At 40.9% G+C, this 288,358-nt stretch overlaps 3 protein-coding genes and 1 long non-coding RNA gene across 21 annotated transcripts; 2 read left to right on the top strand and 2 right to left on the bottom strand.

Moving 5' to 3' along the window:
* Positions 1 to 23,161: 23,161 nt before the first annotated feature.
* Positions 23,162 to 46,962, bottom strand: GDAP2 (ganglioside induced differentiation associated protein 2). 2 transcript variants are annotated; one of them, XM_064410353.1, is made up of 14 exons: positions 46,820 to 46,962; positions 45,074 to 45,320; positions 43,355 to 43,494; positions 39,303 to 39,456; positions 37,697 to 37,785; positions 35,708 to 35,784; positions 34,522 to 34,681; positions 32,850 to 33,000; positions 31,884 to 31,960; positions 31,161 to 31,237; positions 30,453 to 30,592; positions 29,790 to 29,844; positions 24,887 to 25,030; positions 23,162 to 23,952 (listed from the first exon to the last, which is right to left on the bottom strand). In XM_064410353.1, exons 2-14 carry the CDS (start codon positions 45,247 to 45,249, stop codon positions 23,905 to 23,907), a joined length of 1,488 nt encoding a protein of 495 aa, XP_064266423.1. In that variant the 5' UTR covers positions 45,250 to 45,320; positions 46,820 to 46,962; the 3' UTR covers positions 23,162 to 23,904. The 2 variants fall into 2 exon arrangements, with proteins under 2 accessions (XP_064266423.1, XP_064266424.1); XM_064410354.1 differs by lacking the exon at positions 46,820 to 46,962 and adding an exon at positions 46,038 to 46,394.
* WDR3 (WD repeat domain 3) lies at positions 46,962 to 67,195 on the top strand. The gene is made up of 26 exons (XM_064410352.1): positions 46,962 to 47,252; positions 48,583 to 48,792; positions 49,205 to 49,323; positions 50,241 to 50,319; positions 51,287 to 51,382; positions 52,494 to 52,607; positions 53,547 to 53,648; positions 53,768 to 53,865; positions 54,737 to 54,832; positions 55,175 to 55,405; positions 56,150 to 56,243; positions 56,579 to 56,680; positions 57,351 to 57,436; positions 57,852 to 57,987; positions 58,668 to 58,724; positions 59,385 to 59,485; positions 59,624 to 59,735; positions 59,850 to 59,984; positions 61,287 to 61,337; positions 61,560 to 61,625; positions 62,419 to 62,511; positions 63,066 to 63,113; positions 64,526 to 64,569; positions 65,050 to 65,178; positions 65,654 to 65,747; positions 66,375 to 67,195. The coding sequence occupies exons 1-26, from the start codon at positions 47,082 to 47,084 to the stop codon at positions 66,528 to 66,530; spliced, it is 2,820 nt and encodes a 939-aa protein (XP_064266422.1). The 5' UTR covers positions 46,962 to 47,081; the 3' UTR covers positions 66,531 to 67,195.
* Positions 67,196 to 69,569: 2,374 nt separating this feature from the next.
* SPAG17 (sperm associated antigen 17) lies at positions 69,570 to 158,838 on the bottom strand. 9 transcript variants are annotated; one of them, XM_064410344.1, is made up of 47 exons: positions 158,600 to 158,838; positions 149,761 to 149,901; positions 148,922 to 148,981; positions 137,497 to 137,628; positions 133,570 to 133,744; positions 131,257 to 131,451; positions 128,713 to 128,894; positions 125,676 to 125,831; positions 125,002 to 125,083; positions 123,946 to 124,061; positions 122,852 to 122,989; positions 122,649 to 122,768; positions 121,046 to 121,196; positions 119,140 to 119,370; positions 117,117 to 117,205; positions 116,342 to 116,458; positions 114,642 to 114,796; positions 110,005 to 110,084; positions 108,280 to 108,362; positions 106,744 to 106,980; positions 105,378 to 105,489; positions 104,716 to 104,841; positions 102,628 to 102,741; positions 100,089 to 100,306; positions 97,346 to 97,466; positions 95,209 to 95,537; positions 92,845 to 92,983; positions 91,388 to 91,581; positions 90,949 to 91,093; positions 89,654 to 89,808; positions 89,064 to 89,240; positions 88,142 to 88,263; positions 87,837 to 87,967; positions 86,132 to 86,259; positions 85,572 to 85,751; positions 83,851 to 83,964; positions 82,390 to 82,435; positions 80,683 to 80,779; positions 80,185 to 80,232; positions 78,770 to 78,872; positions 78,045 to 78,141; positions 77,075 to 77,173; positions 76,794 to 76,945; positions 76,168 to 76,334; positions 74,937 to 74,997; positions 72,379 to 73,779; positions 69,570 to 69,712 (listed from the first exon to the last, which is right to left on the bottom strand). In XM_064410344.1, the coding sequence occupies exons 1-46, from the start codon at positions 158,729 to 158,731 to the stop codon at positions 73,465 to 73,467; spliced, it is 6,462 nt and encodes a 2,153-aa protein (XP_064266414.1). In that variant the 5' UTR covers positions 158,732 to 158,838; the 3' UTR covers positions 69,570 to 69,712; positions 72,379 to 73,464. The 9 variants fall into 9 exon arrangements, with proteins under 9 accessions (XP_064266414.1, XP_064266412.1, XP_064266415.1 ...); XM_064410342.1 differs by having other exon boundaries at positions 123,946 to 124,064; positions 158,600 to 158,837; XM_064410345.1 differs by having other exon boundaries at positions 83,857 to 83,964; positions 123,946 to 124,064; positions 158,600 to 158,836.
* On the top strand, positions 158,411 to 233,216 carry LOC135294719 (uncharacterized). 9 transcript variants are annotated; one of them, XR_010356790.1, is made up of 8 exons: positions 175,612 to 175,883; positions 175,971 to 176,039; positions 176,554 to 176,683; positions 211,896 to 211,978; positions 212,090 to 212,249; positions 221,955 to 222,073; positions 222,285 to 222,433; positions 228,380 to 233,216. It is a non-coding gene; the product is annotated as an uncharacterized LOC135294719 (long non-coding RNA). The 9 variants fall into 9 exon arrangements; XR_010356789.1 differs by lacking the exons at positions 175,612 to 175,883; positions 175,971 to 176,039; positions 176,554 to 176,683 and adding exons at positions 201,631 to 201,707; positions 206,805 to 206,900; positions 207,952 to 208,078; XR_010356792.1 differs by lacking the exons at positions 175,612 to 175,883; positions 175,971 to 176,039 and adding an exon at positions 158,411 to 158,536.
* Positions 233,217 to 288,358: the final 55,142 nt, after the last annotated feature.

The raw sequence follows: 288,358 nt of genomic DNA on the forward strand, positions 1-288,358 counted from the left end.
GCTAGAGCCTGCCAGTCTGTTCTGTGGCACACTCCATTTTATATGCTACTGCAAACTTCAACTCAAGACCCAAGGGGGTGAGAAACAAAGTCAGCAATTGTTCTTCAGGTTATTTACGAGTTGAAAGCCTTTGCTTTCATGCTGTCCTAAACACTGATGCTGCTATTAACCAATGGTCAGTGGGAGTTGAGCAGGTCAAAGCTAAGTACAAGCTAGGGCTGTGTGGTAGTCCTGCTGCTCCTGATCCAGAATAAAGAATAAATGCTCTTAAAAAGTGTGCTTGTTTCTAATCCCCTCCAGAGCTCAGACAAACTCCAGCATCAGTTACGTATCTCTCACCCTGGAGAAATTCCAGTCTCCAGGACTTTGTAACACGTGCAGTGGAAAGGTCTGTGGAATTTAGAGGCGATGTGATCCCATGGAAGCAATAGTGAACCTTGTGTAGTCCCTTTTTGAGATTAAATTGCTTCCCTATGAACTTAAATAGAGAACTAATAATGCAGCTGGGCAGCACAAACCATCTGCTGTCACCTAAAACTCTCTTACCTTAACTCCTGTTTGTCACACCATGAAAGCTTTGGAGTTATTTTGGGTACCACCCTTATGTTTCTGGAAAACCAAACTCAGCTTTGCAGGGTTAGATAGTGAAACAACAAAGTAGCTGTGCTTAGGCAAGTGCTGCCAGAATACTCTGTATGTTCCATATAGAGCTTATATAATGGTAAACATTCAGAGGTACTAAAGAAAGATGATTTTGCTCTATTGCAGTTGTATTGTTAGTGAAAATAAGTATCCTGTTCTGGTGTATCTGCTAGAACTCTGCATCATGCTGTGCAAGATGAGCTCAGTCTTGTCATGGGCTGTGAGGCATTAGACACATGGTAATCTACATTATTGTCATTATTCTGTTATTATTTTCTCCTTCCTTCTGTGATGGAATACTTAATATTTTTGAAATCAAAGTATTCAAGGTGCCCTTACAGAGACAGAGTAGTTGGTCCTATGAAAGAGAAAAAAAAATCTGTGCATTCCTGCTTATTTAACATTGCATATTACATGTTTGTATATTTAGTTCATCAATACATTAAATGCCTGCAGTTGCTATTTTCAGCAGTAAATTTTTTATGTATCCAGCACATACCACTTGAATATTGGCATAAAACATGGCAGTTGTGTTTTGCTGCAGTAGCAGAGCTATAATCTGTTCTGCTTCATCTCAACGAGTTCCATATCCTATAGGCAAGACTGCCCAGCCAAGGGACTATTTAGCCTGCCAAACCTTAGTGATTTTCCTCCTAGGAAAGGGTTGAGTCATCATGCTGGAAAAAAAGCAAGTCTTGGCAAAAAGTGTGTGCAAAGCAGCTGCTGTAGCCTAAGCTGGTAGTTTGTATATAGGATTAAGGAATCCTATACATTTGCTGGTGTTAGCCCTTTGACCCTTGGCTAAGTGGTTTAATTAACCAGCAGGAATGAGTTGTATAGGCTAGGCAAAATGCTGGGCTGTTTCTGTCACTGGTAAGTAGAGTAGAGGACAATCCATACCACCCCACTGCTTGGGGAATGGAGTAGTGCAAACTCTGGGAGAAGCCTGGCCAAGACAGAGGACTGGCTGGTCTAGTCTGTGCCAATAACCTTTTGTCACTGAGAAACCTCTGTAGAAACTCCTGCATTCTTCAGGAGACTCCCAAGGCTTGATTGCACCTCAAGCAAAGGGAAAATTGTCGTCCCTTGCAAGAGAAGTGTTGAAGTATGAGAATTCTAATTTAGTCACTGCCTCCATGCAGCAAGGCAAATCTGAGAGTGCCAGATATGTGGAATGTGAATTACACCCACAGACTGGTCCCTTTGTGGGTGCCCTTCCTGCTTCAGAAGTGACTGTCCACCTGCAGCAATTCCCTTCCCCACCCCCTCTCTATTGCTTATCTGAGAAACTTACTCTGAAAGCTATATCTGAATGTTCCTCCCTGAAAGCTAGTGCCCTGAGCTGGCCCTAAAGATAGTGGCAATGCATCATGTACTGGGAGAACCTGTTCTACTCTTTGATTGTGGTCATTACTGAGAATTTCAATTGCATTTTCACTCTGGGCTTTGGACTTCATCTTCAGCCTGTGGATTGCTGCATCCTTATCAACAAGGCTGAGAAGTCCCAGACAGTCTCCTGCTATCCACTAACCTCTTCAGTTCTTGGATGAACTGCAGAAAATGGGCACTTGAAGCTTCATGTTGTACACATTTGGTACAGAAGCTGGAAATGTTTTCTTCTGCAACTTCCTTGTTCCTGTTTCTCGTGACCCAGCACCAGCTGTTAGCCCAGTGTTCTAGATGCTCCCAAAAAATGATGCTCAGATTTTGAGCATCAAGCTCTTGATGTTTGTATCCACAAACTCTGCCTGCCATTGTTACCATGGCATGCCAAGTGCTTGTGCAGAGTCAGTTATCCACAGTGATTTCAAATTCCATCTGCTGCTTTCTGAGGCAGCCTCTACCATCTGCTAGCAACAACATCTGTGCTCCTGGTTTCCAGATGTGGTATTTTGCACTTGGAGGTATTAGAAAAGCATTTTGTCTGAATTCTGTGGGCAAATCCACAGATGGATGTCTATCCACAAGGTGGATGGACAGAGTAACTCATCTTTGTTGTTTTTCTACCATGCTGTCTTCAATGTTGCATAGTTCTCACAGTTTTGCATTGTTCTTGCATACTGAAGAGTATGTGACGTGGTTGTGGGCACTTTGAAACCTGCAGGTGGTTTAAAACCAGTGTCAGCACAAAGTCCACAGAGCTACTGGACGCAGGTTATTTTGGGAGTTTTTATTTGCTCTGCAAATACAGAGCAGAGACAGCAAAGAAACCTTATATTCTGTCCGTGCTTAACAGCAGCTCCTCAGTCCTTTCCTCTGCACCCCCACATTTAAACTCTGCAGTTAAAATGTCCTTGGGGCTTACTGTCTAATTACTGATTTTACTTACTGTTAAAAAGGAATAGATGAGTAGTCAAAGGGTCTTTGGTTTGGTACAACTGAAGTGAGGAGCTCCATGTTTCTGGTCTTGCCATCACATCTGTAACTCATCACAGTCATCTGCCTGTCTTGCTGCTTGTGTGGGGCTCCCCAAATGTTGCACACCCCTGACTAATTGCCAGGAGTGATGTAAATCTCTAGACGCCCAGGAGTTCCCTTCCACTTTGTCCTCCTGGGATGCTTTTCTTAAGGCTGGGACAAAGTAAGTTATTTTGGGGATGAGAGCCTGCCATAGGCACAGTCCAAATTCCCTGTGACAGCAATGGGAGTTTGTGCAGTGCTGTGGGGGATTTGCTGACAGCCTGGCAGACCTGAGTGGCATGGGCTCCTGTGTTACAGCTGTCCTGCTGCCCAGCTGCACTGCACTGTGTTTCCTCAGCCCTGTTTGATTACTGGGAGCAAAATGTGCAGATGGAGCTCAGCCTCCGGCATCAAATTCATGGAGTTACTCCAGAGAAATGCTGCTCACAGGAAAAAATACCCCCCAGCATCTGTTTTGGAGCAGAGGAAAATTTGAATGTGGAGTAATATTCCAGCTAAAGATTGCATGCCTCAAATTGGTGGTTAGCCTCCCTCCTCGCAGCACTTCTCTGGTAGAAGGAGGATTCCTGTTTATGAGCATTTCCCAGACCATGGGCCCTGAAGAGAGGAAAAAGCACATTTTGGTCACAGATGGACCTGCCAGCAGGGCCAGGAGTGGATATTTTGGAAGCCCTGCTTGTTGATGGAGTGGGAAGGGAAAGGGAGGCTGGATGGTATTGGGGCATTTCAGAAATCAAATAGAAGGCTTCAGGTTTTTAAAAAACCCACACAGATGACCCAGGAAACTGTCAGGGAGGTGTTTCATCTTCTTGCAAGCAGGTCTGACTTCAAAGTGCAGCAGCATGCCAGCAGCACTTGCAGTGGGGCTGTGTTCTGCCCATGCTTAGGATGCTCTACAAGTACAATTTGTAACTTTTTGCAACAGTCAATTGCAATATAAACTGTGGTAAATGTGCTCTAGTCTTATGAGTGCTACACGTGGCTCTCCTCAGTACTTATGGTGTGAACTCTGGCCTTTAGAAGCCAGATTTTTGTTGACTAGTTAAAATAAATAAAAGATTTCTATATGGGTATAATTGCAACTACTGTTATGAGTTTCAGTTGACCAGGACTTGAATTTTTGTTTTAAGTACTTGGTGAGAACATCTAGTTTAAAAAAAAAAAAAAAAAGAAGGAAATTTCTTTCATGAATAAGAGTTAATTTAGTAGCAATGTGATACATAACAATATGTCTTGCTCTAAAACTGCTTGTGAAGTTATGACTTTTAATTCCAAAACAGCAGCTTTTACTTTGAAGGTGCTTGCTGCCTGATTGCTGGTTTTACTTACTGCAAATAAGGAGTAGATGAATACTGTAAGGGTTTCTAGTTCACCTCAGGGATCATTTGACTGATTTGCAGTATTATAATACCAGATCATCATCAGAGAATTTATGTCCAGTACAGCCAAAAGATCCAGATCCCAGACCTCATGGAAAAGTACTGTTGCAGTGCACTATAGTGGTCTAGACATGAATAAGAGAGAAACTGCAGAAAAAAACAATTTAAAACTGTTTTGGTTTTGGTTTTTTGTTTGTTTGTTTTTGGTTTTGTTGTTGTTTTTTTTTTTTTTGATGATGACCGTTCTTCAGGCAGTTGTGGCTATGCTTGAGAGACTGCAAGTCATGCTTCATTTGTGAGAGGGACCATCTCAGAGGAGGAGGTTAATTTCAATACATATTACATTGTAATACATGACAAATAGGCTGCAGTGTCATGGCACTGGCCCGTGGCACTACTTGAAACAGTCTGACAGCCTAAGTGGCTGAATTTTACATCCATTGAAATGACACTGCTTTAAAGAATTGTATCAGAGGACTGAGAAACTGCAGAACAGTGTTTAAGGCTCTGCAGAAGAGTGGCCAGAGCTGTCTGAAAGGCGGTGGTGCCCACTCTGCCCCTTGAGGAGAGGATTTCTGTGCATGGGTCATTTTAGAGGGGGCCTGGGGTGCTGCTGAGCATTGAGCAGCAGCACAGGGCCCTTCAGTGCCCTGCCACAGTCACTGCATAGTGATGTGAAGTAAGTGTCCATTAAACCTTACCTCCAAATGACGTGAATTAAGTGGCAAGTTAAACCTTGCTCCCAAATTTCATCAGGCTCCATAGAAACCTAACATACTTTTTTAATTTTTCCAGTGGTTTAATTTCCTTTTTATTTCCGCAGCAATGGATTCTTGAGAATCCAGACATGCCAGAGTGCTGGCAGTTTACCTAGACTTTAACCAAATCTTTATTCTCACAGTATTGAGCGAGCAGAGAACACAAGCACTGAGTAAACAAGGTGTAACTGCTCTATAAATGTTGTAAACAAATATTTAAAGAGTGGGTTTTAATGTATAGAGGGCCCTAATTACTTTGGGAGTTTTTCTGGGTTTTGTTTTGCTATACACTTATTATATCTTTAAAGAGCTAAAATCCTACTTTCATTAATAGTTGCCATTTTCATTTTTCTTCAGGTAGGTGCTGGTTGTATTCTGGCTCCCAGATATCACCTGGAGATTCCTGTCACAGGTGATAAGAACAGCAAAATGTAGGTATGACTGTTGTTCAGGCTAATGTTTTACTTCCTACACTCCAAAGTGAAGATAATTTAAAAAAAATCTCATGAAATATTGCACAGACTCTAAACAATATTTTCCTTTCACAAAAGAGTATTTATATAAATTCTTCTCTTTAAAAAGATGCATTGAAGCGAGCCAAGGGGTTTATTTTGGCTGAGGGTTCCTGACATACAGCCACCCAAAATAAGCTGCTTATGGCATTTCACAGAGTGCTGTGTCCTGTGCCCAGGGTTGTTGTGAGTTGAGGCAGCCCCTGGTGTCTGTGCCTGGCTGCAAAATCTGTCTGGGGCTTTTCTGTTCCTTGCCACTTTGGTTTTGGGTTATCTGGGACCTGAGCTCAGCCTCTGGTTAACCTTTGCAGCATTGCTTCTTGCCCCAAACTGCTAGAAATATGACAAAATTCCAGGAATTTTCCTTCAAGCCCAGTGGAGACATGTCACCGTTTCTGGTGGCTCTGTGATAACAGCGTGGGTCTGTTCTTGCAGGCTGCTCGAGCCTTCTCTGCTCCGTGTCGAGCTGAGTGTCAGCGACTCCTTCAGCCAAAGTCTGCAGGGCTCGGGGTGGAGGCATCTCCTGCAGGGTTAAAGAGCCTTTGTGTCTTCTGTCTTGCACTCTCACGTGAAGCTGAGTGACCCAGCTTTTGTTTTTTCCGTGCCTGAGTGCGGCAGGAAGCGCTGCTGCCACGGCAGGAGCAGAGGCTCAGGGAAAAAGCTGACTCGGAGCCCAGGGCTTTATCACAGAATAATTCATGTCTTTAGAGCTCATCCAGTCCATGCTCTTGGCCATTTTTCTCCAGTTATATTTGGTTAGGTAAAGTTACTGTCAGCCCCATGAACTTCAGGGACTCTCTCATTTCCAAATGGAAATGGCTCCAAACCATTTAGGAGCCAGAATTAGAAAACCAGTTAGTACTGAGTCTGTGCTGGTGATCACACACCTGAGACTGGTTCAGCCAGGAGACATTCAGGGGTCTGGAAGCTGGTTTTGGAGTACCTAAATGAGAACCTTTAGGATATGAAACAGAGTATTCCTGCCAGTGGTTTGGTGTATTGTGATGTGTCTCTAAAAGCCTAATATCTCAACAGGAGAAAATTCTGAGGAAGATGGATAAGAAAAGAAGTTTGTGGAGAAAAAAAGGTAAAGTTTTCAAATGGGAAGAGTTCTTTATGAGGACTATATTAGATAGCCAAAGAGCTGTGTATGCAAGAGAGATGACAGCCTCAGCTAAAAGTCCTTGAAATGAGCTCAATGAGACTGGAAGATGATGATACTCCCTGGGCTGGTAGGGGGTGGAAAAAGACATGCATTAAACTCATTTTCCAATGTCAAATTCCAGTTCAGATTTTTAGGTTGGGGGATTTTTTTTTGTTTGTTTGCTATTTTGGTGGTTTTATTGTTTTTTTTTTGTTTTGTTTTTTTTTGGGGGGGGGCGGTTTGGTGATTTTTTTTTGTTTTGTTTGTTTGTTTTGGTTTTGGGGTTTTTTGTTTGGTTTGGTTTTGGTGTTTTGTTTTGGTTTGGGTTTTTTTTTTGTTTTGTTTTGGGGTTTTTTTGGGGTTTTTTTTTCCCCTTCTTGTTGTCTGGTTAGGTTTCTCCCCGTCAGCCAGCTTTCCCGAGCAGCAGACCCGTCCCAGCGTCCCGGGGGTGCCCCGCGGAGCGCTCAGCACCGCGGACAGCGCCCGGCTCCCGGCGGGGCCAGCCCGGCTCCCCCGGGACACGGCCGGGCCCCGAGGGCGGCTCTGGGAGGGCCGTGCCTCTGTGCGTGTGTGTAGGACGTCTGGGGGTTACGCACATCCTTTAATTAGAGAGGGTTAATTAGCTCTTTTAAGAGCTCTCTCATTTGGTGGAGAAATTTCCAAAAAAATGAGGCGGAGACGCTGCGGGCGTGGTTAACCAGCAGGGAGATGGGGAGGGATGGTCCATGCGATCCCGGTCTGAATGGAAGCCTCTAGAGGGAGAGCCTGTTTTCCAGGAGCTGTTCCCACCAGCCTTTCTGAAGACAGCCTCTCTCTTCAGCTCCAGGTGAAGCCTCATGTCCAGTCTTCTCAGGGCTTTTCTTGTACCTGTCACCTGTCCAAATACCGTGCATCCAACTATTCAAAGATCCTTGTGCCTTCCTAACAATTCAGGATATTCCATGATGCTCACAGCTATGGCACATGCGTAGCATTTCCATAGCCAAAAATGGTCAATACCAATTTATTTAATTCTTTCAGTCTGAAAATCTCATAAGGACCAATTAATTTGCCTTTCAGAATGAGAGGAGAAAGTATTTTAACCCCAGTTTTATTTCACAGAGACCTGAAAAGAGAAGGAAAGAGAAGAAAATGGAAATCATCACACAGGAAAGTCCCTTTTTTTTGGATCTTGCAATTCTGTATCCATTCAGGCTCACCTCTACACTTCCCATGAAGAGGTTTTTCTTGCTGCCTGGGTTCACAAGGCTCTTTTTGCTTCTTCCTCAAAAAGAACACAGACAAGCAGTCTCCAGGCAAATCCTCTTTAGTAGACAGCTGCAGAGAAGAGATAACTCAGGCCTAGGACTATAATAGAACAAATGTGAGAAGAGCCTTCCCACCTCAGATCCCACCTTACACGCAGTGGATGCTGATCAAAGCCCATGAGGGACTTGTTTCCAGCCAGCTGAGACCCCTGGGAAGGCAGAGCTTACCTGGATGTTGGTTTTGAACAGCAGATTCCCCCTTCTTCTTCTTCTGTGTTACAGTGTGAGCTCCCCACCTTGTTTCAGACTGTTTGCTCTGGGGCCCGAGACCACGTTATGAATCTTGCAGCACTGTTAGGGCAGCATTTTCACTTGTAGCTTCTAAGCCCCTTGAAATGTGGAAGAAATGAAATGGCTAGGCCGTGCTGTATGGGTTTCTCTGGAGATGTTTGCATGGAAGAGCACGATACCAGTGTGTGAAAGAAAATATCAGGAGGAGAGTGTGTAACTAAGGACAGGGAGGTCATGACTGGATCAGCCTGACCGGGGAAATGTCATTGGAAGAAAGGAGCAGGAATCCACAGATGACTTTTCTTGGTGTGCCTGTGAAAGCTGTGACTGGGGCATGTGCCCTGCTGTGCTGGTGCCCCCAGTCACAGAGGACTCAGCTGCCTCCTTCCAGTGCAGCCCCTCTGGCTGGGGAGAAGGGTGAAGAGTTTTGGGGGTTGGCTTGAAAGCCTGAGTTGTTTTGAGTGGTCTTTGACTCCCAGGAGAATGAAAGGTCCCTTCAACAGTGGAAAAAGATGGCGAGGAAAAGCTGGGATGAGATTGAAGGGAAGAGGGGCCATGCTGTGGAACAGTGTAACCCAGACTGGCAGCTCTCCTAGAGTGGAAGAATCATTATCATCACCCTCAGGAATAAAAAGGTGCTGCTCATGGTGGGCAACTGGGAGATCAGCACCCCCTCCACCCAGGATGGCCTGGGCCTTATTAACCATCCTTTATTCTCCCTCCTCTCCCACAGATCCCAGCCCTCACAGCCCCTGCTTGCTCCCCTCTCCACTTGCCTCCTGCTAGCCTTCCTTTCCCATCCCTCTGCCAGGGCTGCAGCTGTGCTGGTTTCATCCCCATCCTCTCCCTCTTTAAAGGCAGACCCCCACGTCCATGGCAGCTGTCCTGGCTTTTCCAGAGGACAAGGACCATCTCTGGGCACCTCTAGCCATGGGGGCTCAAATTCCAGGCCTCCACCCAGCCTGGGCTTTCAGCAGCTCCTCTCTGGTTTCCTGTGTTCTCTGGGATGCTGGTGGTGCAGAAGGCCTTGGGACAGCATTCCCAAACTGCCCAGGTGTCCCTGTGGTGGAGGAGGGAGCCCCAGCCGGCTGTGAGTGCTCCTTGGCAGCCGGAGGGTGGCACATTGTGTACACAAGAGTGTGTGAACGCAGTCAAACTTCACAAACAAGGATAAGAACAGAGCTAGGACGTAATCAGTGCTCAAATATAGCAACTCAAGGTCTCCTGGGAGTGACACAAGTGAAACAGCGAGGCAGAACAGGTGTCACAGCCCCTGTGGCTTTCACTTCCCCTTACCTTGGCTTCTCAGCAGTGAAGCTGGTGCTGGCCCCAGGGCCAAATTTAGACTTCAGGCAGAAGAACAGCCTGTCACAGGCAGCCTTGTTGCTATGCAGGGCAGGAGTTTTACTGTGCCCTGTATGGCAGTGTGTCCAGAGCCATGCAAGTCCCTCACCTCTGGTAGGGCCCCACCTCCTCCCCATGTCCCTTGCTGCTGCTACAAAACCAGCCAAACATGATCCCAGCTGGCAGCTTGGAGCAGCCTTGTATCTGGCTCAGGAACCAGGAGCTGGGGGGCTGTAGCCCTCTTCTTGGCCTCTCTGACGGGTCTGAGCTTCCACGTGGTGCAAAGATTGGGTTGGTGAGGCATGACATGGGCCGGGGTGGCCCCAGTCTCTCTCAGTCCCTGGTGGATGTTATGGGAAGGTTGCCACTGCCCAGCAGTGTGTGTTTCTTCACCTCCCCCTGGGGAGAAAACCTGCACTATGGCAGAGTGAAGCAGAGAAATACATCCCCTCCCTGGTGGGGTTTGGCTTTCTGAGCTAACAGGGGGTTATGCTTGGCTTTCCCACTGATAAATTGTTGCTTCTCTGCTGGAAGAGATGGGCTCATGCTCCTGGGCTGTCCCAGACATGGCTCTGCATGAGGGGAGCATGTGTAACTCTGTAGGCTTGGGATGAGTAACTTCTGTGTCAGACATGGCCTGAGAAAATGGAGAGGAAAAACCCAGGGCTAGGCTTAGAGCTCTCTTAGGGCTGGATCTAGGCAGAAGCTGGCTTGTGCTCAAGTAGGGACCACCAGAACATCAGCAGTCCCAGGAGAAGACCCTTTCTCTTGGAGACATTTCACATGTTTTTTTTCCCTCTGTCCCAACAGCAGCATGGGTGGCAGGTTCTGTGCCCATTGTGGCCATCCTGTTGCCCTGGAGGAGAGGTCAGGTTTCCTGGGGAGTTAGAGCCACAAGAGGAAACGTTTGGAAACAGGAGCCTCCTGGTCCCAGTAAAGCCAGGACACCTGGGGGCTGTTGGCATCCTGTGAAGCACATCCCTCTCCTGGCACCCATCATCTGGGCTGGCTGCTGTTGACCCCGGGGGGAGAGGCAGCAGGGCTTGTGGCTGGGAACAGCTGCTCTCTCAAAAGCCTTTTCTGACCCAAAACAGCAACTTTGTGAAAGGACACCGCGGCTAAAATGGGATGAGGGTGGAGGGCCAGGTGCAGCACTGGGACATTTCACGGTGTCCCAGCTGCTGACAATGATAATAAAAGGACAGAGAAGCCTGCTGCATCCCCCTGCCCATGCACTTGGACTTCCAGCCAAGTGCCTAAAGTAGGTTCTTCCTGAGTGAGTGGGCCCTGTGGATACCTCCTTTTTGCAAGATGCTTCCTTCTCTTCTTCCCTCATGCCAGTAGACAGCATGGTAACTGAAGCTTCCTCTCTGCACCTGAGAAAAGGAATTTCCCCCCTTGCTTTCCTGCATTCCTACACCCCACAGAAACTCTCCTGCCCTGCTTTTGTGCTCTGAGCTGAGCACAGTAGGTAGGGGTAGGTGGGTGGGGGCCATGGCCAGCACAGAGCCCACAGCAGAGGACTCTGCTCCACCTCCATCCATCCCTGTAAGTGTGGTGACCTGCAGGGTTTGACACAGACAAATTGATCCACACCCAGGCAGCCTGGCTGAGCTGGGTGAGGGTCTCTGAGCAGAGGTGTTGTATGATGCCTTCAAACCCCCCAGCTCTTGGGGAAGCTGGGGGGTGACTTGCAAGCCAAACGCCACACACCAACAAAATCCTGTATGCGCTGTCATTTCCCTGGCTCAGCCCAGGGATGGACCAGGATCCCAACACCAGCTGAGCACCTGCCCCTGGGGTGGTGTCCTGCAATGAGGTCTGTGGCTCTTGCAGCACCTGCTCCATGCATGGCTCTTCAGGGCTGCTTCCCAGCCCCAAGTTCAGTCCTACAAGTGCCAAGTGCCACCCACAGCATGAGCTGCTTGTGCTCATCCCCATCCCATCCTGGGGGGCCTGGGGCTGCTGGGTGTCAGGGTGGGAATGTTCCCATCCACCCTGGAGGAGCAATGTGTATGTGAACCAGCTTAGGAGGGTTCTGAGCTGTTTATAGTGGATCTCGTAACCAATCCTAAAAGTCAGTGTGTGGTCCCCAGAGGTGCTTGTGCCTTTGGGAATGTGGAATAGCCCAATGTGTGGTCCTACCAAAAGGTCCCTGTGATGCCAGGAAGGTTTTACTCCCATGTCTGAATGTCAGAGCACAAGGGATGGAATTAATCACTTGTTCCTTGGCCAATACCCGTGTTTTGCAGCAGGAAAGGACTCTTTGAAGGGAAGAGCTTTTAATGGAGTTTGGCAGCTGTGGATGGCAGACGTGGTGCATCTGATGGAGTTCACGGTGCTGGCTGAGCCTCTTGGCTGCTTTGTCCCATCTTGGGTGCCAGTACCCCAGTGTTCCTGGCTGGACCAACACTTGGGACCCCAGGAGCTGCCTCACAGCTTTGCAGGGGAGCCAGCACTGGTGCTGAGGAGCAGCTCAATTGCTCTCTGCGAGATGTGCAGTGCAAAATTCCTGAGAGCCAGCGATCCCTGTGAGGCAGCAGCATGCTGGAGACATGACAGCGAGGTCAGACTAAACATCAGCTCTGTGCCAGGTTGTTGACATCTTGTCCTGGAGTAAAAGATCCTGAAAAGGCCTTGAGGATGCAGTGAGGTGAGGCTCCATGCCAGGATGGGATCCTTGCCCCAGCCACAGCCCTTCTAGAGAGGCCCTGGGTAGGAGCTTCCAGCCACTTGCAGTGCTCTCTATCCTGATGTTCATCCCCTGGCTTGTGGGACTTGGGCATTTATCCCAGAAAGGGGAAAAAATCCCTCAGGTTCTGCTGCAGCTCCAGAGTCACATCATGTTTCGGGGTGCTGCAGAAGCTGTGTCCCAAGGAGGCAGTGATGGCACTAACCCCTCTCCTGGGCTGGCATCCCTGCCTGCCCTTCTCGGGATGAGCACCTGGCCCTGCCGGCGCCGTCGGGCATCGCTCCTGTGGCAGAGCCTGCTGGGGCAGGTGCTGCTGGCCCAGACATTCAGGACCATCGATTAAAGTGAGCCAGAAATAATAAAGATGAGCTGCTGTTTGCTGTTCCCAGGCAGGAAGGGGTTGGTCCCCCTGAGAGCATGGGAGACTCTGTGGTGTTGGAGAGAAACTGGGCACGGTGCTTTCACTGAAGTGTCCCTCCAGCCACGCCCCTTGCCAGCCTCAACCCAATGGTGAGCCTCATCTTTGGGCTCACTAATCCCAGTCACTGCCCTGGAAACCTGGTCAAATATTCCTGTCCATTTCTACCCCTTTGCCTGGTTTCCATGGCAGAACTTCTTCCCTTTTAGACAGCAGGCAGGACTCTCTGGTCTTCACTCCTTCTTAAATACAGCACAGGAACCAAAAAGTCCATATGGCCTGGCACTAGCAAGGAAGGTTCTAATATCTCTTTTAATAATCTTTAAGCTAAATACCACAATGCAGAATGGATAGAAAGAAAAAAAATACCTACAAGCCTATATCCATACCCTGTGTCTGCAGATTACCTTAGAAAAGACTGTTTAAACAAACCCCAAACCTCCAAAACTCCATGTGAGGTTATTTTTGGGTTTTTTTAGTCACTTTTTGGCTGACTCAGCTGGCCATTCTGTTGAGTTTGTGAGATGAAGGCACTTGCTCTGCAGCAGGCGTTCCAGGCTGCAGTCAGCGGGTTTATGAATTTTCTAAATGTGTCTTTGCTTATCCTTTATTTTTGCCTTTGGAGATTAGCCACGTAGGGGTTTAAGCCCTATAGTTCTACAGTTCTGTAAGCTGCTGGGCAAACTTTTGGAAGTCTCAGCACAAATTGCTGGCATAAATTAGCCCATTTCATTCTGTCTCCAACTTGAAAACATTTTTTCTCTTGGAAAAGTGGCATTAAACCTGAAAAGAGAGTTGAAGTTCTAGCCCATCATGTGAGACGAAAGAGGATGGAGAGTTGCTGTGTTTGGGGGATGGTTTTGTTTGTTTGTTTCTTTAAAAGGAGACACAAATACCTGCAACTTTGGCAGACTTTAGATTCTTTAAAAAAAAATTAATTATATTTAGGAAATTAGATCTTGATTGTTCTCTTTTTCCTGGAAGACTTTTGACACAATTCAAGCAAGGAGAAAATACAAGAACAACCAAGAGGCTCAAAGATATTTTAGTCAAGCAAACAATTCAAAACATCTATGCGTTATGTTGGTTCCTTTTAGCAGCTGTTTGTCTCCAGATGTCTGGCAAGTGGTCACAAGAAGCACTTTATGTGAAAATTCAAAGAGTGGTCACTGCTTCAGCCAGCAATGGACAAAGTTTCCATCCCTGTTTATCTTTACCTGACCATCTTCCTGCAGGAAACAGTGAGTGAGAGTGAGAGTGAGATAGGAGACCTTGGGGTAAGCAGATTATGCAAGAAGAATTCAATTCAGGATTAAACAACAAGTATATATTTAAAAATCTCTGTTGAAAAAAAAAATCCCAAACCCAAGCCCCTTTTCTTCTACTGTGTGTGTGTGGGGGGGGTTATATTACCAGAAAGCAAAAGATCTACAACACCTGAAGCTCAGCAGAGCCACAAATTGCTTGTGACCTTTTGGAAATCACACGAGATTGTCACCCCTTGACTCTGTCTGTGCTAGCAATATTGCAAAGGGCTGACTCTCTCCACAGGAAGAGCCCTCTTTGGAAAACCTTGTGCTGGTTGGATCACTGGCTTTGCCCAGCTGAGGAGCTTTTGCAAAACATGGAGCTTTAGTCGTTAAAACTTTGTGGGAAAGAGACAGCTGCATTGCTGCTCTTGGTCTTGGAAAAAAGAGGCAATTGCAATTGCAGGTATTTGCATTTGTGTGCAGCTGGACTCAGGGCTGCCCCTATATTTGTATTTATAAATTTGTTTTCCAGAATGAAAAGTTAATTACTCCTTATCTGGCTTGGAAGGTAGTAAGAGTAGGATGCATGGAAATTAAAGGGATGTGACCCTTCAAAAAATTGTCTGCCAGCAGGAAAGCAAATGCTAAAGGAAAAATAAGGTTTTAAAAAGGGAAACATTTAAAATTAAAAAGAAAAAAAAAAGGAAAAGGAAATCCCCATTAGTAACACAGTTTGAGCCATCAAATTATATCCTCAAAGTTTATTCTTTGGTTGAAGACAACCCTGTTCTTTCTGTCTCTTTTTCTGGGCTGCACAAGATGCCCAGGACCTGTGATGTGCCTGGCCACACTGTCTGTCTGTCCTGGGGCAATCGGTTCATGTCCTGCATGAACCAGGACTGAGCCCAGGTTAAAAAACAACAGCTTTTTTGGCCTTGAGAAGCAGAGCATCTCATTCCCCTGACCCTCTCCTGCATCTTGCCAAAGGGACTGAGAGACTTTTGTGGGCTGTTCAGGCTCCCTGTTGCATTGCCTGATCCTTGGCAGAGCAGCTCCAACACTGTCCCCACCCTCCCTGCCGGTCCTCCCCATGTGAGGCTACTTGACTGTGCATATGAAAATAACTTGTGTGTCCCAGTTTATTATTTCTCCTGAGCAGATGAGAGGGTTGGAGGCCGATCAGAGCAGAGGAGTCTCCTGGTGAGTTCATTCTTCAAAAGCTCGTGATGGCTGCTTCTCGTTAGGGCTTGCTCTAGTGCCAGGAGAAAAGAATAATTCTCTCTGGATTCATGAGCACGTCCCTTTACTGCTGTCCTGGAGTGGCTGCAGCTGCTCTGCTCTTGGGATTTTTCAGACACAGCAAACTCTGTGCTGTTTAGACTGCAGGGATGCTGGCAGCTGGAGATGGAGGGCTGGGGGCAGTGGAGCTCCCAGCTGTGCAGAGCAGCCAGGGCCATGGCACTGCCCTCCCCAGCAGCGCCGAGGTGCAGGCACACGCTGCAGTCACGCATGCTGTGGTGCATCAAAGAGCAACTGGAGCATCCAGGGGGCTCCTAAATGGCTTTGCTCTTCCTCATCCCAAAACCCTCAGCTGAAAGCCCCTCAAGAGGTGTCTGGAGTCAGCATGTTTGATTCGACATTGATGGTTTAAAACTGCAGTGAGCTGTGCTGTGGGGTGGGGGCACAGAGGAACTGCTCATCCTTGCTGGATGCTCCAGGGCTGTGGTGAATTCCCTCATGGCATGGCAAGGCCAGCCTAAGGAAGCAGCCCTGCATCAGAAAACCTTGCTGATGGCTGCAGTGTATTTTCAGAGGTGTAAGGGCTATTTCTAGTTGTATGACTTGCTGCCACTCTGAATCAATAAAATAACTTACATCCACCAGCAAACAGTGACAGGCCTTTCCAAACCAGGTGCTGAAAAGGTGTTGCATTTTGAGCCCCTTGGAAAAGGGCCACTGGAAGATGGGGCAGGAGGGAGCAATGGGTTTTGCAGGGGGGCAGCCCCAACATCTATTTTTAGTAACTCACTTTGAGGTCATTGCTGGTAGTGAATGATTTCTGTGCTGTGCTGTGCAATGACTGTGTAACCAGTTTTGCTGGCTAATGGTAGCAGCGATGATCACAGTGCACAGAGTGAGGCATTTAAATGTGATGCAGCAGAACAGAATTTGCCTAACTGCATCAGTGACTCGAAAAACGTCTAAAAGGGCATCTTTATTTATGGCCACTCCATCTGCAAAAACTCCACCTGCTCCAGCACTTACTTTGTGCCTCAGTATGCTCTGATGGGCAAAGCACCCCTGGGCTCTGCTGTCCTGAGCTGGCACATCAGCAGGTCCCACTGATGGCTGCTACTGCACCAGCCAGGCTGCAGAACACTTCTGCATCTCCTTCTTCATGGTGCCAGTTCTTGGGGCTTAACATTTTATTATTATTATTTTCTAAATTCTTGGACCAGCCCCTCAAAAATGTTTTGGTGTATGGCTGTAACAGAGTACAGTTCAAAGAGATGCTCAAGTGCAAACAAAGGCACCACAACAGGACATGGAGCATTTCCCTTCAACGTAACTACTTCACTGGGATCTGCCAAAAGAAGCTATCCTAGCATTACCATAAAATATGTTTGCATTTTTCAGATGCTCTTGTCTGGTCTCATAAAGAGCAGCTCTTCTGCTTCATGCTCTCTCTTTGATGGCTCTGGCCTTAGAAAAATTCTTGTTCAATGTTATCATTCAAACCATGGTGTTGACCTCTGCTCAGTACCCTCTTACTAAGTTCAAATTTCCTACTGACAGTGTGTGCAAGCTCCTGCATGTGTTTTCATAACAAATCAGAGAGGCTCACGTTACTGAAATGTACTGTTCAGCACCTCTGGAAGAACCCTCTGAAGTCCCCTGGGACCAGAAGAGGGGAATTGCTCCTGGCCTGCAATGTAGATCACTGTCAGGGAGAGTTTCAGCTGTGCCCAGAAGTTTTCTCTCAGTTTTCCCCTCGCTGGCGAGGGATGGATCCAAGGGTTGGATGGGCTGGATTGATGAGGCTTTGCCTACTGACAGTGACAGGTTCCAGTGAGCTCAGGATCTGCTCTTTCTTTCTCCACTCTTCTGTGCTCAGGTGAGCACTGGCCAGGCTGGGTCATCGACTCTCTTTTGGGATCTCCCATTACTAGCACACCTCTGGGGCCTTGCAGCTGCTGGAGGAGGTGGCCCAAAATCTTTTAGGAACTCCTGAATCCACATAGGCTGTATACTCCTCTGAGGGCAGTTGCATTATGCCTCACTCGTTATTGCTACTGCAGAGAACAGGTTCCAAGCGCTGTGGATCCACCTGCCCCAAAATGCACACTTTGCACCCCATGAAGAGGGTGCCAGTGCATCAATGAGACAGAGAACCAGCAGAGATAATGAACCCCAGCCAGGCCTTTCCCTTGCTACCACTATTAATTCAATCAAGGGACCATTTTTCACCTTCCCTGTTCTTGTGGAGATGTTCATTAGTGTTTAGTCTTCAATATGCAAAGCCACCTTTGAAATGTCCTGTCTGGGCAGACAGGGTAACATCTTTTTGCAAATAAGTAAACCTCTTCAGATGATGTTAAAAAAGCTTTTAAAGCCAAACCATTAGCAATGGCTAAGTGTGTCCAATTTGTGATGGCAGCCAGATGCTGTTATTAAACCTTTAAACCACAGGAGTTATGAGCTCCTTGCTGCACAAATGTTCTGGTGAGAATGCGAATCAGAGTTTGCAAACATCTCTTTCACTGAAGCAAGCACACTAAACTGATGGAAGACACTGGGCTTGTTCTGTGGGGAGAACACCTACCCCCAGGGCAGCACACTCACATACCAGTATTTCTGTCTGCTCCTGTGCAGCATTGCAGGTGCACACATTGTAGGTGTCAGCTTGTTACGAGTGTCAGCTAGAACCCAAACCTACAAACAAGACTCATTGTGAATGCTCCTGTTGATAAAGCAGCTCTACAGCCACATTGGAAACTTGATCAGCATCCCTTTCTTCAAGCAGAAGGCCAGATTACAGCCCAGTTGCACTGAGCACACAGTATCCATGTGCCAGGCCAGGACAGCAGCTTGGACAGCAGCTCAGGTTTGTGGCAATCATGAAGACCCTCTCACCCAAAGCATTCCTCAGTCATAGGCCAGAATCCTCTTTCCTGGAGGTACCAGGTATGAGGGAGGTTTTTGGGAAAAGATGGACAACACAGGACTCCTATTTCTCTGTGACAGGCCACACAGTTTGTCCCAGCAGAGGTGCTGAGTACACCACTCCAGAGCTTCATTGAAACGCTAACAATTAAACAATTTTTCTTATCAACTACTTAAAAATTGTTTTTGCTTTCTGAAAAAAACAACATGCAACAAGAACAAATCATCATGCTGAGCCTTTCCTCTGTTTTCCGTTCATGTCAGTTCTCAGTGAGTTACAGGACCTTCCCAGTGGACTGAGATTAAGCCCACCACGTTTGCCCACAGCTTCCTTAGTGGAGGGATCTGAAACTCACATGTGCAGGCAGCAAATGAGCTGTGGGTACCAGGCAGAGACGTGTGAGGACCACACTGACTGACAGAGTGCAGAGCTGGTTCTAGTCCAGGAACAGTCTATCCTGAGCATTTCTGCAGGAGCTGGCTCAGGGTACTCCTGCCATTACTGGCTACCTGGATACAAAGCCAGATCCTGCTCCCAAAACCAGTCCCACTCGGAAGCATCGGTATTAGAGGACACTGACCTGTTTTTGACACCTTCCAAAGACACAAGGGTAGGAATTTAACAATTTTCCTTGCTACCCTCCTCAAAAATTGGAGAGGAATAAACTGTGGTAGATGGGAGGAATGAAGAGGCTCTGGTACCTACATCTTCCCTGGAGCAAGGACTCCTCATAACATCTTGGTGAAAGTGTTGAGCACGCAGTAACATTTTGAGTTTTGCTGCTCTTGTGCTAACCACACTGTAATGGCAAGCAGTCCTGCCACATCTGGATGAGGAATCTGGTTTTCAAGGGAAGCACAGCTGAGAAAGGCTTCAAACAGGATCCGATGGACCGATTAAAAACAGATGCTGTGCTGGCAGACAGGCTGCTGTGGATCATCTGATACAATCCCCTTCCCCTCGTTTCTGTACATAATGTCCTTCCAAGCAAAGCCACCTCCTCCATAGCTATGTCTAAATTGCATTAGGAATCTTGGCATTTTTTCAGTTACACATATTGAGAATGGTTTTGCCATTTAAAATATTTTAGGAGGATTGTAGAATCAAGCAGTAGACTGCTTATCAGAAATCCACCTGGTACTCAAAGAGGCAGAGGCCATGCTGCAGAGGGCTCAGGGCTGCAGCATTTTAATCCCTGCAGTCCTTAACCTTTACACAGCACTGTCCCCCCTTCTCCTGGAGGAGGGAGCTTTATCAGCTCTGGAACCAGAGAGGTTCAGAGCTCCCCACCACCTCACACACTGCTTTCATTTTAAGCATATGAGCAAGCAAGGCTCTGTATTGCAATACTGAGGCATGAACCATCTTTGTCTCATTTCACTTTGGAAGGAAACAGCACCTTGCGGCAGATTTGCTTGCCTCTACATGCTCCAGTATATCCACTGTGGCTCAGGGCTGCTTTAGCTCACACACATCCTCACCCTGCACAGAGACTGGACACTGCACATTGCTAGTCTCTGTACTCAGTTGTTCATCCCTCTAATTTGGGGACTATTGCTTTCCAGGGGAGACTGAAGATAATCCAGTAGGCCAGTTGCTGTAGGAGTGCTGGCTATATATTGGTGTTAGTCCTCCCTGGCACTGCAGGATCACAAATTGAATTGTTCCAGGTAGTTTTCTTCTTTCCCTTTTCCCCAAATACAGCTGAAACAATTCCCTTACTCTCCCAAGACTGTACTTGCTAACAGAAGTCACTGGGATCAGTCCCTATTTAGCCAGAATCAACAGAGTCAGGAATTCCTATATTACACTTAGAGGTGCAAACAAGTTTCAGACCAGGACTAGCTGGTTGCTCGATCGCAAATGTAACAGGAGATTCATCCCAGAGAGGCCAAGGAAAGGGGATAACTCCTTTTGCTCTTGTTTTTCAGCTTTGACAGGGGAGAAGGGCTGGTATCAGCTTGCTGAATAGCAGAACCATCTAAATTGATTTCACATGGAGTGTCTGCTCTCAGCAGCAGGATGCTAATCCTGTGCAGCCCCTGCAGCCACAGGAGTGCTCAGGGACAGACTGGGGAGAGGGCCTTGTTCACTGCAAAGCTGAGCCAACACAGGCAGCTGCAGTAGGAAAAATGGGTTCAGGCAACCACTGGGGAAGAGATGTCCCCAAAACTCAGCAGCTCTGTTTTCATCCTCAGATTTTGTCAGCAGGAGAGCACAGGAAAAAAAGAACAGTTGAGGTTGAAGTGTATATGGCAAACAAGGCACAAGAACAGGTTGTCCAGAGAACCTGTGGATGCCCCATCCCTGGAACTGTTCAAGGCCAGGTTGGATGGGGCTTTGAGCAACTTGTCTGGTGAAAGGTGTCCTTGCCCATGGCAGGGGAGATGGAACTAGATGACCTTTTAGGTCCCTTCCAACCCAAACCATTCTGTGACTTGTAAATTCACCCTGGCTCAAAGGCCTGTAGACATTCTGACTTCACCCACAACTTCTTGCCACTTCCCAACAGCATCCAGCTGAGAAATCAGCACAACACTCAACAAGAGCAGCAGCCACCAGGTAATTTATCAGCCACTGCCTTGGCAATTGCTACAAACTCAGCCTGGGCAAATGAGAACAGGTAAGGCCAGACACTGAGTCACCTGTGCACGGTCAGACTTAGGACATCTAATGGCAGTGCCACGAGAGAACAGGGGATCTGTCACAACAGGGTGGCCAAGCATGAGCACCACAGCTCAGTTCTACTGACAACAGTGCTGCCACTCTACCACTGTGACACCCTGGGCCATGCTTAGGGGAATAATGACCCCCATAATTACATCAGTACACTCCTCTAAGGAGACTCCCCTTTTTGAGCCTGCAGATGGTGTAAGGTGGCTTTAAGCAAGACAATAAATCCTTCATCAGGACTTTGAATGCTGCAGTGGGTAGGGATGATAAAATGCAGTTGTGACATGCACAGACTGCCTCCCTGGCCACCTTCCAGAGGAAAGCATTGTGTCCACCCTTAACTAGGGCAGGCCAGTGTTTATCACTGCCTAAAACAAATGCAGCTCAGCTGGTTTAATGCAGTTTTTTGCATCTTAGAATTAAGCAATGAAACATTTTAGTAGCAGTGAGTATCCTGAGCATTTCAATGATTTTGGTTTCTTCACTGTCACATTATTTTTTCAAATATCTCCATTAAAAACATAAAACTGGTAAATTGTCACAACTCCAGACTCACTGGAAAATGCAGGATCTTTGCAGTACAGTGCAGGTCTGTCTTGCCACAGTGATTTGCAAGACTTGGGTAAAAAAAAAAGACTTAAAGCAAGGTCTTTCAAGGGAAAAATATACACAATAAGATGCACAGTGCCAAAATCTCCTTTCTGCTCTGCAAGTGCTCTGGAGGCACATTCACACTTCACTGAGCCAAATAATTTCTGAAAATGACTGCACGTTTGGAAAACGTGCAGACTTGAGTCCTAACAAGAACTGTTTAGGTTTTATGACTCTGAGCCATCTGTGAGCTAAAGGGACAGAAACCATCTAAAAACTGTCAAGCTGAGAGTTTGGTTTCCACAATAAGCTCTGAATCACCTTTAATCTGCCCATTAAGTGCACGCTGGCAGTTCTGCAGCAGCCCCACTGGAAATGCCACGGGTGTGAAAAACAGCAGATGGTTAACGGGGGTGGAAAGCTACACAAATCGTTAGAGAAGCATGGAAAATTCAGTGCTGGCTATAAAAGTCACCAGGCAAGGGCAGCTGTGAACAGCCAGGTGAAAAGAGGCGGGAGGGACACGTGGTAGCTCTGTACAAACTGCTGCTGTTTCCTTCTCAAAGGGCACCAGAAAAGTGCTGAATCAATCACATGTGAACAGACCATAAGGTGCAGTGCTCCCCAGTATTAGCACTAAGGGAGTTTTCCATTGTGCTGGAGTTTCCAGATTTTAGCAGCACCTTGGATGTGATTATGGAATCACTTAAGGACCCTGAGGGACACTTAGAAAGCAAACCCACTTGCTTTTTGTACATGTTGTATATACATGACTGTTACAGCCCAGGCAAGTGATTACTGTAATCTGTGACTGACATGGCAATAGATATCCCAATATGCTGAGGATATGTGCAGAATAAACACAACACCAAGCCAGGAGGCAAAGGTAGGAAAGAAAGAGAACTCAGTAAGCCTGTCTTAGACCACACTCCAAACTCTCTGACTGCAAACAGAAATCATGACATGCAATTAGATGACCAAGAGAGATGTTTTTTCCCTGCTTATCCCACCAGCTTACATTATGTTTAAATAAAACAGGGGTATAATTTCCAACCAGCTCAACAGGCATGAATAGCCACCTTCTAGGATATCTCACAATGACTTCTGCTAATGCTTAAATAAGGTAGTTATTGCAGAAGTGGAAAATAAGAAAAACTGAATTTTGGTAAAGAGAGAGTAGCAGATACGAGTTGGGGCAGGAAAGCAGCTAGAATCAAATAATGAAAATCATACCATCATTTTCAGTAGTGTTGTGACATTCTTCCTACCAAGGATTTAATTCTTTTGCACTTGGGCCTGCCATCCCTGTTATATTTTACAAGGGAGCCTTCTCCCTCCTCTTTCAGCTTTCCACGGGCAGCCCTGAAACACTTCTCACCTCCAGCTCCTCAAGTAAACTGTGGCTAAGCTCTCTTGCATATATCATGTCTGTCAAAAACCAATGAGTGTCAGTGCAACAGGAAATCAGAGGGACACTGATACCTCCAAGAAACAATCTCTGCCACCAGAGGCTGGGGTTGGAGCCACCATTTCCCCCTCCCCTCCATGCACAGTTTAGGCAGATGGCATCCACTTATACAAACATACCTGGCCACAGCAAAGGAGAACATAAATGAGTACAGTCAGAGACAAGAAACCACAAATGCTTTTCAGTTTTATTCTTACTGGGAGGGTTGTGGCATCCTGACACGGTCCTTCACATCATCCAATGAAAACTGACAGGGACTTTTTCAAGGCTCCTAGCAGTTTATGGGACTAAATCCTGGAGTAATGTTGGCTTGGCTGTAGTGCTCTCTGTCAGCCTGCAGACATGGCATTCCCAATTCCAGATAGTTTTGCTGGGTCAAGACTAAAGTAATCAGTACTAACAGAAAGGGAAAGTAATCAGATGTGAAACACAGACCATATGATGAGTGATGTGTCAGGCTGGTACTACACAATACTTGTACAGACCAGTCAGAAATGGGTATTACAAACAGAGCTGGAAAATAGTAATAGTTAAAAATATGATCAAGTGCCTTTGATGGATTTCCCAGAAAAGAGAAAGTCTCTTCAGAAAAATAATGTAACAGCTTCAAAAAATAACAATAATAGCAGCAATAACAACAAAATGAACAAACAAACAAACAAACGCATCTAGTAATCTTCAAATCAGCTTTTCCATTGGATAAATATATTTGAAATAGTTGTACAGTTCACAGTGGCATAAAGTTCTCTGATTGCTTGAGTGCTTGAAAATATCTCATCAGTAAAAAAATACCAGAGCTGGGGGAGGAAAACCCTCTCTCTGAATTCTGTACATGGGTAAATGCACAGGTTTTGGCAGGCATCAGGTCATTGGATCCATGGGAAACTGGCAGCATCACAGGACTGCAGATCACAAGTCAGGGGATGGAGGATAAGAGGAATAGTAAGGCCCATTTTCCTGCAATAGAGAAAACAGAATAAGCAGTTGAACTGAAGTCTTCTTCAATACACCTTGGTGCAGTGACAGTGCTGCAGAGGCAGAAATAATTAGGTATTATGTTTTGTTTGCCATGGGTACAGTGAGTGCCACAACTCACCCAGGAGAGGACTGTGCTGGTAAACAGGCAAACACAGGCCTTGGTTTTGCCTGTGTTTTAAGCATAAGCAGAAAGTGCAAGTTAAACTTTTGCCATTAAGTCAAAGCAATGACATCAGGAAGCCACAGATGTTGGCACAGCCAGTGACTCAGACAAAGCTACTAATGCAGACACACAGCTCTGGCTACTACTTTGGAATTACATCACATAGTCTTTGGAAGAATTTTGCCAATGCAAGCCATATTCATGCTACTATTTGGTTAGAGACCTGAGGTCCAGAAGGGAAGAGCAAGAAGATCCTATACAAAGGCAGGGCACCTTTCTACTGTTCCATTTTTCCCTGCTGTTTTGCGGGGTTTTTTCTTCCTTTTCCTTCATGCTTGTTAGTATGTGGGGCAGGGAAGATGAAACACAGCTACTATTTCTTTTTTTCCAGTCAGTATAAGGTATTCAGCAGCTAACACAAATTTTATCTTGTCCACAGGTTGTTAGTGTGTTATGTTACAGTTCTTGGCTGAAGAAGGGTAGGTTTCCTTTTATGCACATAGGAGACTGCTCTAATGGGAAAGGAGCCCTCATTTAGCCAAGTCCTCTACTTGGGCTGATGTAGACAAAATATTCAGAGAATCATTACTCACAGAACAACACGAACTCTCCAGGAACCTTCCCTCTTCCTTCTCCCCATTCTTAAGGTGTGGAAGTCAGTGCCCTTAAAGCACTTGCAGAGCAGAATGGGAGCAGCACAAGAACTGCTCTTAGGGCAGAGACTCATGGTGGCCACAGGCAGTCACTTACCCTGGCGTCGTACTCGAGGACGAAAGGGGGAAGATCAATCTGTTCTGGGGGTATGGCTGTGAACAACTGCTGAAGGCTTTCCACATAGTGGATTTTGTCCTTTAGCCCTGAGACTGTAAAGGTTGTGAAAAACCATGCTGAGACCTGAAAATAAAACCCCACAAAAGCCAATTAACAAGGTGCTGCTTCAAAACCTTCAAGTGCAATGTAATACTCCACAGTGAAACAGGCTCAGGTTGAACTTGAAGAACTAAAATCATAACACAACAAGGTCAGGAAATATGCACCACCAACTGCTACCAAGCAGTGGCTTGAGAGCTTCAAGCTGGTGTTTTCTGACTCTACACTCACTCCTCCCCAAATGCCAGCTTAAGGAGCCTTTCTACAGTCCAAGAGTGACAGCTATTCTGCTATTTGTCCTCAAAACCCCATCAGTATAGTGGCATGTTTTCACTCCAAGTTTAGCCAGTTCAGAAAATAACCTATTTGACTCTGTCAGAAGCATTTTCAACCCTTTACATTCAGGTTTTCACTTGGAAGAAAGGCCAATTAGAGGGAGATAAAGGGAGACTTTTGGCTTTTCAAAGATTGTACTGAAATCTCCCTCCTGCTTTGGGTTGTTTGAGTGAGCTTTTGTTTTACAACCTTTTTAATCAAAGCCTTATTAACTTAACCCTATAAGAATAAGCCTATCAACTTATTCTACAAGATTTTACTTTAAATATTCACATCAAACCTCTGTCTGTTGTGGGTAAAAACAGGATATGGAATTTTTGGTTTTGAAGACCAGTAAGACAGTAATCTAATCCTGCTTAGATTGACTGCACAAGCTTTACCTTTTCAATGCACCTTCTCCAAAATTAAGTACTGTATTACTTATTTCTTTTCTATTCTTTTCCTGGAAGACTGAAGAAAAGAAAAAACCTGTTGTACAGGTCACAAGTGCTCATAGTAAGGATCAATCACATGGTCCTGAGCAACCAGCTCTTGCTGACTTCTTTAGCCAGAGGTCAAAGCAGATGACCTCCAGAGTCCTTTAGAGCCTTGACCATTCTGTCATTCTGTTTGATAATTTTGCTTTGACTCCAGGAAGTTAACAAAAAAGAAGCAACACTGCAATAAAAGCCTTGAGGAAAGCAAGAGTTTAAAATAAACTCTAAGATTAAGTCAATAAAAACGATCTGTCTGAATACAACATTAAAGAGAAAGTCAATTCCTAAAAACTGTCCCGGAATAACTGTGCTGCCTCCTCAGAACAGCTTATTTTAATGAGAAAGGAACAGTGAAAAAGAGAAAAGGAGGTAAAGAACATGACAGAACATTTGAAATAAATCTGTTATTTTGAGGGCATAATAAATTAGAGATTTCAGTTAACAGAAAGCAGGGAGACAGATTTTATTGGCATCCATTTTTTATTATATTGTTCTAACAAGATCTCTTATGAGTGACACTGAGGGACAGTTTAATGAGTGAAAATACCTTCTCAATCTTGCACCAAAGTAGCATGGATTTCAAGGTGTGTTATGAATGACACTCATTAAACATAATTGCTATGGATGTTTAATGTATAAAATCCTAATAGGGGATATTTCTGCAGCCATCACAAAAACTGCTGTTGGGAAAAGTGTTTTTTCTTTTTCCCCTCCTTCCTCTCACTATACAAGCCACTGCAGCTTGGCATTACCCAGGAGCACAGAGAGTAGGGAGGAGGGCAGCAATATTTCTGGAGAATTTTTCTATTACCCTTATTCTTGATAATCACAGGTTATAGAAACAGTAATACAAGAGCAGCTCTATTTTCTTCTTGATAATATGTCATGGAACTTTAAATTAAATTAAACTGTTAATGCATTGAAAGTAGATGAAGTTATACCAGAGCAGCCAAAGAAAGTTAAAAATCTAGACATCTGCTGAAGTTGCCCTTCATTTTTCTTGTCCTGATATTCTGAATCTAAATAAATGGCTGTCAAAATCACTCTGCCAAGCTATAAACCCACAGTTAGATGTATGCAATGTCTCCAACAAAAAAAATAGCAACACAGATTAGCTGTGTCTCTAATATCATAATTTGGGCATACCTCAAAGAGAAATTTACTAAAATCTGGGAAATTTTATTACAATTGGAAGGATCTTGTGTAGAAAAAAAACCTAAGTGATTTGCAACAACCTTTCCACTGGCATCTGATCTCAAGAAACTGTTTTTAGAACCATTACAGAAAAACAAACCAAAAATTGTTCATGATAAATACAAAGAGTATGAATATCTAATTTGAGTCTTTCAGTATATTTCAGCTGTGAAACATTCTTGACTCACAGCCAATTAATGAAAACAGAATTACTCTGGGTGAGACTGTTTCAGATCCAGCCATTTATAGTTCAGAATACAAGCTCTGAAAAAGTTTGTTTGGAGAGCTCACAGAAGAGGAGAGCTGAGAGGATTCACATAAAAATGCCTGCAAAAGCCCTTTATTTATCTATCAGCAGCTTTATCAAAACCAAGCAGGAGGAACTTTGCATGCATGAGTACACAGGAACTTGTGATGGCACTTCATGGGTACCTTTATCTGAGACTGGCAGTGAAGTGCAAGAGCAAGAGCCACTCCAACCTCCAAAACTGTTGACATCTATACTGTGATTTCATAACAAACACAGCTCCATTTCACAGATCACAAGAACACTCAAAGCATGGGGAAAGGCAGGAGCACTGTATAAAAACTCTGCAGAGTGGCTCACCCTCCTTCATTTACTCTGCACTTTAGGTTACCTGCTGAACCTTTCCCCACTGCACACCAAACTCCATGTATTCTAGACAGGCAATTACCCTCAGAACCACATAGTTTACAACAGTTTCATACCTAGAAACTGAACAAAGAATCATTGTTGGCACCATAAAGTACATGGAGAACTGTGCTGGTTTTCTGGGAACATAGCATTTTCCAAAAGACATGATGAAAAGCCTTTTGATCTCTTTTAGCCCATAAATCAGCAGAAGTGACTCTAACAGATGGCAGCCATCCACTGTGCCAGGATTCAACCCTGCTGTGAAAGGGACAATTTATAGCAGACATTTAAGATCTGTGCACGAGGGTGATGTGTTTGGGAAGTAACAAGAATGTACAGACCTTCCTCCTGAATCTGAGGCATGGGGTATTTCCTACTACTTCTAGGGAAGGAAGGAAGTGAGTGATCCAAATAGGAAGATGAATGTGCCAAACATTTTGAAGAAATGTGAAGAAATTCGAAGCTTTTGAGCTAGCAATCTTCCATGGGGACAAGAGAAAGAACCAAAAAAAGGAGAGGAGAGAAAAATCATTCCCTCTTAGCAGCCATCTTCTTCACCATGCTTTCTGCTGCATATTCCCCATCATGTTTCATAAGCTGAGAGTCCGTGCAACAGTCAGAAGCAATCCTGCTTGCCTTCCAGTTATAGAAAAGATTGGCAGAAAGACATGGATACACATTTTCTTTTGCCTCCAGCTGTGCTGCCAGAATAAGATACAAACCAATACTATTTCCAGCAAGTTAGAGAACTCTGTGTCTCTCACCCTCCCTGCTTCCCACCAACCATCTGCTTCGCCTACAGATCTGTTGAGTCCCTCTGCAGTTTCCAAAGGGACAGACAAGATGGCAACAGACACCATGAGGATGAGTTGTCATCCTCCAACAAGAAAAATATTTTCAACGAAATAGAAATGTATGGGAAGAGAGAAGGGGGGTGAAATGCTGCTAAGAATCTAAAACACTAGTACTTCATAGCTTCAGCTTTTCCACTCAACTTTGTGACCTTAGTAATGTTCTATGCCAGGTCCTACATTTTTATGAGCATCAGAGCTGGAAGCTCTAATTCTAGGACACAGACCTTTGATCTGTATCCTGTGTGAGTAACTAATAACCTAACAGAAACTGGAACCTACACTGCTGGGAAGCCTCACTCTTATCTCCATAAAAACAAGGAAGCTCCAAGTCTCATAGTGTCCCAGCTGTGCACAGGCAAATAAAGGATACTTTGGAAATCTAGTAGTCAAAGAAATTCTTGCTGAACATGTGCAAACAGATGTGTTTTTCCAGGCATATAATTTTCTCAAATTTGATTAATGTCAGCAAAAAGCAGAATAAACACAGAGGTTAATCTGATGTGAACATGGAGGATCAGATTTCTGTCTTAATTGGACAAACAAAAATTCTAGGAAGGGCTACTGCTGCCACTTAGTTAATCTGAAGTGCTCATACTGCTGCAGTAGGAGTAGTGGATGTGAGGTCCAGAAAGGAATCAGCTCCATCTTCTGTTGTCCCACACAGATCCCAGCCAAGGGTAATAACTTAGTGCATGACAAGTTCAGGTTTTTTGTCTCCTGATGGATCAACAGGATTTTTTCTGCACTCCATCAAAAGCATTCTTCCCATCTTTCTTTGCTGCTCTCCACTCTAACCCTGACTAATCTCACTGCTGCCCGAGACACCTCTCTACCCATCCCAGGGCAGCTCTGAAGTGACACACAGGACGCATGTGATACCTCTTGTGGTGAAAGGTGAAACATTCAGGAGATGAACCACACAAAAAAGAATTCCCTGAGTCTTTGGTCATGGTACGTGACCCTGCCAGCAGGAAAAATGGCAAGATGTTTCCCTTTGAAAGAAATGTGATTCAAAGCTTCCACCTCTCTCTTGTAAGAGCCCAGGGCACAGACAGCATGCACAGCATTGGGGTTCAGCTTATCAAAAAAGGCTGGAAGATTGCAGCTAGATCAAAGATGGGATGAATGTCAAGTTCTGACAGTGGATCCAGAAGATACTGCCTCATTTTGGGAATGTTCTATACATCTCCACATTCTTCGTGCTAGAGGCTTATGTGCTACTGCACCAATATTGAAGATACACTCTTCTTTTGGAAGATTTACCTTACCTTTGAACGAAATGTTGGGTGGACAAAATACAATGCCTTCAAGTTCCTCTTGTACCTGGTTTAGAGAAAGAAAAAAAATATTTAAAAGTGAATTCTAACTAAAGTCATATACACAAAGTAACTGTCAAAAGAGACCATTTTTCTTAAGTGCTTGTGATGTAATTTTATAAAGTTAGGCCTAATGTAAGGGCAGATACCAAAGAGTAAACATAAAGGGAAAAGAAAATTTTTTTAAAAAGCAGAATGGTTATTTTTCAGTTAAAGACATCACAGCCTTCAGTCTTTTAAGTAGGAAGTGAAAGAAAATTAAGGACAAATTATGACTGCCACTGTTACCCAAACCTCTCCTCTCAGAACCAGCAACACACTTTAACAAAGCCAGGCTCCAAAAGCTCCAGCTCTGGATTGTGACAGACAAAACAACCAGAGTGCCCCCCTAAGAGCTCCAGAGGGAGACTGCGGAGGACAGAATTTCTGGTTAAAAAGATGGACTTGAGAAGGAAAGAAAACACCTCTTCCTTCTTCTTGCCTTTGTTAGTTATTTAGGTCTTTGTCCCAGCCAAACTCTCTCAGAAATAAATGGGAAATCAGATACAGGGAATAACAAATATTTGCATAGCACAGAGGAAGACTGGAACATGTTCTTTTCCTATTGACACTCACTTGGCATCAACAACATCATAAAGTTTCTTCAGGAAGTTAGAGTCTAGTTGATTGTAATCATTTGTGAGGGTATGGAAGTACACCAGGACATATTCCTTCACTGCAATATGATCCATGACATGGATGAAATACAGAAGAGCCTGAGGCATAAAGAAACAAAATTTATATTTGCAAAGAACTCTTTCACAGTTGCATTACATCTTCATATACTTCCCTTATTTCATCTAAAAATCAGGAATTGTGAGGCTGGATGGCATTGCATTTCAGCTACAAAAGCAAGGCCAACATTCCAAGACTTCAACATGACTGTAATAATTTGGAAGTCTTTTGTCTATCTGACCTCAGAGATGGAGATACATTCTTGCTGTTTCCCTGAAAAAAAACTACATTTAACTCATTATGTTTCACTCCTCACATCTTGGCAGATACAGAAGCATGGTAACTCTCCTTCTTCTTGAGAAGAAAAAGGAGTCCACATGAGCCCTATTTTTCCCAAAAATAGCCCCATGGAAAAAGTGTCAGCCCAATGCACACATAGCTCTGTAAGGGTATACGTTTTCATCTGCCTATAAAAATACTTTCTAGTTAACATCTTAAGTCCTACAAATGATGTTTCTAGTATTAAAACTGAATTACCCTTACAATCAGACTTTTCCATCCAAAACATTCATATGTAACCTCCACAACTCTAGTTTTACAGAGCCTTACCTTTTCCATGTCTATCAATGTTACTGGGATATTCCTTCCAACCACCACCATCACAGTGCGGCCACAGTTATCTACACCTACAAAAGAAAGAAAGATGTCTCAACTTCTCTCAGCCATGCCAGGTTTTGTAGCTGGGCACTTTCAAACCAGGGAGAAAGAGCCTCAGCTCAGAACTTTTGCAATGCATCTGGTTTCCAACAAAGGAAATATGCTTAGTTACTGCTCTCACTATACCAGTACCTACTCTGATCAAAAAACCCATGCATCAGAGAAACTTAAGGACTGCAATTTTATGTTGCCTGTGTACTCCACATTTGCCTAAATATCAAATAATAACACAGTTTTTATTTAAAAAACCCCTTCACTTGCAATTCTATCACCAAAGCAAAATTCTTCCTAGAAACCAGGCTCTGAACTCCAGTGCACAGATTCCCAGAGCATACCTCATGGACCTCCTGCAGCTCACAGAGCCTTGTCTAAGGCAAACAAAAGAACAGAAATTTGCAGCTACTGAGCAGAAGGTGTCACACAACCTTGGTATTTACACAAAGATAGAGGTAAACTCTGGATTCTCATGAGGCCTAAGAGATCAGCCAAAGTGCAGGACAGATTCTCTCCAGAAACACAGCTATACTTTCAGCATGACCTATTGTATAGGCAAGTCCAAAGAAAATATTTTTACTTTAAGACAACATAGATCAGTCATCAGTACACCAAACTTACCTGTCTGGTACAAAGCTTTAAGAGAAGCAATGTCAGAGAGGTCTTCAGCTCTTGCCTGACACAGCCAGCGATTATAACTAGAAAGTCAAAAACATCTGGTCAGATCTAATCCCCCTTTGGATTAGCAGTATAAGCCTGAAGAGGTACATGGGAAGGGAAGGACAAAACAAGCTTTTTCTGATTGAGCCCTCTCTGATGTTTCTATTTTCTGACCTCTGGAGCAACTATCAAGTTTTTTGAAGAAAGAAATGTTAAAAAAAAAGTGTCTTAGTTACATACCTATCGATTTTCACTGGGCAACTAATACATATTAATATATATCAATTAGTAACTGTAGAGGCATTGTATTTGGGCTGAAAAGATCTCACAGGTTTTTCTATTTAAATATATCAGTATTTAAAAGACATAAAAAAGGAAAATTTCATTTAAAAGCCTAGATGTTGAACACAACCATGCAGTAACCAGCTTCATGATTAACCTTGTGCCTCATCTGACAAAACAAGCCAACATCGAGCCTTGAGAGGTGTCCAGCATGGAATGACCTTCTAGAGAAGTGATCAAGCACATTAGGGCAGGGAGGGGGAGAAAGCCTGAGCCTTCTTTAATTTATCAAATGGAAGAAAAATGTTTTTCTATCTGTGCAGAGCCTCAGGAACAAGTGGGCAGTATCAAAAGCACCACTACTAAAAGTGGTGACAAAATAGTGACATCTTGTGGCAAACAGGTAAGGCAGCTGGCTGGATGCATTGGGTGTGCTAAAGGGTTTATCACAAGCTTCTCTTTTTCTCCTCCTATCTCGTCCCTTCTCCCCTCAGGCGAAAGAGGCTACTACATCAATCCAGGGTGACACCAGGCTTTACCTGTATTTGCTTGCTGGAAGATGTGGCTTTGCAGAAAACAAAACCATCATTCATAAGGGTTGGTCCTAACTAACACAAATATTCACATGAACAAGCAAATTCTCACTTCCTCTGGTGCTGTTTCTGCAGTGCTGCCTCTGACAACTGTCCCTGAAGGATGAGGCGCCTCTGTTTATCAACGTCCCCCTCCATGCGGGCAAAAGCATGGGACCCAATGAAGGACAAATCTGCCTCCAGACCCTCTTCATCTGAAGCATCTGCAGTGGAAACAAAGATGGTATCAAATGTTTGGGCTGTGTACAGGACAGCAATGCTGCTGATGAGTTGGTACATGTCCCAGTGAAACAACATAGTCACTGTGCTACAGACTGACACAAAGCCCCTGAGGCACCATGATGTGGCTCTGATACCTCACCAGTACCATGGCAGATCACAGCGTGTGACTGAGAACCACTACCTTAAAGTGTTGGCTTAGAGCCTTAAAGCCTGGAAACTAACTGGGAAGTCCTAGTCATCAGTGCATTACAAAGGGTTTACTCTCCCAAAAAACAAGTTCTGGAGAGGGTGACTTCAGCTTTACAGTCATCCCACTTGAGCTTTACAGTCATCCTACTTCTCAGAAAGGGAAAAACTAGCATGCAGAGGCACAGGTGCTGCAGCTTTATTCAATTTAGAAGTTGTACTGTAGAAAAGGCCCATTTCTTGCATCACTGACACTTCCTGAACAAATGCTGTAGTGATCTGAGTGTAGCTATTTTTATAGTATTATTTACAACATGGCTGGGTGATGAAATAGAAGAGCACAGGCTCACTTCCTGGTGACAATACCAGAATGCTCCACTGAATTGATGTCACCCAGGCATGTTGCTAAGACTTCTAGCACTGTCTCTCTGGGCAATCTGGACAGAAACAGAGTTTCTCCTTTCAGCATGACATGCTATAGCAGCATTGGAACAAGACTGCAGGACTCCACTATACAAATTCACTCTTATCTACGCAAATCCAGCAATTTCACAAATTATTAGCTTGTGGTTGGATACCTCACACTGATCAGCCACAGCAGCAAATATCAAATATTCAGCCTTATCCCAACTGGCTATGCAAAAGCAGAAAATTGAAATTAATTCCCAGTTATCTGCTTTGGATGGCTTAAGGCTGTAAAACTTGCACATCACTGCTTAACAAGTACGGCAGAATGTGTCTGCTCTGTCAGTTAATACAGTAAATTGTTTTGCTATATGTATTTCACCTCCACCAACAGACTTTCACTGAACTTTGATGACCACCTCCAAACACAGATCTCTGGGTTCCTCTAGTTATTTTATATATTTTAGGGAGTTTCTGCTAGTTTTCCTTGCCCATTTACTAGTTGGATGCACTGTATCAATACAATCATATCATTTGAGACAACATTTGCTAATACATAAATAACACTTTGCTAATACACAAGACAGACCACTATCCATAATACCTTTTTCAGTTAGGAGCTGCACAAGATTCTGCAAGAACGCCTTAAAAATCCTAATCACTTTGGGAAAAAAAATTTACAAAAGGAACGAACTACCCACCTCTTCTACCAAGAAAGGAAAAGACAGAACAGCTCTACTGCAGCTACTGCTGGGGAACACAAGAAGCCAATGAGGCAGCTTGAGAACTGGAATCACTGTGACCCGACTTAGGTGAATTGAGGTAGGAAAACATTTCTCTCCTTCCTTTTCTGTTTTTCCCACTGACTTTCCCAGAGAGACGCTTATTCCGAAGTCCAGTTCCAAACTCACCATCTGGAACACCTGGCTTTTCAGTAATCCTGATCTGCCGCTCCGGTACCACCGGCTCCCCTTCCGCATTGCCAATATCTGCAGGGAGGTAAGGCAAGGACTGGACCTCTTCTTCCAAGGATCTCGGAAAGTACAGAGGCAGCAACTTCTGGTAAGTGGCCTACAAATAAGAAAAATGTGTGAAGGATCTATCACACATCCATGCTCTTCCCTTAAACAGCATCTGCCCTGTAGCAGAGAACTTGTCAGCAGTTTGGAGGCAAAGTACTGCCTCCCTCAATGGTTAATTTGAGCTGTGAGCTGGGAATACTTGATAAAGTAACCTTGATAAAGGTTAACTTTTTGGGTTTTTTGCCACACGACTTTGAGAGGATTTTGCTAAAACCTGCACAAACTCAGGTAGTTTGCAGATACTTTAGCTTTGTAATGAAGTTAAAACACACACGGACAACAGATTTGAGCAAATGTTGTTTATGTTAAAATATAACACTATACAGATCACCTTTAGTGATCTGCCTGGGAAAAAAGAAAAGGCACCAGCCAAACAAGAATGGAAAATAGTGAAAATCTCTACAGAATGTATTACTTCATGGGGTCTCTCCAACTGATTAGCAGTTTTATGACCCCCAACAAATTAGTTATTTTCCTTATCCATATGCCGTAGAACCTGAACACAGCGTGGGTGTTCTGCACAGGAACAAGTTTGATGTACAAGGAAAGTCAATATTCAGACTGCCTGCATCTCTCAGAACACAGATCATTAAATGTCAAGTTTGCTATTCCAACAAGTCAGCAAGCAGTGTTTCAGATCTTTGTAGGTGATCTGCAGGGATGCTGACATGGCCTTCTTCAAGCACATCTTTGTGTAAGGAGGAAATTTTGTGTGAGGAATTTCCTTTCTGGCTAACACATCACATCCAGCACAACTGCATGCTATCACCTCCCCTACTGCTCCCTGTCCACAGCTCAGCAACACAGAAGCCAGAAGCAGAAAGATTCTCAAGTGTCCATAGTGACTGCTAAGAACATGAACAGTTCTGGAAAAGAGGCTAGCTACAAAAGATGAAGAAGGATGCTGCAAGACCAAAAGTCTATGTGATCTGAAGAGGAAATCAAAATTCAGTTTTACTGCTGCAGAGAAGATCAATCATGCCCAGGAATTTTGGTGGAATGAATGCCAAGATACCTCTTCAAGCTCAGAGACAGCAAACACCACCTTCTCCAGAGTCTCTCCATGAACCTCCAGAAACCTCCTAACGGTGCCTGCAAGGAAGCAGATTAAATGTAGTTAGCAAAACAGAAGGAGAAATCTACACACACAGCTACAAGTGAAGAACTCAGAGTGCAGAAGAGAGATACATCTCTCCTCATACTAAATAGCTCCACAGGCTGTAGGCAAGTGTGGATTCAGTGGTGGTTTAACACACCAAACGGGTGGCTGGGCATATTGGAAGTTGCATCTCCACTCTCTCCTAATGCTGACTTTAGAGAGAGACACAAATAGAGAATAAATCTCTCTAATTTTAGCTTACTAGGATTCCTTAGACTGTGAAATGTGATTCAATGGCCCTGGAAAAATCAAGCCAAATGCTTCCTTTAGAGAGTCCTGTGCAAACCGCTAAAACCAGACATTCTTAAAACAAGCCACAGTGCTTGAAGTTATCAGCAAAGCAATATAAGCAAGCTACAGCAGAAGCTGCTTCAAGGCAGGCTCAGCAACACAAAATCTCCAGGGTAAGCTGTGCCAAAATATATAAAATTTCTATTTGTAAATTATGAGAGAAAGTGTCCAAACAAATTCATTGGTATGGAAATATTTTATCAAGTATCACACAGACCTACAGAGACAACAGAAGACAGCAATAAAAGAAGCTATCTACAGAGAATACTTTTTTGGGAGTTCAAGAAACAGCAGAGAAGAAAAAAGGAACTATTTTCAAACACTTCCTCTGTACTACTGTACACAAATTCCTGTGTAATCGTCTTGACCTGTGACATTACTCTACACAACAAATGCAGTTGTGCAGTTTCACAGCAAACACTTCTGAATGTATGTGAACATGTGAAAAAGCCAAAGGAGATGGGGGAAAATAGCAACCAGTATATACAAGACTATATAATATTCTTGTTTGACTGTTTTTCTGTACTTTATTTTCAGCCTAGAATGTTTTCTGATTTGTTTTCAGTGATCTTCATTTTTTCTTTAATATAGTTTCCTCTCGAGTGCAAGGAAATTGGAAAAGTTTTAGCAATGCTTCTTAGTAAGAATTTCCATAAAACAAATAACAAGCATAAGAATCATTTCCCTTTGTTTGTTCTGAACTGGCATCATTTGATGGTTCTTATTCTGGGACACAGTGAACAGCTGATTTCTTTTCACCATTTCCATGCCACTCATGAGTTTACAGACATTTATCACACTCCCCTAAAGACAGGAATATTCCAGTCTGAAAAAGTCTTGAGCTCATTTCACTATTTCTTGCCTTTTTCTATTCTTGTTGACCTCCCCAACTTCTCTGTCTACTATATTATTTTCAAATGTGTAGCTTTAAAGGGTGAACAAAGCACTGACTGATTGCAAAACATTCTTAATTTTGTTGTGTCTTACTCAGCTTGCTGTTTTGAGCTCCTCCCAGGTGCTGTTTTCATGGAAGCATTATCATCTCAGTGTTTTGCTGCCTATAATCAGCCCATCATTTTGCATGTGAAGGCAGAAGCCTGTAGGAGTGGGTCAGTGGGGGAAGGATATCACTTGACATTTGGATGTGCTGATGACACCAAAACAGCAGATAAAATTCACTGTTGCTCTAATCTGCCTACAAGTATTCAACAGTAAGGTCTCATCTTGGCTCTTCTGAACCAACTTTTATTACCAACAAACTCTCTCACCTCATGTTTAGCATATTTTCCAGGTTATAAATTAATACACTGAAAAATGCAAGTTCCAGAACAGATTCACATGGATCTTTACTGATGAGATCCCAGGAGTCTTTACTGAGAGAAAGGATAATTTGTTTTTGTCTTCCATTTTCTGATCAACCATGGAATGCCTTGCCTTTTTACAGGCTCTAATGAACCACAGGCCCCTAGAAAAGGTTTCCCCATTTCAAGAGCAATCTGTCAGAGGTAAGTGACCTGCTGCCATCCAGTTTATGCTCTTTTCCAAGACACTTACGCAGTGCTATGTGGGTTGCATCCTCCAAGGGGTAGCATCTTTTCAGAGTATTAATGACACAAAATCCTACGGAGCACATTGCCTGTTCCCTGGAATCCAGAAAAAGAGAAACAAATGAATAGACAGCCAGGTGCAAACAGAAGTCTGTCAGGGCAGTAGGGAGCACCATTAATTTCTTTCCTGGCTCTAAGCAGCAGTAATCCTCTTTCAGGTCTTTGCAGGAGGATTCTTTCCTGGCAAGATGCACACACCCTCATTAAGCAGAGAAGGAGAGAACCATTAATTATTCCCCACTGCATTAATTATTCCCCATCTGGTTCTTGTTTTCAGATTTCTTCTTCTACCTCAGCTATGTTGTTCCTACAGTTTCTCATATCCTGAATGAAGTTCTTCCCTCAAACTCCCTGCAATTCTTGCTCAAAATACTTTTGTTCCTGTTTAGGACTGACAGTAAGGAGGAGGGAAAAAGAAGGTGCTCTTCAATACATACACACTGCCATTTCTTCACCTGACCAATGACTTTGTTTTGTTAGAGGTCTGGACACAGGCCAAGGTGGCTTACTCCATCTTAGGTATGATTAGACAACCATCAGAATGGAGTGACACACACTTTAAGACCAGTAAGATGCTTCCAGCACGGAGCCACATTTTCAGAAGAGTAAAGCAGAGCTGTTGCCAACAGTAATCAAAAGAGTTTGAGCAAGCTCAGAGATGGCAGACAATTTCACAAATATCAAAAGTTACTCTAGAAAACAGATTGACTGAAAAGACATTCAGCGTGCAGAAGTATAAGAATTTTAAAATGGCTTTTAACATGCTTCAATCCAGGCCTGAATTTGCTTGTAACTTCTGAGGCAGAACAAAACTGGCAAATGCTAAAAATCATAGCTGTAATCTTGAGTTTGAAACAGTTACTATTGCACTGTAACACAAAGTCCAATCTTGGAAGAATTGATCTTTCCAACCCTAAAAAAGTGTTAGGTATGCTCTCTGACATTGCTCTTGCTCGGGTGTATTTTGTGACTGCTACCACTACAACAGCTGTCACAGGAGAAGGACAGAACAGAGAAAAATAGGAAGAAATACCCCAGTTAGTTAAGAGGAAGTAGAAAATACCACAGACAGAAGGAGAAAAAACTACAAACCTAGCTGCTGCAACTGTAGATTTAGAAGTAACCTTATAGCCTGACTCAGAATTTTAGCTGTCTGTTGTACAAGAGCAGAGAAGCCAAACACGAAGTCAGATCTGCCTGTGGGTGTGTCCCCATGGCTGCAGACACACAGAGTTGTTGCTGGAACAAGCTGCAGCACAGAACCCAAAGCAATTATTAATGTTTCTCCTTTGAAGAACTGAATGCTGCACAGCTCTAGCTTCTAGCTCTAGTTTCAGGACTTGAACCAGCCCAGATCTCTCTGTGCATTTTCCCTACACCACAGCAGAGACAACCAAAGGCACGAAGCACACCGCGAAGCCGCTGCTGTTTTCACGTCCTTAACCAGACCCAGCACACACGAGAAGACGCTCTCAGAGGTGAGATCTTTGTGCAGAGCTGTTTCCAGGACAGCAGTGCCCAGGTGGCAGCCTGTGTGGGAGTGCTGTGCTTACCTGGCGAGCTGCAGGACGTTGCGGTAGCAGCTGTACAGGGAGCTCTCGGCCGCCGTGCGGTACCGGCTCTTGTACTTGGGGCCCACCGTGTGAATGATGAAACGCGCGGCCAGGTTAAATCCTTTCGTCAGCTTGGCCTCGCCCGTCCTGCAGCCTGCCAGAAACAAAACATCAGGGTAAGTGCACATGTCATGGTAACAAAGGCAGAAGTATTCAAGCCCTTGTCTTCCTCCAGTCAGACAACTCCACTTCATACATACGAGTCGAGTTGGGGTTCTAGAAATCAAATATGAAGGATAGCATCCAAACTCATACCAGCTGCTTAGCACCTCGTCAGGCTGAGGAGGTGAGAACTGTGCTTGTTCCTCTTAATTTTAAAACCATGCGTATAAGGACTAACTAGATATTGCTAGAAATTGTGTTTTAATTGCAGTGTTTACTACACTAAATACAGAGCAAAGTAAAAATGATTTAGCAATGTGCAGAGGACAGATGCACAAGTATACCATACAGCTAGCAATAAAAAGTCCTTCTGAATTTAACCACTTGGTTTGGGGAGACCGATTTTTGGATAAAATGAGTACAAGTAATCAAACAAACCAGTCATTGGCAAAACTATTAAAACTGCATAGATAATACACTTGTTTGATTTATGCTCTCAGAATGAGGTAGCTTGCTTTGTTTTGCACATTTCTTCATGTCTACAAGGCAGACATATAATCCTCATGCAGCTTAAACTCTCTGGACAGACTACTTGTCTAGTCTCAAGGAAAGGAAGTTCAAGCAATCCATTTAATTGTTCCATTCACAGCACCCTCCAGTTACATACTCCAGGAACAGATTCTGTGTTTGAAGTCTGGTTTTCCTTCAGCACACAGAAGAAAAGTCTGCTAAACTTCCCCTTCTTCACCTAAATCTAGTCCACTCCAGGTCTGGACAGCTGAAGAAGTACTTCTAGTCTCTCTCTTTCCCTACCCTCAAAGACAAAGTCTCTCTCTTTCCCTACCCTCAAAGTATTTTCCAAACTCCTTCCTTTTGCTTGTGCCACTGCACTTCATCTTTCTGATCTGACTGAAAACCAGTATTTTCATTGGATTAGCTTTCAACCTGATTGTCTTACAGGTTGCTGGTGGCCACAACAGGGAATGAGACAGGAAGAAGCAGCTGCAGCCAGTGCTCAGGCAGCAGTGCTGCAGCAGCTTGGCTTAAGCTGCCCACTGAACAGGGATGTTCATCTCTCCCACTCCACTCTTTCCTCATAGTGCTCAGGCAAACTAGCAGCATGCATGAAAGCATATTTTATGGGAAGAGACACTCCAGGCTGAGAATCTTCCTTACCCAAAACCTCAAGTGTATCTTTTTAATGGCAACCACACACTGCCTTGAAGCCAGCATCTTGTAGTGTTTTTGATCCAACAAATCACATCATTAGCTTCTACAGACCTCCACCATGCTTCTTCTGGGTTAATCATAAGGAAGAAAACACCATACTAAAACTAAGCATACTCTTCTGAATTCCTGCACAGCCTCTAAGACAGCTCAAGAGACTAATTAAATAAGCACAATATGGAAAAAGGAAAGACAAACCCAAAACAATGTATCAGATATCAAGTTACTTTTCTTCCTCTGCAGTCCCCACGCCCCACAACCAGTGAGGAGCAAGCAAAGGCCTGTAAGAAAAACTTGTGAAAAAAAGAATGAAGCTAATTTGATTGAGGTATAGTTGTGAATTCAGTAGGGAAACCAATAAATTCAGGGAAGCAGAAGTAGCATTGGTAATCTTTAACTATACTCAGATCACACTTCATACTGCCCAAGGCATTCTGTTTGGAGATGTCTATACAACTTATAAAACTAAAATGAGCAGTAGCTATTACTCTTATTTTAACATACAAAGTGAGGGGAGCTGCACAAGTCAAGGTCTGTGGCAAAACTGGGAACAAAGTCAAGATCCTATTTTTTATCTGGTAAGATTTCAGCTATTAGAATAGCTTTTCTCCAAGTTCAAAATGTAAAGTCTGAATGATCTACATCATCTGTGTGGCACAGAAAAAGCATCAACAGAGCTGTAAGACTTCTGCCACAAAGTCTTTATTAGACTGCAACATGTATTTGTTGATAAGCAAGCTTCTATCAATAGCACTTCATCTGCAAGCCTGCCCCTGGCTGTAGTATTTCTGTGTGGATCAAAACTGATGCTGCTCCCAGGAATATACACGTTAGTTGAGCCTTAAAGAAGGCACAGGCCTTTGAAGAGTCAGTGTGTCACATGCTTTCAGATCAAGATTTTTCTTGGAATCTATGAACTGTGAATATATACCAAGCAGCAGGAATAAAGCAGGAGAGACCTCACTGAAAATGCATTTTACAGCTTTAGAACACAGACCATGCATTTGCCCTTTTCCAGCACATTCTCCAATGAAAAAATGTCAAGGCTAAGTGGAAAGAGGGCAAAAAGGAAGCAGTGGTAACAAATGAATCCTAAACTGATTTTTAACTAAGCTCTCCTCCACTTCTGCTACTGTGACAAACATACTCTGGGTGCTTAAATGCCAAATCTGTAACCCAGCCTCTCTTTCCTCCCCCACACAACATGTCAGTAGGGTGTCACAGAAGAACTAATTTCCATAAAGCTCTTGGCACAAGATTAAAAGAGAAGTGTCTTCATAGGGAGTTGTGAGCCTGCAGAATGCATTACAGGGAGAAGACATAGTGTTTTCACTGTGGTAGAAGATGCAAAACTACGCATAACTCAGCAGGGTAAAAGGGAATTTAAGAAGCTGAGCACAACAGCTCCCTACAGAGCTGACAGATCTCAGGCTTTAGGACTCCTTGAAATGCAGTTCCCTTCTTCCCACCTCTCAGTCCACACAAGAAACACAAGTGTATTTTAGATGAGTTCTGGTGTATAATGTGGGATCCTAACTATTCTAGAGCACCCATGGTATTTTAATTTCAACCCACAGCCCACACTGAATTTTTGCTCTGTTAAAAAATGGCTACTCTTCCTCCTGTTTAATTTCTAAGTTACTCAAAAAAGCAAGCTGAATCAGCAAAGGATGGTTTTATAGAAACAGGACTTCTATTCAATTGCAATTTAAGCTACTGAGAGTTTATATTAGAAATATGGCTCTTCTATATCCATTTTGTATGGATATATGTAAGGAGACCAAGCTGTTATCCAGAGTGAGCAGTACTACATAGAGACCTCAAAATTCAGTTCAGTACTGTAGTTCCTAGAGATGTGAATTTTTATCTGTAAACCATATTAGACTTCTGTATGACCTTGGATAACTATAAACTCTTGTTTATCACACACAAAATAAAGAAACTCTTATTCCTAGTGCCTGTTAGATGAAAAAAAAAAAGGCTGAGTATTCATCTCCCTTTATCAGCAATAAACTCTGTTAATAAAGACTCTAGGCAAACCTCATCCATTTCTTGAATAGCCTTCCATTAGGGCTGCTCTTATAGCTTTCCAATAAAGTCATTTGTTGTACACAAGAGACAAATGAACCAACCAACTTAAGAAGTCACAAAGACTTTATTTAGTCAATGCAGTGTTTTATCAATCTATCTATTATCATATCTTTCTGAAAGACTGTGTGTATATTAATATCCTGAAAGAGGATACACAATTATGTGCCTGACATAATCCACTTAATTTCTTCAATGGTGAATTTCAGTTTCTGTCTTTCATAATGTATACACACTGAACAGGATAAAATCTCAAGATGTGCAAGACTGGTCCCTTGAGCAAAAGCACTGATAAGCTAACTGCTCAAAGTGGCTTCAGATAGCAATGGGAATTACTGTATCACAAAGAAAGGGCTCTCCAACTCAAGTATCTGCCACAGACTTTCAATTATCTGTAATGTGAGCAGCAAAAAGAGACTAGACTGGCAGGTGTTTCCCCCATTTTTTTCATGTTAATATCAGCTGTTGGGGCCTGGGGGAAGCTCTACCTTTTTCATTTGTGCCCCAATCCTGACGCTTTATACTGTGCAAGGACAGGAGATTTCAATAAGGTAAAAATGTCTCTGGCCTCTTACCTTTGAGCTTCTGGAGCTCATCCTTCAGGTCAGGCCCAGCATGCATGAATATACTTTCAGACACCGGGTTCTTATCCGTGAGAGTCTCATTGCTGGTGTTGACGATGGCCGTGCAGTTCAGTAACGCGACATCTCCTTTCCTGAGGAAACAGTTTATTGCAGCCTGAACAACTGAGCAGGATATTCTCAAATCAGTGCTGACAAGCAAGGAAACGCCATGTTACAGGAAAAGCATTAACAGGACTCCAGTGCCCACACAGCGTAGCGTACCCTGACGTGCTCACCAAGCCAAATCATCTTTTGCCTCTCCCTGATGAAGACTGACTGCATGCAAAACTCAGCCCCTAAAAAGTCCCAGCCTCAGCAGTAACTTGGGATGTTTGTAGAAAAGGCAGTGTTGTAGCTGTATGTAGGGCAGCTCAGGCAGCAAACACGCAAAGCAGCTTGTTAAATTGATGGAAGGTAACACTTCCAAAAACCCACATATTTTCTCTTGGGGATAAGAGGACAGTCCTTGTGTTAGATTATTTTCAAAACTTAAACAATTTTTTCAATGTACTTCTTTATTTTATTATATTATTTATTTTATTAGATTATCCAGGGCACCTTACAGCTGCTGTTCCTCAGACCACTGTGGGTCTAGACTGATGCTGCAGCTGGACAAGTTTTCTTCTCTTTTGCTCCCAAAATGTGAACTCTCAAGTTGATCATGTTCATTCTGCTGTCCAAAGATCAGACATGCAGAAGATAAACAAGTCACAGATGCATAAGAGACAATGGAGTAGCAGAACTTTGACCTGCTTTTTGTCACAGCAGCAGCCATCGGGGATTTTGGGATCAAAGAGCATAGGAAGGGAAATAAAGATTCCCACGCACAGGGAGCAACTAAACCAGCAGTTGAAATTGCACACATTTGCCCAAGCCATAAGAAATGTTTAACCTTTTACTCCCCTCTTTCTTTACTCTCTGTTTTACTCCTTGCTTTCTTTATTTAATAGAGTTCAGGAAATCCATGAACAGTCCCATTTCTTGCATATATTAACCAGAAAGAGGTTCAAGCTGATCCCTAAATCTGCATGCCTAAGAAATCCTTCTCCCTTCACACTGATTAAGAGTTATTAATCTAAAGAGCAGCCTCAAGTATCTCATCTAAAGAGCAGCCTCAAGTATCTGAGTTACAGGAAAGAAAAACTGGTGGAGTAAGTACAGCACACTATACTTTATCAATAGATTTTGGAAGAAAGTCATGGAGACAAAACGCAGAATGGAGGAAGGAGGGGCAGGAAGAACCAAAAGCAAGCCACAAGAATCACAGAAAATAAAGAAATACTGCTTTAGAATAGAAACGTGAAAGCAGAATAACACCAGCAAATACAGAAAAAAGTGAATTGACAACAAACATATTTTTTTAAAAAGAAAAATCTCATATCCAAGTGCCCAACTAGGTTTTGATACTAAGCATACAGTATCACAGTAGGAAGTACAGCTCCAGTCTGCTGCATTGACTGCCTATGAGCACAAACTATGGTGGAGCAAAATACCAGACTTTCAAAGTTACAGTGAACAAAAAGATTATGCTATTCCCAGATCTGTAATGTTTGATTCAAGAAAAGAGGATTTAGAAGTTTTATTCTACAGCAGTGATCATTACATGAAGATATGGATCCTGCCATAAATGGAGAAGTGACGACTGACACACGAGAGCCACATCGAACTTACCACAAGATTATTTTTTCATTGATATCTTTCCTGTATGGAAAAGGTGATCTAACATCAACTTGAGCTTTTTCAACAGGACTTTGGTGACAATCCAGCTGCTTGGCCTCATAGGCATCACTCCAGCCTGGCAGACTATCAACATCCACAAACTGGGAAGGAGCACCCAAGGGATCCATGGAATGGAAACAGCACCTCCCTTCCTCTGCTAACTTGTCACACTCCAATTTTCACTGGAGTCTTCCAGGTGCTTTAAAGAAAAAAAAAAAATCAAACCAGGTCACCAGCTGCTCACTAAAAGCAATTGAGAGACCATAGAGACCTTTCACAAGATTGCAAGCAGTAACAGCTAGCAGACAACAGAAAAACAGATTTCCCACTCAAACACTCCCTCTTTTGTTACCTGTATGCAATAATAAGGCCATGCAGATACTCACAGTGAGATAAACCTCTTAAAACAATTCAAGGTGAAAACACCTTCTCAACTAAACTGATCCAGCTGACTCATGACCTTGCATTTTGGAAATTGCAGGAACAAATTTCCAAGTGCAGAGAGGAACTAAGTCTTTCTGAAAAGTGTTATTTCTTTATCTAGACTAAAAGAAAATTTGTAGCAGGGAATGTATAATCTATCCTTTCAGATACTGGTAAATACTTATTTAAAAAAGGAAAAAGAGCCTTCCAAACCACAATGCCCCTAACGCCCAACAAAATCTCTCCCTCTCCCCAAATAATACAGCCCGTGCAGTTCAGCGAATTCTGAACTGCTGCACACAAGGCTTGCTGTCACATAGCTCTTACAGCCACGCACTCAGGCACAAAACCCCTTCACGCAAATCAGTTTTGGATGAAAAGGTAAAGCTGTAAATTTGAACGCTGGCCCAGCGAATTTTAAGACTGAACTCTGCCACCTGACTGATTTTGAGACGACACTGTCAGATGAAGGCGCAGACGTGCCAGTACTCACTTTTCAGCTGCCGGCAGGTAACGCTTCGGCTCCTACATTTCCATAGTGACTACTGAACTGCACTAGTGAATCAAACTAGCGCAAACATACCCACGTAAGTCACTTCAGTTTGCCACATACACACCCACTACTTAACTCCTTTTACAGGTTCATAATTGATAATAATTTAAAAACGATCGCACCCACAAGGAGTAATTGTGAAACGCGACTTACTAAGTGCATTCATCAGCCTGGGGAAAACAACACAACAAAACAAAACAACCGAGTATCTAAGCTCACACTGAGGGGTAATAAAGGCTGACACTAGGACAAAGATACCAGTAAGAGCATCTAAGTATAATTTTCGCTGGGAGAAAAGACAATGAGAGAGAAGGGGAAGGTAAGCGCGGATACGCTGGCTCCAGCCAGGAGCTCATCTACAACAGCATCTTCCCCCTGCCGAGCAGCCAAAGCCAGGCTAAGGCAGCAGGAGGCAGGGGAGCGGGGCGCAGCCCTCGGGGCTGTCTCCCCGCGATCGCTGCCGGGCCCTGCCGGGGCGGAGGCGGCCCCGAGCGACTGCCGGGCTCGGAACGGGGCACAGAGCGCTGCGAGCGGGGCCGAGGCCCCAGTGCCGCACCGGGAGGAGAACCTGCCTCTCCCGCCTCTCCCGCCCCACGGCTCGCAGCCGGGATTCCGGCACGGCGCTCCGCCCGGCACCCAGCGGCCCCCGCCCGGCTCCCGCCGCGCCCGCGCAGCGCAGGCCGGGCTGCGCCCTGCCCTGCCCAGCACCGCGGCGCACTCACGGGCACAGCCGCAGAGCCGCCGCCAGCCCCGCCCGGACAGACGGTCCCGGTCGGCGCCGGTCTGGCGACATCACCCAGGGCAGCCCCGCGTCCGCCGCGCTTCCGCTTCCCTTCCCGGGCGGGGCCGCGGGGCCGACCCGCTCTGACGCACTTCCAGCGCGGCGGGCCCAAGCCACACGCGCCGCGGCTCCCCCGCGCCATCCTTCCTTCCTTCCCCGCTCCATCCATCCTTCCTTCCCTCCCCGCGTTCCTGGCCGCCGCCATGGGCCTGACGCGGCAGTACCTGCGCTACGAGCCCGCCGCGCTCTTCGGGCTGGTGGCCAGCGCCAGGGCCGGCGTGGCCTTCGTGGCCCTGCGCGGCGAGCGGGGCCGCTACGTGGCCGTGCCGGCTTGCGAGCACGTGTTCGTGTGGGACACCCGGAAAGGAGAGAAGGTGGGAGCCGGGGTGCGGTGCTGGGGCAGCGTGAGCGGCTTTTAGTTCGCCTGAAGCGAAACGATTTGTGTTTCTGTGCGACTTTGTTACTGTGTTTGTGTTTGGGGGGAAGCGAGACCTCCGCAGCATCCCCGCCTCTTGGGAAGGGTGAGCACAGCGTGAGTTAGTGAGTTATGGAGTGGCTCTGCAGCTCTCGCTGCCTCCTGGCCCAAAGTACTGTGTCTTCCAGTTCTCCAAGCTGGTCACTGGACTAAAAGGGTTCTACATCGTGTAGTGCAAAATATCCTGCGGTGTTGGATGCTTACAAGAAGGTCTTGCTAGTTATAAGTTATTTCTGTTCAAGGAAGTTTTAAGGGTTGCATTTGTTGAAATCCACCAGGCAGCACCAGCACACATACAACAGAGGAGGCTGTGGATGATTTGGATAATGGATGTCTGGAATGCAGCAATTCTCACATTTTGTTTTCTTTTGGTAGTAACTTGTAGCCATCAGTTGTTACGGGGAGTGGCAGTCCTGCTGCTCTGCTCTTACTGTGAGAGTAATTTAGCTCGACTTGGTCTTAAAATGAATCTCACTGTGCATCCATGTGAGATTTGCCTCAGGACCTCAGTTGTGGAAGAGTGATTGCTGTCACAGTAACTGGAAAGCTGCTCCCAGTTTAGCTGTTTGTGTGAATGTTCTTGAACAATCAGGGATGACACACAGTTTGTGTTTTGGCTGTGGAGCTGGGCATCCATGTAAAAGTTGTATCCCAGAGGGGAGTTGTGACCTGTAACTTTAAGGACTTTGCCACACACTGACTCCTGTGAGATTCAGAAATCACTGTAAGTGCTGCTGTCCACTACAGACTGAAATCTGGTTTTGTTCACAGCCTCTGGAGTGCTGACTGCTGTATGTTGTTCTGGAGATGTTTTCATCATTCTCAAGTTCTTGTGCAGTCTGTGGAAGAGCCGCTCTGTCCTGTACCTGAGAAAGGCCAGACAAGAGAGGATGGAGTCAGGAAGAAACTTTCCAACTTTTACTCTAAAACAATGTTTCTTGCTCTCTGGTTCATAATATCTGGGGGCAGAAATTTCAGGTTCTGAGTTCCGGGGCTTGTTCTGCACTGGTTTCCTGAAAAAGTGCTTCCCTTCTAGCTGCTGTTTGCCTTTGAAAATGGGGTTAACAATACTGTATTTGGTACAGGAAGTTGAAAAATGAATTTATAAGTGGCAGAAGTGCTCACTTGGAAGTTCAGGAGAAGAATAGACTATATTCTCTCTGCTAAGTATCTGACTCTGACATGTCATTTATCAACATTATACCTGTTTTGTCTCCTAAAAATTGCAGGTTCTTATCCTTAAGGGTCTCAAGCAGCAAGTGAGTTGCCTCTGCCCCTCTCCAGATGGCTTGCACCTGGCTGTTGGCTATGAAGATGGAGCAATCCGTGTCTTCAACCTCCTGAGTGGAGAATCAAGTATCACTTTCAATGGGCACAGGGCTGCAGTTACAGCCCTGCAGTACGACCACCTGGGTGGCAGGCTGGTGTCTGGCTCCAAGGTGAGGCTTTGACATCTGGGGCATGGCCCTTTCACAGAGATGCCCCGTGGGGAAGGCTGACCTGCGCTGAAATGTTCAGCATTTTGAGTGTGGCCTCTGCAGAGGATGGCAGTGAGAGGAGCTGGGGAGCCCAGGGCTGGGGGAGCAGCAGGGGTTGCAGGCAGGAGTAGGGCACTGGTAGAGCTGTTAAAGTGAAGAATCCTGTGAGATGAGGGATAGCAAAAGTGTCTCAGGCTGGGATGGTGGTACATTTATCAGTCTGGCTGCACCTCTGGGGAAGCAATGTCCCTTTCAATAATTGTCCTTGTGATTCAGAGTGAGAAAGTGTGCTCTCAGGTAATCCTTTCAGTCTCATGGCAGAAGTTCTGCAGAGACAAGGACCAGTCCCACGGAGACACTCTCTCTGTTCCAGGATACAGAAGTCATTGTGTGGGATGTCATCAACGAGAGTGGCCTGTACCGGCTGAGGGGACACAAGGATGTCATCACTCAAGTCCTCTTCTTGAAGGAGAAGAACTTGTTGGTCACTTGGTGAGCCAGACTAAGAGAAATTGTTGATCAGAAAAGCAGGCATGGTTGTACATGCAATTTAGCCATCCTGTGTGCTACAGCCATTTGTATTTTTCTTCTTGTCTTGTGACATCTCAGATCCACCAGCATCTTTGAATATAATTTTGTGACATCCACGTATTTTTTAAGTCTGGTGCCTGAATCCAAGTCTTAGAGCAACTGATATGACCATACTGAAAAAAGTGTTTGGAAAAGGGTTTAAATTGTTGGTAAATCCCAAATTGTTGTAACAAAGAATAGTGATAACATATTTATTATGTATGTAACAATGTTTGGGTTTTTTTGTTCATCTTGAAGAATTAAGTGGACTTACGTTCTGTTTGTGTAATTCACACAGCAGTGGGACAGAAAAATTGCTTTCTTGTAAGCTGCAAATACACAAATTAATTAAAAGATGATAGGGGTTTTTTTAGCTGATTTTAAGTTATTCAACTAAAAGAGCTGCAAGTTGACTGAATCCCTTTGATAATAATTGGTTGACAGCAACAGTCACAAATTTTTTACTTTTTAATATGCCATTTGTTAGCTTAATAGAAGAGTGCATGCAATCAGCTCAGTTTAAAATTAAAACAACTTTCTTTTGCCTTTTTTTCAGATGGAAAAAGTACTATTTTTTTAGTTTGGTAGATGATACCCATTTCTTAGTGCAATTTCAAATATTTGGGGGTCAGCTTCAATGACTTGACAGATACCTTTTTGCAGCATTGCTGTGCCTTTTTTGTATGGCTTGTAAAATTCAGTGTTTGAGCACTGAATTTTACAGCCATGCTCTGTGATGCATTCTGACATGTTTGAGATTTTTTTGTATTTCTACTACTTAGAAAAATGGTAAGCTCTGCACTCATTCCTTAAGTCTGAGTTTTCCTTCTTTGTTGCAGTGCCAAAGACACACTGGTGAAATGGTGGGATCTGGACACCCAGCACTGCTTCAAAACTCTGGTTGGACACCGAGCTGAGGTAAAAAGAGGATGAGTGGAAGTGTTGGGCTGGAGAGACTTGGGATGCCAGGGCTCACTCTGGGCTTTCCTTGCTTTCAGGAGTTATAAGCTGGCACCATCATACATTTTACTTCCATTAGGCTTGTTAATAGGTAATAATCAATAAAGTCAAACTAATAATTAATAACAATAGATTTTATTTTGTGACTGAGATACGGTCTCTGATTGCCACAATCAAAGGGACAGCACCAAGCCCGGGATCAATGCTGGGTCCGAACTTTGTGGCACCGGATCCCCTCTGTTCAGGATCCCCTCTGTTCATGAAGCTGTCCTGGTCCAGGCTGTCCTGGTCTGGGCAGTTTTTATACAGTTTATTCAGTCTGGGGCAGTCTCTCCTTTTCTTTTCATGGTTTCACATATTCATGTAGTTTTCTTTCTCTGCCTTGGGCTGGACAAAACAGTTTCTGGTAAGCGATGAATGGTGATGTTGAGTTGGGAACCTGGCAGTGGGATGCTGGCTATCTCAATGGTAGATATGGGTATTTCTTGGACTGTTCTTGGGGAAGAGCCCATGTCTGCAGGAGCCACTTCCTTTGGATTGTTAATTGGATCTTTCTCTCCGCTGCCATCTGTGGTTTTGCAGTTTTGTGAGGCAATCTACCTGGCTCTGGCATGTGGGTTTAAAACTTCTAAGAATATTTCTTACAGGCATCTTACAAGCATAACTTATTTCTTGTATATTTCTCGTATATTTCACATAAGCATGAATTATTCCAAATAATGTATTTCAGGCTTTATAAGTGAGCAAATGAGAAACTTCCAAACATTCCAAGAGCTGTCATCACATGCATTGGGTGACAATTCCCATGTCCCCAGAGGAGGTCCCAGCTAGATCCATTATCTATTTGATTGCTGTTTAAGTAGGTCATTTAAAGATGTTGTGCATTTTTATGATAGTTAAGTCCTCACATGGTGCCTCTGGACAGGTCTGGGGCATGGCTTTGCTGTCCAAAGAGAAGCGTCTGATCACTGGGAGCGCTGACAGTGAGCTGAGGGTGTGGGATCTCACGTACATCCAGGAGGTAAGACATTCCCCCTGTAACCCCTCAGCCCCCCTGCTCAGCTGCTTGTCTTTGAACTGAGGAACTGGAACATGTTCATATCTGATGGATGTTCTGGGAAACAGCCAAAGCAATGTCTTTGCTATCTGACTGGTCCACAAGCTGCTCATGGGATGGGCTTTGCTGTTTCCTGTTTTGCGCTTTCAGGTGAAGCTGTGAGCACTTCCAGAATGAGATTTCCACAGTGTGTCAGATCTTCCTGCCTTCTGATTTACTGTCTTGGTTTTGAAAGACAAGTGTCTGCTAAGGAAGGCAGGAGCCTCTCCTGAAAAGGAAAATGTAAACCTCCTCCCTCTGAATTGCTGTACATTTTTAATTAAGGGTCTTTTAGGCAGAAATATGGGAGCAGGAATAACAGCTCTTTATTAGGGAAGAAAATAAAAAATGAACAATGCAGTAAACTAATACAACACTGACAGAGTCAGAATATGACTTGACACCCTGTTGGTCAGGTGCTGGTAGCAGTCCAATTGGAATTGTGGCTGCAGTCCTCCTGGAGTGTCATGTGTGGTTCTGTTGGAACAGGGATCCTGTAGAAAAGTGTAGTCTTCCTCTGAAGATCTAGTGGAAGAGGCAGCTGTTCTGGGAAATGAGTGGAGAAGCTGTGCTGGTGTTCCAGATTCTCAAGATTATATCTGGGTAGGAATGCTTGGCTCTTCCCTCTGAGTGGAGCATCTCCCAGTGGGATGCTATAGTCCTTATCAGTCATGCAGTGACATTCAATAGCCTGTTATCAGCAGATGTCTCCCTGGAGGAAGGAGTGGCTGTGGAAGAGACAAAGAAAACTGCACACTTAACAGAAGACAACTGCCATACAGATGGCAAAGAGAATACAATGTGCTTGGCAGTCCAGGACCCTTACAGCTTTGGAAGACAGCCTTGTGGGTGGATGATAGTCATGGGAGCACATGGAGTGCTTGGTGCCTGCAGGAATTCTGTAGGACACAACTGATTAGCATACACTAGTATCTCCAGGGAAATGAAGTGTGAGCCAGAAAGCACAATACTATAGCTCTTCAAGTTTAAGGTACTCCTTTTGGTTTGTTTTTTTTTTTTTTTTTCCTGTGAGCAGGTAAAAGATCCTGATGAACCAGAATCCAAGAAAAGCAAAAGGCCATCTTCACCTGGAGCAAAAGAAAACACTGAAGAGGATGAGACCTTAGAGTTGGATGAGCATCCTGAGGAAGTAAGATCAGTTTTCCAGTGCTGTCTCTGAGCTGGTGTATCTAACCCCATTTGCATGGTTTATATCCTGAGTGTCATATTTAGCCTGTTTGGGAAAATTGTGATAATTCTTGTCTTGCTCCATAACAACTTCCTCAGCAGCAGTTGCTGCCTCATCTACCTGCAAAACATCAGCAGAAGTATGTGTGCCAAAATACCCACAGATTTATTCTCCACTGACAGTTTTTCTTTCCTTTCTGTTTGAGAAGGGCTAGCAAATGTATAAATTTAAACAGTGCTAATAAAGCTCTTTCATCAAACAGCACAGAAATAAAATAATTCCCTGCTGGTTTGCAGCTGCTGAGTTCAGTACGGATGCTCAGCTTTGCAGAAACTGAGAGGTTAAAATTGCACTGTAATGAAACATGTTTTGCAGAAAGCTATTCCCACTTGTGTTGGTGCTGGAGACTTTATTGAATCTGTCTTTCTGGTGGAACTTTCTGGAGTACTGCTCAGATCTCAGGCCACTTGTAGTTGTGGTAGATACCCGACTGTTAATTAATTTTCCAGCTTCCTCTCCAGGAGATTTCTCTCCCTTCAATGCCCTGTGTAAGAGTCTCTGTTCTCAGCTTCTCTGCCTCTTTTGACTGAGCTCTGCTGCCTCTTTAGCATAAAATATCAGCTCTGTCTGTTAAATGGCTATGGTTTGTCAATAAAATTAAGTTATTCTTCCACTGAGACTGCCAAGGATTATTTGCAACTGAAATGCAACAAAATACCAGGAGATAAGCTTGTAGCTCACACAGATGCTTGTTTTGTCCCTTTATTATCCTTACTAGCTGTTCTGCCAGGACCCTTTAGGTTCATTTCCCCCTCTCCTTGACTTTTCTTGTCAGCAGATTTCTTGAGTTTGCTTGAGAAGATCATTTGACCTTTCAAGTTTGTTCCTCTTTCCCTGTAGCGCATTGTTAAGTGCAGCAAGGTTGGATCCATCTTGCGGGAAGGGAGAGACAGAGTGGTGACTCTTGGCACAGACAGGATGGGCAAGTTTTTGGCCTGCCATGTGAGTAATGGGGGACTCTGCTACTGAGCTGTAGAGGAGGCTGGTACAGAGCTTGGGTGCTTTCTGTAAGGGTCAGCCAGGGCTTTGCAAACCTTTGAATTTGTTTGCTCTGATTCTAGGGAACAGATGCTGTTCTGGAAGTGTTCTCTGTCCTTTCTGAAGAGGAAATCCAAAAGAAGTTGGAAAAAAAAATGAAGAAAGCAAGGAAAAAAGCCAAGTAAGTGCCTCTGCCTGTGTCCAGAAGGCTCTAGAAAAACTCTTCAGTAGCATTACACAGTGGTCGAACTCCCAAGTTTCTGGCCATTTTCTTTGTGTTAGCTGTAACATTTTGAGGTTGATCTTTCTGTGCATCCTTGTGCTTGTCTGAGCAGCCCTGCTCCAGAGACTAAGGAAATACCTTACTTTCTGGGTCTTCCCTCTGAAAAAAGAAAGCTTAAGTGTGCAAAGAAATGGATATAAAATGGGTTTTTCAGAGCTGCTCAGCTCTACCTGATGTCGGTGTTTATACTGCTTGGTGCATCTGAAAAGTCACAGAGAATCTGATACTTTATTTCCTGTTTTACTGCAGGCAGAGATACAGGTGAGAGTTTTTGTAATGGTTACTCTGTGTTAAGTGTTTCTATGTATCCTGGCACTTAACCCGTGCCTCAGAACAGCCCTTAGGGAGAGGTCTGGCTCCAGGGTAGAAACTAAAGCACAGGGCATCTGTGCAAATCTGCAAATCTGGAAATGCATTTTGACAATGGCTGAGAGCTTTCGGTGAGTGATAGGAGATGAACAGAAGCTGCTGGTGCTGTCAAACACAGCTTCTCTTGCCTGTTTTGTATCCATTTTTGCAATGTGCCTTGTGTTTTGGCTCCAGGGGAGGAGGTTTTTTAGGACAGTTTGTGTCTTTAGTTGTCTTCATACTGGCATGAACTTCACTGTCCACTCTTCACTGTCCCTATTCTTAAGTGTGGTTAGCACTGCTGCGTAAGAGGGAAGTTGTTTTCAGCAGGCAAAATGGTTTCCTTATAATTTCTGTGTTGCTGTGTTTGTGTTGGCTGTGCTGGGTCATTTGACTCTTCTCCCTTATCTGACATTTCCAGACAGACCTCTGAAGAGGAGCCTGAAAGGATTGTGGAGCTGAGCCTGCAGGAAGAGATTCAGCGAGTTGCTAATGTCAAAACTTCTTCTAAAATCAAGTGAGTGGAAAGCCTTTTGTAGAGTCTGATGAGTGGTTATGCAGCTACCTGGGGAGAGTGCTGCATGGCTCAGTGCAGGCAGAGTTGGAAGAAGTTTCCCCCTCAACATGTTTAGCTTGGAGATGGGGAGAGGCCTGCCGTGATTTCCAGTCCATTCACACCTCTGTGGCTCAGTGTGCACTTGCTTGTTGGATGTGCTCTATGTTCCTCTGTCTTAGTTCTTCTTGATAATTGATCCCTCCAAAACTTTGTCTTATTATACCTGTGTACAACTCTGATTTTATCTGATCAAACAGGTCATATTGCCCCTGTGTACAGCTCTGATTTTATCTAATCAAACAGGTCCTTTGACTTGATTCTCTCTCCAAAAGGAGAGCTGAAGATGGTGCTGCTGCTCCAGAACAATATCATTGAATTGTACAACCTGGACCTGTCAGCACAAGTGCCCCAGGCTGTCCGTGTGTCCAGGATAACCATTGGGGGCCACCGCAGTGATGTCAGGACGTTGGCTTTTAGCTCTGACAACATTGCCATTCTCTCAGCAGCTGCAGAGTCCGTGAAGATTTGGAACAGGTACACAGTCTGGTTGTGTCTGTCTCCCAGAATTGAGAGATGCTGTGTTAAGAGAGGCAGTGATAAGAAAGAGGGGACAGTGGAAAGAGATAAAACAGCAAATGAAGTAAGGGAAGCAAATAGAAAAGAATTTTTTTTTTCTCCTTATTAGGGAAACTGAGAACCTATAAATCTAAAATTTCAACAGAAGGTCTAAACACAAAGGTCCTACATAGCAGTCGGGTGTAGACTACTTTGCTGTGTTTTTTTTCTGTTTTTCCATTTTTAATAAGAGGTATTAACTGTTACCCTAAACAAACCTGTTCTTTAGGGGACATGTGGGTTTCTTGACATCTTATCTGAAGGATCCAGTATTAGATTGGGTAGGCTGTTGGGTTGATCTAGAGTGTTGTGTGTTGATGTAGAGTGCTTCCCAGTGTTTCTTGAGTGGTGTTGATTTCAAACTCAGTTTCCTGTGAGTACACTATGTTACACCCTGTCCCTTTCTGAAATGCTGTTTAAAATTAGGAGCTCTGTTCTTGTTCACAGCAGCACTAGGCCATGATGGTGGACAACACAGTGGCATGTTTTTATGTGAAATGCTATTAGCAGTAGTGCTGGGCAGTGTTTGGATCAATAGGATGGTGGTGACTTATCTTCTGACCCCAGGTGACAGACAGCTGTGGGTAGAGGCCACACTGGAGCATGTCTCACTGGGCAGGCCAGATTCTGTGGGTGATAAGAGGTTTTGGGCTCTGCCCACAGGTCGACCTTGCAGTGCATCCGGACGATGGAGTGTGAGTACGCGCTCTGCTCGCTGTTTGTCCCCGGGGATCGGCAGGTCATTGTCGGGACCAAGGTAAGGAGTGGCCCTGTGACTCCAGACTGCCCAGGAATGGGAATGTGTTAGGAAAATGTCACTAAGGCAGCCTCACAGAAAATGCATTGCCTCTCCTGATCTGGAGCATTGCTGTGCTCCCAGAGTCGTTACAGAACTCTTGTGGCTTGAGGTGGAAAGCAGAGTAGAGCTTTGGGAAGGCCCTGATGGAGATCAGGAGTTTGGCCATCTATATGTAACAGCCACCTAATGAAGCTGGCTGCTGGGGGCATGCGTGGCAGGGAGCTCTTCTGCCAGGAGCTGTCATGAGTTGTGAGCAGAGGCTGATTCTTCCTCTGTGATGTCTTTCTCCCCAGACAGGGAAGCTGCAGCTGTATGACCTGGCTTCTGGCAGTCTGATTGAGACACTTGATGCTCACGATGGGGCAGTGTGGTCTATTGCTCTTTCACCAGACCAGGTAACTCAGCCACCCTTAAAAGTATCACCTGCACATCTTTTCATTTGATTCTTTCCTATAGTACTGTGTTTGCACCATGGAATTTGTTTTGCACCACATGCTTTGTTCATGGAATCATGGAACCCCTCATCCTCAGAGGTGGAGGATGCAGCTGGTAGTGTCTAATAACTTTCTAGTGGAATCAAAACCCTAGCAAGAAATAGTCTGCCTGAAATTCATCCACCCTACAGATGAGAACATATGTGATAGATTTTACCCTCCTTCTAATTGTAAAATGTTGGACTGCTGTTCCTTTAGAAGGCTCTTGTAGGGTGGTGGTCAGTTGTGTGTTACCCAGTAGCAGTAAGTGTCTTAAGCTGCCCACAAATCAAAAGCATATTGTTAGCTGCAGCTGAGATGACTGCTTTCCATCCCAAGGTTTCAATCCAGATGACATTTGTGGTCTTCATCTTAGACCTCCAAAATAAGCTAGAGCATTTGAAATAGTTTCTGTTGCTCCGGCAATGTGTGCTGTAACCAGAGCAAATGCCCCTGGTGGTGTCCACTTAATCATTAATGGTGTAGGAATGTGGGACGTCCCAAAAACCTCTGTGTTGGCAGTTCCTTGCTGTAGAATTTCTCTGGGTGATAGGAACTAGTTTCACAGCAACTTTCTTGTTTTCTCCTACAGCATGGCTTTGTGACAGGTGGTGCTGATAAATGTGTCAAGTTCTGGGAGTTTGAGCTTGTGAAGGATGAGAGCAGTGTTCAGAAAAGGTGAGAAGATAAATCTTGTGCTATTGTCATTGATGGGTGCTTTGGCCTTTGCTGTGCACTGCAAGAACTGCCCATGACATCTGTGTGGAACACATGGAGGAGAGTGTGGGCTCAGTCCAGTTTTGTGGAGACCTGAGCTTAGCTGGAGGAGGGCACTTGCCCTCATTCTGATCCCTTTTTATGTGTTTGAGTTTAGTGTCCAATCAGGCTGGGCCTGCAGATCATTACTGTAAATGTAGCAGTGAAGTTCATCAGCCACCAGAGCCTGCTTATTTCCAGTCCTGTCACAGTGAAAAATGGGTGCTGCATGTTAGAATTTACTTGTTTTCCTGGGCTGCAATGTGGGACTTGTATCCATTTCTCTTCCTACTTTGTTTGCTTGGGCTAACAGTTGTTTTTCCCCTCTTGTTGCCAGGCTTTCCATGAAGCACGTGCGTGTTTTGCAGCTGGATGAAGACGTGCTCTGTGTGCGGTACAGCCCCAACCAGAAGCTGCTGGCTGTCTCCCTCCTGGATTGCACTGTGAAGGTTTTCTACGTTGACACGCTCAAGGTGCATGAGCAAACAGGCTGTGAGGCTGTGCCAGAAGGGATGTAACTGTAGCCTGCAAGATCAGGAATGCAAAGGAAAAGTGTCTGTTTTATGTGGAACATGTATCCTCTTTCAGGGGTCTGTTTCCTCCAAACCTGACAGAACCATAGTTATTCCACACTGGGAACTGGAAGATCCATTTTTCATTTAAAAAGTGTTCTGAGCCTGCAGATGTGGTGGTACTCCAGATCTGTCAGGCACTGTGAAGGAGGGGATGAATGTGCCTCACCTGGCGTTAAATAGGGCATGGCAGAGGCAAAGCCTGTGGGAGGAGAACCTTCTTTGTGGGCAGTGTGTGGTGGATTTGTGAGCTGTGTATTAGCATGTGAACATTATGGAGTGACACAGGACAGATTTGGGCTGGCAGTTGTGTAGAGAGGAACAGAAATGAACTCCATTGACACTGGTCATTGGCATCAGAGTTAGCTAGAGAGCAAACAGAGCTAGTTCAGCTTGCTTGGCTACTTCCACCTTCTTCTCAGTTCCTCATGACCCTGCTGCTAACAGTGTTCAGGGCAAGAATGGAAGTGGGGCAGTGCTAGAAAACAGCTCCTGAGGTAGAGCAGAAGTAGCCTGGAGCTTGAGATTTGCCCACCTCTCTACCCAGCATGTCTAACTGAGTCATCTTTCTTCTGCTTCAGTTTTTCCTTTCTTTGTACGGACACAAGCTGCCAGTGCTGTGTATGGACATCTGCTATGTAAGTATCATTAGGGCTGGGCTGTGTAACTTGGGACTGTGGTGACATGGCTGAGTGTGAGAACCTCTGCTGGCATCAGGACCTCCAGGATAATGCTTTCTTGTCATCTCCTTGCTCCTGACATAGCAGTTTCTAGGTGGGACACAGCAAGCCCCTTCTTATTCTGCAGTCCTGTGCTCACTAGAAGGGGTATCAGAGTTGGGGTTATGTGAGTGAGTGGAAATCAAAATGTTGTGATGGTTCCTTGCACTCATTGTAACAGGCACAGCCTGCTTTCTGCTAAAGTTGCTGTATGAGGGGAGCCTGAATTGTTAGTGGGAGCAGAGAGCAGGTGCTGAGAGGAAGCAGCCTTTTTGTGCCTGTTCATTCTTGGGCTGTTCATCTTGCTTTGAGGTATCTTTGGAATGAGGCTCATTGAAAGCCAAGAAGAATGTCAGGATATAGCCAAATACCTGCAGAGGGTCAGAGGGGGTCAGAGTGCTCTCAGTGGGCTGTGCCAGTACCAGGGCATGGGCCACTGGGAAGGAGGTGGAGGGATCAGGAGGCCACAGTTCAAGAGCTGTGTGCCTACTCAGCAGTGCAGTCACCAGGGCAGCAGCCGTTCCTCGCGGGGCTGCCAGCCAGCTCCCCACACCCTCCTCTCTCTTTGTTGCTCTCTAGGATGGGACTCTAATTGCAACTGGCTCTGCTGACAGGAATGTGAAGATCTGGGGCTTGGATTTTGGAGATTGTCACCGTTCTCTCTTTGCCCATGATGACAGGTTAGTCAAATCCTACAGCATCTTTGGACTGTGGACTTGTCTCCAAGGAATTGTGATCCAGCAATAATCCTTTTATCCAGCATAGACAGTTCTGCAGTGTTCCCCAAGTGGGTAAATTTGAGCCTTTTTCTCTTCCAGTGTGATGTATCTACAGTTCGTGCCCAAATCCCATCTCTTCTTCACAGCTGGGAAGGACAGCAAGATTAAGCAGTGGGATGCAGATAAATTTGAACATATCCAAACACTGGAGGTAGGAAGTTTTGGAGTCTGTTGAAAGGAAGCATTATGCCTTCATGAGCAGGATTTTCCTTAGGGGTGGAAGTTGGGTGATGTTAATGTCCTAGCTCTTCTGTCATCCATGCAGGGGCATCACCAGGAGGTTTGGTGTTTGGCACTCAGTCCCAATGGAGACTATGTGGTGTCTGCATCCCATGACAAGTCCCTGCGCCTTTGGGAAAGGACAAGGGAGCCACTGATTTTGGAAGAGGAGAGGGAGATGGTAAGAGTTGCATCTTTCCTACCAAAACCAACTTTCAGACCTTTTTTTTTTCTTGGTCTTTAGTGGCTTTTTGCATGTCTGTTGCTTACAGTCTTTGACATTCTCTTGTGCTCCTTTCAGCACAAGTGTGTTTGGGTTGGGAGGGAGTTCAGCAGGTGGCTGATGTGGAGGGATGGAGAGCTCTGCTCCTGTTAAATGCAGTTTGTCCCTTTTCCAACTGTGAGAGGTCCATTCTGTCTCAGTAGCAGGCCCCAGAGCTCAGGGATGCTGGAAGAAGCTCCTTCTATTCAATTTGAGCATGTATTGGAAGGAATCATAAATTCAGAAGGACTTCAATAGGAAGGAAAGTCTGGAGGTCTCTAGTCCAACCCCTTGCTTACTGCAGGATGATCTTAATGCTGTATCAGACTGCTTAGAGATTTGCCTTCGTACACTGACATCTCCAAGGAAATAGATCTTCCAGACTGTCTGAGCACCTATTCCAGTATTGAGCCACCATTGGGGTTGGCTGATGTGTTTGTTTCATGTATCCAATCACAGGTTCCCTTGGAACAATTTGTAACTCTATATTTTTGCTGGATCCCTCAGAGAAAGCTGTTTCTGTCACTCCTTCCTAAGGCAGTTCTTAAACCACAGTGAGGGGGGAGGAGGCAGAAATGCAGAAGCAGGAGTGGATGAGAAACCTGTAATAGATATTTAGGGTTTTTTTATCCCAGCCTGTTTGCAAAAGCTGACCCACGCTCTGTACCTTGACGTCCTGTGTTTGATAAAAGGAGAGACAGAGATAGCTCTTTTCCAGATTCCAGAAAAGTTTGTTTTGGGTCAAGTTTGAATAGCAAGGTGGGTATGAATACACGAGTAGTGAGCTATGCATAACACAATTGGTGCCCTTTTATGTGAGAGATGGCAGACCAGAGACTCTTTCTTTTTGCAGCTTAGGACAACCCTGGGACTCTTCTAGATTTGCTCCTTGTGTGTTGTGTGGCTGAACTGATGATGAAAGGTGTGGTGGTGAACTGTAGTGTCTGTCTCAGCCTGGTGGAATCCTGAAGGGCTGTTCCTGCACACAGAGCAGAGACCTGGATTTCTTTCTCTGTGGGAGATGCTAGAGTTCACTGTGGGGTTAGGACCAGGGACAAATGGGCATTTTGCCACTGGCATTGTTGGACTCTGCTGGTTGCTCCTGGTTTTGCAATGGGCTGCATAAAGCCCTCCAGGTTGTCTTGCTCAAATAGTCTGGAAGAGACTTGCACCCTTGCCTTACTCACTGCTGTTAATATGTTGTGTTCTCATCCTCTGTAGCAACGAGAAGCTGAGTATGAAGAGAGTGTGGCCAAGGAAGAGCAGCCTGTGGTGAGTTGCACCATCTGAATGTGTGTCAGTCTGACTGTACAAAGTCTGTAAAAACTATTTCTGTAAGAGGCATGGAAGAGGTGTCAGGGAGAAAGGAACATTTTTTTGCTTTGAGGCAGTGCAGCGGGGAGGGGGATGCTGAAGCTGTGGCTGGTCCATGGTGCAGTTGGCTGTGGTGCTGTGGAAGGATGGAACTGCAGCTCTGTATTTTGTATTTTTTAGGTGGCTGGAGAGAGGCAAGGAGAGACAGGGCTGGCAGGAAAGAAGACCATCGAAACCATCAAAGCGGTAAGGTGCTGTGGCTCTGCCAGCGTGGCTTTGTGCCCTACCAGTCTCTCAAGGGGGACTCTCATGGGGTCATAGCATCAGTTTGAGGAGTAACCTGTGCTGTCACATAGAGGCAAATTGCTCTTGCATGCAGAGGCAGTCTGTCCTGCTCAGAAGCCAACAGGGAGGGTTTTGACTCTGGAGAGTCGCACACTAGGAATTCTTTCCTCCTGAGAGGAAGGAGGTGTGAGGTACCTGTCACATGTGGGACAGACAGAGCTGCTCTTGCCCTCTGGAGTTTGCATCCCAAAGGAGCAAAAGGCAGCTGGGATGTTCTCAAGGCATTAGGCCTCTCCCTGAAAGGCTGTGCAGTCCAGTGGGGATCTGTGGAAGGTGGAAATCTATTGTGGTGCTTGACGTGGGAGGTGTGCTAGGAAGGTGTGAGGTGGGTAATTCCATGGCTGCAGATTTCAATGTTTGGTGATTTTCAGAGGAAATCCTTAATCTGAATAGTCAAAATGGCCTGACCCTGGCTCGTGCCTCAAAGGGACACTTCCTGGGGGTGGTGGTCAAAGCAACACCTGAAGCTGCAGCAGAGAGCACCCAGGGTAGTGGGGGAATGTGGACAGTGTGTGACATCTTCAGGACATGACTTGAGTGTTCAGGGTAATGGTGCAGTCTGAAGTAGAGGTTAGCAAGGGAGATGCCATGTGGTGCTCTCTTGTCAGCACCTCTGTTTCCACCTCCATTTGTCCAGCTGAACTTTGTCCTGGCTTGTCTGGTGTCACTGATGTGCTGTTCTTGTGCTGCACAGGCTGAGAGGATCATGGAAGCCATCGAGCTGTACAGAGAAGAGATGGCAAAACTAAAGGAACACAATGCCATATGCAAAGCTGCAGGAAAAGAGGTAAAAGATTGAGGAATGTAAAAATCCCAAGGTGTGTTGGGCATATCCTTCCACCTCAGGTGGAAAGGCTTAGAATGCAGATAAAGTCAGGACAGCTGAAAACAGCAGACATTTGCTCAAATCTTTTGGAGAACTAAATGGCATCATGCTCTGGAGCATAATTAGGGGTTCTTGCTAATGATCTTTATGCCTAAAGTCTTATCAGTACCTAAGTTTTGTCCCTGGAAGAGTGTGCTGCTGCAGGTTCATCCTCAAGGCTCATCTTTGCCTTCATCTCAACACTTCTTGCTGAATAAGGGGCTGTCATAGAAGCAGGAAAAGTGACAAGAAGTGGAAGAAAATTCATCCATGTTTGAGTTAGTCATATATGTCTGAGAATGAGATTGTCTGATGGCTTCAAATGAGGCCTTCAGCAACGTTCTGGGCAGGGTGGAGGTGTGGGAATTGGAGGAAGACACTCAGTAAAAGCTCTCTTCTACTGTGGCTAAAAGTTTGTTCTGAATATGCATTTATTACACACACCTGCCTCATTCTAACCCATTCTGTGTCTCCAGGTTCCCTTCCCTGTCAATCCCATTCTCCGTGCCTATGGAAATATTACAGTAAGTGGAATGCCCAGGCCACAGGCTGTAGCCCATTCTCAGCTGGAGTGGGGCTGGTTGATTTGCTGTCTGAGCTAACATGCTGGGTTGCTGTGGGGAAGGGCTGCTTAGTTCAACTTTTTTTGCTTGTGCAAAGTGAACATAATTTAGGGTTTTCATGTTGATGGTTTGTTTTGGTTTTGTTTTTTTTTTCGTTATTTTTTAATATCATGCATGTGTATTACAAAAGTTTAACCCTGTCAGGGTTAAACAACCCTGATGGTAGCCTTGACTTGATGATGTTCCTTGTCATGAGCCAGGGGTTTACTGTCTCCTCCAAGATACAGGAAAGCTAGTTCAAACCTTTCCCAGGTTTATTCATGTGGAGTTGCTACAATTACTGTTTCTGTTCCTATTCTTGTGGAGTTTACATTGAGAAAATTCTGAATGGTAGTTCAGTGCCTGGGTATTGCAGGCTAGAGCTGTTGCCCTTATTCATTCGTGTCATACTACTGCACAACAGTTTTCAGTAAATTCTGCAGGTTTTTGACATATTACAAAATACACAGACATGGATGTGTGGATTTCATTGATAAATAAAAGTCCACTACTCTGAGTAGATTAGTTTTTTTCTGGTTTATTCCAATGTGCACTCCCAAACTGTGGTTTTTAAGTACCCTTAGGAAGATCCTTGTTTTTTCTCTCCCCTTTTCATGCAGTCATACAATGGTTTGGGTTGGATGGGACCTTCAAGATCATCTGGTTCCAACCCCTCTGCCCTGGGCAGGGACACCTCCCACTAAACCAGATTGCTCAAAGCTGAATGTCAGTGCCAGATGAAACAGCCTTTGTCTTCCTTCTAAATACCTGTAACCACCTTGCAAGAGCCCTCCTGTCCCTTCCTCCATGATTATAGGTCTATATAATTATAAGTTGGATAGACTTAACAGGAGTGAATGAAATCTTATGACTTAGTAGTTAGAGGCACTTTTCTTTCCCAATTCCCAGCTCTGTTCTGGGAATCTTTTCCCATCTGCCAAATGCTTCCAGCAGATAAACAGGAGTCATAGGAATTAAGTCCGGGAGATTAGTTTGTATAAGGTTTTTTATATATAATTTGTTTTACCAATCTTTTTTTCCAATTTGTACAAGATTCATTGACATAAATTGAGATGACTTAGCTGATTAAATATAAATCAGATTTTTCACAATATTCTTCACCAGTGTAGAGTATCCTGAGAAAGCTGAGGGAGAACTTCTCAGAGTGGCAGCTGATTGAAGCTGAAATGGTTTCCTCTTTGTTATATTCAGCTTGATGTGTTTGTCTCACAGGATGAGATGGTGTGCTTTTAACTGTGTGAAATGGACCTTAGGGCATGTTGGTCCTGGAGTGTTTCTTACTAAGCAGGGCTGTTGTCTTTCCTCTGTTGCAGCCTTCTGCCTATGTGCTGGAAGTTTTCAAGAAGGTCAAGTCGAGGTGAGTCCCAAGAGCTTCATTGCTGAACAGATTTGTGACTGAGTGTTGGGTTTCTAGGCCCAGGACTGGCTGGGGTCCTTGAGTGGTCTCATGCAAGGTATGGGCAGTGCTAGAGAGTCTAGAGTCACTGTTCCCAGCAGCCTCTTTTGGAACATGCATGGGAAATGGAAAGTGTTCCTTCCATGGGGAGTGTGGACTGAAGCTTCTGGATGTGGGTTGGCTGCTTGGAGATGTGCATGTATGTGGAGAGCAGTTTGGGGATGCTGAGGAGGGAAGGCTGTGTGCCTGCTCCCTGGAGGAGATGCCTGGGCTGTGCAGATGCAGGACATCTGGTGCAGACGTGGGCAGTCATGGACCAGCTGTGAGAAATGCTTAGCACAGCTGAGTACCAGAACCCACCTATGTGGATGTGTTTCCTGCTCATCTGTAGCAGTGTAGTGGCTGAGACTAATGCTTGTGCCCCTTTGCTTTTTCCCTCAGTGAGCTGGAAGAGTCTCTCCTGGTGCTGCCTTTCTCCTATGTCCCTGACCTGCTCAGACTTTTCAATGAATATATTCAGCAGGGCTCAGATGTTGAGCTTCTGTGCCGAGCTCTCCTCTTCCTGCTCAAGTGAGTCCTTTATCTACCCAGACAGTATCTGGACTTCTGAGCCTCTGGGCCTGAAACTCTTGGGAACATCCTTGGGAATAAACACGTGGTCTCTGCAGGAAATGAGCAATCTCCCCAGTGAATGGTGTGTGGGAATGAACTGCTTGGATGCAGAGTGCTGACATGCCCAGATGGGGGATGCTGGTCCTGGTGGCCCAAGTCTCAACTGAATGAAAAAATCCCACATTAAGACTGATGAGACACTGTTGGTGGCACAGAGTCACTGTAGAGCCTGTGTCCTCAGAAAGACCTTCCCCCTGAACCACTGTTAAACTTGAGAAAAGAGCTTTTCCAGATAAATTTATCCATGCCTGTCCATGTCCAGTGTCTGGGGAAGACTAATTAAAAAAACCCTGTATGTCCAGAACATACAGAGGAGAGGGCCTTTGTTATTTCTAATAACAATGCTGCAATACACTGTCTGCTTTGTTCCCAGGATACATTTTGGGCAGATCACAAGCAACCAGATGCTGGTGACAGTGATAGAAAATCTGAAGAAAACCACCATCTCCAGAGTCAGTGAGGCCCGGGTGAGTGTCGCCCCCTCCCCTTTTCCAGGATGTAGAATAATGGGATGAGACAATGTTTGTGAGCATGAGTTGTCTGTGGTGTCCAGTGGGGAAGTTGTGTAGGGATCTGAGCTCATTTAAACTACCCTCTTTTGCAAATAGGCTGCCTTTTCCTTATGTTCCTCCTCATGTGAGAATACCCCAGTGGTGAGCTTACACTTGTGCTCCCTGCCTCATTTGCACTTGGTTTTCTGATACATGTGCTGGGGTCTTGGCTTGCTAGCTTCTAAATATGTGGGAGGTAAAGTAACTAACTCCCTGTTTCTCTTGGGCTTTTCTGTGGGCTGCTACCTCAATGCAGACTCTGCATATTCTCAGAGGAAGCTTCAGGTGCCTGCCAGCAACTTATCTTTCAGAAAATGTGGTGGATTATAGCTGCTTTTAAGAGAGGACTGTGGGGAACTGAGTGCAGGACTGGCTGTTCTCCTGGTCAGATGAAGTTTACCTTCAAACTAATGTTGCTTTCTTTAAATCTGTGGATTGTCTTGTTTTCATCATCTCTTAGTAGAGGGTGGCCAGTACAGGACTCTTTGCACCCTAACTAGCTTGGGATGTGCCTCACAGTGTGCTGCTGGTCTGTTTCTGCAGGATGTGCTGGGATTCAACATGGCAGGGCTCCAGTTCCTCAAGAGGGAGATTGAGGCCAAGGAGGAGGTGACATTTTTTGCTGATGCTACTGAACGTTTTGAGGAGAAGAAGAGAAAAAGGAAGAAGAAAGAAAAGATGGTTCTTGCAGTGCTCTAGCATTTGCTGCCCAAGACCCAGAGCACGTGGATGGACTCATGTAGCCTCAGTGCTGACCATGGAAGTGTTCTTGTAGCTGAACATCTGTGATGATGTCCAGTGGCTGGGACCAAGGCTGTCCCCTCCACATGTGGTATAACCCAGCATGTAAACCCAACTCACAATGGTTGTCTCTGAGATGAACTCTGTAGTCTGCTGCAGATGGATGCCTTTGGACTCTTTCTGAGGTAGCTGTCAAAGGCACAAGCTCTTCCTCTAGTGCAATGCCTGATAGAAATGGAGTTGATTTATCCTGAGATCACCTCATTCTGGCAGTGTTGATTTGATGGAATCCAGCACATGGACTGCTGGTGAGACCATGCCTTAGTCCAGGATTAAAATCCTGGCAGGATTTTTCACTGACACCTGCTGGTGGTTTGTGGCCTGTGGAAAAAACTCTTTGATTTCTGCTGAAGTGTGCGGACTTGATCTACAGCCACTCACTTTTTAGTGGGACAGGGAGAAACATGGCTGCACTCTGTTAAAGGCATATTTATATTTACTTTGTGAGACAATTTTATTAATAGTGTTTTGTCCTGGTATTTCCTTTGTAAATCCTCAGTTGCCTTGGCCTGTGTATCAAAGGATTTTTTACAGAGAATAAAACCAGTGGGGGCAAATGAAAGGCCTGCCATTCCAGATTGTGTTTTTCCAGAGAGCTGGCAGACCAAGTGTGAGAAACCTGGATTGTTTGCCTTTTACTTGCTCCAGGCTTTAGAAATTGCACTGATTGTTTGCAGTGTTGTACTTGTGCTGTATCAGATAAAATTATTTATTTTCACAGTGGGGGCAGTGGAGCAGAATGGAGTGAACAAGTCTCTGCTACTCTTGTTATTAATTTGTAGCACATGCTGTTTTTTTACCAGTGGTCAGTTCACTGGTCTGGGGGATGTGGTGGGGGCTGCTTCCAGATACTTTGCTGACTGTTGGGCTCACATGTCTGACTTAGGTACTCAAAGCTGACCTTCTAACTTGAGTTTCATATGGATTTTTAGGTGCATCCCAGTTGTGGCTGACTGCTGTCTTTGACTCAGGTTGTCTATTACTAGCAGTTATGCAAAAGGCCAGCAGTTCCCTTGGTCATTCTCTAGTCAGCACCTCAGGTGTAACAACCGTACCTCAGTTGTTCGTAAGTAACTTAGGGGATGATTGTTCACTTGCCTCTTCAGAGTCTGGGTAATCCACAGGAGCACGTTGTGCTCCATTTCCAAGTGATTCTCAGACTACAGAAATGGCAACCTTCATACAGCTCTGCCAGTTGTTTCACTTGAATCACAAGTTTCATCCATATCTGGACAAATATAAAATTATAGAGGCACCTGGAAACAGCTGCATTCAAACATGACCTGACTTATGCTGTTCTATTTCATTTTATTCTGTTCTTTTCTTTACTACTCACTAAATAGACCCTCCTAAGAGGGATTACTAGGAGGAAGAGGAGGCACTGTAGGATGATACATTTTGTTGGTAAAGTCAGTTGGCATCTGTTATCTACATTATCTGCTGCTGAAATGGGTCAGCCCACTGGAAAAACAAGTGCTAGAGGTGGAGAGCTGGCTTGTGACACCACAGTGCACTCTCAGCTGAGGTGACTGAGGAGAGAGATGCCAAAACCAGGCACCAAAAGTGGAAGGCTGACTGCCTCTGTTTACCTTAATGACAGGGAAATAGATGTTATGGATGCTGTATAATGAACTGCTGTATGATGATCTCCTGGGAGGCCTGGAAGAAAAGAACATGGCCATGGGCACATGAACTCAGGGACTGATGGGAAGGATGTAAATGGTGATACAGAAGAGTAGCTTGGGATGCAGAGTCATCTTATAATGACAGATATCCTCTGGTCTAAGTTGGAAGAGGTGGAATTGCCTCACTTTTGTCTCTGTCACTGGTATTAGGGAAGAATCCTTGGAGAAAAGGTCTTTTAGGAGTACAAAAGTTCTCTCTCCCTAGCTGCTGACACAGGCTGCCCTCTTGAAGTTTCCCTCTGGTTCTCCAATTTGTATCACTTGTGACAGGTCTGTACTAATGCAGTACTTGGGTGGCTACTGACAGAGCCCAGCATGTGCTTTAAATGGAAGAGGTCTGTCCTGTGCCAACAGTCCTCTGATAGGAATTTTAATATCCCTGGGGCATCGATTTGCCTTTTCTTGGGTGAAATTCGCTGGATTTACAAACCTGAGCAGGAAAGCACTTTCAAGTATAGGGCAAGCTTAAATCTGTATTGTTAGAATATGTATCTCACCTATGTGAGGGTTCAGAACTGGTGTTCATATTTCACACTGGTGAAAGCTGCTGTTAATGGCCAGTCATGGGATTCTCAGTCACTGTGAAGTGTTGTGAGAACAAGTCATCTCCATGGATCAAGGAAAATTCCCCATCTCTCTCTCGGCATGTCATATGTTGGAAAAAGAACGAAGCACAGGAAGGGACCTTGTGAGAAATGAATTAATAAACCAGAAGCAGAGCTGCACTTGCACACACAAATATGGTGGCTCAAAAGTAGCCTGTGATCTTTAGTCATTGCTGTGTAGGTGGGAGCAAGGAGGGGCAAAAGACCATCCCTACGTGGCTCAGTCTTCCACTATGAAGAGAGATGAGCAGGTGAACATTTGAAGGTGGTCATGGTGACTGTGAACGAGAGGATATAAGGATCTCTCTCTTGCCAAGTGTAACTTTGTGTACTTGCAACCCCCATCTGGTATGTTCAGTTTATTAAAGGTAGGTGAGCACACAGAACATAAAGCCTATGATTGAGAAAGCAAACAGAAACTTAGGAATTAGAAGACAAGAGCAGGTCAGCATTCCTGAAGAATCACAGTTGACTGTGTTGAAACCTGGTGCATTCCCAGTACTTGAAAAAGATTTCAGGTGCCTCAGCACAGGTTATTAGAAACCTAATCCCTTTTAAAAACAAACTGTGTGGAAACCATCTTTCCACTGTTTACATTTCAGACAGCCATGTCAAGAGATTGTGCAACTTTTGGACCACCCTTCCCATTAACGGAAACGGCAAAATATTTATTCTCATTTAAGCTGATTAAATGAATGGAAAAATTACACTGAATGTTTCCATAAGGTTGAACTAAAATCTAGGTATTTCAGTGTTGCTGATCCTCATGTTGATCTTCTTGGGCTCTAACCTGTAGTGGAAGAACACAGAAAATTAATATGAATGGAAGGAAGAAAAAACAAGAAGAAATCCCTGTTCCACCTTTGTACAGTCGTTGAACCAAACCTAATAATTATGTCCAGATTCTCTGCAAGTGCAAGTGTTGTGTGAGCGCTGTGATTGCTACAGACTGGCTTCAGATTTGGCCTTTTGCTGTTGGAAGGGAACAACAACATGAGATGGAGTTCTTACACAGGCTTCAGGTAGATTAGAGGTTTGGTTTTATTGCACAAATTGAATGGTACAAAACTCACAACCACACATTCAGGATGGACAGTCTGCTAAGGAATACTGAAGACTTTCATGGGCAGCTTCCTATGTGGTATTTAATTCTGAGTACGTTAAGAGAACCTTTTTGATATGATTTAAATATTGATGTGAAATAACTAAGGAAGTTAATGAGATAGGACTAAGTTTGGTCAGGTGATGCTTGATCATGATTTTTGCTTGTTGGTCTCTGCTAGGAGGTGTGGCAAATTTGTGATCAAGTTTAATATTGCAGGGAGGTTTCCAGGTCTCAGTAGGGAGAATCACTGGCTCTGGTGATAGCCACCTGGGAGAGGTGACAGAAACTTAGAAATTTCTCAGGGTGCCTCTGTAGCGAATTGACTTTTTCTGTTCTGGATGGCTGAACAAGACTATTTAACCAGTAAGAGGATTTAACCTAGCAGTGTTGGTGTTCCATGTCTTGTGAGACTAAACCAACCAATCCAGAGTTCCTTGGTATGTCTGAGATGGATATGGTTTTGGATATGGACATGAGTCCAGGAGACTCTGAGGGGAGGAATGTTCAAAGAGGCATTGGGTACAGTTGTTTGGGAAGCATGGGACAGCTGCAGCCAGCTTCAGTAGGAATTGTCAATCAATTCACTAAAGACACTGTCAGAAGAGAAGGGAGGTTTGGCTGTGGTGACAGCAGCTCTGATTAGGATTACACATGTGAGAGGAGAATACTGTGTAATTAATTTCTGTCCCTTTGTGCTTGTCATGGAAGATGGCCCTGATCAGAACTTCTCTTGGGACTGGGGGTGTCTCACTAAAATGTGAACTGAGTATTTCTCTTAGGTTTAAACATGGAGTGAGAAGTTTGTCTAAACTTCCTTCATTATGAGCTCCAGGTTGTAAATCTCTAAGGATTAAACCTGGCATTAAACCAGTTGTTTTTCTAGACTATAATTGTGTGTTACTTTGGGGGTAGAATTCCACACTGGAAAAGGTAAGAAGATATTTAAATAGGAAAAAAAAAAAAAAGCTATACTTGATGTATACTGGGCAGTCCTAGAGCAGATGCAGCAGTCAGAGGCACATGTCTGTGAACTTTTTGAGAACTGACTGATGTGGTCACTTTTTCTCCAGAGGAGAGGAAATGAGATACAGCTGGAATTCCTTTGCTGATTGGTTGAATAACATGGCAGGCTTACAGATGTTTAGGTTGAAAGAAAAAGATGATGTCAATGTTGCACATATGAAGCAAACAGGGACTGCTCAGCTGAGGAGAGACATCGATAGGGTTCCCTGTTTATGAACTGTCACCATCAATTGTGCTGTAGAGTGCCTGAGCTCAGGGGGACGAGGTGAACACCAGCCTAATGTTAAACACATTGACTGCTGGTTTGTGAGAAATTCCCAGTAAGCCTTTCTTGTCAGGGAAGACTTAACCATTCTAAGACACTCTTAGAAAGCATCCAAAGGAGAGCTACAAAGATGGTGCAGGGCCTTGAGGGGAAGTGTGAGAAGTGGCTGAGGTCACTTGGTCTGTTCAGCCTGGAAGAGACTGACGGGAGACCTCACTGCAGTCTCCAACATCCTCACGAGGGGAAGAGGAAGGGCAGACACTGAGCTCCCTGCTGACCAGTGACAGGACCCAAGGCCTGAGGTTGGGTCAGGGAACAGTTAGGATATCAGGAAAAGGTTCTTCCCCCAGAGGGTGGCTGAGCACTGGAACAGGCTCCCCAGGGAAGTGGTCACAGCCCCAAGCCTGACAGAATTCAAGACGTGTTTGGACAATGCTCTCAGACACATGGTGTGATTCTCAGGATGTCCTGTGCAGAGTTGGGCCTGATCTTTGTGAGTCCCTTCCAACTCAGATATTCTGTGATTCTTCATGTAGACTGAATCTGTAAGGCTACAGAAATGTGCTGTATGAAACTGTGTGTGCAGAGGGCTGTGTGTATTTGAACTTGTCACATTGAGGCTGCCCTATCTGTAGGACTCCTGTCCCTTATTACACTTGCTCTCAGTTGTCAATGGGACACTAGTAAGACTTGGTTTTAGAAAGTGAAAAGTGTTAAAGAGAGACTGATTTATTAGGGTTTAACTGTAATAAATCCAGCTGCCAGGTTGTTCAAGGACTTGTTTAATGTGGAGACAGTAAGTGAAGATTTGGGACAGGACTGAGGAGGCTTTGCTGTGAGTGCCTCTGATGAGCTGAGCAGTTGTAATAACCTGCAGTCCTCTTGCAGTGAGTGCTTTGGTTAAAGCCATCCAGTGTTTCCCTCCTCTTGTCACAGTAACCAGGTCAGTGTGCTAGGTGCATTATTTGCATGAACTTTGTTCAGGATGCAGCTGATAAAGTGAAGAGTAGGTAAAACAAGTGTACTCTAATTTACAGCTGGTGTCACTGCATGCAGTACTTACACTAACTTCAAAGCTTTCGTGGGAGTGTGATCCGTAACCGTGGCTTGGGGCTTGGAGGAAGTTCCTGGACTGCTGCTGCCATCCCTCCCTGGGGGTATCCCTCTGGGCGGCACCTGTAAATGTCACTGGATAGCACAGGTGGAATACCATGTTAAGAATCTAACCATTTTGGTACATTTATTTAAGTAAAATAACCTGTCGAGGTAGGAATGAATTCTGAAAGTAAGGTTGTGAAACATGAATCTGGACTAGTGCCCTCAACTCAAAGATTAAAGGAACAGCTAAAATATGGGGGAAGGGCACATGTTTTGGAGGCTGGTCTGCAACTGTGTCTGAAGACTGGGTGACTGGGAACACAACAGCAGCTGGTTTTGCTGCTATGCAACTGGTTCTGTCTAGCTCGGTTCTGCAATTATAGGCATGAAAGGTTCCTTTGGGTCAAGGCAAGTATATCTGGGGAGTTTCAACATCACATCCAGAGCATATTAAGCCCCAGAGGAATTGCTGTTACTCTGGTCAGGGTCAGAGTATCCTGAACTTCTCCTTTCTTTGGTAAGGGTGGTCCGTACTCTGAATGAAGTTTCTGGCATGTTTGGCTGTAGCTTGCCTTGCTATTTCTTTTATAGGTTTCCAGAGGACCCCTTCTTCCAGACTTCTAAGTGTAAATTTGATTAAAAGTCAAACAGAACTTCACCTGGAGCACAAGGGAAATAGGAAATAATAGCTACTGACTTGGCTCTTTTACTGTACTGCTGTCATCAGTTAAACAAAGCCCACTGAACCCATACAGGCTCATTTCTGGCAGCATTCATGCGCTTCTGTGCTTGCATCTTTGCTGCTTCAGGGATTGTCCCATTTGTCTCTTTAGTATCTGGATGATACATCATTTTGTTGCTCATGAGGTTGTACCACCAGATGCTACCACAGATTCAAAATAAAGTATTTTCATGAGAGGTGGTGGGAAAGAGTATCTGTTATTTTCATTTAGATTTTAAAAGCAACGTTTTTCTGAGTTACCATTCTTCTTTTCCCCACTTTTCAAACAAAGTTATTCTGACGTGAACTGCATTTGGCATCTTAAATTGTTCATTTGTTGTGCTTTTGAAAACACCAATTTGTGTATTTCTGAAAAGGAGAGTAAAGCTTGCTACTGCAACAGTCTGCACTGGAAACACTGCTTGAGGCTCCCAACAGGAAGGTGATCCCCAGGGTCGATGCTCTAAGGTGTGTGAGAGAAATAAGACAACAAAGGATATTTGCTTTCACAGGCAGGAGAAGAGTTTCAGTTTCTGTTATTATTTCAATATCATGGGAAACTTCTTCAAGGCCACCAGTGTCTTTCCCTTCAAATAGCATGGCAAAAATCTCTATCTCCAGTTCAACCTGCAAGCCTGCTGCCACCTAGGAGAGACAGAGAATGACTCACAGGTAAGGTGCAAGTTTCATACATGGTCCCCTCCAGCAGCCCTCGGAGCTGGTGGATGATGCCCACTAATGTCAGTGTTAGAGGCATTTGGACAGTGTCTTTAATACTATGCTTTAACTTTTGGCTAGCCCTGAAGTGGTCAGGCAGTTGAACTAGAGGGCCATTGTATGTCCCTTCCAAATTAAATAAAATACTTTATTCTGTTTTTAAAAAGAACATAAAGGTAGGGAGGTACAAAAGGGGCAGATGTGAGGAAAAAAGAAAAGAACAGAAATTATTCCAGCCATCTAGATGGATTTCTGTAAGGCCTTTGACACAGTCCTCCACACCATCCTTCTCTCTCAATCGGGGCCTTCAAAGATTCCTTCCAACCCACACTATGCTATGATTTCAAGTAGTGTGTTGTGGCTAAGGCTCTGGAGCAGGAGGTTTGACTTGCATTCTGGCACTACCTCTGCACAAGTCATTGCTTCTTGATTCCATGCATTGGCAAGATATTTCTAGGTATTATGTGGATGCTGTGGGGACAGCGGCCAGCACTATTCAGAGATAGCACGAAGGTAAAAAGAGAGACTGAACAAAAGCAGAAAGCATGAAAGCTTCCTACATAGTGAGATAGTGTGCTATGGTGCTTTGCTAGATAAAAATCTTAAGGTGGAGAACAGCTGGAAGCAGGAGAAGAAAGGATTGAGGCAATAGTTTACTAGGTTTAAATCCTGAAGGTGTCAGGACAGGAAGTTAAGTCTAGGCATAAGACAGAGCAGATATAACAAACACCCTAAGCAGAAGGGAAAACTCAGGTATCTGAGTGGCAAAGTAATCCTGTTTGCTTTGAAAAAGCTCTCTATAACTTCACTGCTTGACCTGATGCTTTCCACTGAACTGAACATTTTTACCCCTCTGCATTCTGGCACAGGCTGAGACTCAAGTGCATGGAGTGCTTAGCTGAAGGTGGCAGAGGGATGGTGGAAAACAGCATCACTTCAAATAACTTTAAACAAAACTCTGTACCCTGGCAGCTCTATTCCCAGACAGCTGCTGTCCCAGAAAGGTGCTCTAGCTAGCCTAGAGCTTGCTAGAGTCTTCTAGCTGAGTCTAGAAAAAAAACCAAAAGCTCTCCTGTGTAACCTACAGGTTGTGGTGTGTACATCACTCTCAGTCCTGTGCGTGGAGGTGGCTGCTTCACCCGAAACCTGTCAGAAAGAGAAGAGAGTCAGTTTGCCAGAAACTGTTTCAGGCAGGAGAAATCTCATCTAGGCTGCCTGCTCTTCCTCTGCTTCTTTAAATGACAGCAGAATTTCTTAGCTCATCCTTTCCATCATAATGTACAAGTTGGACTACAGCAATTCCTGGGCTTCTTGCCAAGGCTCAGGTTTCTAACAAAAAACCCCCAAAGGAGCAGATGAATGGGCCAAAGTAAGCTTTCAAAGAGCTTGTTAATACTGCCTGGTCCTTATAACAGAATGTGAAACAGCAGCATTTTAAATCTGCACATTCAAAGGTAAATGAAGTACAAACAGCTTCTTGGCAAACACCTGTGTGTTGCAGACCCAAAAGTCCGTAACAATCTTTATTTAATGTCCTTTGCAGAAAGCATGATACTGGTATGAATTTTGTGCAAATAATCTTAAATTAAAGGTACCAACTAAAGCAGAAGTCTTGCTTCCTCATTTCTTACTGATTGTTTCACATCTGAGATTCAGTTCTTTTGTGAATGCAACTTCCTACTGTTCAGATTTTTAAAGATCATTAGATCAAATATGACCTTTACTTTTGCATTGCTCTGGAACTGATCCTGTGGATTTCATTCCCCTCTGAAGAACAGTTTGCCAGCGTGCCCTTGCACTAGAAGCTGTTAAAGGAAAGGCAGTAGAAGAGGCATTCCTAGGATATGGCTCCATCTTATGGAAAGCTCTGGCAGACATATGACGTGGCTGTCAGAACTCCTGTGCTTTCTCTAAGTGGTGGGTCCAGAGAAACTGTACTCAATTTTTGTCAGGATCCATTTGGAGAGATAAAAAACAGGGTACTAAGAATTCAAACTTGTGGATGTGACAGCCAGGTAAGAGAGCGAGAAAACGGAATTCATTTTCTCACAGTGGACTTATGACACTTTCCAGGGAGTTGCAGAGAAATGATGATAAGTTGTTAGCATAAACAACGTGCAGGTGGTGTTTTCCTACTCTGTTTTTCTGTTCTTCTCAAGGACTGTTTGTGAGAGAGATGTTTTTGTTAATTAGCCAATCAAGCAGAATGTGTCAAACCTACCTATAAAAGAGAATTTTCATATTAAAAGGGTGTTCTGCAAAAGAGCCTTCCGGTGAATTTGTGTCATTTCTTGCTCAACAGTGACACAAACTAACCTTGAGAAGTTCACACCAACATTCTTCATGATTACAGTGGTTGTATAAGTGCAGCCTTCCTCTAGCACTCCAAATGTCACCCTGGGTGGGATGAGATGGAAGTTGGTAAGATCCTGTCTTGTTGCAACAGAAGATGTGCTGACCTTTCCTGAGGCAGGATCTTCCATCTTTGCAAACAAAATAGAGGAGACAAAGTTGGTGGCCATTAAGGCAGGTAGAGAATTACTTAACCTATATTTGACCTCTGTCCACTCACCCTGAAGAATTACAAAAAGTAATCCTGATTTAAGTAAAAACTGCAGCAGCACTTTGAATACTGTCTGGAAATTTATACTGGTTTGAGTTTTCAGATGCATGAAGCCACTGAGGTGTCTCAGGAAAAATGGGGAAGAGCTCTGCTCTTTTGGAAACAGAGCTTTCATGTAGGTGCCTGATGCGGAATGAGTATTTCCTATCAGTAGAGAGGAAAGGTATTTCTAGAGTTGCCAGTAAACATAAATAAATTTTGACAGCCATGTTACAGTAAATAGATTCAAAATACCTTCCAATATTACTCCAGCGTGAAGATTTTATGGAAAAGAGATTACTCAGATAATATGAATATTGACAAGAAAGCTATTTTTTACCTTTTTATTTGGTATAGTGTTCGGTTTTTTCCCCTGAAAGTATGATGGTAATACCACTTTCTCTTTTCTTCTCTGTCCTGTAACATCTACCATCCGACTTGGAACTTTATGTTGAAAGGCTGTCTCTTCTGCTCTTGCAGCCTTGTTTAGGTCTGGAAGGGAAAGATTTCTAAAAGCATGAAAAAGTAATGGATGGATTGAAATTTGTATTGCAAATATTGTGTCAGAAGTTGTAAAAAGATACCAAGTTGCTCCAACTACATTCTGGAAGGCAGATGTACCTTTTTTGCTTCTGGAACCATCATCTTGTTTGGAACAATCCTGTAGTAGAAGGCCACGTGAAAATGATGAATCATTTGTGGTATCAAGAAATTCGGCTTCTAAAGGGAAAATAATGGAATATTGAGTCAAGTGTTTTTTATGATCACCATCATTTTCATAAACATGTGAAAAACAACAGTCAGTCTTTGGCACTTTAATTTACACAATCTTGGAAAGCTGCTACATAACCATGAGAGGCTGGGAAAATTCTGCATGCAATGTTTTGCTCTACTGGGCCACAGGGATCTGAAAAATGCCTATTGTGTGATTAGTAATTTCTTGTCCTCTGGCTAACTGAACTATAAGCCATAGAGGACTAAAAGACAATCCAGCAGAGGTCTTATGGTGACTGAAAATGAGGAAATATGGGAATTAGTGGGGGTCTGATAAAGCCCCACAGAGGACTATTTTCCTGATATGAATCTTTGCTGTGTATGACTTTTAATCTCACTGTATGATTTCAGTAACTTGTCAGGGCTGCTTTTTAAACAGAACTGAAGTATTCCTCTCAGATCTGAAAAGCTGAAGCCTAAGATAATGATTGCTTCTTTCCCTGCTTCCTGTCATGGAGTCACTGCTTTCCTCCTGTGTCCTCCAGTCTGTCTTTAGCCTGCATGTTTCCTATTCCACATTGCTTTTGCACCAGTTCCCTCTTACCACTGAGTTTCAGAAATAAATCTCCAATATTTTTCCTACAGCCATACTAGTTATTTTCAAAACTTGGCCTCCTTGGTTCTTGCTCATCCACCCCTAACTATTATTTATTCCATTCAAGATTTTCTTGAGCACTTTCCATCTATCCAGTTCTCATTCATAGCACAATTCTTCAGCTTAGCATCCAAAACTGATTGTTCTTCCACATTGAATGATGTCTGCAAGGGCTTCGTCCTCCTGAAGAAGATACAAAACTGATGCCAGACACTCGATTACCTCTACTGGGTTCTTTTAGCAACCACAGAGGCCAAGTCCCACTTCTTCCTTTTTGAAGTGGAGGAAGTTCCTTAGACATTGTCTCCAAATCAGGAAACTGGAGAAAAGGAAGAAAGAGGCCTTAGGTTTTGCAACTAAACACCTAGGAAAACCAGTCAGCAGACACCCTCCTCCCCTTGCAAAAAAAGAAAGGAAAACATTTTAAAAAAAGGAACACAAAGAAAACAAATAAGCAGAACCAAAGTGGTGACTATAAAAGACATATAAATAGTTACATCAGATGACAACCTAAATTTCTGAGTAGGTTTTATGCACTTACAGCATTTACCAGCAGAAAAGCCCCCAAGATCACCTCTAAATTAGGAGTGTTAGTTTTACTTATTAACTTTCTAATAATGAGGGGTAAGTAAAAAAAAACCCAAAAAACTGAGGTTGAGCTTTGCTCTGAATCAGGCTCTCTCCAGAGTTTATGTAAGGAATTTTCTAGAGTTTGTACTCAGTGAACATATACTATCTCCAGGATATGTTTCCTTTACAAGGGTCTATAATTTCTAGTTAATTAATTAATTTCTAATTAATTAATTTCTATTAATTCTGCCATGGTTGTCTTTTGTAATGGTTTGTTGGGATAAACAGAGGCTGAGATATAAACCCAAAATTGTCTTTGGGAGCATGGGAGACACTAGCTGGCCTAACAGACTTCATCCAGTTTTTAGCTGCCTTACCTTTTCTTGGTAAAAGTCTCTGGCAAATTCAGATTCAAAATATGGATCAAAAACTCTGTTTTTCATTGCTTCAAATAAAGCCTTCCGTTCATCTAGTTCTTTCCTAGGGATGTTTTTCACGTTATTGGTAAGGAAAAGAAAGAAAAAATCATTATAACTGAGTTCATCCTATTTTTCAGTATTGTGTATCAAGAAATGGATTTGGTAAAGACAAGTGGCATTTTCTTCCCTGATTCATCACATGAAGTAATATTCTTGTAATTAGCAATTTTCTTGGAGGTGAATTAAGAATTGACTGGGCAGAATGCACACAGACAGCGAGTTGCCTGCTCTGCGGAGCTCCTCCTCAGAACATACTCCATTTCTTTAAACCTCATGGAATATGTCTGGGACTGCCACTGGTGTCTTTCCAACCTTCCAACAAATACTTCAAGCTAAGAATTGGTATTCCAGATGCATTGCTGAAATTTTGAACATAAAACTCATCTAATTTCTTTATCACAGAAAGACTTGCTGGCTCTGTGGATACAGAAGAATCTATTCAAACTTCTAAAGGTAAGACTGACCAGAGTAAAGATCAGTCATGTTTTCAGCTTGATATAGCCCAGTTTTACACTATTAGAATTTCACTGACTTGCAGGGTCTCATATTAGCTACTAAATGATCAGTCTTAATCATATTGAGAGTTTTAACACTGGTTTTAGAGCCAGAATTGCACATGATGTTCTTGGGTGCTGACTGCTCAGATTTATATATTTAAATAATTTTTAATAGGATCCAAAACAGTGTGAAATGCTGTATTAAAATGTAACTCTTAAATTCTAAAAGGTTTTTTTATCTCATGCAAATCAGAACATAATTAAGAAGCAATATGGAAAGTCTCACATGGAGTGCTGTATCCACTTTTGACCTGTCTGGTGCACAAAAAGGCCACAAAGACGATTAAGGTTTGGAAGACCTTTCATATGAGTACAGGCTGAGAGAGCTAGGACAATTTTGCCTAGAGAAGCTTTGATGCACCAACATGTGAGACCTGTCTGGTGTTCTATTTGAAAAAATCAGCTTTTATTTATGGAATACCTGAATCTTAACCTAAAGCAGCAGCATTTGAAAATATTAATATACAGTACTTTCTACACTAGTGGCAGAACCAGAAAACAAAACACAGGGCTTCTGACTTCAGCCTTGGTTTGCATAGTGTAAGTTAACAGTAATGCTGCTGGGTTTTGGAAAAAAAAAAGACAAAAGAAAGAGACTCAAACCATTTATTCAGCATTTCTGTTGAGCAGAAAATACCCCATTATTTGCAGGCAAGCCATTGCACCATCACCCAAGACCTGGTGAAATCAAGAACATTCTTTACAAAAGCAGATTAAGCTGGCTCATAAAGAACTTGACCCTACTAATATTATTACCTGTTCTGTTCCAGTTTGCTTTTCCACTTGGATGATACACCTTCTGGACTGAATCGCCCGGAAGACAAAAAGACAGAGTAGCAGGAATGAGAAAACTAGTAGTCTTCTATAAATACAAAAATATTTACATGATAACCCTGGAAAGAAAATGCTTTTTAGGACAGTATGTTATGTAAATACTTCAGATGGCTTCTAACTCAGACTTGTATGGTTTGCACAAAAGTGTTTGCTCATATCTGCATTTTTCTTAGATCATTCAATCCAAGAAACATCCAAAATCCTTCCCCAACAACATCTGAATTATCTTTCAGATATGGAAAGAGAGCCATAGAGGACAAAATAATCAGAGGACAAGACAGTAAAACACTGCCATATGTATCTTGGGATCTAGGTCCCAGTCCTTAAAGACAGCCAGTAAAGCATGGTGCCTTCCCTGTGAGCTTGGCTTCGCCCTTTGTGTAATTTACATTTGCAGCAGTCCTTGCTGCTCTGTCCTACCTGTGCTGCTGGCTCACTCTTTGTGCAGTGCTTGTCTTCTCTGTGTCATCCTGGGCAGGAGGAGCCAGTGCCTGCTCATACAGCTGGCTCACATGGTCTGCAAGGTGAAGGGCATTGCTGAATGGGTGTGCTCTGCTATGCAGTGCTAGGTGTTATGAAAAAATAATCAAAGGACATGTTTTTTAAATGCATCTTTCTGCCACTTTATGGAAACCCAACAGAGTCTTTGTTACTGTGAGGGAAAAGGCAGAAAGAACTTCAATCCAAAATCAAGATCAGAACATTAACAGATAAGAAATTGAATTCAGTATTGAAAGGACTAGAAGCAGACTAAGCTCACACTCCCACCCTGTATTTCCTGACATATCTTTACTTTCTTTCAAGATAAAAATACCTGTGAATAGGAAAAGTTGCTGACATTCAGCCACTCTCTAACTGGGGTGCTCTGAGGTCTCTATCCACAGCTGAAGAAAATAACGTGGGCTTTCAGGGACCCTTATTACATTTAGCTTGCTTAAGCTTGCTTATGCTTAATTGAGGCTGTGAAGCAGCCATAATCAACATTCTCATGGAAGGAACTGCTAGTTCAATATGTATAATGGAGAAATGCCAGCCTTTCCACATTTAATATTGTGACCAGTTCTGGGGCTTTAGTAAAGAGTTGCCCTGTCCTCTGACATATTTTATAAAGTGTGTTGTTTACTTTATACCTTGAAGCTAAATCATGGGTCCAAAGAAATTTCCTTGGATGAAAACAATTTTCTGTGGCAAAATTTAGGAGATGTGAGTATTTGAGAGATATGATCCTATTAGACTATGACAATATCTCTTAGTGTTCTGGGAATTACCTGAGTTCAAACTTCAAAATGTGGGGTTTTTTGGTCAGCTTTTTCATCATAAATTATGATTTTATTTTTCAGCTTTTTCTATTTTTACCTATTTCAAAGAGCTTTTCTTTCCCACTATCTTCTTCATTAGTAATATTACATTAAAATTGCAGCTCCATTTAAGAGGAAACTGTTCAGCAAGCATTTGCTGCAGCAGTTTCTGTTTACTTTACACAGTATGAGGTTTTTTGACAAGTAGAAATACTCTTGACAAGGAAAATAACACTTTCAAGATGAGCATCACTATGGGATAAAATGTAATGAATTTTTCTACAGAAAAGGCTTATGGGTTTTTATAAAGAAACAGACATCTCAGCTTTTATTTGTACATATTGAAAATATTAATCAATGCTAACAAATATCTTGTGAAAACTTTAACTGAAATCCATAGTACATTGCTCCATCTTTTCCCTTAGGTAGGTGAATGTAACCCCAACACATGATGGTTTGAGATGAGATTTTGCAGTGTAATAAATAACCAGGATTTACTTAGTTGCTTTGAAAAACTTGTCTGAAAAATTGTTGCTTGTATAAAAATAGACAAGTACTGTCATAGTTCTTACAACTACATTTCATTACATGTGAAAATGTGAGAAAAAATATCAAATACACATGCCTAAAACCAGAAATTATTTTTCAGTGGTACTGGATCATTGACGCTAAGAAGTCCTAAACACCTGTGAGAGTCACACAGAAGCATGTACATAGGACATAGACAAATTCACCTTTATATTGCCTCTTTAAAAATAACAGTACAATATTTTAAAACTTATTATGATATTTTTAATTTTAAAAATGCAGGTATTCAATTTTTTATTACCTTTATCACTGAGTTTTTCAGTTGATTTCTCCCAGTCAGGAAAGGACTGCAATGAAGAAGGAATAACTGTGAGTATATAAGAACTAAAGTTCACAACAACAACATCTTATTCAGAGGATTTATATTATAAACAAGTGCTATCTGTTATCCCCATTCTTGCAGTCACATTTTCAGGTATTTCACGGTGTCAGAAAACATAAGCTGGGAAAAAAGGATACGAAGTACAATTTCCCTGTTCTAAAGAGGTATTTTTTTCCTTCTTGATGACCCACTGCATAGATAGCTTTGTATTTTATATGGTTACTTTTTATTAGATCAACTAAGCTAATTCCTAATCAAATTCAAATCCTTCTGCAAAAAAAATTGGAACTTTACTTACTTATATTGTATTAAGCTTAGATTCCCAACAAGTCAAATGGAAAATGTGTTCAGGAATTTGCAGGCTCTGTTACTGAGGAGATCTCATGTGGCTGGCTTACAGTAAAGTGAATGAGGGTTAAGAGGCTCTAAAGTGTTTCCTTTATTCTCATGCTGTCTCTGAGGCAGTTAACTGGAAACCAGAGCTCCTGACCAGCCAGTTGGGGTTGTAACAGAGCTATTGGAGACTTGGGAGCAATGTGACACAGATTCCTGGGTCACAGCAGGTGCACACTGAGACTGCTGCTCACAAAAGAGTGGTCCAATGTGAAATCTGTAACTGGAAATGAAGGTGCTGAAGGCAGCCAGGACAAGCAACAATAATTAGTCACCAGACAAGCTCACTGGGTCTGAGCAGCATGTGAGGTTCAGCACCTGGGCCTCACTGAAGTAAATAAATGTCTGCCTAGAGGACAGATGCAGATGGAATTACTGACAAATCATTTCTTTGTCCCTCTTTCCAGAAAAGCTGTGATCCTTTTCTATTTACCCTCCTTTCCCATTACCTATTCTTCCTCTTTTTCTTTTTGTGTTGTAATTATCCATGAAAATTCGCAGATTATATTTAAAAAAACAAAATGCTGCTCAGCAGTAATAACAATATTCCTCCAGACTGTTTTTGTATTATCCCAAAAGCAGGGTTTAAATTCTTACTATGGAGGTGGCTGTGGTTGAAATAAAAGTCTCCCATGTGCAATGACAACAGACTGGAAACATTTTCATCCTGATTTGGGGGATATTAAAAAAAGTAAATTACTGGAAAGTAATTTTGGTCTGTGTGTTTGGGAACATATCATTCAGTAGAGCCAGACTCTTGAACTGTTTTGAGCATTGCTTCCCCAAATGGCAGCAGTGCCCAGCTGAATTCAGACCAGCTGAAGGCTGAGTATGGCTTTGCTTTACCATTAATCTACACCAGAACTGGCACTGTGCTACTCTGACATTTGCTGGTTTATTAATGGATAATGTGTTTCAAGGCTCACGCTTCCAATGCAATACAAGGGTTCTGTTGAAAGAAATACTTAAAAATTTGATTTTTCTCACTGTAACCTGTTCAAGGAGACTTGCAGCACTCTCCTTTTCCTCTTCGGTTCTTGGTTCTTTCACATTCATCTCTTCCAGCTCATTTTCCTGCTTTAAGACGTTGTCTATATATTCCTGGTGGAACAATGAAAAAAAAAGAAAGATGCAGATGTAGGCTTAAAATAGATATTTACATTGACATAATCATACCAACTGCTACAGAAAAGAGGAACATTTCTTTTCCCACATCTCTTTAAATTAGTTGGACAGAAAAAAATGGGCTTAAACACACCACTCTGCCAGAAAGCTACATGCACCAAACTTTACTAAAAGACAGGTTTGTAGAAACAATGGTTCCAGTGCCAGTACTTTCTCGCTCATTTATATCTCTTTAATCTTATAGGAGATGTAGAAAAGAAGAATATTTTCCTTAAATCTTGATTTTGCTCTGACAAAGGGAAGGTGTGGCTAAAGATTTAAGATACTTCATTCTGAAAAAAAAGAGAATTGATTAAATATTGCTTTATGAGTAACTAGGGTATTTTCATTGCAGATTTATGCAATTATTACAACTGTTTTTTCAGTGCTAATAATTGCAGTTCTTCCTTCCCAATGTAATAAACAGCATTCATCTTTAAAAATCAACAATAGATCTGGGCAATGGAGAGACTTTCCTTGCCACTTTGGTGTGGAACTTTTCTTACAGGGTTGCCTTTGAAAGGTCAGTATGCAAATTAAAGAGTAATTTTCATATATTTATAGTCTGAAAATGGCAATATTTCATTCTGATAGACTTGCATATCCCAAACATATCTGGGCTGGGCAGCTGTCAGTGTTTTTCTATTGCAAGCATATTTTATTTGAAATGTAATGTAGGGGAAAAAATATAAATGGCTACTACCTTCACACATTTCACATGCTGTTAAGTTTCAAATTCAGTCTGCAATCCCATTATCAAAATAGGTTAAATTAACAAATGACAGGACACATACATTTTGTTATTCTCTAATTCTTAAGTAATAATGGGCTTTTGATTCTGAAATCTTTTCTAAGAGCATCTTCACAATGCAAATTAAATAAAGGAATGTTTTACCCCAACACTGAGAAGAGCAAAGCTGCTCACTTGTGGACACCATCTCAAAACACTGGCGTAGGAGGTCTAGCTTGCACCATGCTATGAACAAGTCACTAATGAGGGATGACCACAAACCTTGTCAGAAGGCTACACAGCTATTTCCTAGACATGGATAGAGTAACAAACTCAGACTGAAACCTGGACATGTTCTACATTGATTTACAAAAACAAATACATAACCAAGACCAGAGTGCGTCTCAGTGACCAAGTTACTTGTAGAATTATGCTGAGCTAGAAATTCTTGTTCAGCTTTATAGATTTAAATTCTTTTGACTTTTTGAAGGAAAACAAACCCTAAGTAAAATAAAAGCGAAGTAACAGACATCAATATTGACAGCAAGGAAATTATATGTTAGAGTACTGTCTGTGATGTAAACTGGATTGGATCTCATGTATTTGCTCAGAAAACTAGGTTTCGTAAGAGGTAAATGAAACAACGGAACCTTTTCAGAAAAACACTTACAGCACTTGTCTATGTATGAAATAATTGTTCTTCAAGCATAGTAGATTTTTCTCAGGTATGTATTACACATTTATCACACCCAATTAATCTACTTGTTTGTTCTCTATTGCTTACTGGAAGAACGAATAACTGTGGTTGAAGTACCTTGAGGGAAAGATGCAGTTTTTCTCTCAGCTCATCACAGAGTGGCTTATACTGGAACAGCTGTCGGATTTGCAGTTTTTTGGGACATTTTTGCACAGGGACTGGCAAGGACAAAGGTACTGCTCCAATGCTGAGACCCTTCCGGGCACTCCTTCTGACTGGGTTCCTTGTGATCTTCGCCTGAACAGAGAGGAGCAAACAAAAGAGCAAGAGGCTTCTTACATTACCCAAAAATGCAGCTGTTGGTAATGTGTCTCACTTTAAAAGTGTGTGCTCTCCTCATAGAATCATAGACCTGGACAATAAAATCAGTAGATTCCTGGGAACAATTTATCTATCCTAAAGCATCTTCAACAGGTAAGAGAAACTACCCTTAAAATTGCTATCTCCCCTCAATAAGTGTAAAAGAATGGGACCATACATTCCCTGACACAGCCTACCCTTTGCTCTGTCTGCTTAATAAACTGAATTTAACATTCACACTGTTTAGAGTTTCATTTCCCCATAGAGACAAACATCTATTACTTAAACATGAAAAGACAGCTTTGAAACAATTATACCTCAGGAGGAGAAGATTCTGCCTGAATCACTGACTGAAGATATAGAGGAACAATACTCTCTGGTTTTTTCTTCATTACCCACGGGGACTCTTCAGCCATAGGGCGGAGGACAGTAATACTTACAACACCTGGTGTAAAGACACATTTTGCTAAGAATCAGTTCAAAGTAAAAAAAAAAACAACAAGTGTCTCAGATCTACAGAAAAAAACACCTATCTACAAAAAATCTTATTACTAAAAAACTCCATGTATCCATGGCTACAGATAATATCAGATCACTGAGTTGATTATGGAATAGTGGTACAGGTTCAGATTACTCAGCCCATTTTTAACAATAAACTGCTTATGCTACTTGCTTTGATTCTTAGTTAACAGCTGAGTCGTATAGTGTGGGTAGTAGGCCAAACAAGGAAGAGCAGAGCATTGACCCATGTGTACAATATTAATCTCAGAAGTAGTACAACATATTCAGAACATGTATAATTCTTCACTGTATTTCATATTTCATACCCTGATCACTGGATGGATTCCATCAGATATGATTTATTTGTATAGTTTGCATAAATTTTAATGTTCTTCAAAATATTTTTTCCAGCCCAATACAAAAATTACTTAAGCTACTATGATCTATCCCACTGGTGACCTTTAAAATGGCTATCACCACTGAGGTACTTTGTCACAATGATACAAAATTGTGAAGCCTTGCTGTAAAGGCAAATACAGCCAGCATTGTGAAAGGTGGAGCAGGAAGTCTGGAAAATCAGATGCTCTACTATTACAAATGATTGCTGGTTGTAAGTAAATTTTCTTGACTCGGATTTTGACTGGGTATCTGTGCTCTCCATCTTTCTGATCTTTTCATCTTCTCCATTTTTCTGGCTCCCTCCATGTCCCTTCATTTTTTTCTTTTTTACCATGGCAGAATGACTTCAATTGGTTTCTAAAATGGAAACTGGTCATTTGTGTGAATAAAAGTACATTAAAAAATATGCCACACTTTGTAAGAGTAGTAAGTGAGAAAACTGTTTTATGTCATATGCTTATGACATACATCTATGAGAAATATGTCCTAGGACTTTATGGCTTGAAGCAAACTTCCCTTATCATCCCCTCATATCCAGGGGAACCATACTTTCTTCTCTTTTAAAGGTATTTTTTTGTTAGCATCTACCTGCTACATCACAGTGTCTTTTATAGAAACACAGCATCTCCAACTACCTTTACAATGACAACCAACAATTCCAGGACATAATTTCTTGCATTCCTACTACAAGGTGGTTGGTACCATGTAGCACTGGCTATTTCAGTCATGTTTTTCCAGCTTTTTAATATGTATCCTTTCCAACAGACAGCCTAAAGGTCAACACCAGGGCATCACTCTCCTCATTGCTACATCATTAATGGATACAGTGATACATTCAAGTTTTAAAATTATAAACACAAAGAAGATATTTATTTGGTAATCACTTTTATTTGTGTGACTGAGAGTAGATAAAGACATGCCATTTGTTAGTTGATTTATCCCTTAACAGTATCCTTCAGTTAATTCTCTGCTTCCCAGAGTTTTTCCCCAAACTCCTTTCTTTCTCTCCTAGAAGTGTGGATTCTTATTTACAAGGGTAAAAACATTTCCTGCCCAAATAAGAGTTTTGAAACTTTTCAATTCTTTCTGTTAGTAGTCTGTCAGAGAAGAAACATTTTCTACCTGGTTGTTCTTCTACAGGATCCTTCAAGACTGCAGTGGCAGGATCACTGCAGACCTCAGACAGATACTTGTATACATCCTTTGTTCGCAGGAGCTCCGTTCCAGAACCATCCTCAGAGATGATGAAAAACCTGCACAGCCAAACACACACATGGGGCTCTATCAAGAGAGCAGAACTCCAGTGTGATGGCATCCAATATGCAAATACAGAGTACTGAACAAAGGGAGCACAAATCCATGAACCCTGTAAAATACTGTGTAGTGAAGAAAAGAAAGTGTTAACCTATGAATGCAATGCAGTTTACCTGGGGACATGCTCATTATCACTGACAGGTTTGTTAACATCATCTGCTGCTGAGCTCCTGTCCTCCTTGCCATTAGAGCCACTGCTGGGAATGCACACATCTGTGCTGCCATCAGCCAGGACCTATAGCAGAAATTATGTGAAATTATTTGAGTTAAAAAATCCTTTTAACACAGTGACTTGCTGGTGAACTTTAATATAACATAGCCCAGTGAAAGAGACAGAAAAAAACATTTCATGCTGAGTGAATGGAAACTCATAGGAAAAAGAAATAAAGAGGAAAACTGAAAAGACAGTAAAACCCCCAAAACATTTCTCGAAAGACATGCTGTATCATAAATACCAATATCACATGCTGATGCTTAATAAATTCCCAAGGACTGTTACACAAAAATACTCACTCACTGGTGAAGCCAGGTAACTGTATACTCAAGACAGATATTGATGTACACCTACTGAGTGAACTTCTAAAGTATTTTCCTTCTTGAAAATACTATGTGCTTATTAACTAATGTGACATTAATATATTCAAACAAGATAACCAACAATGACCTAAAAAGGAATAATAATGCATTTTTTAAGACACAATTTAAATAAGGGTGATTCAAAGGACAGTCCCTGAATTGAATCTGACACACCTAGTTTTTAATCCTCACTTGCAGAGCCGATTATTTGCTATAGTACAAATCAGGCTAATTAAAGGAACTTTACAGGTGAGCTAAATTGTACACCATGTGCTCTGTTTCAGTCTCTCTAAAGAGGGATAAATATTAAAAAAAAAAGTATATCCATCACTTAATCAAGAGGACACCAGAGACCTGATTCTGGCTACTTTAAATATTACAAGGTTGCAATTTGACTTTGAGAGAAGTTTATAAGATAAAATTAGAATGCAGAAACTTGTTTTCTTCTATGCATTTTACCTTGAAAATATTTCCTTCAGGATCCATCATCTCACAAATAGTGTTGGAAGTGTGTTTCATAATGTATCTCCCTGCTTGTTTCTCTTCTTCCTTGCTGCTGAAATCATAAACTTCATGGCTATAAACTGCTGAGCAATCTTCATCAAAGAAAAGAAAGCCTCCCTTGCTGGGTAAAACCTATGACAGCAAAAAGGGAAGAGATTCAATCCTCAAAGGTAAAGAAATTAATTTAAAGGTACTGTGAAAATGAAGAACAGATACAAATCAAGAGAACAGCTTCCAGACATTCAATACTGAATCATTCACTTTAGAGGAATCAAAGGGGGAGAAAGAAGGAAGATGAGGTCCAAGAGGTAGGTTGATCTGAGTCTCTGAAATATTTAACTTCAGGAAATTTAAGACTGTGATTTAAATATACTGTACATTTGTGAGTAAGTATCTAAACATTGGCAGAGTATGAAATAGATGGAATAATAGGAATTAGTGAAGACTATAGAGAAGGGAGGTAATGAAGGTGAGAGCTGCTAATGGCAGGGAACTTGGAACACAAAGATTAAACGTCACTGTCACAAACTAAAAATAATTCCCACCTGATATGTTCCCTGTGGCTTTGCTAGAATAGATGTCCCATCTCCAAAGATAGTACAACAGGTACCATCCTCACAATTTGTTAAAACAGTAGCAAACTCAGGATTCTCTACTCGTGTACCTTTAAGCTTCTTTGTGGTGACTTCTGAGGGTTCATCTAAGAATTAATACAGAACAATTAGACAGGAGCACAAAAATCATGGAAATGTCTTATGATTCAATTTGCTTTTTCTCTCATAGTGCTGGATCTTTATCTTTTCAGTGCAAGACCTTCAAAAACTTCATAGCATCCTTTATCACATATTTTTATGTTATGTAAACAATATGCAACCTTTTAAGTTCTGGACTGTGAATTCAATATAGGAAAACCCAACAGCAAAAAATATCTGTAACATCTGGAGCTGGCCAGGAAACTCCACTCTAATGTATCAAGCACAGTACTAACCAGAATGATCTGGATATTTGTAATATACAAGCTGGATCACTGAAATTCTTTGCGTCTGTAATACAAACTCTAAAATGTGAAGAAATTCCTATTCAGTAACACAAATCTTGGGAAACAAATGAAAATAGGCACGTTAATCTGGTTATTACCTTTCCATTGAAGAGATAGGTCAATTCAAGGGATTTTGACTTTTGAAATCCCACAGGGAGATGTCCCTGAACATTTTCAGCTAACTCAATAATGGTCTTTTCCTACACTGAATTTGAACAGTCCAGACACCCAATCAGTAAATGTCCTCTTCATTTTAATTAAGGAGGACAGGACTTGTCTTGCAAATGAAGCAGTCATACAGAATCAAACACCAGCTATAAGAATCACAGATGACCTTTAGCCCCCCTTATTTCAGGCAAATACAAGTTTCACTTTTCTTGGTAGGACATTTTCCACAGCCATATTCAGATACTTAGTATCTCCAAGGTTGGTGAGTCCATGGCTTCACTGGGGAATATAAGGATGTCTTGGTCCTTTCATACCTCTTCAGTTCAAACTCAAAGCAGCTTCCTTGTTATTAATAGGGCAGGTGGAGACAGGGCAATGAACACATTAAAACTCTGGCCCTGTGGTCTCATGGTGATGGAGTACCATACAGGTATGAAAGAAGGAAATTTAATTACTTGCAACAGTACTCAATACACTACTGAAAGAAAGCAAACAAACAAAGTCTAGACTGCACTAGTGGATCTGTTCTCTAGGCTACTGGCATAAGCCACCTTTAGCATGTATTTTGACAACTTTCTGCTTCACAAAATATGTCAAGTTCAAGAAAAGTAAGTGCTCCCCTTTAGATGTTACCTGTTTCCACACTACCCTCTGGTACAGAAAGGTCTTCACATTTTTCATAAAAAGTTGTGATCCTGGTACCATCAGCATGGTCTACTACTCTGTTACCATCCGGATTCTCAACAATTATCACTTCATCTTCTCGTACAGTCATAATCTGAAAGAATGAAGGTCTACTCATTTATATTGGTACTGTGATACTTGTGACAGCAACAACAACAATATAAAGGATCAGGACTGATGCTCTAAAGAAGCTTAACTACCACATTGTCATCTACTTGAGAGACAGAGGAACCACATTTTCTTCAAAATCTAAAGCTACTGCACTTCTAACAGTACAATAACACAACCTGTAGGATGTTTTTAAGGAATAAATCCTACAACTTATGTGATGGCAGCCCTGTCTCTTAGCTTATAGACAGTGCTACAGTAACACAAAAGCAGTTAATACCGTTCCATCAGGAGGATTTGTAGCCTGATACATTAAAAGTGGCTTCAGATCCATTCTTGTGGCACCCTCTGTGCCCACTAGGATGCCTAATGGAGTTGTTGTTATCCAGGTTCCTGCCTTAGGTTGTGTAGAATTGGCCTTTTCAAACTCCTCAGACCTTTGTGAGCGTAGTGATGTCTTGTCACTGCCTTTTCCTGCAGAAACAGAAATTTCTGTATCAGACTTGATATTCTCTAAGGCAAAAGACAAAACCAGTAAAGTTCAGAGTTTGTGAACATTGCTTTTGACAGAATTGCAAAATGAACTATTTTACAGGCTAGAAGAAAGTTATAACTCCTGCTACTCAAAGACGTGATTTTGAACTAGCCATATCTAATTTGCTTCCTCACAGAAAAAGTAAATAACATGCTAATGCCATCAGTCCTATGGTGCAGCAGAAGAAAAGGATGAAGATCTCATTATGAATGACAACTGGAGAGAACTTAATAGTAACGTTATAGAGAACTCTTGTCTCCCACATTCAGGAAAAATAGACAAAGTCTATGCAAAAGACAGGAGCTGAAAGACTTAGAACAAATATCTAGCAAAAAAGCACCCCCGAAACAAAAATAAAGAGATTAAACCTTTTAATAAAAATGTGTCGAGTAAGCAGAGCAGAAGAAAGGTGAGGACAGTGAAAAAGTGATCATAAATAAAGGACAAGAAATAAAGGACATACACTGGTCACAGATACTGAGAATTCATATTAGAAAATGGTTTGTCAGAGTTCTCATCTTTGCAGGTATCTAAAGGAATCACCTAAGAAAAAGGACTGGATTTGACTCAAAAAGTTTCTTTGGCAGCAATTTTTATTCACCCATTTCTAAAAAAAAATTATGTTAATACAACAGGTCAGAATTATTCTGTGTATTAAGTAATACTGACAGTGATCTTAGACTACATTCTGAGGTATGAAGTAAACATTATTTGGTTCTTTCTCAGTCAAACAAAATACAATAAGAATGGCTTATATTACCACCAAGCACATGTCCATATAACCAATTGATAATGACCAATAGTAGGTGCCTTGGAATACATGGAGTGAGAAAGAAAAACATACCCTCTGTGAGAGAAGCATTTCTTAATACAAAGACAAAAAACTGTAAAACAAAAGTAAGAATTTAACACTACTGTAGTTACAAGGATTTCTTTTAAAAGACTTCACGTTCACTCTGATACCAATGAAGTTCTTACACAACTTTTTACTTATTAGAGTCCTATCATGTTAGAAGAAAAATAAATTTGGAGTAGGAGAGAAATTATTTGCTATGAAGGTAACATAGCAGTGTGCAGCAGCTGAGTACAGATAAAATTGCATTTTCACACTGTCAGAATTTTCACAATAAAGAAATATGCTCTTTATTAAGTATCATCAGCCCTACTAACTTTATATCTGTCCAAAACACAGTAAATATTACCTTTCTTAGTGCTGGTCTCAGATAAACCGTCTGATTCTGTTAAGGGAATTTTCCTCCATATTTCATCTGGAATTGTAGGTGGTGGTAGGACAGGACCAGAATCAGGGCTATTACTCACTGTGCCATCAGCAAACAGAATCTACAGAAATCAAGGACATACTAGAGGTTAAATAAATTCAAACACCACTAGAAAGTCTTAAAAGAATGTGTCACAAATGCGATAGTCACTAGAATACTGTGGGTGATGGAGAGGGAAAAAGTAAAATCTTTCAGAATGAATACAAGAAATAAAGAAGATATCTTGAAGAGAATTAATAGAACAGACTATTTCAGGTGGAAGGTGCCTACAATGGTCACCTGGTCCAACCGCCTGACCACTTAAGGGCTGACCAAGTTAAGGCATCTTGTCAATGGCATTGATCAAATGTCTCTCACTGACAACCTTGGGGCATTAACCACCTTTCCAGCAAGATTGTTCCAGTGTCTGACCACTCTCCTGGTAAAGAAATGCTTCCCAATGTCCAGCCTGAACCTCCCTTAGTGCTCCTTTGAGCCATTCCCATGTGTCCTGTCAGTGGATCCCAGCGAGATCAGCACCTCCCTCTGCACTTCCCTGGTCAGGGAGCTGCAGAGAGCAAGGAGGTTGACCCTCAGTACCTGTTTCTCCAAAGCAGACAAGCACAGAGCCCACCTGCCAGCCTTTCCACCAGCTCTGCTCTTCTCTGGACTCATTGCAGGACCTTCCCACCGCTCTGAAGTGGTGGTGCCCAGAGCTGCTCCCAGCACTCTGGGTGCAGCTGCACCAGCGCTGAGCACAGGGGATGATCCCCCTCTGCCCGGCTGTGCTCTGTGTTTGATGCCCCCAGGACACGGTTCCTGCCCTCTGGGCTCAGGGCACACCCTGCTGACTCTCACTGAGCTGCTGCTGCCCCCAGCACCCCCAGGGCCCTCCCTGCAGGGCACTCCCCAGACTCCTCTCCCAGTGTGTACTTGTGCCTGACATTACTCTGTCCCACATGTAGGATCCAACAGTTGGTTTTGTTAAATTTCATTCCATTTGTCACTGCCAGAAGGAGTGCTATTTGCTGTAGTTTATGGATCTAATTAATGGAGCCTCTTATAATAATAAAAAGGCATTATAAAAATAAACAGTAAAGATTATTCTTTGACTAAATGGTCATAGGTTAATGACTTTTTTGGTAGCAGTGATAATGAATCTGTATTCACATATTTCTGTACTGAAATATTCCACATGTCTAGGACTGCTGTGAATTTTTTAGCCATTATGATAGTCAATAAACAGAAGTCTTGGTTATTTATTGAATTATATCTGGTTTCTGAGATCCATTACATTCAACTTTTTATATGCATGTTCTCTGTGTGTCAGAATTACTCCAACCACCCCTAAATTAATTTATAAATACAGTACAATGTAGAAAAGAAATGGACAATATATAGAAACACATCTTGAAATTGTTACTGTAAGGAATTAAATATTTCTTCTTTTTTGAATGTTTAGCATATGCAATGAATTTCTGATTACTCATAGACATTAAGTTAATACAAAGAAGGACACACTCATAATATATTTAAGCAAAGATTACTGTAAAATAATTTTAGGTACATAAGATCTACATTTTTCTATCAGGAAACAGTATGTTGTGAATATATAAACATACAGCAGCTATTTCTGAAATGGATACATTTCTCAGGAATCCTGGCTAAATGTTTAGCATCTAGTGTGATGGAAAAATGTAAAGAACTTACACTAAGCACTGTGGTCTACTCAGACAGGAAAAAGAAATTCAGGAAATAAGGAATTATTTTGACAGATTCTGAGTTAAATTAGATGACTCCTCTTTTAATCTCTTTCCTAACTACATGTAGAGTCTTAGAGTTTAAAAACAAAGTTGCTTGTAGATTGATTACAATATTTGCAAAGATAGCCTATATCACCTAAACTGTACCAAAATTCTATACAACAAAAATAAGTGTAAACAAAGTAGGTACTTAGAAATATACAGACATTTTCCCTGAAAATTTAGGATATGTAAAGGTGTCTGCAGGACTGAAGAACAGTTCAGGTCTTTTCTGGATCCCATATGAGTGTTTAAACTGAAAAAAATATAGAAATGTTTTCATATTGCCAAAAATACTTAAATCTCCCTAAGTTCTGACTCTGAACAAAGCCATGAGTACTTTAGTCTTGACATGGCTGCATAATTCAGTATTACTTAACTCCATCATCTACAAACTGGACACTTCTCGATCTCGGTAGACAAAAACAAGTTTAAGGGTAATCACCTTCCATTACAATGAACTGTACTAAATTGTACTGCTTGCAATGAATTCTACCAAATATACCTGGGTAGATCCATCCATCAGGTGCTTTATGACAGTTCCTTGACTAGTGATGACTCTTGACACCTCTTGTTCTCTTTGCCTTGCTGGAGGTGAATAAAGATGAGAGTTCTTTACCTTTTGGGGATAACTCTGTCTAACCAGAATTTCCAGAGTAGTCTGCTTAGCCTGTTCACTTTTGGTGTCTTCCTGCTTCATTGCACCTTCTGTAACCTGATGTTTCTCTTCTCTACTTGGCATAACCTCTTCCTTCTCTTCTTCATCTGCTTTGGCCTTACTTTCCTCTACCATCTTTTTCTTTGCTTCAGTGGCAGTGGCTTCACCTTTCAAATCTGAAAGCAAACCTTGAAATTACTTATTACTGCATAGCACACATTCAAACAGTGCTACACACCCAGCATCATGGTGTTGACAGAAGATGTGCAACTTTAGGTAAGACTAACCCTCTTTGGCTGAATCTGTAATGCACAGAGTAAAAGATCGACCCTGATTTCAGAGCAAAGTTCAAAACAGTCACCTACTCAGAAACTCTGCATCCTCTTCTGAAGGTGGCTGTCTTTCCAAATGAAAACAAGGGGAATTTGAAGATGGATTTCTTACGGATGCCAAACTTTTGGAAGACTAACATCATGTGAGAGGAATTCCCTAACTGCTCATAAAGGTGAAAAAAAACCTGAGTTTCACCAAGTTTGAATTTGTATAGAAACCCAAGTAATGTATTCTGTCTGCTTGAGCAAGTAAATTTCTTAGATTAAATGATGGCAGTGTTTTGAGTATGCTAAGAGGTATAATTATGATAATTTTATTGAGAAACTCCATGTAAGTGTCTGTAATTGCTCTGTTCACCTCAACTACTCAGCATTTCAATTTATGCTTCTTGCTAAACTATGTATGTTTGAGAACACTCTGCATGTTCTTTACTTCATACCAGATTAATCAGAGCACATTTACTGGGCTGTACAGATTTGTTGTACATAGGTATTAAATGACATCTGTACATGGCTGTTTTTAGAACTAACTAGATGACAACAAAATTCACATTTCTCTGCTTCAAAACCTAACAGCATGACTAGAAAAACCCCAGGATTTACTACATTTTACAACATGCAAAGATGAACCTAACACTGATTTTCAAAAACACTGCAAAAAATAGTTATTGCAGGATATTTGTCAGACACAGAAGCTTTAAAGTATCCATATACCCTATCAGTCATCTAAAGGAAATGCAATGATAAGGGCAGAAAGGCTTATTCTGAGTGTTTTCTCTGTATGTACTGGATGGCATAAACCAAAGGACTTCCATGAAATAATTCCTGTTTGAAACTGATTGCATCTTTTAGAAAAGCAACAAAAAAAACCCCTGATCGTAAAACAACCAGCATCAGAGACTCCATCACAGCCTTGGTTAGTTTTGTTAATAATTCTTACCATTTATGAGTGTAACATTCCTACCAAATGAGTATAACTTAAACCTAGTATAAAGTCCTAGCTTTCAGTTTCAAGCCCCTGAAAATTGTAATAACTTTGTATACTGTGTTTACAAACTATCACCAATATTCTGTTTTATTGTACTTCCAGGTTGGCACCAGTCACTCCCTTGACCTTGTCTTTGGTATTTAATGGAGTTGTCTGGTGAAATGAGCTCATTATATCTTCTGATGCCTTTATCATTCTTGTAATTCTTCCCTGAATCTTTCAAAATATTTTGTCTTGGGAGCTTAAGTACATATGCTTTCAAAGGAAGTGCAAACATGGTAATGTAACTATCTTCATACTATCACTCAAGATTCCTCAATATATATGTATTTATTTATTGAATTTGCTTGCTTTTTCTTTAGTATTCCAATCTGTGTGCATATTCAAATGATTATCCAATGTCACTCCCAAGGGCTTTTTAGGGTCGCTACTTCATTCCCCTCAATTTTTTATGTTCAACAACTTGTGATTCTAGATTTCATATTTGTTTGAATAAAATAATTCATATTGCAAATACTATGAAATAGACATTATGACAGACTTAGCATTCTGACATGTTAAAAACATTAGAGTTACATCTAAACCCATCAATGAAGAAATAATTTTCTTCTGTAGTCTTAGCTTCTCTGAAATTCCTTTCTTTGCAGTGTCTCAGAAAACTAACCTTGAAACCTTTCACTGAGGAAAGTTAATACAAGTCCATTGGGACAGGAGACATTCAAACTCGGAAAAGCAGGAGCATCTGACAATTCTTGTGTTTGGGGAACTGGTTCTTGCATTTCCATCTACAGAATGAAAAAATAATTAAGTTCCAGTCCACATTTTAAAATAATAAAAAAAATTAGAGTACAATTTAATCTGTACAGATTTCATTTTAACAATATATTTTTTTAGTGCTGTCTACCACTCATATTTAACATTTTCAGAGTTTGTGGATTCAGAAGTGGAAATATTATTTTTTTTTTTGACTATGCTATCTTCTTTCATTCACCTTGAAGAATCATCCCCTCAAAAACCTATGTAAAAATGGACTACACTATGCCAGTAGTCATAAGATGAAAAGTTTTGGGTTGCAGACATAGGTAACAGAGAGAACTTGTCCTGGTATTATCCCATATTCTTGCTTTTTAGGAATAGAAATACAGGGGGGAAATGGCAGATATTCTGCCACCTGTTTTTCAACGTAAAACATGCTGTATATTTTACAGTTAATTTACATAATATTACTGGCAATTAAGGCTACTCTTAATACCCTAAGATTATAGTCACAGCATCATGAGGTAGAAGTCACAGAGTAGGGGAAAAGTAACCCTCAGTTGTCATCTACTTCTCCCTGTCTAATGGTAAAAATAATAATCAAGTATAACTATACCACTAGCGAAAAATTCTAATGTAACATATTCCAGAAATTTCCAGGGCTGGAGGTTTCCTGGTAAATTATTCCAGGGTTTTACCTTGTTTAGCCTTACTGACATTTTCCCAAAGAGTGACTTGAATCACTACTGCAGAAAATTAGTTTACTTCTTAATACCTCTGATGATGATACAAGCTCACATAATAGATTATGGGTTTTTTTAGGTTTTTACAGAAGGCTATTCTGTCTCTCAACTCAAGATCAAAGAAACCCAAACTAATATTTTAAATCTTTCCCACTGGTTAAGTTTTCAAGACCTGTAATCTTTCTTCATGCTTTCCTTAAAACTTCCAGTGTGGCCCATATTTTTCTTGCAGTGCAGTATCCACTGGACACACTACTCCAAATGAGACTCTACTAGCCCTAAAGGAAAAATAACTTCACATATTTAGCAGGCTATGCTCCTCTGTATTTACATCTCAGTGGTCTTTGCCCTTCTCACAGGAAGATGGCATTGTTGACTTACAGATAGCTTGTGATCCATGACACTCTTAGACCTTTCTCTATAGAACTGTCACTGACACAATTGTTATCCATTCTGTAGATATATACTGATTATTTATATGTAACTGTAGAACCTACCTCTTATTCTTACTGAATTGCATCCTATTTTAAAGACAATGCCCATGTGAATTTGTCAAGTCCGATTTGGATTCTAATCCCATTCTCTGAAATACTTGCAGACTTACACAGACAGGTGTTGTATGCACTAATATGGATACTCTCTATCCAAAGTAATTCCAAACCAAGTAGTTAAAAGTCTTTGGTTTAGAAGTCATCCTGACAAAATTTTTAATTATAGGGCTATTTTTCTATAGGGTTTTTTTGTGCCACAAAATTACTGTATGTTATGCTCAGTGCTGTTTGGCAGCTCCCTACACCACTTTCCATGCTGATATTAGGTAAGGAGCCCTTTTTATGGATATGCACAGAATCTGTTTCGCAACAACATCCACAGTGTTACTTCAACCACGAGGTACTAAAAATTACTTCAGAACAGAAATTCAGAATCTGCTTTCCAAAGATTCATTCATGCTTTCCAAAGATCTGTACTGTGATGGAAGTACTTCAGTTAAAGGCTAAAGTAACTTCCACAAGTTACTGGTCCCTAGTTTGTTACCAGCTGGAAAGACCAAATTACAGAGCAAGATACTGCAAAACTGTCTTCACTAATTTGCTGGCTGGTTAGACTTTTGAATGGGTTTTGGGAAGCCCAAAACAATTCTACTTGGTTAAAGTAAAAATTTAGCAGTTCTTGTACCTGAGATATTAATAACCATAGAATGGTTCAGGTTGGAAGGGACCTTAAAGATTGTTGAGATCCAACCCCTTTCCATGGACAGGGATAGTTTCCACTAGACCAGGGTGCTCAAAGCTCCATTCAACCTGTGCTTGAACAATTCCAAGGATGGGGCATCCACAGCTTCTCTGGGCATCTGTTCCAGTGCCTCAACCACCTTCACAGTAAAGAGTTTCTCCCTAATATTTAATCATAATCTTTCAGTTTAAAGCCATTTCCCCTTGTCCTGTCACTACAAGCTCTGGTAAAGTCCCCCTCCAGCTCTCTTGTAGCCTCACTTAGGTACTGGAAGGCATGCTCTAAGGTCTTCCTGCAGTGGTCTCTTCTCCAGGCTGAACAGCCCCAATGGTTTCAGTTTGTCTTTGCAGGGAAGGTGCTCCAGCCCCCTGATCACCTGCAGTGTAACACAGCTGTAACTGTAAAGCCAAAATTGACAAAAGAATGTGGGCCAAGGCAGACTCACTGCTCTACATCACGGAATCACAAAGACTAAGTTCATCACCAGCTGCCAACATGTACGTATGAGAACAACTGAAAGAGTAAGACATATCCTTAAGAGCACCACAAATTGTTAGGAGTTTGTAAAGGCACAGCTCAAAGCCCTCTGAGAAGAATATACGGTCCTTTTAAAGATGTTCATGCATTTGAATTTTTGGTTTGTTTCTTTGGATTGGATATTATCTCTTCTCTCACCTTTTCTTCTTTCTGTACCAGGCTACTAGGTGATGAAGGGGCTAATTTGGCAACACCTTTGTTTCCTTTGGCAGAAGGTTTTCCTGATTTTCTTCTGTCAAACTTATCTTTTTTTCCTGGAGCTGATGTAATAGGAGAAACTGTTGTTGGAATTACCGTCGGAAGATGAACAGAAGGGATGTTCAGAATGCTTGCTAATGCAAGACTTGTTTCATCATCTAAGGAAGGGAAAAGAAAGATTTTCAATGTAATTAAGCTTCATAAATGTAGATGGCCACATTTTATTTTTTAGAAGCATTTTGTACACTGAATTTTACCTTAGAAATAATAACCTCAGTGGGGCAGATTGTTATTTCAGATAGAGGGACTATATATAGAAGAGTATTTAGAAAATCTTTCCACAGACTCTCAATTTAGCTTAAAAGACATCTTGAAACTATTGCTTCCCACAAGTGGTCATTTAGTTGTTGCCTCAAAAATAAAAAAAAATACAATTTTAGAATTCTTTTTTACTTCCAGAATACCTAGCAGTGGAGACATTCTGAATCTAGTGTCTAGTAAATGATCACTGTGTTCTGCTTCATCATGGACTGATCCAGCACAGATGGACTCTACAAATTTTGTACTACATATGTCTATTTTTCTATAAGTCTTCAGAAAGACTCTAATGATCTAGACTTAATAAGACTCTTGCAATTCTTCAAGCCAAGCATCAGGACAGCCGGATAGGTATGTCAACAAGAAGTAGTCATGTTGCCTTTCAAAGCAATTTCTTGAAAATAAAAGAAATACAAATTTACATTTTTCTGTAGTTATTTCAACAAACTGACACTTCACTTTCACAGAAATTTCACCCATGCCTTTATTTTGGTTGCCCCCCAAAATAAGAACATGATGTCTGAGGGTAACAATGAAAAAGAGTGGATTGTCAAGACTGAGGTAAAGTGCCTTTAGAAATCTTGAGAGAGATGTAAAATTCCAGATACACACATTCACATGTCGAGGACTTGGAATTGTACTCTCATGATTTTGTCAAAATGTAGAGAGCAATGCAGAGTTTCTATAGTATCCAGAATCAAAAGCCCTGCAGGTGCTCAAGCAGTCCCACATCCATAAAGAGACAAGAAGATTATTTCTAACACAAATGTTAAAGTGATTGGAAATGTACCTTTGATAATGCTGGAGAAAACAAAGAATAATTCAAAACTTGAAGAAATATTAGCATTTGCCCTGCCTCCCCCCGCAAAAAGAAGTTGCATAAAGCTGAAAAACAACTTGAGGCCTTTCATCACCTTAGCTTCCCTAAAAGGAAGATGAAACAGATAAAGTATGAAAAACAGCAGGAAAGATGAGAATAAGAGAGTTTTCCAGAAAACTATTTCAGTACTGCACGGAAAAAGGGTAATTTGCACACAATTTAACTGATCAGTGGAGAGAAACTGCAGATTTCATGCTATACCTTTCTGCATTAGGGATGGATGGAATATGAGAATCATCTAAGAGAGTATTTCTGGTCAGAATTATTCTGAGCACTTACGATACAAAGACCCACAAGGATGTGGCATACGCAATGATCACAGAAAAACTGTAAGCAATCAAAGAATGCCAGTCAGCAGAGCTCAACATGACAAGGATTATTCTAATGCAGAATAGGATGATTATGGGTGAATATGAATAAGCCTAAACATCACAGCTAACATGTAGGTGTTTAATCAGACGTGCATCTCTTTTATGCCAAAATCCAAATTTTTGCAGGCCACTATTTTGACCCAAGTCTCAACAGTCTACTTTAGTAATTAATTTGTAAAATATATTTGAACAATTAAAACTGAGTGTAGAGTTGAACGGTTTACCACAGTCCACACAAAGATGCATTCAATTAAATGTTTTCATATTTTAAGAGACGAAAAATGCTGGAATTATTTTCTGATCAGAGAAGGGTTTCACTTTTATCCATAAGATGGTTTCAGTGGCCTTTCAAACGTAATGGAAACAAAAAGCTCTTGGTAAAAGCAGACGCTGTTTTCACTGTGGTTTTCTGAAGCAATTGCTTCCAGTTGGTGAATGTGTTTATTGAAAGGCTGAGAGAAATCCCTCATTATGTCTGCACAACTGTAACCTAAAGTCCAACTCCTAAAGTCAAATGAAAGTTCCATAATCGCCTATATAAGTTTACAAAAATATTATTTCTTGGAAAACCAAGAAGACTCCTCAGCAAATCACATTTTCTTTGGCTGAAATTAATTGGCTGATTTTGCTGGGCTACTTAACAACAATACTTGCACTGCTCTGTTTTTACAGTAAGCAGAAAAACTTGGAGACCTCCCTCCATTTTGAAAATTGAATCATAGAAAATTCTTGACAATGTAATCTCATTTTGAGCCTTGCTGAAAATTCTCTACCATGTAGTAACAGCTGCCGAGAAAGGCAGAATTGCATGCAACAAATTATTTGGTTAAGGAGTGTATGAAGGGAAAAAAAAAAGGAAAAAAATTCCCCCTATGGTTCTCAAATATCCTCTTCTATTTGCTTACTTTACCTGCTGCCTCCCCTGTAGGTCCGTAATAGCTCAGAGACAGCTGGATTCCATTTTCCAAGGTGGCTGAAAAAGATCCAAACTTGCTCACAGCTTGCTTTTTATTTTCCAATTCTCCTAAAAAAATAAAAAAAAGAAAAAAAAGAATCAATTTTAAGGACAGCAACACATATCAGAACCACCTGACCTGTAAACCAATGGCTGGTGTGAGAAGTAGAACCTCAGTGAGGATGACTAACTTAAATAGACTTAATAGAGCAGGGAAAACCAACATTCCATTCTTAGAGTACAATATAATAGTCAGTTTTGTGCAATACACCTGTGGTTTTTATCCAGAAATAGCATTCTAATTAGTTAGGTGTGTAAAAACAGGTTTAATAGCAACAACTAGTGTAAAGTCTTATGGAATTTAAGCAGCAAAAGAACCCAGTTCTGGAGTTATGGATCCTTGTTTCTTGGCTGACAGGAATGTTAAACTGCCCATTTCCATTGCACGTGGCCTATGCACTAATAAAAATTACTGTCCCTCACAGGGACAGGAGCTGAACTTCAATTATGCCTGAGGGTCTCTTCCCTTTCCTCAGGATATTCTATGATTCTGTGTGTACTTTCAGGAAAAGTAAAAGAAAGGACAAAAAAGTTGAGAGAAATTAGATCCAAAGACATGTCTGGGATTTGTAAAAGTGGATCAGGAGTCAAACTCACATAGAGGGGCAGATCAAGGTATCATGTGATGAATATGTCATGGTGAAAACCACATGAACTAGGCAAGATACACCTCCCAGACACTGGGCCCTACCTTGCCTCTACTTCAGTTGCTGCTGCCTTAAAGAAATGTTCTACTGGTAAGAGAAAAACTTGGGATTTCCCATATGGGTAACATACGGGAAATATATTAAAATGGTGAGGAGTAGCAGAGAAGACTACAAAAGCAGGTTAAGGCAGACCAAGCTATCTCCCAAACTCAACATGGGACACATCCTGAGACCTTGTCTGCTCCTATTTCTTGCCTGTCATTGCAATGCTTATTGCTCAATACAGCCTGTAGGATGATGGTTTGGAATTCTGACTATACACATTTACCATTGTACCATCCAGCCACTGTCAAGTATCAGAGTGGATTGATTCTTGTCTTCCCTACTGCCTTTCTAAAAGGTGCTCCGTTTACATGGGAAGAAAGCCTTGCACTTGTGTCCAGTGAATACAACTTGTCTCAGATACTCACACACTGGTGATGCCAGTACTGTCTGGCAGACCCAGAATGATACAGGTCAACTGTCAGAAGTGCACACAAAAAAATCTTGTCTGTGGAAGGGATGCAAATTTTGTATTAAGACAACATACAATTATATTGCTGGCAAGCCAAGGGGAGAAGCAAGAGCAGGATGTTTTCTAACACTGATGAAGAGGAAAAGAGCTAATATGTATAAGTTATCCTTTTCAATACCCTTCAGTTTGGTGACAGGAATTCCATAATGTTTTTGGCAAACATATCACAAATTATTGCGAACTGGCTTCCTTCATGGAAACACTCTCACCGGGGTTCAGAAACGATTTGGATTCAATGCTTTCTGAGTATGAACAATATGTCAACCAACAGCAGAAGTTGCTGGACTGCAGAAAGATCTGTTTTCAAAGCAAAGGTCTTGAGGAGGCAATAATGCTATGGTCATCTGATCCACAAAGGAGGTCTACAACAGAAGGTGAAATCTTCCCTTTCATTGTGACTTTGGTCACAATGTACAGGATTGAGCTTTCATCTTCTTGCGCTTTTTCAGGCCACTTTAGGATCTGAATGAGTCCTCCATTAAAGAAGAAAACTATTTTCTTAAGGAATGGTGATTTCCTTGCTTTGGAAAAGAGACTGGTTTGCACATGTTGACCTGCACTGTGCTTCTACATCTTGCTAAGACCTCTCTACACAGTGCTTAAGTCAGACAACTGATTTTTACTTTATTTTATGGAACACTAACTTTTTTTACTCTCTGCCATTAGTAACAATATATTTTCTGTTAGTTGGTAAGTTTTGCATCCAATTATTAAATACATCAAACTATTCATTCTTTATATCAGTGACATCAATCCACTGACCTGATCTAACTTGCAGTTCTTCATTAATTTCTTGCTCTTCAGCTTCTTCGAAGTTTTCATTGGGGTCAGTAATATGAATGAAGAAATTGTGCTTGTCTTTCATTACTTTCACCTTTATCAAAGTTTCTGTAAAGCAATGGAATACTATTAGTGCTTCCACCAGGCTTCAGGACTTATTTGCAGCCAAATAAATGGAGCACCTGCTACTTTGAAGCACTCAAAAAAAGAAAATTGCTCATAACTGGACTGAATAATGTAGTAGAAAAACAAGGCGACAAAATTAAGGTTATCTGAGTTTAGACTAAATATTTAAAAACTTCCTGATAATTAAATCTGAGAGTCTGCAGAAGACTCTGTGGCTTAGATATATTGCATTTGACTGGAAAAATAATTTGAATATTCTGCAAATGTCGTGCATCAGTTGCCATTGAACAAATAAATACAAACTGATTTTTCTGCATTTCTAGTTTTCTGGTACTTCATTTATCTATCATCTGCTAACATATTACAGGTAACTGTAAAGATAGTAGTGACAGAGCCTAATATGGAATTTTTTGAACTGAATTTTTACTGCTGAGACATAAAAAAGTATTTATGGATTAAGAAATTATTTCATCAGTTAGCACTGAGTCAAAGCAAAGCGTAAAGAAACAAAGAATCACTTTTTACAAACTGTATAGTCTCTACTTGAATCTGTCCTCCATCGGATGGGAAAAGATATTGATTGGTTCCTGATACTTGAATGATATCCTCCCCTGTATTGTAGCCATGAAACTGGAAAAAACAAGTTTTAAATTATCTGTAAATGAGAAAGGCAGTACACATGAAAGAGGTAAATGAAGGACAGACCATCAGGATCACACTGTACTGCTCAATATCTTTTGCTTAGCTATTGAACTAATATAAAACACCCTTGAGCAAATATCTAGCATGCTACAGTCATATCCAAATAATTTCCCAGTTACCAACTGATGTAACTTGCTACATGTGAAAACCATCATGGAAACTTAAAGAGCAGCAAGTAGACCGGTGGGTTAACACACAGTGTGAGAGAAAGAGAAGTTCTGATCGAGTCCAAAGAGACAAAGTACAATGTCATGGGATTACATAAAGGCAAATAAAGATTCAATTTTCTACCCTCTAGGTTTTGGAATTCAGATACTGTAAATCTATTTAGATTGCTATGCCTTCCAGAGTGCCACAAGACGGCAAAAATTATGTGACTGTATAAAGAAGTTCAGACCGAAATGCCATCTATTTCTGAGTCTGAAGTCTGTACTTAAGCAAATTTAGACTGAATTATATTGATGTGTGCAAGTTTTGGATGCAAGACAGACTCTACAAATATAAGGTGGTGCAAACTGCTGAAAAACTGTTTGGACAAAACTAGTGAAGAGCTCCCTCTGTTAGTGCAACAGGCAGAAAAAGGAGAGCTGCTGTGTCCATTGAACTGTCTAGACATGAGTTCCCAGGGTTGCTAGGGACATGAAGCACAATCACAGTTTAGATTTCATGTGCCTTAATCTCCAAGAGTGAGCTGAGCTCTACATTTCTTGTTGCACACATGCCAATGGAGTTACTTTCTGAAATATGGGAAAAATACATATTTTAGATTAGAGCACTTCAAGAACATGAATTTTGAAAGAGGAAATATAAGGAATGCTGATTTCCAGTGTGGGCAGTCAAAATTTCAACTAGGTCTAGTAGTTCCTTACTATGGAAGATGGGACAACTTTTTATGCTCCCCTTTCCCATCCTCTCCCACAAAAATCTCAACATGATCAATTTACGTTTGTGTTCATGTCATATTACATGAAAAAAAAAAAACTGGTGTAAAATAAATTTGAACATCAAGAACGGCTTTTAAAACTTTTAGAAAAGGATCTGCTGCTGAAACAACAGAGGTAACAAGACCCAGTTAGGCTTAATTTGCCCTGAATTCAAATTTCACAAGAGATAATAGCTGTAATCTTGACTCTGTATATAGTTAGCACTTCTCTAATGTGGTATAATAATACAACTCCTTACCTTATTAACTTTCTCAGGACATGGTTCTGGAATGCTATGATCCTTCTCAAGTTCAGCGGCTTCTGCTGATTCATTTTGATACTTCTCTTCAGAAGGTCTTCTGTTTGATTGTTTACTTCCTTTACCTTTCTTATCCTGGCTTTTCCTTCTACTTTGCAAATTTTCTTCCTGTTCTTGTTCTTCTTCCTTTTCTTTTTTTTCTTCCTCTCGTAATCGATCCTGCTCAATCTTCCAAGCCTACATTCAACATTAGGAATTAAACAGACTGTGTTTATCTTTGTACTACAAGATGTTTCATATGTGCAGGCTGAAAAGAGTAGAAGCAAACAAAACCAAAGGAATCAAAGTTCTAAGCTAAGACATGTTTCCAAATGTGTCAAAAGTCTCACAGTATTATGTACCAAATTTTGGATAAAATTAGTGATTCATTCAATCTACAACAGCAGCCATTGTTGACCACAGGAGATGAAACAGGTGATTATTCATATCTTACACAATCAGCCACAGGAGAATGATTTTGTTGAATACTTTTCCACAATGTTTACCGCCAAACCGCAATGCATCATTGGTATTGGTTTATTCCCCAAATGCAATTGTGAGATAAATTTTTTTTTTTTTTTTTTTTTTTTTTTAACAGAAAGAGGAATGACATGTCAATGCCAAAATTATCAGCTTGCATCAGGAAGACATTTGAGATTTTCTGGAGTAGTTAGGGTTTTGTAGCACTTTATAGTCTAAACATATGAAAGGAGAAGCATTTCTGGGGAAGAAATGGCAAGCATTGAGAGCCACAAGCGAGGCATTAGCCTCGATTGAGCTGTGACAGTTCACCTCATTTCCTATCTACATTCCATATCAGGACTTGAATTGCACAGCATTATGCACTGTGAGGAAGATGTGACATATCTGTGAGGAGTCAAAAAAAAGCAAGAGAATACAATACCAAAAAAACTAGATTTGTGCCGGTTAATGAATAGTACCAATGCTAAGACCAAAACAATGGAGTGCTTAATCCCTACTTCAGCCAGAAATTCACTGTGTAAAGCTGGGCAAGTCAATTAATCTGTAGTGAATGGTCATAGATCCATCTATAAAATGGGATTCTCTGACATAAGGGAACTCTGAGGTACCATATTGACATTCCCTAATTTCAAAGAGCTGTAGACAGTGAAAGTACAGTTGGGTACAAGTATTTCCATGAATCTGGATCTTATATTTTCATACCTTTAAAATCAGAAAACTTCAGTAAATAGTAGGATATTATTCATAACTTTCACTTCCTAGTATTGCAACTACAAATTACTATGGAATGCCTAGTCTAACTCCAAATAGTCTTCTCTTAAGAACACAACATAGCATGACTCACAATCATTAAGGAATAAATGAAAGAAAATAACATATACAAAAAATAACAAATAGCAGAAAAACTAAGAGGACTCAGTCAAGCCTCAAGCCTATATAAAGAACAAAGGCTTACCTTCCTAACAAAGCAGTGCTATCTAGTCCATTTCAGAAACATAAATATTTTTGCCTCACCTTTAGAGAATCTTCTCTGATAATGAGACTTTCTTCATTCTTGGACTGAGACTCTGTTACATTCTCAGGTTCGGTTGTGCTGCCTTTTAGAAGTATAAGAGAAAGAAAGGGAGAATAAGTGAGGTTATAAATACAGGAAAATAGAATAGTTATTTTAAATGGAAAAAAAAAAGATGCGCAAGTAAATAAAAATGTATATTTCAAAACAGGGAAAGTACAATAAAGCAAACCTTAATATATATTTAGAAATAAAACAGAAAGTCTGTTCAGGTTAGAAGAAACTAGATTCTCATAACTGTGGACCAAATACACTAAATAATATATCAACGTGTGTAAAGACTGGCTCTCTGCTTCTTGCTATTGAACGCTTTGTTCTGGCAGTGTTTGTTTGTTTTTAACTGAGCCAGAACAAGCTCAGTACCAGAGTCATAGACATTACAGCCTTTCAGGACAAAAAATCCCAAATAAATGCTATTTGAATCTTCAAACCTTCACTAAAGAAACACTTGCCATATCCCTCAGTTACTATTATAGCTTGATAGCATCTACGACTCATGAAAAGAGTATCTTCTGTAAGTGTAGTTTTATACTATGCTTGGATACCCCATATTTACCTTCTAGAAAAGGTAATTTAAACTCAATTAAATGAACACTATCAGAAACTTCTAGTTAAATAACTTTGTATGAGAAAGTAGAAATTGCAGCGTCAGTGAAATTGAAAGCACCTAAGGACGCTGTTGCCCATCTGCATGTTCCAGCTAGAGGTGATTATGTCCTTTCAGCAAGTACTCTATGAATCATAACTGTCATGAAGCACCACATGGGCAAGATTCAGTCTAGCTCCTGTGACAGCTAGATATCTACAAATTATGATTTAGTAGTCATAACTGTACTTTTAGTTTCCAAACTATAATCAGAGGTGTTAACTGAGTTGACGAGTAATGTTTCTATTTTTGTAAATGCTAACTGCTAGTCCTGGGAGGCTTCAAAGTGCATTCTCAAGAAAGGTAAGAAAGCAAAGGTTAAGCACAAACAAATCATTGTTAATACCATTTAAATATACAAGTAGACAATTTTGACAGAAGTTCTTTTTTGTCAATAGGGGTTTTCAGATACTGCTGCCTCCTGAACAGTTATAGTATGAACTGCTTACAATTTTCACTACCCAAAATGTTGCTTGTAATTCAAGTTTGCTCTGCAGTCTTGTCAATTCAAGTTTCCCGTTTTAGCTTCTAGCCCATAGCTTCTGACTTCCAGCTTTTATCCTGCCCTTTAAAAAGGAATTTTCCTGAACTCTGTTGCCAGCTTTAACTACTGCTCACCTCTTCATATGTTCAGTCATCTGAACAGATACATATTTGTATGTAATTCTTGGATTACATACATCTCATTAGCTAAGCACAGCTATTGAAAATGTAAATTGATACTAAAGCTGCCAGTTTTCAGAACAGAGAAAGATGCAGAATATATAAATATATAAATTTAATTAATTCAAAAACATATTTATGCTTATATAGATGTCAAAACATTGTCATCCTATGAAAAAACATAAGCAATTCTGCTCTGAAAAAATTGTCTTAGAGTGAAAAATTAATTTCCTAGAATACAGTAAAAAGATACCCACTTTCAGCTTTTTTAGTAAAGCCAGGTTTTTTGACAGCACTGGCAGTCTTAGAGGGCCTTCTTCTGTGGCTTTTTCTAGTTTAAAAGACCCTATTTCCTTACCCATCTTCTCTTTTTGGTATTTAGCTTCTTCCTCTTTCACCCAGTCTTCAATTAAGTTGGCCACCAGCTCAAGATAGCTCCTGAAAAGCAGAATAGCCCTCTATATAACATAATATGGTATTCACTAATATGATTTCAAGTCAAACAAGATCACTTGGCTTCTCAGTTTCTTATACAAGTATTATTCTATAATCCTTGAGACAATACTTGTATTGTCTCTCAGTTTTTACAGGAACTAGTACTTTTGCTTGTTTGGTATTTGCTTAGTATATGTTACACTTGGAATTCTGGTTATCCTTTCTGCAAAGAAATGTAAGAAACTTGTCTACCAAAGAACACCTGCTAAAGAAAAATCCAGGAAATCAGAAAACTTCAAGACATTCAGTTCCAAAATGTTCAGACTCATTGTCATCCTCACTGTTTTACCACTGAATAACTTATTTTCTTAGTTGTTTTTGATTGATGTTGATTTTTAAAATATGCTTTATTTGTTTATTCAGAAACTGAAGTACTATTGTATATAATGCAAGCTCTTTTTTATCGGTGTGACAAGAAAGGTTGTCATCCAAATCAAGATGAGAGAATCGGTGTACCATAACCTGCCATGAATTAAGAATATTCACAAATCACAAGTTGAACTGAGAACTGAAAGACAAACTGATCCAGAGTTTGCTGCTGGCATCTGCAGTTGCATTGTCTCATCTTCCAAAGGAGTCTGAAATGACTGCTAAAATAGCTCACTGTAAACAACTGCTTTCAAGAAAGGAGGAAGCCTGGGAATCTTACATGCAGCTGTCATCCAACCCCTCATTTGCAGTTTTATCAAAATTCTTGAAAGTAAAATTCTTCATGTGTGCAAAATTGAAAGGAGCTTTTGAAGAATGCATCAGATTCAGTTGCTGAGTATATATATATAATAACTTAATGATATTTTATATTTACAGCTCAAGATGATTCAATTGTATTCAAAAACTCTATGTGGAGTAGAGGCTTTTGGGTACGAACATGCAGACAATACAATCAATTCTTGACCTCATATCAGTTTTAAAGTTCTTATTGCAGCAGTCTGTCCAAGAGAATTAATCTACAGGTCATGTACACAGGCTGGAATACACAGTTCAGGCACAGCTTCAAGATATACAAGCTCCTGCAATGTAGGTGGAGTCTGGTCTGGGAAACTTGCATGGAGAAACTGTTGATCATATATGTACTCAGTAGGGAGAAGGTTATTCTGTTTGTATCTGAAGAAAAGTGCACAAGCTATAAAAACCTATGGTGTTGAAAACAAAAGGCAGAACTAGTCTGGAACATAGAGTTGCCAGTACTGGAATAACTTGAAGATGAATATATGTTATAAATAAAAAAGAGACTATTCGTGTGGAAAATATTTTAGGCCAATGAAACAGTCATTCAAATTCTAAAATACACATTCTATTAATATGTATTCTGATGTCACTACTGCCAATGTCTGACTCAGAAGCACTTCTCAGAAAGGATTATTCTTTTCCAGTAACTTGTGTAATGTGTTTACTATGAAACTATAAACAAATGTCATTAAGATTAACTTTGAGCAAAATAATGGTTTTGATAATTAATTTGAATTAATTTGGCTTCCTGATAGAGCGGCCACTTATTCTAACCAGAATTAAAATGTTTTATATACACACTTATCTTTGGAGATACATGTGTCCATGCCTTTGGATTCTCTTATTCAGTGACATCCATTAGATTTCACATGCAGACTCCTGCTGCCTACCCTTTAAACAGTATAATTTCTGAATTTTTGGATGTTCTACGTGAACTACAGGACCTGATATCCATAAAAAAGAAGTAAGGTAACTGGGATTTCCAGGAGCAAAAGCTAATGCAACATCAGAAATTTAATTTCCTCTTTGCATGAGAATTTGCTGAAACAGGACTCTCTGTAATCAAAATGAAATTATTCTGTGATTCCGTAACCAACTGATTAGCAGATAACAGATTTATATTCCAGACAGCAACTATGAGCTGTCACTCTACAAAGATGGTCTGTAGTCTGTAAGCTGTCACAATAAAGAAGTAACAAATGAACACAGATAGAGAACTCTTATGAAAGAAGTTGCCAAGCACTGCATCTACTGTGCATTTGTAACTCCTCTGTGTCGAAAATGTGATTCTTTAAGCTATACTGAAAATTAGAATGATAGCAATTTTAATAAAATCAAAATCAATAAATTGTTACTAAATTCATCAGGAGTCATTTATTTCATACAAAGGTAAAAACAAGCAATACTACTCTTAATTAATAAGAAGAGTTTGTGCCCATTTCTGGCAACTCAGCAGGATCTGGAAGCTAACTGCAGGCAATAGCTTGAAGCACTCCAGGTATTTAATGAGTGTCTTCCCGAGAAGTGTTATGTTGCTTGGAAACATACACTAGCAAATATTTATGATACTTTGTCTGGAAATCTGAAATGATCTTTAGAAGTAAGGCTGAATAAAGTCTGAAAATGTGCTGATTATTTTGCATAGTATAGGCAGGTATCAATGACACAGAACCAAAAGAGGACCTATAGCTCTTCAAAAATTCTAAGTAGCATCTATAGCAGTGATGTTGAATATGTCTAGGAAACAAGAGCAAAGCTAAACCATCTCGTCAGCGTTCATGCAATTTTCTTTAGGATCTCTTTGCTGTTTTGAAACAGAACCTGGTGAAATGTCACTGAACAAAGCAGGCATGCCCTAAGAAGAAGTTATCTTTAATGTCTAAGCCTTGTTTCCAGGGGATGTGGAAGAATAAGAAGTAGAAAGCACACAGTTAATTTCATCCTCAAACGAATTACAGTACAGATTAAATGTATAATTTCTCCTTTTGAGGCAAAATTAGCAGCTTTTCTTTTGCAGGTATTTAGAACCTTTCCTGTCTCCCAGTTGGTTTTGATCTATTTAAATGAATGTCCTTTCAAAGTGACCAGCCAATCTGAGGCTTTACAATCCCAGAGATGAACAGTAGCTGTTTCAGGGGCAAATGCTTCCTGAGGAAGTCTGGTACCTCCATCTACTTCTACAGTGCCCATATGCTGTTGGGATGAAGCGTTACTCGGTGTACGCAAACACCTGGTGACACATTAGATGTTCTGGGGTGTGTGACCTGCTCTCTGATGTTTGTCCCAAAAGCGTATGGGTTTCCTATGGGTCTCATGTCATATGTGTCAACTCTGCCCAGAAAACCCAAACACACCAGGCAGCTGAAGTGGCACCAACTGTTTACGTTTGGGAAACTTGAATTAGGCAGCTAAATTGTGAAATACTTTGAAATACAACGAAATACTTTGTGTCCAGTGTCACAAAGAGGTCTAAGAACTGCTGGCAGAGTGAAGAGCTCTGGGTGCCGACAGATTGCTGAGTAACAGCCCTTGAGACCACTGACCCTATACTTGGGTCTGTCTGAATGCAAGACCCAGCTTTACCTGAACATACCCTCTTTCACTTATCTTTTTGGGTAAGATTTTAATTGACCAGACATTTAGTGGATCTGCCCAACAAAACAGCCATCATCTTCTCCAAGGTACTTTGAATTTCTGCTTGTAAATATCTTCTGGCTCTGGTCCTATTCACTGCTAATCACAACAGCCTGTTTTCATTGCAAATAATTTAAGTCCAAATGCCAGGGAAGCTGAGATGGACCTACAGAGAGTTCCTTGACTGAGAGCAAAGATACAAAATACAATACAAAACACAGCTTTAGGAAGGCACATTTTCCCTATTTAGTATTTAAATCTGTTAAAATATATACAGGTGTCAACAAAAGTTTATTATAAAAATTTCCATAACATGATAAATGAGGCACTACACTCAGAAAAGGATACCCACAGACAAAGGGGGAGGAGGTGTTTTTATACTGGATAATTTGTTTGAAATTTTATTTGATAAATCTAATTAATCTATAGAGCACCAGAATGACATTGTTAAAGATACCTCACCTGTCTCTTCATGGTATTTTAACATTTTTACATATCAGTACATGGACAATTATTCTATTTTCAGTCAATTATTTGGAACAGTAGTTGCATCTAGATCATCATTTATATCACTGCTTCAGTGCAAAAATGTGTTCCAAAATAAATAGGTCCACTAACAAAAGAGCTAATAGTGGACATACCAAGCACTTGCACACCTCCAACTGGTGAGCAGGTATTGATTAGGAATTAAGAAGCATGTGTTACTCTATGGAAAAAAAACAAACTAATTTTAACAAAGGGATTTGAACTTTTCTCAAAAAACCATTCCCACTAAATCACTCAATTTATGTATATACTGTAGAAAAACCTGGTAAGTATATAAGAATATTTTAAAAAAAATCTTCACCTGAAATGTCCTACAAGTTTCTTGATGTGGCATTTCTAATATGATTTTGTATGTATGTGTGCATTATTTACATTTTTATACCTGATGATAAGGAGCTACTGTATTGTTCTCACTCAGAAGAGTTCAACAGAATTCTTTCGATACAGCACTGCTTTTGACTTGCATGACTTTCTTTCTCATAAATGTGTCACATAGCCATATCTTAATTTCAAAGCTTTGCCCTAAGCACACCCATGGAGGCTTTAATTAAAAATGACTGTGAATGAAACAGGGAAGACAAAATTCATTACCTGAATCGCACATTAGAGTGCAGAGCAACATCCCAAGTCTCTTGGCTCAGACGCTGTTGATTCATGGGGTTGTGAAAAACCATTAGTAAAGTGTTATCTTGGGTATGATAAAAGGAATCAATACATCTGTATTCTTGGGATGCTGTGTGAAGAACCTGAAAGGGAAAGAAATAAAGGTACATCCTTCCTGCAGATGGTAGCATATGTGCAGAGGCTATATAGCACAGCTTTGAGCAGCAGGTGCTCCAGAACACTCTCCTACAAGATGTACCCAAAGCATTTGGATTCCAGCAACCTGAATTGTTCAGGTAGGTGGAAACTGAAACTTCATTGCTATTCATGTTTAGAAGAGACACCAACTACGCTCCACCTTCTGACTGACCATGAATGAAAAAGTTCAGCTTCACAAAACCCAAATAAATTAAAATATTAAACAAATACTTAAGTTCAAATAATAAAATGCTTAAATAAATAGTAAATAAAACCAGAATTATCATATACCAGATTAAAAAAACACCCTAATTTACTTTTTTTTAGTGTGAGTTGAGTTTTCGTGGTATTCAATTTGCTTTACCATGACTTGCACATCTCTGAGATTTGCTGTGATCTACGTTATTCCACCCTGCTCTGTACTGCCCCATAATTTTCAATATTTATATTGCCTGTAGGTTTAAACTTATTTTATAGTCAGAGGTAAATTATTATTTTTCAGAACTATTCAACTGGAGGTTCTAGAAGGATCTGTTCTATGATCTTTCCAGGAACAGAGGTAAGGCTGGTTAAGTTGGTGCTCCTTTCTACCCTTTTTAAAGATGTGCAAGAAGTTTCTCTTTATCCAGCCATCTGGGACTTCACCTGACTGCCATGACTTTTCTTTCAGCTGCAATAAAATGCTATTTTTAATTTTCCATCACTATCTTTTTAGTAGACTCACTAATTATTGGTAGTTGAAGTAGTATTAGCTATTTATGTCGCATATGAAGGGATTCCCCATGCATTGAAATACATAACCAGATTTTAAAATCCACCACTCACACCAGAGTGGTGCTGCAAAAGTCCAGGCAGCACTTCTTTCACCCATGTATAGCATGTGTCAGGATCAAATAAGTATTACAACCTATGAAGCTCAAGGCAGCACAGGAACTAAAAATCCACTCCTCCCAAGAGGATGCCTCCCAATTCAAGCCAACTACCCTTGAACATATCTTTCAGATTTTTCATTCTGTCTTTCTGCAAGAAAATTTTCTAGTGTTTAGCTTGCAAGATTTCTATAAATGATGTTTTTAGCTCTTAAAGGGTGAAGTACTATAACGACCAAATGTTCTATTTGCCCATAAAACATACACTGCATAGGCATTCGCAAAGTATGTTTTCACATCCACTGCACTGAGTCCCAAAACTGCTACAGAGGATCACCCCTAAGGGCAAGGTGGCTTGTCTCCACCACACTTTCAGCTAAGAGACTTGCTGCCAAATAGGACAGTTCCAGTTTGGCCAAACCAGGAAATAAAAACCTGTTACAAACTAAGTTTGTAACACAAAGAACTGAAAAGCTGCTAAAGCACAATGATTTTTAGTAAAAATGAAAGATAAAACTGAATCAATTATCGAGCAGAAAAATGCCCTGAACTCCATTACTACTACTTTATACAGTGTCCCGAGGGAGAACTGTATAGATGATATTGTCAGTTCAAAGATACCTGACGAAGAACATGTGGTTGAAAATGCTCTTCCAAACTCCAATCTGTCAAGCAACGCCTCTGTGTCTTTTTTATTTCTTCTAAACTTGGTCCTAGGCCATAATTTTCCAGACGTACCTTAAAATACAACAAACCAAAATAATGAATATCAACATTTCAGTGTCAGTATTAAATTGACTGTAATCTGGTTGGATTAATACACAGCACCCCATGTTGCATCACAGTTAACTGCATAATGATGCATATGTGCAGACCCATATGGCACTGTTTAATAAAAAATACAATTACTCCCAAGCAGCTCTGGTTTTGGACTTTTTATGACAAAATAATCTAAATACTTTTATTATTAGCTTATATGTTTTTGAGTTCTGTAAGCAATCATGAGTATTCAAACATGTCCTGTGATGTAATTTTAAAATTGCTATGTTTATTATAGGATGTATGGCAGACAGGTGATTCTGAAGATGCCAAACTACACAGTCTTCTAGTGTGACAGTTTGACAATTTCTTTTAAACTTTCACGTTTGTATTTGACCCCTGGTATTCAGCAAAACTAGCACAGAATAATCACGAACAGCTTCACCAAAACCTGTCACCTTGGAATTCAAAGAAAGTGATTTCACAGTTCCTAAAAGTTATGTCAGCATTTTCCAAATTACAGAATTAACATTTGCATGCAGCATTGCAAAGGAATCCCCAGTAACATGGCCTGGCATTGGGCAGTATCTTCTGTTGCCTCACATAAAGCCTAGTTGACTCAATTTTTTACACTTGCCATATCAGAATAAAGATGATCCAAGTCTACGTTCAAAAGTGGAGAAACCAGATCTTCTTCTTCTTCATCTTCGTCACTTGTTTCTGTCCCTGCAAATTGAAAGCAGAATTTAAAGAATTGTTCTAGAAATTTCAGCCCTACTAAGGTTGGAGCAGTGCAATTTCCTTAGTCTCCCTGGTGAGACTGACATCAAGTTGAAGGTTCCTTTTTTCACACTTGTCCTATAATTACACGATCATCTCTGCTATGCTTCTTTATGAAGAGAGCACTTTAAAATCCTGTGACAACAGGTGCCAGATAATTAAAATTAAAAAAAAGAAGACTTCATAAAACCCACTCAAATCATCCTTTCTATCTGACCTATGCTGGCCCACTAAAAATACTCTCAGAAGTAGCCTCCAGATTCATAAAGAACCATTTTCCTTCATACTTTAAAAAGCATTCCTTTGCACAGACAGCATTAAAATAAAAGGCAAGACAAATTGTTCTTGTATTTTCACACATTTATGACAAATGCAAATTTTAAAGTTTAAATTAATGTGGTTTACAGATCTATAAGCTACTGACAGAATATTAGCTCTCCTGAGGATCTGACCAGTCATTCCATTGTTGCAATGAGCATCTGATATAAACAGCATCAAATGAGGACTTTAACTTCTATATTCTCTTAATTTAAAAAATAAAAAATCCTTTCAATAGAATTCTTTATTCTCAAAGTTAGGGCAGAGATCACTAATACTTGATCAAAATTCACATGTACAGGAACATTACTCTTTCTAGTGGAAAACACATCACAAAGTATTTGTTTGTAAGTGTCTTATAAGCAGTTCAGCTTCCAGACATACATCTTTAGGCTCTGCTTCTTTTGGATATTACTCCTGTTTACTGACTGCCTTTAGAAGACTGAAGAAACCTGAAAGCAAATGTTTTATTCCTGGTATTTGCTTCTGAGCTGCAGAAGTGCTGAAATGTTGTTATGCTTGTAACTGCAAAATTTAATATCATGACTAATACAAAAGCAAAATAAAGCAACACTCAAAAATGTTCCCTAGAGGCAGAAGAAAAGCAGATAAGCAGGATTCATTTTTGTCTGCTTCAGCCTTTTAAGGAAAGGATCCCATCTAAACTGCTTGCTTAGACATTTCTGTTAGGAAAGTATGGACAAGATCACAAAATACTGCATCCAGTTCTGGGGTCCTCAGCACAGGGAACACATCGACCTGTTGAAGTTGGTCCAGAGTAGACCCAATGAAGGTGACTGCAAAGATGGAGAACCTTTCCTGTGAAGACAGGCTCAGAGAGTTCAGCCTGGAGAAGAGAAGGCTCTGGGGAGTTCTTATTATTGTGGCCTTCGAAGAGACTTTCTAGTAGGACCTGTAGTCATAGGATAAGGAGTAAATGTTTTAAAGGAAAGGAAGACAGATTCAGGCTAGGTATAAGGAAGAATTTTTCATCATAAGGGTGGCGAAACACTGGAACAGGTATCCCAAAAAGGTGGTGGATGCTCCATCCCTGGAAGCACTGGAGGTCCGATCAGAGAAACCTGATCTAGTTGAAAATGTCTCTGCTTATTGCAGGGATGTCAGAACAGATGACCTTTAGAGGTCCCTCCCAACCTAAACAATGATTCTATGATTCTGTGATTCTGTGATCATGAACCTAAAGATATAATTTCTACTTTTCTTGTGTCCTGAAAAAACAATCACTTGATTTTAATGTTGCTTTTTGCGTTGGCCAAAAAGTTGGGCATCTACTTTAACCAGGCCAACCACTCTTCATTATGCTAGAATCTGCAGGAGAAAATGCAGAACTTGAGAAAATTAATTTTGCACAATCTACAAAAATAACTTGTCTTTATTCTAGTATTCCCATAGAATTACTCAATGTGCAGGCTATACAGTATTTGAAAATTTGGTGACTTGTGAAAGGAAGAAAAATCACATCTCTGCAATAGCAAATGATATGGTAAGACAAATAGTGGATTCAAATTCTTCAGGAGTAACATAAACAGAAAGTTTTTTACCAGAGCTTCTTGGAGATTTCTCATTAAACTTCTTTTTCATAAGGAAGAGTTGTCTCAGCTGTCTTGCAAACATGGCTGGATTATCCCAAGGGATATAAGACTCTTCAGAATCACCTCCAATCCTAGATCCAGAGCTCTCCAGGAAACCAGAGTCACTTAGCCCAGTCAACTTCAGGCTTTCAAAAGTAAACACTCTGAAGGCTCTTTCTACTTCAGCCCAACTCAGAAGTTCTAAAAAAGAATTACAATCATTAACTGAAAACGTCCTTACAGCTCAGCAGAAAATAAATACAAGACTATTTAAGTGTATTGTTCTTGGCAACTCCGCAAAAGCCAACAGCAATTTCCTTAATGGTACTGGATCAACTTATGTGGGCTACATTTTACACTGCATTCAAAGTTGAATGCTTCCAAATTGCAAAATGATATGCCTACCTATTAATCCATCTTAAATGAAGTGGTTCCTACATCTGAATACCTTCTGGCTCATTAACTTTATATAAATGATGTTGATTTTAAAATACGAAGTAGACTTTATCAGGCCAGTTAGCAACTAGTTATTTTCAGTTCATTAAATATTTCCATTATCTATAACTTCTTAAAAAGTATCAACTTTTTTTCTTCTTCAGAAAGAATTTTACACATAATTTAAACAGAAGTATGCAAGGTGCAAAGGTAATAATAAATCCTATTCATGTTTGTATGCATCTGTGTCCATATAACAATGATAACCATGCAAAGGACTGAACTTTAAGACAGGTAGTACAATGCCCAAACCACACAAAGAATATTTTCAGTTTGAAATGTTTTCTCTTTAGGGTGGTTAAGCACCTAAGCACATCATGTATCTTGAGAATGTTGGATCTCTCATCTTCTATTCAAATTAATCATCTCCTTTGATAAAAGCAAAGGCTTTGCTAGCTAAGTTACCAGTTAGAAGAGTCTGGCAGTACAGTATGACCCAGTGAGGATCATCAAATTCAATACCCATTGGCTGGAAGACTGTAGCAACAGTGAATACTTTAATACCTTGCTGTCCAAAATGTACATACCAACAACTAGAAACAACACAGCGAAGTGTAAATTAATCCAACACAGGGAATTCAGGATGAAAGAGCTGGGAAAGTACCCTTAAATCCTGTGCCTTATATGATGACATGAATGCAACCAAAGGGATTTGGATGTTTATATTTCTTAATAACCTAGTGCAGATTTTTGATACTACCTAAGGGTATTTATGTAGTCTTTGGGATTGTTTCCCAGTGTATGTCATGGCAGCAAGCACACTCCAAGAAAAGGTAACTGCAGAAGTGATTATGGCTGAAGAAGCCAATGTATTTTTGGTTTAATAAAGGCTCTGTTATAAAGTAGCTTCATTATTAACAACAACAGCTTAGACATGAATAACACAATATACAATGTATTTCAGAATACATTCTGAAAGCTGTGTATCGTTCCATAAAAACTGTCTACCTAAGATACTTTGCTTTACCTCCAAAAGTGAGTTGATAAATCAACACAGTTTACATCAGTGCCTCTCAAAATGTATTCTACATTCTAGGACCAAAATTGCAATTTTTTACCACTGTGTTTTTTCCACTCAGAATTAGTGTTTGTATGTTTGCAAATATAAATAAAAAAGTAGTTCCAAGGTAAGTTCCAGCTCTTAGTTATGCAATACTTGACACTCATACAGTCGTTCCCATTAACCATGAAACTGAGGTCTGAAGTTAGGGTTAACTTGTATAGTAGGCTATAATTATATATATCAGCAAGAATGTGAAAATGGGAAATTCAGCAAAGGTTTATTTGGCAGCTTAAAAATCTTGCCCCAAAATTTCTATTTGAGAGGATCATCAACCAGAAATAAAAAGAATGGAAATTATATCAATGAAAATAATTTTACCAGTAGTAAAATAATGCATGAGCTCATGAACTCTGGCCAAGCGTTTAGTGTTGTTTTCAGTTGAAGGAGGGGTGAAATGGATAAGTTCTGTAAGAGGCAGTTTATCCATCATTTCATGCTCAATCTTTTCTGGATTGAAGTTCTCCTGGACCTGGAACAAAAATCAAAGTACCAGAGTTAAAGTAAACTTTCACACTATTGACTTTCCAAAAATTATGTTTGAATAAAGAAGTCTTTCTACAGCAGAAGACATTAGCATGTGCTTAAGCCAGTTGGACATAAACTTATATTTGAACATGTGCCCACAGTGTGGTTTTGAATCATGGTGTCAGATACTGTAGGCAGAAAAATATTAGACATGTAAGAGAATGACTGACAGCATAATAACAGACATTTGTTAGAAGTTATTTGCCTGTGCTAGCTAGACTTAAAAATACAGAAATATGTACTGATCTGTTCAGACTGGCAGCAGGTACCTTCCATGTATCTTTCAGCTGTCTGTGCTACTTTTTATAGTAATGCAATCAATCAACTTATTGATCAGTCTGTGAAGAGAGGCATCCCTCTATATCCAAGGATGTATTTTTTCAGATGTAGTGGTATCTTTCAATTTCACTCTTTTTAATATTACACACTTACCGTAACTTTTTCTTCAACTGCATATTCCAAATGTTTGTCCTCTACTCTTTCGTCAAACATTGTGCTATATCCTGAATTTCCTCTTCGGCAAGTATATAAAATACATCAAGCATATATCTGCTAAGAGCACCTCTTACATTGATTACTCAGTCCTTCTTTCTGCTTGAATATATCCAATGCATCAAACTTGAGTTGTTTCTGAATAGTTTTAATCAATGGTTGTCAAAGTATTCCCCAGATCATTTGTAATCCACGAAGCCAGGCAAACACACCTTAGCTGTGAAATCTAGAACTGCTATTATCACTTTTATAATCCTCAGTGAATTTTTGAAATTTAATGGTAAAATTACACCTTGCCTTTGGAAAAATTCAAGACATTCACAGTAGTTTTTTGATTCAGAAAGTCTGGGAATTGTTACTTTGCAATAATCCCAGATTATGCAGTCTCTGAACCTTTCTGCCTTTGTTAGAATCTGGCAGTATCTTGTTTACACACTATGCTGCAACTATTTAGCCAACCTGAATACATTCATTGTGTTCATTAGTAACTGCTATGTATTTTCTTACTACTTCTCAACATTTTAGTATTCAGTCTAAACTCCATGCTAAATCACCATTAACAAGTTAGCAACTAATTTTCCATTGTATCATCAGTGTTTAACAGCAAATCAACAGTTCTGTAATATCTCTCATCTATTCCAAAGGCTAAACATTCTCATTAATAATGCAAATAGATCACTGAAATCAGTATGCTTGTGCTCCATGTTTGTGAGGTGCCCTCCATCAGTAACTCATTGCTTCTTAAGTAAACTAAACATGTGTTATTGTGTCCACCTCAGTAGAAAAAAGATCTAGGATATGCTGTCCTGTTGTGTAAAACCACCACTTTTCCCCTCCTAGTGCATGACGCATTCATTGCCTGTGAACTTTGGAAATATTTATATATAAATAAGTTGCACTATACCTTCAACAGGTGCAACCTCTGAGCCAGGGCATCGTGGTAGTTAAATAGGAGAGGGTACTGGGGGGTGACAGTCTCTGTCTGTGGCTCACCGTATTTAGAAGAAAAGTAGTTATATAGATTCTGTTTAAAAAGAAAAGGAAGAGCTATTTAACCCGAATAATGAGATTTGTCATTTTAGGAAATGAACAAAAGACAACACAAACCTTTTTTTCACTCAAAGGAAGTGAAAGAGAAGGAAGGACAGAGATTATATGATCTACAATGGCACGATGCAGCTCATCTGCCTGAGGCTGTGATGACACCAGACTCGGTGGTGGAAGGTCTTCTTCACTTGCAATTACCTGGCAAATACAGTATGTTAGCTTCCATCACATAATGACTGCTGCTTAACTTTACCAGAAATACCAGGCAAATCCTGCTATAAGCTAAGCACACATCCAATAAATTCTGTGAGGGAAGAAAAACCTAATTTTTTTCTACAAGTAACAAAAATACAATTTTCCAAGTTAGCTGCTGCACAAAGCAAGGACTGCAGAAAACAGAATTAAATGTTTTCCCTATTAGTTGCTTTTGAAAGGATACGAAGAAAAATATTTCCAACTTGAAATGTTAAGGATTGCTAAGGAACACAGGTAATTAAAAACTGATTGTCTATTAGGTGTTGGACTTTGAGTATTCCTAGTCTATTTTCAGGCTAAGTTACACAATGAAAAAACCCCAAAATTATGCTGAAATGTTACTCCTAAAAGAAATATTTCCAAATCATATTGTGTGTCTCTACTAAATCATAGACTGTGTTTGAACTCAACAGAAGTCAGGTCTGTCTAGCACTAGCATTGAGGGTCTTATGTTAGGCTTGACCTAAGACCTTTGAGCCGAGTAAACCAACAAAAGTTCAGTCAATAACACTGCTGAAGGATAGGAAAACTTGTTATTGACTTGGATAAGTAATTGCACCTTTCTCATTTGATTATATTTGTAGTCTTCAAAAATTAATTATGGAGTAACACTATATATGTGTGTGTGTATATATATGTGTGTATATATATATATATGTATATATACAGGCTAAATATGTATATGTATATATACGGGGTAAGTGAACAATATGAAAGAAAATCGAAGAATTGAAGTTTGGAGTTTTGATTCCTTTGTATTGAACATCCTTGCTTAGTGCCTCAATGCACATATTTTTGTGCATAATCCATTAAACAGATGGATTTATTGATCTTTGAAAATTCATTATATTAGGTCTAGGCCAAAATCGCCACAGAAATTAAAAAGAGAACACTCCCACCTGTTCCAACATGCAGCTCAGCATTAAGGGTACAGAAAAGAACTCCTCAGGAATTTGATTCAGCAAGTCATTGTAATACCTCATGTCCACAGAAGGGAACAGAATAGAAGTTTCTTCTGCTATATTAAGAGATTAAAAAATTAAGATATGTTTGTTTAGAAATGCCAATTTATAGTCCAAGTCAAATTTTCAAGTTTGCAGATAATGCAGAACTGGGAGGAGCTGTTGACTCTCCCAGAAGCAGGGAGGCCCTGAAGAGAGACTTGACAAACTAGAGGGCTGGGCAATTATCAATCTTATGAAGCTTAAAAAGCAGAAGTGTTGGATTCTGTGCCTGGCATGAGGCAACCCTGGATGTACAGACAGACTGGGGAATAAGATTCTGCAGAGCAGCACCACAGAAATCAACCCAGGGGTCCTGTTTGAAGGAAAATTGAATATGAACCAGCCACGCCCCAGCAGCCAGGAGGGCCAACTGTGTCCCGGGGTGCATCAGGCACAGCATGGCCAGCCAGACAAGGGAGGGGATTGTCCTGCTCTGCTCTGCACTGGGGCAGCCTCACCTGGAGTCAGGGGAGTTTTAGGTTGGGTATTAGAGAAATTTTCACCCAGACGGTGGTTGGAACAGGCTCCACAGGAAAGTGGTGAAAGCACCAAGCCTGACAGTTCAAGAAGCATTTGGAAAATAGTTTCAGGCACATGCTGTGATGTCCTATGCAGGGCTAAGTCGGACTCAGTGATCCTTGTGGGTGCCTTCCAACTCAGAATATTCTGTGATTCTGTGAACCTTCAGACAATATTTATTAAAAAGAGTCTAACAAAGTTAGAGATTGGAAAAAAAAATCACTGAGATTTTTTAAAATCTGGATTTGACTAGGAACAGATAGAAAATGTGATTTTCTAAAGAACTTGGTTATCACCACTGAGACACTCCCACAATGCGTTCACCAGGATACCCAACATCTTCAGCTAACTGCACAAATAATTTTGAGGATTTGTGCTGTCCGATGAATGAGGGATCAACTACAGATGGGTACTTTAACCCTTTAAACATACTCTCAGACAAAACTACTGTTGACAGAATTTCTTCTAGTTTCCCTTTTTTCTTTGTAGGTGACATCCGTGGTGCTGGTTGTTCCTAAGTGAACAAAAGTTAACATAAAAAAATCAGAAACCATAAAACAAACGGGTATTGCACAAACAGGAGGGAGAACTTAATCTCATTTAGCTTTGGTTATTCACCCTAGACTACATGCTAAACTTTTAATTGGAACAAAATAGTAAGAATGTAGCATATGTTCTAATAACCTACTTTCTTCTGCCTACTTAACCTTTTGCCTACTATAAATAAAATAAGGAAATAGATCTTGCATAGAACAAATAATCTCTTTTTTTGACAGTTCACAGATCTGCAACATTGCATAGTAGCTATGTGCACGCATATTGATTTTTCAGACACAAGAATGTATCATCAGACGCTATTTAAGAAATTTCTACACCTATGCTACATTATGCCTATAGGATCCTTCCAATTTCCTTTTGCTGTTACCCCAATGCTCAGTTATTTTTTTCCATTTTTTGGGTTTTAAATGCTGAATACAGAAATACAACTTTCGTTCACTGAAAATTTTTCAGAGTGATGGTCCAAGGTGAATTTTTGAGTCAAAATTAAAGACAGGAAATTCTACCGTATAATTAGTTATTCTCAACAAGAAGAGAAGGGTCCTTGCCTCAAATGAAGATGGTTGTGTTGATTTGCTCTCTGGTAACACAGGCACATTAATAAACTTGGTGTTTTCCAAGTAGTTGCAATGCTGTCTTCTCCAGTCCAGGCAGTCATACATCAAACAAGCAATGTGTTCAAACAGCACAGTACCAAATGCAAGCTATGAGAGAAAATTAGAGACAAAGGATGAAGAGTATAAAATGTCATGTAACTTAGTGACAGCAGTCATTAGCTCTTTAACCAGTAGATCTACATCTGTTTAGAAATTTTCCAAAAGACGTTTTCCTCCACCAATTCAATATGTTTTACAGAGTTATTCTAAAACCTTCTTCATTTTATTTGCTTTAACACTGCCACAGCAGAGTATGGACTGTATATTGCCTAAGTTGCTTTAGTTGTTATAAAGTCTTACTTGTCTTAACAGTAACTGTTCAAGGTCTGGTATCTTGCAGATGGAACTTAAAGGGTTTTTTTTGGATGGGAAAGAATGAAAGAGGAAAAATTAAAGTATTTTGTAATGTATGTACATTTTTCCTAGTGATCAACCTGCAGCATATTTGCAAGGTAAATAATTTCCCTGCTATAGAAGGTTAAAAAAACCCCAAACCCTAACCAGGTAATTAACATAATCTCATATTATTTTATTTCTTTCTGTTGCCCTTTGAAAACAAAGAAAGCCTCAAGAATGGCATTCTGAAATCCACAGTTGTGAGTGAAGGAATGTCAGCATAGTGCCCAAATGTCCAATAGGAGAACGCTGTATCTGCAAAAATCTGACAAGGTAAGAGTCATGGTTCTTGAGGTCATGTAATGTGGTTTTCACCAAAGCTTGGGAGGAATAAAAAGAATAATAGCAACTGCTATTTTAAATATTAAATGTTCTTGTACAAATAACAATACCCTGTAGGAGACCAAGTCAAGCTTCAGCAGGTTTAATGGATGTATTCTTCCCCTGTACATCCTGAACTTTGTGGAAAGGATGGAATTATTATAACTTTTATAACTTTTAGATTATTTCTGTGAAAAGCCTTTTTCTGAGTGATTCTTTCACTTTTGTGAATTTAGGGCAAGTCTCTTGTACTAAGCAGTTTGCCTCTAAGATGTGACTAACAACAGTGAATATCTCCATTTTAAATTTCCTAAAATAGAACACAGTGAAGAAGCACAACTGACATTAGGCACTAAGAAAAATAACAAACCCTTAAGAATTATTAAACATCTGCTTTCCTCAACTCAGTGCCTCTTTATGACACTGGGAAACAGGCAATCCCAAATCCCTGATAAGTTATGGAATATTTGATTCCATTTTCATAACATTTAAAGACTAGAAGGGGCACTTGGGAAAGAAATTCTATTTGTGAAAACAGAATGTTCATTAATATTCTTGTACCTTTGTTTTCCCAGTTCAATATTCTTCTGAAGAATGGGTTAGTATAACACCTTTTCATCCATATATTTGTATATGTAAGGTATCACTAGAGCCCATAAAAGTTTTATATAAAATATTGGAGTGTTTTCAATGCAGTCTTTTAAACAAAACAATATTTTTTACAAAGTCATAAGTAGCAAAACCCTGTTACTGAATGGGATACAAGCAAAGTTTAGCATAATTGTAATATTGTATTTCAATTTGCCTGATGTCTCCTCAGGACATAGATTTTTATCAAAAGTTTTTTAAGTCTAACCGTTAGTGACTCTTCAACAAAGCAAATATTTTTGAAAGTCTTTTCCATTCTAAAGATCCCAAGTCTTAGAGCAGGGACTACTTGCAGTATGCAATACTCTGTCATTTTTATATTAATGTCTAAGAATATCTTACCCCAAGAATTTTCCTCCTGTGTGTCTTGCACTTCAAAGATGCAGCAAGCTTGGACTCAGAAATTCTCCAGAAAGTCCACAAGAACAAGCTTATTTTACCAACCTATGATTTCAAAATTTATATGCTCCCCACCTGTTTCTTAAAAAACTTACAAACTTTCGTACTTCTGTAGGGCTCATGAAATTGTAACTCTAATCTGTTGAGATCTGTTTCAGTGACAGATGGTTTTTCTTTTGTTTCAAATATAATATAGGCTCTTGCAAGATATTTAAAAGTAGAAACCCTGTAAGATGTGATTACAGGGAAGATAAAAACTGTTTTCCCAAAAGAGGTTTGGCACTTTAAGATTATATAAAGAGTATAATGATAAGTAATATTATAAGTAGCAAGCCTACATGATTCCACAATTAAGGCAATTTCAGTGAATGCTTTGGAAACCACTGTGAGTTGTTTGTATACAGAATCTACCATACTATAAATAAGGGTTAGAAGAATGTAGTTTAACCCTAGAATGTCCTTTAATCCTAATAATACAGACTACAAATACAGTAGGTTAAATTATAGCATGTTGCCTTATTTTTTTTAGCAGTTTGTATTTTTTACTGCTGACACTGTAGACTGAGAAATACTGGACTCTTTTACCTCACTATACATGAGAATCTGGGATGGAAAACATTTCTAATGATTCACTTTCTCCTTCAGTGCCTGGTAATAGTCCTGATTCAGCAGGCTATAATGAGTATTAAGTTAGAGCCATGTTTTGGATGAAAAGAAGCAGCACTTTGTATGATAAAGCAACATCATATATCAAAAGGTATTCTTGTATTCAGCTAATTTTTTCTCATGTGACTATTCTGAAGTGCAGTTAGTAGGCCTGATGTTATCAGGACAAAAATATAACTTCTGTGTTATTTCATACACATATATGATTCTTGAATGAGATGCAAACATGCTAAATAACTTTAAAACCTCAAACTATATGATAGCTGTGGCTTACAATATTAAGAAACTCCAATCAGGCATTTTTATTCAAAGGGTTCCTTGTAAACAGATGCTGGATGAAGTTGTTGGATACATAGGAAATAATTTTTGTTTAAGATTACAAATGTACTAACTACTGTGGTTGTGTTTCAGAGAAGACTTGAGATTAAATTCCTAAGTGTTCTTGAGAGTTACAAACACTAAAGCATGGCATGCACTGTAAAAAACAGAATGTACTGACCAGCATTTCACTGTCTGACCAATGAAGGGGAAAGTCACTTTCCTTAACTAGGTAATGAAGCCTGGCAACATCAAAGAGACTTGATCCATTCTTTCCACTGTTCAGAACGGGCTCCAGGAATTTCCAAAATGTTTCCAGGTCTTTCTTAGCTTCATCTTCCTTTCTTTTCTCTGCTTCTACATCTAAAATATAGGAGTATTTCACAAATCATGGTACAATGTAACCCTATAACATAAAGCACAAATAATGTATCAGTCTACTCTAAGTATTGTTAATGTATTTCCATCCTCGGGGTCTCAGCAAATATCTGACACCTAACTTGGGGATTAAAAAATACGCCCACTTATATCTTGCCATCATCTTCTATTCCAAGTACACTCATTGATCCTGAAAGGAATCTGAGAGGCTCATCTGGTAAAACTCATCTGCACAAGCAGGGTAACCAAGAGCAGACTGCCCAGGACCACTTCCAGATGGCTTTTGACTACCTTCAAGAATGAAGACTCCATGACCACTCTGGGCAATCTGTGACAGCATTCAGTCACCCTCACAGTAAACAAGTGTTTCTTTGTCTTCAGGTAACAACCCCTGTTTCAGTTTTGCCATTGCCTCTTGTCCTGCCACTGAACACCACTGAAAAGGGCCTGGCTTCCTTGTCTTTGCACATTACTTTCAGGCATTTATACACATTGATGAGTTCTCTCCAGGCTCTTTCTTCTCCAGGGTAAACATTCCCAGCTCTCTTAGCCTCTCCTCATATGAGAGACGCTCCAGTCCTTTGAACGTACTTGTGGTCGTTTGATGGACTCTCTGGTAGCTCCATATCTCTTCTTTACCGAGGAGTCCAGAACTGGACACAGAACTCTAAGTGTGGCCTCACCAGTGCTGAGTGCAAAAGAAAATTCAAATCCCTTCACCTGACGCAGCCTTGGATACCACTAGCCTTGTTTGTTACAAAGGCACAGGGCAGGCTCATGTTCAGCTTAGGGCCACTACCCCTACATCCTTCTCTGCAGAGCTGCTTTCCAGCGAGTCAGCCCCCACCATGAACTGGTGCAGGATTTAGCCCTTGCTGAATTTTATGAGGTCCTGCCAGACCATTTCTCCATCCTGTTGAGGTGCCTCTGAAAACCAGCACAGTTCTGTGGTGTTTCAGCCATTCCACTCAGTTTTGTATCATACGAGTACTTGCTGAGGGAACTCTCCTGATCACTAACAAAGATGTTCAGCTGGATTCATACCACAAATCCCCTCTGATACCCTCTAGCCCAGGACGTTCAGCCAGTTTTCAATCCAACTCAGTTTTTTCTTACCCAGCTTCTTTATGAGAAGACAGTGCCAAAGGTCTTACTGAGTCAGGGCAGACAATATTCACTGCTTCCTCCTCCTCTACCAAGACAGTCAATTTGTTATAGAAGGTTATCAGGTTGGTTAAGAATGACTTCTATTGGCAAATCCATGCCAAATGACCAACTCCTTGTTCTTCATATGCCTGGAAATGTTTCCAGGATTACCTGTCCTATGATATTCCCAGAGATTGAGAAGAGTCTGAGTGGCCTTTAGATTCCTGAGTCATTCCTACCATTTCTGCAGATAGGAGTGATGCTTTCCTCCAAGCTTCAGGCACGTTTTACAATTGCCATGTTTTTTCAAAAGTAATTAACAGTGGCCTTGCTGTGACATCACAGCCAGACCCTCAGTATGCCTGAGTGCATCCCATAAGGTCCCCTGGACTTATGTGTGTCCAGTTTGTTTAATTAATCCTTAACTCAAACCTTTTCCACCAAGAGACTTTCTCCAGACTTTCACCCTGTTTCTGGGGCCTGAAAGTTCCAAAGGCCATTTATGATCACAACCATGTTTTCTTCTTTCAAGATCCTTTAGCCAGTTCTTACAGGGAGGCTCTTTGCTGGATTCAATAGAGTTTATTGGTATCTTTTTTGCATGCAGAGTCCATAATTCTATTCTCATGACAGCCAAGTAGCAGGGAATAATTGCCTCCCTTGGTCTGCTGGCTATGTCACTACAGCTCAGGATAGGCAGCCATCACTGATGACACATATTTAGCTTGCTGCTTACCAGGATACCAATTCAAGAGGTGTCAACAGCCTTGGGACAGCTCAGTATAATTACAGAGCATTATTCTGTGGCATATTCTCCTGTGGCTGGGGCCACAGACCCAAAGCAGCCAACTGTTCACTTCCCTTGAAATTACCAAATGAGCCAAGTTTTCTTACTAGTACACTTCCTAACAATTCACAGAAGTATGCATTTGATAAAACATTCTTTGATGGCCACTGCGGCTGCAAACTCTGCCTGCTTAGTCAGTCCCTCTTTCTACTGCCCAGTTTTTGCACTGGCAAATCATTTGGTTTGGTGGCCAACCAATGGCAATACTACGGTGGCACTGGCAAACACAGCTGCTCACAGGTAGCAAGCACAAACACAAGGCATGGAGGGGGAGAAAAACACATCCAGAACAGTCATTCCCTGGATATAAAATTATCTCCCTTTTACATATATATTTTTTAATGACCAGATTACCTTCAGGTAAAATTGAAGACTGTCTTTCAAGTTTTGTTGCTTTTAAGTATATCTGCAATGGCTTGTAATTTTCAGAAGAAATCTGAATTACACTTGAAATGTTAATTCCAAGGTCAGTCAAGATGGGCAACAACTGAAGATTGGGGAAACCCAGAATGATAAAGTAATAATGAGCACCATCATCTGGTTCATCATCTGTTCAAAACAGAACAAAACCAAACTGGAGTAAGAACATTCATCAACTAAACAAAAGAAATTTTTTACTTGACTATATGGGGTTATGCAAATGAAAGTCAGAGAAACAGTTTTTTAATACTCTCATTGGGAAAATTACATATAAATCCAAAAATTATGTGCAAAAGATTCAGGTCTTCTGCACCAAACCACTTAGAACACAGCAGGAAGAATATAAGTCAGAAGTAATAATTGTTTGGAGAAGGACCAGGAGAAAAACTGCAGAAGCTGATTATAATCAGAATGTTGTAGCAGCATTTCTGTAATTGCTCCTCTCAAAGGAGTTTAGTGTCAGGACATATGCACATGCTTTAATGGTAGTTTAAACTATTTAATCACGCAGAAAGCTGGACATGGAGCATACAAAGAGTAAGTTACTCCATCTTACATGGAAGATTACCCAAATCCTCCTTACCCAGCAGGTTCACGTTCACTAGATGTACTTCTTGGCAAAATCCTCATCAGCTGGTAATACCAGCTCACACTAGTCCTTTAAGGTGGCAGGGGCATATCCAAATTCATATTAAAATGCAGATGAGGAGTTTCATTGAGTGCCTATTCTATTTGGGCTTATCAGTTATGTAGAAATACACATAGCAACATTTCAGTACCAAAGCAAAAGGTTAAGCATGATGTAAGTAGAAATGAACTCTCTAGAAGCTCTAGAGTTGTGTAGTTTCCTTTTATGCCTTATGGAGAAATACAGGTAGTAACACAAGTAACAGGTGATTTAATTCATCCAGTACAGTTATTTATCCTAAGTTAACAGAAACTGTCTGCTGGAGGTCCTGTATCTCTCCATCAATACTGAAACACATAGCATTAGTGCAGACAAACACACACCAAAAGCAAATCACAGCTTTATACTCTATTTAGCATTAAGATCCTTTCCTATGCTTACTAACACATCACATGTCCAAGTGCTTTACTGACTCCTCAGCTTGTGGGACTCATTTATCCAAGGAAGGAAAAAAGGTAGCCTGGCACTGACATCTGCCTGTGCTCAGATATATGGCCAGGGCTGTGCAAATGCTGTTACCACCTGGAGCAGCAGGCTCTCTGTTGGTCATAATATTAGCTCAACATAAAATAACACAGAAATTTAGAGAGAGATTGACTGAGGAAGCAGCCACCATAGTCCAGCACATATATTGCATAAAGCAAAAATCATAACCAGAAGAAAACTAGCTTATTATTTCACTCCTAGTACTGAAAATGAAGTACATAAATTTATGTCTCAGTAACCATGAGAACAAAAAGTATGAACACATACAATTACTGAACATTAATTATTTTTAACAAAAAAGACAGGTGTCTGCACACTTACAGAGATCCAAAAATTCCAATGCATACATGCTGAAGACTGCCTGTCATTTTAAAATTATAATTATGATTATGCTAATAATCATGACAAGTGCATAACAATCAGTCAGTTCTAATTATCAGTGACTAGTCCATATGCAAAAGAGGAAAGACATCAATGCAAGTAATCTCAATATTACTCAAAAGCAGAAATATTTAATTTCAGAAAGGTGATAATGTATTAGGGATGAATGATAAAATGACTGCTAGCTACCAGAAACAGATACAGACTGTCTTTGAATTTAAGGCATGCTCTTCTTTTTTTTCTTTCTTTCTTTATACAGCTTTATTAGAACAAATATAAAGAGGTGAAGCTTAGATTGGATGTAATGAAAAATTTCTTCACTGACAGGGTTGACAACTCTGTCAGCCGTGTTTTTAACTATAGCATAGGGAGAAAGCCACCTTTGGATACTGAGACATTTAATTATTCAGAAATTTTTCTCTAGGATAAGTTTCCTGTAGGATTTGTTTGGCTACTTTATTGTAGTCTTACATATGCCCAAATATTTTGATGTTGACATGCCACATATAACTAATCTGTATTTTACTTCTTGGACTGCACAATCCATCCTAACACTTATCAGAACACGGTGCCGTCTTCAAACGCAAAGTGGCAAAATTTTGATACTGCCAAATAGATCTGGACTTTTCATCATGGAACAAAACAAAGTATTCCAAAGGTTTATCAGGAGTATATCATAATATTTTACATACCAATGTATTTGTCTTTCACTTCCACTTCTCCCCGTTGTTTGAATTTGGTCTCCTTTCTAACAGGGGATGATGCCACTGACTTTTTTGCTTTACTATCTTTTCCACTTGTCTTATCAGGAGGGTCAGCTTTTTCTTTTTCTCTTGCTTTCTCTTTTTCTTTTTGCTGCTGTTCTGCCTGACAAGATGAATAAATGAAGTTCTCGTTAAAGCCTTTGGGCAGAACAAAGGTCAGACTGTTGTAAAACTTTAGGTGTTCAGTTTTTTTTATTTTCACACTTTTCCCTCTCAGCTGCTATAATATTCATGTGGTGGAGCTGTCTTGAACACCCTGCTTTTTCCTACTCAAACACATATTAAATTATTTATATGTTCTTACTCAGTCATAATGCTAAGACTTCACATTAAAAAGGAACTGCAAAAGGTAGGCAGACATTATAACTACCAAACTAAAAAAATGCATATGGGTAGAAAGATGAGTAAAAAACCCTGTGCTTTAGTTACTTCCACTACAGCACTTGCATCAGCCAGAAACCTTCCTTGGACTGAAGGGAAATATGGCAAAAATTCAATACCTGTTAATATCTTTAACATCTCTGTTAACACTCTTGACTATGGTGTAAAATGGTACCAGCACTATTTTTCTTTGATGTAAATATCTGTCTAATGCAAACTAGAACCAAGAGTCGTGCATTCATTTCACACAGGATATTACTCAGCCATTCTCATTATCTTCAAACAAATACACCTACATAAAGCTCTTCCTAGTAATTTAAGAGTACAGGACAAAAAAATATTTTAAGTGACCCAAAGTCTCACACTATAAATCCAAAAAAAAATTGAGAGTTGGTCTGAAATGAAAAGAAACAAAAAAAAAAAATTATGGTAAAGTAGGTTCTGTGTGAGCAATAAAGTGTCCACCTTATTTTTGCCCAGCAGAAATACTACATTCAAACTATGTAAAAATTACATTTCAGGATTATAAAGCTAAATAAAATAAAATAAAAATATTAAGTTAACTTACAGTTACAATTCTGCTGATGTCACTTTAAAGGCTATTAAAGCAATTAGGAAAGCCCTTCATGCAAATGAGAGAGGGCAGTAAACTCTATATAGTTGCTTTCCCTAGGTCCAGATGAAAAGCAGACTTTCCAGCTGTAGAAGTTGTATTAAGTTCAAATTCAAAATCAAAACAGAAAATCTTTTCCTGCTTTTCTCTTCCTTCTTGAATTTCCTTTCTGTAAAATTTAGAAATGTCTTTGACAGAATCTTGAAACTATTTCCACTGTGTAATGAAGGATTTGGAAGCTTTCATTATTTTCTTTCAAGTTTGTTCTACCTTTGACATTTCAAATTAGAAATATTGATAGTACTTCTTTGAATTCTAAGCTGATGAACATATCAAACAGATGATACAATCATCATGCCACAAAGTTCACAATCAACTTGATCTATTGCCTCTGCATAATTTTAAGTAATTCTTAAATAAGCAGAGACATTTCTGGACTTGCCAAGATTCTAACAAAGAACATTACTTGACCTAAATACTTTAGAAAGTAAAAGCCTCTCCTTTCTTGGACTCTTCCCTTTTCCTTTCAATGTCATATTTCTCCTTCCCTACAAGGTGAAGCTTTCTGTGGAGTTTCTAATAATCCATTACCTTCTGCAATTTTGTTATTTTAAGCTACACATTTTAAAATTTTACTATTTCAAACAGTTTTCTAATACAGTGACACTTCTTCTCTTTGGCATAATATTTATGCCTATCAATTTACGACAAGCTCCTGCTCCTAATGAAATACAGGATGCCTTATTTTTGGTTATTTACATGTTGTATTAGTTCTGCTGATCCATTCTATTAACTATTATATCTATTTAAGAAATAATGTGTCTATTTAAGAAAAAGATCCATGGACAGATATGTTTGCTTTCTGAGAACTGATTTGCGAGTAAAATCCTGTTTTCAACACCCAGATTGTTGGCAACAGAACTTGTATTGTACAAGCTAGTTGGAAAGGATTAAAAATTCTATGGCAGCCAGTTTAGAGATAGAACTCTAAATTAGAAGTCAGTTTCTGCCCACTCTGTGCTGCAGAGCATTCTCATATCCAAGAGCCTTCCCATTCTTGATTCTGTCCTTCAACGGCTCCACTTGTGTTTGCCTGTCACACATTGATATAGATACAATTCAAAGGAGGTGACAACTTTTGCAGATGATTTGGCTAAAACAGAGAACTGTAAGTGCCAGAGACTCTTCAACCTTCAACACTGACCATCCTCCAATTAACCAGAGAAATAAAATTACAGTTACAAGACTAATTTTGCTAAATCAAAGCTCTAAAGACTCCATTTTAATACTGAATTGCCATTAAACTTCAAAGTTTTGTTTGACAGTTTACTTACAAGAACTGACTGCTATCTAAGAAAAAAGCTATTTTTTCTCAATTCACTGTTAACAATCTATTCTACAGCCTCAGCCTCTCAATTTCTTTTCAGATTGAAAACACATTATTCTTCTCATATTCTTAATATATTTATGTGGTTTAAATTATAATTTCCTAATAAATTTACTTCTGTGGGAACAGGACACAATTTTAATCGAATCACCTAGCATATAACGTTCTTGTGATTGTGTGCTACATTTCATCCACCAACTACTCCCACAAATAAAACTATTGATAAAGAAATTTACAGACTTTTCAGCTACACAAAATCCATTAAACTATTTTCTCTTTGCATCTTTTACATGCACAGACTGCTTCGGTCTCCATATCAGCACACTCCATATTACAGATTTTGATCAATTAACAGGGTAAACTTACTGCAGCAATTGTATGACTTTCTGATAATTAACTGACTTTCTTCAGTTTCATGAATGTTTGTTGGAAAAGGACTATACCAAAACCAACTGTTCAGTAAGTTGTTGAAATGTACCACTGACAGCTCCAAAAGACTCTAGAAATTAATTAGAGGTCTGATCTGTGATTCTGTGCAAGCTTGGTGAAATTTCTCCTAGAACAAATAAGCAATCTGTCCGAGACAATCTTGGAGGTAGTAGTGATGACCTTGGACATAAATGGAAGCAAGTTTTGGGAACACTGCAAAATGTAGTACCTGGTTCTGAGAAGTGGACTTCAAAATACGTACTGTTTTGAAAGAGTTCAGAGAGGAACATGCGTAATCAAAACCGAACGACCATGGCACATATTTGGGTTTGTTTAGTTAAATATGTAATAGATTTCTGTAGAATGGAGTGCAATGTTGTCCCCATACACTCGGAGAACTCAAACAGATTTAAATGAGAGTAGGGTTGGTAGGATCAGAAACCTTTTTCAAATGCGCGCGTTGCAGAGATGGTTCAGAAATAATACTGGTTGCCATGGAAAAGCAAAGACACAGCACTGGAAAGTTTTGAGAAAAAGTTCAACAAACATCTGCCAGGAATAGTTTATGCAAATATTATCCTGCCTTAGTGCTGGAGGATGGAAGAGATAACTTCTCCAAATTCCTTCCAGAGAGGAGATTCATAACAAGAACTCCATCATAGTCTGCTCTGAGATTATCCTTGATACCTTTCAGTAACAACGCCTCCTACCTTTACTTCAGCAGGTATACATTCAGCAGAATCCTGTTCCTAGCTCTGTTTCCTATTGGTCCTAACACTCAGCGAAGCCATTACTGGCTCTCACTCTAGGAAAGACTTCTTCCATAGTGGGTTTTTTTTTTCCCCTCATGCTCTCATTGGCATTTGAGTAATTGAGAACTTCATGCACAAAATCTAATCAACTTTAAAAAATATTTCTAATTGCATTACTATTTAATCACAGTTTTAGAAAGCCAAAGATGAGAAGAAATCTGGATTTATGGAAGCAACACCATAGAATAGAAGTGTCTTCAAAAATGTAATGTTCCTAGGGCATACTATAGTACCTTCTTTTCCTCTTCTCTTCTCTGGAGAGCCTTCTGTTTGAGACAAAGCAATTGAAATTTCAACAGCTTTCCAGTTAGTGTTACAGGAATTTTTTCACCCTGGTCCAGAAAGGCTTTGGCTAATTCCAACACCTGCAAAGGAAAAAAAAAATCACAAGAAAACTACTACTTGCATAGCTTTAATACTGCACTCGACTCATATTTATTTGCATGCTGAAAAGAGCAAGTGCTATCTCACATTGTAGCATGTGTGAGTCAAAATGGCCACATTTCCAGAAGAAACAATGCATCAGTAAGATACACCGTTATTCTTTGGCTCCCAAGACCTCAAATAAAGTTGTATCAGCTGTAGTGCGTGATAAAACTAGAATGGAGAAAACCTTCTATGATTTATGAGAAAGTCAACAGACACAGAGTTCTCACAGGAAAATGTAATTCTCTTTAGGTTTTAAACAAAGAAACAACATTAAGCAACTACATATTATAAAGCAATAAATTAAAAAGCACCTAACAGATAGCAAATCAAGGGGAATAGTTTGCAGTACTGTTTACAAAGTGACCAGTGTCTGAGGGACTAGCCCTAAATGAAAGATAAAAACTTCTTGAAGGGAATTTGAGAGGGTCTGTCTTGGTGAAAACACACCCCCTCCCTGTGTAATTCTGATTCTGTTGGTATGCAGCCTAATTGGGGTGAAATAAGGCTATTGAGTTTTCTTAGGGTGATGACAGCAGCGGGAACATACAGCTGCATTGTCCAGATGTGTGGCATTGACAGGCTGTTTTATGACTATGTTTTTTACAGCTTGTTTCCACTAAATTTCATACAACTCAATAACATCTGGGCCGTTTTCCTTGGAGCCTCATAACCACTTTATTTACTGCGAAAAAAATAAAATAACATAAAAATACTGTTAAAAAGTTGTTATATGTTTCTTTTCACTTGTGTTGTCTCTGTAATAAAGTTCACCTACATAGGAAGCGCTGCTGAGGAATAATATAACCATAATATTTTCTTACTTTTGTTTTTAAGCAACCATCAGCTTTATTTATAACCATGGGCTGAATTAGGTGTTACTCAAATGTTCTGACATGTTTCTCTTTTCTCCTCATGGAGCAATTACAGTTGGGCACATATGGTGTCAATTTTGCTTGCTAACACTGAGACAATGAAGGTGCACACTGTATCTCACTGAACTGTGTCTTGTCTAATGCAAACACCACCATTAGCTTTGAGCTTCCATAGGTTCTAGCCTAGTTTAGAAATTTTCACTTCTCACCTAAATGTAGCCACTAAAATTCTTCTCTGAATAAAGCAAAGCCAAACCAGAATCCAGACCATTATATGCCAAATCATTGTTTCATGCAAATGAAAGCAAGGAGCAGAAAAAGAAATGTCTTAAAATTCAGATATTTTCCAAGTTGCATAAGAGGTAGACAAACCAAAACATATGCATTTAAAAACCTTTCCAAAACAATCCTACTCCTGCAACACAAATAAATCTAATTATCTTAACATACACAAAGGAAGATACATCATGATTACGTCGAGTTTTGCTTTGCATGTTTTGTACTCAAAATAAGACTGGTCACTAGCTCAGCAAGCCAATCATAGAAGGCTTCTGGAAAGACCCACTGACATCAGAGCCACAGCAGAAAATCAAGGACATGTTAAGAAAAAGACTTAAAAATTACCACACACTTGTGGGCACACTGGAAGCTACTAGTTATTCTAACAAAAAATAGTCACCCAGAGCTAAACACATAAATCGGTGCTCTGAAAGAAAAAGATATTTGTAGAAATACTGTATCAGTAATTTCCCTCAGAGAGAAAAATTATCATAAAGTTTTTTGGTGTTTTTTTCCAGAATTGATGTTAACAACCTATGGAAAGTGATGCTTCTCACTGGCCTAATGTAGATGAGTTGCACATTTCTTGAAACACAGTAGAGGGGAAATTGAGGGATTCTGGAAGGATTATTGAAAAGTGTATATACAGTAACTCACTTCAATGACAGTTGCTGATTTATTGTTCATGGAAGAAGAAAAAAGTGCTTAGATTCTTAAACCCCATTCTTCCTGAGAATTTTAAAGCATTTTACCAGTCAAAAGCAATGCGTAATAATTATTCCTATTTTGTAGACAGAAAATACAGGAATGAAGAGACTTGATAATGTAGAGTGGGTAGGAAGGACAAATTTTCTTATGTGAGCCATGAGAAGCATAACCAAAACTATTTAACAGGAAGCCATTCCATGACTGTGGAATACAAATAAAACAAAGACAAAATGAGTGCACTACATTTTGCAATACAAAGAAAGCAAACATCTTTTAATGCAGAAATGTAAAATATGCTTTATACAGGAGGAAATTAAAACCAATCCTGAAGACAGAACATAGATCAATCCATGCACAGTAGATAAAAAGAAATTAAATTTATTACACCATCCATATTTACTTCATCTGTGGTCCTGTGAGTTATGCAGGCACCTGGCATAAACAGTGAAAAATCTACAGAGTCTCAAGTGAAAAAAATACCAAACAAAAACCTCAAGAAAAAAACTGGGTAGGAATACAGAAGGAAGTTTTTCAGCTACTATGAAGTGGATTTGTTACAGATTGGCTATACTTCATCCCACCAGTGACGATCTTTTTCTTATGTGAGAAACCATGGAAACTTGGATGGACAAACTTAGTTAGGTAGGGCCTCTTTTCCTCTAAAGCAAGAGGAAACTTAGCATTCCTCACACAGCAGGGGTCACACTGGTGAAGTGCAGAAAGGCTTCGGTGATGCAGTATTTGATCTCATACGGTGGCAGTATGAACCACGCAGAGATTTAGCTGTTTGGTGCAAAGGGCATGTATTTGGAGCCACCCAAACACTGCATGGGTGCTTGTAAGTGACCCTACACTACTGACAGATGTCAGAGCCATTGAGATAGGAGATAGGTCTTACAAGTTAGGGAAACATTTCAAGCCAGAGTCTTTGTGCTATATTTCTTTGAAATGCCTCTTTTTCAAGATACAGGACAATTGTGGCTGCCAAATTATAATCAGAAAACCTTACAAAAATATAAATTGGATTATAAACTTTCACTACCTGGATTTATTACTACCTGGCAGCAGTAGCATTGCTTGCTATGAACAGTGGTCAGCCCACTTCACCTTATAGTTCTACCATACCCAGAGTGAGCTTTCTAAAGCCCCGTCTTCCCTCTTGTTCTTGAAATTGTAAGAAATCCAGACCATCACATATGCCTCAGACTCATATAACACTTCCTAAAAGACACATAATAGTTCCTAGAAGAACCAAATAAGTAAAATCCCTTAGTTGCTGGCACAGTTCAAGTTAATTTGAAGCAGGATAGTCATCAGTCAAGGGGCTCTACGGATTACACAACCAAGCTGGTAATTACTATTCAGATGCATTTTCCTGAGCAAAATAATAAAAGCACAGGAAAAAAGTGATATTGACTTATTACAATCTGCTGTCAGTCTTATGAGTCCTTAACAAGCAAGTTTTAAGACAGACTAGGGGACAAAAGCTGCAGGTGTCATACTGATAATTTGTTTTTAAAAAAAGGCTTATTTACATATACTATTAAATATTTCTGACTCTGCCAATGTAATTTCATTGACTAAAGCATACTACAAGCAATCATTTTGAAAGAATACCAGGAAGGACCTGAGCTAACTGAAATAACTTTTTTTTCAGATGACACCTCCAGTGTGTTAAAAGAATCCAGTTTCTCATATTAGGCCATTCACCTAACTTCATTTTAACTCAGAACCTCTTCCCACCCACATATGATGTCAAAAGACCACTTGTTTAATCATTATCTTTCACTACTAAATTAATGACTCACAGTTCAAAGAGAGCTTAACGACTCACATAAATCAAGAAATCAATTGCATATCTGAGCAGAGCTCCATATAACACTTAAGTATCCACAAGTTAGACTGTAAAACCTAAGACAAGCCAAATGAGTCATCCTTGTTACTCAGTGAAGATGTATTCCAGAGAATGAAAATAATTAAAGTGGGTTTGATGATTCCTTGTACCCCATGGAGTCCTTTTCAACTAAACCTACTAAAATGAAGCAATACTGAGCAAATATGAATGCTGTTCATGTGCTAAATATCTTCCTTTATATTGTGAGAACATTTCTCAAAGCAGAAGCAAATGGCTGCTTGTACCCTAGAAAAATAACTTGTCACTCATCTGAGCGAGTCTGTTTTTTGCCAAAACACAACACAGCTTGATCTGGTTAGCAGAAATCTATTAGAATTATCCATTGTAAGAAAGTCTGTTCTCTAAACCTCTCTCTACAGAAAATCTGCAACCTGAGGGGATATTTTAACTGATTTAATCTCAGGGATGCTCTGTGAGAATTATCTAACACACATGTACAGCGTTATGTCAAGTACATATACAGTGTTTTAAGAAAAACAGAAATGGTGAATAACCTAATTTCAGTAAAAATGAGAAAATACATTACAAAAAAATAAGGAGAGTTTCATTAGAGAGCTCATACAGAAGCTCTCACCATCTTGGATGTGTACCTCCTCTGGCTCCCTGACCATTAGCTGCTATGCAAACCCAACTGCTTTAAGGGATACAAATATCCAGGGACTGGAAAGATCAGGCATTAGCATCGCTCTCTCAGGAAGGAGTTCTATGCACAGGGAGGGTTTTCTCACATGACCTTTCATATATCCATTTTTCTTTAACATTGACTGGGGACCAATAGTTGAAACAGCATTTAAGTGATTTCAGAAGAACCCCTACAGAACCCAGGCCTTTTAGAAAAAGAGGACAGGCCAGTCTGTTGTGATTTGTGCTTAGATGAAGGGATATATTGCTATGATCAAATACTGAAATGTTTACATTTCAGTGGGATGAATCTGCCCAGCAAATCTTTCCATTATGGCACAGAATATTTTAAGCTTCTGAGAAGTAAATTGTCTCCAGCAATTTCAGCCAACTGAATCCACACAATGAACATCACAAAGCTAAAAGATTTAGTCACGCTTCTCTAATACTGCATCTGGCTAGGAAGAGAACCCAATCAGAGGTGGAAGAAAAAGATCAAGAAACAAAATTGTCTCATCAAACCTTATGCTGGCAGAAGCCATCCAACTACATCTTGACAGAATTTTCTAAGCCACGTCAGAATATTTGGGCCAGGTAGTTCCAACGGCCTTGTAGACAGGGCACCAGAAAACTGGGAAGGGTCTTTCCACCTTGGTTGGTCCAGCTTTGCAACAGGGCTTTGAGCTTTTTTTTTTTTTTTTTAATTTGGAGACAAAGGATTCTAGGATTAGTTGCTGTACTTGAGAAAAATGTCATATACTTTATTGTCCTTAATGAACCTATTACAGTCCCCCAAAAACTTTGAACACAAAAACCCAGAAGCCAGCATTGCCCTTGGCTACTTCAGAGAGTCCCTCTAACATAACAAGGATGACATTCTCACAGACATAATTGCTTTTTCCTCTAGCTACACAGACATCTCAACAAAACCTGCACAGAAAACCAGAAATTTGATACCAATTTTCATGTAAGCAGGAACGCTTGTAATCTGTGAAGGAAACCCAAAGTCTCACCAGTGTTCTAAAGCAGATATTAAATATGTAGATGAATTTCAAAAGGTTATCAATTGTCTTCCTTAGAAAATAAATTGCTAACAATTTGAGTATTACAAATGTCCTCAGATCAAATAATTACAACAGACAGTAATAAAATAATAATGCATGTTTCTAAAATCCTAGGTTTAGGACTATGAAGACTCACTATTCTGAAATGAAACTATAAGATGTGAATGCCAATTGCCTCATGTAAATAATATAACCTGACTGCTCCACTCAGATCTTAGGAAGCAAAATTAGAAAACACAGGTAGTTTTCCTGCTCAAGCTCAAGACTTTTTCCTCCAATTTTAACATTTAGAAATGCTGGTACTTCTTAACATGACACATTGTTCCTGGAAAGGGATACTGAACTGGAGACACCCAAACTGACAATGAACAGCTACAATTTATGGAACTGCCTGGTTCATAGCAACAATGGTTTCCTCTCATGGAATAATTAAATCCGAATGGAAGCCATACAATTGGATAACTTAAAGGACTACATAGGGCACTTGATCATGAAGTGGCATCAGATGCTCTGACAATGGCAAAGGCTGATGCAAAGACATGCTAAACCAAAATTAATAAATTCTTTCCCTAACATCCTTTTAAGTAGATTGACCTAAATACCAGGAAAAAGCAGGCAGAGTAGATAAACCCTCCTCAGAAGATAAGACACTAAATAACTCAGGTAAATACACTCCCTCATTTAGTGGGTCATTTATAAAACATCCTAAATTCTGTACTATAAACTGGTAGGAGCTTGGTAACAGATAGAAAAGAGCTGAAAACAGATGAATAGATAATGCCCACATCAGGATTTAAAGTCTCTTAATCTTCCCTGAAGCCAGTACCTCCCTAAAAGGCATATTCATTTAACAATTCCCAAGTGGACACATTAAGCCTCTGTGTATCCACACAGTGTAAGGGCTAAGTCCTTCTGCAATAAAATTCTCTTCACTTGCATCCACACAATACCACTTGACAAAGGCTGACTGGAGAACTGCTCAATTTTATTATGACATTTAAGAGTGCAGTATGAAATTTATTTTGCATTGGAATGAAAAATAAAATTAAGTCTTTCTATCCTTTTAACCATTCAGCATGGCTGCCAAGGCTGTTTCTAGTGTCAAAACCTCTCATGAAAACAGTGACACCAGATAAGTTTTGGCACCTAAGTTGTTCCATTTTACACCACTTTCTAAAATTATTTTTGTTCAATTGGAATGAAAACAAAATCTTTCTAACTTGCATTAAGAACAGAATTCTATTGACATGCATATATAGAGTGAAGTTTGATTTTGATAGGGCTATCTTTACTTTTGAGAAAGCCTAATCTTGACCACAACCTTCGTTATGGTGTTGTGCCAAAATCTATACACGTACACAAAAATAGGAAAGCTTTGATTATATATTTCCACAAGAAATAAAAAGGCTTTCTTAAAAACACTCCTGACTAACATTATGTTTGAAACTGTTTTCTTAAGTGCCCCATATCCTGGCTACTACTGGGTTTGCTCTTCTGCCAGTGGCAGACAACTCTTTTGAGCTTGTAATTGGGTGAAAATATTCCTTCCCGTAAGTGTTATGGGACATTAAAAGTCCCCTTTCATCAAGCTAAGCCCAACATTTTTGATTTTTTTACCCTGGGAATTTATTATCATGAACACAAATACCTACTCCATATTCCTAGTGCTACCCTCTTATTCCTTTTTCTGAAGATATTGTTTGACACAATGATGAGAGTCCAAAAAAGGGGCATAGACAATAGAATGATATAAGGTAATAGAAAGGTATAAGGTATATAAGATCTACTGAAGAGAGGATATTTAGAAAGAGAACATTATTCTTAACTTTTTTAAAAATTAAATTCAGGACATTGGGGTGAATAATAGAAGGTAGTTTTGAATAATTATACACATGCATGCACATTAAAAAACATTTTAAATATATCTATTACCTAACTATAATTACATATAAAATAATATAATTATACATATTACAATATCAAATATATATAACATTTAATTATATAGTAGGAGCACCTATCCCAGGAAACACACACAGTTCCAATCTAAAGTGGACCTTCTCTCTATATCATAATGTGGTCAGTGCTTCAAATAATCTTACCAGCAGCAACCTTTACTTCATAAGTCTACACTCCACAGATTCCTAACAAAGCATAAATTCACAGGAATGCTTGAAAATTGCTTTACATCCACTGCTTCCTGGCTAAATTTATTTCACTTTTTTTGACTTGGGCTTGTTAGTTGTTATGTTTTATGATCCTACAGAATTTCTTAATATCTTGATTATATATTTTGTTTTGGAAGCGACAGAAGAGGAATCTGTTTCATGTACACCCAGAAAACTCAAGGATTCTTCTGTATCTGCTACAGTCTACTGCCTATTAAGGCAAGAAGTACTGTAAACATTATGCAATTCCTCAAGAATTATGGCATCACAATCTTAGGGGGAAAAACAACAATAACAATAACAACAAACCCAAAGAAAAAACACCAAACATGTACAATATAAATAATTTTAAAACAGTAAGATTCTACTTCTAACCAATTACCTTTTAGTCCTTTAAATGAGCTGTACAAAACATGAGCTAATTAAGATTTAAATACAAGCACTCAACTGAATTGGATTTTAATAGCAAAACTATGCATATTATGCTTGGCAAAAGAAGAGAAGGATCTAGTTTGGGGATCTCTTTGGTTTGTTTATTGAAACTGCACAACTAGTTGATATCTCAGTATGCCTAGTGATATGGGTTGGCTGTTATGCATCTTGACAGTAAGCCTGGAGCTTCTCCTGCTTTTATTCATCCAAAGGTTTGAAGTTTCTGAGCTGACACTGCTTCCCTGTCAGCAGGGAGGTAAAATAAAGTGAGGTTTTGTATGAAAACAATCTGTCATGTATATCTGGAACAGGAGAATCAAACAGGTCTTGTGTTCACCCAGTGATGACAAAAAGTAGAAGTATTTGTAGTCAAAATTTTGTATTATCTTCTGTTTAAATATTTAAAGTTCCAGCATGTGATTTGAAATCTTATGTTTGCTTGCTCATCACAAGTGAATATCAGAGATAATTCACATAAACCAGATGGGATTACAAGATCCTGGGTAATGTAACTTAAAAGTCCTCACTATTTCAGATTCAATGAAGAAAGGAAAAAAATAAGAGACAACAGATGACAGCGGATATAAGGATGAGTTTATTTTTTTAACTGTATCAGACAAAAAAATCATTAACATGACATTGGTCTGGTATTAAATCAGAACACTGATTCCAGAAACCCACTGACTCAAAAGAAGAGAAAGACTGAGCAGGAAGACTAACCAGCGTTAGAGGGGAGTTATAATTTAAGCAATAGCATAAGAGAACTATGTAGCCAACAAGCATTAATTCCTTTGTTTGCTAAAATATAGAGATAATGAAAAGCTTTGAATGACCTTGGGACCTCCCACCACCAAAGAGCCCAGAGCAAAGAAGGACTAACAGGATGCTGCTGGATCCATGGGTGGTGTTATTTTCTACTTGAACTCTCTCTCTCTCCCCGCTCTCTCTTCTATTTCTAATTAATTGTTAAATAAAATCTGTAACATTGACTTTAGCATATGGTCTTGTTTGCACCTTAATTTGGGCAGAGGCTTCTCTCAATAATCAGATCTTAACAGCACTATCGTATTTAATAGTGGCAAAATATCTTAATTACATGAGGTTATTAACCTTAGTAGAAAACTGACCCAACAAACAGGTGCGTAAACAATAAAAAATACACACCTTAATGATAAAATACACATATTTTTAGTTGTAGGTCTTGTCAGAAAAATTGTACACGATAAATTATGAAATCTGTTGATATATTACAGGAAGCATAACATTTTCCCTTTCATTTATAACAGAAAAAATTAATTCCTCAGCATCTTTATGAGAGAATCAGTCTATCATCATTCAATTAAGTGGATTTCCTGGATTTGGAAATCTTTTAGCTACATGTTTATAAACCCTGCCCTGAGCCTTTTCACTTTATGAAATACAAGTATACAATAAGAGTGATATGAGATACAAAACAATAAAATGATAGAAAGCCTGAAGGGGAATAACTTAGAGCAGACAGCAGGAATTATTTTAGTATGATATAATTTGCTTGCAATGTATCATGAGCCATTTGTTAAAGGTTCTTGACCTCTAGGCACTGCAGACTGCTGCACTGAAATTTATTAAAACCCCTGCATTTCAGTGGATGCAAAGTGTAAGACCAATGGCATGGGTAACCATATTACTACTAATACCAACAATAACCACATTACTATGCATGTTATTAGTCCCAAACTCACACACGTTACATGTCAGATGTTCAAAGACCATTGAAAGTCACGAAACTCACAATACCTCTAAAAATGAATATGGAAACTTGTGGAAATGGCAGCATGTTGAATCCTGCCACAGAGGTGGCAATGATAGAAATGCTCCTCTCAGAAGAACTTTTCACAACCCTGCGCTTTGTGCCAACCTTGTATTGGTTTATCTTTGCTAGTGGAAGCAGTGAAAGCTTTGACTGCTCAAACTGCACATGGAATGTATGTGAATATTCAGGAACAAACTCTGCCCAGAGAGGTGGGATCTTAATGCTGTGGCAACATGATCGATCTTTTAATTTGCTACAGCCTGAACGGAAACGGAGTCCAAGCAAAAGGTCAGAACAGGCATTTTATATTCTGTGTTAAAGGAGGAGAGGAAAAAAATGTCTTTGAGGAGTAAAGTAAGTAGCTAATGAGACACAGCACTGACAGCTGGAATTTAATAAGTGTCCACTTCACAAGTAAAATTGCTCTTACTAATTAAATACAGGTATCACACAAAGCTTCTGCTTAGAGCTATACTTCAAAATCCTTCTGTCAAGTAGGACTGAAGAAGTTTTAACAGGTAATATAAGGGCAAGTTTGCCTGGGAGGCTAGTCCTAAATGAAGAGGGTTAATTGAATAAAATTCACAGTCCTTTCAGTGGTAAATAATTCCAAAGGGACTTGTTCAGATAGTAGCCTGGCATTACTGAAAAACAGACCGCAGCTAAAGAGTACTGTTATAAAGTCCACCAAAACCTGAGACACATAAAAAGTTTATTAGTCATTGCAGAAATAAAACACAAACAAAGTCTTTTTAGAGGGATCCAAAATTTTTACGTTCGAGGTCTGTAAGGACCATAAAACTCTACCCGAGAAAATTTTAAACAATCTTCTAATTAATCACAGGATTTTATCGCCTCTCACAAGCTGTAAGTAAAACATTAACAGGGTAGGAGGAAGTACTCTTTGTACTAAGCATGACTCCAAAACCTGCTGGCATAGTCCACTAGATGAATCAGGTTACATCAAACTGAGATTATCATGGGTACTAGCACACAGAATAGTGTTTCATATAGGGCACGGCATGCCCATAAATGAAGGTATAAGTTTCTAAATTATTGGGAGGGTCTGAGACAGAAGAGTCTGACAGGTTTTCTGTAATTTGAGACATCACCATCAAAACATGACCACATAACAGATCCTTCAATAACAAAACTTTTATCCCTGAAAACAGATTTTGATCATCACTTAATCAGCAGTCTGACAGAATATTGCTGGTATCACAAAAACAAAGCAGTTTTAAGTATCTGGATGGTTGAATGTTTTTACCAGCTAGAGCCAACAAATTTGCATTTACTCAAGAATGTATAACAAAACCACACAGCTCTACACACTTCAGTGTAAAAGAGTACTGACTCTGCAATACCTGTTTTAACCTACCTCATAGTACATAGGCAAATCCTTAGCCTTTCTTCCCTTTTGACGCCCAGATTCTGCGATCTGCAAGTAAATAAAGCATTCATTACCCAAAGTATTTTACTCATTATTCCCTTTTGCAAACACTACACTCACACTCCAAAACAGTAGGGAATCATCTTATGGCAACCCTGTACCTTAGGGAGGGAGTTTTTTGATCAGCACCTTGAAGAAAAGTCTGTAACAAAGCTTCATTTACAGGGAGCAGAGCAGCTTATATCATATATTTTTCTTTTTCCATTTTAACTCCTATGAATTAGAGCAATGAAACTGGTAAGAAGAGAGTAAGTCCTGTGAGGAGTGGATGAGGGAGCTGGGGCTATTTAGTCTGGAGAAATCCACTTCTCAGGGGCGACCTTATCACTTACTACAACTCCCTGAAAGGAGGTTGTTACAAGGTGGGGATCAGCCTCATCTCCCAGGCAACAAGTAACAGGACAAGACGAAATGGCCTCAAGCTATGCCAGGACAGGTTTACGTTGGAAATTGGGAAGAATTTTTTCATGAAAAGGGTTGTCAAGCACTAGAATGGGCTGCCCAGCGAGGTGGTAGAGTCACCATGCCTGGAAGTGTTCAAGAAATCACTAGATGGGGCACTTAGTGCTGTCCTTTAGTTGATAAGGTGGTGTTGATTTGCACTAGGTGATCTTAAAGATCTTTTCCAACCTTAATGTTTCTATGAATTAGTGTAATTTTTGAAACTTCCACAGAGTAGTTTATCATTACCACAGACCAAAGAAGGCAGGACCTAGAAGTGACATCTACAGTTTGGTTCATTGTTAAAAGTTACTTTCTTGAAATACCTGTTTATAAATGTCTTCACGTGTTACCACACTGAAGAGTCTTCTCAGTGGCACCTGCACAGCAAGAGCCAGGGCCTGGGTGTGGATTTCATCCTCAATTTTGGCCCCAACAACGAAAGTGATGCTAGGCTTCCAGTCATCCTACATCCCAAAATACAATATTTAAGGTATTAAAACTCATGGTAACAAAAGTCCTCTGCAGTTTCAGAGTAATCTTGTAGAGACGGCTTTATGTCACTTTAAGACATATTAAACATCACTGCGTTGATCACTGAAATTGCATGCAACTCGAAAAAGCCCCTATTACTTTGTCCCAATTCTTTCTGCCATCAGATGGCAGCATTATGCTACGGAAAACACAAATGCCTACAAACAGCCTTAAACTTTTTCACATGCAAATGATGCATTAGCATCTCACAAAGATGTACCAGCTTTTAAATGACATTTGCAGATTTGACAGTTTAGGTAACAATCAAGAAGTGAATTTTGAATATATGTATTATTGTGATTATTTGATGTAGAAAAAAATTAGCAATTTTCAGCTCCCTCATCCTGAGAATTAGATAATGCCCAGATACTATTTTCTGTACATAGTAGCATTATTTTTATGATGTTTTATGAAAGTATATTTATGCATAGTATGGCTCTTGCATGGTTTTACTAAATATTCTGAATCAAGAAAAATTACTTACCAATGGCAAGTTGTACACTATAATATTGGTAAGTTAAAAGCACTAGCAGTTTTCAAACATTTTCAGTAGCATGCACGTTATTGTAATGTAAAAAAATGTTTTCAGCGCTGAAAAAAAGCAGAACAAAAGAAGACTGGAAGACTTTCTTTAGTGATGTACATCCACAAAAGCTTAAAAAATATGTAACTTAAGCAACTTTTACTGGTTAGTGTCTTTCACATTCCTATTGGAATCCCTTTCAGAGTCGCTATCTCCAGCAATTCTACATCTCAGTCTTGAGTATTCTTTATCAGCATTAGTGGTGGCTGAACTAGGACCATTTGTAATGGTTGTGATGTACAGGAATCACCAATTTTTTTTTTTTTCAATGCATGTCTGCATGTGTAAACTGCAAGGTTACCAGTGTAGCTGCATAAAGGTAAACATTGAAAGGGATTCAGTCAGATCAGGCAGTACCAGGCCACTCACATTAATCAGAGCAGAGTCCCAGTCCAGTGTGCATCATAGCAAGGAAAGATTTTAATAGATTTAAGATAGGGTGGTAACTTTAGTACATTGAATATCTTAATATCTTTATATTACGTACAAAGTCCTTGTAGAACAGGAACAAAACCTGAGCTATGGTAAAGTGAAGAAACAGACCATTCTAAAAAAAAAAAGACTCAGTAAGAGAAGCATCTTCCAGTTTTATAATACCCTTCTTCATTTGTTCCTTTTCTTAGCTGGTAAAAAGCCTACCCAAATGTCTGCAATTTGAATAACTGATGGCTTGGGATGGGAGGAAGCCACAGCTGACTTAAGTTTCAAAACAGTGCATGTTTGTATGGCAGGAAACAGTTTGTCAAACACTCAAGGTAACAAAGTGTAACATCACATAAGTATGCCCCATTTTTCTAACAGAATATTCAGAAAAACAAAAACGATGTAAAGATCACCTGGGTCATTAAGTGAAACTGCAAGTAGCTACCGATCTGATAACTAATCCAAAAGGGTGCCTACAACTCCACACATTATGAACTTCCTTGATGGTTTATTGCAGCACAAAACAAACCTCAAGTTTTTAAAATTATGAAGTGCTAGAGAGATCAAGCACATCACTGATGCTCTAGGAGTGTGCAAACATGGTGGAATTTATGAATGTCCAGCTGCACTGGGGAAGCAGACACTGCTCATCGGAGAAGTGGCAGCAGGAGTGGGGACCGCATCAAGTACGCTGAATTTCATTTTGCTCTTTGAAGTCTTTCTGCCTAAAGCTGCAAGATAGCTGCTGGTGCACGGCACTGTGAAAGAGCTCTAGGTATTCCAATACTGTCAACATGCACAGGAGTTGCAGCTAATCTGGATTAAAGCTATCACTGTATACCTGACAAGAGCTGGACAGTAAAACTTCAGCATTCTTTGAACAGGAAGTACTTAGATGCCCATGCTTGTGTGGAAATGCATAATTTTCTAGACTCTCAGAACTGAGATTGAAATGCTCTCATGTGGCAGTATCCTGGTGTTCCCAGTGCTGACCAGCAGACACAGAATCTTTAGAACAACCATCTACCTGTGGCATGATCTAACGTAGCAGCTGTTATCACTACACTGCCCACTTCAGTGAGGACCACCAAGAGAGGAAAACAAGGTCCAGTAAGTCTCACAGAGAGATGCTGAAAGCTCAAGAGCAGCAAGAATCAGGAATGTCAGGCTCTACTCAGGATCCTATGGTAAGCATGGTCCAGCAGCAATACAGAGCTTGCTCCCACAACTTCCTGCAGTTCTTCACATATATAAAAAATATGTATCAGAGAGTTCTAAAGTCCTGCCTATGCCTTCTTTAGTTCCTCCTTAAAACATACTGTTAGCTTGCTGCCTACAAATTAAACCTGCTTAGCACTGATAATAACACTGCAACAGCAATGTCTGTGGAACCTGTCTTCCTTATTGTCCTCTCTCTTCTTATTTTTACACCCCTTGGTCACAACTGTGCCTAGTTAATTTCTCCTTCCTTTTCCACTCTTTGTTCCTGAGTTATACCACTTGTCTTATTGTTCCCCACCCTGTGACTTGCTCCCCAGCTCTTGTCCTCTGTCTCCTTGTTCAGCTAGTCTCCAGTTTCATTATCTGATCCCACTTCAAGCTTTCTCCATCCTCAGATTCCTTCTCCAAATTCTTATTCTCTAGCCTATATAATTCCCAGGCATTTTCAGAGTTATGGTTGAGCAATGAGACCCTCCTTCACAAAAGTACTATAAACCTTTCTAAGAGAATTTTCCTTGTTTCCATTGTGGTGCCCTCCTTCTCAGCAGCCTGTGATAAAGCACCAAAGGAAAACATCAGGGTAGGTCCTGTTTGTGAAAAATGAGTATTTAAAAAAACACAACAGGACTTATGCAAACAAAATGATCCAACTCCAGATTTTTGTTATCCAAGAAGAAATTATCATCAGTGGGCCACATCTTCTACTGAAAACCATCTGCTTCAAAGAAACAAGGTGATAAAGCTGCTCCGTGGAATAACTATACTATGTATGGAATATTTATACTACAGGCAAACCAGCAAACCATTGGCTAATACATTAAAATATAATACATGGAAAGAGCCTCTACAAGATAACTGAACTGGTAGTGAAAGTTATAACCTTACTTAATTCTACAGAAGTATATGCAGATCAATACAAGGTCTTTTGCACAAAAATTTAAGTATTATTAGAGACAGCCTACACCTCCCTAGTGCTAAATGAAGAAAAGAAACTGCTTTTCTTTAAAAAGTGCAACACCTGGGAATGGGAGCTGGAAGTAGCTCGTAAATATCCAAAGTAGCTACACACATCTTCACAGCTAATAATGATCCAGACTTCCCGGAGTCATTAATAGTATGTCATCTATTTCTGGACTGACTGGTTCTGAAGCCCTTAAAGATCATTTTTCAGAAAAGCTGCACACTGAGAACATGAATTGAAGTCAATAGTCAATGTGCAGCATAAATACACAGCTTAAGGTGTTTAATTGATTAGACTATTTTCTGAGGTTAAAAATCTAATATTTTTGCAATACTGCCTTTATATTATCGATCCTGTAACAGTATCCTTAATGTTCAAGGCACTGAAAGGCCAGAGAAGAAACAGACCCTGCTTCCACAGCTCACCACCTAAAATCACAACATAAAAATGTGAAGGAAAAGTAGTAAAATGTATATGGTTACTCTAAAAATATTTTCTCCCTCAATATACAACTGGTCCTCTACTTAGTTTTATTCTTTCAAATGTTATTGTAGTATGAAGGCTTGAGAAAGGATCTGAAAGAGGATAGATTAGTGACCCTACGGCTACCTCAAATGACATTCCCAGCTTAATGAACAGGATAGAAAAAACCATAAAAATAACTACTGGAAAATCATGGAAACAGTCTAGGGAGGTTGCCACCGAGAATTTAACATGAGCACTACAAACTGCACAAAGAAGACCAAAATGCAGGGAGCAGATATCCCACAGAATCAACAATGCTGGTTCAAATGTGAATTTAAAAAAAATCTGAAGCTGGAAATGTGGCATCGGCAACTGAATATTGCTTAAGCAATCTGAAATAAACTCCAATTAAGGGCAGGTCAGATCACTTTCACTGGAAAACATCCAGTGACAACCATTGCTACAAATGACACTGTCCCGGTTTTAAAACTCCTGGCCATGTTAAGAGTTGAAATGCACCAAAGTCTCTTGGTGTTAGAAATAACCATCTGTGTGGGAAACTTCTATGCCCCTCAGTTGGAGAGGGTCCAAATCCACAAGATCAACCTAATTCTGGAAGCTCCATGTAAGCAGCAAATGGCTGTCCAAAATCCCTGCTTTCACAAAACACAGAAGGTGCCTCATCTTCTCACGATTTTGCTCTCAAGGCTCCATTGTGTTCCTCTGTAATGTGATTTTCCCAGCTCTTAAAAGCCAGAACACATAGCCTGTATATCTTCATCACAGCAGTACTGGAATAGCATAGGTACATTAAGAAAATATCTAACTTTAATTCACATTGAAAAAAAAAAGCAGATGTAGCACACCATTTTTTTCCTCCTTTTTATACATATCTTGTTTTCTCTGCTTCATTTCCTAGACACAAAAGGCCAGCTGTTCTAGGGAAGACAGTTGAACAAGTCAGGTATATTGTTTATTTTTTCAGTACCAGTTTCTAGATCTTTTTGGCCAAGAAAAGCATCAAGCAGCCATCTTACCCTCCTCCTATTTCCAGACAATTTGGGTATATGTAATTTTATTTTTCTGGTACTTACTTTGTGGGGTTTATTGGTTTTTTGTTTGGTTGCTTTTTTGGTTGTTTGTTTGGTTTTTTTTTTTTCTCTTAGGACAGCAACCAGTAAATTCATTTCATTACAGCAGAATTTCAAATTTACCCCTAAGGGTGAGAAGAAACATTCGAAAACTCAAAACATCTGAGCATCAAACATATTAGTAATTTATGAACAATTAGAGTAGTAACAACTCTAGCACTCTTTACTTTCAACAATGAGCGAGCTTTTAAACCAGTAAATACAACAGGCATTACTCTGAAAAGTTGCTTATCAGAAGTTTTGTAGCCTTAAGATCACTGCTTGGAAATCTTCAGACCCATTTTCACTGCTGATGACACACCCACATATTTACTAATGCCTTTTGTTCTTAAGAGCCTGAGCTTTTGCTATTCAACATGGGCAAGCGAGAGAATATCAAAGCTCAAGAGAGCATTAATTTTTCTCTGAAGAGGAAGCAGTATGAATAGCAATCAAAAGCAGAGCCATCCTATTCAGAACATTTTTAGAGGTTTCACAAGATTTTAAGTTCAATTTTCAGGCCCTAAAATGCTAATGAAATGAGAGAAATCATACAGATGGAAAGTCAGCACAGAACATGCTTCCTGCTGCTATGCTTAGTTATATAGGTTAAGAAGAACAAATAATAAATGACAGTTATTTCAATTAAGGGCTCTATTTGCTCAGAATTCACCATTAATTTAGCAAATATTGCCCTTTAGCTACTTAACACATGTAAAGTTTAAAACTACTTAAGAATCTTAATTTACATTTTGCAATTTAATTCTGTAGTGAGCCCAACCAAAATAGATGATAAATATCTGAAGGCAAATACAGTTTGCAACTCCATGTTTTTCTGCATAGCACATTACAAACAAGAAAGATATACATAAACTATAATGTGAGGCTCTGGAAAATCCATATTTTCTCTGTATGTATTTTTAATTTGTGTGCTTGCCAGTTTTCACAGTGCCTTTAGTAAAAGCTATTATTTGGTTAGTAAATACCATTTAAATCATATTTTAGTTAGTATACCCGTTCATAAAAATCTTAACAGCACTGGTAAAATGCTTTTCATAGATTGAACTAATAAAATAGTGTAAGTCATAAACACATTAAAATATGAAATTTCACCACTCAGTCTATCTGGTACAATTTAAAACCAGTTATAGTAAATTCCCTTTGCCTTCAATAAAGGGAAAGAATATTTTTCAAATTGATACAAGCAGATCTAAAAATTCTTTACATATGAATTATGAGGAGAGACATTTATTTATTTGACAGGAGTTCCTGTCATCTCCCAAATAATTTCCAATTCATATGGTATTTCATATACAATACTAAAGACGAGTAAGAAATAAGTTTTTTGCACTATGTCTGGTGAGATCTAAAATTCAAGCTGTTCAACACTCTCTTTTACAGACTGTTTTCAGATCCTGAGCTTTATATATCTGAGTTTAAACTTTGTATGTTGCATGATTACTGGGGTAGGGTGGGTGGGGGAGGGAAAGTGTGGTTAGACTATTTGCAGAATGAGATTTGATTTTTAAAAATCATGTTTATCCTTTAATAAAAACCCCTATGTGATTAAGTAGTTAAGATATTCAATGCTCTCTGTGTTCAAGAGGAAGGAATTAAATTTGGCAGCAGAGCCGTACTTGTGTCAAAGATTTGCTTTTACAGAGCATGTTTATTTACATTATGTACACCCACATTTGGCCACACTTGATGAATCTTGATTCACACATGCTCAGAAGAGATTTGCTGGCATTTGACAGTTTTGCACTGAGTGTGCTCTTGCCCATGACTCTAAGAGCTGAACAAGAACACTCCTGCAGTAAGAAATTTCAGTGGCTGCCCCTCAGCAGCTCAGAAGCCTGAGTTCAAGCTGACTGCAGCAAGGGGACAGTTTTTCCTAACTTCCCAAGGAACAGTATGGAAGAGAAAGTGAAATTAGCTTCACTGGAATAGAAAGCAGTCAAATAGTACCGGAATTATGGAAACAGGGAATCTCAAGTCAGCCCCCACGGGTACAGGAATTACGATAATCTTTAATTAGTTGATCACATACCTTTCCCTACAGAATTCTTGCCCCATTCAGTGAACATTCAACTTTTTTTTTTTCATCTGCCTCAATGAGTGGTCCAGAATAATACCAACTTTGACATTTACTAACTTTTGAGCATTTTATTTCCTACCTTTAAAAATACTTCAATATAATGGTTTGCATTTAAGAAATGTAATAAACTACATTAGAGGCAGTAGAGCATACAAAGCACCTTGTTCAGTGAATTCACTGCACAATATCCACAGCCACAATAAACACCACCATAAAAAAACCTAATCACTAATTGGCACCTTGCTAGTAAGCACTGGAGGAAGACCAGGAACAGAGAAGGTGGAGACTGAACCTTCACTCCATTCTTATGCTTCAGGGATGTTTCCCAAGGGTAGGAACAAGATTCACAAGTAAGAAAGGGCTCAAGCATCTTAGAAGTCTACTGAAAAATCCATGTTCTAAGGAAAAATGGGAAACAACAGCCTAAGCAATTCAAAAAGTGATCTTGTTTGGCTAATTGTATTATATCGTTACTACCAAATAAAAGTAAAAGCAAGTAAATATTTAAGAGATTTTTGGACATCTGTGGCCTTTTCAGGAAAAGCAATTAGCCAGTTTAAAAGCCTCCTCCTGAATTAAAAATTCCTCATATTTAACCAGTGTTGCTGGCATATTAAAAGAAAAAAAAAAACCAAAACCAACAAAACACAAACCCACATCAGCTAAAACAAAAAATTAAAAATGGCTTCTTTTTCTTTTTTTTTGTTTTTCTTCTTTTTTTTTTTTTAAATAGGGCACAACAGGAATCCAGAAAACAAGGAAACCACGGAAGCAATTTGTCTCACTTGCAGAAGCCGTGCTAGATAAACACACGTGAGATAAATATTATTGTTTGCTAAACTACCACCCTATTTTGAAACCAAATTCTCTCTAGCAAGTCAAGATTTATGAGAATTACATTGCTTACACAGAACCTGGAAATCTAAATATGCCTTTAGATCCTCACACTGTTAAAAAAAAAAAATAAAAAAAAAAGGAGGAGGAAAAAAAGTGCCTTTTAGCTGCACACACTCGGGCAGGAAAATTACAGCCTCACATTTTCAACGCTACAGTTAATGCTGTGTCAGCACCTCCATCAAACCTCGTTGTTCAGCAGTTTATAAAAAGTTCACTCCGAGCCGAAACTTGGCACCCAGCGCCCAGAAAGGAAAGTGCCGAGGCGAGGAGGAGCAAAGGAACCCGCAGGGCCACGCTCGGTGCCGGGGGGCAAAGGGGCAGGGGGGCTCCGCCGCACATCGGGACCATTCACGGCCCTGCCCGGGCCCCCCTGGAGCCCCCGGCAGCCGCGACCCCCGGGCCGGGGCAGCGGCCCGAGCCGCCTGCAGCCCGCTCCCCCTTCCCCCGCGCCGCCGGCTCTGCCCCTCGGCTGCCTTCACCTCCTCGAGGCGGGCGGACACCAGCGCGGGCTCCCAGCTCGGCAGCCCGGACACCGCCGTCTCCCGGCCGGACTTGGGTTGCTTGGGGCCCATGGCGGTGCGGCGGCCCCGGCGGCCTCAGGCGTCGCCCCGGAGACGGCGGCCGCGCGCGGAGCCGGCCCGGCCGGGGAGCGCTGGGCCCGGCCGGGGGAGCTGGGGCTGCTCGGCCTCGGGAGGTGTCAGAGCATGGAGCCGGGCTCTGCTCGGTGATGCCAAGCCGCAGGACAAGGGGCAGCGGGCAGAAAGTGATGCCCAGGAAGTTGCACTTGAATGTGAGTGCGAACTTTGCTGTGCGGGCGGCAGGTTGCCTGGAGAGGTTGTGGAGTGTCACTCACTGGAGAGAGGCAAGAACCATCGGGATGCAACTCTGTGCCATGGGAGGTCGGACCAGATGATCCACTGTGGTTCCTTCTAACCCAATGGATTCTGTGCACTCTCTTGGGGCTTTTGGGTACTTCCATCGTCATTTTTGAGACAATGAGTGGCCCCCATCACGGCCACCTGAAGGAGAAGCCTCATCGAGGTTGCGTGGGGAGTTCTGGGATGACACACGCTCACAGGGACGCCAAGTGACGCATCTCATTCCCAGGGCACCAAGTGACACATCGCGTTCCCAGGGCCACATGGCAGCACCAGGCGTGCCCCTGAGGAGGGTGAAGGAGCAAGCTCAGGCCCGGTGTTGGAGCGTGACCCGAGTGGCGAGGCAGGGGCCACGCAGGTGTGGGCAGCCAGGCCAGCTCCCAGGCCCAAGTGGCTCTCCAAATACTACCATATGTTACGGCACTGGGACCAGAAGGGGAGAGGGAGGCACTGTTGGGAGAAAACAGGAGAGCTGCCAAGATAAAGAATTCATTACAGAGGAGTCATGTCGTGATCTCACACTGGAGACGAGTGAAATATTCTGTGTGATTTAACATTTGGTGAAAATACCCCAAACCACATGCTGCCCTTCCCCCACCCCCATATACCGACCGGGGTTGCTCAGAGCCTCCAAATCTTTATTTTATTTTCGTCAGAGCTTAAAATCCTGCTGTGCAGTGTGTTACTGCCTTAGTCAGGATTTCATTCTGGGATGATACTGACCTAGTGTGTGTGCTGTATAAAACACCTTTCATTACGCAGCTTTAGTGAAGGAATAGGAATTTAGCTTCGTAGGGGATGTAACAGGCAAATCTCTCATCTTTTTAATTTGCAGAAAGGTATCTTCCCAGCATTTCTAAATAGTGATACAGTTAATAACATGGGAAAGCTGCACAGTAGATTTGCCAACATCCATTAACATTTCTCCCCAACCCATCTCTTGGCTGGTATCCATTTTTCTTTTTTTGAGTTTTCCTTTTATCGCCCACAAAAAAAACCCAACCCAAACTAATAACAACAACAAAAATCAGGCTTCACTTGTTCAAAGAAACAGGCTGTATGACATTCCCACCATATCCTTATTCCTCACTAAAGTATTGGATACACAGCCCATGCCCACAGAGGTCCACTGACAAGAGTATGGAAAAGAGAAATGGGACAGGATCAGCTGATGTAGCAGAGCAGTAGAGAGGTTTGGGGTTGAATGCACAGATAATGTTTCTAAATATCCTAAATATGAACCACCCTTTAGATTTTTCATGGCTCAGTTTTCAGGAATAAATACAAATTTCAGGAGGAGTGACAGGAAAGGGTTGTGCACCCAGATCTTGATGGTGTGGGTGGAATGTGCATTTCCAGGAATTTGGTGGGAAATGATAACTGTTTCATTATGCCCATACCTGGATCTGTATGCTCAGATCATTGGAAGGTTAAAAACCAGAGAGGCTGATGTTAGCCAGCCAACAGCTCTGAGAACATAAACAGTAGCTGTGAGAACCATGAGCTGGCCTTTTTATATCTACTGTGGGTTTGCCTGATGCATGAGAACTATTTGAAGGAAATGGTTTTGTTCTGCTGACCACCATAGCAAATTCATCTTGATAACTTGTTTATTGTTGGCTGTTGTGGCAGATAGCAAGTCCAGCTGAAGTAGGACTGCTGATCACTAGGACTTTATACCAGTTCATTTAAAATTACCTCCACCACTCTCACAAACAAAGGAGAGTGGTGGAGGTAATGCTCTATTTATGCTCTATTACAAAGGGTTGTAATGTATAAAATGGGTTATCCATCAGTGAAGTCAGCTGAAGACATGTCCTGTTTGGCTGCTTGTCCCTGTCCATTTTGTTGTGCTGCCAAAGATGCTTGTAGGCCAAGCTGTGAACCAGATCACTGAAACCCCCTGGGTTAAATTGTGAAACAGACAGACAAATCAGAAATATGGGAAACTACAGCCTTTGTTTCCTCCAAATGGTCTGGACTGCACAACACCCAGCTGCATGTTTTGCAGCTGAACCATCTGAAAAACTTCAGCTTCCTTCTGATAACTAAAATATGAAGCTGCTGCAATCTCAAAACTTGTATTAGCAAACCTGAATGTAATTCAGCTATACTGATAAGCCTCAGGTTAGAGGAATAGGCAAATTTCAGATTCAGAGAGACAGTATGCAGCTTGGGGTACCTTCACAGAAAACAGGAATGTGCAGATGTAAACTGGACATTTCCAAGAAGTGAAATTTGGTCTAGTGCAAAAGTTAAAGGGAGTATCTGTGATAACTTTGTGTGTGACAGGAATATTTATGGTGAGATTTTTTTAGGGAGAATGGCAACATAAAAATGCCAAGATCAGCCTTTAATTTTTTGGCTTATTAAAAAACACCACTTATGAATACATGTGTGGAGTAAATACATGTGTGGAAGGCATGAATTTACAGTACACTCTATGTAAATAAAGCATAGCTCACCTTTCCCTGGGAGACAGGTTAACAAGCCTGTGTGTTGTGAGTTTATACAGCATGGTAAGAAAGCATGCATGGTTAATGCTGGAGTATTATTATTACACTACAGTTCTGTAGTGTACTGTGGAGTAGCTAGACACAATAGCATGTCTGCATGCCTCCACTTTTCATAGTAGTATAGAAAGAGTGTTTAAAAATGAGGTATACTCTTTACCTCCTTCAGGAAGAGAAGGAACATTGGTTGCCTTTTCTTTTAGGGCAACTTAAAGAACATTTGCACTTCCTTGTTCTACAGTGAAGTGGGGGAGTGGAAAGGCATTACTAGTTTTACATGTCAGGTTTTTTTTCTACTTGATATTTTCTGAAATACTATGGCTGTCTAAAGAACCAGTAAAGGTTTTGACTCTTATTAATTAAAGCCTTATTAACTGAGAGGGGAATTTAATTTTAATCCTGCTTGTTTTGTTTTAAAAATGTGCTTATTTTAAATTCTTGAAAATTATTTGGAAAAAATGATCTTTTCAGTAAGAACCATCACCTTCTCAGCTTTGGTTGGGAAGTAAACAGAATCTCTTTGCTTGAGTCCTTAAGAAAACACTTAATTGCTTTACACTGCTTTCATAAGATTTAAATGTTGCTGAAACAGGGAGGCTTCCTGAATTATGGCTTCAGAAAGCTGTTTCTGTTTTCTAAAACTGGCCAGAAAAGTTGTCTTGAACAGCTAACATGGCCCTCAGCACTGCTAAGGAAACAGCCTTCCATCCTCCTTATATTTCTAAAAGAAGAAGAAAGGTATTAAGAAAAAAGAAAAAAGCACACTTCCTCCCCCTTAACCCCCCCACCCCCCCAAGAGAACATTGTTCAGCCCTTTTTCCCCTCAGAAAGGAAGAAAGGGAGGAACATAAAACTCATTTTGCTTTCCTTTCCAGTTTCATAGCACGGCAGCATCTGGGCTGGGAACAGCTTTTGCTTGAAGTTTGCAACCCCCAGGACACAAGTGTCTCACAAGTTACACAGATTTGACAGCTATAGCATGTGTTACCAAAGCCTCCCTGAACTCTCACATACCAAGCTGGATGTAGGAGGTCTTTGCCTACAGTTGCTGCTCTGGCCACCAAGTGATTCTTTATAATTTATTTCTTAGTCTCTAAATTTGTTTATGTAATTTGCATAAAGCTTCCCACATGGGCTGAATTGGCCCTGTGGATCTGGACCAAGTATCTGTTTTGGCTTTAGTATCTAGAAAGGTTATTTCTACATCAGTAAATTGTAAGTGCATGTGCCCTGAAAGGGGTAAAGGTTAAGCCAAGTGTAAATATATTAACACATTCCCCTTCTGAATAGGTCATGGTGCTCTTATTATTCTAGTGCCAAGAAACTTCTTCATTAGACTGAGTTCTAATTATGAGACAATAAAACAACCTCTCCTCAGACTGCAATGGGCCTTCCGGGTTGCTAGATGTTCGCTGAGCTATGAGAGCTTGCAGGGATGGTTAGAGGGAAAGGGAACAGCTGGATTGTAAAGACAATGCAATTCAGACGAGTCCATCCACCACCTGGCAGGGCCTGCCCTCCAGTGCTTGGCCACTCTCTGCACGCTCTGGGCCTTACCTATTTAAGCTGGTCCATCTAATAACATGGCCAAAAGCAAAGCAAGTTGTAGATATTCCCTTCTCCCTGCAGCTCTTGCATTTAGTGGGTGTCTGGCCAGTCAGTGGTCTTTTCTCTTCACTCAAATGTTTCCAGCCACACTGAGTTATAAGTGTTTGTAGCCTCTGTTGTTTATCACAAGTATAACATACAGAACATATCAAACTTTCTGTATATAAATATGTTTACATTTAAGAGTCTCCACCAACTTTGTTTTACCACAAAAAAAATCTCAAAACTTGCAAGGCCCTGTATTTAATTTTGGAAATGATGCTTTCTTAGTATGCTCTCCCACGTGCATGCATATGCAAGGAGAATGTTTTTTTCCTTTCTGTAGCAAATGGCATAAGGATTCCTGGCAAAGCTCAAAATGAAATCCATTATCATCTGTCAGTAAAATTACTTCCAAATTCCAGCTGGATGCTGTGCAACAGTCTCTTTAAAGAAAGATTCCTGCATTTGGTATTGTAGTTCTACTGTCTCTAGGTAACTGAATTTTGGAAGTAGACCACTGCTATCAGCCAGCAAAAAAAAATCGAAATTCGGGTATCTCAGGTTTTATTCCTGATCATTTCCAAAACAGATCACAAGTTTTTCTATTTCTTTTTAAAGGAAGAAATCCAAAGACATTCTCCCAGTCTTCCAGAAAGCTAAACTCCCCTTCTCCACTCAATTCTCTAGCATTTTCAAATCCTGCATCATTGTATGCTTTCTTCTGGCACAAAAGGACTAGTTTCCCTAAGGTTATAAAATCTTCCACGGAGATCTGCTTCTGTAGCAGTCCTTACTTCTACCACCATCCAGAAAGAGTGCCTCGCACAGTAGTGCTGAGCACTAACTGCTAACATTTCTCAACAGCCAAACAAAGCAAGGTCTAAATAAGTAGGATTTGAAATATTATGCCATTACTAGTGAAAAAAAAAAGTTTCTAATCCATTAAAAACAAACATTAGCACCATAGAGGGTAAACAGACTTGAGCTTGTATGCCAGAGTTTGCAATGAAAATATTGATGAAAAGAGGTGGAAAGACATGGTGTGTTTATTTTTTTTAAAAACAAGATATTATTTTTAAAAATAAGTGTAAGCTGCACTAGAATTGGAGTAACTTAATGGCTAGGGCTATACTTCTTTGGCCTTGGTAGTCTTATTCAGTGAACTTTTAGTTTTTAGCTGGATTTTCTTTAAGTGATGTCTAATGGCAGAATAACTAAATTGCCACATTATAGACTATACTGAAACTGTTGCTTTGACTTTATTTCCCCCTCATTTCTTTCTCAACCTTTTTATTGAGCATATTCACCCCCCAATAGATCTGGTTCAGTAAGCACATTTTGGAAAGAAGTACATGGAGTAATGACTATTTCCTGCTCCATTTTGGCTCTCAGTCATGGTAGTGCCTGAAATCTGCTTTATAAAACAGCCATGACTAAACTTCCCAGTCCTAAGGCTATATCACAAAACACTATCATGCCTTACGGTGTCACCCACTAAATCCTTTACTCTTTCATAACCCTGATATACAGCTACTCTCTCTTTACTGCAGACTAGAAGAGAGCATCCTGTGCTTCTCTCTTCCCCACCTGCATCATTCCTCCTTCACCAGCTTTTCTTATCCTGCATCTCAGAATTCAAACTGGACCCCACACTGTGGCACCATAAAGAATCAAATCTAGCATTGCTCAGCAGGAGCTCGTCTTTCACCAGCACTTCTCTTCTGCCAGTCCTTGCTTCTAAACACAGCTGGTCCATGTGATCTGAGCTACACCTGCCAAGAACCCCATCCTGTGAACTCCAAGCACAGTGCTGCAATTAACATATTTGTGCAGGTGTGGTCTTCTTCCTCATCAGCTGTGCTGGAATGCCTCCTCTCTTGTTCTTTATTGGGCACCCCACTACCACCATTTCCCAGGCAATTAAATGGAATAAAAGAGTAAGGAAAGGCTGGCTTCTGTGATAGCTGGTGAGTTCAAAGCCTAAAATTTGTGAGCCCTCCTATAGAAAGTCCATATAATTCCAGAATTTACTTACTCCTAAGGGCACCAGGATCTAGGCGTGAACCTGTGTAATGTCCCCTGCAACTGTTGTAGCCCCTGTTACTACGAAAAGGGTGGTGAGAACCAGGTGATGGAGATGAGCAGGCTGTTGGCAGTCTCTGCCTGCCAGGGCCTCATCTTGCACCGTGCTACCAAGACAGAGAGAGTTGGAAAGTACTATGAAATGTAGCTTACTTTTGTGGAATTATCTGTAAGGGAGTAGCATTCTTCAGCTTCTTTGGAAGGACATTATGCAGTTATGTAAAATGACCACAAAAAAGGACAATTTTATGCCCCATCAAATCCACATATGTATCCTTTGTGCAAGATTTTAGCAAGTCTTAACAATATGGGAAGTTGAAATAATTTGTGTGTCTTTTTTTCTGCAAATGACAGCAAAACCAAGGCTCTCTCAAAGTTATTTAATTCTGAGAACTATTTATTTAAAGATCAAATTAAATAATTTTAGGAAAGATAAACAATATTTTCATCTCTATGAGATGCTAACACTTGCTTTAATGTAAAAGCTCCACTTATTACTGACAGATGCTGTATAATAAATAAAAGTTAGAAGATTTTGTAATGCTTTATCATCAACATTGGATAGCTTTTGCCATGACCAGCCATTCATATGGATTCAGTAAGATTTAAGAAAATAAAATGTGGCAAGTTTTTATATTATATCATTGCAGAGATTGAGTTCAAAAGCATTTCTAATTAACACTTTTCTTAGTTAACAAACTGTGTTAGCACTAATTCCCATCAGTCAAATTCCTTAACTCACATTAAGATTAGTCAAAATGAAAAAGCAGGCCTTTTTCCATCTCTCTCCATCTCATTACTTCAGACAAAGCAAAACATTTACTGTGGCAGGGCTGCAAGATGTGGAGGGCCATTAATGGGGAAGGTACAGTGCATAACTAAAATCTGGCCATGCTCCACTTGCATTGACTTGCTTGTGCCAGTGCTTTCAGATCATGCTTTTCTAGTATCACTTTTGTATCCAGTGATTTTTAAGAGAGGTGGTAGTCAGCATTTGAAAATAATGTGGAGTGATTTGAGATAAACAGTTGAGCTCAGCAGTTTGGCCCAATGTACCAGCTATGGTGTCTAAACTCTAATTCTCAACTGCACACTTAGGCTTGGAGTATGTAAATGTTGTAATGTCATTGTGTTAGTTATTGGGTATGTCAAATTAGGACTGTGAGCAAAATGAAAGAAAGCAGACTTCTTAGTTTTCTTTAAAATACGAGTTACATGCCAATAGAAGGCTTTTTTGGTGAAAACATATTTTTTCACTTGCCTTGAATTATCTTTGCTTTTCTTCGTCATCCCACAAAATTCTCTGATGACTAAACAATAATAATTTAAAGAAAACACTGACAAATTAGTTATTTTTACTGCAAACTTTCACCAGTAAACCTTGAGTGCCATTACTACCAGTGTGGATCAATGAGCTGCAACATGTCTGGTTTCCATTTAGACAAACAGCTAACATTTGCAAGATTTAATTGGTCTTTCAATTTTTTTTTTTTTATTTTGTAACAGCAAATATTGTCTTCCAGAACAGAAGGTTAATTAACTGAAATAGAAAATTTTCTAGTGTAATGTTGTTTAGACAACACTACAAAGAGAGAGCTTTGCCACCAAAAAGTGTGAGAGTTTGGATAGAATAAAATACTGCTCTGAAAATGAATCACTCCTAGAATGGTTTTCATTTCAGAAGTGATGGAATCATATTTTGGAGATCATAACAGCTTTTGCACAAAAGGTTAAATCAGCACTTTATGTTCCTTTCTGGAGCTAGGTACTTTAGATTCCAAGCTGGAGCAAATATATCTCTGTTGGTTGTTTTGGGGCAGTAAGTAAGCTGTGGGAAAAGCTGATCAGTTCTGAAGTAAAGAAATTATTGACTACTAAAGCTCAACACTTACCTCATTCAGACCTTGCCATCAGAGTTCAAGTAATTCTAGATGCTTTGAACAAGAGGCTGAAGCCCAAATCTGTAGGCACTGAGCTCCCCAGACACCTTGAGTGACCTGAGCTTTTGTACCTGCCTTGCTCATCTTCACCTACATGCCCTGGATCACTAGAGGTATCCTTGCTTCTGATCAGAGTGCTGACTGATAGGGAAAGAACAGGGCAGACTGGGGTAGATCACCCTTCTTTTCTGCCAGCATGAGTAGATTAGCAACAGGTGCTAATCTAATAGCTAATTAGCTATAGGTATTAGCATTAGCTAATAGGTATGATTGGCAGCACTTCTCATCCAGTGGCTCTAATGGATTTCAAGGAAATGCTAGACAATTGATTCACTACATTTACTGGGATCCTGTTCAAATCAGAGATTTGGAGATCTTTCCTTCCAAGAACAGTGGAGTGCCCTGTAGAAAGCACTGTCCTCTTTGCTTTCAGAACATGGCAAAATGATGGAAGGCTTCACAGTGCCATAAACCATTTTTTTTCCCCAGGTGTTCATGATAGAAGACTATTGATGATGCAGCTTGGCCTTTGGGAGGCATTCCTCAAGGCTTCATTTATTCCATCATTCATATTTCATCAACTAGCCAGGAACAGAGTGACCTTTTGAAAGAATGAGTACATTCTTGATCCTGATTTTACCAATAGAAGTAATGCGAAAATGAATGGAGAAAACAAAGGAGTGACAGAGCTCAGAACCCTGGGAGCCACTGCATCACTGCTCCAACATGGTGAAGGGTGAGAATGCACTAAAGGCAGGCATTTGAGGCTGGAAGAAAATAATTCCAATTCTCTTAATGCAAATACACTACAAGTGAGGCATGGCAATATTACCATTTGAGACTGTGCTATGTGTTCAATGTCCTTTTAAACTGAGATGTCTTGACCTGCCTTAACCCATTCACTTGCCCATCCTCCCATACCATTATCTAAACCTTCACTTATGTATTTGGAATTTAAAAAATTGTTGAAAGGAAGAAACATTATGCACACACTAATTAATCCATTATTTTCCTCAAGACAGTGGGGAAATAGAATATTTTAATCACATTTTAAAAGGCTCTTAGATGGGAGGCCCTGGAACTCACTTGCATCAGACTTTTTAAAAGACCAGCTTATCAGCCTGATAAAGATCAAACTGGGGATATTTTGCTCAGCTGCTTTCTGAGTTACGTATGGGAATCTGAGGTAGTGTTTTTTGAGTGTTTTTTTCTAAGTGCATAAGACACTTTTGTACAGTAGTACGTCTAAAACATAAATTTAAGAAAGAAAGAACAAGACAAAGCAAAGCTAGTTGTAATATTAAATATTCATATTTTCAGTGTGTTTCAGTAAACAAATGCCTGTGTTTTCAGGCATTTGTAAAGCTGGAGCTGCAAAAATCAGGTGAGATTCTTGACAGCAGTGGAAGAGCAAGACTGTTCTCTAAGTTAACAGATGCTTAGTACTTTGTATCTATGAAAAGTACAAGCATAGGAAAGCAAACATCAGTAGGGATTCCATCCTTCACGAACATGTATATGTGTTACAGAGTTGACCTCTGCACTTCACCTGGAGCAGAGAGAGTGGGATGTGTGTACATGCTGAATCATGAAACCATAGTGTTTCTTATCTTACTATTTGGTTGTTTCAAACTTACACTCATGACCTAGACCTCTGGAAAATACTCCAAATTATGAAAATATTCTGACAAATCTGGTGAAGGTAGACTTGTTACCTGAGATAAAGTTTATGGTAGAGACCTGGATTATTGGCTAGATGGCAGTAGAGTTTATTTATGTTTTGATGTACATGTACACTGTGTATCATACCACTTTGAAATTCAGCTTACTGTACTAGTGGAAAAGTTTCTAATATCACAGATCTACTCATCCCTGTGGTAACACTACTGTATTCTGTTACACTGAGCAAAAACCAATTTTCATAAGCACAGTTCACTGTTTGTCTCCATACTTCCTTCATATTAATAGAATGCAAAACCAAGCACTTGTCCCTTTTCAAGAATAGATTTCAAATTAACATTATAGAAATCAGCTGGATGCCTACTGCTGCAGGGCAGTGAAAGCTGTTTTCTCTCAGCTTCTCGGTGGACTCCCAGTTTATGTGTTTCCAATTGTCCCTCTGGTTTGTACAATAGAGGGTTTGGGCAGGATATGGGCTTTGGTTTGCTAATGTAGTCATGTGGTCTATGATAATTAATCCTCTTCATGGTGGGGACAGGAGAAGCTGTATGAGTGCCAGGACTTTTGTGTCCACTCAGGGAATGTCATTCAAGATCCTGGTTTAACTCCTCCAGCAGAAGGACCCTGTTGGTGTGGGAGTCTCTGTGTCTCCACAGAGTCTCCACAGGCAGGGTGGCTGCAGCTGGGGAGATCTGAAGTTTAGGCAACACAGCATGTAGGGGAAGCTCTGGCAGCCAATCCCTGTGATTCCCAAGAATGCTAAGAAAACCAGTGGTTTGCAGACCACATAAAATACACTATGGCAGAATCCCTGGAGACTGAACTTGTACAAGCCCTGTGGTGCAGTACCAGTCACCAGCCCACCAGATGCTGGCAGGGCAGGGGAAGCACAGACCAGCCTGGCCCAAATAACTTTCAGAGAATCCGGCAACATGCTGATGCCACCATTAAGTCACAGACCACCAGGATGATTTAGGTCTGGTCCCCTAAACAGGTGTTGATGCAGCTTGATGACATTATGCACCCCCTGTGTCTTTCAGAGAAGGAAACTGCCCTGCAAGGGAGCTTTTCACAGTGTCCTTGGCCTCACTCTGTAGCTGACTGGGACAGGTTTTCTGGGGCCTCAGGGAATGGACACACTGAGATTCAGGCTTGGATCTGAAAAACCTGAGGCCCAGAAGAGCTGTTTTACATCCTCCACCTCCTCTTTGATCCGCTGTTCACAGCATCCTGTGGAGTCCTCTGCTGCAGCTGAAGCTGGTGCCCCTCTGCAGCAGCAACTGCCTTCGGCCCTGCTGCTCTGCCCTTGCCTTACCACCTGTTGGGGGATGCGCTCTCCCAGGCAGCCTCAAGCCCGAGGAGATTAGACACATGCATATCTGAAATGACAGGGGGGTGCGAAATTTTAAAATGGCTTGTTCTCCTTAGTGCTGCTCCCCCACAGAACCCTGTCCCCCCGAGCAGCTGCCCCCTCCCACCCCCAAAGCCCCTTGGAGCAGCTGCTGTCCGTCTGGCTGCCTTGGTCTCCTTGTCAGCTGTTTGATGTCACCCATCAATCTTCCATCTTTCCTGCAAATCTCTGATGATCAAGTTTCACGTATCCAGGACTCTGGCCGTAAAGCCCCTTTCACTGGTATAATTAGTAATTAGAGGAATAATGTTAGCAAACTCCTCTTGGCATAAACAGACACTCAATCCCCATCTGTCAGGTCAGGAAATTCACATTAGGGTGAAGGCCCAATACAGATTTTTCTATCTGAGGTGAGTGACCGCACACGCTCTGCACTACTTAATTAAGCTGGCCACATGACATCAAGTGGGAGCTATTTATAAGTGACCACATCAATTATAAACAATTTTCAGTGTTTTGAAAGTCATCGCGTCTTTCCTGCTACGAATCCCCACAGGCTTTGAAAGGAATGGTCTCTCTCAGCAATGCTCTATAATGCTCTGTAAGGAGGCAGGGGGGTCTTTGATGACTGGTGTTCAAGTCCATGGTTTTTTTGGAGCTGCACTGTTGAGATGACACCATTCAGTGGAGTTATCCTGTCATTCAGGTGTAGCAGGTAAGGCAAACTGAAGACCAGATCTCTTCACTGTAGACCTCTTCACTTCAGCTAACAAACGCCTGATATTCTGCAGTGGGTAAAACTCAAGACAGGCTGGTTCAGACTGGAAACAAGGCAGCATTTATTTAATGTGGAACAGGCAAAATGGAATGTTTTATTATCCTGTAATAGACACTATAACTCAAAGATAAGATAATTTAAGGAAGCCCTGTGCCTTATGTTATGCAGGAGCATATGATCACAATGGCTTCTTGTGGCCTTATCATCTGTATTGTTTGGCTCCTCATAAGAACTACTGTTTTCCCTGGCTGAAGGGAAGGTTCATGTATGACTGAGGATCGAGCTTCTGGTCCTTCCACAATTATATGAGGGAAAGCCAGAAGTTGTACAGCTGGGCAAAGGCTCAGCAGCGGTTAAGATCAAAAATCCTTTTCTGTTTTTTTTGTTTCATTTATAGGTGTTGGTGCAACCAAAACAAAGATGAACAAGCCAAGTGTATGGCTGTGTTCCATGCCTGTAGCTGGGCAGATTGTAAATACAAAACCACAGCCCCACAACCAAGGCAATTCTTATGTGCCCATGGGTTTGTGTTGTTCTGTAACCCAGTTCTGCCTGGTCTCTCCAGGAGGAAAGCAATCTCTTTTAAGGTTTCTGAGCTAAACAAGACATAACAGCACAGAAGCTTGAGTCACACTCAGATGAGGACCCATTGCTAAATAGAAATGTGAAAATACAATCTGATTTTGCAAGCAGTATTTAAATTACCAAGGCCACTCCTTAGCTTAAAGAGACCTACCTCTAGGAGCTTGAGAGGGACAGGGTGAACCACAGCTGCTGGAGTAGGAAAGGAGGACTTTCTAAAGAAAGAGAAGACCTCTGAAAGTTATGTTTCCTGTTATAGTAATTTTCTTTGCAGGACGTGTAGCTGAAGAAGGATGCAGATAATTATTTTTTTTGTTGGAACCATTTTCAGGTATTTTGAACACTGTGTCTCAGTGTACTAAAAATCAAGCTGGAGATTGAGTTCACTGTTAGATACAAAATATAAATTAATACAGAATGACAGCACAAACTGTATGAAAAACAGGGTTAAATTCATACAGTAGCATAACCTCATATTTTTGACCTGATACATACCTCAAAATGCTGTCCTTATTTTAAACAACTTAAAAGTCTTTGACCTTAACAGTTCAATAGTACTGTGTTAAAATATTTTTCTGAATTATGTTCCTAGGCCTCAAAGAGGAAAGGTGAGCTTAAGGAAAAATAAACCAGTTATGTAGGATCACACTGACATCCTTAACAACTGATAACTTAAGGTCACTTTCTGAAGCCCCTGTCACTTGAGCTAACTGAAACAACTGGTAACAGCAGAGGTTTGCTATGTGACGGTGAAGGAGCATGAAAAAGAGATGAGGTCATACAATTTGTACTAACCCAAACTATCGGGTTTTGGAGAGAATGTGTGGCAGGAGAGGAGTGGTGAGATGCAAACTTTGTTCCATGGGGACTGTGATCACAGTGGATCCCTTCTGCCAGCTCCAAACAAGCTGTGATCCTTGTGTTACATCTCTCTTCCGTGAACTTTGCTGCAGTTCTTCCTTTTTCCTGTTCAGAGGTATATATTGAAGTTCAATCCCTTCTCCCCTGTGCCTGCCCCAGGTTCTTGGTTCAGCTTGTCTCTGACTCCCTTCTCTGATTTGTGTCACTAGCATTGACTAGTTCATTGATCAGTGTTTCCCTTCAACGCTGAGTTTACAGTAATTCTCCCTACCTGTATTTCTCACTATCTCTGTTGCTCTGTCCCACTCGAGCTTCTCAGAATCTTCAATCCCCCTTGGTGTTCACCCTTTTTTCTGTCTTCTGTGTGCTCTGCTCCTTCTCCAGCCTCGGGCTCTATGTAGACCAAGTTTTTTACCTTGTACACAACTCTTACTAGGATTAATTTCTCTCCTGCCACACCTCTTCAACTGACAGGTTTCCAAATAGCTTGTGACTCCATCCTTTTCCCCAAGCTGAGTCTTTCCTTTTCAGGTGCCTCCTCCACTATTCTTCTGAATATGGCCTTCCCTTTTACTCAGATTCCTTCCTGAGCATTCCAGTCAATTTCCTGCTCCGTATCAATTGTTTTTTATTCCTTCCCTTTTCCCTTTCCCCTCCACATCTGCTTCCATTCAGTAGGTCTTCTCCACCATTTTCTCTGATTGCCAGTAGCAGATCATCACAATCCTGAGGGGAGTCTGTCCTACCACTATTAACTACAGGAGCAGTAACTATAAGAAGCAACCTACTTGACTTCTTATGCATGCAGGGAATGCACAAAATCCTCAGTGGCTTCACATGTACAGCTCTGACCTGCGCATATCAAAATGTGACCTTTGAACTTGGCCAAGCTTTGATAGTTTTCACAATGAGAAAATGAGGAACAGTCCTGACTCAAAAGCCATTCTTTCTGATAGGACTACATTTTCCTTTGAACATTAATGCTACTACTACTTTAAAAAAATTAATTTCAGAATATGATCAATATGAGAAAAAAGTCTATAAATTATTTTTTTAAGTTAATTTTTCTAAACAAGTGTATTACCATGAATATGACCATGACCAGGCAGGGAAGGCTAGGAACAGAGAGGGAGAGGAGAAGGAAAAGTGAGAGGAGACTTGAAAAGGAAAAAAAAAATCTACCCCAAATGTGTCTATGACTTCATTTCTTTAGCAGCAGTTTCATTAATCTTTAACAGCATATGGTTATTATGGTCCTCTTTTTACTCCTCTGCTTGTGTTGTCTCCTACTTCATTCAATCCTTTGTCTAATTCCCTGTCCCCAACATTTTTATTCTTCAGTTCTGTACCTGTTTTGTCTCCTGCTGTATCTCCTTATGCTCACTTTGCACCTAATTTTGTTTTTCTTTCTTACTTCGCCTTTTAATTATCTCCTAAATCTCTTCTATTGGCTCCTCTCTCATATCATAATAATCTTTCCCCCCTCAGTCTACTTAATGGAATAATTCTGTCTATGAAAAAAAATGAAAAAGCCAAGAACAATAGCTATAAGGCCAGATGTCTGGACATCAGCATTCACTTGTGCTCTTACTTTTGGTCATACACAAAATGTGCCCAGCTGTTGCACTAAGCCCTTTAAACAATCAACAAATCCCTGCTCTGCCTGCCTGAATATATTAATGCACAGAACTCCATCTGGAATTGCTTGTCTTTTCTCAGGTCCTCTTAAACTACCTTGTACTTCTGGGTCTGATTGAAAAAGGATTTTATAAAGAATATTTGGAGAAAAAATTAGCAAATCTTGTCAGTTGGAAATCTCTTCATCTGACACTGTTTTCCACTGTGAAAGCAGTGTGTGTTTCCCCTTCATCAGTCTCTGTCCTCTGTTTGTCCTTCAGTTGCTTCATCTCCATTCCTCCACACATCAATGCTGTGCTGCAAATTGGCTGGAGAATGTGTCTGGTTTGACTATGTTTGAAAGCCCCCGGCTGCTTAGTGATAACACCTGTCCAACCAGTTAGAGAGGGTACAGATCTAATGGGGACTGGGAAGGGAGGCAGAGGCAGCTCTCTCCATTCAGCATGACACTGAGGGTTAATAGAAGGAAAATATTGATGTTTTATTGAATTACTCCTATAGGTCAGATCATATGACATGCCCAAGATCTAAACAATGATCCTGTTCTGGAGGAATGTGTGGTTCAGACTGATGAGATAAACCGTTTGCTGGAATATCTCTCTGAGTTCACTAAATTGCTTCCCTTATTTAATTACAAATTAATTGAAAACACTCCTTGCCCAGTGGAACAATACTTAAATTCTGATTTGTTGATAGTATCCTAATCCTGCTTCATATTCTGTAGACTCTCCCACAATTATGTCATCAGTTTTGCACGTTTTTAGACTTTGGCAAAACCTTTTATGCAGGACTCATTAACATAAATAAAAGAAAAAGCTGCAGCCCTGTGGCACACAAAGCCTCATTAGTCCCAGCCAGGGTGATGCTGACATAAATAATAAAGTGGCACACTTGTGTCTGATGTAAATTTGCTAGCAGAGGCGCTATCAGAGCTCAGAATGGAAAGATGTAGCTCTGTTAGCAGAACAAGGAGATGAGTATTCAGACAGAAAGCAAATTAAATCTTCCTTGCTAATGAAATCTTGCAGGAAGAGGCTGAGTTATGGAATCAGTTGAATTTGGAGCATCTAAAGGGTCACATGCCCTCTGCCTGTTGCATTCTAATCTTTAACCAGTACAAGATTATGCACCTTGCTGCACTTTTCAGTGCTTAGCACAATCTTTCTCTTGATATCTGAAGGGAGGCAGAAACTACCTTGAAGCAGACAGCTCCACAGTGTGGTAGAAAAACCTGGATGTCAAAGAGAAAAATCAGAGTTAACTTTCAGTGGACAGGAAGCAGGTTGCTAATTTTTCAGTCAAGTCATTGGCCTCTCTGTTTGGGATGATACAGCATAGGTAAGGTACTTATCAAATTCTTACAAAACATCTGTCAGTCAGCATCACAAAGTATTCTTACTCAGTTAACTCAACACTATAAATTCAAATCACTCTCCACTTTCCTTCACACAGATAAAAGCTCATTCTTTGCCTTCTATTCTATAGCTGATGCTTTTCCCGAAACACTGATCATATAAACAATTTATACAGTGTACCAAAAATCTGGGGAATTTTGGACATCACAAAGAAGAAAAGATATGATATGATTGATATGATATGATATGATATGATATGATATGATATGATATGATATGATATGATTGATATGGAGATTCTGGGTCTGGATTTATCAGCCATCCCTAGCTTCAGTGAGGCCAGGATCCTGGGAAGAGGGAATGTTTTATGCATATTGGCTCTACCCATTTTGGGTCAAAAAGAGAAAGTTAGAGCCTAATAGGCATGTGGTACAAATCCTAGGGCTGTGGGGACACATTATCTCAGGAAGATGCTCCTTTAGAAGGCAAATAATACTTCCCACTCCCATCTCTATGGAATTTACTTCAAGTATCAGCCCCTCCCTGGTACATAACAGTGATCTGCTTGTGAAGTAATGAAAGAATGAATTGTAATGGCACAGTGGCTGAGTCCCCACAAAAGTCACATCCTTAGGGGTGCAGGTGGAATGGTGAGAGTGACTACCATCACATGAATGCCAAACAGCTACAGAACACTTTTAGTTAGCTCACAGATGGGCATAGTTCAGAAGCTTCTCTGAATTATGCCCATCTGTGTTGTAGATCTGGAAGGATGAGATTGCATGTGCTGTTTTCCAAATACCTGGGTCTCTTATCATAGAGGAACCAAAAAGTCTGAAGCCCTGCATTTGGTTGGGCTATTTAGCAAGGATCCCGGGAAAATAAGTTGGTAAATACAGTCTGGGGTGCTGTATAAGCAAGCAGTTTCACTTTTAATCAGCTAGAGCTTATTTCAGGCTGGCATTACCCATCCTAGATACAGCTGGGTGTTCTGGTAGTGGCTCCAGGACCCACCTGGACATCTGAATCCTCACGAGCAAAACAGGTACAGAGTTGCTGCTAGTTCCAGTCTTCCAGTGGGGTGGGGAGATCATCTTCCTCTCTAATGGGGGTGGGGGAGATGGATATGTCCAGTCCCTGTGTGATGGGCACTCTCAGCTAGCTCTTTTATAATTCCCAATATGTAATGTCCCCATCCATTCCCAATATTGTATCATCAGTCAGAGAAATTTTAATAGTGCCTTTTCCTGAGCAATACTGTTCAGTGCAAATATTCTCAATTCCGTTCTCCAAAATAACCCTGAAATAAAAATCACAATGTACCCGAGAAATAGGGATCATGAATCTGGGATTGCAAAAAATGCCCAGGCTTGTTTGGGTAATCAAGTAACAGAAGTATTAATATATTGATGGATATAGTGAACAAAAGGCTGTATCAATTAATATGGATAATGGACTATATATATGTGGACATATATATCACATATATATGTCTTGCTAGTGTGGGAGATCTCAAAAGAAAAAAATTTTCAAGTTATACAGTTTTTTTGTGTTTGCAGTGTCCCTGGAGTTTTCAAGATAAGGAAAATCTAGCAGTGGTTCCAATGAGTACAGGGACAAATGACTGAGGACTTTTAAAGATCATCTGAGGACTTTTTAAGGTCATCTAAAGGTACATGCAAAGACTAGGTACTGTATCCCTGTCTATGTTTTTCTAAAAGCCAATTCACAGCATTTCTAACTTCACTTTTTCTAAGGCTAAAACAATCCCCGTTCTACTATTTTGACGTGGTTGAAGTCAATTTAACAAAAACCAGGAAGATTAGTTTCTCTTTAAATACAATGGGAAGTGGGAATGGAAGAGAGCAAGAGACGCAAAAGTCATGGACTGCTTAGGGCAGAGAGGAAAATGTTCACAAACTGCTGACAAGATTAATATGGAGTTGATGGGAAACGCTTTCACACCAGGGTGCCAACAAATAAACACAATTCAAAAATATCGTCCCTGCTGCACTGGGTAAGGCGGATTCCCAGCAACAGAGAGGGAGGGAGAGCGGGAGGGGGAGACATTTAGAGAAGGCGGGAGACCTGTTTGCTCTGTGAAGCTTCATGCCCAAAATTCCTCTGTTGGAATCTGATAGCGGGGGGCTAGCTGGGCCAAAGGGTTACTGCTTTCTGCATTTAAAAAAAAAAAAAAAAAAAAAAAAAAAGAAGCAAGTAGGGAAAGAAAGCTTGGGCAGGGGAGGTTGAGGACTGTGTGTGAAAACCTGAAGATCAAGTCTGTGCACAGCTGCTGTGGGGCTGGGAGCTTCCACCTGCTGTGAGGGCTGAGCTGACTTCATGAGTGCTGCAGGATTTGCAGAACCTGGAGATGAACAAAAGGGTAGAGTCCTCTCCGTGCTTACACATAGTAGGAGGCTGTGCCTGGTTTAAGTACCACATATATATGTCTTGCTAGTGTGGGCTACCTCAAAAGAAAAAAAATCAAAACACACTTGTGGGGAGGTAAGCTGGAAGAGCACCTCCACAAGCTGAAAAATGTGCTGAGACTAACAGTTTACAATCACTTTACTAAATTAAAAAAAAGAAAATCTGATTATTTTCCTTTTACCTTTGACCTTTTCTGTCTTCGTTCTCTTCTTCCTCTGCCTTCTCTCATCTCCCTTACATGCTGCCATATTCTACTATTGAGGGAAATGCTGCCATTTCACTGCCAATCACCTGTTTAAAAATGCAATTTAGATAATATTTCAGTTAAGCTGGGTTGAAATTGCCAGGCTTGAAAATTGAACAGCGCTGGATTATATGTCTATATATATCAGCAGAGGAGATTTAATGAAATTGTTCACTAATGAAATCTTAGCTTTAAGACTTCACATCCCTTCAGGGAAATGTGACATTAAGAGCCCTGTGCCTCTATGACAGCCAAGAACTTTAACTGAGATTTTACTCAGTAAAACTTTACAATGGATTTACAGTAGTCTACAGTAGATTTTACTGTAAACAAATAATATAAAACATTGCTGAAGTCAACTGGTGAAGGCTACCAGTTACATAAAAATGTGTTAATCTCCTTGTGGTTGAAAACACAGACATCTTAGTCCTATCTTGCAACTGTACACTCTTGCAGTCCTAAAACCTCTATCCCATGCTGCTTATTTTCCCCATCCCTTTCCACTCCTGCCATTTCCCCTAGGCAAATCTACTTCCTGCCCTCTTCCAGCCTCCAGCCATTCAATGTCTAGTGCAGGCTTTGCACACAACAAACCACACAATGTTTTAGTGATGTGCAAAAATGGGGACTATGAAAGGCAATAAGCGGAGTCCCTCTCCTTGCCTGTTTGAAAGGGAATGTTTAAACCTAGGATTCCATAGGAAAAAGGCACTGGAGGAACTCTGTCACACCACTCCACCTGCACCTCTGTAGGATGAGGAAGGACAGTTTTGCTTTTGGGGCTGGTCCAATTGGTCTTGTAACCTTTGGGTTCCCACAGGAGCATGACAGCTCTGTCTGTGTAGCAGCTAATGCCTTGCAGTTGACCTCCAGGGTCAAGGACATTGTGCTGATCTGATGACAATAATAGTTCTGTTGACAGATGCATTTCAGCAGCTGTACTGCCACTTGGTGGGACTTCAAGTTAACTCTTCCTGTGCCACCTGACACCAGTGGCTCAATTGTAACTTGCATGAGACAGATCATCTACAGCCCCTTTGCCCTCCACACAGTATAAACCTCTCCAAAATAAACTGCCTCATCACTTTAAGGAAGAAATATGCAGATTCTAAATACCAAGCTCTCCCTACAGCCTCTCCTTCTCCTTGACTTAGTCTGTCCAGCTTTATGCCTCTTCCCTCTTCTCTCTATTTGCTTCCTCTCAAATCCCTGCTTCATTGTTAAAATGCTCATTTAGACCTTGTGATCTTTTTATGGTTCTACTCCCTGCCACTGAGACCAAAGTCTTCCCCTGATGAAAAGCCTGACTCAGCTGCTGCACTGAGGATTCTGGATGACTATTTTTGATGAATCTCCTTCTTGCTCTGTCTCCAGTCTCTCTAATTTCTTTCTCTGAATTTTTAATCTGTCTACCTCTTTCTCCTTCATTGATGCCCAGTCCTTATTTTGAATGACATCCCTGGTTTCACTGGTGATGTTTTGAACTTAGATTTCTTTTCTCTTTCATCCTCTTCAATGCCGGTCCAATATTCTTATGCACCCACTCAGATGTTCTTACAGCACATTTTCTGTGGCACCCTGTCTTCTGATAAGTCTCTAAGTGTCTTCCTCTTTATTTTGTTTCATCCTCACTTCAGCCCTTTCAGAATCTTCGTGGGGTCTGCTTCCCTAACAACATCTCTAGCATCTGTGCTTATACCTACTCTGCTTCATTTATCTTTGACATGTTTTTTGCCTTGTTTTCCTGTTGACTTCTTTGTTGCCCCAAATAAGTGCGTTTTCAGCCCTGTTATCTGAGTTTCCCTTAGGACTTGTATAGGTGATTTAGGAAAGCAAAGCTATTCCCAGCTTTCCTTACCCATGAAGCTGCAGCAGCAGCTGTTATTCCTGCAGTGACTTCGCTGAGAAGCACCACAAACATTGCGGGATGCTGCCTGGAGGCCAGATCAGGCCCAGCTCCATCCCTCAGTATTCTTGGAATACTCCTGAAATTTCATGACAGCTACACCTGAGCCCAGACCTAATTACCCCATGTACAACTGGTTTGTGTATGTGGACAGCAAGATGAGAGAGCATCCCAAAAGGGCTGTAGCCTTTGGATCTACAAGTCTGACAGTCCCAAGCTGCAATCCCGTAAGAGGGAAGCATGTCCTTTGTGTTTCAGGACTGGCCTATAAAAATAGAAATAGATGGTTATCCTGCATCTGGAAAATAACAGTCTGGTGCTTTCTAGCCTCTTACTCCAAGATCTTTTTTTCCCTTCCCCTCCCTCTCCCATATTTTAAAGACTAAATATTCTGATACAATTGAAAGCTCCTTCTTGGGTAATAAAAATGGCTTTGGAATCCATTTCTATAAAGGTGAAAAAATACACAACTGAGGAAAGAGAAAGAAATGTAAAATGTGTAAGATTTTTAAGAACTTTTGCAATACACACAGAATTAGAAATGTCAAAATGCTTTTTTTTTTCTTTTTCTTCTGCTTTTGACATCACGGTACCATTTTAGATACACATTTATTTTAATTTTTACTTGTTTCCGTTACTGGACTGTTTTTTCTTATGCTTAATTTTCCACTGACTTTACTGAAATTCTTTGAAGACTTGGGAGCTTTTATGGAGCAAACTGGCACATCTTTGTCCATATCCTAGCAAATACAAATTGGTCATGTGCCTAAAATCACCCACACAGCTTCCTCTGGCACACACTGCTCTTCCTGTCCTAATCGTAAGAACAATCTACAAATTAATTTCCCAGTGAGACTACAACATTGCTTAACACCCATTTTTGATAGAGTATTTGGGAAGGGTTTGAACTACCAGAATGATATGGATCAGTACAAGCACCCTCCTGCTGCCTCTCAATTTTATTAGATTAAGGAAAATTGATCTATCTCCAAAGTTACTCTCTAGGCTTACTATTGCATATGGCTTTTTCCTGTTCTGGATTTAAAGAAATAGTGCACATTTCTCCATTGTCATCTCTTAGCCACAGTAATTTTGTCAAGTTTGGAAAAAGAAATAGTCAAAAAGAAAAGAAAAATTTTGAGAGGCTTGTATTTCTGTGTTTCAAATATATTGGATACATATTTTTTAATGGACAGCAGTGAAGTGGTAATTTTCTTCTAAATGTGATATTATATAATTCTGCTAATCACCATGATGCTTGTACATCCCTTGTTATCATGACTGTAGTGAGTAAGTGATAAAAACATTATTCTCTCCCTTTCCTACAGAAAAATGTTAAGTTTGGCTTGATTTTCTAAATGAATGTACCACAAAAAGTATTATTACTTAAAAACAGCAACAAAAACAAACACCCCCTCCCCCCAAATAAACAACCAAAACCAAGCCATTCTAAATATATAGGTATTGCATTTGTTTCTAAAAGTGGCAAGACTGAACATTCACTTACTTTTCTGTCGAAAAATTCTGCAGCCTGACCTGGGTCCTGGCCAGGCTCCTGCTTCCCGTGGTCAGAAGCCTCCCTCTATCGACCAATAATCTCACTGTTCAGGAGGAGGGAGCTTTGGCCAGAAGCAGGAACAAGACCTGATCTGCCAGGTATCTGGGACCTCTTGGAAATGGTCTTCAAATCTGCCAACAAAATAAGAAAGTAATGATTTTATCTGCATAGTTTTGAATAGTCTCTACACTGATTTCTTTTTGTTGATTAAATGTGTGCTTATACTGCTGAATGAGTTGGTCCAGGAGGACTAGGAAAATTAATTTTTTCTATTGATACAGAATAAAATTCTCTTTCTGCTGTTGTGTCTCTGTTCCTAATGATAGTGAAAAAAGGAAAAACTTTGGCCTACATGTTTCTTACCTGAAGGGCCTTCAAACAAGAACTGTGGAGAACGGAATCAAGAACTGGTTCTAGCATTCAGGGGTGACTGCACCACCTTGGCTGTATTAACACAGTTATCATTTGAAGCCACTCACAAAAACTAGAAAAAATTTGCTGAACCTGTTCTTCCATACTTCTTTGGGACAAGCACTCAGAATGCATTGTTATGTATATAAAGTAATTTTCCTGGCTCCAGTAATATTTTTTTTTTAATACATTAGAGTCAATAAATATATGCTCTGGTTTTTGGTTGTTTATTCAAATGAGATTATCGTGAGAAGATACAAATTTGCAGAATTGTACTTACTAACAAATCCCAGTGCACCAAACAACAGAGAACCATACTCAGGCAGGCAAGTAAGCAGTACCCTTTCTAAAATGTGCCTTGCCCTGAGTCACGGTGATGATGGAGCAGATCCTCACACTTTGTAAACCAACATTGTGCCCTTAATGCAGTGGCATGCTGGTGAAGTACCACTGGATGCCTAAATTGTCTGAGAGAAACTGACATGGTTCTGGGCTTTGTCACGTGTACTGACATGCTGATTTTTTATTAAAGTTTAGGAGTGCACAAGAGAACTGGACAATGTACACTGTGCTGCTCTTTTGAGTTTCTTAGGAAGGCTGCAATGTGCACCCAGAGATTTTAACAGGGCTGCTCAGAAGGTGCAATTGGGAGCATGAATTAAGAAAATGGAGAGAGTGAGAAGGCTCAGGGAAAGAGGAGAGTTTGAACATATTTTTAGACTTGCAAGACTACAGCTGTGGGAATAATTTAAAAAGCACATTTTTTGGATAATTTATTTTTGAAACTCTGCAAAATTTGTCAAATCATTTATTTGATGAGCATTATTTGACCAGCTGTACAGAGAGCCACACTGGAGTGCTGTAATGAGTGCTTTGGAATGCGACCAGCGTTAATGTGCCTGTGATAGCTGGATAATTCTTTTACCCTGCTCATTTCTGTGGTTTGCCTGTAACTATGGCCCCACTTGATTGCTGTTACGATGTGAGCTTTGAATTCTCTCTCTCCTTTGGCCTTTTCCTTTTGGCAGTTCCTGCCGAGCTGAGCCCTGATTAGAACCACAGCAGGTCATTTGATCTTCAGATGGCTATAAAAGGTCTGTGCAAGTGACCATCTCGCTCCTGTCCCAAATGGATGATCACGCATAGTGCACATTGCCGCACTCCTGGCAGGACTTCAGCAAAACTGGCGAGTTTTCCCTTCTAGAGCTAAAGCATAACCCACGGTACAAGGAGCAATTCTATTAAATGTCCCTTTAAACTGTCAAATTTAGCAGGAACTTTAAAACAGATCAGACTTTAAAGTGATGAGGGAGAAGTACTGTTCCCCTGCTTGAAACTGCAGCTGGGTTTGTTACCATCAGGTGTGATATGAAGTCAACATTTTCCTTGATGACTTTTTCCTTTGCCATTGTTGCAATCTGGCACTGGAGATCAGTGCCTCATTCCAGGTTTTTAAAGGGAGCTATAACTTTCCTGAAAGATTTTATTCCTTGTCTCCTTCTAAATGGATTTCGTTATTTTGTAATTTCTCAAAAATGAGTGAGTTTGATAAAATCCAGATATTTGGAATCAAGGTGGAGAGTTCAGATAATAACAGTTTTACTGCAGAAAAAATAGAGGTTTAAATACTCATGCTATTAAGTAAAGTTTATAGTAATGTGCTGTTCTCTTTCATTCATGGGGTTCTTCAGAATACTGATGCCCTTTCTTGAGAATCTTGTGCTGTTCAAGTGCTGGTGGCATTTCCAGGTGAAACAGCATCTAGGTTATCTTCCCACCTTGGTGGGAAACACTCAGGAGAGGAATCTCCATATCTCAGTATCTGCATGTACCTTGCTTTGTTCAAAGACACATTCTCTGGAGCACAGGCCTCTGAGTGCTGGACACAATTCCTTCTTTGGGAATCTCAGCCTCTGATACAACTCACAAAAGACAGTGTTTTGAGAGTTCACTTCAGTCAGTCATTGAAACAGAGAGGGAATTTTTCCAGTGCTGTCCTTAGACACAGATGATATCAAAGGCTGAAATTCATAATACAAAAGATCTTCATATAATTGAAATAATCCCCCCCCTTTTTTTTTTTTTTTTTGCTAATTGCAAGTATTGTCTGGGATGCCTGGTACAGGAACAACACCAATTTTGCTGTCATTATTTGTTTTTGTTATTTCAGTAATATTTAAATGGTGGACTTACAGAAGTCTGAAGTTTCAATCCCAGCTTGAAGGTCAGCTCATTGACACTACTTTGGGCTCAGCTTGTGGCTAAAGGTCCCAGTAGGAAAGAAATATAATTTTGCTGTTCTGTCAAACTGTCCTTTAAGATCTCTCAATACACTCTACAGTTCTCACAGGACTGATCTTAGGTTTGAAAATATTAATAGGAAATGGCTTATGAGATTGAAGTAGCCCATTTTAGTTTTTTTCCCCAAAAAAGTTATCCTTATAAATACTTTTAAAAATTACAATTCTTAAAAATATAATGGAAAGAAATTATAAAATATAAAGCTTTTTGGAACATATGATCTCATTTCCAGTTTTGGTCATTTTCACTGATCAGCTGATATGTGAGTGTTCAAATCAAGGATTTTTTTTAACTTTCTTTGTAAAAAATCACAATAAAATATATTGAGAAGAATGATCAGCTAAGGAAGAGAAATGTAGTTTACAAGGTGACCTATAGAAAAACTGAAATAAACTCTGACTGTTCAGTTAATCTTATATGCAGATAATTAACATTATCATTAACAGTGCTACTTCGGCATGTCATGATAGCTTATAAATATAAAGAGGATATTCTTATTGTCAGGGAATTAATTTTTAAAATTTCAGGTATATTTTGTTTTCATATTGGAAGTATTTTAGCTCATTCCAAACATTGGTGCAGAAATTAAAAGCTAAATACTGGAATGCCAACACAAACTCAAACCTAAATTCCTCTTTTATTAGTGTTCAATCACACTTACATTACACAAAGTTATATCACAGAGTTCTGCCAGATGTCAGGGAACAAAAACTCACACACTACCAGGTGAGGAGAGGGCGAAGAAATCTATGTTGCAAAACCAAAGGCCAACCACAGAAATATTTTGGCAATAGCTTTCATGTGAGGGGCTCATATGTGTCTCCTGGAATGCAAGTTCAGCAGTACAGCAAGAACTTCATGTGCTGAGATGGCCAAAGATGCCACTTTGCCCTGGCTTTTCTGCTTTGGTCCTTTTCTGGAGGCATCACCTCTTTTAGGAGAAGTGCAAGCATAGGAAGTGCATGTGTGCTTAGATGCTGCAGCTCACACACTGGCATTTCAGTTTGGTCCAAAAGCTACAAAGCTGCTTTGTGATGGGTGGTAGGAACAGACATAATGTCTGTCCTCCCATTTCAGGAAAATTAAGCAGAGCTTCTCCTTACTAGTGAACAGTTCCCGTCAGAAGGAACTGTAACAGGACACCATTTATTTACATTGCATGACATTCTGAGAAATTCTAATATTTCAACATTCATTTCTCTTCCCAAATCAAAACACAAATCATAGGATTACAGAATATCCTCAGTTAGAAGAGACCCACAAGGATCGTTGAGTCCAACTCCTGACCCTGCACAGGAGATTCGAAGAGTCACACCATGGTGCCTGAGAGCATTGTCCAAACACTGCTTGAACTCTGTCAGGCTGGGTGCTGCAACCACTTCCCTGGGGAGCCTGTTCCAGTGCCAACCACTCTCTGGGGGAAGAACCTTTTCCTAATATCCAATCTAAACTGACACAACTCAGGCCGTTTCCTCAGATCTTGTCACTGGTCACCACAAAGAGATCAGTGCCTGCCTCTCCTTTTCTCCTCTCAAGGAAGTTGAGCAATGAGCTCTCCCCTCAGTCTCCTTCAGGCTGAACAGACCAAGTGACCTCAGCTGCTTCTCACAAGGCTTCCCCTCAAGGCCCTTCTCCACCTTTGTGGCCCTCCTTTGGATGTTCTCTTAAAAAAACCCCAAAAAACAACAACAACAAAAAAAAACCCCAAAATTTCTCCTTAAAAAAAAAAAGATATTCAGAAACAGTGAATGTTTATATATTTATTTAATATCTTGCCCAAGATAAACTCCTGAAACTGATGATGTTGCTTTGAGCTGATATGGTTCATCCTGTGATCCTGTGAAACATCAACCCATGATACACTGAATTCTCCCCACTAAAGCCAATGCTCTCTGGGGAGTTCCTTGTCTGATGCCCCTTTGTCACAGCTCTGAATATAGCTTAGTAGCTGGATTGCAACCTGCACCAATGATCAGTTTTTGGTTAGAAAGGAAGCACCATGACATGAAGACGAAGGTAACTCACAGGGAACTTGTCTAACAGAGCAGAACTTCAAAGAAGCAAACAGAACACACAATTCAAAGAGTTCAAAGAAGCAATGGTCTGATGGGGAAATACAATTCAAGAATGTACTGAACTGAGGTGCCTAAAGTTGTAGATAACAAAGCCTCGAAGGAACAATCATCCTTACATCATCTTTTACTAAAACAGAGGCTCCCAAACTTCTCCCATTGCTTGTTTAGGAACATGTGAAGTAACAGGAATGGCACAGTAGATTTCATTCTATATATATCACTGTCATAATTGCACTTATAACCTCAGAGGCCTTTGTGAAGGAATGAAGATCTCTCCATACTAAATGTGATACAAAGAACACAAAATAATCCCCTTCCAAATAAAATTATGATGGAGACGAAGAGAGGAGGCAGAAGAAGGATCATAACTGATACAAGTTGCATGTACTCTCCCATTTATTGTAGCATCAGCCATACTCACTGCATATGCAGCTCCTTGCACCCTGTTCAGATAGGACCTGTAATTGCCTCCAAAAATTGAAATGAAGATACCATCTTTTCTTACACAGGAGGAATGTGGATCCAAGGAGGCATACCACAGACAGTACTAGAGATGGCTCAGAGGATGCATGGGTGAAGGAACTGATCCTGAACAGTGGAGGCAGAAGTGGAAGAAGCTGCTGCTGGAAGACAAATGGTTGCTTCATTGGGAAAAACCCTGTGATTTTAATTTTTTATTATTTTAAAATATAAAAAGAATATTCTGCTACATGTCTCTGTTAGAGTGTATCTAAAAGCATGGTGGGCATGCGGAGGAGCAGATGGTAAAGATGTTTATCCTGGTTTCCTATATCCTTACTCACATTTTGCACATCTTTGGAGTACACACCCTGAACACAGGGGAAATCAGACATCATGGCTCACCAACCTGTATGGATGAAATGATAGCCTGTTCCCAGAATCCCCTATAGGTTAAAGTCTTCTTCACGACATCTGTGACCTTGGTGTAGCTTATCCTTATGATGATGAGGACAGAAGACACAGCCAAGGCATTCTCTGCTAGGATAGGCTCCCAGCTGCCCATTAGTCAAGAGAAGTGTCACTTGAAACTGTTTTTGGAGGTGGCTGAAGAGGGAGTGTTCTGCAGGCTGGAATAATTTTTCTGTTAGCTTTTTCTTTGCTATCACCTTTTCCAAGTCCCCACAGCCCTTCCTTCCATCAACTGACAGGGAGGATATGAGCACATGACTGAATGTTATTCCCCATTATGCCACTGCATATGTACCCCTCACATGATGTGGGGTGGTGGCATTTTTGGCACATGGCCTTTGTGCATCTGATCATATGTCAGGAAAGGAGAAAACAGAGAGCAGCTCTCCCATATGAGGCTGCGTAGCTGGCCCCACACTTCCCCTATTTAAAACTTTGCCTTGGTTATCTGATAGGGAATGGAGAGTGGAATTTTGTGAACCAAGGTAGTAAGGAAGTCTCCTGAAGGGGATGAAACATCCTCCAGGAGAAAAAGCCAAGAGGCTGTTTAATTTATTCAGTTTTTAAAAACCTATTAACCCAAACCTCCAATATAAATACAGAAAGCACAAACTGGAACCCAGTGAGCTTTTTCCAGTTTCTTCTAAATCAGAGGTTCATCATCAGAAGATGCAAGAGAGAGACGGTGGTCCTGTTATCAGGACCTGACAACAAAATCAATTCCAGTGGTACTTTCAATGTTCTCACTACGATCAGAAAATTTGTTTGATATGGTAGGCCTTACTGAAACTATTTCCACTACAGTTTACAGGAGGCATCATTTCACCAGTCTGCCATCTAAAGAAAGGAACAGTCTTCAGCTCACAGAGACCAGATTTCTATTTCAATTACCTGTGTCACAGCATCTGATTTACTGCTGGACAGAGGCTTAATTGAGATCAGCACAGATCAGTTTAGCATCATTCTGGAGAACTCCCTCCCTTCCCCCATCCTTATGCAACCCTTCTGGACAAGTGTGACCTGCTTAGCATGACAGTGAGTCATCAGGTTGGCTCAAATTGTCTCCCCCATACCTTTGAGGTGGATGATTAAGATCCAATTGCAGGCCAATTGAAAACTTAACTAACTTCAGCAGTGCCAGTGGTTAAAGCTGAAATGAATTAATCAGTGAAGCATCCAAGGCTTCTATCAGGGGTCATATACAAGTGATCATTGCTGTATCAATTTCCTACCCAGACACATTTATTTAAGTTGTGACTACCTGTCAGAAGGAAATAGTGGCAATATTTCCTAAGGCATCCTCTGCTAAGGTTTTGGCTGTTCTGAAGTAATGTGCCTTTCATCACAGAAGAGTCCTAAATGGAGCTGTATGCCTGTTTGTTTTTGCAGAAGGCCGGGTATCAGGAGTACAATACTAATGAGAAGGCATCAGCATCCAATGTTCAGAATCAGGAGGTGGGAGCAAGGCTACAGGGCATGTATGCTTTTCTCTAAGTTGGTATGAAGGGTGTAAAGAAAATTATGTTCCAGAGTGTACCTGTCCATGGAAGTAACAAATAGTGCCTCTTTATTATGTATTAGTTATTTTGTTAGTCCCCACCCTACCACTCTATCTACATCACTGATTCCTAACATGATGGGTGTCCCACTGCAGCCCTTCCTTCTCAGCCTGCAGAATAATTCTGATTTCACTTGTGTAACTGTGTATGTCACCATCATATTTTCTGGAAAAATCCCTTGCCCAGGACTTCTCTCCTGGCAAGCTGAGAAGCCTCAGAGAAAAGGAAAACAATAGTTATCTGATTTGCTTCTCCTGTGTTTTGCTGCTTTGGAATGTGTTTGGACACTGTTTACCAACAAGTGATTGTTTCATTGGTTTCTGCTGTGAATTGTTTTGACTTATTGGCCAATCAGGGGCCAGACTGTGTTGGACTCTTGAGACAGAGAGGCATGAGTTGCAAGTAGTATTGTTTAGCCTTCTGTCTGTATCCTTTCTGTATTCTTTAGTATAGTTTAGTATGGTATTCTTTAATATAAAATAGATCATAAAGTAATAAATCAGCCTTCTAAGAACATGGAGTCAGATTCATAATTTCCTTCCTTCGTCTGAAAACCCCACAAATACAAGATGTATACACAAGAAATCTGAAAATACTGACTTTGTCCTTTTCACAGAAATGTCAGAATTTCTCACTTGAGGTCAACTTACAACATGGGATTACAATTAATTGCATTATTTGCTTGGAAAAAATAAAATAGGACTCTCTCCAACTATTTCTGATGAGACTAGAAATATGGAGGAAATATATGAAGATGAAAAACTAGCAGCATGAAATGATCTTAAGAAAACAGAGGGTTTTTATTCAGGTTCTCCTTTGAAAGTTTGGTCATGAGGTGAGAAAAAAAATATGATATTTTACTGGGCAGACTCCTCAAATTACTTTTCGGTAGCCTAAAGTTTCATGGTATCTGCAGTACCAGCTGGAAGACCAGGTATTTGTCATTTGAATAGTGATATGCAAACATGAACAACTATAATTTACCTTTTGCACATATTGTGAACACTGGTAAGAGACAGTTCTAGGACAGACAAATATAACTGAGCATCTGGATAAAGCCCAGATTGGCAATGACAGACCAAGTAGGGCTCATATGTCTGGAAGCTTCCTCAGAATTTAACTAAATCTAAACTTAAACTGCAATACAGTGAAGCTATTCCTCAAGCTTCCTGTGAGGTGAAGGATTTAGACCTGTTATTGAATCAGGGAACTGACTTTGTGGGTCCAAGAACATCTGAAATGCACGAAAGAAAGATCATAACACTGAGATAGTTCCTACAGCTGGATGGTGAAACTTGTTTAAATTGCTCTGTGGTATAATGGGGAAGTTTTCTTTGGCCATCACTGATGCTTCAGGAGTTTCTTGAAGGGCTTCTTTATAGGAACATCTGGGTTGACTGCAGCAATTTCATCATTGGCTCTCTAGCAGTATTTGCAAAGCTGGTTGTCTCCGTGGTTCCAGGATGAGTCATGTAAAAGAGTGCTGAGCTTTTCCTGTGTCAGAGCCTCCCATGTGTGACTGATCCCTCTCTGCTAGCTCACACATCAGACTCCATTTCATGGCTTTTCCTCATCTTTCATGGTTTAGTCACATCATAATATTCCTTTACTTGCATGGCAAAAATAACATCTGCAGGAGCTTTCCAATGTCCTGTGATTGAAACTAAGATACAGCAGGGTTTCTGTGTGGGTCTAACATGCATGTGAGGATAGCACAAAAGAGTGCCTTCTCACAGCTTTCCCAGCAGGTCATTTTGATTGACATATTTGTAGAGGCTTCAGGGTGGATTGTAGATTCAGCTGGCATGTCAAACCAGATGGGAGAATTCCACCAAATGCACAATGAAATGAGAAGTGCTGTTGTATGGCTTTCTCTGCTTCTAACAGATGGATGGGAAAATAAAATACCTCTTCATAATCTCCTTTTCATTCTAGGGCCACCTCTATTCCTCTCATCACCTTCCCCTCTTCTCCTTCCCCTGTGTTTTCCTTCTCATTTTGTATATCCCTTCACCTTCTCCTGTCTTTGCACTTTCCCCCATAGCCATTCTTTTCTCTTTCTTTCCCTCCCCCAAGAGTTCTTTGTTGCTCTTATTTTTCTATAACCAGAGGTGTTCCCAGCAGAGAAAGAGCAGACAATACACAACAATTTGTGCAGCTCCGGGAGGGGTTAGTGAAATTTTCTAACCCAGTGTGGAATGAAAAACACCAGATCAGATCAGGGAATGAATGAACCTTGTGGCGTTAGAGGTTTGGCAGAATTTTCTTGCTATTTTGGGAGCTCATTGAACTAGATGGAGTCAATAAGTCTTTTTCTCTTGTAATTTTATTCCCCCTTTTTTTTTCATTTCTTTTGGTGATTCAGCTAAGGAACCCAAAAATGTTTTCCTAGCCCAAAGGAATCTTTTGTATATGTCAGGGACAAAAGAAATACTCCATTTGCTGGGCTGGTACAAGTAGTTACCCTATATTATAGCTTTCAAAACAACAGAAGCTATCATCAAGGTTATGTCTGGACTTTTATTATGATCTCCCATTTCAGTGCGTGGTCTTAGCTCTGGAGGTAAAATGTTTTAGAAAGTTTGACCACAATCTCATTGTATGTTTCTTAGTTATGCTAGTGAAAAAGGTTTCCCATCACATGATGTGTTTAGATGCTTTTTAACTAAGGAATACTAAAAAAAAAAAAATAAAAAAAAAAATATATATAAATTACAATAAAATGAAGGTACTTTGAAATATAAAGTTAATCATAAATCACACTAAAACAATTCTCTGCAGAAAAAGCAATTATCGTGTTTTAAAACTTAGCCTTCTACCAACTGGATGCTCTTCTGTCCTCCACTTGCCTATAACTGTCTATATAAAGAAGGTAGCTGAAGAAAGCAGTAAAAGCATCCTTCTCCTTTCACAGAGCTGTACACATTGTCTACAGATGCACCTACACTGCTGCAGGGCTGTGAGTTTACCCAGCACGTTTTGCTTTCAAGCTCAGACTCCCCTAAATGTAGCATTGCAGTCCTGCAAGGCATGCTCAGGAGTTTGATCTGTAGAAGTGAGGCTGTGCACAAATAGAGGAGAACACACCATCCACCAGCCATTAAATGCAGCACAAGTGAAAGAAAAATAAAGGTGTTCAAACAGTCCTTATTATCAGGGCCACAGTTGTTCAAAACAGGGATTTCTTTGGCTACAGACTAAACAGAAGGACCTTGTTTACGTTATTTTTGGCAGGGTGGGAAGTGTATGGTAGAGCTGAGTGCAAGTCCTCTGGGAGAAAAGTAATGCACAGAGGTCTCCTTTGCCTCTGGAGAGCCTCAGTGGTCAGCTGTGGGGCAGGAAGGATTTAGAGAAAATGGTTCCTTTGGGCTGCTGAAATGCACATGCTACAGGTCGTGAACTATCCACAACTGAGCACCCCTTGGGGCTTCCCACAGTCATGTCCTGCCTTACTTCTAGCCATGGCTATTTCAAAAGCTTCTCCCCTCAACCACAATCCAGTCCTTTGTGGCCATTCCATGTTTCTTCTGAAAAAATGACCAAGGCGCTTCTTGCCACAGGGACAACACGAGTCTCTTGGCAGTGCCAGAAGGAGGGCTTTGGTGTGTGATGGGCACTGAGCCATGTGGGCTGTGCTGGAGCAGGTTCTGCACACGCATTGAGATACCTGAGAATCTTGTAAGTATGAAAACCTGAGCTGTCTCTAAAGCTGTCTTCATCCAGTTTTCATCCACAGAGTCTTTCATCAGTGCCCTCTTTTGTCTTCATATCTGTTAAACAAGACAGTATTTGTGAATGTCCAAGCAGTTGTTGTAAGCATGAACACGAGGCAGAAGTTCCCCTACAAGCCACCAATGCCCCCAGCTGCCCCTGTCCCCACACCTCTCATGACACAAAAGTGCAAAGAGTGTGAGATCAGGCATGTGGTGACAACATCACAGGCATCATTATTTGTTTTGAAAATGGTTTAGTGACACACAGTCACCTTGCTGTAGCTGCCCACTGATTTGGCAACAACTGAATCTTTTTTTCTTACCCACTGACTCCAACTGTCTGCCTGCGTCTTTTTAGGGATTTGTGCCTCCTAAGCTAGTGGCTGTCCCAAATGTTGTTTAATAGTTTCTACTTCCCCTGCAGAGCAGTCTCAAATTCTGATAAGGTTTTGCAGAGTTCATAAGCTCCACAGGAGGGAGTCTTTACCTATACTTAAATACCACACCTAGCTACTGAATTTGCTACCTACAAATGATTGGTAAAGGCTGATTTGTGCTTTTTCTGCAAAAGGGTCATGGATCAAATGGGGTGCACTCTCTTTGGTCAACATGGCCCATGTCTTGGGATTTGAGTCTGGCAAACTTTGGAAATTCCATGAAAAATACTTCACATGCACATTGTAGCGTCACTGTTTTCCAGTGAAGTGTGAAGCTTGGTTTTCTTCTAGAAATTGTAAAATGATTGCTTTCCCTTTCCCCTGCCATGACTTTATGAAAGTAATTTAACTTTGCCAAGTGTTATGTAAAGGAGAATAAGAAGACCCGAGGTCTGGTAAAAGAGTCCTGGAAATTTAAGCAAAAACAAAAACCAACAGGGAAATAAAAAGCAGAGCTCCTAAGTATAGACAGTCCAGGATATTTTGAAGAAACAACAAGATAGGAAAGCACATAACTCAGGAGGGTAGAATGCATTTGCTGTTTGCAACATTTGACAGCATGGCACTGCCCTGACCCGTGAGGCTGAGTTGTGCCAACCACTTCACGTGTTGCAAGTCTACACACAGTGACAGACAGCTCTAGTGGAAGGATGGACAGCTTCTTCATCCACCCATAGGTCAGAGTTTATCAAACAGAATCTTTTCTGATTCATGAATGAGACAGAATTAAGACCAGAGTTATGAAGGTGGAAATAAAGCTCATAGACTTACTGAGGAAAAAGAGGAGGCGAAAGGTGCAAGGGTTTAGCTTGAGAAGGGTACTGCAAACAAAGGACATGGAGTGCAGGAACAGCTGCAGCCTGCAGTGCAGCTTGGGAAGGGAATAAGTAGTAGCTTTGAAGGACTCCTAAGGCACCCAACACAGACTGAGAACCTCCAGATAGGCCTGGCTGGGTAACGGGTACAAAGCAAACAAGGACTTTATGGAACATTCCTGTCTGCCACATTTGAAGTTTAAAGATCCTGGTGGAGAATGCTTTGGTACTGCTGCCTTGATACTACTGATTTGAGAAAGGGAATAAACTTACTTGTTTTAAGGGCAAAATTCAAGTAGTCAAATTTTATCTGAGTTTCCTTTGCCTTTACTGAGACAATAGTAGTGGAAAACTCATTTGCATTCACATTCTTGCTGTGAATCAGAGAAGAACAGGAGTAATCTCAGTGATTCATAAGCTTATTAATCAAGACGTGCAAAGGAGATTTTCTATTTCTACTTCCTCTGTGTTTTGGATAAACAAGTGGCTTGCTTTCTAGATGATCAGAAGCTCCTTTTCTACTTGCAGCTTGGCAATATGTGTGTTGTATAAAAACACTCTCTTCCTATTTTGTGTGCCATAAACAACAGAGTTTTCCATATAGGGAAATTATGGGTGCTTGGCAGTACAAAATAGGTTTCTTAGAAGGTTTCTTAGACAAAGCCTGGAACAGAATAAGACAAGAATCCCAGATGCACAGTCTGGTGGTCCCTGCAAGAATAGTTCCTATCTTTTCTGCTTACTCTGACAGCCAAGATTTTTCTTCCTCAGGCATCCTATTGTATGCTCTGATAACTAAGCAGAACAGAAGTGGTATTTCTCTCCCTAAAAGGCCTCCCCTCCTTCTGTCTCATTTCTCCACCTGCAGCTACTCTTCTGATAGGCGCTTCTCCTTAAGCAGAGTGCTTTCTATCAGATCAGGTTTTGCTGGATGCCCCTGAGAGCAGTGTAACCCCTGCCCTGTGCTGATGGATTGAATAAAGCCACTAATCGTTAAGTGAAAGTCACACCAGACTTTGTATGGAGTGAAAGCAGGGGGCACAGGCTTCAGCCTCTAGGGCTTGGCAGGTTTCACAACAAAACAGCTGGCTGTGAGACATGGGTGCTGATGGAATACATTAATTACTGTCGTCAAGGTTTTAGACACACTTGTGTGTTGCTGGTAATACCAGCATGCAGGATTATCAGAGGAATCACTTGTGAAAAAGGGTGGAGAAGGGAAGAAAGGAGCTCAGAAAGAAGGTTGTCTGACAAAGGTCCACTCTGCATTTGCATGGGCAAGACAGACTTGTCGACTTTGACCAGTGCATTCCATGGTATCCACAGCAGATGTATAGAATTGCTCTGGACATAGTGATGCAGCTCAGCTCTGCTATGACCTGTGATGTGTTTCGCAAATCAGACCTGTTTGAGGGCCACATTCTGGAGCTTTTTAGCCAAGCTCAGTTGCAGTTTGTCCAGTAGCGATAGCAGGCTCTAGGCTTCCTCCTGCAGTGTGGTAGAACTTTGTATTTTCATCTCATTTCTACTGTGGTCTTGAAACAACGGAGGAAATGTTTTTACTTTCAGTCTACACGGAAGCAAGTGGAGGCAAGGCTATATTTGCAAAGGAATTGAATAAACCAGTGGAAGAACCAGGACGAAATGTCACAGGTTATTAGACAGGATGCTTTATCTTTGAGTTCAGAGGTGAGTGATGAGTCTCAGTGCTTTCCAGCACCTGGTGAGGCTGAAAGGAGCTCTTAGCTTTGTGGTTCAGGGCAGGGGTGCCTCTGCTGCCCTGTGGACTTGTTCATAACTAAGATGAGCTGCCAGTTTTTAAGCCCCACCTGCCACTTCACGTGCAGTGGGGTAGAGGTCAGGCCACAAAAGTCCAACTAGTCATTAAGAGAAAAAGTAATTGACCTTTTCTTGCTTGCATTAACTTTGCTGATCTTCAGCCCTGAAGTGTTTATTTTGCAAAAGATTCCATCACTGCTACTGCACCAAGGAGACAGAATAATGCCATTAATATAGTTTGTTTTGGTTGGAGGAAAAACACTCTGAGCCTCTAACAAATATCCTCTTGTTAGCAATTGGAAACGTATAATTAGGACAGACTCTCCTGTTACTTTAACGAGATTTCAGTTCCTCCCCTTGCTGTTGCTCTCTTTCCCATTTTTAATGAGATACCAATTTCCTCCCTTCTCATTTGCAGATGCCTTTCCAATAAAACAGACAGCTTTGATTTTCATCTTAGTGTGCATTCTTAGCCTTAATTCATTCCTCTACATAAATTGCCCACCACACTCTCCATGTGCTAAACGGCTGTTAATCGCTGAAAAATTAACAAGGTGTTTAACACCAAAAAAAAAAAAAAAAGGCTAAAAAAATCCTTTTCTGTTTAGTGGAAAGACTTGTATTTTTGTCACCTGCCAAAGCTCAACTAATTCTAGGCACAGAGGGCAACACGGGACATCTTTTTGCAAATCCACCCAATCTCTCTTCTGCTACACTGCTTCTACTCTGTATCTGCTACTCTGTCTTTCCCCAAACCTCTAATCCAGTCTTCTTTCCTGTAGGCTATAAAGAAATCCTCCACTTTCCTTTTGTGAAATTGACTGTAGGCCAGTATATTTTAGTTGCAGAAATGCTGTCAGCTTGTGGGCAGCCCAGGAGGCCCTGGAAGATTTGTAGGTGTTGAAGGCATGAAGAGAGGGACTTTTCTCAGCGTAGCTGATTCAGTACAGCCAATTCTTCCCCTGAGGTTTGGGGAGATGCAGCCTTGGCAAGTTTGGTCAATAAACTATTTATTTATGAAAATTTATTTTTATTTCACTTAAATAGCTCTTTAAGACCTGCAGAAATCCTAAAACAGCACAGAGTAGACATCACCTTGCAGCAAAGAATCTGGGCTTTGTTTTAGTCAGCCCAGCTACCAGATGAGATTTTCTGTAGGTCTTATATGTTGTTTCTGTTGTCTTATATGTACCATCATGGAATGCTAACTCATTAATTCTTATCTCTGTACAGCTGAAGTGGCTCCTTGTTTGGATTTTGCCTCATGTCCAAGGGAAATGGCAGCTGCTGCAGTCAGTAGCTGGCAGTGTGCTGTACACAGCTCCTGATACTACCTGATGCTGAAGGTGTTGCACTACAGAAAACGGCCCTGTTGCCCCATGCTGAAGCATTTTCCCTCTCTTGCTCAGTTAGGAATGAAAAAGTGGCTTGTGCTCACTGTTTCATCTCAGTTTTAGTCAGATATCATACTACTGTAGTATCAGAAAACCTTTTGCTCCCTTTGCAAGTAATCTTTTGCAAGACCTTTCTTGGCTGATATGTGTTAGTCACACCAGAGTCACTGGGTAGCATTGCCAAGGGCAGCAAGGTCATACAATGAAATCTAACAAAATTCTCTGTAGGAGATGGGGGAGCTCAAAATGGATTCATTGCTTTCTGGCCTGAATTCAGTGATTTTGTATTGATGTTCTCATGACTTTATCTTAAAACGGTGGTTGAATCAGCCTAGGAGGTGAGGTACAAGCAATCTCTGTACTTTGGCCAATTCTCTTTGTGAATAGTGGATTTATTATGCAATCCCCTTACTCAGAGATGATTGTCCGGTTGCTTTAGTTACGTGTTGCATCCAGTCTCTCTCTTGTATCCACCCTCTCCTGTGGAAGGTAGAGTGCTAATAGTTGGACAGGATGGGTGGAGGAGGTGACTCTGCCACAGCATGGCCATTAATGCACATACTGCAGGTGGTGCTCTGGGGAGTCACCTGTGGTGAGTGAATCCACACCTCTTTCCATTGGCATAGCTTAGTTCTTTACTAGAAGAAGATAATCTATACCAAGATAAGCACGAAGTGTGACTGTATCGACAGCTGAGGCAATAACTCAAAGGTAAAAATAAAGTCAAGCCTCAGTTTATGCTGGTACAGAAATGTATATCCAACAAGGCCAAATGTGTAAACCACAGTGAAAGGTTATTATTATTATTTCTATTGTCAAAGTTTTTTGGGTGCTTATGATAAATTCCCTTCTGTTTGGCCTGTGAAAAGGCTTTTGGGAGGAATCCTTAAAAGCCAGGATCCTATTTACTCAGAGTTGGTGTTACTCTGAAAAAGGCATAGGTAAGTTTATATTAAAAAAAATTGACTTAGTAACAATAGTATTCTGGGGAAAAGGGTTGCCCTCTCCTCCTTTCTGAACTGGTACATAAATTCATCAGACCCTTACCTTCCAGCTTCCTCTCTTCATGAAAATGTACTATGCATCTAATTTTTCTCTTTGAGACAGATCATTTGGATCTTCTGAATGAAAGGTGTCACAAAGATAGACAGAATAGAAACATTGGTAGTGATTACTCATTCAAAATTAATTTTCTTTCTTTTGGCCATTTTGATGGAAAGATGGGAGGCTGGGAAGACAGCAGGCACAAAAACTGATCTTTTAAGGCATGGGGACAAGATCCCAGTAAGTCATGAGTGACATTTGCTGGGTAGTTCTGAGTAATCTGGAGATCTCTGTTTCTCTGACAACTGCAACACCATAGTCAAACAGCATAAAACTCACAATTGGTATAAGCTAAATGAAAACTAATGTGCTACTCAAGCAGAGTTGAAAATAGAGAATTCTTTAACGGGAAAAGTTTTAGCAAGTGTTGGTGACTCAGCGTTCAAGTCACTAAAACTCAGAATTAAAATTGCAGCCATAAGAATAATGATCTGTTGTAGCGCTTTACGCAGGGACATCATAAATTCTTTGCCACTTGAAGTCTCTTAATGGGGACTCATTGTCTTTTTAAAAGTTATGCTTTGATTCTGCCAAAAATTAATGGCTGAGATGGAGCAATTGCTTGACTTTTTTTTTTTCTATGTTATATAGAAGTCAAACTAAATCATCACAGAGTTCCCTTCTAGACTATAAATCTGTGTGAGCGATCCACATGTAATTCCAGCATCAAACACCAAAGAGGGTAAAGTATTACGGTTTGACTAATGAGATAAGAATGAAGAAACCTAAACATAGGTGGTCTACTAAGGGGAAAAAAAAAATCAGTGACATTTATTAGCTGTGGAACTCCATCTACAAGAGATGGTGAAAGCCAGTTCTTGAGTCATTTGAAACAGTGATGCATTTGAAAGTAGTATAGAATTGCTGAATATAGCAAAAGGAGTATGCCTTCTTTAATAGTCTAACAGACTATTAAAACTATGGACTTTTCGACTTCTATTCCCATGATTGTTCCACAGTATGGAAAATTTGGAGAATATTAATAAAGAGCTAGCTCATGGGAAAATTACTGCTGGTGACTGAACAACCATGGGCATGTTTGTCTTGTGCCTGTAGTGAACCTTTGTCACCAGTATAGAAGTTAATATCACCACTGGTTTCTTTTCCTTCCTCATTTCTTTTGCCACAGTAGATCTGTGAATGCTGCTGGTCACTTGACTGCTGTGGAAAGACAGAGAAATTGATCTCTCAGTCTCTCAGCAGGTCAGTACCTGAGACTGGCAGGCATAACCTTTGTAACTGAGGGCCTCACCACATCTAACCATTGCTTGGTATCTAGAAATTAACTGGCTGAATTGAGGCCATCCCTCTAGGCAATGTTAAAAGGGATTCAGATGGTAGACTTCAAGTGACTTCCGCACTTTACAATGTATTTTACAGGAGAAGATAATTTCTAGGTTTGAAAACTGTAAGCATGGCTAACTGTAAGCATTGATGTGGAGAGAGGGGAACAGCAGGGTAGGATAAGAGGGTAATTTGCAATGGTCGGCTAAATTTGTACCTTACATCTCATATTTTGGAGGCTTCTTGGGCACACCAGAATCACTAAAAGGAGGAGAAGTATAATTTATGCAAAGGTGGCTTCAAGCTTACTTTTTTTCCCAAGAGTGACCCTCAACTGGTTGTGTTACTTTAAGTTGTTCTGTGCTAGTATTGGAAAGGCCCAAGCTTTTCATTAACACTTAATTAAGCCACAGTGGCCCTTCCTTCCCACCAGGGGCTTCCCTCATTTGTAGATTTAGTTAAAGGGGTTCTGTCAAGTTGGTTAGGCTTATAATATGACTGACCTTTCCAGCTGCATAGTCCAGCAGGAAATGCTCTGAATGCACCCCTAGGGCTCTGTCTGTCTCTCTAAACTAAAGCCCATCCTTCAAAAGGCAGAGAATTACCATTTTGTCAAGTAGCATTTTATAGCCCTGGCTGTGAGTCAGGATCTGATGGATGCAAGCAGGCTGCACCCTTGTGCTCTGAGTGCAAGCACTAGCCAGTATTTACACATGTATGATAGGCAGACCAAGCCTATGCTTGCCTTTCTTATAAAGTACAGAGAAATACTGAGACTTGAATGGCATCTTGACTTGAATGGCTTGAATCTGAAAAGTAATCCTGCAGATGTGTGCAGGAGACACAATAGACACAATTTTATTACTGAGTGGATTTTCAGGCATGCAGCCACATGCAAGTTTGGTTCAGGCTGGGCTGAGAGGGACAGAGGTTCAGGAGCTGTGTCACCTGAGTGGGTTATTCACTGATGTGCTGGCCACAGTTGGAGCTGCAGGCAGGGAGCACATCTCTCCCCTTCTGCTGATGGTTAATGCTGGCAGGAGAAGTGGCCACATGGCTACCTCTTTTGCAGAAGTTCATACTTGATATGTCTCTGTATGCCCAATTGCTTAAAATATTAAAAGAGTAAAAATTTTGAGGAGTTATGTATTTAAATGTTAAGAAATCATGGGATTAAAGTTGCCTTCCCAAGCTTAGCTCAGCCTTTTTTGGAAATGTGTTGCAATGTTAACTTTGTTAATTTAATTGTGAATTTGCTTTTTTTGCTTCTTTCATGCACAAAAAGGGTGCTCAGGGACTGGATCAGGGTGAGGTTATTAGGAGGTAGAGCTGCTTGGGGCTCCCTTCTTAGAGATGGTGGAAGGTGGACAGCAAATTTCATAGTCTGCCAGGTCAGGCATAAATGGGGAAAGCAGGTGTGGGTAGGCAAGGAAGCACTGCACTAATAAAACTAGGAATTTACCTCAAGGTTTGGGCAAGGATTGACAACTTTGTTGTTATCTGAGTTTCTGATAAGTGGTTTGGGCTTCCTCCATTGTGCTCATAGAAGTTTCTGTCTTACTTATTCTGTGCATCACAACCAGCAAAAAAAAAATAAAAAAAATTCAATCAATAGCCAGTATTGCTAAATCTGAGCAACCCCTTACAATTTTAAATCATGAGCAGTTTCAAATCATGTGCAATTTGGAGTTTGTAATTCATCAGGGCACTCTCTGCCAACACTTTCCACATGACAGAATGGAAGATTGACTGCTGGTGGTTCTGTGAGCACATTGTGGAAAAGGGGGATTCCTGGGAAGGCAAGAGTTCATGGACACACACTGCCTTTGGTAACAGCCCGTTAACAATGTCATTCTCCTGTGGTGGTGAAGATAATCACATCCACTGGAATCCACCACACAAGAAGCACCATGCAGTCAAATATGTGAGTGGCAGTACTAGCTGCCAACAGCACATCCTCCTGCTACTCTGTCAAATCTCGCTGCCATTTTTAGGCTACCTTCTTGTCACCACCATAACATAAGCATTTGTTTAATTTGCGTCTTTTGTGAGGGCTGATAATTTCTTTAAGAATCACTCATGCATCACTAAGTTTCAAACTCAAGTTTGCTACAAATCCATCTGATGTCATCAGTTATCCTAACCCCAAGCAATCTGGGAGCATAGCATGTTGTTTTCCTGGCAGCATGTCAGCAGATTAGCTCAGAATGACCAGAAAAAATATTTAATAACATAACAGTGGCCAATGTGCAGTTCTGGACATTCCTCTTTTAGTCTATAAATCAAACAAATTACTTATCAGCCATCCTAGACTTAGTGGGTTTTTTTGGTTGGGTTTTTTTTTTTTTTTTACATATAGGTAGCATGTACATATAGAAAAGCTTCTAAGAAGCTTACAATTGCTCTGATGATTTGTATGAAGTAATGGCTGTAGGACATCTGTGCTATCATATGACAATGTGACAAGCTTGAAAGAATTTTTCCCCACAATGAAAGAGCTGTACTTCATACAGCTTACTTCATAAAACATTTGTGAATGCTATTTCAAGAGAGAGAAGTGAACTTGCTACAGTCAATACAGTGGGTCACAGAAAAGAAATAAAACAACCCCCTGCACTCCCTTCCTTCAGAGGTGTTGCAATGGGTAGGGTGTTGTCATAGAGGGTGACATGTCACAGCTATTCCTGTAGAATAGCTGTAGTTTGAGATACACCCTAGTAAGTGTTCTTTCCTCAACTGTAAGAAATCCTGGCCCATGCAGTTCCTGAAAAGTGTAGGTATTTCACTATAAATGTTAACATCTCGCTGTAAGTGGGAGCATGTCGTGTTCACAACTGGTTTCTGTGTGGGACTTAGTCTTAACTGACATGTACCAGAAACCTTCACGTAGATCAATACCAGTTAGAGCTGAGAAACCCAGTAACATCTTGTGATTTTTGTCAGATGTGATATAAGAACCTCAGAAGGTCATACAAAGCAGAACTAATCCTTAACATCAGGACTCCTGGGCTGACATAATGGAGTTGGATGAAGGCCATGCTTGCATTGGTAACCTCATACTGGCGTGTGCCTTCTCCTCTTTCCTACCCCAAAGTGCCCTCCTCACCCTCAGAGGGTGACCTGGCACAGCTGTTTAAAGAAATTGGCAAGGACAGGCCTTTTTAAAATTGTATTCTTTAGTGCTAATTGCAAAAAAAAAAAAAAAATCTTTCTTCTTTTCAATGTGAAAACCATATTCAAATGATTCAATATTTTGGACTTGAATGTAATTTCCTCCTTTGGGCCAAATGACTTACCACATCATCAGCACGTTTGTTCTCTGTACAAATGGTATTTTGAGATGGAAGCATATCTAAGGAACTGTTATCTATTAGAAGCTGAATCCTCTTTTTCCTGGCTTGTTCAACAGCCTACTTTTAGGGGATTTAAATTCCTCTCATCCTTATGCTCCTGTCACTGTTTGGAAAAAATATGTAGGAAATTATGAGTGACAGGTAAAAGTTAGTAAAGAACAGATCTCAAGGCCAGTGGCATCCTTGGCACTGGCTATTGATTACTCCATAAAGAGTCCTGCATGAATGCTGGGACAGCCTGATAGTTTTGGTTCATGGACATTAAAATGAAATAATCAATGATGTAACCATTGGAGCACAATTCTCCCATGACTTCACCGTCTTCATTGACTCCTGGCTTCAACAAATTAGTACCATCTAATGATTCACTGAAAGTTCACTTGCAGGCTGACATGACATCTGTATTTTCTTCCCAGGTTTACTAGAATTTATTATTTTAAACAGAATTATTCTGCTTTACTATCTGTGCACATTTACTTTCCTGGCTGCTCTCAGTGGTGTTTTTTGAACTAAGACTGTAAGTCAGACACAGTGAGTGTATGTCAGTATATACCTCTTCCAAATGATCATTCTCTAACAATCAGGATGGTTTCTAAAACATTTCTTTCCTGAATTAGCCTAATTAATGAAAAAGAAATCAGTTAGATTTGCCTATAAAGGTTTCTCTCAAACTTTCTAATTAGAGAAACACATCACTTAAGGGAATGATTGCTGATTAAATATGTGCAAATAAGATTTATATATGTTGCTTCATTTTTAATTTTTTTAAAATATTTCACTGGACAGACTGCCTTATACAAACATGAATGTTATAAATAAGCGTCCTGTAGCTTGCTTGGAGAGATCTGCTGTGAGTCTGAAAAAGGATTTTTTTATTATTGAGGCAAAAAGAGATGAGGCATTCTGAAGTGAAAAGTTTTTTCTTGGTTACTGTTTTATTTTCTCCTCTTTATTCTGGAAAAAATTACTGTTTCACAGTATTATATGTTTTTGAGTTTCTTTAAGTCAGTGCAAATATCATTTGACAGTAGCAGAGACTATGCAATGTGTAATCACACAAAACCTCACATTTGTGTTTGCCTGTTTCTTGAATTCGTATTGCATATGAGTCACATATGTGACTATTCAACTATTTCTCTATATGTTTCTTATTTGCAAAAAGGCTTATTCCCACTTTTGACAAAACAATCTCCTGTATTTATTCTAAGCTGTGCATCCACACATCTCTAAAGCAGAATCAATAATTTTTAAATGGGAACAATTCCTCAAAAATGTAATGTAAAAATATCTAAGTTCAATATATGTTTGTGCAATTTTCATGTTATTATTAGTTCCTTTCACTTTTAGCATTAATTATAGCATCCTTTGTCTCTTTTTTGTAAGATTACTGACCAACACTTTATGTTAAATCAAGTTAAGAATAAGGTGTTTTCTTCTAGTAAACATTTTAAGAAAAAATATCACAGCCTGAATCCTCTGAGTGACTATGTTTGTGATTTGAAAATTAGTACAGATGCTCTGATTATTCAAAGGGACTACAGACAAGGACCCAAGAAGAAAAACAGAAGCAGTTCAAATGATTTTGTTCTGAGGTGGTGATGAAACCTCTGTGTAGGTTACTCCAAAGGTTACTTCTTACTAGGTGCTGGGCTTGATTTTGGTTTTGGTTCACAAAATAATGTTGGAATATTGAAGGAGGTATGAAAAAGAGAAAGAAAGAATTCTGGAAAACATGCCTTAAAATGAGAGATTAAAAGAGCTTACTTTTTTTAGCCCATAATAGGGAACATTAACAGGTAAATAAATCATCGTCAGTAGAAGTCTACAAAAGGCAGAGATGTACGTCATTTTGAGACTCTTTAATCTAGCTGATGGTGGTATAGTAAAATGTGGCATCTGGAAACAGGTTAGAAAGATGCAAATTTGGATAAAGCATACAGCTTCTCAACCTTCAGTATAATTAATCAGCTTATCAATCAAGCTTTCAAAAAACTGAATTTGTAATGTATTGGAAACTTCAAATTAAGAATGAACGTCTATTTTAAAGCTGCTTTCCAGACCAGTCCCAGGCTGCTGAGCAATTTATCATGAAAGCCTTCTCCAGGTCATGGAAATGAGAATTTTTCACCCATTTCAATAGAGGATATTACATAAGAAAGGAAACAAATGTTTGAGTGAGGATGTGATTTGCATTACATCAGATTCAGCGGTAACAGTCCTCTGGTGTTAACATCTATGAAGTATCACAATAAACAAATTGACAGATACATATTTAATTTTGCCCAAGTTTAAGTTTTTCCAGTTCTATTTACGTAACTGTTCAGACATAACCCTTTGCATAGGCCATGTTTTGGAAGAAAGTACCAACCGTTTAGTGGAGCAGAGAATAAAGAATGTTCCCACTTTTGGACTATTCTTGCAAATTTTCATCACTTTTGGAGCATTCACCTGATTCTGAGATATGATGTGAAGAAAATAACTAATGTGGTTTTCAATGCTACAGTGAAATTCTGTTTTGGCTGATCCACTAAACCATCTTCAAAAGAAATTTGTCATCATGGCAGTGCTTCACATCCAGATGCCATGTGCTATGTGTGGGTCTGGTCTATCAGTGTTTAACGCCCAATCCCCCACCAAAGCCAGTGCAAACTGATTTCTATATTTACTGATGAGCAGTTACTCCTGTAGGCTTCCTTCCTACTGAATTGCCTTGGCTAATGACATAGGGAAAGGCATGAGGATGCAAGAATGTTGGACTAAAATTCTGGTTCTTCCATTCATTTATTTCATAAGCAACTACAAGAGATGTCCCCTGTGTGGTTTTGGTTCCTTCAATGGCCATGCCACTTGTTCAAGATGCTTTTGATTCACAAAAGCTGAGAAAGAATGTATTCTCTATTTCCTCATCCTGCTCTCATGGTCTTATACTATTGTGTAGACAACATCTGAGTCTCTTCATGGGCTTCTTAAAATACAAAAACATCATTGCAACACAACTTAAATGAAGTATGTAAAAAAAAAGTAAAATCTTATGCCCCCCAAATTCTAGTTTATGTATAGCTCAGTCTACAATGTTTATAAAGTAGTAGCATGTTCAGCTGAAGATATCTTGTCAGAGAGATTTGGGGGTTTTATTGCTTTATTTTAACACTTAGGAATATCATACATAAAAGTTCTTGTTTCTCATGCTTGCTAAAATTCCTTGCTGGAAATACCCAGAGATGCTGATTCAAAATTCTTAAAAGTGAAGATTTGTTGAATTGTTTTCTTTGAGCTGATAAAAAGAGCACTTCAACAAGGTGGCTGCAGAAAAAATCAAATAAAAACTAATGTTCTATAACCTAAGTAGAAACTACTTGTCCTTTCACCCTCTATGCCCAAGTATTTTAAGTGCTCCCTTTGCGAGGCAGATGTCTTATGTCAAGCCCCAGAGCCACTTCATGGGACATGAGGGTCTACTGTCATCTCTTCCGCTGTGCCCCGCTGGCTGTAGGACAAATAATTGACCCATTACCCCTAGCTGGAAAGGCCCCTGAACAATGGGCTTACACTAGCACCAAGCTGTGACACTGGGAGAGTTACAAGACACCTGTGTTGGACGAGCACCCCTGCTGTCCCTAAAGCCCTGCGCAAATGGGGGGAAATCTGCTGCTACCACTGTTTTAAGCAGCATGTCAATTAGACTTGTTCCAAGCAGGGTTCAATGACATGGTACATAAATTGGCAGTAGCAGCTGGTGACACAGCTATCCCAGGTCTCCACCTCAGCAGTGAAGCAGGACAGATGTTTGCAAGCAGTGGTCCAACCTAGTGTTCAGGGAATGATTTCTCTCCCTGGTTCGCCTACTGCCACACTGTCATCAGAAAAAGACCCAAGGCAAATATGCATAGTGTCAAAAAGGAGCTGCTGGTCCAATTTTTAGGGGATGTGAGGAAAGCCCACACCCAGAAACATGGAAGATAAACATTTCTGCCCAGACAGTTGTTGTCCCTCTCTCTTCATACCTTGTTCATAGTTAATCGCAGTTTGCAGATATAATTTGTTTTTGTTTGAATCTTTGTTCCCACCCCAGCAGGAAAGGTTCTGTTGAAGAGGCTTGTGTGTCTTTCTCAGCTCAGCACAAGGTGAACATCCTTCTCTATTGCTCTCACGAAGTGTTAATCCTTCCTACTGCTCTGTGCTGACTAATCTGTCAGCTGCTCCTGCTGTGCTGGTGACCACCTCCAAATCTCTCCTGCTGTGCTGCAGGATTTTTCTTAGAGGTGAATGAGTGACAAGCAGAGTCCTGATGCAACAGAGTCACAGCAAAGGTGGTGCAATAGAAACTAAGGGAGGAGGCCCTCTCCTGTGAGTTTTCTCTCTGCAGGACTCCTCAAGGGTCAAACCTCACCACTTAAAGCCCATTTCCTTTCCTCTGCTCCTCACTACTACCTATTGCCACCCCTTTGATTAGCAGGACCAATGAATGGATACAAAAAGGTCAAAAATGGGGTGTCAAGTCTCATAATTTCTCACAGGAGGATGCTCTCTGTGGTGAAGGAGGAGGAAACAAATCACCTAATTTTTACCATAACAGGGAACTGCCTGATGGGGCCTGGGAAAAGGAAACCCAGGTAAGAACTTAAAAATCTTTTATCTGGTGCTCCCTCGTACTGTCATGGCAGCCTATCTGTTCTGTTTTACCATGAGAACACATTCAAATTCCTCATGCCATCCCACAGAAGCCCAAGTGTCCCTCTGGGATCCCCAGCTGCAGGGCAGGCTGAATGCCTGTGGAGACCCATGATCCAAGGAGCTCTGACGGGTGTGCACTTTAATTGCACGGATATTTCCCATTTCAAACAAATTGGAAACAGCTTTAATGGGCATTTCCTGGTACCTGCCTTCTCCCAGTTTTTCATGTCTCTTGTCTTTGCTGCAAACCTATGAATCCAAGTCAATCATATTTCTCTATGACACCTTTATTTTATTCATTCTGTTGCCAAAAATATGCAAGGCCCCTTACTCTGCTGAGGCTGTGTCTGTCCTCAGCAGAGACATGCAGACAGATTCCAGCTCCCTTCCCCATACTGCAGCATATCCAGGGCTTATGGAGCACACATTGCAGAAAAATATCCATTTTGTTGAGGGAACAAGAATACATAAATGCTTCCTTCTTTGTCCTTCCTTTTGTCTAACTGCCCTCCAGATGTTTCAGATTCTGTGGTTCGCACATAGCCAAGTAATGCTCTTGTTTTTGCACAGCAGGAAAGAAAGGGATTTCGAAAATGGACACATAGCTGTTCCTTAGGTCTGCTGCTTATCAAATATTTCCTGGCAACTCTCTGTAATCCCTGATCCCTCTTTCAGATTTTCTCTCTGAAGCAATTGAAGCCTTCTGTTTTACAGTCAGCTTCCCTTCCATTTGATAAAGTTCTAAATGGCCTTTAGTGGAAATAATTTCACTTGGTAAAACCAGCTCTAGGGTGGCACCCTGCAAAAAACATCTAACCCTACAATCAAGTCTGTGATACAAATGAACTTCCTACTTTATTCACTATTAAACATCTTGTCCTCATCCAATTTCACATTTTTTTCTGGTGGGATTTGTCAGTGTGCATTTTTTTTCTTTATGAAAATGTCTTACAGGAAAGGCACTATAACTACATTTCTTTTATTTTTCAGATTACTACAGGGTCAGATTACCTACTAGCAATCTTTATTCCCTGTTGTTCACCTTCTTCAACTGTGGCAGCTTTGTACTATTTCAGTCTGAAGCTGAGGCCTTGATGAACTGGAGAAGTTTGTGCTAGTAAACTGTCAACTTTACCTAGCTACTGATCTGATTTTGCAGATTTTATTCCTTTTGAAACATTCCAAATGTTTGGTGATAGAACCATACACATGCTATAGTTTAGAACTTTACAGTTTATGGGACATGGCTTAGAGTTTTGCTGTTTTTTTCCTTATCTTGCTTTAAGCCTGACAGTAAAGAATAAACTGATTTTATGTGTGACACTTGCCTGAGAAGCATTGTGTGTCCTTACAATCCCAGGCAAGTTTGAGACAGTAAAAGTGATATTTTTAACATTATAGAATTATAGAATGGTTTGAGTTAAAAGGAACCTTAAAGATCATTTAGTCCAACCCCCAAGGATCATTCCTCTTCAACGTCTCATCTACTGTCTAGCAGCAGCTCACAGACACACCTGATTTTTATAATTTAAACCCTCATTTTTTACCACTGAATGATATCGGGGGACAAATGTTTGTTCAATTACCAAAATAGGATTTTATGTTTTCTCTGCTGGACATGAAATGCTGAATTAGAATCCCATTCTCAGATGTCTATTTTTGCAGAAGCCATGTAAACTTTAGGCCTTCTTAAATCTCCAGTGTCTGCTTTATCCAGCAACTCCAGTGTCATTCTTTGTCCTCTCAAAGTATTTGACTGGCATTATCTACACTTCTGCTATGTGTTTTGATTCAGCATGATATCATGATAAAATACTGCAGTATTTAGGTTTTAGTCAGTCATGCCCACATAACACTCAAACACTCAGTACTGTCATCTAGCATTAGAGTTCAATTTTTATATAAATAGTCCTGCTACAGATCATGTTTGGGTGGGGTTTTCTTGGTTTTGTATTTTTTTTTTCTTTTGTGTGTTTTGGTTTTTTTTTTAGCAAAATTACTTGGAATAAAATAAAACACAAAGATGCTCATCTGTTCACATATATAACACTGGGTAATAGTCCCACAAAACCTATTTTGGCTGACATACAGAAAAGAAGTGGCAAAATTTCTCTCATGTTGCGCTGACAAATGCAATGGGCTTTTTTTCTTCTGCTCTTGTTTTTATTGTGTGCTTGAGTTTCTCTGCTTCCAGGAAAAAATACCATTCACTCTTATATTTCTGAAAAAAATGTTGTCTGTTTGACACCTGGGATTTTTTTTTCCCAGGATGAAATTTCTCCCAAGAGAACAGTTCAATCTGGGATGCTTTTTGTTCAGATATTGCACCTCTGGGACATTTATTTTCTTTGGAATAGCTTAGTGAGTAATTTCTGCAACTTTGAAAGAATTTTAGTAATTTTAACAGTGTCCCCATTTGATTTGGTGGAGATAATAATTTTCATGGATAATTTCTGAAAAAAAATGAAAGTATTTTGCTTTTTGGGTATGCCATGCCTGCTGAAATACCTCTTTGCTTAGTCTCTGATTGCTACTGTCATAATGTCTGACAGTCCATTTAGCTGCCAGAAGCCTATATAGCCATTAACAAATAGCAAAGTAGTTTGCATGGATTCCCACGGGGGAAAAATAAAAACAGCAGCACATAGAACATTTCTTCTTTACTACAGTACTCAGAATGATACTGTGTGTTTCCTTTTATTTTTTCTTTTTTCTTTCTGCATGAATTCCATGTTTGTACTCTGACCACAGCTCTTCAATGTGTCTCTGGTACTTGTATTCTTATTTGGTCACTGCATGGCATGTGAGACCAACTTGTTTCTGTTCCTGAGTTATGTGCTCCCAGCCTGACTGTTCTTTTTCTTTCAAGCACTGTCTGCTCTGTGTGTACCTTAAATTTTTAGATGTGGTCTTAACACAGTGACATCTCCTGGAGATCCACTATCACTCTATCATTGCTGCTTTATTTCTGTGGAGACTCTTCCGCTGTCACTGAAGACTGAATTTTCAACCAGCACATGGAAATACTGCATTACATGGGATTCCAGTTTTGTTTAATCTCACTAGATCTTAATTTTAATAACCTATTAGTAATTTGTCTCACCTTTAATTGCTGCAATTGTTGTGTAGATAAATACCTCAGTATTCTTGAGTACTTTCTCTTAAATGCATGGTAATTGTTGTTATTTGACATTCGGCAACTATAAAGGTTATAGTTAAACCAATTGCCTCCTTAACTGTGTTTAGGGCACTTAATCTGCTCCAGAGACTTCGGGGATTTTCTCGAGTTCTCCTAACACCTCTGGCTGGGTGTAAAAACACATTATATGTGGAGTCTGCTGCGTCAGGCCCGTGTTGTCTCAGTTCCTTGCAAACTCCCTCCAGATGTTAGAGCAACCTCCTGCTTCATAAAACTAATCAGAATCCGAGTGAAGCACATTCCCCCTGCACAGGCTCCAACTGTTGCTTTTTGTGCTTGAGTGGCCGATTCCCCCTCTCCCCTGCCTCTGGTGTGCTGCCTGGCACAGGTAACAAATGCTTCGGCACTGACCCGTACTGGTGTGAAGGCCCCTGGGCTCCATTAAATGGAGCAGAAGGCAGTAAATAAACCGCATGGGCCGGGGCATTAAATCACTCAGGGCGGGGAAGAATCAGATGCTGAGGAGGTTTGGGTTGGAGGTGGGCCGCGTGCACTTGCACCCACACTGCAAATTAATACCCCTGCTGCAACTTAATGACAATTGCAATCAGGCAGGGTGATGTTCCCTTTCTTCCTTCCACACCCGCTCTTTTTACATTCCCAGCGCTCTCCCCAATAAATTAAAGCCTTTCTCCCCATGCCCCTGCTGCCCCCTCCCTCCTTTTCCTATTCTGTTTTATTGCCTTCATGCTGTTCTTCTTTATTTCCAGCATTTTATTTCAAGGAGAGGTTTTGAAGTGCTCTCGGCCCATCTGCTGGTTTGGTTTAGAAGAAGGACTGGAAAGAGACAAGGGCTTTTGGAAGTCACGAACTATTTATAGCATATTTGTTCTTTCACATTGGCACCAAACTTTGTTTATGGAATCACCTGCAGTAGAACCTGAGCCAGGGGACCACAGCTCACTTGATCTAAAATTGGCTTTATTTCTTGGGTTTCTTAACAGAGACCACATGTGTGTGTCCAGTGCGGGCTAAGGTGTGTTTGATGCTCACACACATGTCAAAAGCACAAAGTGCCCATGAGTGCCTCTGTGTGTGGGTAAAGGGCTCGGAGTGTGCCCTTATGAAATATTCTTATGGATCACATGTGTAAGAGAATAAGAAGTGAGTTGTATGTATGTGTTGCCACTGTCTAAAAAATAAAGGTTCCCAAGAGAAAACTTGAATGAAAAAATTTTCATTACAATTTCTCCAGTCGGTTTTCATTTTCTCCAAACCGTATTTTTGTCTTGGGTTGGCCCGTTAAAACACAATGCTCATTTTTGTTTTCATTCCGCTTTAAGTATTTTTTTTTCAAAACAAAACAACAATTTAAATAGAAACCGAAGCATATCTGTCATTTTAATTTGTTATTTTGACGTAAAAGTGTTTCATTTATTTTTCTAGCCAAAAAATTGACATTTTAATTTGAACCCAAACAAAATTTTTCATTTACTTTCAAAGTATCAATTACAAATGAAAATATTTTCCTTGCTTCTACTCAGAAAGTCAGACTGTTTTGTGCTTCCAAAATTGTAGGGGTGCGGGTTTGCAGGGTTTGTGTGTGCATAATTGTGGTGGTGTGACTATTGTGCAGGATGCCTGTTGAGTATTTGCAGGTGTTACACATACATACTTTTGCAGAATGGGCCCTCATCCGTAGAGTTTGTACATCTACATTTGCACAGCGGTGGTAAGATATGCACACATATGTTGAGTCTTTGCCAGTAATATCTACTTGTATTTATGTTTTTAGGTTTTCCTTGTGAATGTGCTTTTAATGTTCATAGGCTTGTTGCAGTGCTGCCAACAGTGTTAAAAATAACAGAGCAAGACTGAGTAAGTAACTCATAAGTTTTGAGAAACTGATAGATTTTGGGTTCTTTTGACCACATTCCCCCTTTTTTTTCTTAGCCTGTTGGATTCATGTTTTCAATCTGATCTTTACAGCTTTGATGACAGAAAAGCAACATTTTCATTGCAAAAGTCGATTTCTGATTCTGCAGTGATCTGTTTAAGAAGACGCATGAAGAAGATAAGCAGGACCTGCATTAAATTTTGGAAGCTGGTAAAAAGAGTTTCTGTTTCTGTCTGCAGAGTAAAAAACTGGGTATGTGCTTGTAATAACAATACCATATACTCATGCTTTGTGCTTGCATGCATCCATAGGTTAACTAAATTTTTATGTGTTTTTGCCTCATGTTGGTGGGTATAATGTGTAATTTTAGCCATATTAGGTTTAGCTTCTAGTTGAAATCAGACATTTAAGTACTTCATAGTAAGTAGAGAGAGCTTTTCTAGGCGAGGAAGTCATGCTCTCCTTAGACTCATCTTCTCTAATGGTGAGGGCATTTTGGGTATGTGTTTGGGCTGGCCATCTGATTTTTGGGTATGCTGACTGTGTTCAGGATGTTGGAGTTTATATAGTAGTTCTGTTTCTACGTGCAAAATGCATGCAGACATTTCTGCAATGTCTGTGCCCATATTTATCTGTGTGAAAAGCAGCCAGCTGGAGTTTCTGCAGAGCGCGCTGTAAGTATGAAATACTCCACTCATCCTTCAGCCTGGATCAGACAATTCTGCTATGCTCTGCTTACCTAAAATGTTTTTGAGCAGCTTGGTACAGCATGAGGCCAAATGCCAGTGTGATTACTTAGTCTGATAACGTTTTCCCAGAGGAAAGCTCCCAGAAAGTCCCAATTTCACGCAGTGCCCTACAGGTTTCTTGCTGCCCTGTTCCTCCCTGGCCCCAAAGGCACGAGCCAGCTGAGAAGAGGGAGCAGGGCTTCAAAGAGCATTGAGCATGTTCATGAGGCCACCAACCTGCAGTCCCTGCCAGACAATTTACCATGATGAGGGAATGTAGAATCATAACAGCATTGATTCACGTGGAAGTGCTTTCATTTGGGGAACGGCGATCTGATATGTCTGCACTGAAGGATATGAAAACGCAGTGTTCTGGCACTTTGTGTAAAAATGTAATTTTCTCTCTGACAAATGTTAACATTTCAGGTTTTAAGCTGGGATGAAATGAGAAGGTGAGATGTCAGAATTTTCTATTGGATAAATATTCTGAATTTTGCTTAGTTTTGCATTTACAGGTAGTCTTTGTGTTTGAATAGGTGTATGAATATTCTATATTTAATGGGAGTGCTTGTGGTCAACACAGTGAATGCTTTCTGTGAACTGAATAAAAGGTATGAAAGGAGAATGTGTCTAGTTACATACCTAAGCACTTTCTAGTTTGTAAATATTCACATTAGCATTTTAGGGATCAGTTCCTAGGAGATGAAGATGAGTGTAGGTCTTCTGACTTCAGCTGCCTCTTGATTCCTGCCAGGATGGATCATGGCCTGGAAAACATGCTCACTATGAGAGATTAGAGGGGATCTGTTTGTTTCACTTGTAAAAGAGCTTAAGAAACAATTCAATCATGTTCTATAATTACTTATGTGGAGAGGAGATATCTGATATTACAGGGCTCTTTGGTCCAGCAGACAAAGGTATAACAAGATTTGACTGCCAAACCATTCAAATCTAATATAAGGTACAGCTTTTAATAAGATTTTTTTAAGTGGATGTATTTAGCTTTGGGATAGAGAAGGTAAATTCTGCATTCCTTGGAACCTTTAAAATAAGACTAAATGATTCCCTAGAAGATGTGACTCTGAGCTGTTGAGTCAGAAACCAAATTCCTGGGGTGGTGTTTGCTGAGCCAGTAAGGACTGAAAGGATCAGGTCATAATTATCAGACATAAAACCCCGGTAAGAGCCAAAGGAGTCTTCATAGCTGGTTAACAATCAAGTGTTCAAGATTATCTATTGCATCAAAGGAAGAACTGATTATCTGCTGCATCAAGTGAAGAGCTGCCCCTTGCCCCTCTGTGCATGCATGCACACAGGGGACATGTGCATCCATGCTATTTATTCTGGGCTGTGACGTGTGCTTGGTGTTTGCTGCTGGGAGCCTGGGACATATTTTTCGGGGTGCTCCCATACACTGCCAGCGTGTCAGTGACAGGGAGTGGAGCAGAGATTTATGCAGTGCCTCCAGGAATCCCCAGCGGGGCCCCTCTGGTGAACTTTGGCTCCCCGGCTTGCTGCCAAGCATTAACTACAATACTCACACTTGTTTTTAACAACAGCATGCAGGTTGTATTTCACCAATTGCTATTTTGGTTTGGGAGTTATGGCAGAAATGTCTCTGGGTTCTTAGCTGGTATAAGCAGAGCAGGAGATTTACTCTTATTGTGTAATGTCACCTTTCAGTCAGTGCTTGGGATGAAAATTATGGAGTGTCATTTGCTCTCTTTATTAAATTTCAAGGGCATGCACCTCTTGTGTGGGAGAAATATCTGGGGAGAAACTTGGCCTGATTCTACCTAGAGGGGTAGTCTCATCTACTGAACACCTTTTAAAGTATAAATTAGTCCTTTTTTTATTTTCTTTTTGTCAGTAAGTTTGGAACGGAGGCAGCAGCAGTTACCATCTTCCAAACTGCTGCCTGTGATGATAGATGAGTTTGACCCTGGTAGCACAGAGAGATACTGGACTCAGCACAACACAGATGTTGCAATGTGGCCAAATTAAGCTTTAGTGGGAATGTGCAAGTTGGGTCTTAGTCAGAGTATCTCATGCCTGCCTGCTCGCTGAAAAGCAAGAGCGAAATATTAGCAGCTGACCTGGTGGGATATACACTTGCCCAAAATATTCTGTTACTGGCTGCAGATGAACCAGCATCTGATCTGCTGTGTGACTTTCCCCAGGATCTCACAGCTGTGGGGTGGGGAGGCAAAGGAGTCCTCCAAAAGAAATATTGATTTCTTAAACTTTCATTTCCCAATTCTCCATAAATCATGGCACAGGAGATAAACAAGAGATATTATGATGGCAGGTCATGTTTATTTCTGCTTCAGTATACCACAGGAAACAAATCTGAACATTATGCTATGAAAAATATTCCTGGAAGCTTTGGGGATAAAATAGAAGCAGGTTTCTTAATTAATTATTGATATGGAGATTGTTACTATGGTTATGACATGAATTTCCAGTCTACACAGCTCGAAATACCCACTGAAGTTATTCTTCTAAACCAACACACCTATAAAACTTAACAAGGAAGTGTCCAGAGAGCCCCAGCTACAGATGGCAAAAGCTGTCTCTATGTGAAGGTCCTGTAAAACACTTTTAACCTAATAGCTGGAAAAAGAAAAAATAAGAAATAAACAAAGAGTTGAGTGTGGATACAAGGAAAACAGTATGAGGGAAAAAAAATTATCATTAATGGCTTCATGTTGCAGGATGATAAGCATGAAATTTAGTAAAGATGGCAAAAAAAGTGAAGGATGAAGGGATTAATATTCTTTAGTTTATTTATTGTATCACACTCTCTATAATCTTGAGATTGTAATCAATATGTTCTTGATCTTAACATGATAGGATAAACCAGAATTAAGAGGTTAAAGGGGACAAATATATCTTGCAGTCTTTATTGGAATTAATTTTAATTTTAGAAATAATTCTTAGAAATAATTTTAATTTTTATCTAGCTGAAGATAAAGAAGAAGGAATATAGAGCCCCAGATTTTCCTCTGTATAGGAGTCCAGTGTTGGGAATTTCAGCCAGAACATCCTGATAGGACACAATTGAATTGCAACAGGAAGGCAGAGGGGATCTAAAAATTGTCTGAAAACAAATTTTTCCTTGTGACCAACAAGGGGGAAAAACTGTAAACAAATACAGTTTCTGGAGAGTAAAAGTTAAAACTAGATTGGATTGCCAAGCACAGAACTCCGTTAGAGAGTGTGTAGATAAAAAAAATACTAATAAGAATGTGCTAGCAGATATACATTCCTTTTTTTTTTTTTAATATGACCTGTCTGTGATGTGACTTTGTCACTCAGCATATGTGAAAATAATACTGAAGGAGGTTTAATTCTTATACACTCCAAACATTTTTATGTACATTCCTCTTTTAAAAATACTCTCCTATTAAAGAAGTGAGAGCTTGTGGAGAGTAGATGTGTCTTTTGTTTGTACAATAAAAAAGTGTATCTGCTATAGGCACCAGGAAGAACAATTTCCACTCACGCTTGAGAATATCAGAATACATTTGAATGTACCTTTTTTTTGTTTTGGTTTGGTTTTTTTTACTGCTAAAATGTATATATTAAAGTTGCCACTCAAACAGCAAAACTATTTCACATAAAAGCCCCAAATATAAAATTGCTTCACCTTCAAGTGAATAATAGCAGGATGTTTTACATTTTTTAATGTTTGTACACCTTCTTCTATTTCTCCCAAGGAAATTTTTTTTGCTGTTTTTAATTTAGGTCACTGGAAGCAAACAACATTGAGAAGGTCAATGCTTTTATTTCACTTTTTAGTTTCTAATTTTGATTCATATGACTTTTTAGGACCATGTAAAATTAGAAAAACTGGTTTGAGGAGGAAAATAATTGAAACCGAAACTGCTAACATGCAACTTCATCAGCTTGGAAAAAGAGCAGCTAAATTGTAGATTTTTTTCTTGTATATTTTCCAATGCTGTGAAGAATTTGAAAAGAAAGAAATTTTGAAGAAAAAATACACATCAAGAAAAAAAGAAGAGTTGAACAACATAAATACCAACAACATTTTAAATAGAATCCACTCTGTTGTAACTAATATTCCAAGGATTTGAAATGTTTTGGTTTGAAACATTTGGCCAGGCAGCAGGAAAAAAATATGTTTAAAGAAATTCTGCTGCTAAAAAAGAGTTATTTTTTGTGCAACACAAATTTTAAATTTTCTGACTGGCAAGTATTTAGCGTCATGTTTAAAATAGATAAGGCAAACCAGAAGATGATATATCATTCCAAAATTTGTGTTTTAAAAGCAGTACCCACCTAGACTCCAGAAAGGGAATGGAATGCGTGAGAATTGGGTTTGGTTACTCTAGTACAGGTTTTTTTCCATGGGCTCATAAGACACCTCTGAGCACGCAGCGATCCGATGTGCTCCTGACGCAACGGCGCTCTCGCATTATCCGCTCCTGGGGAGCCCGCTCCACTGTTTTTCTTCTTTCTCCACTTTCTTCTTTCTCACTCTCCTGCCAGGTTTTCCCTTTCAGTCTTCCTTCTTGTGAGGTGGGTATGAAAAAGCTTAGTGTACAAAAACTCACGTAATGATACTCTGAGGGCAAATTATGTTCTTGCTTCCCTAGGCAGCTTGAAGTTGCTTAGAAAATAGGAAAACAGTGCAGATTTCGTCTCTAACAGTAATTTTTATCGCTGCTATTTAGGAAATGGTTCTGGAGTCTCTATTTGGCAGCTCTCTTTTACATCCATCAGCAATGCAGCATAACCATACCATCAGCACTAAGTACAAATTCTCACACCCTGCTGGGGACTCAGGACAAGCCTCCCACAAATAGCTTTCCATTTCCATCCTGAATTCAGCATTAGCCAATTTAGAGGCAATATACAGCTCTAGGAATAGGCTGTCATGTACAGTATGCACAAGACAGCTCACCCCTAATCTCGTCTAATTGGCAACAGAAGTGGCTGTCATTAGGCACAGAGTGTGAGAGGCATTAGAGTCATTAGCATTTTTGCAGGCTATAGGAAGGTCAAACATTTGGGGAGATTCAGACACCTTCCCTAGGAAGACTGCTGCACTCCTGAATTACTGCTTCCACTAAGTGTATTCCTGTGGAGAATTACACACTTGCCCCAGTTAAAAGTATGAGAAAATAGAGTTTTGGCTCACACAGATAATAGCTTTGGGATCTGTGGAAAATGCAGTGTCTGTTTTATTTTTTAATGTAGAAATTCAGTAAGTCAGGACTCACTCCTCTGCCTCTGGAATACAGATATTCCTGTGAAATAATATGCTAGGAAATGCTGATTTCTGATAGATAAAAGCATTTCATTTCCACATGATCTTTTAAAAATATTGACATATACACTGCAAAGAAAAACATTACAGGAAGTAGATTCAAGGTCACACACCAAGGCTTTGTTCAGGGGAACTTGGTCTTTTGATAGTGTAGGATAGTTATCTCCTCTGACTTTATCTCTGAAGCACAACTTCCATGAAATTGTCACAGACATGTAAAACAATTCCACTGCAACCAAATTAATTCCCCAATAGCAAAGAGTTCTGCTAGACACTTCAACAAGTGACAGTACAATTCGAACTGTAGTTCTGGTACCCAGACGGGGATAAAATGCTGACTTGGCTTTTGAGAGAGGCCCCAGGACTGCAGAAAGTAATTTACAGCAGAGACTACGGTTTCTAAGTACAGTATACTTAGTCAGGGAAGGTTTTGTTTGTTGGGCTGGCAGAACTCCTGCTTGCAGGTCAAGGGCGTTGGCACTGAATTGCCCCACGGGGCAGAACCAAGGACACGCTCCCGCAGGCCTGACCAGGGCCTGGGAGGTGTAGCAGCCAAATCTGCTCTAGCTTGGGGCCATGGCTCATCTCCCCATCTCCAAGGCACTGACAGCAGCACTGGCTGTTTGCAGATGTCCCTCCTGCTTCTCGGAGCATCCTGCCCAGCCTGCTTTCCAGGTCACTCCAACCTCCCCATCCTTGCCCCATGAGGCTTCTCTTCACCAGGCCTGCAGAAAACTCCTTGTCGCTTCGGTTCTATTTAAGTGGAGACTGTCTCACCACAAACACCTCGTTTATGCCTTTCCTTTCTCTGGATAATTTAGAATTCATGCAGGGTTGTGGTTCGAGGAAAATCCAAGTCCAAGCAGAGTCCTTGGTTAGACTGTGGCTCAGGCAGGCAGTCTTCACTCAGCAGTAGCATTTCCTCTTCCAGGCCACGGCGCCTTCACAGAAGCAGAGAAAAATGTGTTTTTCTGTGAACACAACATTCCTCTGCCATGTTTTTGTTTGCACCAAGATTTTTCATATCACAGGCTGAGAACAGTAATGGCCAGGGAGTTCAGTTTCTGCTACCAGTAAAGGTTTGCAGCTGCTCACCCTTCCCCCACGTCCTACTGCCTGAAGTTCCCGTAGGGCTCTGTGCTGTACAGATGAGAGGGCAGTAGAGGAAAAGTCACTGCAGGTACCAAGATGTTATTGAAGAGGTATAAGGTGTAAAAGTTTCCCTGATGATCCAGTTCCCTGGAGCACAAGCAGGTGATGGTGCTAGAGCATAGAACGTGGGTTGGAGCTATCATGGGAAATAGCTCTGGTCTTTTTGCAAAATTAGCCTGCAGATGATAACAACAACACCAACAGCAGCAACTGGTGTTGAGAGAGATCACCTCTTGGAAAAATGCTGTCATACTGTGGCTGTAGGATGCCACAGCACCTTACGGAAGGCAGAAGCAATGGCAGTGCTAAGAAAACATAATGAATGCACAGTTGGTGTATTTGCAGTGTAAGACATCTGAGACACAAGGTGAGCAGTGGGGGACTGTCATTATTCCATATCAGCCCTCCCAATGCCATTCCCTTAACATGGAATTAACAAAGTACCATTGAGCTCCTGGTCCCTGATCAGTTTTCCTCCAAAAACACCTCCTATGAAATCCCAAATCATGGAAGGCACTGACTTTAGTATATCAACTTCTTGCTTTTTTCCCTCCATTCTTTGCCTCTTTTTAGGTGAATTTTTAAACAAAACATGAAGTGCTGCTTGGCCAGCACATCTGTGTAGTTAACTAGAGAATCAGCCATAGGTGATGAGAGTGATCAGTGCCATGCTGAAGATAAAATAGATGGATTTTTCCCCTGGTGCTAGCTAACAAAATATTTTCCTGATGCTCCTCATTAAAAACTCATTTTAAAAATGCTTAAAGAGGCGTATTAACGGTGGGGCAAAAAAGGCACGAGTAGTGTTCATTGGAAAGGAAGCTGGCTAATTATCAGAGTGCCCACAGGAGTTGGTGGCTGCCCTGGGAGGTGTGACAGAGCACATAGCTCTGCTGCAGATGTCCTCGCCTGGGGCATGGTTTCTACACTCACTTTACAAGCAGGCACTGAGCCAGCCCCGCTTCATCCCTACAGAACAGGAGCTGCCTTGTCCCTTTCCTCATATCCCATCAGCTATTAGCCCTGGTTCCTTTGCCTGGCTGCTTGTGAGGGTGCACAGATGCACAGAGTAGTACAAGGAGGCTGGGATGGGGAGTAGACTCAGCAGGCGGCAATGGGGCAGCTGTTTTTGCAGCAGTGACAGCATATGCCTTTTACCTAAAAAGCCAAGAGAAGGTTGATGGCACCATTCCAGGCTACAGCTAAACCTAAGACACAGTAGTCAGGAAAAGAGTTTGTAGGGGCCTGCTTCCTCCTCCATGCCATAAACATCTTCCCACTTCTGTGCTCCTGCTGTTGCTTTCACACCTCTCTTGAGCTAGTTGGATTCCACAGTGCTTAAACACCATAATACTGATGTTACAGCTGGGCTCGTTGTGTGAATCAGCCTCTAGTGGGATCAGGTAAGCACCAAGACAGGGGTAGATGACAGGGTGTTGGGACTGGAGCAGTCAGGAAAGGGAACTGGGACCCAGGAGGTGAATGTCTTTCAGTAGCAGCTAGACAGAATGACTGGTCATAACATGAAGCTGCTTAAATCTCTGATCTCCTGTGTTTTGCATAGGAAATCCTGCTTTTGAGTAAGGTCTTTCTCCATTCACTGATATGCTGAACACCTTCTAGTGTTGCCTATCTCCAACTGTCTTGGCTCCAGAGGAAATGAAGGTGGCATTCCTTTTCACTGCTGTGTCTGCACAGAGAGAAAAATATCTACTGGGGATGATGTAGGTGGAGTTGATACTTTGTGAGCCAGGGGAATGGAGAAGATTACCTCTAGAGATCCCTTTTGGGACAATTTCCTGGGATTCTCTGGTTGTAAGGGGTAAAATGATGAGCTGAGAATAAGAAGACCTAGAGTCTATTGTGGTGTTTAATATTTATGACATTGCAATTAGTTTTCATTTATAGGAAGTGATCTTTTGGCAGCAGTGCTTTGTATAGCTTAAAGTGTCTGGCAGAAAGAACTGTAACAAATATCTTACTTCAAGCATTGTTTTAAACAGCCAAGAATAGTGTATTCTAATCCCAAAAAATAATTATAAGTAGATGAAGTAACATGCGAGTAGTAAAACCAGTTCTCTTTTTTTAAAAAAAGGTGTCCATTATGAGTTTTTTCTTTAAAGGACACACATTATTGTGTTGTATAGTGTACCTTCTCTGTGTTCACAAGGCACTGGCCTAGGTGAAGACAGTAAAATCTCATGTTGTTTAGAGGTTGCCCAGAGGCTTCAGTGCAGTGCAGTCTTGCTGTCGTGCAAGATGAGCAGAGTCTGATCAACTCTTAGTTCCTAATAGTTTGCCATGCAGCTGAAGAGACTGGAGGAAGTAGAATAAGGGGAGAAGGATTGGGACTTTTGCTGATCCAGATCTGTTTTGTAACCTGAAAAATATCCTGAAGAACAGCAGTTCCCTCCAGCTGCCCTGGGGATCTTAGCTGGCCATTTATGATGGGTGTCAAAGCAGACACTGAACTGGAGGTGAGATCTTCCTCTGAATCTGGATCAGGGTTTAAGGAAATAAGCAACTTCCTGCTTAAGTTTACGATTTCTAAGAACATGCCTGAATGTGAGGTTGGCATTGATTTCATTATTTCAGCACAGTTAAATTGGAGCATTCTATGGCTGTGGATGCAGTTACTCTGGTATAACTATATCAAGTCATGGTTTACATCACAGTTGCACAGTTTGTCCTTATACAAGACATGATCAGTGATGTAAGACATTGGTGTAGCTATCTACTCTATAGGGACCATATCTCAGCTGCCGTAAAATCTGTTTGTTGCAGAAATACAGAAGAGTGCCAGGAGGCAGGACATTGTACTGGATCTCATTTCTCCTACTGAAGAAGTCAGTCAGACCATATGCCCAGAGATCATGAGAACTCAGAGCTGGGGAAATGACAAGGTAGCCAAGAAATAGATGTATTGAATCATATTTTTCCTGTAGGTTCTGCTGGTCCTTGGCAGCTGGTAAATAATAAAGGGTGTTTATTCTGCTGATATAAATCAGAGCAGAAAAGTCCCAGGATTCTGCCAGAATATGCTGTGTGTTCCTATGGAAATCTGTCCCAGCATTGCTTTCATTTGAATCCTCCTTTGTTTATTTTGCAAAACAGAAAAATTATTCTGAAGGACTTTTGGCTTCTCCAACTCCTGCCTTGGATATTCCAGCTTCCAATGAAAATCAGACACCCTCTGGCTCCAGACTAGTAACTCCCCACTGTTTTCTCTAACCACTAAGAGGTCTAGCATGTACAATTTTGAGGTGAGTATCTAAACACAAGGAAACTTAGAATACTGTGACAGACTACAAGCTGTGTTTTTTAATCACAGTTATAATTTTTGCATCCTGTTACTCATTACATATGTGCAAACTTCCATTTAGGCTTAAGAAAAGAGTTAAAAATTGTTAACTATAATGGGTCTCCACATAGCATGCAAGACATTTGAATTCTACTGGCAATAAAAACCAAGATGAAGTGTTTTTTAGACTGATAACTGTTGTCATTGTAGGCCAAAAACCAAGGCACTGAATTACCAACAAGAATAAATTTATAAATTTGTACATCAGCAAAACAGCTCTCCTACTGACCTCCAGAGTGATGTAGATTAAATGAGGTAAACAGGGAATCCTTTGTAGAGCTCATTTTTTATTTTTTTTTTATTTATTTTTTTGTGAGAAAAGAAGAGGATTGGGAAATTAAAAAGAAAACTGTATTCTCCACCTAGATTTCTCGAGTAAACATATGCCAGCAAACCCTGATTCACCTGTATGTCTGGTGCCTGTCTGGAGCCTCTTAATTGCTTGCCAGGACTGAAATTTTCTAAAACAGGAATGAAAAGTCAGAGGAAGAAACTGCAAAAAGCAGGGAAAGGCAAGGAGAAACTGTAGCCAAGCAGTTTCCTTTTCATCATCTTTCAGGGTATTTTTGGGTCAGTCTCCTTCCACTTAAGGGAAAGAGGAGCTGTCAAAGCAGAGGAAATGTCCCAGCCATTTCAGTCTGGTGGTGGTGTTGGCTGACCATTCTGCAGTCTTTTTGACACCCTAGGACAAAGATATCCTGCAGATAATTGAATTCAGAGGTAACTTTTTTTCCTCTGGCCAAAGCCCAGTCAGACTCAAGTTTCCTTATGAGTGTGATCCTTTTTGACACCTCTTTTAATGTAAAAATCCCTCAAATTTCTAGTCAGGCAAAGGCACAAATCCATTGAGTGTCTCCACACAAATCACTCCATGTCAGCAATTCTTGTCACTGCTAGAGAAAAATCGCTCTCCCTTCCAACTTAGAATCTCACATGTGCTAGCTACACTTCTTTATGTACAGTTAATTAATACCTTGAATTCAAGTTGACTAAAACTCACTTTCCAGTTCTTTGGGAGAGCATCACCATTGTGCTGGTCCCTCAGAGTCCACCTGGGCAGAGCCTGTGACTCATGAATCTTATTCAGAACACATACACACTTTGCACAGTGCAATGGGGATTTGATCTTCCATGTACACAGATAAACTCATCCCAGTTCTGTCAGTTTGCATTTCTGTGTTCACACTGCCACTGTGATCATGTAATTTTCTGTTTGCAACCTTCCCCTGCTTCTTCTGCACCTCCTGCATTAAATCATAGAATCATTAAGGTTGGAAAGGAGCTCCAAGGTCATCAGATCCAACTTCTGACCAATCACCACCATATCAACTAAACCACAGCACTAAGTGCTTCATCCAGTCATCTCTTGAACGCTTTCAGGGATGATGATTTCACCACCTCCCTGGGTAGCCTGTTCCACTGCTTTACAATCCTTTCTGTGGAAATTCCTCATGATATACAATGTGAACCTCTCCTGGCACAGCTTGAAGCCATTTCCCCTTGCTTTGTCACTGGTTGCTGGGACCAGAGACTGACTCCTACCTGGCTACAACCTCCTTTAAGGGAGTTGTAGTGTGCAATAAAGTCCCCCCAAGCCTTCTTTTCTCCAGGCTAAACCTCAGCTCCCTCAGCCATTCATCACAGGTCTTGTGCTCCAGATCTTTCACCATTTTCCTTGTCCTCTAGACTCACTCCAGCCCCTCAATGCTTTTGCAATGAGGGCCCATAAGTGGACACAGTGGAGGTGTGGCCTCACCAGTGTAGAATACAAGAAGACAATCCCTGCCCTGCTCCTGCTGCCACACTATTGCTGATCCAGGCCAGGTGCCATTGGACTTCTCAGCCACCTGGGCAGGCTGGCTCATGTTCAGCTGCTGTCACCAGCATCCCCAGGTCCTTTTCCTCTGGGCAGCTCCCCAGCCACTCTGCCCCCAGCCTGTGCTGCTGCCTGGGGTTGGAACTGGTCTGTCCTTTCTAGCTATCTGCAGTCAGTTCTTACACTACCCGTCATCTCTCATTCACTTGGAAACTTTTGGATCTTTGGCCAGACTATGGTGCCATACCATAGTGCCTGTATGTTATATTTTCAGATCTAATGACCACATTTTCTCCTTTTTTGCCTCTCATTCCTGGAGGCGTTCCCTGTAATAGGAGACAAAATCTGTTCCACCACTCTCTTTCAGGCTTCACTGGCTGGAAAAACTGTGACGGAAGTGTTTTTGTGGTTGCTGGCATGTGCCAGTTCACTGCAACTGGAAGGTTGTGCAAGTCCCGTGAGGGCCAGCCCGCCAGGAGAACGTCCCCAACAGGGGCTCTGTGCCCCTTCTCACTCAACATTGCAACAGTTCCGGTTTTTGTTCTGGCTGGACTGTCACCAAGTGCTGAGATGCAAATTCCTCTGCAAATAAAATGTCTCTCTTGGCTCAGTTCTCTTTCCAATTGTTTTCCTTCCAGTGATGCCCACGGTGACAATGGTTAGGTTGCAGCACATCGCGCTGACCAGCGCTGTCTCTCTGTGTCTGTGTGCTCATTCATCTGTCTGTAGCTGCCCATTGTGCTTTGCCTTATGATCACTTTGAAGAGCGGAACTGTGTTTTCCTTTTGTCCTCAGACCTATGGGACTTTGGTTGAAAAACAGACATCTAATGCCCTATGGTAACACAAGCAAGAAACAATGGGATTTTTTTTTTCAGTAAGAGGACAAATGTTAAGTTCTTACTCAAGCAAACCTCCATTAGCTGTAGTGCAGCTGAACACTCTTTGAGTAGAAACACAGGAAGAAGATAGGGATTTGGTTCAAGAGAAAATAAATTAAAATGCACGCTGTCCTCAGCCTTCTGCATATTGAAAAGCTTACAATCTCCACATTAGTATAATGAAGAGACCTTTCTTAGCACATTGCAGGCCACAGTCAGACACAAAGCTGGTCTGCTCATGGAGAGTAAGTGGAAACGAACTGCATTGTTTCAGTTTGGTTTGTGCAAGGTGTATACCAGGGCTGTATGTCCTGATGAACCTTCTGCCCAGTCACAAGATGAACCTTGCTGTCAGTCTTACTTGCACAAGATGAACAGGGCTGTCAGTCTTCTGTGTTCTCAGGAATAGAAAATAAGAGCGATAGACAATGTCAATCCTTAAAAATAAAATGAGCAGTGAAAGGGAGTGGTATGCTTACCACTGCCCAAAATGCCTGTGGGAAATTCTCACTAGCCTGTGCTGCCCCATAGGCTGTGCCTTGGTTTTGTCCATGAGGGTCTAGCTGGTTTGGGGAAACTGTGTCAGTGTGTGCACCAAAATTTAACATTATAGATGATTGTTGACTAACCTTTGAGCCCTAGTTAGTTTATTAGTAGAGATACAGCTTATATACTATAAGTATACAAATAAAAAAGGTGAGTATTCAAAATAAACTGCAAATGCACAGGCAAGATGTGTGCAAGAAAACACAAACACTATAAATAGGAGACTGGATAAATGAAGTCATTAAATAATTGGTTTTGAAATTCATAACATCCCATGCCCTGTCCAAGACAGGAATGCAGCTCTCCTATGTGCTTCATAAATCGATAGAACTGGATGTGATGTCTAACTGTCTGATTACTTTACATATTTTACAAAAGGGATAAGAAGCAAAGGGATAAATTAGCAATTTAAAATTTATGCTCAGTTTTGGATAAAAACATTCATGCTTATCTTTTTTGAGAAATTCTTTGGGAAAGAATGGCTATCTCACTACACACCTTTGTACATTCTTTTTCAAAAGCAGCTAAGATTAAAAGAACTGTGGCAGTACCAGTCTAAGGAAGCAATTCTGTAATTTTGGAGCCTGGGACCTATTCATGAAGTGATGTCTCAAATCAGAAATTTAATGACTTGAGAATGCAGATGATCTCCCTTAAAGCTTTAAAGCTTTCTCTGAAAGTGCTTTTATTTCATGTGTCCCTGAAAAAGGCAATGGGGTACAAATTCAGTGACTGGCAAGGTTAATATAGGTCAGTATAATTGTAACTATGTTAAGTGTTGATCACTAGCATAGTTACAAAGGAAAGAATTTTCTTTCAGTATTTGCAAGTAGAGAGAAACATAAAGTTAGATTTAATTCAAGTTTACCAGAAGGTGGAGCTGGATAGTAAATCTAAACAACAATATCTTGAAATGAATACATTCCAAGGATTATTCCAGTACAGAAAAATGAATGTTGTTGATGTCCAGTAATTTCTATCCACTGCAATCCATGTACTACAACTGGCACCTATTACCTGGACAGAGGCTCAAATGATCAGAGTAGCCATAAAATTGTACATTATTATGTATTACTGGTAATATGAAAAAAGTCTGCAGAAGTATAGTTTGAAAATAAGGCTAATTTTAACTCCAATCCTCTAAAGTGTTGAAGTATATGCATATACAGGTAAAGACCACAAAATCTTAAATTGAGGCTGCAGAGGAAAGTAAACCGCTGTCACTGAAACACATCTCTCAAGATAAATAGCCTTATCAGATTTATCATGGGGTATCTCTTAAAATGATATCCTGGTGTACTTCACATTTCCTTACTCCTTTCCCCTGTAGGTTGCCATATTTCCATACAAATATTTCTTTGGGCAGAGGAGGCAGACATTTCACTTAATCTTCTTCTCCTGATTCATAAAAAATCTCTTTGAAAGAGCATCCTTCACATTGGATGGCCAGACTGTCTTTCCAGGACCTTCCCAAAGATAGGCTTATTACTTCTTACAAATTGTCCTTGCTGCAAGCATTCTAGTAGAGTCTGGAGGTGAAGTTGTGATGACATGAAAGACACATCCTCCATTTGAAGTTGTCTTTCCTCAATGGAAAGCTTTTTTTGGCTGAGTTATGAATCTTTTACCAATCTCTCAATGTCAAATTCAGCTTGGGAGGAGTTTGGCTGGAGCATTTGCCACAGGTCAGGACCAAATGTATTGAACTCTTGGGTTTGTCAGTAAAATATCATTTGCACAGGTTTAAGGACAGGTGCATGCTCTGGCTTCCTCTTTTTGGAAAAATTTCCTCAACCACATGCTGTTGCCCAGTGGTGCTGAACATCAGAGCAGCCCATGATGTGCCCTTTTTTAGTAGTATTTGCAGTGATGGGTACCACTACCCATCAAAGATACCAGGTAAACACCAGCATTGACCACAGATGAAGCCCACAGTGAGAAGGATTGCAGATCAGGTGACACCGAGGTGTCCTCACAATGGTCCTATGCTCTTTCTTCAGCTCATCTGCAGATCACAATGGAAGCTAGTTTGGATAAAGGGATATCTGGAAAATAATAAAGAATTGGCACCAGGCTCAGGGCCCACATTCACTTCATTCTGACTTCAGTCCATCTCAGAATAAAGAGTTGTAAAAAACAGGCAAAAGATATTTGCAGTGATTGTTCAGGAAAGTGATTTTCCACAGGCAGAAATAATATGGTAAACCTTTTCAGGGGAAGAAATAATAAATACAGAGCTCCATTGTGTTCCATCATAACTGACACAAGGCTCATATGATTAATGATTAATGCCAGCCCAGTAAAGCCCTCCCAAATATGCCTCCCAAAGAAGGAAGAAGGCAGAAGGTTTAGGTCTTCAGCTGAGGTATCTGAATTAATTTAAATATGATTGTATCTCACATGCTTGGTCTTAATTGTCTCCTCCTGAAAATTCAATACCTGCATTCATGCTCCTGGGCTCCAGGGATTCCAGAGCACCACACTGTCCCCACTGAAAGGAAATGAAAAATCGGCTGATACTAACCAGACCCCTTCAGCAACTTTACCCATTTAAGTGCTGTATCCTGCAGAGTGATTAATGATTTTTTTCCTTCTACATTTAACAGCAAAGAAAGAAGGGAAGAAAGAATGTGTACTGTCGCTCACCTTCTAGCCAATAGACTACAAAGGCATAGCTTGCCAGGATATTCACTTTCCTCCTGAGTGTGATTTATTTTTCATGTGTATCTGATGTTGCCTCTTCCTTGGATGTGGTTGGAACCTGCAGTATCTTATCAGCAAAAGGTTTGGCTCACTCTGGTATACGATTAGCATTGTGCTTTCTTTGGGCCTTTTTAAAACTGCAACCTGAACCTGTTCACCAACCCTTTATTAACATGTGTTTTATGGTACAGGTGTAATAATTAATCCAAATGGTTAGCAGATGTGGCTGTCTATCTCTGGGCATATCAGTTCCTACACACCACCCCTTAATCAAGCAGTGCCCAAGCAATGCCAAAGTAAATGAAAGAAAATAAATTCCACCGAGATATTTATGAGGGCCACCTGGATAGGGAAATACCTTGGCCTTTGCTGGTCCCCTGCTCCAGGTGGCTACAAAAGACTGAAGTCCCTCACTATATACAAGTCAAATCAATCTTGCAGGGAGCTGAAAATGAAAAGCTGTGCTTGGCTCCCTAGTTTAACAATAATGAAATTTTGTACATGTGCTCTAAGGAAGTCTTCCCATTTCACCCTATTTATTTGAAATTTCCCTTCTTTTTACCTGTGCCAGGACCTGATGGACTTCACATAATTCAGGTTGCTGGTTCCTTCCTCTGTTTTTGGCAAGACAAAGCTAAGGATCTTCTTTGTGTTATCAGCTGGACTCCGGGTGTTGCTTTGCAAATCACGAAGGGAGATGCCAGATTTTTACATTCCTGCCATTTCCACCTTTTTTCCCCAATTATTTATAGTCTTCACATGGGTAATTCCTGGCAGATTTTCATCACATTCAGCTTCCACTGGGACAAAAGGCTTAGCATGTGAAGGGGTGGTTGTTCCAGCTGCCTCAGGCGGAGCCCATCCTTGGTGGAAGCTGCAGCCTCAGCCTCCTTACAGCATCATGGCAAAATGGACCTCCCACCCCATGGGAAACTTCCACACATCTGCTGCATCGCATCCAGGTGCTACCCTCCAACAACCACCCTGAGAACACCATGCAGGAAAACCCAGGTGTCCGGGGCTGCATCAAGCACAGAGTGGCCAGCAGATTGAGGTGGGTGATTCTGCCTCTCTGCTTGGCACTTGTGATAACCCAGCTGGATAACCAGCACCCAGCTCTGTGGGCCTCAGCTCAGGAAAGACATGGACTGGCTGGAGCGAATCATGAGGGGAGCCACAAAGATGGGTAGAGGGCTGGTGTCCCTGCCATGACAAGGAGGTTGAAACTAGATGACTTTGAAGTCCCCTACAACCCCAAGCATTAGATGATTCCATGGGGTAGGGGGATAGGTTGACCCCAGCTGGACATTGCAATCCCCCCCCCGCCCCCCAGTCACCGTGTCACTCCCTCTTCAGCCAGATGGGAGAGAGGAAATACAATGGAAGGCTGATGGACTGAGATAAGGACAAGGAGGGGCCACCCACCAGTTACCATCACAAGGAAAACATACTTCATTTAGGGAAGTTGGTTGAGTTTACTACTAATCAAATCAAGAGTAGAACATCAAGAAATAAAACAAAATCTTAAAACCACCTTCTCTCCACCTCTTTCTTTTTCCCAGATTTCATTTTACTTCTGATTTTGTCCATCTCCTGCCTAAGAGCAGCTCAGGAGAATGGGGAGAAGAGATCCAGGTTAAAGAATCGTAGAGTGGTGGGAGTTGAAAGGGACCTTAAAGATCACTTAGCTCCAACCCCACTGCCGTGGGCTGGGACACCTTCCATTACAGCAGGCTGCTCAGAGCCACATCCAGCCTGATTCTGAACACTTTGAGGGTTGGGGCAGCCACAACTTCTCATCCAGAGATGGGGATTTCTCAGCCTCTGTGGGCAGGTCAGTCCATCACACATTGTTCTCTGCTGTTCCTTCCTCCTCAGGGGGATAACTCCTCATGCTCTCCCCCTGCTCCAGACATGGGAGACAGTCCTCCACAAATTTCTCCAGTGTGAGTCCTTCCTCAAGAAGTGCTCCAGCGTGGGTGCTTTCCACAGCGTGCAGTCCCTCCAGCACAGAATGCTCCAGCATGGGTCCCCCTTGGGGTCCAGGTCCTACCAACAAATCTGGTGCAATGGAGGCTTTTCTCTCCATTGCCTTCTCAGTGAATGAGAAGCAGTCAATGCTGGGGAAAAGCTGTGCATGACAGAAGAAATCATCTGACATCCTTATTAGTACCTGTCAGTCCTTTTCATCCATGTTATAAAAAAATGAAGTTATCAGTGCAGCTAGTTCCATCACAGGCATTGCTTAGTGCTTGACAACTATGATGCCAGGCAACATAGGTAAAATTGTGTGCCAAATGAAAAAACATAATTAAATCAAACCTGATAATAGGCATGTACCTTGCACTTTGAACAGGTAAGCTCATTTCCTAATCAACATTTATAGGAAAAAGGGTAAAAAATATAGGTTGTTTTTTATCTATTTGGCAAGTTTTACCTAGTTAGCCTGTATACTAACTGCTGCCATAGATGGAAAGATGAAACAGGTGGATCTCTAGAGTTAAGCTTAATGCACTGATTATCCTGATGTAGTTTAAATTTTTATTGAAAACTTACAGGCAAACAGAAGGAATATTAAAACCTTTTTCTGTTTGACCTATTACTGTTTAAATTTTCCCACTCTTCATTCATGCTGGAGAGAAATTGCTGAACAAAACCAAGCACATGATTCATGATTAAATCCGTGAGACCTACTAGCTATCAGCTTTCCATCAACCACTCTGAAACTCTATGCCAAGAAGTGTCACAGTCTGCTTAGAACAGCAGTGGGGCCAGCCTCAACCAAATGGCAGCAGCAAAAAACTCCCAAACTATGCTGATTTCGTAACATATCTCCCCATATTTTCATCCCTGCTATGCAAGGTCTGAATGTTGGAATGAATTGTCTTTGATGACATGGAGGTTAATAACCCCAGGAGTCTGGAGTCTCCTCTTTTCTTCTTAAAGAGGTTTTGGAATATGGATGTGCACAGAAGTGTGTTAAATGGATTATGCTTCCATTATTTTAACTTGTTTATTTGCAACATGAGAACAGCATGAAGTAAACACCTGGGAAGTTTCAACTGGAAAAGTTCAAATGTTCTTTGGTTATGAAGGCACAAAAATAGTATCTTTTTAGAACAAGCATATATATATATATAAAACCAAACCTAAAAACAATTCAGAAAAGCCATATGTTGTGTAACATGAAAACTGACATTTTTCTTGTGGCTTCCAAAAATATCCACTTCTGCACCGAGACTAATGCCTGTTACAGTTTAGCCAAAACAGGGTCAAAGCAGGTGTTTTAAGATTAAAGTCCCATATCAAATTAACTGTGATATTTGATATCTGGTAAATACTCTGCAGAGCAAGTTGAATAACAACCCTTATTATACACAACAGATTGGAATAAATAAAAATTGCAAGACAAAAAAAAGCCTCCCCTCTCTGTAATGAAGCATTCCCTCCACCGCCCAGTCTCAAGGGAAGAAAAAGAGAAGGAAGACCAGCGGTCAGATGAAATACTTTATTGTGAAGGGAGCATGTGTCTGGCAGCCTCAGACATGCACATGAAAAGTAGACTGTTGGAACCAAAGGGTTTCTCCATATGTTGAACTCTGAGTCTCCCATTTCTTCCAGAAATGATTAGCTAAGGATATTTTCCACTTTTCAGTCAAAGAGAAAACAAAATACTGCAGGGAGATGTTAGATGTTCCACTGGGAAATGTACATCTTCTTATCTCTCTCTGTGAGTATCTCTTCCAATCTTTCTTTTCCACCTGCCCAGACCCTGGGCTGCTAAGCCAAGTTTCATGGGGATTATAGTTTCCTGAGCCTTCCTGTTGATCATTTATAATTACTAGCATGAGATAGCCTTTTTTTTTCCCCTGTGCAACATCCTCAGGAGCCTTAGATTTATTTAGAAGCTATGTCAGTGGATCAGAAAACTCCTCAGCGAATTGTTTTCGAACTCCTGACCGTAGTGGACATTAGTTCTTTGGTACCCTGAGGACAAAGCATGGATGTTGGAGGTAAGACACTTGGCACAAAAGCAACGCTTTCAGCTCAGATGAGGTCTGTCTATCATGTAGGCATGGTAGAATACACACCAATCACATAGCTTCATCAAAATTTGTATCTTTGCTCCATTTACAAAGTTGTCAGTATTGCCTCCCTTGCTTGCTGTTGCAGTTCTGAGAAGAGAAGGAGGATGGCTAAAGGTGTGGTTGGACACTTTGCTAGTTGCTGTCTTCCTATATTTCTACTTGTTCTTTTTTTTTTTTCCTAGGCCCTGCTTTTCATGCATATCTGTGAAATACACTTTGCAGAAAAGAGGAGAGGGGTGGTTGTGTCTCTGGTCCCTGCACTCACCAGACATGCTGCTCCTTAAGCGCCAATGCAGATGTTCCACACTGTTGAAGTTTGTGCTCTGCATGAAAGATGGAAATTATGCAAAAATCCCTCCTTGGCCAAAGGACCACAGTAAAAAGCCTTCAAGATGAAAGGGAGAATTTTGGACTTTGAAAACAGGGCTGTAAATTCTGGCAATCTTTAAAAATGTAAAATATGTACATATCTGTGTAAAAGCTTTCTGACAACACTTGCTTATAAAGGGAAAGTAGAATGACTGAAATAAACAGATGCCTGTCTAAAACGGATAGGTTAAATAGTGGAGGCTGAAACAGAGCTTCTGGTATCAAAAACTAGTATGTTCAAAGTGGATTTATGTAAAATAGGTCTTTGCCAAGCAGCCTTGGATATAAGGGAGATGAGGTTCTAAATGTAGTGCATAGAGCTTAGTATGTCAATAAAATAACCTTCAGTATGGAATTTCATTTGGTGTCACTATGTTTTTGTTCAGAAACTAGCATAATAAAAAATGAATGCAACTTATGTTAAATATTTTAAAAATCAAATGGTAAATTGGAAATACTATAAATCTGGAGTCTTTGTTAAATAACTGAGTTTTATCTGGAGCCCTGTATGGTTCACTTTTCAGAATTAAACTATTTAGTATTAGTATCAATGTCCAAGAAAAAAAAAATGCACTAACCACTGACAAAGACTGGATATGACACAAATATTATGGAGTGGGAGAAAAAAAAAAAGGCAGGAAGATAAAACAGTGATGTAGACCAGATTGCCTGGTGAAACAGATGCTAGCAACATATTAGGAAGTAAAGGCAATCTTCTGAAAAGAAGAAAAAAAAAAAAAGAACAAAGCCATGCAGACAGAATAAACTTAATGTGTACTCTGAATGGTAGTTGGGAGCACAGTGGGTACACAATCCACTAGAGGTTCTCTGAAGACCTCCAGAAAGGATTCCAGAGGTGAACAAGAAGTGAGAAATAGAATATAGGTATGGTATTTGGTGACAATGCGGCCATAACATCTACACTCCCTGGTGTCCACAATCCAAGCTGGGGACATTGAATACCAGAAAAAGTCTTATAGGATAATCTAAAGGATGGTTAAAAGGCTGGAAAACTTGCACTAGAGCAGAAGACTGCAAAAGAGCTCAGTTTCTTGAATAGTTTTATAAAGATGACTGTCCATATCTCTCCACATTGAGAATTTTTTTTCGTTTTGTTTGAGTTTGGGCATTTTATCTATTGGATAAAGACATCAGAGCATCCAGTGTCTGGAAATACTAATATGGTAACTTCAGACCAAAAATAAACCACTCGTTTTTACCCTAGAGGGGCACCTAATCACCAAAGGAATAGATGTGGTGGCTATACAATGTTCTCTATCACTGGCAATTTGAAAAATTAAGATTGATTGTTTCTCTTGAAGATATGTGCCTTACTTCCAAAAGGAAGTAATTCAGGGAAGTAGTGGTCTGGCCTGTGCTCTCCTAGAGGTCAGGATCAATGTGCAGGCTGCTCCCATCTGGCTTTATAAACCTTGAATCTGTTCCTTCACAGGGAGGTCTGTTCTTTTGGGCTTTGCTTTTCCTATTGAATTGAAATTAGACATGATTGCATTTGTAGCATTAATTCTCCCAGACAACCAATAAATCAGACACATATTTTGCTTGGGATGTTTAGTTCACTTTAGCCACAAAAAAACTAAGGAGGAACTTGGACTGGAGCATGGGTATTACAAAGGGAGGAAGAGATAGCTTTATGGGCTGTGATGAGATGACCTCATCCAACATTGCCTTCCTTAGATGTCAAAACCCTAATTGTTTGAGATTGTTGTTCTCTATTTGTTGTTTGCTTGTTTTCTTTTAATTGAGGCTAAACTTAAAAACAGAGAGAAAATTCACAATGGAGCCAAACAGAGCAAAAAGTCACAATGGAGCCAAAGCAGGATGAGCACTCTCTTTTCTTTCCCCCCCCCTGGAATTATCCCAGGATTTTAACATCAAGTGGGTTTAATCTAAGGACTCCAACCTCCCTGTAGCCACATGTTGAATCAATTGAAAAGCAACCAACAGGTAAATATCTCTATCGCGGCACTGCTAATAATGTAGCAGACCTTTAGCAGAAGAGGAAACCCTTTTGACCCCTCTTGTGAAAGCTTTTCTGTGGCCTCGGGTTTGGTTGATTTTTTTCTTAAACTGGCATTACAAATGCAAGAAGCAGACACCTGCAAGAAGCTGATAACTCTACATACATCAACAAGGAGGGAAAGCAGAGGCAAATAGGTTTTATTTGGCTTTAACAGAGCACCAGGGAGAAATACGCAGAGAGAATGACTGACAAGGGCTTCAGTAGAAACCCGTCAGCTCGTAATGTGAGAAAGTGATTGCAAATGAACAAAAAGCCCGTGGCCCTTTCCAAAACTAGGACACTTCGCCTGAAATATTCTACTCTTTCCCCATTGTTTCCTACCCTCCTGTGTTGAGGTCTGACCACAGAACAAGGCACCACTGCCGTTCCATTTATCCATCTGGAACATGTCAAGCCTTGGCAGCCTGCCCCTATGCAAAACCCTGAAAAGGGAAGGAGGTAACTGTTTTGTATTTCTAAAACAAAATATTCTCCTGTGGACTACAATCCTATCAGAATTTGCATTTTATAAAGAGTTGGGCTGTGTTCAGCACATAATTGAGGAACTCCCAAGAAACCTTGAACTGTTTGAAGAGTGTCAGAAGAAGATCTCAGAAGCTGAGAAAATAACGTAGTCTTCATGAGGCAAAGAATAAACACATTAGGGTCATTGGAGACATCCACTCTCAATTTAGAAATAAAACACTTATCCTGCCTACTTCTGGGCAAAAATTTTTAATGAATGAAGTAATTTTTTCACATCAGACAATTAAAGAAATTATGAAAAATTTTGTTCCTATTGCTTGAAAATATTTAGCCCTAGGAAAAAAAGGAGACTACTGAAGATTTTACAGAGCTATTTGCTAAAATTAAAATATTAAACCCAATTCTCAGACAAATTTTACCACTGGTGCCATCTCATGTTCTAACTTTACTCCTATAGGACAGGGGATTTTTCACTGTCTTTCTCATGCTGTTTTAAAGGGCTATGTTGTTTCATTAAATTCCACCTACAGCTTCTAACAATAGAGAAGCATGTCCTTCAGGACATGCAGGTAGTACCTGTTTTGTTTCACGTATATACTGTATTTTTTATTTATACACAGTATAAAATTTATATTGTGGCTGTTGTACGTATCTTCTGTAAGTCTTCTTCCACTTAACAGGAGCGTGTAGGTTTATCTCATGTCCAAAATCATATAGGAAATGACAGTTTCATTCTTTCAGTAATGGGTAAGTGCAGGACTTAAAGGACTTATCTCTAAGATAGCAGTTTTTTACCTTTTGTGCTTTGCTTCATCTTGGTAGTGGAAGAAAAGGTGCTTCACATGTGTTTAGATTTTTTTAGTTGCTTGAGTTGCCTTGTTTTCCCTCACTGCTGCAATTCCACTTCTTCACCAGGATTGACCATAGCCTTAAAAGTCAGAGATATCTAAGAGGCAATGCATATACAGAATTTCAATGCATAAATTTGAGAAGTAGGATTCTGTTCTAGCAGATAAATTCAGCTGCATAAGAATATTAATTTAACACACATTATAAATAATTTCTACAATGCTTCTAAGCATCTCTACCCCATCTCTTTGTTTCCATAGAACATCAGAACTCTGTGAGCTGATCACGTTTCACAGGTACTCTCTATCTGGGGGAACTTTTCAGGAAAGAAAACAGGAAAAATTTATAATCTTAGCATTTTTATAGATAAAAAGTTACACAAAAAGAAGTCTATCAATTATAAAAGAGCTAATGATTTCATATTTCATTCTAATTCCTGTTTCTAGGGGAATTAGAATTACAACTGTTGAGTCTGTGAGAAGACACTCAGATTCACAAGACCACAGCAGTCTTTGGACCTTAATTTTTTTTGTTTCTTTCTTTATTTTATTAAAACAAAAATATGTTGAAAAGTGTCATTATATTATTGACGACAGTGAAGTTAGCGCATTTTTAGCCAGTTGAGGTTTTGCTCCACAGTGGTTTTGGTTATTTACAACACAGCAAGTGATGTATTGTGCCAGGGTACAGTGACTATTGTTCTGTTTGAAGGAGAAAGATTTCTGGACCCCAAAGATTAAGAAATGTATTACCTTCTCTTGTGGTTCAATGTCACTCTAAGGTTTTACCTTCAGTCAAATACATGGGTTTGTTATGTTGAGTTGCACTCATTATCCAAATGACACCATTTCCCCCCATTCCCCCCCATCCCATCCCATCCCATCCCATCCCATCCCATCCCATCCCATCCCATCCCATCCCATCCCATCCCATCCCATCCCATCCCTTCCCATGACCCTTGACCTTTGTTTGAATTCTGTTTCTAAAAGGTAACCTGGCGTATTTTTGTGTTTCCATGAAAGCTGTTGTGGTATTTTCCCTTGCTCAGCACCCCACTAAATTATATAAGTGGTAGATAAAGTGAGTTGAGAACTGTTACTCTAAAAACTGCATATGATGAAAGTGGTAGCACAGTTTTAAAACAAATGGAAGTACCTGTTTTTAATACAATGAATACAAACTTCTGGCATGCATTGCCATGGGATGTTGTAGGGACAGACAGAATTCAGGATTTAGGCAAATGTATGTATAGTGAGTCCATAAAATGGACTAGCAGGGCTAGTAAGGGATGTGGTCATTAGCATCCTTAATTCAATGATGGATTGTCCTGAGGACCTCAGGTAGTGGCTGGGTTTGTGTCTTACCTCAAAACTGCATATCCTGTTGCTACTGCCAGCAACCAGCTACAAAATCAGCTAGCCTGAGAGCTAGATGAACCTCAGAATTTTCTCCATCCACTCTGTGGACTCAGAATTTATTTAATCCAACCTTTAATATGGAAAACTGAAATTTTCTCCTGGATTTTTTTTTTTTTGTGTTTCTGTGAACAGCTCAATATTTTATATTTTCAACAAAAGGTAAGGGGAGCCTGAGATCTGTCTGCTGTCATGATGGAGAAGATATAGAGAAGACATAGAGAAGAGCCAGGGCTACCAAGGATGTCTGCTGACTGTGGAAGAAGTACAGCTAAAAGCCCCAAGACTGTGTCAAGCTGGAACAAGGAGGAGAAGCTTGCTGCCTGCAAAGGTCTCTGAAGCATTTTGCTGCTCTATATCAGCTGTGACTTACACATCCATGTCTATGGAAGGAAGGGATATAATTGTTGAGTTTTCAGAATCTTATTCTGAAAGTGATACATTTTTCCATTTGTTAGAGTGCTTTCTATTTTATTCTTATTCTTTTTGAAATTTTCTGTCTGCTGGCTGTTATGTTGAGAAGCAGGCCAGAGAAGAAGCTTCACAAATAACTCCCATGGTGCAAATTCATGTTTGCAAAGACTTTTTCTCTTTTTCACTGTTGCTATTCTCATAAGTGAAAGCCAAGTCTGAAAGTCTAAAAGACCAGATAATATTACAAGTTTCAGATTAATTTCATTTTTATAATTTTTATGGCTTTGCACCATATTGTTTGTCAGTTAGTAGAAATAGATCAACTTTCTACCAAATCTGAAAGCTGATAATTTCCTTTCCTCTTTAAGAAAAGCAAAACCAATTGCATTTTCTTGGATAACCCAGCCAAGTGGTCTTGTCTTCCTAAAAGATTCTCCTTGTTTAAGTGTTTATGCCTATTTGTTGTACATGCTTTTGCTCAAGTGGCCAAATGTTAGCCTTTATCACAAGCATAATGCAGTGAGTAAAATCTGTGATTTTAGGGCTGGCATCTTTTGCATCAATAAGAGACTTAAGGAGGGAAAATGAAGATCTAAAGGACAAGGAACAGGAGCTGTTCTTCTCTGATGTCTTCCTCTGCACCCACTTGGAGGAATGGATGTTAGGGCAGCATTTAAATTAGCCTTTTGTCCTGAACAGCATCTGTGTACAGAGTGCTCATATGAGAGATCTTTTTTCTCTGTGTCACAGCTGTATGTGCTCAGTTCAGGTGCACCTTTTACGGTGAGGTTTCATCTTTGCTTCCAAGCAGTGCCAGCACAGCAAAGAGAGAAGTTCTTGGAGCTGGCTTCTCCAAAGGCAGCAGCTGAGATCTTTTTGGTGGCACCTCACCTGCCCCCAGCTGCTCATGGGACTGCAGACCTGTGCCTGAGGGCACAGCTGCTGTGCTCTCTCAGGCACCCTGGTGTGAGAGAACCCATGAGTAGGGACCAGCAAAGCCTAGGTTGCAGCCTTGCAGGATGCTCTGGAAGGACAATGGCATTTTCCTGGTGCTGAGTGATAGGATCCAGGGGTAACTACAGCTCTGTAGTGCCACAGAGGTGTGCATGGGTGCAGGATGGAGAAAAGGGTCCTGGGTGTCCCTGCTGCAGGGTGTGTGCTCAGGCTTTGGTCTCCTGTGCTCTGGAAGAGGTTTGTTTACCCTGTGATATGCACCTCAGCGTGTCTCACGCCTTCTGCTGGGGGCAGGACCCGGGACAAGGGAAAGCTTTGGGGCCATACAGTACACTGCTTTGGCAGCCTCCACTTTCTTTTTTAACAATATGAATTAGTAGTTGTTATTAGCATAAAATCACCAGTTAAAACACTCTCAGCTCATTTTTTAACAGTGGAGCTAATTGCCCTTAAGTGCCTGAGCTCCAGCAAAACGAAATGGCACCTTTGTGCAGAAACCCCCAGTGTTTCCCCGGTACATCCATAACGACCTTTAAAATAAGCCGTTACAATTCTGACATGGTACCAGCCTGACACCTTGGGCTGGGATTTAATTTTGAGTTATAGCAGCGTTAGGAAAACATATGATGTGGCCGTTTGTTTGCAGAAAGAAGGGGGAAAAAATCATAAAACCCTCTCTTTTTATGAGCTGTCGCTTGATTCGTTCCTGGAGCCCCAAGTAGCAAGCGTCTAAATCAATGCACACAGCTGTTCTTGCTTCTTGGAGCCCAGCAGGTGTACTGCCCAATGTGCCTGCCATGTCCCCCCACTCACATAACAAATAATAACGTCTTACACACACCAGCCATCCATCACAGTTATGGCCAGCCCTGGTGAGGCTGCTGTTCTCAGGGTAGCGTGGAGATTTTTCTTTTTTTTTACTGTAGAAATACCCTGCCCATGGATTATTAGTCACACTTCTGGAGTCCTTTAATTGAATAACCTTTGGCACTTGTGGCAAAAGGGAAAAAAAAAAAGGAAGAACAACAAAAAAAATCAACCCCAAGCCCCCCACACCACAGTGTTTATTTGTGTTAAAAAACAATAGGCATATTGTGACTGGCGAAATCAATTAGTCTTCCTCTGCAGTAAGGGCCCACATCTGGTGTGATTTAAGTTAATGTAAGGGAAGGGCCGCAGAGGCCCGAAGACCCCGAGTTCTCATTTCAACAGGTGACAGAGAAGGCATAAAAGGCTAATATATACTACAAGTGCGGAGGCGAGGCTATAAATACTGGAAGGTTTACTTAGGAGGTAAAACAAAGCTAACCAATAATGCAAAAATAAATACCTTCCTGAGACAGGCTGTCACCTGGCATGTGCAGAGGCAGGAGGAGGTGATAGGAGAGGGACAGGAACAGCTTGGGAGGCAGGGGGTGCTGGGCTGCATGAAGGAGCTTGGCTTTCTCTTTGGCTTGGAACACCTTCCTTCTGTGGGGAAGATAACAGCAGGAGAAAGACAACAGAGTGTTTGTCCAGCTCCAGCATGATTTACCTCACTGGGTCTAAAGGAACTTGTGAGATCCACTGGCTCTGCCTGTATCTGCCAGGGACCTGGGTGATTCCTGCCAGCCCATCTCAATTTGATTCTGTCACTTCTGTTGTCCTGTTTGTTTTATCTCACTTGTGCTACAGTGACACAGCACCTCGCGAGAGCGGTTGTGTGCATACTGAGAGCTGGTGCACATCACTGAGAGGTAAAGAGTATCAGAGCATCAGATAAAGTAGAATTTTCAATTATTTTTTTAGCAAATTAATTTTTCAGAATTCTAGTTAGATCTGTAAGCCATCCAACTCCACAAACCTGGTTTTCTATGGATTTGTATCCTACATTCCTACAGCTCTTCTCTTATTCTGCTGTTGCCCAAAGCCAACTCCCTTGGCAGTACCTCCAGTGCTCCTGGATTCTCCTAGACCTTCCTGTATTTTCTCCATCTGACCACAATATTCCCAGCCCCTTCCTATGCCTTTCAATTACTGAAAACACCCATATATCCCTTTCTGCATTATTCAGCTGTCCATTTACATAAAATTTTAAGGACCTTATCTCAGAGCCATTCAACTTCCCTCAGATTTGCTTGATTCTGTCCTTGAGGTTCAGCAGGTCTTGGGAAGGGACAAACATGTTCAAGAGGATGGATGCTGCAATTATAAAAGCTTTTCACTTTGCAAAGTAGACTGAAGTGTGTTCTGCAAACACCATGTGTGGCTTTGTAAATACACATTTCTGCACAATTCATACGAGCACACAACATTCAAACTGATGATTTTGGCCACTTCTCTCCAATACATTCCTGTAATGCCTGGGCCATTTGCTGATGTCTCGCTGTGCTTCCTGGGCCAGTCACCCCAGTAATCCTGACACACCTGGAATTTGAGACTCTTTGAACTGGGAAGCCACTCCCGGGGTGGGTGCACACAAAGAGAGCAGAGCCAGCTAAGGAGTGTCAGGACCCTTATGTTTGCCTGGCAAGGGAAGAAGGCAGAGTGTGGAGCACCACCCTCCTCTCTCCAGCCCTGCTGTATGTGTACAATGTAAAACAGCACAATAAATCGACTGGATTTGATATATAAGAGGAGGTTGCCTTAACAAAAAGATTCTATTATAATTACTATTACTGAGCTTTTGATATCCCCTTATTAACAGGCACCTAGGAGGAGGAAATATGTATATCACATGGTCTCTGAGTATAAAGACTACTGAGAAAACACATCCTCAGTCTTTGTAGTGGGAATGTGTTTTGGTTCTCCAACGCCAGTCACTTGTCCAAATTGGAAATTCAATGATATCATTTTAATTTCTTCATAACAGTGATAAAGTCAGCCTGCAGCCACAATCTCCATTGCTCTCCTTACAGAGATTATAAGCAGGTACTGGGACTTGAAATAATATCACAATGATAATAAAAGGTTTTGTTGTGTTGGGGTTTTTTTTTACATCGGTTTCCAACAGCTGGTTGCCAGTTGCCCTCTGACACAGACACATAAAAGGGAAGTAGTGAGCCCTGTACCAGCAGGGATCACTGGAAGAAATGCAGCCCTCATAAATCAAGCCAGCACTGTTACATAGCTTTAGTACAATGAAGTGCACATGTGCAAGGGTGACTGAAGAGGGACCCCACTCACCGGCTGGGAGCAAACAGAGCATGGTCTCAGGGAAAGGGTATTCCTGCCACCATGGCAAGCAGCAGGGAGGATAGACTTGGGATAGGGCAAGAGTCCTGATGGCAGTACTCTAAGGAGAAGCTTCTCAGGCGATTTCCAGACTTTTGCCAGTTAGCAGGACCACAGCAGTGGAGTTCCTACTCTCCCCATAGAGGTGTAGATTGCTACTTGACACACCTTCGTGTCAGGATGAGAGGTAACTCCTTTGCCTTAGTATATCCCTTGCTTTCACTCATGCCCACATAAGTCACCTTTAGCAATGATACTTTCTCCCTATAATCTTGGAAGCCTTGGAGAGATTACTAGTGTCATCTCGACACTGCGGCAGAATGATGCAGACGTGTTTCATCTGTTAGTATTCCTTCAGTTGTTTCATCAGTTTTAAAACCAGCCCTAAATATAACCCTGCACAGCACTAGCCAGAGAATGTCAGCTCTAGCTTCTGCACTAAGCTGTATAATTTGAACCTCAATTAGGTCAAAGATGCCTATTTTCTGAACAAAGAAATCACAAACATTATTCCAGGAGTAGGGAATCATACAGAACTGGACTGAGCAGGCCTTGTAGGTGTAACATGTCCTATAGTTCAGGTTCATCCCTCTCAGTCTCATTGCCTGTTTCTTGAGTTTAAATGGCCTCCAGTAAAGATGCAGGCTGGAAACACACTTCCACCTCAAGAGGAAATAATTCAGGTTTTTTGCCAGAAAACTTCTTCCATGAATACCACTGGATTCTCCCACATCAGCCTCTCAGTGAGACAGAAGTCTGTGTCTTGAGGTTCAGGGTACCCTCTACCTGATGGAGGGATCATTCTGGCATACTCATCTAGAGGAAGCAGCTACCAGCAGTTCACCCCATACTCAGGAGACAGACCATCCAAGGCAGTGTCTGAGCAGGTTGAATTGTTCAGGTGCTCCATGGACCACCTCTGAGCCATCTCATACATCTTTGAAAGAAACACAGCAGTAACTTCAAGACTTTGGGAGCTGAGAGTCTTCTGCTCATTCCAAAGTTTAAATATTGTATGTTCCCCCTAAGTTACATTCACTGGATTCTTTCATTTGCTGGGTTAACTAATATCAGACATGTTCTCCCAGATATACACTGTTTGAAGCCCTGGAATGATAAATTCCTCCCTGTCAGGGACAAAGATCAAATTTAACAGGGAATATTTGAACTGTATAGATCTGTTATGCAAGAAACTCTTAAGTGGTCCAGTCAATGCAATTAACAGGGGTGACACAATAGAGTTTATCAGCACACTGTTATGGAGACCTCGATTTGGGATAAGCATTTAAGGTTTCACACAGCCAGCAATTTAATTTCAATAGCATTTCAAAAGAAGTGTTTATTATTTATTTTCATCACAAAATGTGTTATCAAATATTGCCATGGATGGACCCCACAAAAGTGACCCCACAGCTGCTCACTGTCTCTCTGCTGCTGTGAAGGAAGTTAACTCCATCCCATCCAGACATAGCTCAAATGTGAACTTCCATCTTCGAGATGTGATTTCTCCATCTCTACACCTGGTTCTTCAGGTGGCAGACAAAGCTGGCACTGCCATTAGGTGGGTGTGAAAGTGTGAGAAAGAACAGACTTCACCCTGTAAGGAGCACTGGTGAAAATGGGTTGAGGATAATTCATTCAATTCCAGCTTCCCTAATTTTAAACATTTTCAAAATTGACAAGAAAGCAGAGGAGAGTCATAACAATCATCTGCATGCTCTGGATACTTCAGCTATAGAAAAAGTGGAGAAACTTTGAGAGCCCATTGCTCTCTTCTGTTGAATAGACTAGTCAGAGGTGAGTGTGATACACTGTGGAAATATTTCCATGAAAAGAAAACAAACAATAAATGCCTTAGGGATTTTCCTTGATCATAGGAAGGCTTAATTAGTACCAATGACAGAAAGATAAAGCCAGACAAATCCAAACTGAAAATAGAGACATATTTTGATAATAAAGATAGTCACTGGAAATTACCAGGAACAATGTTGGGAGTCTTTATCTCTTCCTATCTTTAGCTATATATATTAATAAAAACACAAATCTCAAGATCTCCCACCACATCTCAAGTGAAAGGATGAGAGAAAATAGCGTTAAGTCATGCCAAGGGAGGTTCAGATTAAATACTAGAAAAAAAATCACTGAAAGAGTGGGTCGACATTGGAATGTGTTGCCCAGGGAGGTGGTGGTGTCACCACCTCTGGAAGTGTTTAAGAGGTGTCTGGTGGATGTGGCATTTGGGGATATGGTTTAAAGGTGATTATGGTGGTGCTGGGTTGGACTTGATACTTTCATGGTCTCTTCCAGTCTTGATGATTCTGTGAGTCTGTTATCTGTCTTGTGGTAACCATGAGAATGAATTTGATGTTGAAGTGCTCTTTAGTTTTCTGGGGCTGTGGGTTGAATCACCCCTTTATTTTGATAAAAAACTACATTTTCTATAGCTTTCTCCAGTAAGGCATATTGGAATAGACAGATTCAAAGATATTGGAGTACCTTACCTGCAAATTGCTGCTCTCAGTTTCTGTAATATTAATGAGTTGCCCTCTGACACAGACAGAGGGCAACTCACTAATATTGTAGTGATTATTGTATAAGTACAGATGCCATGTGGATGCTTTTAGTTTTTCCAGGGGTCTTTTGAAGGGGGGACACCAGAAACTTTCCGTGCCTCTGTGTAACAGACTGGTTTATCATTCCTCATAAAGCCTTGTAGCCCAACACCTCTTGTACACTAAATGTTACAGATATATTAATTGCTAATTTAAATTTCTCATTAGCTTTGTTTTTCTGTACAGTTATAAAGCCTCACTAGGTTTTTGGGCTTGTGCTCTCACCTCAGTGTCACTGAAAATCTTTCCTAATGAAATGACATTAATAAATTACATTAACAATAAATTACATTTGTTAAAAGTCAGGATGTCATTCACTGCACAGTTCTTAAAAAAATCCAAACTTGGTGGGCCATACATTTTGTCTTCATGACTTTCAGCTCCTAAAAGTTTCCTCTTTTTTGTTCTGTTCAAGCTGAGGCACATTCATGGATTTGTGGAATATGATATATTTTGTTTGCTTTGTCCATATTGTCTCCTTTTCAATACGAACTCTGAGCATTTACTTCATACAAGCATATGGAGTTTAAATAGGTGCAAAGTACTTTCAAACTGAATTGGTACCAAATGCCTGTGCAGTGTGTGCCCTGGGTTAAGCACTTAAAGAGACGAAAAGTTGCTGTACTACTGGATGGTGGAAAACGACTGGAAAGGTTCAACAGACTGTGGGACTGCATCATAGGAGGGGGGTTTGCTGGCATGTTTGCAGATGCTTTTTTTCCAGTTCAGCCAGCTGTAGCATAAATACTGCTGGAATAGGTTTCATACTATCTGATAAAAATGTATGCTGACTCATTTTTCTTAAAGCAATGCTTGTCAACAAATACTAAATAGTTTTGTGTACAATTTTAAATAAAATATAAATAAAAGAAGGGAATAGGAAAAAAATCTCCTAACCCAGTCAGTAAAATGAAGAGTCTCTGAAGTAAAATTTTACAGATTTGAACAACTTCCTCTTAAAAAATATAGCTAGCAAAGTACATCAATAAACAGTCTTTGGGATTTTTACCTTTTGGCTTGCCATGAAATTCTATTACCTTAAAAATGAATTAATTTTTAAGATAATAGATTAATTCCAGAAACTTAATTCCAGGAAAATGTAGGAGTGAAATCGTCCTCTCATGGAGGATGGTGGTCCCATCCTTTTGTTTGTCAGTGTGTATGAATTTAAAGCTGTGCCTATTTCAAGAGTTATCATGCTCTTTCCAGAGGACAGCATGTGGCTTCAAAACCTAATGCAAATCTGTGCTGGAGTCTTGAACCAGTAGGAGCACCATTTTTTTTAAAATTTTTATTTAACTTGGACTACATGCGTGCTTTTACAATTTCTGTCCCCCAAGAGATGGTGACAGCTGTGGTTTGGAAGCTCCCAAGGTAAAACTGCCTCTGCCAGGAGCGCTGTGCTCTGGGTGTGGATGATCACACCATAACCCCGTGTTCCATGCAGGTGGCAGGCAGGCTGCGCTTTTGGAGACTGTAGGCTTTTATTTAATCCTTCTTCTTCCATGTCTCCGGCAGCAAGGGAGGGCTGCAAAGTGGTGAGGGCAGAACCCTGGCAATGCATCCTCCCTGCTGCACGCTGTAATTGACAGCTCCACAGAGCCATCAGGTGTGACACTGAGCAGGTTTCTCACCTTCTCCTGCTGGCAGCACGTCAGACTATCCCTCACTCCACACTGGCACAAGCTGCTCTAGCAGTTTTTCATCAGTGATGCACGAAGCACAAGGCACTCCGTGGGGTTTGCAGACATTAATCAACTGGCTGTGATTTGTAGCACTTAGGATGGAATATGATCATAAGAAGTGCCTCCATTTACTTATCTATAAATTACCTACAGCTATCCCCTGTCTTTCCACATCACGGTGACGGTGTGCAGTTAATTGATTCATGGAAGTAAAGAGCTTTCAGACCACCCGATGAAAGATGTTACAGAAGTCAGTGGTGGTGAGCAGGAGTGGTGTTTTGGCAGAGTGTTCCATGCCGTGGGGATGGTGTAAATGAGGTATTTGCTTCGCATTCTTGGGCTCCCTTCGTGTGTGGTGCAGGGAAGGCGGTCACCCTCCGTGAAAGTAGGTTTTATGTTGTGTGACATAAACGCTAGGGACCACTCTATGTGCTGGGACACATGATACAGCTGACTTGCGGGCAAAATAATATAACCCACACCTCTCTGCCACGTCGGGATAAATCCCAGAGTGCACCTCTCAGAACAAGCATATCCTGTCGTGAAATGTCAAGCAATCAACATCAATAAATAATGAGTTGAAAACAGCAAGGTGGCGTAAAACTGCACAGTCGCGCTTGGGAAGGTAGGGAAGCTGATTAAGTGTTATTTCCTGATCTGTAAATCATCAATTCCAAACTTCTTCGTGTGTTGTCTATAAAATATTGGCTGTGGGCCTTTTGTTATAAAAAGGTAACTAATTTTTATAGCAGCCCCGTAAATAGTAATTAACGTGCCACAAACTGAACAACATCCTGCTGTAAAAAATGGGGAAACGCTGTGCCTATATTTCAAGGGACCTGCATTTGTGCCTGGGTAGGGATGAATACTTGCTTGCCCCTCTTTGGGTAGGTAGGGGCACATGTGCTGCAGTGTTGGAAAACTCAAGTCCCTTGATTCTGTGGTCCTTTAGAAATGGCCCTGACATGGACTGAGAGTGATCAGCGATCTGAGGTTCTTGGTCTCTTTTTGGTGTCTGCTTTATCAGAGGAGGCAGAAAGGAGTGATGAAGTAGGTGATTACTAAATGCAGCATTTTTCTTTCCATCCTCTATCACTTCATGTTTAGCTTATGCCCTGAAACATGAGAAGGACTTAGATCTTGTCTCAAAGCATTTTTTCCGAGTCTGTCCAATAAAACTGTATATGTTCTCATTATCCGTAAAAATCCCTAATCCCTTTCTGAACAGCAACAAACTGTTGGCCTCAGTGGTACGGTGAATCTCACAGGTTCAGCATTCTTACTTAAAAAGAAGAAAATCAACCAACCGCCTATCTTTTCCCCCTACTTCCCCAGTTTTAAACTAGTAATTTTATGGGTGCAGTCAGTGCCCCTTGTTCCCTAAGGAGTGGGTAGGTGGGCATGCCAAATTTCTTGTATATTACACACTCTGCACATGGATCATGGGAGGATCTGGAGCTGGGAGGAATGGGTTGTACAACCCAGCCAGACCCAAGTTAGATGACCTGAAGTATGTGCACAGCTCCAGGAGGTGTTAATGGCCTGCAGCAACTATGGCCCTGCTCCTTTTGCCCCCCACTGCCTTCCTTTAGAATATTTGCACCTGGCCACATAAATGCTGAGAGCAGAGACCTTCAGATGCCCCTGTTGGCAGCTGCAGCTTCATGTCACGGTGATGGAGCTGAGCACAAAGCACCCACCTCAGCTTTTTCTGCCTTAAGCCTGCCTGCAGTGGTTTAAGAGAGTAAGGAGGCAGCTGGGCTGCTAAATCATTTCCCTGGATTCTGGATCTGACTTTCTGTGAGCCTTTCCTGATGCAACTGCTTCCCCTGCTTTATTTAAGGTTCTGATCCCACAGGGGCTCTGATGGGAGGGGGCAGACAGGGTCACATGATGGGACATGGGCAGTCAGCAGCAGGTGCAAAACTCAGATGCAGTGAGTGAGCATGGCAAAACATTAAAACAAGGAGTAATACAGGAAACAAGAGTTTTGGTGAGATGAGGAGAACAACAAGGGAAAGTAACAGAGGTAGAGAAGACGGACTGCTTGTTAGAAGATGCAAGATCACGATTCTCCTGTGAAAAGGAGCACTTGACCCTTCTGTCCCTCTCTGTGCCCCCAATGTTCACTCTGATTTTCACAAAAAACCTTGTGTTCACTGTGAATTAGGGTCAGTCACACCATCTTTGGGTCAGATAATGTTATAGACATTCAGACAATGAGCACAACGTGACCTGACTCCACTCTGCTGGGGATGCTGCTCAGCAGCTTGGACCTGACATACCATTTTCCTGTTCTTGTGGCAACTGGTGTCTACAGTTCCACAAAGTACAAGATTTCCGATTTTGCTGAACTTTTTTTAGGATCCAAACTGTGGAACCTCAAATCATTAATTTTTGAAGCCATATTTTTAAGTAGGAAACTGAGCAACATTGTCAATCAAAAATGTAGTAATAAAGACACTAGTGATTTCACTAGAAATATTGATGAGTAAAAGTAGTTTCCTGCCCTCTAAACCATGGGACCACTCCCCAACCACTGAATTGATACTGAAGATAATAGGTAGCATAAAAATACAACAACAATATCCTAATATGCATAAAAATCTACTCTGCCACTAAGACCCAGGGCCCAAAAGCACTTATTAGCCCTCTGCTATGGATTGCAGTGGGAGTGTAGTCAGGTTCCCAAGTACCTACCAGGAACTTAGCCCACGTGACAAGATAATGCCTCTTTGTAACTCTCCAGCCTGATTTATCCACTTCTGACAGAGTTCTGCAAGCAAGGTCTGGTTAAGAAATATGAACTTGTTAAACCTTGCTGAAAGGTTTGGGGAAAGACTGCAATCTCCAGTGAGCAAAGTGCATCTCTCCCAGAGCAGGCTGCATGCTGGGGCCATTCATCACAAGCCACGGGGAGGGGTCTGGCAGGGAACAATTGATATGGTTTTGCCATTGAAGAGACAGTTTCCCCTCAGAACATATGGAAGACAGATTACACAGCCCTGTCCTAATGTGAATGGAGCTCAGATGGGGAGAATACACGGGCAAGAGAGGGACATCAAGGAATCAATATCATCTGACACCTGTTTTCTGTTTCTAGTCTGCAGACCTGTGCCTGGCTGCCTCTGGAAGTGTCTTCCTCTGCTTGAATTTCAGCTCTCCCTGCAGATACATCAAACTGTGTCCTAAACACCGGGGTCTTTCATCTGGCAGGGCTGGTGGCAGAAACTAATGGAGGAGGCTGGCCCTCCCCACCACACCTCCATCTTTCTGACTGCCCATAGCAGGCTGGCCAGGTTTTCAAACTCAGACACAAAATCTGACAATTTGACAAATTTTGACACAAAAACTATTGGCAGGATGCCAGGGTAACCGCGTAGCAGTGAGGATGGTGGGAAAATGCTTCTCCAAACACCATACCTTCTTCCACCACAAACCTGATTCTTCACCTTTATTTTTTCATTTCTCAACACACAGGAACCAGCTAGAACCAACCCTAACAAAGCAATGCCAGTATGGTTTTTTTATGAGAAACACATGTGCCATAAACAAGGCAGCTAAGGGGAAGTAAGGAGAATCTAAGTCAAATTGTGGAATCACCCTAAAATAAGCAAAGCAGCTCACAAAGCAGAATTACAAAACAAATATGCAAATTATAATGAGAAAATAGAAAAGGAAAGAAAAAAAAAAGAAAGGAAAAAAGTGACCCATGTTAATAAGTTCCTTAAGGGGAAGACAGAATAAATAGAATAAGTAGAATAAATGTCTCTTCAGAACACAGTCTTTCCTGAGGAAAGTTTCATCATGTTGTGCAAAAGAGAAAAAAATCGATTTATTATGTTGTATGACAGTAAGTTAAAAAAAAAATATAGCAAAGTTATGCAGAGCAAAATATGCAGAGAGAGAACACAAGCAAAAAATAGATGTTGCTTAGGGTTTCTGTGACAAAAAAGCAATGACAACATGCGGTGTTACCTGCCTACCCCCGTGTGGGGTGGTACCTTGGCCTGCAGCCCATTTGGTGAGAAGTTCAGATGAAGGATGTGTGTCCTTTTTCAGACAAAGTGTGAGTAGACATCCCACATGAGTGGGATTGCAGATGAAGGAAGGTGTAGATCCACCAAAAGGTTGGTCCATGATAGGAGTGGAGGTAAGTCAGGGTTAGTCTCTTGCCTTTAAACACTGCAGAGAAGAAGAGAGGCAGGAGAGGGGGCAGGGAAATTTCTTAGAGAAGTCAGTGAGAGAGAAAACGAAAGGAATAACATTCACCTTAATGCAGAACAATTCCTTATCTCGTGAGAGCAGAGACTGTTGCTTTGCAGCCCAGATGTTTCACAGTGGTTGCACAACAAAATTAAGAGCTGTGTAGTACACCAGGCCAGAGATCCAGAAGATACCACAAGTTAAGGTACCCACAAAACATCAGGTTCATTAAAGGCCTAAAAAACTGAAGAAAGCTGACAGATCTTCTTGCAGACAAAGGAAGAGTTCAGCTCAGACAAGAATTTTTTTTTAAAGAAAATAAAACCAACAAAAATTGTACAGAAATATTCTCTGTTCATCTTTATGGTGTTTTGGTATGGCAGGGGATCATCTCTCCCCTCCACTGGCAGTATCTGGCTTCCACAAGCCTCTGCTACAGAGTCCCAAGCCTCTTTCAGACCAACGCACAAGAGACTATACATCACTGTTATTATTACTGTGATTACTGTGTTGGTTCTGCAATAATTCATTGATGCTTTCTGTGGGAAGTACAAAAACTGCAGCCTGGGGACTAGAGCTCACTGTTGGGGAGTTCCTCCAGAGACTTCATTTAAAAAGTTATTCACCTTAATTTACCAAGTTTGGGTCCTTAATGTACTAATTATAGAATCACAGAATTTATGCTGGAAGAGACCTTTGAGACCATCAAGTCCAACCTAACAGTGCCGAGTCCACCAGTAAACCATGTCCCCAGCTGCCACACCTACATCTTTCAAATACCTTCAAGGATGGCAACTCAACCACTTCCCTCGGCAGCCTGTTCTAATGCTTGATAACCCTTTAAATGAAGAAATTTTCCCTAATATCCAGCCTAAACCTCCCCTGGTGCAACTTAAGAACATTTCCATTTGTCCTATCACTGGTTACTTAGGAGAAGAGACTGACCCCCAGTTTGCTGCAGCAACCTTCTTTCAGGGAGTTGTAGAGAGCAATAAGATTCCCCTTGAGCCTCCTTCTCTCCAGGCTGAACACCCCTGCTTCCCTCAGCTGCTCCTCATAGGACTCGTGCCCTGTCACTCCTGAGCAGCGAGGTCACTCCACCCACCAACACCTTCCATGGGCCCTGGGATCTGTCTCAGCTCTGGAATCTACACACCTGTGCTTTAGCCTCGTATCCGGTCTCATCTCTGTCCCCCTTCTCCAGATGTTCCTCACTGAACTCCCCAGGTGGACCCTGGACAGGATCCATCACTTTGCCTTGCCTGAGGGTCTCAACAGCAGTGGCTATCAGCCCCCTGGCCCTGCCCTCCATCTCCACAACCCTGCATGGCTGGGATCACACTTGGATCCACCCCTATGGCAGCCCCATTCTGGCTTTTCCTGACAATCTCACTGCTTTGTGTGACCTTGATTTGCATTAGCGCAGGGGCAAATGCCTGTCCCCTCTGATGTCACTATTTAGTGGACGCAGGGTAAGACAAGGGAGGAGAGGGAAAGGTTTACAGCAGATGGAAATGTGCTATTCAAGAAAATGGCCCTGTAAAATTGCAGAAGGGCCTGTTGATATTGCTGTTGGGCTACTCTTCACCTGTTTCCTGAGACCACATTCACTGATGAAAGGTTTCTTGGGAGAAAATTTTCACTGGGGTTGTTTTGGTTTCATATTTCAGTTAATTTTTTGCCCCTGGGATAAGGGAGTAATGAGTCTTGATCTTACAGAGCTTCTTAGAGTTAATAAATACTGATGAATCTAGAAAAAGATGCTGAGGGCATTTATTTTAAGATTAGCTAAAAAAGTTACCAAGTCAGAGAAGGGAAGTTAGAGTGCATTCAAGAGGACATCTTGCATTTTAGGAACTAGCAGGCAATGGGGAAATGTGGGAACATATCAAGGAAGAAGAGGAGAGGGGTCTCCTGTCTCTTGGTGGCCACAGCTTTATAGCAATTACTTCTTGTAACAGGCTTCTTGTGTTTGACTTTTGTCTGTCCTTTAAGTTGGGCAAACAGAGCCTTAAATTGTTTCACTGGCTGCATTGCTCCCTCAGCATGGGCATGTTAGGGGGAGGCTGACACTGGCTTTTCTTACAGCCAAGAAATAGATGTTGGGTGTGGGAGATTTACAGTGTCTCTGAGAGTCACGAGGGATTAAAAATTAGTTACTTCATGGATGGAGGCTCATGATTTGGGATTAGCCTGCACGTCACATACCCATAGCTGAAATGGAGAACATTTGGCAGGAGTGGGAGGGCCCTTCACAAGACTTAGGCTGCATGTCACTGGTTAGTGGCCAAAACTATGGACCTGGAACTTGTCTTTAGTGATGTTGTTTTTCAGTGAGGAGAAGTCTGGAGAGTCTTAGGCCAGTAAGAAAAGAGACTTCTGTGGTTGCACCAAGATGAGGAAGTTTTCGGTATAGAGAAAGAAGAAGGGCAGGAACTTCTTTCTCTTTCTTTTGCCTCAGATTATTTAGCTGGATGAGCAAAAGACACAAAGTCTGAAAAGAAGTAAAAAGAATCTATGGAAGAAGGAAGATAAGGATAGATCTTGATAACACTTGTTTTTTGTTTTTCTTGGGTCAGTGTCCCTTATTTCCTTCCTCATCCAGAAATGGGCTTGTTTCCCTCAAACCCTTAGAAAAGTTGTTGCTTTCTGTTGCAAATCAATGACCTTACTTGTTAAGTTCTTTCTTGTTGTAGGAGCATATTCACATAAATGGTCCTGGGTGAAGATGTTACCCATCCTCTCCACTCTAAGTGAAGAGTCAACCCATGTGAATCTGTGGAAGAAGTTTTACAGTAACTTCTGTGAGCCAGAGAGAAGTTTGATGAAAGGATCCATGTTTACCCCTGAAAGAATTTTCTACCATCGTCATTGACATAGAAACCAAGAAAGAAAGAAGAATAAATAAGACAAGCCTGCATCTGCCCATTCCAACAAACAGTTTTTTTGTCTCTTGTGACCAATGAGTAAACTTAGGAGTTTTGTAAGGCTGTATAAAAAGCATGCATGATATAATAAAAACGGGTTTGAAGCCATCTGAAAATGGAGTGTGTTGCTTTGTATTGTGACCGTCTCAACTATGACATGAGTCAACACAACTTTGATAAAGGTCTCACTATCATGTCTCCCTTTTTAAATTCTTGTTCATCCCCAATGCTTTTTTGTACACTGCAGCATGTAATACCACAAGTTGGTATCAAGCCAAATTTTTGTATTAATCATATCACATGAGCATTGATAACAATGCTGAAAACCTAAATACCTACTTCACTCCTGGTCTGTAGACATGTCTTAACTTTCAGCTTTTGAAGCTAGGCAGCTTCATTAGTGCATTTTTTATTTCAGCATCTGGTAACTATATGTATATTGCTATGGCACTGTGCATGTGTGTAGCTGTGTTACAAACCTTATATCAATGATCTCATTGAAACAAATGAACAAACAGTCACATTTATCTAAATCTGCTGCTAGTGGAATTGCAAGGTCATCATCCAGCTGAGTTCTTTAACTTTATCCCTACTGTTTAGCATGCATTTTGTATTCAGTCATTTCAGTTTTGTTATCATAGGCTTAAGATAATGTCTTGGCATAAGAGATGCTCATTCCCCCTGTGAAATCACCATCAGATAGCAGTTCTGGACCTGCAATGCAGCCCGCCACTAGGAGCTTGCCAATACAATATTACTTGCTGTCACTGGAATCTTTTGTAGTGAAGCGCAGCTCCTAGTTACGTCTGTCATTTCAAAAGGGAGGGATCCTTTTTTACCCTCCTCTTTATTTTTAAAACAAATTTTTATTATGTCTTTTAAAGGAGCATTTAGCTCTAAAATATTCTTTAAAAAATCTGCTTTCAGAATCCAGAAGATGTAATGGCTTCCAATTTTGTTTCATCACGCGGTACTTGATTGTTCCCTCGTGCCTGAAAGTCTCAGTCTGCTGCTTTATTGTACACATTTGCATTTGGGCTCCAGAGCCACGGTGTAAATATGTCAGTGATTGCTTGTGCACAGAGCTTGGGTGTGTTTATGCAACGTGCTCAATCACATAATAAATATTGTAAACATTGTTGTTTACATCACTAGCAGTTTCACTCTGCTGGCCTTTAAAAAACATCCTGCCATGTATCAAGCCAGCTTTTGAGGCTCAGCACCCATAAAACACAGCAGGTCTTGCACAGAGCACTGAAGCCATATTTGCAGTAATGTGGATGAGGAGCATTTTTTAAAAATTTGTTCTCAGAGTCTTGGAATACATGTATTGTTGTATTCCAAAAGGAACAAGCCTGTGATGAAAAAAGGCACTGTAATTAATCACTACTGGTTCAGTGCCAGTTCTCTGCTAGGGCCATCATTTTGCCATCACAAGTTTAATTCTTCCCCTGCTTCATCTTCATTCCCTCTCTATCTTCACCTGGAAATTAATTTTCTTTTCATCCCCACCCTCACCTGCCTGTGGGCCATGCATTCCCAAACTACATTTCTTCTTGTCTGGTCTCTGCTTCTTTCATCTTCTCCCTCAACAGAGCAGACCAGCTGCTCTGTTGCCTTATTTCAGATCTTCAGGTGAACAATCACCCCCTTTTTCTCCCTCCTCCAATCTCTGCCCACAACTACCTTGATCCTCTCTGCACCCCAAATACAGTCTTCCTCTCCCGGAATTTTCTGTACAGCAGAAATGGAGACAGGTTTATGGGAAGAGTGTGAGAAATGTCCGAGGTCTTTGTCTGTTTCTCTCTGGGAGCTGCCTGGGGAGAAGAGGGGGTGCCAGGAAGGTGCATCTTTTGGGGCACCAGAGCAGCCCTTCCAGCTCGGGGTGACACCTGAGGACCTATCCCAGAAGACCCCAGAGTTCTGGTGAGTTTAGCTCTTTCTAGGAGACATGTAAGGCATTGTGTTTCCTGTGCCTGTTTATATGTGGCAATGGAGTGATGCACAGTAAATCAGTAATGGGGGCCAGGGAGCAGGAATGGAAAGGTTAATTTTAGTGACATCAGAACTGTCATCTTCAGGTGTTGGAGGACATCAGAGCCTCCAAACTGGAACCAAAATAGCAACTTGGGTTTAAATCTGAGCTTACCAGGGAATGTTGGTGTGACAATGTTGTGTTTTTCCATTCAGAATGCCTTTCTCTGTTAAACAAATCTCCATCAGATTTGCACCAGAAACACTGAGGGTGAGGTAGGAATTTGTCTGTTACCTATTCTGGTCATGATTTACCAAAAAAATCAGGCTAGTATATGGATGAGCCACCAAAATATTCATCTACACACTTGAACTGCAGGTATGATTTATAGGACTGGTCTTTTTTTAGTTCCAGCCTATGTATAGATCAACCCTGAATTAACACCATGCTGAGATGAATAATACATTCATCTTACTTCTTAGAACTTCTTAGAACTGTTGTTCCAGTTGGCCTGAAGATAAAATAACATCTGTTCATGACAGGGCATGAAAAACTATAGGGGAAAGGGAAGGGTCTTCTCCATACATGAATACTGTCTCTTGATTTTGGGGATGTTTGCTGTGAATGCATTCATACCTATAAGTAGACAATAAGGAAAAAAAATAAAAAAAGGAAGTAAGAAGAGGCTCAAATTAAAGAATACAAGTACCAAGGGCTGTTAAAAGGCAAATGGCAGAAAGACAAACTTCGACAACCCAGTCCAGAAGTGGAAATGTTTTGTTGTTTCACACTTGGACAAAAGACTAAGTGTTAAGGGACCCAAAAAGAGATCTAACCTGTGGCTGAGGCAGTGGTAACTTTAAGTTTTTTAACAAATACACAAGGCAACATCTTTCACATTTTTAGTGAATGTTAAAGCTGATCCTGGCTTTTAAAAAATGGCACATTTTCCAAGCAGCTATGTAATTATATTGCTACCTACAAGACTCATCTTGCTCCCATCAAGTCTCCATTAATTATGTCTTTTAAAAAAACTGTGTGTCATCTTCTACATTCCTGTTTTTTTTGCCTTCTGATACACGGGTATTTTTTCCAGTAATTTGCATCCCACAGAACTTTGCAGTTTTAACCTGCAGTTCTTTATGACTGTCTAGTGGCCAAAGCATGGAAATGCAGATGATTTGGGTATAGATTTATTGGGTGTGTGCTGGGAGATAATTTGCCTGCGTGAAAACTGCTTTATGGAACGGGCCTCTGATGCTCAATGAGGAGTGTTTCGAGCAGGACCAGAGACTGAAGTAGTGTTGTCAGAGGTAATGGATCTGGGAAAGAGCTGCTAATGAAAACTGCATTTGCATCAAGCCTGTAGCAAAGCTCTTAGCATAAAGGAAGAAACTGTGCTTTTAGTGGCCATTAGCTGCTGGTGAATAATTTCTGGCATGACTTGGGCTCATTCAGGTTGGTGCTTCCAGGTACACAGTGATGCAGAGGAATTTCCTTTGCTGTTCAGCTCTCTCAGCCCATGGAGAAGGGAGCTGCACTCTATTAAAGGATTTTTTCCCCCTCTTTTACAAGGTTGTTTGTTATCTCGGAATGCAGGCCTGTGCTGGAGCGTGTAATTACAACACCATGTCCTGGGTTAGAAAGAACTCAGACACTAAATTGTCCATGTCATCACCTGAATTTGACCATGAAATATAGCACAGAGGGACTGGAAAGGCAGCCTGTAAAGAAGTGAGGACTGAATGGGCATTTTGGTGCACTGGGCAAATCCAATCTGCTCAATCCATTGCTGCAGTCCCACCGTGGCCATTTAATATTATTACCTGCTTCTTGCCCTTGAAATTGTGCTTCCACCTCTCTTTCCTTGAGGTGTGTCTGAGTGAAGGAGGTCAGGGTTAGAGAAGATTGCAATAAAACATGACTCATTTTACATGGGTGATCAGAGTCCTATTAAGTTGCAAAGGAGTTGATTTTTTAAAGAATGTCTTTTTTCCTCTATCAATTTTTTTTTGTGTGCAGGCACTAGAAAATAGACAGCTCTACTGTTCAGGGTGTTCAGAGATACCCCCAAAGCTGGAATAAAACCACTTTCACTCCTTTTTGCGGAAATTCTTTAGTTTATTCACTTGAGCATCTTAATGTTACCACAGATTTTGAGTTTAAGGCCTTTTCTGTGCTTCCACTCTTAGCTGGAGAAAAAGAACCCTGGAAAGTCACAGATCTCCAGGACCAAGAAACAGCTCTTGCAGGATCTTCTCTGAGCTCAGAAGAGAAAGGTGTAATGCAGCTGCATCAGCCTGGTGACTGGTACATCACTGGAGAGTGCAGGTGGCTGTACCTGGTATTTCTCTTCTCTACCTATGGGTACCACTTGTCATAGTTTAAAAGGAAGAAAGGTTTGCAGAAGGGTATGGATGAGAAATACAAGTCTTGCAGGGAACTGCTAGTGCTTAATCAGCTTAGGGATACAAATTGATCCAGGATTCCAAAAATGATGACAAAAATAAGAGCAGGGCAATGGCAGAAACCAGTAGTTACAGAGTATAAAGACCACTTTTGTCTCTCCTTTAGCAGTTGTTCTCAATAACTCCACAAAAGAAAGTCTTGGTATGAACATGTGTGTGGGTGTACTTGTGAAAGGACATCCTGTGCGTCGTACCAAAATATTTTTTTTGTAAATTCCATTATTCAACAAGAAATATTTGATGAATTTGTGTTTGTTGTACTCCTGGCATGTAATACACTCTGTGACAACATTCTGGCACACAGTGCCCAGGAACCCTCTCCCCTTTGGATTTCCTGCATAAATCATCACACTTGCTTTAAAGGACACTGTTGTTAATAAGTGATTTTTATTTATATATGTACTTTTTATTGAAAGAATTTCTATTTGAAAAGGCTGTGGTACATAGTTATATTTATTTCCTTTATATACTTCCATGAAAAACTTTAGTACTTGTAATAACAAAACAAAATTAATATCAAAATTGCATTCTCAATGGATCGTTGATAACAGCATCAAGGTTTTAAAACCCCACAACACCCCCTGAAGTGGCAGTTTAGGTTATGTGGCTAAACATCATTAGTTAGGCATTAAACAGCAAGCTAGGAAATGTTAGTGTGGAGGTTGCATCTTTTCTTACTTATTTTACGCTGCACAAGGTTTGATAGCTTGCTATGTCTCTGGATATGAATTGATTCCTGTAGCACCACTAAAGAAATACGAACAGTCTGTAGGACCTTTATAAGCATCTGTGGAATTCCTATCTGGAAAAGTAAAATAGATGAAAAGGCAGCTGGGAATTGTCTTCTGCAACCTGTGTTTTGAAGGTATGTGGTGTTGTGAAGATGTGTGTTAAGAGCTTTTTGCTGTCAAAATCTGATTATGGTTTCTTCTTGCCTATGATGCAAAAAGTTGGGATTTATCCTGGCATACATAAGGATCATTTTCACTGAAGCACTGCAGTAAGAAACAAAGTGCTGAAAAGGTGATGCTGACATGCTCAAATATCACAGGAATGCTGCGAAGATGTCCTGCTTACTGGAACTCACTTTTCCCTAAGGAAAATAAATAAAGGAGGAATGCTCCTATCTGCTTCTGAGGAGAAAATCTTTATCTCTCTTTAGTACATAAATAGGTGAGTCTTCTCCAATGCCCCAGCTCTTTTTTGCCCCCTTTCAAAAGCTGAACAAATTAACATAGAAGAGGATTTCTAGGCTCCACAAACAGTTGCTATACTTCTGTACAACCTCTGCATTCTTAGAAATACCTGTGAAATTTTATATTTTCTTTCCTTCTAAACCCTTTGACAGACCCTTCAGCTTGCAGTGATTTAAATAACTGGAGTTTTTCAGATTGCTCTGAAACTTCTGCCCTGCAGATCACACTTCTCATCACTGCATTAATTTCCCATAGAAGGACTTTCACAATAAGAATTTTCCCATTGTTTTCCATGATAAAAACAAATATTTTTGCACATTGTAGTTTATACCTTCCTCTGCTCACTTATTCTCCTCTTGGGGCTTATACTCTCACTAGCACCTAGGGAATCATGCAGTGAAATAGAAAAGGTAGAAAAAGGTTACCAGCACATCTGCTCTGCTGGGGGTCTCCTAATCCCTTCTTGGATGTTATGTAAGAAAGACTGAAAGTATGCTGCTGTCCTCCAGGTGTTCTGCACTTGATGCTCACACACTGCCCTTAACTGTGCTTTTGGAGTAACAGAGTGAGATGTATTACAAGAAAAGGACCATACAACATCCTTGTGGAAAAAGTCTATCCGGAGGATTGTAATTGTCTGCCTGCTTCCAAACCATTCCACTTGATACAGCAGTCCAGTTTAACAATGACAGAAGTCACAGCAGCATATGCAAATCAAAGTGGTTCACAGTTTTGGTGGACCTGCAATAGCCAAATCTAAATATAATTCCCCAGTAAACATTAAAAAGTCTGACTTGAATTGGAGATAAACTTCATGTTTTAAAAGAGTCTGAAAGTATCACTTGCCCTTTCTGTCTGGTGTTTATGGGGCTACTTGCCTAAATAGGTTCTGGGATCTTCAAATTCTGGGATCTTCATTGTGTTTGCTTATAATTTTTAAGTTGATTGAGTCCTGAAAACTCATTTCCAATTTCTTCTAAGGAAGGTTTCTTAAGAAATCAGTCTGTGGAAATAGCAGTCTCACTGTTCTCCCTTTTCACAGATAATTACCTGGTCTGCATACATTCTTTCACTTTCCAGTCTGCTTTACCAGAACCATTTTAAAACAGCCAGAACCAAAGTTTTATAAGGGCTGAGGGAAATTTCAAAATTATTTAAATTTCATCAGTCCTTTGCACTGAATAATTATTTGCTTTTGACAATGGTCATCTAAATATTAATTAGAGTTACAATGCTTTCATTTGTTCATTTTCCATATATAAACTCTTTCAAAACTTGGGACTTTTTTCCCTCTAAAATTATCCCAACATGTGGCCATCCTGATTAATCAACATTGTCAGCACAAAACCTCTTTTTCTGCCCACACAAAAGTGAAACAGCAATTGACCACAAAAAAAAAAAAAAAAAAAAAAAAAAAAAAAAAGGCAATAACTGAGGAAAAAACACAGTAATAGAACAGTAATAGAATTCTAATGGGGTTGCAGTGGCTGAGATGTGAAACTGTTTTAGGAAAAATGAGTACAGTAATCAGAAGCAAACCAAAGAAAAGTTACTCAGAAAACACCACATGCATGTTTGGGATCAGATCTTCTGAGCACTTTCTGTGACATATTTTTCAAGTGTCCTTTAGATCCAAGTCTTTTGCTGGGCTTGTAAGTACAAGGATGGAACTCAGATTCAGGATGAATAAGAAAACAAAATCAGAGCAAGAAACAAGAACAAGAAAAGTCATATCATGGTTAGTGCAGACTTGGAAGAGAAGACGATGGAGCTGACTGCAGATCAAACCAAGAAAAGAAGGAGTGAGAAATTAAACTAGGCAAAAAGGTTTACAAAAGACAAATCTATGAAAATCAAAGCACAAAAGCTAGTTATGTCTTATACTGCATTCTCAGGAATTAAATAAAATGCAGGGAAACTATTGAGCAAGGAAACCAGTTCATCTATTGCTTTCATAAATACAGACCTGGAATGTTTCATGTCTGCCAGGTACACCAGTCAAGCATGCTGCTATGCTAAAATGAACTGTAGAGGAAAAAGAAATTAAGGGAAAAAGAAAGAAAAATCTGGACTGAAAAATAAATATCCAGTGGGGGAAAAAGTATTAAAGTGCAAAAAAATACAAAAATGAATGTAGTGTAACTTCCTTATGTATGGAGGCAATAATTGAACTGAAAAGAATTATCTTGCTTGTCTGAAGCTGTCAACATCAAAATATCTGGTTTTCCCATTACAGCACCTTTCTGATTTGATGATTTCCATGTTGTGCTTGCTGGTTGTTCCATGTGCTGTGTTTGCTATTTGTCCCGTTGTGCTGTTCTCCTCATTCCATGCAGTTTTCTATTTAACTCAGTATAATAAACCATTGTAGTTCCAATGGTCAGGAAAGGTCCTTAAAATGCTGGTGCCCTGGGGTACAGCAATACTGTGTTTGACTATCCCTGGTTTTGCTGACACAATTTTGGAGGTATTATGTAATTGTGAGGATGTCTAACCACTCTACAATTTTGCAGTAAGTTTTTTTACAGATTTGACAATATTCCACAGGCAGCAGGCACTGTAGTCCTGTTCTCCCAGCATGAAGTTCTGCCCTGCAATGGAAAATCTGATTTTTACACCTTTCCTACACGTGCTTTGAGAGAATAAAGCCTTCCCTACAGAGCATGCCTGACTTTGCTGGTCTACTGCCATGAAAGATTTATCTTGTCTCAGCTGCTCACAGCCAGGTTGACTTCTAACTCTCCTGAATGTCATAAGGAAACACCATTCAAAACTTTATTGCTGCTCCTACCAGAACACAATATTTTCAAAGAACTCCTGCAACAAACCCATGGAGTACTTTGAATTCCTCTAGTTTATAGTATAAAGAGCCATAAGGAAAAAAAACTACCTCCTCATTCTGCATCTTCCAAGGAGGACATTAAAGTGACAGATTTAAAGGACATTTACAGCTCCATTGAGCCAGGAGGACTTGATTGCATTTTTCCACATAGGAAGGAGGTGTTGGGTATGTGTGTGTTCTGGGATGATATGTAGCTGCTGCTGGCCTTTCCAGATGGCCTCTGATGTCATTGCTAAAAATCCTGAAATCTGCTGCATGAGGAAATTCATTTCATGGCCCTCTGGCATGATTTTAAATCATCCTTGCATAAATTTAAGGGACCAAGGAGATGGGACAGTAAACAGAAGGTGACAGAAAGGAGCAAAGAGGATTCACATCCCTGAATGGACAAAATGCTGAGGTTAGCTTGTCTATACACCTATTTTGAAAATCCCCATCTTCTGACTGATTAATATTGGACCAGTTTGACAGGAGGAGTCCCCTCTCTTTTTAAAATAGCTGTATTTCTTCAGGAAGATGAGACTGGGGCCACCGAAGATGAAACGAGTGGGCTGGGACCATGTGGCGCACACCTGGGGGAGTCAGGAGTGCACACACTTGTGGTCCTCCAGGGGAGAAGAAGAGGTCTCAGCAGGTCTGTACCACTCTGCTCATTATCCTGCCAAGGCAAGCTGAGGATGGAAGCAGCAGATAGGGCTGGCAAAAGGCACCTGTTGCCAGAAACAGTCTGAGCAGTTCAGCTGGCAAAGCACAACAGATGGCAAAACGCTCCTGTGCTGCTTCAGCACTGGCTGACTGGATGGGCTTTCTGTGAGATGTCCTCATGGCAGAGGGGGAGGGGGGTTTCTGTCAGCCAGAAGCAAGTCTAGCTGAGCAGTCTTTGCAGAGCATTAGGAGAAACCTTGGCAGATATTCCTGCACTGTGGGTGAAAATCTCCACCCACAGAAATCTCCATTCTTTGGGACTCCTAATTCAGACTTGCCACGTGCAGCTGAACTCAGTGCTTTGGGAGCAAGCAGTGATGCAGAAAGTATACTGGGATGCACTAAATAAACACCCTGCTCCCTGCTCCTCTCCCTCTGCATCCTTTCAGGCAGTCAGGAGTCTTGGAGGAGAACCTCTGCAGCTTCCATCAACTTGGTGGCTGCACCTTACCTGCTAGAGCACAGAAATGCCAGAAGGTCTGGGACAGAGATCTGGATTACACATATTAACAGCAGGGTCTCGTTTCTGTTCCTTAAAGCCATCTAAAAATAAAAATCATTTAAAGTGCAGATACAAGGGACTTTTGTTTTCCCATGAAACGTACCTGCCCAGTATCTGATGAGGACAACATACGGAGCACAGCTAATGAGGCCAGAGAGCATGAAATTGAATCCTGAATTGAGCTTTTTGTTTTGTGGGATCCTTGTACCATTTTCAATAGGATTTTTTTTCCTTTGTATATTTGGAAGAACAACAGAGGTGCTGAACAGTGCCAAGAATTTTTTGCTTGCAAATATTCTTAATTGAAAAATAATTCTTATTTTTATTGTCATTGCTGCAAATGTCCTGTATATCTTCAGTTACATCTTGATCTTGCTCACAGCTGCACAGAAATTGATAGGATCATTGCACAAACTGAAACCTATTGTATCCACCAGAAGAATGCATCATATGAAAAATTCATTTTTCTCATGAGAATCTAACAGGTGCAGGAAAGCATTAAAGAATATGCCACAGACACACAGCTCTAGACATGATATGTGAGTCTTTACTGAGAGTATGGGAGTTCAATTTATAAAATCCCAGAGTTATCAGCAAAGCTGCTGGACAAGCAAAACTTTCAAGAGGTTTTTACTAAAGAGAGGAGTAAGAAAAGTACCCAAAACAATGCAAAACACACAAACCTATTTTACAACAGAACTTAAGGAATGTAAATAAATGGTAGCACATGAAATGATCTTTAAAAACAGAGACAATGCATGATAGAAGCATCTGGGAATGAGATAGTGAGAAGGGAACAGAAGAGGTTATTGCAGTGTTATAATAACAGTTGCAAAGGGAGAGACTGCCCAGAAGAAGAAAATGTCTTTGCGCTCAAACAAAAGAATTGAGTGCCAGTAGTATGTGAAGTTTGTCTAGTATGTGAAGATGCTGACTCAAAAAGCCATGGCCTGTTTCTGTTCCTGCAAAATTCTTTTGTCCTGGGCAGTGAAAATCGGGACTTGAGCTCCAGGCTGAGGGTGTGTGTTACTTGTTAAGCTGCAGAGTGAAGAATACAGGTTTATTCAGCTATGATAGTTTGAGCTCCCTTTGTAGTCTAAGAAAGAAAAAAATTATCCAAAATAAGTCATGAACAGCACCAGAGTTGATGGCAACTAGCCCATGTGGAGGTAGCTGCATTATATGAGTTAGGTGAAGTGCAACCCATGCCAGGTTTCTACAGTTAAGCAACTGAAAGAAACTGAGAAGAACAGAGAGACACTTCCAAACTAAAAGCACATTCTTTACTGATCTCTGTTCCTCAAATAAATAAAATATAGGAATGACAACCTGATTAGGCCTATTTATTAGGCCTACTATTAGGCAGGGTTGATCAAATAAGTTGGGGAATAGATGGACACTGCAAAACAACTACTGAAGCATCACATATATACCTGTATTCCCATACTTCTGTATTTTATCCCTCTGACCCATTTCTGTGGGTGCTTTTACTCAACAGGCTGGAGGCAGCATCCTCTGAGAGGGAAATGGAGTGCAGAGGGGCACAAAGTGAGAGAGAAGTTCTTGGTGATGCTTTCTGCTGTCGGGATTTTCATGATTGTGGCTCTGTTTTCATTGTGGCTCTGTGGCTTCAGTAGGTCTCACCCTGCTGAGGAATTCTCACTGAGCACTTTCACACAGGGGCTGGGAGAGGCACTCCTCTGAATTTAAAAGAGCCTCAAAGGATCAACAGCAAAACTGTAGATTTAATGAGAGACAGGGAGCCAGCTGACTGCGGGGCACCTTGCCAACAACTTACAGAACTCAGAAAATCCATCTGACATACCTGCAGGTTCACTGCAATCCTGTTGCCTCACAAGTAAATCTGTTTTGTACCTTTTGAATGAAAAAATGCTTCACTCCCCCATGCCTTTGTTTTCCTCTTGAAAACACAATATGATCATGCATGAGCAAAGATTCAGTAATTGCTTGACCAAGGAGTAGGACACATTTAAATCAAATCTTTAATAAATCACCCATAAAATCTTACCTCATATGATATCTTACCATATCTGAAAATATCTTTAAACATGGTCTCACAATGTGAGATATTTGGTACCTCTTAATCAGGGTGAGAAACTTACCTGTGCACAGTGAAACCACACATTAAAGCTACTGAAAATTGCACCCATATATAGATTTTGATGGGATTTTTTTGACCACATGCAACATGAAGGACCAGAAGAACTGACTTCCTATGCTTCACTGAGCTGTCTCTGACTCTTGAGTACAGTGCTAGAAATAGTATGGTGTCTGCTGCTGTGGAAATGAGGGGGAAGGCAGAAATTTTTTGCATGAATTCCTGTCTGTGGTGAGATCAGATGCATTTGTTGATAAGGTTCTGGTAAGGAATTGGGAATCTGTTCCAAATTAGAAAAACTTCACTCCCCAGAAAGTCCTATGGGAGCAGAGAGGAAGGATTGCATATGGGATCAGTGTGTCCATCCCTGTGTGGATAATGAATGAGAAACCGGCACAGTTGTATACACAGAAAGAAAAACACTTCGGTCTGTGATGAAAGGCCAGATGAAAAAGGAAAGTGTTATAATTCAACAGAATATAAAAGACAGCAGTGGGCCATCCTTTCTTCTAAGGAGACAGGTTACTATATCACTTTCCTGAAATCACAGCAGGAATGATGGATTAGTTGGAGGGGAAAATTGGTGCCTGAGGCACTTCTGACTTCAGTGTTTCAAGTTGTCCGTAATCCTTCCTAGCCTTCACCCAAAGATGGAACCCTGTAACAAGCACAGGGATTTACTGACAGCAAGAAGTGGTCTCCAGAGTTATTTCCTGAAACCCCATCTTGATAGAAAGTACCAGGCTTCAGGTGCATGCCAGACTCTTTGTATTCATTGCTCCTTCAAAAAGGGGATGCCTCTGGGCTGGACCCAAGCCCAGATAAAGAGCTGATCTTTGTTTTAAGCTGCAAGTGAGCCTGATGAAATTCATCTCTGATGAAGGTTTTCTCTATTCTGGATATATAAAAAAAATGTTTCACACTTGTTTTACAGTCTCCTTGGCTGAACAAAGCTTGAAGGAATCCTGAATTAACACCTTCTAACCTGCACATGTAGAAGAGGGCCAGCAGAACAGGAGACAAGAAGTCTGACTATTTACCAAGACATGGGAGGACAGACTACAACCTGTGATTGAATCCTGCACTGCTTTTGCTGCATACAGCATGCAAAGTGTCAGCCAGCAGAGACAAAAGCAAGGTGGGGGAAGGGTGCTTTAATGTTTTGCAAGAAATAAATTTCAGTGCACTGCTTCTGTCTTGTTCTGCTCCACACCATCTCAGCTTGTGAAAGGAGAACAAGACTCTTCCATTTGCACAATTGTCAAGAAAACACAGAAGCAGGACTTGACTGTATCTGAGTGGGAGATACCCACAGGAGTCAGCAGCCAGCTTGGAAAGGCAAATGACCTCCTTCAGTCCAGCAAAATAATACATTAAATATGGATATTTAAATGTCATGATTGTCAGCGATATTATTACCCATGTGAAAAGAAGATGGAGAGTTGCAGAAGTGCAGATTTTACTGAGCCATTAATTGGTGGCTTTTGGGAGGTACTGCATCTTATGTTTCCACCCCTAGTCAAAAAGGAGCCAAGGTCAAGAGCCCCTGGGCATATCCACTGAAAGCTGAGCTGATGGGGTCCCAGAAAGCACACGTCATTCCCTAAATCTCTATAAAATCTGCTGTGAGCTGCTCTTGTTTAGGTGCATGCTTAGGATTTATTTCAATAGGTGGAGCTTGGAAGGACACCACATCCCCTTCTCCTCTGGTTCCTGGGACACCACTGGGAACAACCTGAGTTGCATGGCAAAAAATGGTGGCTGTAATCTGGCTCCAAGTTACCAAGGCTCAACCTGAGCGTGGCACCCATTGTGCCTCCAGCTTCGTGGGCTGGGTGGATTAAAGCATCATCAGAAACTGCAAGCTGGCCTGTCTCAGGCCAAGGAAGAAATTAGCAATGAGCCACGGAAGGATATGCTTTCTGGGGCATGTAATTTAAGATCACATGGCAAGAAATTGTGCAAACTATTGCGATGACTTCTGGAATATATCCCTAATTTTGGCTCTTTATATCCTTTACAAAAGAAAAGGTCCAAGGCTTTAAGTAATAAAACATTTGTCTCCAAAGAAATAGCTGCAAGAAAAAGGATCAAAAGGAACTATTAAAACAGTAGATAAAGGAGAACATCTTTCCTTTGCAACTTTTAGCATCTTCACATTTAAATATAATGGATAATGTGTCCCTTCTTGGGGCTTCTTACAGGCCCTTTCTTTCTTTTTTTAATCTTGAATACCAGTGCACTTTCAGCAGCAGTAAAGGGGGCTGGCAACAATTCTCAGTTCATTTTTTTATTATAAAAAATTAAATGGGGTATGATGAGCTTTTGTAAAGGAAAGCGAGAACTGAAAATATCCAGAAAGTCACAAAGTGCCGCCAGAAAGACATTTGGGAAGGGGTGAGGTTGTTTAAACTTACATTCTTCCCACTCTGGGCCAGCTGTGTTTCTCTTCTTCTCTCACACCCATCTTGTAAGCATATGGAGTATGTTGAAGTGTTAATATAACAGAAAATAAGCCAAGCTAGATTCTTAAAATAGCACCTAATTTAGAGTAGCTTACCTTAAAACAGCCTGGCTAGTTTCAGTAACTGCTGACCAGCACAGTCAGTCTAGGTGAGGAAAAACTGATTTGTCTTTTTTAACTTACAGTGGATTTTGGTGGTGATTTCTGCAGGTAGATCTGAAAAAAATGAGTAGTGAGCTACTGCTCCTGTGGCTTGCATTTTAGATTTAAATACCTGACAGTGGAAATTTAATGGAAGATGCATGGGGCGGGGAGGGAAGGGGGGGGGGGGGGGGGGCGGTGAGTAACGGGAAGAAAAGAAAAAAAGAGAAAGACAGGACCAAAGGAGGTTACAATTTCACTGAGATTTACTGCTGAGTCCACTGCTGAGTGTTTTAGTCAGTCTCTTTGGCCCATTCCTTACATGGGTATGGACAGAGATAATGAAGATTTGCTGACATAAATACTTCTTCTTCCTAAAGACTGGTAGAGCAGTATGTGGTGATGGTGATGTTCTCACTCTGTAGGGTGGGTTAAAAGGGTTGTGTTCCTGGACTGGTACAATTTATGATAGATATTTGAGATGGTGATGAGCAGAAACCTGTCAATAACACCAAAATGGCTAATAACACACTCACAGCAGTGACCCATGACTATTTCCTGATCCAGGAAGGAAAATTCTCTCCTCTGCTATTCTAAGTGTATTTACTGCTCGTCACACTGAGGGCTGCAGCTAAGGCATTCAGACTGGCACATCTGCCAGAGGAAAGTAGAGCAAGCTTTGTGCAAGATCCTTATTTTTGGCTTTAATTAGGCACAGTGCAAAGATTCTCTGCTCATCCACTGTAAATCAGAACTCCTTTTCCTTTATTAGAAAAAAACAAAACCCAAAAACTTCCACTGAAAGAAGTTAGAAGTTTTTTCATAGCTGTTAATCCTACCAAAAAATACACTTGAAAGATGGAGTCTAAGTTATTCGTAGAACTACTCCACACCAACCACAGGAGAACTGTGCACTCAGGATGCCACTTACAATGTAAAGCAGCATCTCTGTGCACTGATTGCAGCAAATTGAAAAAAAAACAAAACTCTTCAAAAGGTGAATATCAATAGCCTCAAACAGACTGAACCCACTTGTCTGGATATTGTGCTTTCCTAACTTGTTTTAGGCTGTGGCATCTAAACAGTGGAAATAGGTCCCTGAGATCTCCCTGAGTCTATGCTTGAAGGAAAGCCTTTCAGTGCAGTCTGATACTGTTAGGTCTTCATCATTTTCCATGCACCTTTTGAAATGTTAAAAGGTTTCCATTTGGCCAATTTGCAGAGGACCGCAAATTCAGTTTTCTGCATTATCTGATTGTTTGTTTCAAAGAGAGCTTCCCAGGAACCTTTAAATTGTCCAAATGTTTTCATCTGACTGTAGGAAAATGGATTGAAAGGGAATCATCCAAGTGTAACATGTGAAGGCCCCAGGTGTGGTACTTGAGCCATAGAATACCATACAAATGGGAATTAGTTCCTCTGTGTGTTATTCCCCAGAGCATGAGGAAGGGCAAGGTGCCAGTGTCTTTCTATCAGAAAATAAAAACTTCTTTGCCTTCAGATAACAAACTTAGATGCCCATCTGAAAGGCAAATAGGTTAAGCAACTTGAAGAATGCCACTAGTAAATGAGTTCATGCTTTTTTCCAGGATATGTCAGTAAAGATTTAAACAGAAAACTCAAATATTTAAAGTAAATTATATAGCCAGGATGTATGCAATTTGCATATACTTTTTTAAAGAAACAGACTAAGTGAGAGAGAAAAATAGCTGGTGAATATTTCCAGTCATTGTGAGAAATAAACATTTTGAACATACATCTCCAGTGGCAACTTTGGAGACATTAAACATCAGATTTTCTCTGAAGTGATTGCTTGATTTTAACTTCTTTAATTACTCTGTAATAGGAATAAGGACCCTGGAAGATGTCTCTCTCTTTATCTGCAGGCAAATCTGCTGAAGACTGAGGCTGCTCTGCTCTTCTGGCCTGGAAGAGCAAGTGAAATGCTGGTACAGGGACCACCTCTACATTCAAAATTCACATCAGTATAATCAACTCAGGAAGCAATTGAAAAGGCTGAAAAGTAACTTCTACTTGTTTAATTTGTCTGGATTCATCACTGATTACACTAACTCTGTGCAAGGGCTTCTTACATTTAGGTATAAAAATCTTAACTGATCTGTTCACCCTGTGTGACCCTGTGTGCAGAAATGGGTATAAAGAGAGAAGATGGAAGAAGAAAGCATGTAGGTTGCAGGGTCTTTTAAATATAAAATAGAAAATGAGTGAGACTTTTTTTTATTTTCAGCTTTATGGACTGTGTAGACAGGAAACTGTGCATTTAATTTATATGATTATATTAATTTTGGTTCAGAAGTTAATAGCATCATTCCCTTTGTGGGACCTGTCATGCATTGAAACTAAATCATCCCCCAGAGTGCAATACAAAAATGGGACTGTGGACTCAGGAGAGCCATTTTCCTGTCATTAGCAAATTTCATCCTTATGTCTGGGTACTGAGTTCACTGTCCACAGCACAGCTGAGTCTTTTTCCTAGCTGCAGAGAATATTGTTGCCTTTGAAGAGCACATAATTTAACAATTACAAATTGCTTTTTCTCCTTGGAGAGTATTGTCTGTGAATGTTTTCACGGATATAGCCTCCCTCCTTGTAATCCACTGCACCATAAAAGTACCTGGAAAGATGACACATGGGACTGTATATTGACAGACCAAACCCTTGAGCTCAACCCACTAAAAATCATCCCATTGTAAGGCCAGTCCCTCAGTCATACCTGGATTTGGAAGCTTTTGCATTAAGAAGCATGGGTACAGATTATTTATCTCAGCTGGAGTGCTCTGCCCTGTGCACCCCCACACCCAGCCTGGGGTTCATTGTGAACTGAGGAATGCAAGTTCACTTCCACTCATGCCCAAGGGTAAATGGAAATGAGTATGAAGCAGCCTTCCTCCCTAAACCCAGAGTGCCACCAGCTGCCAGCACCTCAGTGGGACTGGCAGGTGTCAGGGTACCTGCAGAGCACTGTCTGGGCACCTTCAGCCTCTAGCAGTGACAAGAGAAGAGCAGAAGAGGGTACATGGGTGTTCTCAGCAGATGAATACCCATCTGAGGGGAAGTGGGAAAACACAGGACTAGCACTGTCCTGGTCAATAAGGAGCACAGAGATTGAAGCCATGGTATGGAAAACCCCATGTCAGAGGCAAGACCTGGTAATGCCAGCACTAGGAAATGACAACAGATAGCAAGGAAACTCTTTGGGTGTCATTAAACTGACAAAGGAAAGTGAGTGAGTGAGTGAGTGAGTGAGTGAGTGAGTGAGTGAGTGAGTGAGTGAGTTATGTGTGTGTGTGTGTGTGCATGCACCCATGCACACATGGGCATGCACACTGCATATGCCCAAACTGGGAAATAAATAATTCTGGAAATACTAAGAAATTAATTTCCAAAGACATGAACTGAGGCACCCACTGCTGCCTGCTATGTAGCTGGGAGTGGGCATCTGGCAGCCAGGTGATGGGTCACTACCTGGGTCTGTGCTGGCCTCCTCTGTGTCTCAGATGTCCATCTGCAAGTTGAGTAGTACAGTGAGAACTGCATGGGAAGAAGCACCCAAAGTTTGTTCCTCTGAAAACTCTCCCTCCTGTTTCTCTTTCCAGATGGCTGGGCTGGCGTCACCAATTAAAAACAAAGAGAACTTTAGGGAAATGAAAGAAAGGAAAAGGAAGATATACAGAGCAGCAATTAGAGAAGAGACAGCTAAAATAGGTTCATGATGGCATGGATTCCTTCATGCTTGAGAAATGTGTCTAAGGTGAAACTTTTCTACTGTAGAGGCAATTTTCTCTTAATAAACAGCTCCCCAAATGCTTTCCTCCATGTAGATAATGTGATGAAACAAGTAGATCTGACATAGTTTGAGAACAGCTGAGCCATTACAGATGGATCTGCTGTCACCAGAAGAAGCGAGAAAAGGTCAGCCTGTTTATGAACCTTGTGTGTTGCTGGTTCACAGAGAGTTAAATGCTTGAAATGGTATCTGTGCCTTTGGAAATCTCCCACAACATCTCCCCAGAGACATGCTTGTGAGAAGTTTGCACCAGCCTAGAATAAACTGGTCTAAAACAATAATGAATCTAAACGAATATAAACCCTTGTGTGACTATTTTGCAGCTCAACAAAACTGACGGCCATAAGGAATTTAATCCAAGAGTCTCTCCATACATAAAGGCTTATGATTTGTCACTGATTCAGCTGAACATGTGGACATTCTTAACGTGCTTTAGAAATGAGCTACACTGATTTATCACCATAAGTTAAATTGATTATAAAAATATTAAAATTGCAGAGTCTGGTGCCAAAAGTTAAGAAATTCCTCAATTAAGGTGCTGCAGTCTTTTATTGTGAGATCACATCATCTTCTTTCCACAGATGCCCCTCACTCACAGCATGGTGTTCAGTTACTGACAAGTTGTTCAGAGTTTTGTTTTAATCCTCCTCACTGTTCCAGGGTCCCTGGCCCTGCGTTACCAATCACTCCTCAGCCCTAGGTCCGAAGGCAAAGCTATCAGACCATGAGTAGGCTTTTTGTGCAACACACTTCCTGGATGTGCAAGGGACACATCTGAAAGCCTAGTGTTAAATAAGTAACAAAATAAATAAGTGACTGCTTTCAAGATGAGGGCACACCCTCATCTTCAGGGAAGAGCCACCACTGACTCAGTGCTCAGCTCTGCACTGAGGGCTTGGCCTCTCACTCTTGGCACACAGAGGAGGGAGCAGTTGTCTCAGGTTGAAAGGTGTAGCAGGGGGTCTGTATTCTACTCCCCATCTGTTAGGGGTGGGGCAGTTATCTTCTGTTGATTGAGCAGTTTATCTCTCCCACGACCAATCCTCCCTCTGGGGAGAAACCTTCTGTTAATGGGCCACTGAGTGCCACAGCAGGACTGATAAAATTACATCATCCCATTGTGAGATGTTCCGCCCAGAGGGAGGAGCCAAGCATTCCTACCTGGATATAATCTGAGATTTGGAAGACCGCAGCAGCCTTTTCCACAGGATTCTCAGAGAAGTAGCTCTTTCCCACTGGATTCCAAGGAAAATCAGGCCCATCTACACCACCAGTGGATATTCAGTGAATACTACACCCTCCTACAGGATCTTTGCTTCAACAGAATCCATCTGTCACTCCAGGAGGACTGCAGACACCATTTCAATCGGACTGCTACCAACACCCTGACCAACAGGGTGTCAGATTGTATTGTGACTCTGTCAGTGTTGTTTTGTATTACTGCATTTTTATTTTATTTTTATTTTCTTCCTTAATAAAGAATTGTTATTCCTACTCCCATATCTTTGCCTGAGAGCCCCTTAATTCCAAAATTATAATAATTCAGAGGGAGGAGGCTTACATTTTCCATTTCAGGGGAGGCTCCTGTCTTCCTTAGCAGACATCTGTCTTTTCAAACCAAGACAGCAGTGCACACTTACTGACCCCAGTGACCACCCAAAAACCCCAGGTGGGGCGATTTGACAGGCACTGCTCTGGAGGTCTGAGGCAAAACAAGGCTGAGCTCCAGCTCACTCAGAATGGCTTTCAGTTGTCTAAGCCATAGCATGATCCGCTCTCCCTCTCTCATCCTCTCTCCCTCTCTCATCCTCTCTTTTTTCACACTTATTTTGAAGGTTCTGTCTTCTTCAGCAGTTGTGCAAAGTCTGGTAAAAAACAGCTTTTTTCATAGTTCAACCCCGTTTCATGGCCAAGGCACCATCCATCTGCATATTGCATGAGATGGGGATCCTGGAGATAAACGGTTGTGTTCATAATTCATTTTTATAGTGTGCATGTGTAAAAGGACTCAAATTTAATGGGTATCTTAATTTCTGTCCCTCCTAAATTATAAGTGTTTCGTTTTACAACCCTAATGATCTTTAAATGTAATTTTTGAAGATACTTCCTGATTTTTTTAAAGGCCAAACTTTTAAAAAAACATCTTGGGAATTTCTTTATGGGAGGCAATAACTACTCTCATGTGGACTATCAGGATAACTGGTTCCTTTGCTCATGGCTCTCAGAAATGTAGAAGAATCACAGGGGTCAAGCAAAGTGGTTTCATTCTGGTTTTTGTTTTTCATGTGACAATAATTCTGGTTCAAACTAAAACAAGATGTAAATTCGCATGTAAAAATCAAAAGTCATCATTTTCAAAGGGTTTGAATGAAACATTTAGATTTTTCAGGATTTTCACAGCAATGAAAATGGCTGAGTAATATCAACACATGCTGGAGTCAGTGGTGGTGATTTTTCTTCAGAAAAGCACATGTCTCCATAGCCATCTCCGCCTCTTCCTCTTGAGGAAGCAGAACAATATCAGCCAAAAAAGTGTCATTTTTATATATAGACCAAGGACAAGGGGTCAAACAGGCCCAGGAGGGCTGCACCAATTTTCTAACAGCAGATGACCCAGGAATCCTAACTGGACCTCATCTGAGAAATTTGGGCCCTCGAGTGCTCGGGGTTCCCCTGCCTTGCCCTGGGGTGTCATGGTCACCTACTCCCACCTTGAGGACAGTGGTGCAGAGGTGCCCATCCAGCCCCACACAGAAGCAGCTGGGAGGCTGGCAGGGCCCAGGACTCTGCGTTCAGCTGTGCCTCTGTCTCTACAGGGAAGACTATCTTCCTGGTTTGGAAGCACTGGATCGAATGATCACAAGCACTTAATTTCTTCTCCCCTTCCAGGTTTTCCATGACACTCCAGCCTGGCTTTGTCCTGTTCCCATCCTCCCCTACTTTCAACTCCTTATCTCCACCTCCTCATCTCAGTTTCCAGTCACCAGCTGCTTCATTGAGTCCCAGCCTCCTCTTCTATCTCTAGTATCCTCTCTCAGCCTCTCCCTCTCCCCCAGGCCTGTATCTATCCCTCCATCTGAGCTCCCACTGCTGCTGATTTCTAAGTTTTGAACCACAAAATTCTTGGTGAAAATCCTGTCATAAATTCACACCAGGAATTATCAGTATTTTTCTGCCTAGTCAGTTTCCTGGGACGAATAAACCTGAACAGCACCCTCAGGGGGACAGAAAACTGTTCTAACAGTGGCCCAGGTTCAGCACAGTTCATTAAAAGAGAGAGGAGAAAGGTGTCACAGGAAGATCAGAGCAACATTTAATGTCGGTGTTCTTTCTGGCTGTGGCTGCAATACTCCCATGTAACATTAGTTTCCCAAGGCAAGTGAAATTATAAGAATGTCAGTGTAGTAGATTATCATCACAGTTTTTGGTGCCCTATCCTAAGGGACAAAGGGCTGTTTCTGGAGACATATGGTCATGCAGGAGTAATCACTAGTCTGTTCACTGTGGAATAAAGATGAGTATAAAAGGGCTTCTTCCATCTCAGTGTGGAATGTCAGAGGTTGCTGCCTTTAGAGCCTGACCAGAAACACACAGTGCAATTGCTACCCTCCAGCTCCACAAAACTATTTCCCTCTATATTCCTTGTGTACTCCTGTATCTTTCTGTGGATTTTCAAAACCCATTGATGGTGCTGCAAGTAAGCAGCCCTTTCCAAAAAGAGAGGAAAGAAAGGCTTTGATTCCAGGCCTCCTGTTCAGTTTGTCACTCACAACGTTGGAAAAAGAAAAGCCTTTTGAGCTGTGCTTGTAGATCTCTGTGCATGTGCGCACACGCAGCTGTGGATGAATGTGATTGCGCACGCAAGAGTATGTGTGATAACATCATCCAGATGCCACACCACGCTCTTGGATTATGTCAGTCTCACCCAATGAAGCACACTGAGCAAATGCTAATAGTTAAGAGCTAATAAACACTACACTAGAAGGTCAGTGCTGAATCGTTTGGATTGTGCACATGGTTTCTCGGATACTTTCCCCCAGTAGTTCCCTGTAGCCAAAGAGAGGCTGTGTAGCTGCAGATCTCCCTGTAGCAGGGATTTTTAAAGCCCCGCACTTTACTGAGTCAGCTGAATATGTTCAGAAAGAAACAGTCCTGATACAGTTGGACAGCATTATGGCCAGAAAGCAGATTTCACAGGTTTCAAAAGGATGCTCTCAGTGAGAGTTTCCACATTTTTATATGGTTAGCTCAAAGTAAAAATTATAATATTTTTCTTAAATCTCATATTTACACAGGTCAGAAATAGAAGACCACACAATTCTTTGTGTCCTTCATTTTATTTCACTGTACATTGTTGCTTTTTCTTTCTTACTAGTCCCTGTACATGCCGTAGAACCACAGTAGACTTCAGGCTGTGCTCCTGTCCTGACAGTGCAATCTATATGTAAATCAAATGAAAATATCTTGTGGTTACTTGCATGATAAAGACTCTGCTTCACTGTCTGCTGTTCTTTTGGTCACCTGTAGCTGTTAATAAACAATGGCCTTTGTTGACCAAATCACTGCCCACTTCCTTCCTTCAGCTGACCCTTCTGTGGACTGCCAGGAGTTCCTGTTGAGACAGCAGATGTAGTTAGAAGGTGGCCACATGGTGCTGGAGACAACTGTGGGAATAATGAAGACATTGAGAGAGTTCAAAAGAAACGTGCTGGACCAGTAAAATGATTTTGCGTCATTCTCCAGCTATTCATTTAACCCCAGACCTAAACTCCTTATGCTTTAGGATTATTTAACCTTCTAGACTTTTTTAAATTTGGATGAATGTCAAGAGAAATAAAACACTTCTCTCCCAGGATAGCAGCAGATACTGTTAAAGTTCTAGCACCAGTATTGGACCAAGATTGGTACCTTCAAATGTGGTCTGTGTTGAGACCTGAGCTCCAACTACTTGTAAGTTAAAGGCAACTTCCTGACCACAAAGAAAGTTTGGGACCCATGTTTGAAACAAATTCTTCTATCTTTCTTGATGATCCTGTAGAAGAGGTGCTCTTCCTTCTGCCCTCCCTGTGCTGCAGTGATGTGGGGATAGGGTTGGGAGCAAGCATCTTATGAAATCATGGAATTTTATATCATAGAATCATATAATTTTTTGGATTGCAAAGGACCCTAAAGATTATCTAGTTCCAAGTGCCCTGCCATGGGCAGGGACATCTTCCACTAGACCAGTGTGTTCAGAGCTCCATCCAGCCCAGCCCTGAATATCCCTCAGGACTGGGCATCCACACCCTCTCTGGGCAACCTATTTCACCACTCTCACAGTATAGGATTTTTTCCTAATATCTAGTCTAAACTTAATCTCTTTTATCTTAAGTCCATTCACCTTGGTCCTGTCACTACATGCTGTCATAAAAAATCTCTCTATTTCTTGTAGGCTCCCCTCAGGTACTGGAAGGCCACAATTAGGTCTCCTCAAAGTCTTTTGTTTTCCAGGCTGAACAAACCAAATTTTTTCAGCCTTTCCTCATAGGAGAGGTGCTCCATCCCTCTGATCATCTTGGTGCTCTCCTCTGGACTCACTCCAACAGGTCCATGTCCTTCCTGTGCTGGGTCCCCAGAGCTGGATGCAGGACTCCAGGCTGGGTCTCAGGGAGCAGAGAGGAGGGGCAGAATCACCTCCCTCACCCTGCTGGCTGCTTTGGATGCAGCCCAGGTTGGGGCTGGAGATAGGACTAAGGGGGATGGGAGCACACACTGGAAAGGCTCAGTCTGAGAGAATCAGAGGTTCTTACAGGAGGAGTGGTCTCTCAGGAAGATTGGCATGAGTTCAAACTAGGAACTAGGGGCTTTAAAGGGAAGAATGAGCAGCTGATCATGGATGTTTCTCTGAAGTTTCATGGTGAAGTTTTAGTGGGAAGAGTCCACCTTTGCCAATGATCCAAAAGTCAAAACTCTTTCCAACCCCTTCCAAGGGTGTCCTATTTTCTCAAGCAATATGTCCCACAAGACAGCTTCCAGACTTTATTTATGAAGCTTCAATAGTCAGCAGGAATCTGGCAATAGAAATTACCAAGCCATTCCTAGAGTTGAGAAAGCACAGCGCAGAATTACTGCTGATATGTCAGTAGCCATAAATAACACGTGAGAGTGCAAACACGAGTTTTTAACCAACAGAAGTGCCTCACCCCTCAAGACCAGTAAAGGTGCTCTGACTGCCAAATGCAGCATGCATTCCTTGTGGGTGAATACCCCCACCTAACCTGGACCCTGAATGGGTTGCTCACTGCTTTTCGGGGGTCTGTCCGCACCTTGAGAAATCTTCTCACCCACTAGCAATGTGGTCAAGCTCAAGGGCTCTGTTCTCAGGTTAGTAATTTCATAGATTGTAAAGCCAGAAGGAACTTTAATGATCATCTGGTCTGGCCTGGCCTCCTACATAACACGTGCCAAATAATGTCACCAAGTAAATCCTGCATTAGCTTCAACTACTTGTAGCTGAACTCAAAGCATCTTTGCAGGGCTTTAAAGAAGCATGGCATTTCTTACTTGATTTTTTTGGTCTTGATCTTACTTTTCCCTTGTTAACTAAATCAACAACCTCCTTATGCTAGAAGTACTATCAACTCCCCTCTGAATATTTTTTTTCTTTATACCAGATTAATAAACATGGTCTCACTTTAAAGCACTGACATATGAATCTGTCTTTTAGAGACACTTAATCCTGTCTGTGTTCCTCCTGTGCCTACATGTTCCCATCCCATTCCTGTAGCACAACCACGTAACTGTGGAGGGCCAAATTTGGTAGCTCCATCAGCAACACCTGAGCTTTCAGTGCTGCACAGTGGCAGGAGGCAGAGTTATTTAGTTCTTCAGATTTTATTTGTGATGCCGGACGAGACATTGTTTGTCTCGTCTATGAGATGGGGCAGTTGCAGCCTGACCACTGACTGAATCATGCTGTTAGCAAATTACTGTCTGGCTGACCCAGTGTTGGCAGAAGTGCCTTGAAAGCAAGCCATACAATGGACAGACAGAGCTGTTGTTGTGGATGTTGATATCTATCTTTCAGCCCCCAAAATGGGAGAAAAAATACCCACAGCATTTGAGAAGCAGAGACATCGTGTGGGAAAAAAACATTCTGCCATTTTTTTTTTTCCATTAGGATGAATGAAAATGTATCATTTACTTTTGGCTTAGCACTGACCTGCTCTATGACAGCTGCACCTCTTCACTGCTGTCTTTTGCAGCCCATGGCCTAGGACTGGCAGACTTGGACTTTCCTCAGACTGGGATGTCAGCACTGCAGCCTAGACCTGAGGCTGCAGAGAAATCCTGGTTTTGGGGACCATGACACCAGCTCTTTAGGCTGCTTGATACACTTTCCCCAACGCTGCTGTTTGATCTGTTTGGTCCACATTAAAAGAGCTGAAAAGCCCACCTGTGACTCACTTTATGAAATTCAGCATGGTCCTCCTGAAGATGTCCTTCAAGATGAAGCTTCTCCTTGTCATATTGGGGTACCACAGGCAATACAGGTCATACAGGCCACAGGGGTAATTTGGTGAATACTGGTGATCTAGGTTGCACAATCTCTAATTGTCTGGGGGTCGCAGAAGAACTTAACCACCAAATCCTGGATTTATGAAACAAAAATCAAGGATTTTCTCCAAGCTGGAGTTTTCTGGTGAAAAATGCTTGGTTGTCAGAGATGATTCTCTGTTCTACCATAAAAAGAATCGCCTCAGCAGAAAACTCAGCCATCCACAGATGCACAACAGGTGGTGGGAGGCAGCACATTGGGAATGGCCATTCATTATTTTGTCCCAGACAAATGCCAAGCCAAGCCACTCAGTTTGGTTGCACTTCATTCACATCCTGTTTCAAGTAGCCACTCTTTGCTAACTCAGCAGTTTCTGAGTGCTGTCACACAGACAAGTCACCATTTCTTTCCAGTTTTATCTTCACCACAGGGAATTGACTTAGCACCCTAAGTGTGCTATCACACCTTTCTGTGTGATTCACAAATGACAGTATGCTCTCCCTCCCCCTGTGGTAGTATGTGTTTCTAGTCAACTGCAACCAGGAGCCTGAAATAGGAAAAAAGTGGAAAAGCCAAGTCTGTTAATCCACCATGACACATACACCTTGATTTTATTTTATTGGAGGGATTTTATAAGGGCTATTATCTCCTGGTTTACATAATCCAACACTTCCCTTAGGGCAATCAAAACTGAAATTCATATGACTTGGAGTTTACAATCCAATGCAGCTGGCAAAACTGGGATTCAGACTCATGACCGCAAAGGCAATCATAGTGCACACACACTAAGGAAGACAAAAAAGTGAGAGAGAGACAGGGAGAGAGCGAGGCACAGAGAAGAAGAAAAGCCCCCCTGAAGTGATCTGTTATATTGTCTGAGCAGGAGTGTTCGGAAAGTGGTATCATTAAATGAGTTGAAACTCCAGCTAATTTGATTCAAAGGTTGCATGACCTCTGCTAAGTGAGGGACTCCCTTTCCTTGCTGCTTTTGTCTGTTCTTAATAATTTAGCCAGCAACAAGGTAAGATCCAAGACTGACTTTTTCTGCTACAAACATGACTTCGGTCCAAGTATTTTAGCACCTGAACTCAAGTGAGGATAATAAATGTCAAAGAAATATTTATAGCTTGGTATATGGAGAATTTCCAGTTCCCTATACTGCAATAACACACATCCATCTGCAAACAGCATTAGAGCTGCAGTTTTAAAGCAGATAGTGCCTGAAAATAGAAGGCTGCAATGCAATATGCATAGATAGCTGTTGTATTTAAGTGTTTGATACTAAGCTGATAATTAAATTAGAATTTAATTATCCAGCCTTGGGAAGTTGTTTCCTTCTGGACTCAGGCCCACACAGAAATTCAGACTCAGCTCTGTACCTCTTCCACTCCTCTGTGTTCGTTTAACTGAAATCCATTCCTACCATAAGCAGCTGAGGAAAGTGAGCATACAGGAAAAGAAAGTTAAAGAGGAATAATTGAAATTTAGAAGTGGAAAAAAGACTTCTTATCCTATCCCGTACATCCCTCCAGCTAGTAGAAATGAATTATTCTTCAGAGGTCTGTCAGGTTTAGTCTTAACTGGTTGCAGTGATGGAAGCTTCATCTCTTCCTTTGGGAGAAAACTGTGCATTTGAACAAAGCTCCCTGCTAGCAAATATTTCCTGATGTTAAGCCTGTATTTTCCTTCTTTTCTGAAGTGATCCCTTTAATGCTGACTTGGTCCAAGATTTTTTCCCAGTGAACTCAGCTCAGTGAGATCTGGAATGTATGTCTTTTCACCCCCAGATTAGGGTTTGAAATTCGCCCTAGGGTCATGGTGGATGGAAGCTGTGGCCCCAGCGTTTGGTCCCACGGGTCCGTGTGAAGCAGGTCGAGGTGTGTAGTCCTGTCCTGAAAGTACACCACAAAAGCAAGGGCACAAAGCTGCTCCATCATTATCCATTGCTGAGCCACGTGCTGCTGGGAGATAAAAGTACTTTTGAGATTTGGAGACAAAGTGGGCAGCAGAAAAAAGTGTCTGGGCACAGATGAGGGTGGGTGCCTGTGGGGGGTGGGCTTTTGTTGTTGCTGCATTGGGTGTACCAAAGGGCTTTGAGCAACCTGGTCTAGTGGAAGGTGTCCCTGCCAATGGTGTGGGAAGTTGGAACTGGACAATCTTTAAGGTCCCTTCCAACCCAAACCATTCTATAACTATGACTACCACCCTTCTTTACCCTCTGGTACCTCTCACACAAAGTAAAAATGTAAGGCATAGTGATTTTGGCAGAACTGGAGTCTTTTTCCACTTAGAAAGGATATCTGGATGTTGGGTTTTCTTTTGAGATCCAAGATACATAACTGAATTACTTCCTCACTACTGAAGTGTTTAGCACCTTTGGTTGTAACAGAAATCAGAGGTGGAGAGCCATGTGGGAGGATGGTTGAAAAGAAAGTATGGATTTGTTGGGCTGATGCTAACTAACTTTTACAGGATGCTTGGCACTCTGCAGATGGATGAAGAAAATTGTGGGTAGTAATAGAGACAAATGGCTCTGCCCTGTGACAGGATGGAGACCTGGAGCTGTTTAGTCATGGCAGCAGCACTGATCTGCATCAGAGCCTCACACTGCACCTCTTGGGACAGCCCAGAAAGAAGGGCACTGCTGGGCTCTGTGCACTCTGAGGCAGCCAGTGTTTCAGTAACACCAGCTCCAGGGTAGTTTTAGGCCAGTTTAGATGGGGTTTGAATGTACCAGGGTCAGTGATGGTGTCCAAGGGATTGCCTATGCTGGGGGAGCACAGGAGCTCCGTGCAGTTGAGTGCAGGGCTAAGGAACATCTCCCAGCCCCAAACCAGTATGACATTCGTAAAGTCTAGCCCAGTCACAGCATGTGAGACTGCACCATGCTCAAATGCTACATTTGACATGTTTCTGACACATTACAATATTGAAAATGTTGGTTATGTGTTTCCAGAGGGTGGATGGAAGAAAAATCTGACTGTCTTGTTTTCTTCAGGTGGTGGTGGGGGACGTCTACCCAAGCACTACCTTTCCTCTAAAGGGAAAGGGAGAGAAAGAGAGGACAAGAGCAGGAGAAGATTCACAGAATTCACAGAATCACTAGGTTGGAAGAGACCTTAAAGAGTCCAACCCATGCCCTAACACCTCAACAAAACAGGATCAGGGCAGCACTCCAGTGTTCAAAGGTGCCACTGGCAGGTGCCCAAAAGAGTCCTCAGGGTCAGGCTTAGCATTCCAGACAAGTTAGTTTGGTGACTCTTCTTTCATCACGTGATTTTCAACATGTTGGAAAGCCTGCATCACCCTTGGAGTGACTGCAGTGGCTCATTCTGATAAGAAGTGTCAGTGTCTTCTCAGAGGGATGAAGGTTTCACTCTCCATTTCTCACTCCACATAGGACAAGGATATGCCAGAGGGTTCTTTGTCATTCTTGTCCCTCATGGCCTGCAAGAGTTGGTAACATCTCTGCTCTCCTCTCTTACACACTGATGTCTCATCCTCAATACGTGGTTGATTGTACAGATGAAAGTCTCACAATAGTAATGTTAACATCTGCTCTTCTTCTTCCCTCCCTCCCTCCCTCCCTCTCTCCGCCAAATCAGCAAAACTTCTGGAACAGCTTTGTTCTGCAGTTCCTCTGGAATGAAAAATGGTGGCTGCTGTGTCTGTCTCAAATGCCAGGAAAACCTCCTGGCCCCTGTTATATATATAAAGAAAGGTGATTCACCCTGAAATCTGGCCAGGTTAGGTCATGCAAATGAGATTTTGCTCATAAAGTTACAAATGAGACCTTAGTTAGTGACTTATCCCTGCTTCTTGCTCCATCTCTTGGTCATTTTTTCAACAACTGCAGTCTCCTTGCAAGGCACACCTCATTGAAATTTACTCTGTTCTTTTCTTAGTCTCTGTGTCTGTCTAAGGAATTGTATTCTTATGGATTATTTTGCAGTTGAAATATTGTTGGTTAGCCACACTTGGTTTCATAGCTTATGTTACACTTTGCTGTATGTTGTGCTAATTTTCATGCCTTCATCAATAGAAGGCCTTGAACAAGCTACTGCAGCTTGGCAAAAGACAGCAGAGAATTCAGATTAGCCTGCTGAACAATGTCTTAAACCAAAGCTAAATAAAACAAAAAACCTTTCTCAGTGAGCCAGATGATACCTAAAGCATGATTCTCTAACGAACATTGCTTCATGTGAAATTCAGCAGACAAGTGCAGGGTTTCTTTTACTGCTCTGTGATCACAGTCACACAGTGTAAAATTTGTTGTGGATCCTTATTTCAAGAGGAAACATAAGATCCTATAAGCTGAAAAGCTGCAACACCACAGCTCTAGTAATGGGCTTTGGAAGCCTTTGTCTGCTTTTCTTAAGTCAAGGCCAGTTTCATATCAGACTGTAAACTCTGGAGACAACTTTAAAATACATCACTGCTGAGTATGTGAGGAAGCAAGTCGAAAATGTGCTTTCTGCAGGAATTTATGTGGGTAAAATTTGATCACTCTGATGTTCATGGGAAATGAATGAAGAAGCAGTATAAGCATGGCCACAGTGAATTAATTTGGAAAGTTACACAAATTCTAGCCAAAATGATTTTTTTTCAGATTTGCTGAGCTTTGCTGCAAGTCCAGTTGTGTAAAACCATCTGTTCTTTTTCAGAGTAACCTTATTAAGACCTACTGATAATATTTCATCTCCTTCCTATAGACAATGTTTCAGTCTTTATTACAGTCCCTTAAATGTGAAGAGTGGTAATCTTGCCATCCTGTTTGCACTCAGAAAATATGATGAGTAAATCTGTCATCTCTCCTTGAATAAAAGGACTCCTTCCTCACATTGTCTCTCCTATTTGAGGTAAATTCCTGCTGTGCTTTAAAGAGTTGCTTATTATTGATTGGCATAAATGAATGGCTGTGCTGTGATTTGCAGTGATTTCATGTTAGAGTTATATGTCTGGTAATTGCTCTCATAAAGTATGTTCCTACTGTAGATGTGTGGGTGAAATGTGTCCTGGAGAATGCCTGTTGCCAGCTGTACTTCTCTGGAACATTAGCTCAAAAAACCACTTTATATAGTAAAAATCTGTTTTAAAATTATTCAATGCTCCCATACAACTTCTTCTGAAGAAAAATTTCAAATCAAACCAGAATTAATTACTTTATTTCACTTCATGTTGAAATTTTCATTTAAATTTGATTTCTATGGAGAAACATATTTTAGTTTTGAACCTTGCTCATTTTCTCTTCCTTTTTCCCTATGTATAAAGAAAAGAGAAAAAATAGGGAAAATGAGAAACACACATACATGAAAAATGCAAGAAAGCACCAGAGCAATTTTTCTTATGATTTTGGTTTTGTCAGAAGCAAAAGCAAAAAGAATTTTTTGTTTGTTGCATGTGTCTTCCAGGAGAAGAAATAAATATGTCAAAATACTCCACTTTCTCAGGTTTCTGATCTATGAAAAATTATTTTTGGGTGGGGAGCGAAGGAGAAAATTAGGAAAGAAAAAGTAAGGATGAAGTTACAGGCTAACTATCTAATACCTGAAAACAACTTAACAACAGAAAACAAAACAAAACAAAACAACAAAAAAAACCAACCAAACAAAAAAAAAAGGCAGCAAAAGTTGCCAGACTGAGTAAATACAGGAATTTGTATGTTAAAGATATATCTGAAAATAAAGATTGTTCTCAGACAGAAACTTTTTTGCCAGAAGTATATTTTTCAGCAGGAAAAAGAAAAAGTATACATTTCTGCTCCTTTGATCTGGAAAGAAAGGAATTTTGGAGGTTTTTTCAGAAAACCTTTTCTCTGTTGAGTTTTCTGAATCCTAAAACAACACCTGCTCTGTTTGATCTGATTATAAATATGTTGTATATTTCTGGAGTGGGTTCCTCTCAGAGGACCGTGACAGCGAGCACAGCATACGTATGGAAATATTCTGCAGACTAGGCTGCCATAAAAAAAAGGCCTCTGCAGGGTAACTCAGACCTGCACAGAAGGGAGCCTGGAAAAAAACTTAACCAGAGTAACCAAGGAAAACTTCTGGTCTCACCACTGGCATCATGAGGGCTTTACTTTCCGCTAAGCCCAGCAATGAGCTCAGTCTCTGAGGTCTCATTGAAAAAATCTGAGTGCAGTAACCACCCGATAGGCATTGTATCTGTCCAGGAATAAACTGCTTAATGGGTTCTGCTGGGATTTGAAACTGGTTCCTTGAAGTCTCCCTGCCTCTAGCTGGTTCCTTAAGCTGCTACACCACCCCCAGCAGTCCAGGTGAGATCCCCGTTTTTCTGCTGATGCAGCGCTCCCGACTGAGCAAACAGGAGCGTCCCTTACTGTGGGGAGGGATGTCTCTTGTTTGCTGGTGCATTTGAGAGGATTGGGTCACAAGTTCTGCAGCTCCAGCCCATCTTTTCTGCATTGGTCCTGGCAAAAGTGAGGCAGCGTTCAGCTCCTTTCCAAACACCAGTGGTATTTTTCCACCGTTGCTGCACTGCATGTAGTGCGCAGCGGTTCATTGACTGGAAAGAATCCAGAGGACAGGAGGAAAACTTTTCCTCTCCCATCCTCCAGGAGCAGGAAATAAGAGAATGCCAAGGGCTTTGCAGGGTGGTGGGTCTGACCTTTGGACAGGTGGGTGGTGTTGGTGTGCCTGAAGCTAGGGAGCTGCTAAATAACAATTCCTAGCTTTTCTCAAACTGGACCAGATTGCCCTCATCTTGCGACTGCTCCCCTCACTTCCTCCCATTTCCCATGGTCAGGGAGTCTGTTCAGCTTGGAGATGGTGGTACACAGGACTAATTATTGCCTGTGCCCCCGGGTCTGACACCTCCCCAGCTGAGATGCTTTCCTCTGCAATGACAACAATAACAGAAGATCTCCTTTCTCCTTTGGTCAAGGGTGGAAGCTGAGCTCATGTTTGTATATCCTGGCTGTTGAGATGGAAAGTGTGAACTTTACAGAAAATTAAATCTGCAGAGGAGAAGAATGGCGGAGGGGGAGGAGAAAGAGAGGCCTGCATACGGAGATCCCATTATGTCCAGACCTCACAGTGTCTCCCCACTCATTCATGCCAAGCGCAATGTGGGCTGGGTGTGAGGCAAAAGCCTTCAGGCTTAGCCAAGGAGAGAGGCCCCAGCATGTGTTGCTGTGCTTAGCACTGAAGTCAGTATGGATGCTGGCCAGCTGCCAGTCACACTGGCATGGCTGTTATTAGATACCATTGTGTTAAGCTTAGCACTTTTTGCAGGCCAGATAAATTCCTTTTGTGTTTTCCCATGCTCCTGACACATTATAGAAGAGTTTCAGCTTCTATACAGAGAAAAGGCACGAGTGTATAAACAAACTCCTAGCATCCAGTGGGCATGGGTAGGGAGAGAAGGTTGGGGCATGATGAAATCACCCTTCCTTTACTCAGTGCTCGTTGAGGTTCATTAATTGTTGAGCTTGGGTTGACATTTTATAAATAACTACACAGGGGAAGACATTCCCTGAATTGCCTTTTGCAAATGGGACAATTAGATCACTTGAGCAAATGGCTAAAGAGGAGTGGATAATTAGAGCAATGGTGAGCTGCACAGTGACCATGCCAATTGGCTTGTGTTGACCTGTTTGTGACTGGAAAGCCAGTTTGGATAAATCTTTTGTGCTTTGTGATTTTTCTTTCTTTAAATAATGTTATTTCATGACCTAGGAAGAGCCAGAATTTGTGGAAGAAAAGTCTGGCAGTATACTTTCCATCATTCCTCCATGAGGCAACCCTCACCTGTCCCTGCTCCAAGCTGGATGAGAAAACTCCCCAGGACACTTTCATCTCATAAAGCAGAAGGTGCAGATCCTATAATCGAGGACTTTTTCATAAATAAATTTTCACTTTTCTCTTAAAGAAATAAGACTCTCACTGTGGTGAGGTAAATTAAGACATACTCTCAGGACCACACAATTGCTCATCCCTTGTGGTTCCTTCCTCTGCTCACCAAGGCAGCAGTAGCAAACTCTTACAATTCCTCTTTTTAGCTCCTGCCAGAGCTACTCTTCTGGTGATATGTCCACTGGAATTTTAGCTGTGCTTGAGGAAACTACTCTCTGGTTTTCTGCTTTTCTCCACTGTCTGGGGAAGGACAGCTTGCTCCTTCTTTGCTCTCTTTGCATAATACTTCTCTGCTGCTATCTCTGAACCAGCACATGGTTTAAGGAGGGACCTGTTACTCTGGGAGTCCCAACATCACTGTCCCAAATAAAAGGATGGGCCCATGTCTGCCCAGTAGCTGCAAGCATGGCAGGGCAAGGAAGGGGAGAATTGTAGAAGGAAGAATTTGTATGGAGTACCAAGAGGAGAACTGGAGATCTGATGGATATAGGTGGGGTTGAGGACACCCCACTACAGTATTAAATTTCTACATTGGGCAGAAATCCCTCTCCTCTAAGATGTGCAAATACAAGATGCAGGAATCATAGCAGCCATACAAAAGATGTACCAATGTCAATGTGCATTAGAGGCTAAGAAAGGAGGCAAGATGAGAAGGTATTAAGAGTTGGGGGGGAAAAGCTTGGGAAACCATTCTCAGCAATTCCATTCAAAGCTCTTTTGTTAGTTCTCTTTATAGTCCTGAGCAAGTCAGTTTATGCTTTCAGGATCATTCCCCCCTGCTTTGTAAATAATTCCATGAAGTCCCGTGAAGCTCCTTGAATAATTTTCACAGCTCAGGGTATGGCACATCTCACCCTTTCCAAAGCTATACTCTTTTACTTCCCCATGAAATGTTCTGCCAAATACAAACAGTACAGATGGAAGATTTTCATGCCAAATATCTACCTAGTGACGACTTTGGGAGCATGGTTCAATTCTTTCAGCTAAACTTAAACATCATAAGATTA

Source organism: Passer domesticus, chromosome 2, assembly GCF_036417665.1.
Source record: "Passer domesticus isolate bPasDom1 chromosome 2, bPasDom1.hap1, whole genome shotgun sequence".
In the NCBI taxonomy this organism is placed as follows: domain Eukaryota; kingdom Metazoa; phylum Chordata; class Aves; order Passeriformes; family Passeridae; genus Passer; species Passer domesticus.

Coding starts and splice junctions, on each gene's coding strand:
- WDR3 (XM_064410352.1), top strand. CDS start 47,082: ATGGGCCTGACGCGGCAGTACCTGCGCTACGAGCCCGCCGCGCTCTTC. Junction 52,608..53,546: donor TGGATGAGCATCCTGAGGAA/GTAAGATCAGTT, acceptor CTTTCCCTGTAG/CGCATTGTTAAGTGCAGCAA. Junction 63,114..64,525: donor GTGCCTATGGAAATATTACA/GTAAGTGGAATG, acceptor CCTCTGTTGCAG/CCTTCTGCCTATGTGCTGGA.
- SPAG17 (XM_064410342.1), bottom strand. CDS start 158,731: ATGACGATGGAAGTACCCAAAAGCCCCAAGAGAGTGCACAGAATCCAT. Junction 137,629..148,921: donor ATTTGCCTATGTACTATGAG/GTAGGTTAAAAC, acceptor TTTCCTTTGCAG/GTGTTGGAATTAGCCAAAGC. Junction 95,538..97,345: donor CCTCAGTGAAAGGTTTCAAG/GTTAGTTTTCTG, acceptor GTTTGCTTTCAG/ATTTGAAAGGTGAAGCCACT.
- GDAP2 (XM_064410353.1), bottom strand. CDS start 45,249: ATGGATCCCTTGGGTGCTCCTTCCCAGTTTGTGGATGTTGATAGTCTG. Junction 35,785..37,696: donor TGCAACCCACATAGCACTGC/GTAAGTGTCTTG, acceptor GCTTCCTTGCAG/GCACCGTTAGGAGGTTTCTG. Junction 33,001..34,521: donor AAAGCCAGGTGTTCCAGATG/GTGAGTTTGGAA, acceptor TTTCCACTGCAG/ATGCTTCAGATGAAGAGGGT.